Source organism: Cavia porcellus, unplaced genomic scaffold (assembly GCF_034190915.1).
Source record: "Cavia porcellus strain 051 isolate PalLab524CR breed Dunkin Hartley unplaced genomic scaffold, mCavPor4.1 scaffold_14, whole genome shotgun sequence".
Taxonomy (NCBI): domain Eukaryota; kingdom Metazoa; phylum Chordata; class Mammalia; order Rodentia; family Caviidae; genus Cavia; species Cavia porcellus.
In genome coordinates this window covers 38,899,458-39,187,815 of record NW_026947497.1, presented here as the reverse complement: position 1 = coordinate 39,187,815, position 288,358 = coordinate 38,899,458, and the positions used below count along the sequence as shown (strand labels likewise).

The following is a 288,358-nucleotide window of genomic DNA, read 5'->3' as shown; positions in this document are numbered from 1 at the left end:
AAAATTGAAAAAAATTCACAATATCCAGCAACTGATCAAAAATTACCAAACATCCAAAGAAGAAAGAAAATGGAACTCACACCCAGGAGAAAATGCAATCGATACAAACAGATCCAGAAACTGTGGAAAGTGGGAATTTTCAAACCAGGAGCTTGAAGGGATGTCCGGATAAACAGGACCGTAATGAAGTGTGAAATGGAAGTGCCAGACTTCAACCAAACACCGTGGTTCAGCCAGCGCACATCAGAATCAAGTTACTTAGTGATAAAGAAACGATTGAAAATGACTTGAAAAAAGATATATTAGGTCAACAAACTATCCTTTCACCTGTTTTTCCTTAAGTAAACAGTTTTATTGGAACACAGCCATGCTTGTAGGGTTTGCATATTGTCTTTGTTTTCACACTTTTGTGACAAAATTGAGTTGCTCTGACAAAGACCTATCACTGGCAAGAACTAAAATGTTTACTAGAGCACAGAAAAAGGTTATGATCCTTTTATAAAGAAAGGCAGTAGTCATCAAAAAATATGCAAAGCAAGAAGACAGCTGAATGACGTCTAAAAAGTGCAAAAAGAACAACAAAAAACCCCTAGTGTATATTCACAATATCCAATGAATATCACTCGAAATCAATACCTTTACATAAATGCCAAGAGAAGTTTTCCTTGAATATTTGCACAGCAAGATACGTTTAAGAAAATTCTTCAGACTGAAGGAAAATAATACCAGATGGAAACTTGGAAAGAGGAATGCTGAAAATGGATTTGGCACCGATGCCTTGATTTATAAAATATCCAGGAAAGGAGCTTTAAAAAGCCCAAGTCTCACACTGTGCCCAAAAGCAGCAATTTGGACTGCCTGCTGCTTTCACTGTGTATGAGGCACACACCATACAGACTGACATAAGACTCTCAGAAAAAGAACATGGACAAAAGATGGAGTTGGCAAATGATAGCCTGTAACCAACCACCTGTTTATGTAAAAAAATCCAAAATACTTAATATATGAATGTTTAATTTGCTTGTATAAACTTTTGGATTAATCAGTTCAGCAAGTTCCTTAATACAAGGTTAAAGAGTAAATCTATGTGCCAAGCACAATTATTAAAATAACATTAGAAATTAATGTTAGAAAAATTTAATGTTTCTTGTAATATTAAAAGATAAAACCTAGTTTTCAAGAGGTCTACAGATTCAAGATTTAGGAAATAAAATGTACAAAACCACATGAAATAACAAACATTATTTAGGAAATTAAAGAAGATCTAGGTAAAGCATGGGTTAGAGATTTAGTATTACATAAACAGTTTTTCCTCAAACTAACCTATAGAATCAGTGTAACCTCCATCTTGGTATTTTTTTTTGTACTAAATGAACCTATTCTAAAAATGAAAATGAACACTTCCAAAATTAGTCAAGACACTCTTGGATATGAATAAGGTAAGATGATTTTCTTTGCAGGATAACAATACTTACCAAGGTAAAATAATTAAGACAGTGGGTTCATTGTCCCAATTTGAAAAGATAATTCAGAAGTAGACCCATGTTTGTATGTGTGCATCATTTACACAGAACCTCAGAGCTAAAAACAGCCACGTCCCAAAACATGAAGTTTGTCACCCCTCCCCCCCAGACTTCAGTGGCTGTTTGGAACAGTGTTGAAGGCTTTCCAATAAATGTTAGTGAGACAATTGGATAATCATGCAAAATAAGAGAATCCTTGCCCTTGCTTCATATTATATTCAAAATGTATTTTGGGTTGGCTATAAAGATAAACTGAAAGGCACAATAACATTTCTGAAAGAACATCTGGTAAAGTATCTTCAAAGTCAACAAGAATGAAAATACTAAACAGCTCTAGAACAGCCTTGGTCATGAAGAGAAACAATAATAAAATGGATTACTTTAGAATAAACACCTTCCAGCTAGGTGTGGTGGTATACATGTGTGTGCTTAATACTTTGGGAGTCAGAGGCAGGAGGACTACAAATTCAGCCTGAGCAACTTCGTGATTTAGCAAGACTGTCTCAAAATAAAAAATTAAAAAAGAATGGGCTAAGGACACAGCTCAATGTGAAACTCCTGGGTTCAATTTCTAGTACCATTTTAAAAAAAGATGAGCTGGTTGTAGTAGCCCACTCCTGTAATCCCAGCACTCACGAGGCTGAAGTGGGCAGATCATTGCAAGTTCGAGACCAGCCTGGGCTACAAAGTGAGCCCAAGGCCAGCCTGAAACGCATAGTGAGACCCTATCTCAAAAAGACAATAATTAATTAAAAAAATAAAACTGATGAGAAAAGAAAATCTTCTATTTAAAAGATTTGAGCAGGCATCCCAAAAGAGAACAAATTTCTAATGTACAAAAATGTGAAGTCCATTCATCAAAAAATGTAAATACATTTATAATGATACATCACTGAATACTTCCAGAATAAATAAGTATATAAATATCAAATATTGGTGAAGATGTGAAATGTAAAACTCTCTTGCACTACTTACAGAAGTATAAACTGACATAACTGCTTTGGAAAACTGGCAAGATAAGCATGTATTCTGTTACCCCATAACTCCATACTAAGGATAGATAGGAGACAGAATGTGCACCAAGTTTTAGTATTCAAATCAGTGTTATTTATAATGGCCTAAAACTTGAAACAATCAGAATATCCATGAAGAGTAGGTTGTGAATACTCACTTGTTAAGCTAGTATACAGCCATGAAAATGAATGAACTCCAGATAACACTTCACAGCCTGCATGAGTCCCACAACCACAACACTGAGGCAAGAAACCAGAAACACAGGAAGGCACTCCTACTACTATCTCTGTTTACACCAAACAGAGCTAATTTGTGGTATTAAAAGTAAAAATAATGTTATCTTTGGAGTCAAGGGAGGGAGAAGGGATGAGAAAAAATTTATAAATGGGGAGACTTCTGGGGTGTGATTAAAGTTACATTTTTACCTGATCATTTAGGTTGTGCTCCTATTGTGATAACACATTGAACTGTACACTTAGAACTGCATACTTTTTTGTGATTTATATTTTTTAAACTTTTAAAAATTTAATTATAACTGACCATTCTTTTGAGACAAGCCTTGCATGGTACAAGACTAGAGATAGGAAAGATGTTAAGCTACTCCAAGAGCACCAGTACGGCATTGGGCCTGCATATGGGCTTTGGAAATAACTGAAGATCTAAATTGAGTACATTTTAAAATTTCAATTAAGTTGCATGTCAGTTCCTCAAGGTCATTGTAAGTGGTCAGTGGTTCCATGTGTCCATGTCTATGAACCCTAATGGACAACACAATTTAGATAGTGCTGATGATCTACAGCATGTCATTTTATGCTTCCTTCCTATCTGGTCCATTATCAGGATACTCTTTAAAAACTTAAATGCGTATCTACTCCAATTGTGAAATAAATGAAAATGCTTTAGAAAAATTCTGAGTACCTATCTTCCTGAAAATTTTAAATTTTAAATTTTTGATCCTACTTCAGGAATGCATCATAGTATAAGTCCTGAAAGAAGATCTTATAACAATATTGATAGCTTTCCCAATATTAAGGGAACAGTTCAAAATTATTTATTAATGCATCTGCTGTTGACTTTTATCCAGACTGCCCACAGCCATACTAAGGGAAATGGTTCCTAACATCTGCCTTATCCTATTAAAATATCTTGTCTCTTTTCAAGTTTATTTTTACTTCTTAGACTTGGGTTATACTCTGTCCTCCACTTCCTACCACTGACCCCAGTTTCATGAAGCAGACAATAACAAAACTGAATATTTTTCAGGATGTCTGTCTTGTGGTTTATTTATATGGTCTCGATATCAAAATCACAACATTCCAGTACAGAACATTAGCACTGCTGTCATTTAATTTCTCCAGAACAATCTATACTTGGCTAAATCCAAGACATATGCTTATAAATACTATTCATGCTCTATTTTTGACAGTTTATACTTCTAGATAACTTCATAATCAGTTGTGAAACACAAACTTGACCTTAATTTGGTTCTGCCTGGAGCAGTTTGTTCTCAAACCATAGTTGAGGGTTAATGAGGAAAGTATTGAAATGTAGGCTCAGAAAATGGAAAACTAATTGGTTGCTGAAATTGATAATATGATGCAGAGATACACCGGGTCTCTGATGAATATTTCTTTGCCTGGATAATTTCCACACTCTTGACTTTTCATAATCACAGAAGCAATTGCACAAGCAGGTTAACCAATAATGTTTGACAAGTTTATTACTTCCACGCCTATGACTAAGATAAACATAAAATGATGATGATGATTAAACTTATCTTGTGATCTCCACTGCCTTTCCTTAAATCCCAACAAAATAGTAACAGTGGAAACATTTCAAGCTGAAGTTGGAGTCTTGCTTTCGGAAGTGATGGCCTACTTTGTCTTCACTGAGATTTGCTATCAATAGGAAAAGATAGCAATTGTTGGGGACATTATTGAATATTCCACGATGCCTCAGTGAAACATAATGATTAGGTCATCATGACTAAGCACTTAAAAGTATACTGTCACCTAAATTTGTGTTAAATACTTAAAATACATTGGCTATCATCTGGCAAGTAAATTATCTTCCCAAATCTACTATCAAGTCATAATATGTGCTTTAAACAATCCCTGTCTCCATTTTCCAGGCAACAAGCCATCAACCAATAACTAGAGGATTGGTTAAAAAAAAAACCCACATTAATAGAGTAATTGTTTCTTCGTAAGAAGAGCTTCATTTAAAGCAGGTACAGCATAGTTGATAAGTTTTTGGTGGTTACCTCCAAGACGCTCAAGTCAGTCACTCTCTGTAGAAATTTAACAAAACAGTTAAACAAAGAGCGACATAACTAAATATTCTTGAGTAGAACTCATTCTCTGCCCCCTTTCAATTATTTTTGAAAAACCTGTTGTTTTGCAGCACTCAGGATGACACCTAAGGTCTTATATCTGCTAGTCAAGCACTGAACCACCAACCTCTACCACTACCCCCATTTATTATCTTAAAATATTCACAATCACTCCAACAAGTGGCATTATTCCTACTTCACATGCTGAATAATTGAGGCTAGGAAAAATAAATCATTTGGCCAAAGTTAAATGATTACTCCGACCGCTGGCAATGAAATAAAAATATCCTGAGAATCATATAAATACATGGGACCACTTGGCCTCAGCTTTTCCACCTCCTACGCTTTCCTCCACCACATCAAGTAAGTAGAGCTACACTCTCCTCTCCTCTCCTCTCCTCTCCTCTCCTCTCCTCTCCTCTCCTCTCCTCTCCTCTCCTCTCCTCTTCTCTTCTCTTCTCTTCTCAAGACAGGATTTCACTATGCAATTCAGTTTAGATTGGCCTTGAATTTACTTTGTAGTGCAGGCTGGTCTCAAACTCACAGCACTCCTCCTGCCTCAGCCTCCTGAGTGCTGCGCTTATAGGTGTGCACAACTGAGTCCAGCATAGTTGCCATTCTCTTTCGCAGAGACATGTTTAACTCCAACTTCTCTTCCATATCTTCTTTATACCTTCTTTTCTGTGTCATCCTCCCTTTGAAGGCAGCATTACAGCCTATTTTAATGCAGCTTTATCTTAATAAAAATAGTATGGGTTTTCTCTGAAGCGCATATCACATATTCCTACTGGTGAGCCTCTGGAATCACTGAAAATGCAGATCTGAGATTGACCACCCATAAAACAACGTATTAGCACTGGAGAAACTCGGCAATCATCTGTAGGCAATACCATGTCCCACGAGACACCGCCATACATTACAGAAAGATAACAGACTTGTCACTGACATCCTAACAGTATCTGTGATGGTTTATCTTGTTTCTCAACTTTACTGGATTGAGAGATGTCTAAGAAGTGGTAAAATACCCTTGTGGGTATGTCCATGAGGGTATTTCCAAAGAATACTAGCATATGCATCGGCTGAAAAATTTGATTCATATGTAGGGAAATGGATGCACCTTGGGACTGGAAGTTTAAATGAAATAATCAGACACACAAATATTAGGTGGTTTTTCTTAGGTGAGAAACCCAAAGGACAAATAAACAGCAAAATAAAAGATAGACAATAGTAAACAAGGAGATGGAAACTTTTGCAAAAAGCAAAAAGACCACGAGAGGTAAATAGGAGGAAGAGAGAGGAGCAGAGAAGGAGATTAAGAAAAAGAATTAAGATGTGTTATGTATGCATAACAACTCCCCACAACAAATGTAATCATTATATACTGACAAACAAGTACTAATAAAAAAACTGAGTAAGGAAGAGCCACACGACTGTAGTTCACACCATCCAATAGGCTGGGGGCAGGAAAAGATCAAAAAGTGGAAGAAGGGGGTACTTTCCCTGAGCACTGGATTTCTTGTTTTCCCATCATCACCCTTGATAATAAAAATAGATTCCAAGTTCTTCAGCCTCTAAATCCAGACTTTACCAGCTGCTTTCCAGGTGGCCTCCAAAACTCAGCCTTGGACTGGGCTGTGTCACTGGTTCCTCTTATTATTTTTTAAATTTTATTTAAAGAGAAAAAAAAAAAGCAAACAGGAAATAGGGTAGAAATAATGCAGAATTTCAAAACAATAGTCAGAAATCACTAGTTGATAAATTACATATTGTCATCTTAGAAATAGTTGTTCATTATTTTGAGGCAGGCAGCTTCTCTAAAATAACAGCAACTGGTTTCCCTAGCTCCCTAACCTGCAGAGAGGTCCAGCCTTGGGCCATGTAAACTATTCAAACAAAGTCCCTCTCATTACTACACACAGGTTCTACTGGTTCTGTCCCTCTGGAGAACGAGGACAGTACACTAGACAGAAGGCATGGAAAGTGAAAGAATGTATGGTGTAACCGTCATAAAGCATCACAGTGGGATACTTCCCAGCAGGACAAAAATGCTGAGTCCAGAGTGTGCTCTTAACAGGAAGTCTTTCCAGAATCCAGTGAGAACCTTGTGATGTTTTATTACCATTTCTCTATTTTCTTAAATTTTGAAACAAAGCCCCTTGAAAGTGATCTCTAGCAGATCAAATTATTTAGGATTCCCAAAGTGGGTAGAAAATTATTGAAGAAACATATTTACAATTTGCAAGACTATATAATCTTTGGAAATTGCAGAATGAGATAATGTAGGAAAATTTTCAATTTGTAGAGAGTGGGCACTGGGCTTTTGAAGAAAAGCATTTGGCTCAACTGTACTTTCACCAATTTAATGATAAAATAGTCAAAAACTATAGAGAAATTTATTGAATTTAGCAATTTTATTTATGTTGGATTTTCTGTGGAATTATGGGCTTCTATATTTAGAATGATACATTTTTATAACATATTTAACTGGGTGACTGCTTAGTCCATGACATTTTGGAGGAGTTTAATGTATTGTAAATATAACCGGTCTTGTCCCAAAAATTCATATCTGACCTGCCCTTGAGGACTGAGCAGCTGCGTCTTGGGGCCTACTTGAACTGTTGTGAAAAGAAAGAAAGGGAGTATTAGAAAAGGAGAATAAAAACAGAAAGAGGATCACAGAAAGGGATCAGACTGGAGGACTGTTACTACATTTTTATATCTTCTTTCATACCTCAAAGTGTACTTCATGTAAAAGCTTTCTTAACAGTTTTAGTGTATGCCTTATGATAACTAGTCTAATTGCACATGTAGTCGTTCGGTGTAGAACTATCATACCATGCAGGTGCTGTGAACTTAAACTGGCCAACGCTAAAACTCAAATATCTGAAAACTCTCCAAGCAACTCTGCAGGGAGTTGCTGCAGCTGCAGAAAAAGAACCTCCTTCAGAGGCTGTAAGAATAAGCAGTGAGGCTCCAATGCACGATGTGAAGAGAGCTAGGAGGACTTAATTCTCTTAGTATTATGGTCTCAAGATCCATCCTACAAATAACGCAAATTTGTAAGGTTTGCAAGGAAGTACACCTTCCTGTTTCCTCCTTCCCATTCCGAGGTCTCCACTGTCCCTTTCTCATCTTGTTGCATCTTCCCCATCTCCCAGTGGTTCATCTAATACACTATTGCTAATTCACTGTAACTTCTCATCAAAAATCCCTTATTCAGGCCAGGTCTGCTGACGCTTGTAATCCTAGCAGTCCAGAGGCTGAGGCAGGAGGACTGTAACAACTTTGAGGCCAGCCTAGGATACATAATGAGTTCAAAGCCAGCCTGAACAACACAGCAAGCCTAAAACAAAACCAAAAAGTAAAGCAAAAACATGGTTTTGAGCTTTATTTTAAAAAAAAAATCACAGTTCTGAAAGCAGGAATATTGGAGACCATAACAATATTGTCTAGTTGTACTTCTATCTAACGTTAAGTTTTCAAGACTGGTAGAACTCAGGGAAGAATGTTTGCTGAAATCCAACAGATTTTATGCATATGGAAGTTTAAATTCTTATTTATGCACTCTTGTGAGTGTTCACCTGAAAAAAAAAATGAAATTGCTTAAGTTGTTGAAACCAAGAAATAACTTTTTAAACCCAAAGAAAAAAACAAAAGGAGGCAAATATTGTTTCAGAATTATTTTTCTGTGCTACTGTAGAAACAATAATCCAGAAGTAAAAAGCAGTCCTAAAAATCACAGTACCAGGGAAAATTAGAGAGTATTCAAAAACTGTATTTATTATATTTACATTTGTGGTATAGACTATTTTCTGCCAATGTATTTAGAATATCTCTAGGGAATTCTCAATAAACTCTTAGCATCAATGCTATTGGATACTTGTAGCAAATTTTTGTATCTTTAAATTCTACATATATGCATGTATTTCTATTTTAATTTATTCTCTTAAAAAAATCACCACTTACCTAATGAGACCATGAGCTAATAAGTTCTCATTGTTGACTTAAAGGATTTTAATCAATAGTGCCTCTCCATTCTACTTTATGTTTTTATTTTTGTTTTAAGCATCTGCACTTAGGGAGGTCTTAATGTGTTTTGTTCTGTTCTTCTACTATGAAAAGCAATAAAAAAAAGTAGGTAATAAAATAGAGTAGGCATTGAGTTGGTCAAATTAGGAGGAAATAATAGCACGAAAAACAAGACAGATTGATGGAAAAATGTTTTAGGACATATTTTAAAATCCCCAATGAACCTCTGAATTGTGATAGAGCAAAGTCTTTATCATTCTCTTGTATCTTACAAGAATAAAGTACATCTAGGGAATGGTAACTTTCTAAGGCATGATTCAATGAGAATTATGTCTCTCCATCTGCCCTCTGTAAATTTATTTTTCAGACTAGAAAACATCAGATATAAAAACTCAAGTATGCAATGGAATCTCTTGGCATCTACTTCGTATTTCCCTTCCCCCAGAATTATTCTGAAGCAAATGCAAACACCATTTAGTCTTTAAGTATTTACACTTATGTAGCTGAATCCTAACAATTAGTTTTAAAACAAAAATTAATCATAACAAAAAGTTCACACCTTAAGAGTTCAGAAGTGGTGCACACAGTCCGGACAGATACAGATGTGTCATGGCTGACGATGGAGGAGAGGAACCAAGCTATCCTTGATCTTACAGCGGCAGGATGGTCAGGATTGGATAAGAAAGATGCCATCTACAAAATTTCTCCTTCAAAATTTCTGATCAGGCCTTTGGCTTTATGTCCTGAGTTGCCCCATAACTAGAGAAGATGAATCATCATCCAAAATGATTCAAGAGAACAGCAAGGTCCAGACAATAGTGCTCACCTCACACACCTGTGGTGAAAAGTCTGAAGAGGTGGAAAAGGACACATTTACTGGAAAGAAACCATTTCTGACGGTCTCTCCCAAAGTGCATGTAAAATCTTATACTAATAATCTAAAGTTTAAAAAATTAAGTTTTAAATATAGTCTATTTTTAGACGACAGGCTGTAAAATCGGTGCTTAAATTCAAAACAATTTAAGCCTGAAAAAAAAAAAAACTAACAATGCTTCCTTAACACCAGATTTTCCCTAATTGTCTTACAACACTTTTTTCCAATTTATTTGTTTGAATTAGGGGCCAAATGTAGTCCATAAATTGCAGTTGATTGCCTTGCCTCCCTCAAACACTTTAAGACTATTCTTTTCTGCTATACATCTCTTATTTTCCTTATAAATCTTATCACTGTTAAAGAAAGCTTTGTTTTCCTGTTCTGTAGTTTCCCATAGAGTATATCTCTAGGAATTATAATCAAATTACTATTCTAAAGATATTTAGAATAGTTATTTGTGGTGTGGTAATGCCTCTGACCTGTTATGGCATTAGATTCATTTGACTTTTTCTTAATTTATATTTTTTTATTTAATGTTTTAAATTATAAAGGTATATAAAAATAACAAAGTTGGCAAGAATGTGGAAACATGGCAATCCTTGCACACTGGTGTTGGGAATGCAAATTGGCACAACCATTTTGGAGAACAGTATAGGGTTTCCTCAAAAAAACTAAAAATGAAACTACCATAAGATGACCCAGCTCTCCCACTACTGGGTATAGATCCAAAGGAGATGAAATCAATATGTCAAAGACACAGCTGAATTCCTGTGTTTGTTGCAACACTTTCACAATGGCTAAGAATTGGAAACAACCAACATGTTCATTAACTAATGAATAGATAAAGAAAATGTACATTAAACGTGGAATACTATTCAGCCATAACAAGAATTGCTCTCATTTGTGACAAAATGGGTGGGACTGGAGATCGTTATGTTAAGTGAAATAAGCCAGAGACAATTACCACAGATTTTACTCATACGTAGAACTTTAAAAAGTTGACCCCACAGAAGTTGAGAGCAGAACAGGATTTATCACAAGTTGGGGAGAGTGTGAGACAGGGAGAGATCAGGAAGGTTGGTCAAATGGGTATTAAGCTAAGAGAGGAATAATGTAATGCCAACTTCAAAAAGCTGGAAGATATTTTGAATATTTTTACATCATAGGAAAATGATGAATGTTTGAGAACACAGATGTTTGACCTGATATAAACATTACAAAAACTATATATGAATCAAAATACTATATGCTGCCCTATTAATACATATAGCATTTATGTTTTCTACATCAGTTAAAAATAAATTTAATTTTTAGAACTTGTATAAGACATATAGATGACTTCAAAATTCTGAAAACTGCAGTAAAGTATACTCAGAGGAAACCAATTTATGTCCCTTTCCGCATTCTATTTCCTCCCTCCCTAGTATAATAAAAATTTTTGTTTAAATTTTACAGTTTTTTCTAGTCTGGTTACTTTTTTTAAAAGTACAGTAGTTTTCAATAGGACAATTTCAGCTCATAATCAAGATGAACACTGAAGTGTAAGGACCAATTCTGTAGATAAGTAAACAGTCACTGGGTAAGCCTGTCAAATGTGATATTTGGAGAGCATGTTGCCTTTATCTTAGTTATTTTTCTCTAACTGTTAGGACAAAATACCTGACACTCAAAGTTCAAGAGGGAAAGGTTTACTTAGCTTACAGTTTGTAGAGGTTTCAGTCCATAGTCCGCTGGCTCCAAGGCAGGCTAGTGTGGCAGACAGGTACCAGTTCATGGCAGCAGAAAACAGCAAAAGGGACAACAGGGAGCGTGAGAGAAGCCTCTTTCTTCTCTTACACTGCATCCAATCTACCAGCATTAGAGTGGTAGCCGTCCAGTCAGGGGACTGATCCATCAATCATCCATGCTTAATCCAGCGCTCTTAGTTCTAGCACTGCACTACAAAACCAATCACACGCTAGATCCAGACACCTCAAAAAAATTAAAAAAAAAAAACACCCTATGATGCATGAGGGTTTTGGGGACATCTAGACAAACCATAACACCTTCATTTTTAAGTTGTGGATAATTTTTCTTGTGTGCTCATGATAATTTGATAAGATAAAGCATTGCTTTTTTTATGTCCTGCCTTAGGTTCAGCTTAATCGAAGCAGAATCTCAGATGAGGGTTCGGGTGATTTACCCAGGAAGTGATCTGTCTCAGGAAAAGAGGAGAAAGGGAGTGAGGGAAGCAGAGTGCGCTGGGAGTGGAGAAAGCCAAGCAGAGATGTAGCCTGTGGAGAACAGGTTCTGATCCTACAGGGAATACCAGAAGTCACATTGTATCATGGGCAGCCCCACTGGAGGCAAAGGAGGGATCATTTTTGTCCCAATTCTGGTAATTGGGGTGGGTCTGCACAGCTCCTGAAGGTGGGAGCCAATGGTACAGCAAGACTGACCACCCAGGTGTCACAGCTGAGTTTGGCAGAGAAAAACGGCTACCAGTTGTCAGCAACTAACGTTCACCCGGGGACAGATGCGCCAGTTACTATAGGTGAGTCAGGAAATCTCTAAAAGCATCCATTCCATGTACTCTTGCATATAGATATTACATTTCACACACACACAGATATGAAGACAAAAATAGAAGATTAGGAGAAAGAAGACAAAGGGGAGGAGGCAGTTATCACAGTCATGTAAACAGAGATCATGACCGCAGTAGTGTCTGGCTGAAGTGATAGCTGCAGGACTGAAAGTAGCAGAGAAAGTCAACAGATGATTAGGACATAAGGGTATTGATTAATCCTCAGGATACAGAATTCAGCATTGTTACGGCTGGTCTGACTGGATGTGTGTGAGCGCCGGAGCAAGGAGCACTGGGAGAGGTCCAGATTTGGGTGGACAAGGCTGTCTAAGAGTATTTAGGGTGTATTTGCTGAGTTTTAAGCCTCATGTTAGTATAAGGTGGCTTCTTCTTCACCTTTTTATCTCTTCTCTCACTGGGAGAGCATCCCAGCAAAGCCACTTTACAGGAATAATTAGCATTAGCAAATGGAAAGCTTATTATTTGGAGGTTTCCTCCCCCATCCCAAAAGATCAGAGTCAGCAAAGTAACGCCATCACCACATGGAATCTTTGGGGGCAAAGGGTCAAAGAAGGCAAAGCTGCGAGAACTTCGGCAGCCTCCTAAGGGGGGATATCTGCTCAGACAGCAGCTTGGAGAGGCAGGACCAGAAATACTTTCGATCCTTCCATGCCCTCTAAGCATGAGATGTGTCTATAATTGGCTGTAAGGAAGTCTTGTCCTCTCTGGCAGTAAGCCTAAGTCTAAACAGAATCTATGTGGTAAAAATAAATGCAATGTAAATTTTTAAAAATTTTTCTGTTACAGTAAAAGACACATTGCTATTGATCCTCCCTAGAGGTAACCCCCCACCCACCCATTTTGAATGCTCTTACCTCATTCAGGTAGTCCTTGACACTTTCTGAAGCAGTTCTGGAAGTCCTCTTTCATGTCTTTAATTGTACTGTCCTGGCTGCCTCTGGGTCCTGAATCTACTCATAATGCTTATCTTTAGTGGTCATTTTGACTTTGGGGAAGAGCCAAAAGTTGCACAACTCCAGGTCCAGTGGATAAGATGGATGAGGACACTTTGTAATGTTTTTACAAGCCTGCCTTTTGTGGATAGCACTCAGCAGCATCATTCACCAGGGTGTTTTTTTAATCACACTTTGGAAAGACACTCATAAAAGAAGGTATTAAAACTGCTTCAGAAAAATGGAATAACTGTTCAAAGTGATGGGAGGTATTTTCAGGGAAATTCCTGGCAATGTATCTTTTGCTATAATAATTTTTTTGTTTAAACATACACTGTGTATTTTGACCACTCCATTGTATGTCAGCCATACTGGGCCACATAGAGGCCACAATTGTTAGTAGTGATCATTTTTGTTTTGAAGAGGTAATACAAAGCATCAAACAAAAAATATAAAATGTCTCCCCATAGGCAACCTATTTGTTTCACTTCTTGGTTATTCCAGAGTACTTTAAACAAATATTATACATATTTCTGTGTGCTATGGCTTGTGTTTAGATGTCCCTCCAAAGTCTTATGTGGTTACAGGTAGGCCTTTTGCAGAAATGGCTGGATTGAGAGCATGTGATGCTGGGATTAAGGATCCACTGATTTGTTTGGCACCTACCCTATGCCCAGTAGCCTAGAGAGACTATGAAAGGGGCAGAAAAAAAAGCTATTATTGTCACTTGGACTTGCTCCTTGTGACTTCTGCCAGCCATGGGATTGTTTTTCCTCTATGATGCCCCTCTGCCATGCAACCCTGCCTGGGAGCCAGCCAACTATGAACTGAAACCTCTACACACTGAGTTAAATAAATCTTTTCATCCTCAACTTTGGGTGTCAGATATTTTGTTTCAGCAATGAGAAAAGTAACCAAGACAATATGCATATATAACAATATAGATGTATACATGCTTTTCCTACCTTTATACAAATATTAGCATACTCTTCACATTGCAATACCCATTGGACATTTTACTTAATAACAGAGGAATATAGCTTCCCATGATTTTACTATAGTATAAGAGCATATATCATAATTTAACTAGACTTTTATTCATAAATGTCTAAGCAATTTACAATAGTTTGCTATTACAATCATGTTATCTTGGATAGAAATCATTCTGATTATCAAAAGTATATCTGCATTTAAATTCCTAAAAATGGAACTGCTGGCCCAAAGGGCATGTTAAACTGCCCTCTATAAAACTAGAAAATGTATATTCCTGCACAGCAGATAGCCAAGTCTAATTCCCTCAGCCTTGCTAGCGCCATATGGTATCTAAACTTTGGATTTGACCCAAACTGACAGTGTAAAAATGGAGTGTCAGTATAGTCTTTGTTGTTGTCTGCAGTACTGAGGATGACCCAGGGCCTCATGCATGCTAAGCAAGCATTCTATCATTGAGCTACAATCTTAGTTCTTTAAAAAAATTATTTTGTTGGGACATGATCTCACTAAATTGCTCAAACTGGTCTTAAAGTTATAATAATTATTGTGCCTCAGCCTCCCAAGTAGCTGGAATTACAGACATTACCATCATACCTGGCATCATTATAGTTTTTATTTTCACTTCTTTTATTGTGAGCATAAGCATATGTTTGTGTGTTTGGGGGTTCATAAATTTTAAATAGAACTGTTTGTAAGCTTTCCCCCTTTTTCTATTGTGTTGTTGGTCGTTTATAAACTGGTCAGAACTTTATCACATGGACTTAGCCTTTTGTATGGAGCTTATGTTGTGAATATTTTATTCTCTTTTTATCAAATTTTTATTTTATTCATGTAGTTTTTTTCTATGAAGTTTTTTATGCAACATTTTCTAACAACTTCTTGCTTTTGCACCGTAGTGAGGCAAGTGTGCTGAAGATGAAATTTAATTGTGTACTGAAAATACTTAATAGTTTTTAAGGAGAAGAAATACTGAAAAGCGTGAGAGATACTGAAAGACTGTAGAGTGTTGAAAAGCCCCACCGTTAAGTGCTGCCAGGATTAAAGTACAGCGGAAGGGACATACCAGGTCCTGTTCCAGTCTGGGGCAGGGCTAAAAGCTGCCTAGAAATGTTAGACTAGGACACTTTTTAAAAATAGATATATAAAACACATAGCATATTTAGTGAAGTGCATTGGTCTTAAATTTTCAGCTCAATAAATTTTCACATATTGTGCATACCTGTATACTACAATCCAGGTGAAGGATGGGAGTACCAAATTCTTGGTCCCCTGGCAAACACGGTAAGAAGGGATTTTCAGTTCTGTCAATTACAGAGATGTTTCCCTTCGTGCAATGTTGTGGGAAGAGCCCACATCAGTGTGTTCCAAAAGCTGAGGGTCTTTACAAATTTTCTCCCTTGTTAAAATATATTCACGTAGAAGAAAAGAAAGAATCTTGGGAACCTGAAAAAACAGGTGGCTGAGACGTCACCTGGGACTTATGTCAGTGGATGTAGCATCTAGGTTAGAGGCTGGATGCTTGAAGACAAATATTCAGAACTGACTTACACTATTCAGCTAACATATTCATTGCTTTGTTTTTATGTTAATCTTTCCAACATTCACTTCCCGCTGTTGGCCCAGCTTAAGATGAAGATATGGATGAAGGAGGAGGTAAATAAGAAAAAAATAGGCCAACATGAAGGTAAGACACAGAGCAAACATTCATTCACCTCTTACTTTCTATTCATTTTCCCTCCAGATTTTAAGGGAACTGTTAGAGTCATACAGTCCTAAAGGGACAAAAGCATATACAATTAAAAATAAAATTCTTTTCTCATGGACAGCACACTCAAAGCAAGTCCAACTCCCTGGATGCAGCAGTCAAAAGAGGAAACTCTCTGTCTTGATTTTCCTTCTGTGTGGAGTCTGCAGTTCCTGGCTTCTCTGTTCCATCATGGAACTCATTTTTAAAAACTGCTTAATCTGAGAGTATATTCAAGAGAAATAAATCAGGCATCCCTGGCTCTGCTTTTTTTCTTCTTTTCTCCTGGGAAAGGCATTCTTGCTACTTTTCTAAGAGTAAATTCTTCCCAAATGCTGGGAAAAGCAGCCTGGGTCCAGCATGTTTATAACTGTAGAGATAAAGTTCTTCCTCGTGAATTGCATTAAGCATGCCTTTTAGCTCTCACAGCAAGCTTTCCAGTATATCCCAAGTTAGCCTTTATAAATAATATAGTAGTATTCAAATATTCCATCAATCTTACTCCTTGCATATTTCTCCATTTGTTCAGAAACTGGACGGGAAGAGGAAATCTGCTGACTGGTTCTTCACAGAACCTCCAATATTATCTAGTTGTGACTATTAAAATGTAAGTTCAAAGAAATACACTTGCATTTTTCTTCCAGTACTAGGGATTGAACCCAGGACCTCCTGAATCTATACGACGACTCTAAAATTGAGCTATACTTCCAGCCCCTGTACTTCTATTTCTTGTCTGGTTTCTTGTTTTGGTTTGGTTTTTTTGGGGGGGCACTTGTTGACTTTTATGAATAATGAAGGATCTAGAAGTAGCTACTTCTCCTTTAAGAACTAGTCAGCATTTTTAAATTTTTTAGCTGTACTATTTTAACATTAATGAGCCATATCATCTGTTGTGTAATCTACTTCAGACAGTATTTCTCAACTCCACAGTTTATGAAATGAAAAATTAATTTCTACATTTTGCCTCAACTCTGTCCATTTTCCACTTTATCAACTCTGACTTTAATTTTTATATTATTAAAGTTTGTTTTTGTTTTATGTAGATTACACATTGTGCATCCATGCAATTACTACAATTATCTGAATCTTTATCAAAAGGTTAAATTACAAAAATTGAAAAGCACCTATGATCATTTAAAATGATATGATTCAAAAAATGCCATTCTCTCCCTAAACAGGTGGCATAATGAGACCCACAAAGGGTGAAATACAATCCTATGTTAATAAACCTGTGCTACTTGAAGGAACTTTTTCCAAGTCAAGGTCAAATGGATATTTCTTTCTTACATTCCAGCAATTGCTCAGCGCCTTGCCAGATTTTTTGTTTGCTTCATGCTTACAGAATTAGTTATATATGGATTGTGTTCCCCATTGCATTAATTTGCTCAGGCAGGCTGCCATAACAGAATACCAGTGATTAGATAGCATAAACAACCACAATTATTTATCTCACAACTCTGCAGCCTGGAAAGTCCAAGATCCAGGTGCCAGCAGGGTCTGCTTCCTGACAGGCCTGCCTCCTGGCTGGACGTTGCCATCTCTTTTCAGGCCTCACATTGATCATCTTCTGTGCACGCAAATGGGAGTGAGCGCTAACGTCTCTTTCTTTTCTTTCTTTCATAAAACAACTTTATGGAACTCAAATGTACATACCACACAATTAAAATGTTCAGTAGATTCAATAGATTTTTGCACATTGACAAAGTAGTATAACTATAATCACAATGAAACTTAGGTCATTTTGTTATCTCAAATTAAAACATCCTACCTGCTATCTATCATCTGATCCCTTCCCCCTAAATCCTCTGAGCTGCTCTCTATCTTCATAGATTTTCCTATTCTGGGGATTTCATTTCCAAATAGACCATGTTCATAACAATAAACACTTTAAGATATCCAAAGAAATATAAATTCTGCATAGTAAGCTCCCATGCCATATTGGAGTAAAACCAAAGAAACATACTTATAATGCATGTTTTCTCTTTTCCCCACTCTACTTTCCTATTAAATTATTTTTTCCTCCTGTCTCCTCTTCCTTTTCTTACAAGGACACTAGCTCCACAGGTTAAGGACCTACATTTATGACCCCCTTAACATTACCTTCTAAAGGTCCCCTCTTCAAATATAGTCACCTTAGGATTTAGGGCTTCAACAGAGAAATCTGAAGGGGAAGAAGATACAATTTAGTCCACATCACATGTTTGTTTAAAATCTACAAAAGAGTAGGTATTCATTTACCAAGAGTCTGGAAACTAATCTGGGAACATCCTATCCACCTCCAGGAAAGTCCCAAGGCAAGTCACTCTTATCCTCATATTGGAGAAAAACCAAATTCTCCTCTGGGACTCAATCTGAGGACTATGTTATATACTCCTGTGTCAGTCTTTCTGTGCTGCTACTAATACCGAATACTGGTAATTTATAAAAGCTGAAACTGATTTCTCATAGATCTGGAGGCTGGGGATACAGGTTCAGAGTCTGGAGAAAGCATGATTTGTCCTTCCTGGATGGTGCCTGTTGCTACATCTCCCAGAGGGAATAAGTGCTATATCCTCACCTAGTAAAGGTGTAGCGGAGACTTTAGCTAGTCCTCTACAGCCCTAACCCACTCATGAGGGCTTGACCACTTCCCCCAAAGCCCCATCTTTTAATAGCACTGTATGGGTAGTAAGCTTTAACTTGAATTCTGGAGGGAACAGACACAGAGCAACAGCAGCCTCTAACTGCTTCTCACCAACAATGTCCTAGAAAAGTCCAGTGATAGACTATGACTTGCACTCGGGAAGAAAACTGCCTGATTGTTCCAAAGATTCATCTTGAGTAAGAGTGTAAATGGCGGTTTTATTCCAAGATTAGTATGTAATTATTTCAAGAACTGACTTAGAATTAAGCTAACAGGTATTAAAGGCATCAATTAAGATAAGCCAAACTGTAAGTAACAATGAAATCTTTCCTCTTTTACTGCAATAGGATAAGCAGGGAGCCAAACAGGAAAAAGTGTGGGGCTCCCTAGAGCTCCATGTTCTCTCCCAGAACAGCCCTAGGAGAGGTGCTATATCTAGGTCAGCAATCACAGCACATACTGGGAGATTGTCTCACAGGCCCCAGGGATGGGACTAGGGACGGGAAAGTGCCTTGAAGGGAGACCCCTGCAGGGAGGAATCTGAGCTAGGAACACAGATGTGCCCCTAGATGATTCCTGAGAGGTGACTTTTGCTTAATGTAAAATTTGATAATCACAGCTAACTGTAGTCAGGATAAAGCAAACTATCACCAATTTTTCTCTGAAGGTGCTCCATTAGATGTTTCTGTGCTTTTTTTTTTTTTTTTTTTTTTTTTCTTTGAGACAGGGTCTTGCTATGTAGTTCAGGCTGGCCTTAAACTCATTTTATAGCCCAGGCTGGTCTCAAAATGATCCTCTTGCCTCAACCTCCCAAGTGCTGGGATTACAGGTGTGAGCCACCATGCCTGGTGAGTTGCTAGTATGTATTTTAAGAGCACTTTTCAGTGTTCAAATTCAAAATTAGACACTGCAAGATCACTTGGTAAATAATATTTGTTTTATTGTTTATTTTGATTACTGTAAAAACTTGAATTCATTAATAGTCCACTTTTTGTTTGCCCTACAAACTATTTTTACTACCTACTTTTACTATTCTATTCCCTGTACATACTTTTAATTATAATCTCAAATATTTTTGGCAGGAATAATTTTGATAGAAATAATCATAATAGGAAGAAAATACAATTGAATAAAGATACTCATCTGAATCTGGTGGTCTCTGCCTGTAATCTCAGGACTCTAGCATGCTGAGGCAGGAGGACCCAAGTTTGAACCTAGCTGAACAACCTAGCAATTTAGCTAGACTCTTTCTCAAAAAAAAATTTGTTTTAAACAGTGGAGGAGGTACAGCTGGGGATGTAGTTCAGTGCAAAAGCTTCAGGTTCAATCCTCAGTAGTAAAAAAGCAAAAGAAAGAAAGATAATGACATATAATATATGAATACATGTCAACTAACAGGTAAAAAGTTGTGGTTTTCTGAACCCAAGAAGTTTTCTTGCTGCTAAAAATGCTTCAGATAGCGCTATTAACTTGTAAACCTTCCTTCTTACTCCTGACATCAGAGCCTCACTGCTTTCTTGCTCTCAATATGATCTCTAAACTAGGACAGAAAAATTGGGCAGGGGTGGGATACAAAAGTGATGAAATTCACAGTCTGAACCAAGCAAAGCACGTTGCCACCCATTTGGTAGGACTTTTTTAAAAGCTTGCTAAAGCAAATTGACCTCTGCAAATGTATATTTTGAAAGGCTGGATATTGAATGTGGAAAGGAAAATGAACTGCAGGGCAGGATTGAAGTGTTAGGTGAAATTTCAGTAATTGTGCCCATTCACTGAAAAAATATTTGCTTAGGGTTTCTTTTCAGTTCTGCCCCTTGGTTAGGCAACAGGACAGGAATGCGCTGGCAGGGAGGCGCCCTCCTGCCTTTTCACCTACAGCGGTTTCAAAGCCAGATCTGATCCAGCACAGGCTTCCCACACTGCGTGTGTTTACATCCATTCCTCCTTGTAAATAAATACCGGTCTGAGGGCTGAAGACAGGCTGGATTAAAGTGGAAATTGGCAGCGTGGATGGGGGACGACCACTGAGTATCATTTTTCTGCTTTCCCCTAACTGTGCCCCAGGCTTGGAACACTGTAAGGAAGCAAAAGATAGCTTCCATCCACCATTCTAGGTTCCTTGGCTGGGCCACAGCTTAAATTCACATAAAACCAGATTAACAGGAGAAAAACCAACAACGCACCAGGCTCAAGAAGGGCCAGATAGGGCTTATGAAGCATCCTGAGCTACGGGAAGCAATAAAGGCTCAGGGCTTTCTGGTGGGCGGAAGCGGACACAGGTTAGTGGAGGGTGATGGGAAGCAGCACGTGGGGACAGAGGACTGCCTCATATGCAGAAAGTCTCTCAGACTTTATCTCTCTGACTTTATCTCCTGAGAGTAGCCCTCAGCAGAACAAGTGGCAGCCAGCATAGCGTTATCTCCAATTTCAGGTGAACCCAGTTGATAATTTGAGTTCTTTTTTAGGGTGAATCATGTAAAATTGAGTTTCTTGGGGGGGGGGTCTTTAGGTAGATGAGAGGAGCTCAGGAAAAGTCTTTGCCTGATTCCGCCTTCTTTGGATGTCCTCAATTCAAAGGAATATCAACACATATTAAAGCACCATATTTCAGGGTGGTATTTCCAGAAGTCCTTTAACACTGTAAGGCACTCTAGGTAGAATAATATTAAAATTAGCTGTTAATTTACTGACAAGAGATTTCGTTATATAATAGTAAGCACTAGTATTTCCTTTCTTTGTGTTTTTGTTTTGTTTTGCTTTGTAGTTTTTGATGATGGATTTAAAACTCCTACCTAGAACTATGGAGGCTCCTCAAGAAACGGAAAATAGAACTACTGTATGGTCCAGCTATCCTGAGGAAATGAAATCAGTGTACCAAAAGGATACCCACACTCTCATGTTTGTGCTGCTGTACTAAAATTAGCTAAGCTAAGGAGTCAACCTTGATGCCTCCCAACAGATGAATGGGTGAAAATGTGGTATGTATATACAGTAGAACAGTACTCAATCATAAAAAGGAATGAAATGCTCTCCTTTATAGCAAAATAGATGGAACTGGAGGACATTAAGTGAAATAAATCAGACATGGAGACAAATTCTGCATGTTTTTTTCTTATATGGATATTCTTAAAAGTTGATCAGAATGTGTAATGGTGATTACTACAGGGAGGTAAGGGTTGCAGGGAGAGGAGAGAAAGTGCAAAGTTAAATAAAGGGCACCTAAACAGAAAGAAGTAGTAAGCGCTAGTGTTTACAGCACAGGGCAGTGACTATGGTTCACAGTAATCTACTTAATGCATAACAAGAAGAGTCACCTGAAGGCTCCAAATACAAAGTAATGATAAGACAAGAAATGTTAATTACCGTAATTTGATTAGTACATGTCCTGTACACATATTGAGCCATCACGCTGTAACCCATAAAATATTTATAATTATTATACATAAATCAAAAGTTCTTTAAGGAAATAAAAATGCTAAGTAATCGGATTTGATCATTATATACTATATACTTGTATGCATGGAATTATCACACAGTATATCACAAATCAATACAGTTAAAAAATGGGAGGTACTGAGAATCAAACTCAGGACGTTAAGCTTGCCAGGCAGGTGCTTATGCCGCTGAACTATATCCCCAGGCCCTTAAAATAATTTTTAAATATATATATATAATTATTTTAAAAGTTGGTAAATATATTTATATATTTTAAATTTATATATTTAAATTGCACTTTATATTTTATTTAAAGTACAAATTTAATGATTATATCATGTTAAAAATTAAATTAAGGCAAACTGGGCAACCCAGGTGCTAGGCGCAGGCTGAAGCTGGGCGCTTCAGTGGTAGAGTGTGACCTCATTGTTTGAGATAAGGCAGGAGGACAGGGAAGTGAAAGTCGCAGATTGTGCACGGCTCAGTAACTGTAGGGTGTTCCAGTTCCTAACTGATCTAAAAGAGTCGCATAAAGAAAGCAGGAAGATGAAACAGCGCAGGGCAGCAAAACTTCAGCACCATCACCTATGAGGATTTAAGCCTGGATGCTATTTTGTATTGATGAAAGAAAAACTCTGATGTGATCTAAATGTAATTTTGAGCCTTCCCATGAAGCAAGCTCCACCATGCTGATGGGAAAGAACATCAGCCAGAAGAGAAACCATGCCTTCCGGGAGCCAGCTGGTGAATGGGTTAAGAAAACAGAAGAGCAACCCCCACCGCTGTAACACTCCTCCTCCTCTCCCTCCCCCAGCTAATTTGGAGGACTCAGGGTGAGTTGATAGCAAGGAGGGAAAGGGAAGAGCTCAATGCTTGTGTTGTTTGATTGACTCTGCAGGCTTGGGGCTGGTGGTCTGGGCATCTGCTTGCAGGATGGCAGTGTGCATTGTAGCAACTGTGAGGGATATGCTCCAGTCTTATTTTTGAAATTCAATGTTTTGAAGAACTGCATGATCACCAAACCAACTCTGCAAAGAATACTGAAAGACACTTTAGATGCACATAGGAAAAAAACCAGTAAACAAGACAGACAACTAAACAGTATGGAAAGATAAAGACGCAACAGCAAAAAGATAACACGTCAACAATAAACCAATATATAACAGTTACAACCATTAATGTAAATGGTCTTAATTCACCAATTAAAAGAAACAGACTGGCAGAATGGATCAAGAAACAACATCCAACCATATGCTGTCTACAAGAAACCCATCTAACCCAAAAGGAGACTCATAGACTGAAAGTCAAAGGATGAAAAACAATACTACATGCAACAGGAACAAAAAAAAAAAAAAAAAAAAAAAAAAAAAAGCAGGGATAGCTATTCTGTTTGCAGATAATGTGAACTTCACACCAAGAATGATCCTAAGAGATAAAGAAGGTCATTACATACTTGTTAGGGGAAAACTTCAAGAGGAAAAGATAACTATCTTAAATATATATGCACCAAATCCCAGACCACACATTTATACAAAGCAAGTATTAATAGAAATGAAAAATCATATTAATAACACACTTATAACAGGAGACCTTACCACACCATTGATACCAAGGGACAGATCAACCAGACAGAAAATCAGCAAAGAAATAACAGAACTGAATCACACTTGTGAACAAATGGAATTGAGAGACATATACAGAGTGTCCCATTCAACAACATCAGAATATACATTCTTCTCAGTGGTACATGGGACATTCTCTAAAATAGACCACATACTAACCCACAGAACATATTTAAATAAATGCAAAAGAGTTGAAATTATCCCATGCATGTTATCAGATCATAGTGACATGAAACTAAAAATTAATGATAAAAGTAACTGCAAACCCCCACAAACACATGGAAGTTAAATAACACACTCTTGAGCAATCAGTGGGTCACAGGAGAAATTAAAGAAGAAATTAAACAATACCTACAAGCAAATGAAAATACAAATACAACTTACCAGAATCTGTGGGATGCAATGAAAGCAGTCCTCAGAGGAAAATTTATTGCACTGAAAACAGAATGAATACAAATAAACTACCTGATGCTACACCTCAAACATCTAGAAAAAGAAGAGCAAGTCAAGCCCAAAGCCAAAAGAAGGGAGGAAATTATAAAAATCAGAGCAGAAATTAATGCAATAGAGACTAAGAAAACAATCCAAAGAATCAATGAATCAAAAGTTGGTTCTTTGAAAGAATAAGTAAAATTGATAAGTCCCTAGCCAACCTAATTTTAAAAAGGAAAGAAAAAACTCAAATTCATGCAATAAGGAATGAATAAGGTGAAATCACTCCAGACTGTGGAAATATAGAAGATCAACACCTATTTCAAAAACCTCTACTCCCATAGGTTCGATAACCCAGAAGAAATGGACAGATTCCTAGAAACATATAAAGTACCAAAGCTGGGTCAAGAAGATGTAAAACTGCTGATTAACCCAATTTCTATCAATGAAATTGAAAATGTAATTAAGTCCTTACCTACAAAGAAGAGCCCAGGCCCAGATGGATTCACTGCAGAATTTTACAAGAAATACAAAGAGAACTTAATGCCAACACTCCTCAAACGCTTCAATGAAATCAAAAGGGAAGCAATTCTTCCTAAGTCATTCCTGGAAACAAATATAACTCTAATACTAAAACTTGAGAAAGACCCAACTTTTAAAAAAGAGAACTACAGGCCAATCTCCCTAATGAATACAGTTGCAAAAATCCTCAATAAAATATTGGCGAATAGGATTCAGCAAATCATCAAGAAGATTATACACCACAACCAAATGGGATTCATCACAGGCATGCAGGGATGGTTCAACATACGTAAGTCAATAAATGTAACCCATCATATCAATAAAGCCAAAAGTAAGAATCACATGACCATTTCTATAGATACAGAAAAAGCTTTTGATAAGGACCAACACTCATTTATGATAAGAACCTTATAGAAAATTGGAATAGATGGTCTTTACCTCAATATGATAAAGCCTGTCTATGACAAACCAACAGCCAGCATCATATTAAATGGCCAAAAACTGAAGGCCTTTACCTTAAAATCAGGTACAAGACAAGGATGTCCCTTATCACTGTTCCTATTCAATATAGTACTGGAAATACTAGCCAGAGAAATTAGACAAGAGAGAGAAATAAAAGGGGTAAAAATAGGAAAAGAAGAAGTTAAATTATCATTATTTGCAGATGACATGATACTCTACATAGAAGACCCCCAAAACTTCATTAAAAGACCCCTAGATATAATAAATTCAGCAATGTAGTTGGATACAAAATCAATGCTCAAAAATTAATAGCATTTCTATACACTAACAACAAAATTACAAAGAGAGAAGTAAGAGAAGCCACATCCTTCACACTAGCATCCAAAAAAATGAAATACTTAGGAATTAATCTCATGAAAGGAGTAAAAGATCTATACAGGGAAAACTATAATACCCTGAAAAAGAAATTGAAGAAAATCTCAGAAAATGGAAAGACATGCCTTGTTCATGAATAGTGAGAATAAATATTGTGAAAATGACCATTCTCCCAAAATTGCTATACAGATTCAATGCAACCCCAATGAAAATACCATCAACATACCTCATAGACCTAGAGAAATCACTCCTAAAATTCATCTGGAACCCTAAGAGATGTAGCATAGTGAAGGCAATTCTAGGCTGCAAAGGCAAGGTAGGAGGCATCACAATCCCTGACTTGAAATTATACGACAAAACTACTGTAATAAAATCAACATGGTACTGGAATAAAAATAGATCTGAAGATCAATGGAATAGACTAGAAGATACAATCACAACTACCAACACACTCAACCACCTTATCTTTGATAAAGGGGCCAAACATGTTCACTGGAAAAATGACAGTCTCTTTAATAAATGGTGCTGGAAAAACTGGCTCTCCATATGCCGAAAATTAAAACTAGACCCATGCCTATCACCATATACTAAAATCTAAATGGATCAAATATCTGAATATTAAAACAGAAACACAATCTGTTGGAAGACAAAGTAGGTAAACATCTTGAAGACATAGGGGTAGGTAGAGAATTCATGAATAGGAATCAAACCATATGGGAACTACTTCCCAGAATCAATAACTGGGATCACCTCTTATTAAAAAGTTTCTGCATGTCAAAAGAAATCTCCAGCATAGTGAAAAGAAAACCCACAAACTGGGAAAAAGTCTTAGTGAACTGTCCCTCAGACAAAGGACTTCTATCTAAAACATATAAAGAATTTTAAAAAATCAGATCCCCGAGCTCAAGGACCCAGTCCAAAAGTGGGCATCTGACATGAATACACGGTTCTCAGATGAAGAAATACAAATGGTAAATAAATACATGAAAAAATGTTCATCATTGTTAGTCATTAGAGAAATGCAAATTAAAACCACATTGAAATTCCATCTCACTCCAGAAAGAATGGCCAGGATCAAGAAAACTACCAACAACAAATGCTGGGGAGGATGTGAGGAAAAATGAACTATCCTGCACTGTTGGTGGGTGTAGACTGGTGCAACCACTATGGAAGTCAGTCTGGAGATTCCTCAAAAATCTGGGATTGGAGGTCCCATTTGACCCAGCTATTCCACATCTGGGCATATTCCCAGAAGAACTAAAAGCACCATACCACAGTAATATATGTGCACTCATGTTTATAGCAGCACAATTTGTAATAGCCAGATCTTGGAAACAACCTAAGTGTCCATCAACTGAGGAATGGATAAAAAAGATGTGGTATTTTTATACAATGGAGTACTACTCAGCTATAAAGAATGATCACATTGAGATATTTACTAATAAATGGGCACAACTTGAGACCATACTCATAAGTGAAATAAATCAAACTCACATATATAAATACCATATAGTCTCCCTAGTGTAAGAAATAGTAAGTGTACATAAGAGTTTAGGGTAATCATGATTCCCCATTACATTGTTTTGAAGCCTTATAATGATCACAGTTGTAATGTGTTTGTCCTGGTTTTTTTATTTTATTATCTGTGATGGTATGAAACAGCTAACTTGAGGGAAGCAAGTCATTATAATAGCCAGTACTGAAACAATATCATCTTACTCTGCAGTCCTACCATGCTCTTGTTCTTCTGTTTCCATTGGCTCTATCATGTAGTACCTTATTGGATTATATTACATGTGAAAGTATAAGTAAATTTCCTATGGAAAATGAGATAATATAGTTGCCATTGTTTGTTTTCTGTTATTTGGTTCTAAAAAACCCTGTAATACTCTCATTCTCTTGAATGTTTTTATACCATTTTGTTATGTTTGACATTTTGTATATGAAGTTATACTCAACTATTTCAAAGAAAGAGACATTGTGTTAGTTACTGTTAATTATGGGTTGTCTTCTGGTGAAACACTGTTTTGATTACATTGTTCTGTTCTGATCTGCTCTGGTATGTTGTTTTGTCTTAATCTCTTTAAAATAAAAAAAAGAAATTCAATGTTTTGTTCCATTTTACTATTTTGTTTTATTTCAGCATCTGGTAACTGAGCAACTATTTTTGAAGATCACAGTATGCAGTATTGCTCTCAATGTTGTGTTTTGTTCCTATTTATTCTTTTTTTTTTTTTTTTTGTCTTTTTCATTTTCATTGGTACCGGGGATCAAACTCATGACCGCCTGCTTGCAAGGCAGGTGCTTATGCCGCTGAGCTAAATCCCCAGCCCCTGTTTGGTTTTATTCAATGTTATGTTTTGATTGGTTTCATTCTGCTCTGTTTTGTCTGATTTTGCTACGTCTTATGGTATGAACAGCTATTGTGAAGATAGCAAGGTATATTATAGTAGCCATAGTTGATTTCCCATTATCATGTTTTGAAGTTCTGTAGCTCTTCACTGCTTTGTTTTGATAGACTTTCTTCTGTTTTGTTTTGTTGGGGCTTATTCTCTTTAAAATAAAACATAAAAATATAAAAAAAATTAAATTAAAAGTTTTCCCCACTGTCATGTTCATATTTCTCTTCCCATTCCCTTCATAACTGTTTTCCCTTTACCTGCCTCCATCTACTTCTGCATGCAGATAGTCAACAGGATTCAAAATGTAGAATATATTTTGCCAGACTTCCTGTTTTTTATTTATATGTTTAGACATAGAGAATATGAATCAGGAAGCATAGACTTTCCATCCTTTGAAAAATTAAAGTGTACTATAAAATAAATTTTTAAATGAATTCAGGTGTCCTGTGTTATTTCTAAATTACAAGTTCTTTTGAACAGAGTCAGATTTCACTGCCCAGATGTTTCAAGGCTGGACATTGACAGTACTACTTGCAAGATTCCTATTGCCCTTCTGGTTCAGATTAGCAGTTACGATCACACCTACTCCAGGCCCTGCCTGTTTAAGCACTATTCAGGGTAGTACCCCTTGAGCATAAGGCAGGAAATAAGGCCGAGGCACCATCTCAGTAACCTTACATTCTTCACCAGCCATGACTACTAACAGCCCCTGCTGTCCTACTGCCCGTGCTTTAGGATCACCAGGCATCTAAGGACTGCTGCAGCCTCCTTCATTCTTGAATACAAGCCAAACCAACCTAATGGATGTTTGAGCGAATACCCCTTCTTATTATTCAATCTATTAAGAAGAACAAAATACTTACAAAACGCATCTTTGTCATTTACTCACAACTATATTACTTCACATTTTGGACTATTCATAATGCACTTGGATTAACTAGAAGGGTGATCCTTTGCAAAGGAAATGCAACAAAGTTAGTCATAAGCAATGAGTCAATTTCATCCCAGAAATCACTCTGAAGTGCTGTACGAGTGAAGACAGGGAAGACTTCATGGAGAGATGCCAAAAGCAATATATAGAATAAGACACCACTCCAGGGTATTTTATGTCTAAAATAAACAATAAGAGCAATATTATAAACCATAGACAAGAGGGAACTTGAATGAACCCTAGTAAACGTTACCTATCCCAGTAGAACGTCAACTTGCCAAGACTTGGGGAAGCACTGCATCTAACTGCTGCTGTTACTAATGAAGAAGAGGAGAAGAGAAGGGATCTTCACGCAGAGAAATGGCAACGTCGTGTACTAAGGAAAGCAGGGCATTAGATCAAGCATGAGATGAAGATGAAATCCACAGACACATCCTTGTCCTCTATGCTTCTTCCATACCGATCTGCACTCAGGACACTTCTTATCCCACTAAAAATAATTGTTTTAGTCAAGAAGGAGGAAATAAAGGAAGGAAATAACAAGCAGGCCTGGGTTTCATGATCTAATTAAAGCAGTGAGATAAGTAAGGCAGGAATTTGTGTCTAACTTACTTGTGATATAAGTGTATAAAATGTTGCCTAAACAAATAATATGATCAAGAAGTATTTACTGTACAAATTATGGTGTGCATGAAGAAATAAGCTATCATCCAACATTCTCCCCCCTGAGCGATGAACTGGTGCCTGGTACATGTAAACATCAGACTTGTCACATGCAGTATTGGGGGATGAACCCAAGGTTCAACACTAAACCTCATCCTCAGGCCTTTTTAGACATTTTTGTTTATTTGTTTTAATGCAGGATCTTGCTAAGTCAATAAGTTGTCTAGGTTGAACTTACAATCTTTCTGCCTCAACCTCCAGGTGTATGGGAATTATAGGCATGTAATACTATGCTTGGCTGAAATCAGACTTTTTGTAAAATATTTTTGTGGTGTACTTTGTTTTGTGGCCAGCTACCAAATATATATCTAAAATGTCTTTAAATTAAGGCCATAAACATAGATTCATGATTTTTTTTTAATTCAGCAAATAAGCATTATATACCTGTTGTGTTCCAATCACTATGGAAGGAGGAGTTCTGATATGGAAAGCAAATCAGCAGTATGAGGAAAAGCAGAAGAACATACAAGTGGTGAGGAGAGTTTGGATGTTGTGAAGAAATAAAAACACTCACCCTTGTTTTAATCATCTGAGCCCTCCTGAGTCATTACTAGATGCTCAAATAAAAAATCCTTTATATCTTTTTTTTATTATATAGCATGGATTATATCAGTCAGGGGTTGGTCAAGAAAACAGAACTTCTCTAGGTATTTCAAACAGAAAGAGATTTAATACAGAGAATAAGAGCCTTAACACAAAAATATTGTGCAGGTTAGGAGAACAAGAAATAATAAATATCTGTCATACAGCGGAAACGAGGCAGGCGTGAGATTGTTGCTAAGGTCCTAAAAGAAATTCAGCACAAAGATTTAAGTCTAGAGTCAAATGCAAATGGTTTATGTGCATCATTTGGATGCAGTCATTCTCCATCTTGAAAAAGTCTTGGAAGTCTAGGAAGAGTTTTGTTCTCTTCCTAACATTCTCCTGTTTAGGACTCCACCTAGTAGCATCACAGTAGGCTACCTCAGGAGGGTGGGCCCTCCTGGCTACTATTCTCTTGCCCCTCAGGATCTAGCAAGCAGCTTACTTGTGAACTTCTTCGAGAATGAGGTTTTACTAAAGTAAAACTGGTCAGTTCCACCAGGATAGGTTACTTGATGTACTGAGAAGACTTACCGTCCTGGGGTGGGAAGGTTTGATATTGTCAGTGAAGGTTTAGCAGAGGGGACCTGAGTGTTTCATAGGTTCCCTGAACACACCAGACAGTAGTGAGCATTCAAGACAGTGGAAACAACACATGCAAAGTCTTTGCAAGGATTTAACAGGGGGGAAAATTTGTCTCTGTGGACTATTTTCCGTGTTTTCTTGTATCCACTCAACACACTTTCATTACCAACTACTTCTTAGATTAGTGATATCTGTTGGGAGAAATTAGGGCTAGAAGTAAGGCTGAGGAGAATATAGAGTGTAGAATTATGTAGCCATATTCCTCTCATTTAAAACATCATAAAGCAAGACAAACAAAGCCAAAAACCAAGTTTCCAGCAGCCCTCCCAAGTGAGACCTCATGGGTCCTATCAGAAAGAATTAGCACTCACTGCCTCACCTTCCCCGGTTGAGCCTCCTCCCTTCCAGGAGCGAGCTTCCTGGCCACCCAGGCTGCCCAGCCCACCTGGGAGGGAATGCTGCTGGGAACAGGCTTGTGACCACCTAAGTGGAGAAATACATCTTCTAACCATCCTCCTCAAGTTAGGAGTGCTGAAAAGCCAGAGCAAGTATTAGGTTCTTATTTTGATCTGTGATCTAAGAAAAATACTCTTTTATGTTTTCCCTCCCAGTCCTCAGAGGGCTTCTTTTTTGTTTTTTTAGAAGCATAGAAATGCAGGATCCAAAACGCCACCTAAGAGGATGACCCCAGGCCAGCCCAGCCCAGGGATCCATGCCCCTCTCTCCAGTGCACTTCGCAGGAACAATGCCAGAGTCAGCCAAGAGCAAAGAGACTCTATGTGAGGAGGGGATGGAGGGCTGCAAGGGCTTAGTTGGATTTTTAAGTTATTTCTTCACCTGGTTCCCTTACTGAGGGAGAGTAGAGATAAGCATTTGGGAAACACAAATACACTGAAAACTTGAGCCAAAGCAGTAAGATACTTTTTACAAGAAAGTATGTGAAGAACAGAAAGAAAAGACCTTAACTTATTTTAAAAAATGAAACTAAAATCTCTAATGTGGTGTAGCCTGGATTTGGAGTTCCATAAATATTCAAATTCATTAACTACATATAAAAGAAACTAGGTATAAGTTGGTAATATTTCTGTATTCAATGTGTTTATTTTCTCCTGGTTTGATGAATTCATGCTTCAATTTGTTTTTTCCATTATATAACATAAAGTATAATTAAGGTTCTAATCCTTCCTTTATTTTTTTTTTTTTTTTAGGAACTGGGGATTGAACTCGCAACCTTGTACTTGCTAGGCAGGTGCTAATGCTGCTGAACCAAATCACTGGCCTTTACAAGGTTATTCTTTGCATTGATTTTCCAATAGCATTTTTCTATAGAGTCCATATGGGAATTTTATGAGAACTAATTTTTTATTGATAGGAATAATTTTCATATCCCTGATGGCAGGACCAGCTGGAGGACAATGATTTCGTGCTCTAATCCTCTTCATTGCATTCTGGAGGGAGAGCCGGCTGGAAGACAGTAAGTTTGCACTCCAGGCCCCCTCCATTAACTCTTCTCCAAGATGGTGGGGCCAACTGGAAGAGTGTAAGACCAACAGGAACCCCAAGACCCAGGACAACACCCTGGCACACAGATGCACACACACCTTTAGAAGGCAAAGTAATCTGTGAGGCCGGTAATGTGGAGACATCTGAAGCAGCAGTGAAGAGACAGCAACTGGATTTTGGAGAGCTCCACTGGCAAAAGACTAGTCCCAGCCCCCACGTCCAGAGGCCAAGATCAGCTCCATACCTGGGATGTAACATGGACATCACAGAACTGTAAACACCAGAAATGGTGGTTCTTGGGTTTGCTGTAAAGAACTGATTGCATATGGAGGGCATCCTTGAAGAACAGACATCTTCTCTCCCTCTTGATAGAGAGGGAGCATCAACATAGACGATAAAATAAAAGAAAGAAGAGAATGGCAAGATGCAACGGCAGGGAGGAGCCCCAAACCCCCAGCCCACCCAGGACAGGCCTGGAACACAGCAAGATGGATGAAGGTGGAAGTCAGACACTGTGAGTTTCTGAAATATTAACAACAGAAGAGAAAAACCAAGTGGAAAAGATTATAGAGAAAATGATCTCTCAGATACAAACAGAAATGATGCTAAATATAAAAAATATTAGAGAGGACACAAATAAAAGAATAGATGAATTTAAAAAACAATAAAAACAACCAAAAAAATGCCCAACATAGGAGAGAAATGAAATCCATGAAGCAGATCCAAACAGAGATCCAGGGAATTAAAACCTGCATTGAAAGTATATGCAACAGATTGAATGAAGGAAAGGATAGAATTTCAGATCATGAAGACAGAATTGCATGAAAAGAAAGATATCTCAAAAATAGCAAGAGACCATGAGAAATCAATCCAACAGCTACAAGATGAAGCAAAGAATAACACAAAATTAGCTGGGGACAATGAGAAAGGTGGAGGAAACACAAATGCCCTAACAATCATAAATATATATCCACCTAATGCATGAGCACTCAACTACATAAGACAGTTAATGGTAGACAAGGAAAATAAAATGAGCAATAACACAGTTATATCAGCGTACTACAATACCCCAATGTCACAGAAAGACAGATCAACTAGACAGAAAATCAGCAAAGAAATATCATAATAGCTGAACCAAACCTGTGAACAAATGGAGTTAAGAGAAAGAAGCCACACCCCGAGGTTGCATGCAGCAACTCAGACAGATCCTGCGAGAGAGCCTGGAGAAGCTACACTCGGAGGCCCACCAATGGGGCAGCATCTGTGAACCACTGCCCTCTCCAAACATTCCAGGAATGCTGGACAGGTGCCAAGTTCGATCCACTGCACCAAGGGACTGGCAGTCAGTGCAGAAGTGCCCTGGATGTAGTAATGGGCTGGTCCAAAGAAGCACAGGAAAATGTCAAAGGAGCAAAATACAACCACACAGAACAAGTTCAGCAGACCCAGACAGCAGAAATGAGAGATCACATGGCTGAAATTTCTGAAAATATACTAACTGAAATAAGGCAGCCACTTAGTTCTTGCATTGTTTGGTTAATTGTACATACCTATGTCTGATTGTCTGAACAGCTATTTTGAAGATAACAGGAAGCACTATGGTAGCCACTGTTAAGTTTCCTATTATCTTGCTTTGAAGTCCCATATCATTTTCATTACTTTGTCTCATTTTGTCTTATTCTGTTGTTTTGTTTTGTTTGATTTTATTATACCTGATGGTCTAGGCAGCTATTTTAAAGATAACTAGATATATTGATAGCCATTGTTAATTTCTTACTATCTTGTTTTAAAGTCTTGTACTGCTTTCATTGTTTTGTTTTGATTTGCTTTATTCTCTTTAAAATATAAAAAAGAATAGTCTCCAACATTGTATGAATTTAGTATTTCTGCCCCTTGCTCATTAAATGGAGTAATAGCACTTGTTCATCTTGACAGTATAAAATTCTCACTCACATTTCCAAATGCTTACCAATTTAGAATGCTCTTTGTGCAAATGAGAACAACTCCATTTCAAATACATCCTGGTGCATTTAAAATTACTATTTCTCACACTCCCAAAAAACAATGCACAGTTCTTGTGACTTGAATTTCTTACTGAGCATGCAGGTTCTCTCCAGTAGTATATGCACCTCTGTTCAAATCACAGTTCTTTCAGAATATGGGTCTGTTCACATCACTAAATGGGACCACTATTATTTACTATTTACTCTTTTTATTGTGTGCATCAGAAGCATATAATTTTTTGGTGTTTACTTATTTAACCATCTGAAGACAAACAACTGCAGACCTATAATTTAATGTGTTTGCCTCTCCTGGAAGTTCACTCTGAGACACTCCTTATCTGAAAGTACAAATGGAAATGTTTTCCAGATGTTGCTGTTGATACCAATTTTATTCTCTCCTCCTCAAAAATCTATCAATTCCAGTGGAGGAACTACTTTTATTCACTGAGATCTTTTCCCAGAAATGCATGCAGTGCATCTAGGCTGGGCAATTTATAAAGAAGGAATTTATTTTTACAGTTTATGAGGCTGAGAAGTCCAGGGCCAGCTTTGCACTTAGTCTTAACACAGTGCAGGTGGAAGGGTGAGAAAGTACATGGTGGCGAGAAGGTTTGAACTCATGCTTATGTCAGGAATGCAGATCTGAAAAGCTCGGTGGATGAACCACCAGCGAAGGAAGAGTTCCTGTGACCCAGGCAACGCTCAGAGTCCCATCTTCCCACACTGCTACCTTGGGGATCAAGTTTCTAACTCATGGACTTCAAGTAACCTGCTCAAACCATTGCGGGAGGAATATAAGGCCCCTGGTGATCCTTAGAACACAGCTCGTCAGTTTTGCTAAGGCCTCATGAGCCATTTGCGTCTCCTAAGATGACAGAGCTGTCAGTTCTCAGAGGAAATATCATGCAGCTTATTCAGCACAAGAATAAACAAACATTGTTTGATTGTCTGTTCCTTTTTTATGGTTTGGTTTTGTAACTTGAACAACTACGTCTAAGCTAACAATACATAATTTATCAACTAGTGATTTCTTACTGTTTTTTAAAATTTTGCTTCTACCCTTTTTCTGTTTTGCTTTTTTCTTTAAATAAGAAAAAGAATAAACAAACATAAAGTAAGCATAGTCTTAATTTCTCGTGATGTTTAGAGAGAGGGAAATCTCTTTTTTCTATGCACAGTTTACAAGCTTTTATGCAATATTTTTTTTTCTAATTTTTATTTTTTTGGTACTGGAGATCCTCACAACCACTTGCTTGCAAGGCAGGTGCTTATGCCACTGAGCCCTATACAATGTTTTTCATGAACACTAAAACACCTTAGAATGATATTGGAGGAAAAAAAAAAAGAAATTTACCTTAACTTCACTAAGCTCCAAAATTATTTTGCATTTTTTTGTATCTTGTAGACCTAATGTATAATTGTGATCATAGTATATATTATATATTTTGCTTTTAAACTACCATATCTCATTTTCTACATTTTCGTCTTGCTTATGTATTTATATTTAATGGCTGTATTCTTATTGATATACTGTAACTTACCAAATTATTCTTAGTTTTAGATATTTTTTCTTTTTTCTTGTTTTGTTTTCTTTTCTATTGCACTTTGAAACATCTGTCCTACATCTGTCAAAATATTTCCCTAGGAAAAATTCTTTGCAGTTGTATTACTTGGTTAAAGGATGTGAAACGTCTCTGTAGTTTTAATAAATATCATCCCTCTAAATGGGGCAATGAAAATTTGAAATGTTCTTGCTACATGTATACATCTGAATTTACCCTCATCTTACGACATACAGTGACAACTCTAAATTGCAATTTTCCCATTACTAGCAAGAACACCCTTTCTTTTGAATAAGTCCTGTTCTAATTGTTTCATTGCTTTTGCAAAACGGAGGGTGTAATACCAGTCAGTGAGTTCATTGTTCTCTTCACCCAGAGTTAACTAAAATTGAAAGGAGAATCTCAACATATATGAAGTATTGTTTATTCCTTGTACTTGGATAAACATTTTCTTGACTTCCTCTTACATTTCAGGGAAAAACCAAATATTTTGTGAAAAGCTGACATAATAAGTTAATGCTGCTTTGGCTGTACACAAATAGAAATTTACTGTAGTTACCCAAAGCATTTATAGAAAGCACATTGATGAATCTAATGAAATGTAAGGTAAAATATTTAGATGATGTAATATATCCTCTAAGATCTATCTTACTGCTAATAACAAAAACCTCAGGACTTCCGGGAGAACATGGCAGACAGATAACAGCAGCTACAGAGGCTCTCTGAAAGACTCGGCTCAGAAGTCAGGAATGGTGCAGAGTAAGGAGACATAAGCAGGTGGAGATATGCTCTGCTGACACAGGAACGAACGGGGCTGAGAGAAACCAACTTGGAATGCAGTCCTGGTGCTAGAACAGGAACAGAGGGGCCCCAGTGTGGAGGCTGGAGCCTGCGCCATTGGAAGCCGCGATTTGGGTTTCCCGCCACGCGGCGGCTGCGTCTACATCGGCTCGGCAGGGAGAGAGACGCACGGAAGCTCTGGGAATGGGAATCGGCGAACGGAGTTGAAAACAGGATGGGTGGGGAGCCGTGCACTGACTTGTGGTGAGGTGAGTGAGAGAAACTGACACTCTACCACAGTTTGACTCCAGCGGAGGACAATCTGGGACTGGGCAGACTTGCGGGAGCGGGGCGCTGCAGTGTCTCCAGCCACATATCCCCCTCTCAAGCGGGATTGATGAGAAGTGCCTAGCCTACGTGATGCTGCTGGCGGACCCAGTAGGCTAGCCCAACCCAGATCCCAGAGCCTGAGGGTGGCCTGGAGGGGCGGGTCCCACGCCTAGGCTGCCTGGTCTGGAACTTCCTGGTGTGCTGCAGTGGGCGGGAACACCTAGCCAGCACAATTCGATCAGGCTGTGGCTGACAGGGAGGGAAGCTGGGCCTCCTATATAAGCTTGCATATATAAGGAACAAAGAATATGGGAAGAGGCAGCAACAAGAAAGGCTCCTCGGCCCCTAATCCTGAGAAACAGGTAATAGCGGACACCGCACCAATAGACATAAAGCACCATCTAGAGAGCCTCATAGATCAGTTCAGGAATGAAGTTATTAATGACCTGAAGTTAGAAGTAAGCAGAATAGTTAGAGAAATGCTAAGCACCACCCAAGAAAAAACGGATGGTGGAATGGAAGAACAGAAAAAGAGGGGAGAATTGTTTGATGGAGAAAATAGAGAAAGCATAGAATACGTGAAGCAGGTTCAAAGGGACTACCAGGAAACTAAAAACTCTATCGAAAACTGGCATAACAGCTTGAAAGAAACTAAGGACAGACTATCTGAACTGGAGGGCAGATTTGTAATATGGGAGAATGAAATGAAAACTTCTTAAAAATAACAAAGAAACAAACAGCAATAATACAAAGACAAGAAGATGATAAGAGGATCCATAACTTAAGAATTAAGAACATAAAAGAAGAAGTAGGGACACAAACAAATGAACTACAAAAGCTACTCACAGAAATAATCCAGGAGAATTTTCCTAATTTAGCAAAAGGTAAAGATACTCAGATGTATGAGGCATACAGGACCCCGGCTACCTACAACCCAAACAGAGAAACACCCAGGCATATAATAATAAAAATTCCAGAAATTCAATACAAGAACAGAATATTAAAAGCTGTCAGAGACAAGAAACAGACCACTTACAAGGGAACACCCATCAGAATTACTGCAGATTTCTCTGCACAAACCATCAAATCACGAAGAGCTTGGGGGGGGGGGAATAATTCAAGCTTTGAAAGATAATAATCTCCAGCCAAGATTGAGATGTCCTGCACAACTGTCCCTGGAAATTGATGGAAAAACAAGGTGCTTCCAAGATAAAGAGGAACTGGGGGGAATTTGCAACCACCAATTCAACTCTACAGAGAGTATTGCAGGATATTCTAAAAAAAGAAAAATACAAAGAATCCAGAAATAGTAGCGGGGAGGCCACAATGAATGGAGCAGAGAACAAAATGAAGAAGACAAACTGACAACTAATGACAGAAAAAGAGCTCAACAGAAATGAGGCAGAGAAGATTGGATGATAGGAACAGCTATTTTGGAGAAAATGACGTCTTAATAGGTAATACTGATTTAGTATCATCTTGTTTTGAAGTCTCATCAAGCTTTTGTTCTTCTGTCTCATTGTTCTAAACAGGTTGTATCTTATTGGATTTTATTATGTACGATAGTATAAGCAAAAACTTTTAAAGACAAGGAGATTATACAGAAACCATTGTTCATTTTCTGTTAGTTGATTCTAAATACCCTGTAATGCTGTCATTCTCTTAAGTGGTTTTACATTGTTTTGATATATTTAATGCTACAGTATACAAAGTTGTACTCAAGGATTTCAAGGAAAGAGACAATATGGTAACTACTTTTATGTCAGGATTATCTTGTGGTGAAACACTATTCTGCTTAAATGGTTATGTTTTGATCTGCGCTGTTTTGCTGTTATGCCCTCTTTTATCTCAATCTCCACTACATTATTTACTTTTTTATTTTTATCCTTTTAATTAAGGGAAAAATAAATAAAAATAACAGGATATATTATAGTAACCCACTTTGACTTTCCATTATCTTGATTTGAAGCCCTGTGTTGCTCTCACCATCTTGTTTTTCACTGATGTCCCCCTATTCTGTTTTGCTGGATAGTACCAGGTTCAAAAGTTTAGGCAACAGCTGCGAAGATAGTGAGATTCATTATGACACCCATTCTCGATGACTTTATCTACTTTTGAAGACCTACAATGTCTCCAATGTTTTGGTTTTGTTGGTTTTGTTATTTACTGTTTTGTTCAATTTTATTATAACTGATGATATAGGCAATTCTATTAGAGATAGCGGGAGGCATTATGGTAACCATTATTGATCACCTTGTATTATGCTTTTACATTATCTATTATGTCCACCCTTTTGATTTGATTGACTCTGTTCTGTTATGTCACATTTGGTTCTACTCCCTTCCAAAAAAGTAGTAAGAACTGTGGGAGTAACAAAACCCAAAATGTGTAATTGTCATTGTACAAAAGAGAGGAAAAGAAAGTGCTCTAAATTATATAACTGCATGTATATTTAAGTGTATAAGATAGAAAATGATATCACTGAGTTTTATTGGATCATTGAACAGAACTGTTTGCAGTATCATTGTTGGAATGTCCACTTTACAAGCTTTAATTTTGTGACTTGAACAATTATTTCTAAGATGACAATATGTAATCCATTAACTAGTGATTTCATACTGTTTATTTTTTTCTGTAAATCTGTATAACTTGTACCCTTTCTCTGCTTTTTTTTTCTCCTTAAATAAAATTAAAAAAAATAAAATAATAAAAACCTCAAAGCATGGCTTTAAAAATAAAAACATTTTAATTATGTGACAAAATAACATTCTAGATGTTTCTGCCCAGGACAAAGTCATCAAGGAACCAGTCTCATTTGATTCTTTCTCTAACCAGCTTCCATACGCCCACATTCTTTGTTCAGTGGCCTCATGACAAGATGGCTGCCTTAACCCCAGGCACACCATTCAAAGGCAGCAAGCAGGAAACAGGGGTAATGGTCAAGGCAGAAGAAAAACTTTTCTGTATTATTTTTTTTTTCATAGAACAGTAAGTATTTCCCAGGAGACCCTCAACAGATTTCCTATCATGCCTTGTCTTTCTATATAGAATGAAGTTAATGATTATGGTCAAACAGTATATTAACATCCATAGATTATCACTAGGTTAAGGATTAAGAACTACACTACCCCTAGACTAAATGTTGGACCTATTTCCCAGGAGATAAAGAACTTTTAACTGGTACAAGAAGGAAATCATAGTGTTTGAATGGAAGCTGTGCCTCTCAGCAGGCAGCCATAATGTTTTTTACATGTGGGAAGCAGAGGGTTTGTAGATCTCCCATTCTTTATCAAGTGGGTTTTCATGGCCAAGAAACTGAAATCTTTCTTCTCCCTCAGGTCAACATCCCAAATGTGTAAGAGAAAGAATTCTATGTGTCCTACCCAGCCTATCAGAGTCACAAGTCAGAGTATGGCTTGTGGGACTTTGTCTGTTGATTCACAGATGAAACATCAGTCCTCAAAAAATAGGAATTGTCTGGACCCAGAGACAAACACAGTAGCCAACACTTATACCTAATTTAAATGAAATGTATCAAAAGGATATATAGATTCCACCAAAAGACTTCTAGATTTAATAAGCAAATTCAGTGGTGTAGCTGGATACAAAGTCAGCATTCAAAAATCAGTAACATTCCTGTATACAAACAACAAACTCACTGAGAGAATTAGGGAAACTACACCCTTCACAAGAGTATACAACAAAATTAAATACTTAGGAATAAATGTAATAAAGAAAGTAAAAGATCTAAGTAATGAAAATTGCAGTACTCTGAAAAAGGAGATTGAAGAGGATATCAGAAAATGGAAAGATATATCCCTTGCTCATGGATAGGAAGAACCAACATTGGGAAAATGGCCATACTCCCAAAACCGTCATACAGATTAAATGCAATCTCGATCAAAATGCTATTAGCATACCACACAGATCTAGGGAAAACATTCCTAAAATTCATTTTGAAACAGAAAAGACCTTTGCAACAAAGGCAATCCTTTGCAACAATCCTTGCAACAGATGCATCAGAAATCCCAGACTTGAAATTATACTACAAAGCTGCTATAATAAAATCAGCATGGTACTGGCAATAGAAAAAAAAAAAGACCTGTGGATCAGTGGAGCAGATTAGAAGATCCAGGCACAACCTCCAACACACTCGGCAACCTTATCTTTCATAAAAGGGACAAACATGTTCACTGGAAGAAAGATAGACTATTTAATAAGTGGTGCTGGGAAAACTGACTCTCTACAAACCAAAAACTAAAACTAGACCACCTCTACCACCATGTACTAAACTAAAATAAAAAAGGATCAAAGATCTAAATTTTAAAAGAAAACAGTAAATCTACTAGAAAACAAAGTAGGTAGAAATCTTGAAGACATTGGGGTAGGTAGACAGTTCATGAACAAAACCCAAACTGCATGGAAAGTACTTCAATGAATCAACAATTGGTATCTCATCTTAATAAAATTTTTTGCACATCAAAAGAAATCAGCAACAGAGTGAAAAGACAACCCACAGAATGGGAAAAAACTTTTAGCCAACTTTTCCTCGGACAAAAGACTTCTATCTCGAACATATAAAGAACTTAAAATAATGAGCTCTCCCTTGAAAAATTTAAAGACATAGTCCTAAAATGAGTATCTGAGATGAATACACAATTCTCAGATGAAGAAATACAAGTAACAAATAAATATGTGAAAAAATGTTGAACATCATTGATCATTCAACAAATGAAACAAAAAAATACTGAGATTCCATCTCATCTCACAAAGAATGGTTATCAATAAATCAACCAATAACAAATGCTGGCAGGCCTGTGAGGGAAAAAAGAATCCTTCTCCACTGTTGGTGGGAGTATAGACTTGTACAACCACTGTGGAAATTCTTCAGAAAACTAGGATTAGATGTCTCATTCCACCCAGCTATTCCCCTTCTGGGTATCTTCTCCGAAGAATTAAACACATCATACCATAGCAATATATCTGTATCCATCTTTATAGCAGCACAATTTGTAACAACTAAATCTTGGAAACAACCCAAATGCCCATAAACTAAAGAACTGCTAAAAAAGATGTGGTATTTTTATACCATGGAGTACTACTCAGCTATAAAGAATAATAAACTTGAGGCTTTTATAGGTAAATGGGTACAACTAGAGACTATACTCATAAATGAAATAAATCAGACTCACGTGTTTAAATATCATATTGTCTCTCTAAGAAACTGAAAGAGTAAATGAGATTTATATATATATATAGCTAAAATAATTATACTACTAATTTCCATTAGTTCATTGAAAAAAAATGTTATGCTTTTATTGGTTGACCAATTTTCATGCCTTAATCTCATAATCTGAGCAACTGCTTTGCAGATAACAATATGTAGTCTATTAACCATTGTTAATCTCCTATTATCTTGCATTGAATTTTTGTATCATTGCTTTTGTTTTTTCTCTTTAAATTTTTATAAAAAAAGGATGTCTTTGCTTCCTGACTTATACCATATCCTGTGAGAGAAAATCTATAAGCCTTGGTCATTAGCCCTAAGCAGATGACAGTCTATTTGAGGAGATGCCTGGTGTAATAACAGTACTAGGAATTGATGAGAATTACTTGTAAAGTACAAATAATAAACATTTTGTCCCTAATGAGCTTTGCTGAAGGAGGCATAAACTATTTCTCATGGAGAGAAGGCAAGGAAATATTTAAGCTACACAGCCAGCCTCGGGAGTCATGTATGCCATAGCTCTTTCTTAGTCAGTCCATGCCTGGGGTCAGAACCTCACCTGACATCAGCCGCTCTGCTGCTATGGATGAAGATGGTACAGGTTTAGAAGCTGCCTAAGAAACTGCTTGCCGTAGGTGCTTTTGGCTTCCCCACCTTCCCTTTCCTTTTGGGGGGAAATTCATTTTAACACCTTCTCCTCAACCACCAGCCCTGCTTTCCAAAAACAGTCGAGAGAAAATACATTACGGTCAAAAGTTTTTCAAATCTCTTTTGAAGCCACAAATTAAGCACACAGTATGGAATGATTTTTTGCACTGTTCTAGGAAATAACAATGACATATTTAACCTTTCTATGCTGATGAAACTACCTAAAGGAAAAGTAATATATTTAGTTTCTTTCCAATCTTTGCAACCAGGTTCCTGGTGAAGATCAGTGAGATGATCCCCCAAAAACTTGGTAGCATTTTAACAAAATATTTTATGAAACGTACCCTATGATAAAAAGTAACAGTTTTCATGGAATATATATTCTTTCTTCTTTATAGAATTAAGAGCCCTTCAGTGGGAAAACCATACTATTGAAGCCTATGTAAGTCTATGTAATCTCTCCAGGTCACTGGAAAACTCAATTACACTATGAATCTAATTAAGAAAAAAAGTATTCACACCCTTAAATGAATCACAGTCAGCAGGACTAAGATCTAATTAGAAACACTGCTGCCATTTGAGATTACTTATGAGCCAAAAACAAATTGCTGAAGCAAAAACAGAGAGATTCCCAAAGGCCCTGGAATAGTATCTGGGTTGAAAATTTGGTTAATATTTTCCTTCCTGATTTATACACCCAGATCTGGATTCCTTATTATTACATAGAGGTTCTTGTTTTTCTAATCATTGAACGCTATTCAGGATTTTGAGCAGGATGCAGATCCTTAGTAACAGGAAGACTTTGTAAAAAAAAAAAAAAATTCTCCTTTCAGGAAAAAAAATAGAAGCCAGGAAAAGGAAGATGCACTCTAGAGAAGGAATTTCCCATGTGCTGGAGTGTGTTATTCCCACATGCAGCCCTAAGCCACTTCCTTTAAAAACCTTCCTTGATCCCATAAATAGCAATTAACTTCCCTCCGTTGGAGACTATCAGATCTGATCATTTTAATCCCTTCCTACTATTTATTTAATGACTTACATTATTGTTAGTTATTTACCCATTAATCTTCCTCACTGAAGATGCAAGTTCTTAGGGACACCTCAGTTCTTTCACATTTTTCATTCTGCCTCACTCCCACTTGTGTCTAGAATGGTGAATTATTAAACAATAACTTCTACGGCGTTTATACCAGACACTGTTGGAGGCTGGACAGAAAACGGATAGGAAAATGAACACCATTCTCCTTGCATATTTATAAGCCTAGAATGGATAAGAAGCATGGCTGAAAAAGCAGTGATAGCAACGTGCTTACATCCTAAGACAGGAGTTGATGCTCTTAGAAGGCATGACTGCACTGAATCATGCAAGGCCAGAATCCTTCAGCTAAAATGAAGTCTGTTTGAGGTGAAATGAGAGCCCCTAGGGAGCTGAATAAGTTCATATGTCAGTTATCCAGGCTCAGACTCTTTGAAGACAATTATGTGAATGTAATTCTTGTGCTATGTTTGTACTAAGTTGTAAAGGACCCCTGAAGGCACCCTGAGGATGAAGGGTGGGCAGGCAGGAACTGTAGCTTCCTCAATTCCCAGTTTCACTGACTGCTGATTCTGAGTATGGTCTCACTACATCTTCCTAAAGCCAACTGTTTTCTACCTTGACTTGTGTGTGACCTTTGCCATTCATGAGAAGTTTGATGGACTGAACTTGTTGCATGACGAGAAATACAAGAAATGATGGAAACACACAGCCAAAGCATACTACCAAGTTCTGGCACACAACAGCTGAATAATGCATAAAAGACCAACTCAATTTGGGAGGAAAAAACAGATTCAGCTACATTAAGAAAATAAAATATAAATGGCCACTCAGTCACCCATTCAGAGGATAATTATTGAGGCCTTATTGTCTGTATGTAACTTCCAAGCATGATGTTTGTAGTCATTATAGATTGATGACAGGTAAGTTGAGTTTGCTATTGCTTCCTGGGCACATTGGCTGCAGCTTGTATAACATATAGACATAGACAGAGTAGGACCAGTGGGAAAGAATAATTCTCATTGTTCAGCACACATGTCTTGTGGCATTCTGGGATACTATGAGCCCACAGAATACTGTTCTAGTCATTCAAACCTATGCAAGGGCAAAAGAGGGTTGTGGAACCCACACCAGGAAGCAAGCCCAGTCTGGAAACCAGAGCCAGAAGTTCAGGCTGCCACCAAAGTGTGGACAGCTCAAACCCAGGCCACCTTCAGTGCACAGGCTGGCAAACAAGAAGTACCAAGCCCTCTCACCCCTGCCTGTAAGCTACCAGCTGATCTGGAGAAACACAGGCTATGATGATAGCTATCGAGATGAAATGCAATTGGATGCCTGTGGGGTTTTGGTGTTTCATTGTCTAGGGCCAGTGGTCTGATCATCTGTTCAGAGGTACACAGTATGGCATCAAGGGGTGATCTCCTTCTGAGGGTGGTAGCCACTGTTGATTCCTTATTGTCTTGTTTTGAAGTTCTGTATTGTTTTCATTGTATTATTGGGTTGGGTTTTATTTTATTTATTATGTTAAATCCAATGGCATGAGGACCTATTTCAAAAATAGCAAGATATGTTATGGTAACCATTTTGGATTTACTATTGTCTTGTTTTGAAGTCCTTTATTGCATTCATTGTTTTGTTTTTATTGTTTCTATTCTATTCTTTCTATTTGATTTTTACTAAGTCCGAAGCTATCTACAGCAATTTTGATGATGGCAAAAGGCATTATGGTAACTATTGTTGATTTTATAATGTTTTGAAGTCATGTATAATTTCCACTGGTTTGCTGTGATTGGTTTTATTCTATTTTATTTCCCTTGGTTTTATCTTTTTTAAAATAAAAAAAATGAAACAAAAGAGGGTTGTGAAAAATACTTTGAAATAAAAAAAATCAATTTATTAAGCTTACAAATACATTATCAGATTCTAAACTAATAAGAAGTAAGTCTTCCATGATTTTAGCTGCTGTGTAAAATAGCTTTCTGTTCCACACCCTATATAACTTCTCAAGAGGGACAGCAGAAGGCAACATGCACAGAGACACCCAGGCTGGATAAGATGGCCTAACATCCCCCTACTCTATAAAGTCTGGAAAGGGCATGAGAGACAACTGAAGGAGGACTACAAAAAGTAGTTAAAGAAGATGAATTGGTTTGGGACTCTGGGGAAAGAGGGATAGGTCAATGGCAGGACATCTTGCATCTACCCACCCAACTCAAAGAAGCCACCCAGCCCTAAAAATGTCCAATCCATAAAGCTGGCAGTGAACATTAGCAGAGCAAGCTTCTTCCTCTCCTGTAGGGATCTGGCAGCCCTCTGACAACATCTGGCCACCCCTACTCCACAGGTTTTAACAGTGCATGGCAGCAAGGGCAGCTCCTGCCCTTCCCCGCAGGGCCTGGAACTCCCCTTTCTTGATAAGAAACATCTGCAAGTGGGCCGAACTGGCAGGAAAGACCTTGCTACACAATGCAGCCCAGTCAAGAGGCCTCTATTTCTGGTCCTGAAGCTCTCCTGGGCCTGGAGACACTAAGCAATCAGGGCATGAACAGGGGCAAGTGACCAGAGTACCTTGAGTCACCCACTCTCAGGCCTGGGGGATGATGAAGTTAGATCCGAATGCTTTCTGGATGCCCTACCTCTGAATATGTGACATTTCTGAGGGACATTTTTAGATCTAAACCATAGCAAACTGAAAAAATACTGTAAGAGAAATTTGTAAAACAAAATATATACATGTATATATATTTATATTCACTGTAGTGGGCCCTGAAGAGCAGCAATGACAGGAAAGAGAAGCAGTGAACTTGAAACAACTACTGTGGGAAAATTATGAAAGATCCAACATTTACATCACTACAGTCAAATAAGTTTTAACTGAAAGAGTATTTAAGAAATAATAGCTGAAAAGTCACCATATTTAGCAACACACAAATCTACACATAGAGGAAAATCTTCAGAATGTAGTAAGATAAAGAGTTCTTAGACTTGACACCAAAACCAGTGCCATGAGCGGGCTGCTGCCAGCATGGGGAGAGCCAGACCTGACCCTCTCTCTGTGAATCAGTGCCATTTATGGATGGTGGAGGGCGAGAACCTGGCCCTACAGGGAGGAGATTCCCTCCCGGAAAACATATCATTTTCATTGTTTTGTTGGGTTGGGTTTCTATTTTCTTTTGTTTTGTTTATGCTAACTCTGATGGCATGAGCAGCTATTTAAAAGATAGCAAGACATGCTATGGAAGCCATTATGTATTTACTACTGGCTGTTTTGGTGTCCTTTATTGTATTCACTGTTTTGTTTGTGGTGTTTCTATTCTATTCCGTTCTTTTCGATTTTTAGTATGTCCAAAGGTGGTATCTGCAGCTATTTGGAAGCCAACAAAGGCACTGTGGTAACTATTGTTGATTCCATAAAGTTTTAAAGTCCTGTGTCACTCATCTGGTTTTTTGGATTGATTTCATTGTGTTTTACTTCCTTGGTTTTATTTTCTCTAAAATAAAAAAAATGATAAGTTGAACCTCATAAAATTTAAAGTGTTTGCTTTGTAAAAATGAAAACACAAAAGATCTCCTTGAAAAGAAAATGAAGGCAAGCTACAGAGCAGAGAAAATATTTGCATATCATACACCCACTGAAGGGTCAATGTCTAAAATATGAAGAATTCTCAAAGAACAACAGGAATAATCCCACAGGAAAAGAGGCAAGAGTTATGAATAGATATTTCCCAGAAGATACACAGATAATAAATAAGTACGTAAGAAGAAGTTCAGTATTATTAGCTATCAGGGAAACACAAATTAAAACCACAATAAGAATACTACTGTGTATCTATCAGAATAGCTAACGTAAAGATAATGACAATACCAAATGCTGACAAGGATGTGGAGAAAGTAGCTCACTTACATGTTATATAAGTTTAGAGAGTATTGTTAATATGCTAATTAGTAGCCCCAGCTACAGGGGAAAAAAAATCTAGCTGACAACAGAAAGCAACAATTAATTATCTACTGGTCCTGTCAGCCAGACAAGAAGAAAATAAAGGTAAGGAATTCCACCTTTCTTTAACCAAGCTGTAATTACAAAAATTTACTCAAGTATGTGGGAAATACCTTAAAACAAACAGGGAGGGCAAAATGCAGCATGTGAATTTTAAACTTTTCAAAGTCTCACACAACCTAAAGTTTAGTACTACATTCTCAGGCAGAAGGGACTGACTGTCTACACATCTAAGCTGGAGATCACCCTGGAAAGTGAGCGGGCATGACAGAATGAGAGACTTCTTCAATTCAAGCTGCACAAGCTGCTACACAGTGGCCAACCTCTGGGTGTTATAGTAAACTAGCAGAAGGCAGACCTGAGATGATGGACACAAACTTCAAAAAACAAAGGGCGCAAAGAAACATGAAGTCTATATGTATTTGTAAATGACAAGTGGTCTGTAATATTCTGAGTCTTACAGTGAGTAATTGTGTAAGTACATACAGGGAGGGAGAGAAAGGGAGCGAAGGAAAGAGAGGAGAGAGAGAAGGAAAGAGTGAGAGAGAAAGAAAGCAAGAAAGAAAGGGAACACATGATAATAGCAAGTTGTAGCTGACTTGGACACACTAGGCTTTTTACACGGCAACCTTGCCCGTTTAGAACAATGCCAGAATTAACATTGCTTCTTATCCTTCTTGCAGCAGCAATCAGATTGGACTGCCTGTGCTGGGTTTGATTCAGTGATTTCCCTGGGAAGTTGTTTCTTATTTTGTTTTGGGGAGACGGGGATGGGGGGGTACCAGGAGTAAAACTGATGACCTTGTGTTTGCCAGGCAGGCGCTTACACCACTAAGCTAAATCCCTAGCCCCTAATGTTTTATTCTAATTCTTCTCACTTTTTGCCATTATTATTATTATTATTTTGGTACTGGGAATTGAACTCATGACCTCATGGTTGCCAAGCAGGCGCTTACATTGCTGAGCTAAATTCTAAGCCCTTTCCCTAATCATTCTATCTCCTGCTCCTCACAGCAGGAGGAGATCCCTGATCATGTCTGTGCCCCATACAGAGCCCAGAAGAACTGGGACAGATAAGGTGAGATAGAATTGCTATCTCCCATCTCTAGGTGTGATTAGAAAAGTGTCAATATTGGGTTAGTTTTGTTACCTGGGTTCAGTCCGAAGTTGTAATTAGAAGTCAGAGTGCATGTTTCTGGCCTCCACTAAATTAAGCCATCCGTCCCAGGAGTTAAGTTAAATGATGATCTCATGACTCTCAAGATGAAGTCACTCACCACTCACGGATGAAGTTCACTGGATGATGTTAGCACATTATTCCATTCAACAATGCTTCTGAAAAAACCATCCTTACAACAAAATAGAGCTCTTCAATTTAGCAAGAAACAATAACCTAAGCATAAAGATTAATCAGTATTTCCAAATATGAGTTTAAACTGGAAAAAAAATTGGCACAACAATTAAAGAAACGTGAGGAGCTAAGCTGTTGTCTAACCCTTCCTTCCCTGTTACAAGGGCTCCTCGTCTGACATCTAATCAGCTTCTCCAGGATTGGTTCCTCCACAGCAAATCACGAGTCTTCTTTGAATGCCAGGTCCTCCCAAAGTTAGTGCCAGGAGCCAAGACTTTTCTCCTTACCCCTGTGGCCCTCCTCTCGTGCAGATTAAGGACCCCGGCCAGCTAGTTGGTGGCCCAGAATTTCCTTTTCAAATGATTGCTCTGTTCCTGTCTTCTCAGATGCTCTTGCCTGTGATCAGACAGAAAAGGGAAGAGTGTATGAGCAGCATAGTAAGAAATATTCCAGACACATTCTTCTGCCTTTTTCTGCCGTGGTGCAGTCCCCCTGACAGCTGTCTCCTCTCATCCTTTCCTGTTTGACTCTGCCCAGTAACCTCTTCTCTTTTGTCTGATTTTTGAAAACATAAGCAAAGATATTATAACGGTGCAGCAGGCCAAAAGGACTTTTTCACCTTAGCTTTGGAATGCTTTGGAAAGCTAACTACTGATTTAACTTCCTTTATCAAAACTTCCTAACAAGATACTGAAACTATAAAGAAGCACAGGATGGCTATTGGTTTCTATGTGGAAGTAGAAATTTCTTGAAGCATTTTTATTTTTTCACTTCATTTTAATTGATGGATATTCATTTCTGTTGTTCCCCAAATATTTAAGTTTTACATGTATCTCTTCAAATTTGCTGGAAATAATTTTGAGGTAGGATACAATTTGTTTTGATAGGTTCAAGGCTTAAAATCTTCTTTAGCTATTTAGTTGTAAGAACAATATGTGCTTATTATGAAATATATAACAAAGAGGCTTACAATGTAAAGAGAGAAGTGCTCTCCTTTCCCTGTTTCCCAAAACCAAAAGCTGGAGAAAACACACCCTGTGATTCTTAAGTTAAAAGAAAGCTTAATCTTGCCTGCATACCCATTCTGCAGCCCAATTCATAATAGGTAAACCATGAATCAGTGGATCAGCGTAGACAACGGTCAACAGAAAAATGGATAAGCAAAATGTGAGATATATATACAATGAGGATTATTCATCTAGCAAGTTAAGTGAAATCATGCCATTTGCAGGCAAATAGATGGACCTGGAGCTTATCAAATTAGTTGAAATAAGACTAAAAAAGGTAAATGTTACTTATCTTTTCTCATCAGTGGAATCAAAGAAATAGAGACAGCATGAAAGAAAAGGGGAACTATTAGACAAGAGGAAAAGAACAAGGCAGTGAAAATGATCAAAATTTGTTTCTTGTATACACATATCTGCCAGAATGAAGTCCTTTAATCTATACAACTAGTATGCACTAGTAAACTTAATTTTAAATGAAAAACACACCATATCTATACACACATATGTGTCAAGATTATATTTTGTCTTCACTAGATTTTACCTGACATTGATCTTATTAATTTATTCTTTTTATTTATTTTTAGGTAATTAGATATTTTTTCATTATTTCAGTAGTGGAAAAATAGAAGTATCCTGCACTGTATGTTAACAAAAGCACAATGGCTGAAGTAAATGGAAAAATTAGGAAAAACTAGAAAGCTGAAGAAAGAAATTGAGAGAATTAAATCTATGGTGGGAAATGTATAAAGCACAAAGGTGTCACTAAATATGAGCTGTGATAAAAATTACAGTGAATTAGTAATTTTAAAAAAATCTATGACAGTAGAAGACACATTGCCATTTATCCCCCTCAAAAGACTTCTCCTCACCTGGAAAGCATTTACCATCTCATTCTAAAAGTTTTATTTTGTGCGTGCTCTGATACTCCTCTCATGAGTGTTTGTACAAAGGTCTGATCAAAAATACAGTGAATGTCACTACAGAAAGGCAGGTTCGTAAACTGAATCCTCACTATCTTTATTCACTTGACCTGGTCACTTCTTGTTCTTCCTGAAAGTCACAATAACCAAGAAACCTAAATGTTTTGAATCAATTCAGAACATCAAGGCAGCTACAACCATACTGCTATCTTAGTTACTTTCTTAATGCTGGGAGAAAATACCCACATCCACAAGTTAGATGAAAAAAGGTTTATTTTTGCTCACAATTTATGCGGGTTTCAGTCCATAGTTGACTGGCTCCAAGGCAGGGTGGCATGGCAGCCGGCATCCTAGAGGAGAAACAGTCCATGGCAGGGAAGGGAGGAATCAGTACTAGCAAGCCTGCTTTCTTTCGGTCCCTTTATACTCCATCCAGGTTATTATTGTTCTGTACCACGCTCAGCCAGGGTGGGCCTCCTTCTTCAGTGAAACCATTTATGCAAAACCATCTAGGAGACTAATCCAGTATCACACATCCTTAATCGATATCCACATTTCCTAATCATCTCTAAAAAGCCTCCCATGAGCACATGGGAGACATCTAGACACAAGCCATAACAGCAAATACAGAGTTTTACTTTTTTTTTGGTACCAGGGATCGAACTCATGACCATGCGCTTGCAAGGCAGGGACTTAAGCCACTGAGCTAAATCCCCTGCCCAAATAAAGATTTTTAAAAAGGACTTTCAGAGCTGCTTCAGAAATGGTGAGAATGATGAAATAAGGTGGTTTAAAGCAAGAGGCAGTATTTCGAGGGGAGATGCATAGTAATATGTGTTTTACTGAAATACACCTTAAAAAACACAAACATTTACTGAAGTTTCTGATCACACCATGCAGACTTTCCAAGAACATGGAACATCTTGTAGAAGAGTAAGGCAGGGCCAGGAAGTAAGGTGGTGTGCAAAACTAGGAGCACATCAGAAGACTAGAAATCAGGGTGAAGGGGCAGCTGTTGGCGCATTCATCAGAATGAGCGTTGAATGGAAGCATCCATGAAGTGTATCTTAGCGTCATCAAAAAACAGGAACTCACGGTGGAAACAAATTGTTCTTCACAGAAAAATTCCAACCAATAAATACAGAGGCTTCATGGAGACCGAAACTCCCCATTTTATAATCATTACAGCAATAACAGATTCAACAAAACCCTATGTGGATTCCAATGCTAGTAGGTGTAAGATTATTTAGGAAAAAACATTTACATAGTCACAAGATTTCACCCCATATATTATTAATTTGAGAGGGACAAGGAGCTTTTACCATAGAAATATCTGTCAGAAATTGCTTTAACACAACAATTGAATTTAACATTTCTAGTAGTGAGGAGGACTGGCGTGGACCCCAGGATATGATTCCCTGACCACCAAATCACCTGTGTGCTGCTCCTGTCCAAAACATTTGACCTGAATTGAATCCTGAAGAAGCAACTGGGCAAATAAAAACTGAGGGGAATTCAGCAAAAACAATTGCCCTGAACTTTTTAAAAGGCAATGTTATATTGAAAAAAAAAAAAGGTAAGAAAGAAAAAAAAGAAGATAGGGTTTGGAACTGTTCTAAATATCCAAATTAGAGACAAAAAATATATAACACCTAAATGTAATGAATGACTCACTCTTTACCCCGGATTTCAAAAAATAAAGCTTTAAAGGATTATTGGATTATGACAGGAGTTGGTAACAAGTGGTCAAAAATAAGTGAATACCTTTGTTCTCAGGAGATATAAGGAGAAATGCAGGCTTGAGGGAATAGGATATCTGCAGAGTGCTCAAAGCAAGAGAAATGCAGAAGTGAAAGATTTAAAAGCCTAAACAAAGAGTGCTCACTGTCTTATCTTCCAAAGAAGCTTTGAAATCCTTCTGAAATAAAAGATGGTGAAAAGAAAACAATGCAGTATTCTTCTTTCAGTTCTGTCCATCTTGTGCAGAGTCACCTGGGAAGGCAGCCTACAGCAGTACTACAACCAGAGCCAAGGAGCGTGAACTTCTGTGCTCATGTTTCGACTGTTTCATGTATTATGTGGCCTTGAACACACGTTACTTAACCTCCCTGCATGTCTATGTATCAGCTATAAAATGAAAATAAAATAGCACAAACCACATAAAATTTTGTGAGGCTGAAAGCATTTAGAACTGTGCTGGAAAAGAGTAAGCGATCAGTGTGAGCTGTCAGGCACTGGGGACGTACGTAGCTCAGTGGAATTGGACACTCCATTCGAAGAGATAAATGAAAGTGCAAACAGCCAATAAAAACCATGACACTGGTGAGAAAGAAGCCAAGAACTTGCCCTACCAGTTATCAAACTTATTGTGAAGTTACTGTAATTAACAATATTGTCTAGCCACAGTGAGCTACAAAAGAGAATGTAGCTCTCTGAGAATGGATCACCGTATTGGTAGCCAGTTGACAGAGGACAGGGTTGATACTGCACTTCAGTAAAAGATATACAGGCAATACAGAATGGAAAAAATATTTGCTACCTATTCTTCAGGCAGAGGACTAATATCTAAAATGTACAAAGAACTCAGAAAAATTAGAGCTCCCAAAATAAAGACCCAGTCAAGAAATGAAAAAGTGAAATAAACAGGCACTGCACAGAAAAAGTGTAAGTGACTAACAAATGTTAAAGAAATCCTCAATACTGCTGAGCATCAGAGAAATGCAAATTGAAACAATGCTGAAATTCCATCTTTTCCCAGAAAGAATGGCTTTTAGCAAGAAACAAAAACAAATGCTGGCAAGGCTTCAAGGGGAAAGGAGCACTTCTGCATCACTGGTGGGAATGTAAACTAGTACAATCACTCTGGCAATCAGTATGGAGATTCCTCGAACTAAAACTAGAAATTCCATTTGACCCAGCTATTCTCCTTAAAGGCACTTTCCCAAAAGAGTTCAGGATATCATATTACAGTGATACATGCATGCCCATGTTTATAGCAGCATAATAGCTGCTAATAGCTAAATCTTAGAAGCAGCCTATTTGTCTATTAACAGATGGATAAAGAAAATGTGATATTGACTCACAATAGAACATTTCTCTGCCATAAAGAAAAATAAAATTGAGTCATTTGTAGGAAAATGGTCCCCTTCAAACAATAACGTTAAGGGAAATAAGTCAAACAGAAAAGCTTAAATATCACATGGTAGGGGCCAGGGATTTAGCTCAGTGGTGTAAGTGCTTGCAAAGTGATCCCTGGTGCCTAAATAAATGAATTAATTAATATCACATGTTTTCTCTTATATGAGACACTCAAAATATAAATAAAGAGTGAAATAAAATATAATATGGAAGCATGGAGATAGATGTTTTCAAATGGAAAGCAGATCAAGAGATGGAGGGAGAGGGCAAAAAGGAGGGAAAGAAAATGCATAAAGGAATTGAGAGGTGTTACGTCCCTATACCAACTCCGCACAAGGAATATAAATGCTATACACTGCAAACACATTTTAAAAACTTTTAAAAAGGTAATTATGCAGTTCAGTATATCAGTGAACTAGATCTAACTGCAGTAAAATTCTAAATGTGTTGTTGTTGTTGTTATTGGTGGTGGTGGTTGAGGCAGAGTCTCACTATGCAATCCAGTCTAGGCTTGAACTCACTATGTAGCCCAGGCTGGTCTCAAACACATGGAGATCCTTCTACCTCAATCTCTAGAGTCCTGGGATTTCAGGTGTGTTCCACCATGCCTAGCTAAATTTCTAAATGTCAATGGCAAGAAATTAATTTCTAAGGATACAACAGAGGAAAATTATCTCCACAACCCTGAGGGTAGTGAAGAATTTTTCTTAATGACAATTTTAAAGGAAAAAGTGATAAACACAGTTACATTAAAATTAAGAATTTCTGAAAAGCCACCATTAAAAATGTGCAAAGCAGCCAAGTGTGGTGTCACACACCTATAATCCCAGCACATGGGAGGCTGAGGTAAAAGGATTGGTGGGAGTTCAAGGCTAGCCTGGGCTACATAGTGAGTTCAAAGCCAGCTGGAACCAGATAGTGAGACTCCGTCTTAAACTAAAGAGAGTGAAAGGAAAACCATAAAATAGGACAAGAATTTCAATACAGGAAAGCACACAGACTACTCTGAGAGGCAGGAGGACTTCAAGTTCAAGTCTAGTCTGGGTAATACAGCAATTTAGCAAGACCTTGTATCAAAATACAAAAATAAAAAAGAGCTGGGTATTTAGCTCAGTGTGAAGGTCCTGGGTTCACTTCAATCCTCAGTACTGGACCAAAAAAAGGGCACATTAATAGAAAATAAAAAGTGACAAATAACAAACATATCAAAAATATTCAACAACTTCATTAACAATTAGGGAACATGCAAATAAAAACTATAACAAGATACCACTATACATCTACCAATTTTACAAAAACTGACACCTTACAATGCCAAGTGTAGAAGAGGTGACTCAATGGGCACTTTCACAGACTTCACAGATGGTGTAAATGGGTCTGGCCATTTTGAACAATTTGTCATCATTAAAAAAATCTGAAGATGTATAAAGAGTACACCTTCAATAATTTCACTCCCGTTGAGGCACACAAGCATTTGGGAAGAAGTACAGGAATGACCAGAGCAGTACTGTTCACGGTAACTCCAAACTTAAAACATCCCAAGGTCTATCAACAAAAACTTCAAAAAAATATGGAGACAAGCCAGCAACAAAAATATGAAACTATAACTACATGGATGAATTTCACAAATGTAATGTAGAACAAAAGAATTCATAAAAGGATCCATGAACTGTATCTCACTTACAGATGGTATAGAAATGGATACAACTAAAAACAGTATCATTAAGCACCCACACATTGATGGTAAAACTATAAATTAAAAAGTGAATAAATGTGAATTTCACTTTTATTATTTTCCCAAAGGAGGAAGGTAAGAACTGAAACTGGGGAGAACTTTGGAGGGAAGTTCTAAACACTATCAGTGTTTTAGTTTATAGCCTGTGTAATGTGTAGAAGGGTGTTTGTTTTATTATTAAAAAGCCACATACATATTTTGAAAGCTCTTCTGTATATGTATTTCACCATATAAAAGAAAAATAAATTTTAAAATAATGTCTTGACTGTCAGCCAAGATGAAATGACAGCAGTCATTTATTCTACTGTCTGAGACAACTAGAAAAATGGACAAAATATGTGAAACAATAGATTTCAAGCCTGGAACATCCAAAGAATGAAGGGTAGTGGTGCCTGACATGCATAAAAATTCCAGGAGATGCATGTGGTTAGAGTTCACAGGACAAAGTATCTGAGAAAGACGACAGTTATGGGGAGAGAGAATTCCAGATATGTGAAGTCTCCTTCAAGAATTCACCAGTTCTGGTGATCACATGCAAAAGGAGACCACCCAAGTTTGAGGAAAGAACCAGCAGAAAAGATCAGGAGGAACAATATGGAGCCCCGGGGCAAGTTATGTCAGAGTGGTATGCACTGAGTGACTTCCACATATCACATAAGCTAACGTATGTATCTTGTCTACACAGTGACCTGTAAAACAGATAATATCTTCATTTCACAGAAAAGGAAGCTGGGGCTACAGATGCTAATGGCTTTTGCAGGATTACTCTGCTAGTAAATGTCAATGGCTGGATTCAAGATTAAGTCATCTCTCGGAACACAAAACACATGTCTTTTGCAGGTCATTGTGTTCCTTCCTTACCACACAGCTGTGACTGACAAACTCAGAGAGGATTAGCTTTTCTTCTCTTACTTACTGGCTAAAGATAGCCTTGCTTCCTTACCAAATAATAACTTAAATTGTATCCACCATTGAAATGTTTGTCTTTATTAAATCTTAGAAGTGGTGTGGCTTTCCTTCGTCATTGAATTCAAAGTCAACTTTCTTCAGAGAAAAGCAATAGTTTCACTTGATTCACTTAACAATGCCTACAGCTTACTAAAGCAGACTTTGTACAAACATCGTGCAGTATTTAAAATATCTGGATGTTGTTAATGCTCTTTTTCCACAATATCTTTTCTATTTTTAAGAATGTTAGCAGAATCCTTAAGAAATCATACTTGAAGTCTGTATTATATAACATCTTCTATGTATAAAATCCTAAAAACTCTACCGGGAACATACAATGGTGTGGTCACCATGGGAGGAAACAAGATAGTGGTTCCTCAAAAAACTAACAAGAGTCATTATATGGTTCAGAAACCTATTCCTAAAAGAATTAAAAATCAACCTTTTGACAAGATATTTGTAACTCTTATGCTTATGTCATCTTTATTCATAATAGATAATATATAGAAACAAGCTAAATGTCCATTGAGAAATGAACAGATAAAAAGTGGTAAATATACAAATGAAATATTATTCAATCTTAAGGAGAAAATCCTGTAATATTACACACTATGGATGTGTCTTGAGGATACACTAAGTGAAATAAATTAACATAGAAAGACAGATGCTGCGAGATCTCACTGGGTACTTAAAGTAGACACACTCAGAAGCTAAAGTGGGCTAATGGTTGTTAGGGGCTTGACAATACATATAAAGTTTTAGTAGTGCAAAATGACTAAATTTTAAAGATGCCATACAAAATCATGCTTATAGTTAACAATATGGTATTGTATATTTAAAATTTTGTTTACAAGGGTAGATCACAAATGTTATTACTACAACAAAAATGAATTAGAGTCTCCATGACAGGTTTAAACAAATGTTCACTCTAAAATCTTTCCACTTTTCTGTACACTGAAAATTTTTATTAGAATGTTAGAAATAAGAGTACCAGTGATTCTCAAAGTGTGATGATCTCTGGGCTGGCAGCAGTAGCAGCATCACCTGGGGTCTTGTTAAAAATGCCAAGGCTCAGCTGAGTGTGTTGGCACAGCTCTGTAGTCCAGAACCATTGGGAAGGTGAGGCAGGAGGGTAAGTTCGAGCCCCATCTGGGCTACTAATTTAGCAGCTTAGTGAATCTCTGTCTCAAAATAAAGAATAAAAACAGCTGGGGATATAGCTCAGTGGGAAGGCTCTGAGTTCAGATCCTCAGGGTTGCAGGAAAATCAGGAACTCTGGCACCGGAACCCAGCAACACGACCCCGAAGCATCCTCCACTTTGAGAATCATTGCTCTCTACTTGCAATGAATTTACCCCTCAGCAAGTGAGTATTTTTCATGTTTGAAAAAGGATTCCCCTCGTGTCAAACCTAAAGCAACTAACCCCAGTTTTTCCCATGCTCTGGAAAAAAGCCACCTCCCCCGACTCCTACTTTAACTCAGCACAAGATACTCACATGTTTTCTTTTTTTTTTTCTTTTCTTTTTTTTTTTTTTTTTTTTGTCTTTTTATCGATACCAGGGATTGAACTCACAACCACCTGCTAGCAAGGCCGGTGCTTATGCCGCTGAGCTAAATCCCCAGCCCCTGTCACATTTTTTCTTAAAAGCAAAATAAATAAATACAGAGAACCAAATTCAAAAATTCAAACCAATCAGAAGAACACTTGGTATGTGTTTGGACAATATCTGAATAAACATGTGACATGTTTATTTTACTGTTTTTGCTTAAAATCTACACTGAAGGAACTGTAACATACATATAGACTGGCAGCAAAAAAGCCAAACCTCTTTTTTAAATTTGGAAAATAGTAAAAATTCTCCCACATCCTGATTTTGCTTGATTATCTGTGATAGAATCATAGAGTTGTACACAAACAGTTCATGTAATTGCTAGCCACTAAAAACTGCTCACCAGAGGTTATGTCCTCATGGCTGTCGAGATACTGCACGGAACAGATGAAAGCGCTGACCCTTATTCCCAGTGGCATTCTGTGCTTCTGGCTTAGCTCTCCCAGAGAGAAAAACTGAAAACTTTCTTGGTAGCAAGCCATGCTCCCATCTGGGATAAAGATTAACAAAGAGGAAAGGAGCTTTTATTCAGATTACAAATGCCAGATGCTGCCACATTAATAGCCCTGCCGATCCCAGGGTGTTCACTTCAAACACTGGTTGGCCTGCGGGAGTCAAATGCGCTGGTGGCCAGTGGGAGTCACGGAGGACTCGGCGTTCACCAGCACTTAATCTCACACTGCCACTGAGAGATTCCAGGGAATGCCTGGATCTAATTATGGTTTATCAGCTTTCACAGAGTGCAAAATGTTTCCCAGATTGAAGATTCCACAGCCGAGGACACCCTGAGAATTGTTAAAGAGATCACTAAGTTGACCTCAAGGCAAGAGGATATAAACCAGCATCAACCAAAGCATTTGCATCGTATAGTATTGGCTTATAGAAAGACACTCTGTTATTGTAAATAAAAGGGCTCTTCGATTCTTTTCCTTGCAAAATCTAATGGAAGACTAAATGGGTCACGGCTGATGTGCCAAAAGGAAGGAGTAGAATGAAAAGTGGGTGAGTGATAATCGAATAAAGAAGACAGAATACAATAGTCAAAGAAGAAAATGTGGAAAAGGTAAGCAGTGAAGAAGGGGAAATAATAATGCAACAGATCTAACTCAGGTTCTAAGTCAATGTTTTTAATTATAGTAATAATTTACATGCATTCTCCAAGGGTGAAGTAACCATGAACAAAAAAATCCATTGAATCAGAACTGATGATATTTTTTCTTTTGTCTTGGATATATTGTGGCTTGGCGACCTTTGCTACTGATTTCTGTCTTTATTTAAAATTTTGTTTCATTATAGATTTTTATGCATTAACTTTGATTTTTTAAATATTTCACTAAAATGCTATCTAAGTTGATTACTGATTTTGTTTATTTGCTTGTTTTGCCAATCCTTATATTTTGCATCCAAAACAAATGCCTTATCCCTTTATTCTAGTCCTGGTCCTGTGAACAGACCAAATTTTTCTTCAAAATATGGTCTCACAGGCTGAGGGTTTAGCTCAGCAGTGTAAGCACCTGGCTGGCAAGTGTGAGACTGTGAGTTCCATCTCTGGTACCAATAAAACAAAACAAAACAAAATATGGTCTCATATAGTTACAATAAGTGATGGAGAAACACAATGGAAAGTCCAACTAAGCATCTGTGTTCAAGTGAGTAGAGATGTTTGAGGCTGCAAGATCTCTTGGATGGCTCTTTTCACAAATTATGGGGTCTGAGGAATGCTTGTACCTTAAGAATTAGCTATAAATATCAAATTGTTTCTTCTCACTTACACGACATAGTCAAAGTCACACTGACACTATTCCTGCGATATTCTGTCCTGTCCCAGATACAAGGCCCTCAAGTGAAACCAGAGACTCTTTCTTGTCCTGCCAGCTCTAATGAGAGGGGCCAACCAGGAACACAGCAACTCTCAGGTATAAATTATAATTTGAACCTGACAAGCTTTTCCCTGGAACTGCATAAGCATGTTTTAATGTTAATTGATAATTGATTTGTTTGTCTGGGAAAACATATAGACTTGGATTCATTTGGAGTCTACATATGTGGACTCCTGCAAGAGATTATAGAAGTATATTTGAAAGAATCCTTATAGATTAAAAATAGTGACAGATTTAAGAAAATATGATTTTTATATCACCTTCAAAGAAATGAAAAATGATACCTTCCCACTGGGGAAGTGAAGACACTGAAATTTAGTATAAGAAGTCAATTAAATAGTTTTTACTAATACCTTTGTCTTGTTACTTTTCTCATAGATGAGACAAAATACCTGACACCCAAAGTCAACGGAAGAAAGTTTTATTTAGCTCACAGTCTGCAGAGGTTTCACTTCATTGTTGCCTGGCTCCAAATCAGGGTGTCCTGGAAGAGCAGCATCGTAGAGGATAAATAGTTCATGGCAGGTAAAGACAGAACAAACAAGGGACAAATGACCAGACCCTTTCTGTCCTTGTGTCTTACTCAGGCTAACCACCGTAGGGCAGGTAGCATTCACACCCTTAATCGTAGCGTTGCACCATGAGTCAATCTCAGTGTCACACACTCTTGATCCAACTACCTCTGTAAAGCCCCAACTATGACCACGTGAGGCTTTGAGGGGACCTCTAGACACAGCCATAACAATCCTATTACTGTTCGTTCAGGGAGCACAGAGTACTAGGCACTTTTTACTTGTGTTATCTTTTACAATCACCATAATTTAACAGTGAATGAGAGGTTATACTATCCTCACTTTCTATAAAGGACCTGAAGCTTAGCAAAGTGATTTATCCCTGACTAAATCAAGTTTGTCTATAGTGGCTAGGGCCAGGTTTTTAACACAAGTCTGTCTACTTCCAAAATAACAGTGATTTCTTCTATATCCACTTCACAGTTTAACCCAAGCTTCACTCGGGCAGTGTGTTTCTTTGCATACTATCCTGAGCACCACTAGAGCAGGTACATTTTCAACCAGCTGATACTTGTATTAAATACACTTGGTAAAGTTGTCTTTTTCATATTTCCTGTTAATAATAGCTTACAAAAAATGTTTAAAACTGAAATTTTTAGTTATCCTATATCTAAATAATTGAACAGGTAGCCACTTACCAATGGTCAGTAAGCTTTAGTTCTAATGGCGAATCTATTATTCCATGAGGTAAAGATGGTCTGTGGACTAAAAATGGTTTTTACTTTGTATTCTTAGAGTCTTGTGACACAGTCCAGGCTGGCCTTGAATTCACAAATGTGTTACTAAATCTGGCAGATTTTTATATTTTTAAATGATAGAAATCCAATGAAGACTACTTTGTAATATGAAAATTATATGCAAGTCAAGTTTTAGTGTCCATAAATAAATTTATTGGAACACAGCCCATTTGCATAACTATGGCTGCTGTCATACTACATGAGAGTTGAGTAGTTGCTATGGAGAACAAAGGACCCTCAAACCCAAAATATTAACTACTCGGTCCTTTAAAATAGTTTGCTAACTACTGCTGTGTACTACTTTGCCTCTTATTTTGGTGGCTCCTATTTTTAAGATTACATTTTTTAAGTTCCCAGCCTTAACAGGCTTCTTTTTCACCTCTACTATAGAAATAATTAGTGCTCTTGAGCATCTCTTTGCTCTGTCCTATAAAAATCAAATCTCCCTGCTTATACCTCAAGCCTGCTCAGGAAATGTCATTCCTACTTTAATGTTATATAGATGAGAACATGTTATAATTCTTTTTCACTGACTCCATTTCTCTGTTTAAGCAATATAGGAAAAGAGAAATCTAAACAAGACCATACATATGACTGCTGGTTTTTTGACAAGTCATAGATTTCTGTTGTGACTGATTACAGCAACCATAAGAAGTTCAGAGAGAGAGGAGTTGAGAGAGACAGACAGACAGAGACAGAGAGAAAGAGACAGAGAAAGACAGAAAAAGGATATTTAAATAGCAACCAAATAATACTTTTCAAGCTATATGCTTCTATGAATTAAGAATGACAAAGTAAAGCCAAACCACTGGAAGGAGGAGGAGGAAGAGGAGGAAGGAAGGAAGGAAGGAAGGAAGGAAGGAAGGAAGGAAGGAAGGAAAGAAGGAAGGAAGGAAGGAAGGAAGGAAGGAAGAAAGAGAAAGAGAAAGAGAAAGAGAAAGAAAGAAAGAGAAAGAAAAAGAAAGAGAAAGAAAGAAAGAAAAAGAAAGAGGAAGAAAGAAAGAAAGAAAGAAGGAAAGAAAGAGAGAAAAAAGAAAGACACTATTGCAAAATCTTGTTGAAATATCTAGCTCCTAACATCCACTTCCAGTGGATTTCTGCTGCCTGCATTTCCTCCAGCAGTCACTCTGCTGACCTGGCGTGCCAGCTGGCACTATCATTATGTAAAATGTTCTGGGAACCCAACAGTCAGTTGCCAGCATCCTAGGTCTAGTCCCCAAGCATTATTCATAATGCTAATGTCATCACTATGAGCCAACCATGTTCTCATAATCCCCTTCACACACTGGAAGGAGGAAAACTCCAGAGCACGGTCAGACCCTGAGATATCAAAGTGAAGGCTGCAGTGTGCAGTTCACAGAGCTGTGGGAAGTCTGTCTCTTCAGCGCTTGCTTCCCGACTTCAGCAGCCTCCAGCGCTTTCCAGCTGTGCCCTCCAGCTTGCTATGTTTTGATGACTTTGACCGTCTACTAAAGTAATTCATTGAGCTAATGTATAATATGATTAATAGGCTGGGCAGAACGCTCTTCCAAGGAAAATGAGATAGAGGCTCCTGGGCCAAAATAAATTTCTACAGGTAGAAATTCTCTTTTTCTGCCTGAATCCAATGACTTGATACTTCTTTCCCCATCTTCAGCCTTAGCCTTCTTTTCACAGGGAAAATAATCCTGGGAACCTATGCATACCACTCACGTTTCAGAAACAAAGGTTTTCAGACCAACTTGGTGCAATGCCATCGAATTTTGACAGGCTAGCCACAAGGAGAGGACTTAAATCAGAAGCAAGCTTGGTTTTAAACTGTCTTGTCAGTGTGGCTGTTTTTTTTTCCCCTTATTTTTTTTTTCCTATATGGTTCCAAAAGAAATAAATATGATTCTTGAGAGTGTCTATTTTGGAATTTTTATTTTTCCTTCTTTGTCATTCTCTGTGTGATTCTCTGACAAGAATTTTTCAGGACGAGGAAATAAGAGCCATTGAAAAGCTCTGTTATTCTTACTAGTTATCCTTTTTTCACACGCTGGTGAGCAGTCAAATCAGCCAACAGTGCAGTCATTTTAAAGGTTCATTTGATTCCTTGGCCTCAGGAAAATAAGTATCCTTTCATAGTTGGAGAACCAAGACCAGTTTGGAAAGTTCTCTTTAAGATTCATAGTAATACGCCAGAAAGAAGAGGTGGTATGGGACTGAATCTTTAAAATTCAAATTACTTTTGAAAGAAAAACAAGCTTAAAAAAAAAAAATCTCCAAGGAGAGCAAAGATAACCCATTAAAATGGGAGAAGGAGCTGAGTCAGATCCTGCCAGCAAGCGTCACTGAGGTCGAAAGACCTGTAGCAACACGATTCTTTTTCTTTTAACTTACACAGCAACTTTTAACCAGTGATCTCCAAAATATGCCACAGAACTAAAATTGTGTAATGTTTCATTGGTAGGGGCTGGTTTAGCGTATCACCATTGTCTCTTTAAATCACGCTGTAGAGTTGGATAAATACGTGTCACGGGGAACTGCCCTGTGGCATGCAAAATGTTTCACAGTGTCCCTGTCTTCTACCCATTAGATGTGGGTAGCATCGCTTCCCCTGTCTCTCTTGTGACAACTGAAAACATCTCCAAGATCTCCAGGTGTCCTCTGGAGGGCAAAAGAGCCTCCAGCTGAGAAACACTGTTCTACATGAACACACCAAGGCACAAAGAAGTTAACAGATTTATCCAATAGTACCCCACAAAAAGGCAGTGGTAGAGAAGGAGAAAATGATGACTCCCAAGGCCCAAGCCTATAACCTGGACCACGACTGCTTCTTACCTCAGGGGAACTCACCCCTGAGACTCCCCGAGTCCCTAGTTTATTCCTGAGGTTGGTTAGTTCGGGAAATATAACTACCAGGACTTAGTCACCAGCAGAAGTTTTCCTGCATGCTACACAGAATGCTTGGCTGTGTTGAGTCTGATTAATGTTACTGTCCTGCGAGTCATTAAGGGAATTCTGGGCCTAATGTCTCTTTTAAGAGGAGCAAGTCTGTATAACACGAAGCAGACCTAAAGCAACGCTGTAATTATCCACATAAATCATTAATAGCTTAAAGTCTTTGTGAAGCGCTATGCTGCTTGGTAGGATCGGTGTGATGGCAGAAGGAGCCTACACAACGATTTGCACAAGCAGATGAACACCATTTGATTTTGTTATCTCCTAAATCCTTCGACTACATTTTCTTTTTGCTTGCAGAGCACTTCTTGGACATGGTTTCTACATGCATATTCTGTTAACAGATTTATTTAAACAGAATCTTTCATTTGCATACAGCTTTTTTATGTCAGTGCTTATTTCTTGATTGTAAAATGCCTGTTCTCTCTCGGTCTTTTCTTTGCATCAGCATGTGAACTTGTTGATCCCTCCAAATGAGTCACTGAAGGCGGGTACAGATTAACTTGAGCAATGAACCACCTCAAGCAGTTTGGGAATAGAGAGACAGGTGCAATGCCTCTTATTTTTTATTTTTTTGCATAGGCTAACAGAAAAATTAATACATATGCATAGACAATTACACTACAAGGTAGAAGGCAATCAGTGATTAGAGGGGAACAGGTAAAGCATGTGTTTTTGGCATTCACAGTTTTTGACTTCATGATACCGCAAAAAATTAGCGTTTTTTTTTTTTTTTATAAGTAGAAACGTACCCTAAATTTAGGTTCAAAATAACAGGTTTAAACTTGTTTCTTCTGGGCTGGGGATTTAGCTCAGCAGCATAAGCGCCTGCCTGGCAAGCACAAGGTTGTGAGTTCAATCCCCGGTACCAAAAAAAATAAAACTTGTTTTTTCCATTCTCCAGTTACATATCTTTGAGTGCATTACTTAACTTCTTGGGGACTCCATTCTTTCATACACAGAATGAGTCCAACAGCACCCCAAAATGAAATTATGAAAATCATAACTTTTGTTAAGCCTTCAGATCAATGTATGGCTTCTAGTGGTATGAATCAGTTATGGCTACATTTTGTTGAATATTTAACTTATACAAAGTCCTTTTTTTTTTTTTGGCTTGTTGAGACAGCTGCTCCTTATGGAACTCAGACTGGCTTTGCACTTGCTATGTAGCTATAATAGTTGGTACAGTATGTTAACTTGAGAAGTCTAGAAGCTTAACTAAATAACTTTACAGTTCTACATTCTGGAGTATAGAGGACATGCCTGTATCCCTCTAACATGTTGTTCATCGTGTCAACTTGAGAAGATTAGAAGTTTAACTAAGTGACTCAGCAGGGGGCTAGAAACCTCACTTTGTAAACACCCTGAGCCTGTGGAAGAGGAGAGCACAGAGATGATGTGAGCGCTCCCCCTGCCCTAGCTGGGGTGGTAGCCTGCTTAGAGTATAAGGAAGAGGCTTGCTCTCCCTGCTTTTTGCTCTGGTTGCTTTTGCTGTCTTCTGCTGCCTTGAATAAACTGACGCCCACAGAGGTTAAGGGATTTGTCTCAAGTCACACATCTAACATTCAACAGACTGCAGTGAACCTACCAAACTCAAAAGCATGCATCTCCTTTGGAGATATGATCAAAAAACACACTGAATGTTTAAATCTTAAAAATGTATTAAAGTGAAAGCTACATTATTAGTCCTCCTCAATGTACCCCTTCCCCACTTTGAACCCATTTATGCCGTTTTTCTTGCCACTTCCTGAAACACTTCTGCAAGTCCCCTTTTGTGAGAGTTTTAGTTGTGCTGTCCTGGCTGACCAGATATCATGAATCAATTGGAAAATCTTACTTTTCCTGGTAATTTTGACTTTGAGGGAGGACTAGAATTCGCATGGAAGGAGGATTTGTGTGTGTGGGGGGTGGGAATTAATGTAATATGTCTTTTATTGTAATAAACTTTTAAAACTTCAGCATTCACGGTATATTTTTATCACTCCTTGTACATCACCATGCTTTCATTTCACCATAAATTCCTTTTTGCATAAAAAGACAAAGAAGCATGAATAAACAAACTAACATGGCACCTGCTAAAATATAGGAACTGAAAAAAAAAAGCCATCATGGAAAATAGTACTGATTCTAAAACAAAATAATATGTTTCAAAAACAAAAATAGAACTAATACAAGTGACTCTCAACTGGATTATTAAGAAAATGTGACCAAGTTAAGGCAGAATTTGAGATAAAAAATAGAGTGAGGATGCTTACAACAGCCTACTCTTTCTTTAGATTGGTAGATTACAACACTGAAGCAGAGTGAGGACCTGCAAACCTCAAGGATTTTTCTGACCTTGTATTTGAGCCTGGAATCCATCTGTACCTCTCTTGAAGCAGAAAGAAAAGATCAATTTACAGCTATATTCCAGGATATGAAGGAAGGAAAAAATTAGCTCATCTCAAGAAATAAAAATGTCTTCTTTTTTGGCTGATGATAGTCCAACATATCAGGTAGAAATAATCTATTTTTATACTTTACAGATTGAAAATATTGTTTTGGTGGGAGAGATTATGGGGACACAGTGTCATGAAAAATACTCAAGGGCAATGATTTGAAGCAATTCCCTCACAAAATAGCTTATGAATTTGAGTTGACCACCATGTCACAGCCAGCTCTCAATAATTTGCAAAAGGTTGGTACATCTCCCTGATTACATCCTACTATATAGATGTATTCTCCCAATACTAGAGAATAATTCTCACAATAAATGGACTTTCATCTTGACCCATGCAAAAAAAAAAAAAAAAAAAAAAAAGCAAGAGAGAGCTAAATCTCTATGGGAAAAAAATCATAAGGGCCTCCAAAGCCCAAGAGAAATTCATCCTTTTTAAAATTTTATTATCTATTGCTCTCTCCCATTAAGGCTGATAATTGAGGTTACCTGGGTTTCTAACCTTACACCACCACCGAATGCTGGAAATTAGCCTGCTTTTATAGATGATGAAAATGAGTCTCAGAGGTTAAGTAACTTAACCCCAGGCAATACAGCTAGTAGGTGCCAGAACTGAGGCACCTCAACGTGATTTAGCTTTTCTAGGGCACTCCCCTTCCAGTAAAACAAACAAGGTGGTGAAATGAAGCAAAAGTGTTCCTTCTCTTTAAAGCATGATAAAAACAATTGCGATTTTGGCTTAGTTCTCCAGCCTTCCACTTCATCACCTCCCACTGATAAATGATGTACTTCATTCTTTTCTTTTCCATATATCCAGCAACTTTTAGGCCCCCATTTTTGTATATGCTCATTAACCAAAGAACAATACTAACAGTATCATTGCAAACAAAACCAAAGTGGTTCAAGTCAAACAGAAAAAGACTTTTCCACTTCATATCCAGGCTTGGATCTCTCATTTTATTAACACCAATCATAAAAGTTCCCATTAAGCACTGATTCCACCAGCTCTAATTTAGACAGTAGAAATTGTTTTTTCTGTCTCAAATTGAGAAAACTAAAACTAAGCAACTTTCTGAAGTCCATTGGCCTATTAAGTGTTGGAACCCGGATTCAAACCTTGGAATTTCTCACAAATCTGCAACCTGCCTGCTACATCAGTTCCTGTAAGAACTGTAACATCTACAACAAAAAGCTATTGATGTGTTCATATGATCCTATTGAATGGTTCTTAAGTACTAAATGTTGGAAAAAGTCACAAGATAGAAACCTGAAAGAGGGGCAACCCACTTGGAACCCCTTCTATCTTTCTCAGACAGAAGCTTTCTTTCTTTCTCTCAATAAATATTAAAAAAAAGAAAAAGAAAAAGAAGCTTGAATAAGGCAGGATGGGGTGGTGCATACCAGTAATCCCAGCACTGGGGAAGCAGAAGCAGGTGACTCGCTATGAACTCAAGCCCAGCCTGGTCTCACATAGTGAGACCCTGTCTCAAGCAAGCAAGCAAGCAACAAACAAACAAACAGAAACATGAATGGATTCAGTGCTCAGAATGCTTCACCATTGTACTTAGTACTCAAATGTTTCATGCTTCCACTCAGTCAACCAAAACCAGTTACGTGCAAAAGCAACTTGGTATAATGACCAGTTAACCTAGGGTTGGGTGGGGGGAAGTCTTGAAAGGCACTTAAAACAGTAGTAGCAACAGGAAGGCATTGGATGCTCAGTTGAAAGCGGGCTCACCCTCAAAGAGCAGCCCGACTGTAGTACTGAGGTTGGGCCCGGCTAGAAGCACACCCTGGAAAATGTCTTACATAAGATCTTTCCACAAAGAGTGATTAAGCCAATATTAGAAGTCAGAGTGCCAGATACTAAAACAAACATCTACTCAGAAGGGGCAGTGTCTATACTGTGTCTTCAAGAAGCAAATTGAGTCAATCCTTCTTCAACAGGAACTCCTCTGCACGTCCCAAAAAGCATATATACTTCACTAGCCTCTGAGCTTCTGACCCTGCACAGATCCTCTGGGTAAAATACTCCCTCTACCCTAACACTTAGCTAAGCTTTTATAGGCAAGTCTGCACTAATGTCACCTTGGAGCCTTGTTAAAGCTGAACTGGTTTTTGATTCACTCCATCTGGTACGGAGTGTAGACTTTGCATTCTTACAAGTTCTCTGGAGCTGCTGACCTACTGTCCACAATTTGAGAACCACTGTTACAGATTTACACACAGAACTGGTGCCCAGGGTCCTACCTCCTGAGAAGACAATTTCCAAGAACAAACACTTCTACATAAGGCAAAAACAGCCCGTCAGTGCCTCTGTATCAGTCACTTTCCAGACAAAATACCAAACCTCTGCAATTTAAAGGAGGAACAGCTTATCTTGGCTTCTGTTTTAGAGGGTTGGGCTCATGAGTGGTCAGCTGGCTCCAAGGTAGAAATGGCACACTGGAAGGGCTTGGCAGAGGCAAGGTGCTCAACCCCTGGTGGCCAGGAAGTAGCAGGAAGAACGTCCGGCGGCGGGAACAAAAATACACCCATCTGCGTCACAACCCCAGTGACCCATTTCCTCCAATCAGATCTCATTCCAACATTCAGTCATCAAGTGATCAGTGGATTGATCCACTGTAAGTGTAGCATCCTCAAGAGCCAATCACATTCCAAAAGTTCCACCTCAGAATAAATGAGACTTTGGGGGGACATTTCAGATCTAACTCTAATACTCTCCTTTTCCAAGAGTACATTTGGATCTTCCTAGGGTTTGCAAAGGTGCAAGAGCCTCTTCTAGTTGACAGGTTACGTTGGACCTATCTCTTATTGCAGTGGCCACATGGGAACTAAAAGAAAGAAGCAAAAGAATAATTTGAAGAGGAAAATGGTTCATTCCCTTTCAAACTATTTTCCAAACAGTAGGAAAACAAAAAAACTAATCTTAAGTTCTTCCCCAGACATGCTAAACTCTATTTTGATGACATAATTATTAATCTTTTATTGGTGGAGGAGTAGGGTTAAATTTAGATGTATTTACAGTCCTATGCTTTGCCTAATGAATTGTGCTTTACAAAAAATTCACTATTAAACAAAGGAATTGATGCATGTACTAAAAAACAGTTACGGAAATTTTTGAACATTCCAAGGATTAATGTACAAAAGTAATCAACATACTAATATAAACTGACTCTCAATTATTTTTTCTCTATAAACCTACAATTTTTGGAAGTGCTTTTAACCCTGCAAATTAGGGAGACTAGAATTAATTCTGTGATGCATTAGATGGTTCTTGGATAACAATTGATTTTTTTTAACCTTATATGACATTCAATTAAGGAACATGTACAAATCATTACTGCTACCAGTTGGAATGGTAATTTATAAAGCTTTAGGGGTTGCAACACAGAATATTTTTAGCTTGGAAGACATGTTACAGGCTGAATGTTTGTGGGAAATGTCCCTTACATGAAGAATTCCTGCTGCAAAATGCCTTGATTGATTAACATAAACAGGTTTGAGGGAAAAGAGAACCACCTCTTACTCCAGGCAAGATCCTGGCAGTGATGTTTGGAAAGTCCAAAGCAGGCCAAACTCAGGGAAGCCAGGTCACTTCCATTCAAGGCTGGTATGGTTCCAGGGAAACGCCTAGAGCTTGGGACAGCTCTGAAAAGGCTCTGCTCTAGTTGGCAGCAAACCAAAGTCCATTTCTCCTTCTGCTCCCAGGTTCCCTGAAAGAATGAGTCACTTGCAAAGCCCGGGAGGTGTGAGCTGCAGCTCCACAGACCTGGAGGACTCTGTCGAGATGATCCCAGTGCCCCTTTCTGTACAGCGAACTTGTCCTCTACAATTCCAAAATGGGATGAAACATTGGAATACAGTGCTTACTGAAAGTATCCTCCCAAGCTTGTTAAACTACATTATTTTGTTTAGTTCTTTCATTAACCATGAAAGATAGGGGTCATTACCTCTCCATAACATACGGGGAAAATGGGGTGATCAGCAAAGTCAAGTGCCCAGCATCACATCGTGCGCTGGCAGTAGCAAGAAAGGGACAGAGCCTGCTGCAAGGTAATCATCTTCTCTACAAGATTCCTCTTACCACAGAAAGGCGAAAAATTCAAATCAGTTCTGAATTTTTAATTTATTGAAAGCCATTCAGACACTAAGTGGGGAATAAGGAGTTTGTAGAATTTTCTCAATGTATCAGGAAGTGATTGTCAACAATCGATCTTAAGCAAATTGTGAAATGGACGATATTGAGTTTGCACCCACCCCATCTCCCAGCCTCCTCCCACCCGTCGTCCACCCAGGGATTGCACTATACCCTTGTCAGAGACCTCCTTCTACTCCTAAGTTTTCCAGAATCCTGGTGAGTCTCCCATCCAAAGTCCTCAAGATCACATAGTTTTACTAGCCTTCTGCCTCACACAAGAAGAAATCTATTTCAGTCCATTCCTAGAGACAAACACCCCTTGCCACCTCTCTTTCAATCTCTTATTAATATTTCCAAAGCTTCCATTAACCTGGTTCAATTTGCGAAAAGAGAGTGAAATGTTATCTAAGTAAATTAATTTGTACCTCCTAAATGGCAAATGAATACCGCTCTTCAAAGAGATTTCTGTATTTCAAAGGAAGAGCTGATAATAAATTTTGAAAGCTAAGTGGATAATAGTATGGGCTGGGAGGGTTTTCCAGATTTATTCCTTTGCCTCTGTCACTTTCCATCTCGTTCTCTAGCCAGCAGCAGGGCAGTATGGAAGTTTGCCAACTTTACCAGGTTCTGGCTTGGTGAGCCTTTCTGCTGCTATAGTTTCTTGCAAACTAAAGAGGCCCAATATTTTCATGAATAATCTTCTACCTAAGAGTGGAATAAGGTCAAAAAAACCTACAGAGCTCAAAGACCCACGTGAGTCTTCCAAATTCAAGGAGAACTGGATGGTGTAGTTTCCCTAAAAATAGGTCATTCGAAACCATAATCAGAGAACTATTTCAATTTTTTAATGTCGACTAATCAAAAGGTTCTTTGTTTAGACATGTTCTTTGGCTAGGATTGTGGAACTGCTGGTAGATGTTGTATATGTTTCGCACTAGACTCTGTTGTAGCTAGATATATCAATGCAATATGGAGAAGCTGAAATGTTAAATATGATATTTATGCTTCCAGAAAAAGTTACAGAAAGTGTCTTTTACTTTTCATTAAGGAAAAATAGCCTGTGTATTTAAAACCTCAATGCTCTACCATCCAAGCAGAATGACCAGAGAATCCCTACTGCTGTGGGAGCCCCAGTTTGGTTCCTGTAACAGTTGGAAACAGAAGGAACAGGAAATTACAAATAGTAATTCCTGAGCAGAAAAGCAGGGAGGATTAGAAAAACCTCCCTCGGCCCTTTATCACCTAACCTGTATTTTTCCTGGTCACTGTCCCAAAAGATACCTGCTGCAGCAGACAGCTGCATCAGTGACGTCCGAGATGATGAAAATACCGATCACTGCTCCAGCGGTCTTAACATTGCTTCAGTCCCGCTGGCCACTTAGGGGGGGGCTCAGTCACACCCCCGGCCGTTCAGACCCTAGGCCTCTGAGCAAGGTGAATCCCCGACCTGGCCAATGTTGAGCCACTCTTTGATGTTCCTTCCACTAATTACACGTTACTCATTTCTCAAGGTTCATTTCAAACATTACTTTCTTTAGGGTGTCTTTTTTGGTTCTCCTCAACAGGGTCACATTGCTCCGTCTGCATGTACCTGTCTTAGTTACTCTTTACTTGTTGCTGAGACAAAATACCTGATGTACCAAGTTGGGAAAGGAAAGGTTTATTTCTTACAGTTTTTTTGGAGGTTTCAGTCTATACTCAGTTGGCTCCAAGGCAGGGTGGCACAGCAGGGCCGCAGTTCATGTCGGTTGCAAACAGCAAGACAGAAACCAGCAAAAGAGAACCCGACACCTTCTTCCTGCCATTACATTACATCCTGGCTCCACCCTTACGTGTGTGTAGCACTGACGCCATCAATCCAAGCACTATACAATGAACCAATCACAGATGCATAATGTAATCACATGAGGTCTGGGGGCACTGACATAAACCGTGACAGTACCCAATGGGCCTGGAGTCACAGTGACCTGTGTTCTGCACCTGTCACATTCTGCCTGTTAGAACTCCTACCAGAAAGGAACCATGGTCTGTCCATGCTTGTAGTTTTAGTGAGGATTAGCACAGCATGCAAATGTAGAAGTTCAATAAATGTGTCTTTCAATGGATATGGGAAGAAACTGTAGAAGGATGAAGAAAAATAATCCCAGAATACTTCCCTTCTGAAAAGGCAAATAAAGGTAGTTTATAAATGTTCAGCATCTTTCAGTACTCTTTGCCCTGCTTTGAAAACGAACTTCAGTCTCTTGTTGCCACACTTCCCTTCAGTGGCCAGAAAAGAGAATCCCCAGCCAGAGGGGTGAAAGTCAGTAGACTATTTCTCACCATACAAAAAAAAGCAGTAAAAATAGTCAGAACTGTTTGTCTCCTATGCGGACTTGCTCAGTGGTCTTGTAGGTCATGCTCTATAATAAGGCTCTCTAATAAACCCCCAGCCCCAAATTATCTGCATTTGTGACATTTTCTCATGTGGAGACCTCCAGCAAAACGGTCTAGTGTTCTGGGGCTTCCCAATCCCCCCTGAGCAAAGGTGTAGAACAGTCTAATTTTTAAACTTCAGACAAAATATGACTGTAGGTAACAATAAGGAAAGATTCTCCACGCTACATTTTCTAATGTTACTTAATTACCTTTGGGGCATTTTAATCTTACTAAGTAATCTAGTAGTTTGCACTGCATTAGGGGCATTTTTTCCAACACACAGCTTCCCCCATACAGATGCTAAAGATTTCTTGCTGGAGCACTGCTGTCCCACCAGTATTAGGGGCTCAGCTTCCTGTGCAGAGAGGCAGAGCTCTCAAATGGCCTGAACCTCTGACAAGAAGTCTATCCGGGCAGTTTGTGCAGGGTCCCAGCAGTTTCCAGGAGGCCCTGGCTCCTCTTCAGGGGTGATGTGAGGTTAAAGAAAGGCTTGTCCTTGGCTCCCATGCTTTTGTCCTGGACGTTGCCAGGCAGCGTATTCCAAGACACCCTCCTTCTTCCTTTTCCCCCATCTGGTGCCCTCTGCCAACCATGGCTCCACTCAGTCACCCTTTTATAGTCTCCCTTTGTTAGGACATGGACTCTAGGGTAACCTCAGTAATCTATTTTTGGTCTCTAAGTTCTAGCTTTCAAGAATAATCCTGAATAGAATCTGTTTCTGCTTCTTTAACTTTTTCACTACACTGTCTGGACTTTTGTCGCTGCTTTTTGATTTTTCAGGGAACAGGCTTCTTAGAAGCTCAAGCTGAGGGTAGGGGATAGCTCAGCAGGAGATCACATATTAGCACCAGCAAGGTCCCAGGTTCAGGCTCCAGCCCAGTATCAAGTAAATAAATACATAAATAAATAATTTTTGAAAAATCAGGTGTGGTGGCACATGTCTATAATCCCAGCACTCAAGAAGCTAAGGCAGGAGGATTGCTGTGAATTTGAAGCCAGGCGTGGCTACACAAGTGAATCCAAGGCTAGCCTACACTACATAGCAAGATCCTGCCCCCAAAAGTAAGTGAACAAGATTAAAATAAAATAAATTTTAAAAAACTGTTTAAATGCTCAAGGACCCAAGTTGGCAGACCTACATGCTCTCAGCCTAAAAAACAAATTCTTTTCCAAACATGAGTCCCCAGGGGCATCTGCAGAATGAATCAGATCCCAGAAAAGAGAAGACATGCCTTTTTAGCTAGCACCCCACCTTCACCATGCAGTACATTCCTTTATCAGGTTCCAAATGTCTCAACCCCCCTACCCCTTCCCATTCCCATCTCTGTTACTTGGCAGTGGAAGCCAGTCCTGTGAGCTACTTCCATTTTCTTAGGCCAGTGAGAAAACACCTGAACTCTTCACACCAGTGCACTTTTGCCTACGAATACAGGGCTGCTACCCAGGTATGAGAAGGGTGAGAGAAGCCTGGGAACCCCAGGACAATGCTCATCTACATCACGGTTTTTCCTGTGGACACACTATGTTAGTAGCTGTTTATTTTTAATTCCTTTTAATACTAAAAGCTTCGCCCAGAGGTGCCTCCCCATAGGAATGCATGAACTGATATGGAAGGATCAGCTCCCTGCAGCTTCCAGACACACCTCATAGGAAGGAGAATAATAGATCTCTTCTCTGTCCACTTCCCTAATGTTTTATTTGACATCTTTGCAGTCCAGGTTGGAGGGGGTCAATGTCATAGCTACATTCAGGTTTTAAAGTCAAAAAAGTCTGTCACTTAGTAAGTTTATGACTGTGAGCATATTACTTTAGCTTTCTTGGCCTTCTTGTCCTCAAGTGAGTAATGAAGCAACATCTAGCCTGCAGGGATGGTGAAGATAATTCACGTTCCCAGCACAGTAAGGACTCAGTGGCAGTTATAACCCCGCTAAGTAAGGACTCAAAGCCATATATGCTTGTATATGTGAATGGTTCAATGCAATGCTTGCAGGAACCTTCTGTCCTTTAGCTGTGGGAAGATGGAAGTAAGACTGAGGACCTTTAAGGGTCCAGGAAGAAGTTAGACAGCGAATGGGTCATTCTCAGGGGTGTCAAGTGCACATTCAGTTTCACCTAAGTATAAGTTTGGTTTGGGGTGATTCTGGAGTTCAAAAGGAGGAAATGTCTTCCTTTCTCTTGCATCAGGAGTACATAATGATAGATACTGCAGAACTTATTTAAAGAAAAGATTTGGCATTTGTGATCAATTAAACATCTTGGACTTTTAAAAGAACATTATAAAAATAGGAACTTTATTACTGTAAGTTCATGTCAGGAAACCTTAGAATTGCAGAATATATAACAGCATGAGGCAGAAACAGGAAGGCTGTTATGCAGATGAGACTTAATTACAGGTAGTGATTAGACATAATCATTACCATCAAGGAGCTTCTGGTATGAAGAGCAAAGGTTCTCACCTGAGAATTGTAGATGAGCCTCAGAATAGCCAGAAACCTCCAGAAATCATACACCCAACTGGGTTTGAGTTTGTGAGTAATTTCTGGTCAGAAGATCCACAGTGTTCTTCAGACTCTAAAAAGAATCCAAAAGAAAGAAGATTAAGAATCACAAATCAAGACAAAAGTACCATTTAGTGGTATTAACTCTTCAATGGGATGCTACAAAAATAGATTATTTATAGTCATCTAATTCTGGGGTTCTCACACTGGTTTAGATAAAAGACAAACTTAATTCTTGGTCTGCTGAATTTAAAGATAGGCTTAGTCTCTCGTCCCACTGTAAACATGTGATTTTTCAATACTTAGGGATTTCTCACAAATTGTTGTAAGACTCACGCCAAGATCTATGTTTCCCTTGGTATTACACTTCGGCTGCTCTGAGCCACATGGTAATTTATGACTGGCCCACGGTGTTGAGCCCTCCTCTCTGTATGACTAACAGGAAGAGAAGTTTGGCAGCAGCCCTGCCTTAATGAATGAAAAATGCAAACCTTGCAAATCCCTTTGCATTTAAATCCCCCCGAGTCCCGATGCAGACACATTTCCAAAAAGCCTGCGTTCCTAAGATGCAATTTACTGCCCTTAAGATTCCTTGTAGGACCCCCAAAGTACACAGGCCTTACACAAACAGATTTGATCAGCCAAGCAAATGTACTGATGTTTTATCACAAGACGGACAAGCTGGTAAAATGAGAAGAACTGGGAAGTGATAAATTACACATCATCGCTGTATATTTCAGTTGCACAAAAGGTCAGGACAGAGAACTCATATGTCTGTCCCCACATTGTTTCTCTGCATCTCACTGTGGTCTTAAAGAAGGAAGGAGACTTCAGACTACTTGTACCCTTCAGGGCATGTTTTTCATAAAATCAGATAAGGACCAAAGAAGAAGCGTCCTCTGAATTCTCACATATAGTACCAACTATTTCTTTCATTTGTAGACTCCAAATCAGTAAGGCAGAGGCTGCAGGGAGTTGCCAGCTAGAGGAAGTCTTTGTTATTCTATGGAAAATATGTTTTCCTGGGGCACAGGAATACTCTTTACCTTAGAAATGAGATCTTATCATCCAATGTATGATACAAATTATAGTGCAATTCCAGGATGCATTACTCAAAACCCTTGAGGCCAGATGTGTTTCAGAATTTTAAATTATTCAGGTTTTAAAAGACTAACATGCAGCAAATATTCTGTACCTAAGAGAGAATGAGACAGCTCCCGGTCATCAAATACTCTTCCCATTTGTGTCAGCTTTCTATTGCTGTGAAAAATGCCTGAGAGAATCAGCTTCAAAAAGAAAAGATCTGAGGCTGGTGGCATATGCCTGTAATGCAGCACTCAGGACGCTGAGTCAAGAGGATCTCTGAGTTCACAGCCAGCCTGAACTACATACTGAAACGCTGTCTCAAAAAGACAAAGTCTTATTACTTCAAAAGTTTCAGTCTGTGGTTGGCTGGCCTTGCTCTGGGGCCTGTGACAAAGCAGAAGATCATGGTGGGAAGCACATGTGGAGCAAAGTTGCTCACATTATGGTGGCCAGGGAGCAAATGGGAAAGAAGGTGCCAGGGTCCCCATACCTTCTCAAAAGCAGCCCCCAATGACATAACTTCCTAACACTTGGGCCTGCATCCTAAAGGTTCTACCACCTCCCAATAGCATCATAGGCTAGGGGCTAACCCTTCCATATAAAACGATTGCCAACTCAGATCCAAGCCATGACACTACTCTTTCCTTCCCCAGGATCAAAGTATTAGTTACATCTCTCTGCATTGTTCCAAGGCCTGCATGGGTTTAGAATCCCATATTGTATAGAAACATCATTCATGCAATGACAATCAATTGCAGGGAAGCATGTGTCTCTCCTCACGTCTTTCTTTCTTATCTAGAGACAAAAATCTTTCCTAGAAGCCACAAGGAAATTTCCCCCAAATACCACTGCCCAGAACTGGGTCCCAGACATTAACCAATATACATTCCAGGCAAATTTTATTCCCTGCCTTTGGTTCCAGACATTAACCAACATGCATTCCAGGCAAATCTCATTCCCTGACCTTGGTCCCAGACATTAACCAATAAGCATTACAGACAAATTTCATTCCCTGTCCTTGGAAGGGCTATATTTTTTCTATTTAACGTGCTGCCATGGCAAATAAAAGCCAGGCTTCTTAAGCAAGGAATAGTATTGCACAAAGTGGCTAATGATAGCTAACACCCAGACTGTATCACAAAGGTTGAGGTGAGGTCCTCTATTTTAGAGAAACAACAGTAGAAATTGCCTGAATGACATCTGACAGAAGTATTAGCCCGTTGGTGTCTAGTTTAATTTTTTTTCCAAGAAGCCCCCATGGACATTGAAACCCAGACTTGTTAGTCAGGTATACAGACTAAATGTTATTGGTTTATCCAGCAGTGATTAGTGTCCTACCTGGGATTTCATATTAAAGCATGGTGCTTTATCTTCAGCAATAGACGAGGAAGAGTTCTGGAGGAAGTGGAAGTAACAGGATAAAACAACAAAGGCAAGTTGTAGTTTATATCAGGGATACAGCAAATTATGACCATTGGGCTAAATCTAGTCTGTTGTGTTCATTGTGAATAAAGATTTATTAATGCTCATTATTTTCATCTGACATTACTTGTATACTATAATTGCAGAGCTGAATAACTGCATTGGAGATCATGTGGCCTGCGAAGATAAATGTTTGCTATGTATCCTTTAATTAAAAAAAAAAAAAAACTTGCTGGCCCCTACATTGGCACAACCTACTGAAGTAGTTTGTGTGAAGTCCACATACATCATCTATTACTCTTTAATGGTAAGCAGACAAATATAAAAAGATGGCAAATTCCATTCTCAGACCAAAGAATGGTCCCAGAATTAACTTGTGTGTGTGTGTGTGTGTGTGTGTGTGTGTGTGTGTCTACATGTCCTTCAACATGAATTCAAAACTCATTCAAGAACCTGTATGACTAGGGCAAAAGTGATATAGGGAATGTTACATGGAACCTCTAAGTAATGCAAATAATATAAGGAAAATGTAATTCTTGATCTGCTAGAAGTCTGATATACCAATGTTCTCTAAAATTGAAGAATGAATAGGAAGGTTAAGAATAGGAAATATTTATTGAGAGAAAGAAAGCTTTCATCTAAGAGAGACAGAAAAAGGTCCTGAGTGGATTGTCCTGGGGACCCTGATTGTGAAGTGAGTTTTATAGAGCAAAGCCACAAGTTGAGGCGGGTATATGTGGAACAGCACTATAATCAACTAATGCGATTACAAGTACAGTTGCTTAGGTAACATTGATCCAATGGGAAGTCACAAGGTGGGCATGAGGTGGGACAAAACTATGATTAACCAATAAGATTATGAGTGTAATCACTTAGGTAATATTAATTAAATGTGGGTCAAATGGGAAAGCAAATCATACAGGGAAAGCAGACAGGGACCAAACAAAGACTTTTCCTGGAAGGGAGGGAACACAGAGGTTTTAGTCCCCCACCCAAGGTGATTGATGCCTATTTATAATACCAGTCACTGCTGTCCATCCTCAGGGGAAGTATGTGGGTGTAGTCATTTCTCTTTGTTCTGAGGCCTGATCTTCATCTCATGGCCCCCCAGCCACAGTTGTCTTCTGCACTGACCTTTTCTGGCTCTGTCTGACTGCCTATAATATTTCTAGATCAAAGCACCACAGATGAGCAAAGAACAAATCAGGGAAACTTAGTAGTCTACACAGATTTTTCAACAGACAACCAGATACACGGATTTATATTTGGTATAAATCTACAAGGGAGTTAAGTAATCATGCTTCACTGGTTTGAGAGAAACCTAAAGCAATTCCTACCTTAGGTCAGAATTGCTCTGGCAAGTGACCAGATCTGAGCCACACAGGGAGGGAAAAGTACCACATCTGAGTGTCACTGGAATCAACAGAGGCAAGGAGGGACACTCAGCAGGGGTGCTGAGTAGAACTAGGGGTCCACTAAGCGTCAGTTAATGACATTGTACATGTAGAATCATTTCCCCCTACCTTTGATAGTACTAAGAGAAGTCAACTACATGCCACCTGTTTTTTGCAAGATCTCCTCTTACTGTGTTAAGCCCACATGCATCATCTAGGTCTCCTCCCTACTCTTTAGTGACAGAGCTGTAACATGATGCAAGATTATATTTTAGGCTAATGTTTCCTGGCGGCAGCAGGAAAAGTCATTTCATAGCAGTGGTAAAAATACTTGGAAATTATGTTGTGATATGGGCATCCTGTGAGCCCGGAATCCCTCCTGATTGGGTGAGGAGTCTTACAGTTCCATTGGAGAGCATGTTTCCCTCCAAGAACCAGTGCCCTTGCCTCTTCCTGTACTTCTTCAGCCCAGATTTCATATGAAATCTTCCACGATCCTTGGAAATTTAGGAATATTTGGCTTAAACTCCAGTAGCAGCATATGTAAAACCTTTTACATGTTTCCAAGAATTTCCAGCCTCTTAACTTCACGCTACTCTCTACATGCTCTACGTCAGTTTCTATAATCTGGCTTTTGTCCTAGTAAGTGCTGAATTGCATCTCTTAAGAGTGTTGTAGCTGGGCATGGTGGTGCACTCCTATAATCCCAGCATCTGGGAGACTGAGGCAGGAGGATCGTTGCAACTTTGAGACCTGAGCTACAAAATGACCCCAAAGCCAGCCTGAACTGCATAGTGAGATCCTATCTCAGAGAGAAAGAGGGGAGTGGGAGATAGATAGATAGACAGAGAGAGAGAGAGAGAGAGAGAGAGAGAGAGAGAGAGAGAGCAAAATTCTAACCTCTGGTTCTTAGATTGTGACCTTATTTGGTGGTAGTCAACTCACAGTGAAGTCATTAAGCTCGGTCCTAATCCACCATGACTGATGTCTTCATAAAACGGAAAATCACAGAGAGAGATACACGGAGGGAAGATAAAATAAACAGACACAGGGAAAGGATGACCATCTACAAAACAAAGAATTCCTGAGGCCACCACCTAGGAAAGATCTGTCCTAGAGTCTTCACAGGAACACTATCCCTGCCAACTCCTTGATGCCCCAGCCTCCAGAACTGGGAGAGAAGACACTTCTAATGTTCTCAGCAATACAGTCTGGTGCTTTATTATAACATGAGCCTGAGCCCCTGAGAGGTGGAGACTGAGGCCCAGGAAGGTCAGCTGTGGTCAGGACCCAGGAGTTCTTTCTCCAGCCACTTTCCTCAGCATCTTCTCTTGTCTGCAGCCTCATGCAGCTTTCTGGTTCCTGCTGCTAATGACCGTGGTGACATGGCCACGCTGACTTACAGTTCTGTTCAGCCTTTTGAGAAAACAGAAAAGAGATTTAATGGTAAACTACCTTTAAAAAATTCAACATGTTTTTGTATCCCTTTCTTGAAACTGAAGTAAGTATCTGGGCTAATTTAGTTTAATCTAGCATATTAAAAACACATTCTTTATATCAATAAATCATATCTTTCACCCAATTACCCATACTGGAAACTATCAGACATACCATTCACGCACATCCACACACACATATTTCTGGTCATCTCTACATTACTTTCTTACTTTTTTTCTTTCCTTCTTTTTTTTTTTAAATTGTCTTTTTGAGATGGGGTCTTGCCTATGCAGTTCGGGCAGGCCTTGAGCTCACTTTGTAGCTCTGGCTGGTCTTAAACTCACAATGATCCTCCTGCCTCAGCCTCCCAAGTGCTGTACATTACTTTCTACCACCCTAGTTTAAATCACTTTAGTCTTTCTTAAAAAGCCATCTAATGAGATTTTCCTGTTTCCAGCCTGCCCTTCCTCTAATCTCTCTCCTAGATAATAACAAGGGTAATCTGAAAATGTAGAATCTAGCTATGCAAATTCTTAAAATAAAGTCCAAGATCCCTACACTGACCCAGTTTCCTTCTGTAACTTAAAAGTCTCTTTTTTATTTTAAAGAAAAAAGTAATAAAAACAGTGATACAAAATTTCAAAACAAGAGGAGAATAACAATGGTTAATATATTGTGTACTGTTATCTTCACAGTAGTTGCTCAGATTGTAAGACATAGGCATGAAAAATTGATCAAATAATATTAGCACAAAACTTTATTTTCAATAAACTAACATAAATTAGTACTATAACTATCCTTTTTTTTTTTTTGTCTTTTTCTTTTTTATTGGTACCAGGGATCGAACTCACGACCGCCTGCTTGCAAGGCAGGTGCTTATGCCGCTGAGCTAAATCCCCAGCCCCAGTACTATAACTATCTTAACTATAACTATCTTAGCTCTCCATATATATATATATATATATATATATATATATATATATGGAGAGAGAGTGTGTGTGTATTTCCTTTTTCTCTCCTTTTCTCCTTTCCCCTGTTCCAGTTTCTCTTTGTTTTCAAACAGTTTCTTCCATTTCACAATATCTATTGTGCATTTTGGATCTCATTTACTCTTTCACCTTCTTACATTAGGAAGACAATATGATGTTTCCACATATGAGTCTGATTTATTTCACTTGTGAGTATGGTCTCTAGTTGCATCCATTTACCTATAAAAGTCACAAGTTTACACTTCTTTATAGCTGAGTAGTGCTCCATTGTATACAAATACCATCTTTTCTATCCATTCCTCAGTTGATGGACATTTGGGCTGTTTCCAAGATTTAGTTATTACAAATTATGCTGATACAAACATGAGTGCACATATATTGCTGTGATATGGTGTTTTCACTTCTTCTGGGAAGATACCCAGAAGAGGAATAGCTATGTTGAAGGGACCTCCAATCTTAGTTTTTGAAGAATTTCCACAGTGGTTTAATCAGTCTATACTCCCACTAACAGTGGAGAAGGATTCTTTTTTTCCCGTGGCCCTGCCAACATTTGTTATTGTTTGAGTTCTTGATGATAGCCATTCTTTCTGGGGTGAGATGGAATGTCAATGTTGTTTTAATTTGCATTTGTCCAATAACCAATGATGTTGAACATTTTTCCATATATTTATTTTCAACTTGTATTCTTCATCTGAGAAGTGTATGTTCATTTCAGATGCTCATTTTTGGATTGGCTCTTTGAATTGCGGGGGGTCTTTTTTTCAGTTCTTTATTTGTTCTAGGTATAAGTCCTTTGTCTGAAGGACAATTGGCTAAAATTGCTTTTCCTACTCTATAGTTTTCTTTTTTTTTCAAACAATGGGAAGAGTCTTGCAAAGTTTCCCAGGCTAGCCTTGAACATGAAATCCTCCTGCCTCAACCTCCTCAGTAGCTGGGATTATCGGTGTACATCACCACACCTAGCAAAAATTTGGTCATACAACTTTCTAATTACACATAAGTTTTTTCTGTTCTTCAGATATATTATACTACCTCTTCTAATATAAAAAGTATGATCTAGGGATGAAATAGGGCCTACAAATAAGTCAAATAATACAAGGGAAATATAACTCCCAACCTGCTAAATGTCTGATATACTGAGATCATATTCTCAAATCTAATAATGAATTCTAGGCATAACAGGTTAAGAGCAGGAAGTATTCATTTAGAGAAAGAAAGCTTCTGTCTAAGAGGGACAGAAGGGGATCCCACATGGGTGGCCGAGGGAACACGCTTCTCAAAAGTTTTATAAAACAAACCATTAGATGAAGTAGGTATAAAGTGGGGCAAAGCTATAGTTAACTATTAAAATTACAACTAAAATTGCTTGGGTAATGCTAACTAAATGGGGATCAAATTGGTAAGCAAGTCACACAACAAACATACACAGAACAAAGAAGGACTTTCTGGGAAGGAATGGGTTAGGGAGGTTCTAGTTCTCCACCCAAGGTGATTGATGCCTGTTCAGAATGCGAGTCACTGCTGCTCATCCCGAGGGGAAGTTTGTGGGTGTAGTCATTTTTTTTCTTCTGAGGCCTGACCTTTAACAAATGCACCCCATGGCTGCAGTTGTAATAGGTTTTTATCATCTGCATTGACTCCCTCAAGGCCCCAGCTCTAACTGCCTATAAGGTTTCTAAATAACTTAGTGACCTACAACATTTACCCCTCTGAAGAGGTATCCCTAACTGCCGTTAAGGAGAGTGAGAGTAGTTTCTATCTAGCTGCTTTGAGCTGAGAAAAGTTAGTGTAGTGGATACCACAGTCTGGGGCCTTCTCAAGAGAGCTAATCTAAGGGACCGTGACTAGAGGTCATGTTGTAGTTCAACAATTATAAATGCCCTTCACAAGCTCAATCTACTGGACCCCAGTAAAAAAGTCTGGCACATTTGTTGTTGGTTCTATCTCATGATCACTAGGAGTGTGGCAGCCTCTAGGCAAAATAAACAAATTTTCCAAGAAATAAAGCATATATAACCAAAGCATGAGCACTCGAATGGAAAGGCAGTTTGGGGAAAGGGCCATGTCAGAAAAGATTCTTCAGGTACTGAAATGGAGATTGGAACCCACTGGCTTTTAGACCTCTCTGCTGATGGAAGTTATCTATAAATCTAATATTTTTGTTGAGTTCTAGTTTTAGCTTTAAGAAGATAGTTTCGTGATTTTGAAGGACAATTGTAACTGAAGAACTTAGAGACTCTTGTTGAGTTTTTATAGCTTTCATCCTGTTTTAGCCTCACTGAATCATAAGTGGTCAACTACCAGCACAGCTGGAAGCTGCCAGAAGGGGTCAGCAATTGGAGCTCCTTTTTATATCTAGTTTGTAGTTCTGCTGTATTATTTTTGTACACCTTTTGGTTATACTTTTCTGCAGGGTATTTAAAAACAAGTTAAAACAAGACCTATGTTAATAAAAATTAACTTCCTGCTATCTACCAAAGTCACTTAAGTCTCCATGGGTATTACTTTTGGAAGCATGTACAGAGACTCGTAGCTCTTCTATCAGTGTCAACCCTCAAGATAGGTGACAGTCTTGCTTGGCCATGCTTTTTTGTTTGTTTGTTTTTTGTTTTTTCTGTGAAGGCATGGGAGACTTCCTTCTTTGGTGATCCTCCTTTGACACACTGTACATTTGTTGATTCTTATCCTCTATGGTCCAGCAATCTCTCTGATCAGGAGGTTGGGTGCCTCACCAAAATTGTGGAATCTTGTAGAAAAGGTTTTTTCATACTCTGAGTCCTAGCTGACCTTAAAGGTCCAGGGCCAAAATACTGACTTTTCTCTGAGCTCTGAAACCTTTCTAGTTCTGCTCTCTAAACTTCAGTTGTTGAATAGCCAGAAGAAAAGATCAGTTACATCAGTATTGCAGTGGGATCAGTGAGCTTAACTATTATAATCCCATCTAAATATCAAGCACTTTGAACTACACAGTATAGCCAAGGGACTGTTATTTCTTACCAATTGTGGTTGTTTTGGCAGGTGAATCCTTATGGAATGTTAACAGACAACAATTATCAAAGTTTTACAGAGAATCAAAAGGCACACATAGTCTGTTAGCATAACAACCATGATATTATCTTTGAGATACATTTAAATGTGTTTTAATATAAAATAGACTTTTTCTTCTATCAGCACTATTTAGTACATAAAGAAGCTCTCATATAATGTGTTATCCTTTAATGGGATGTCACTGAATAAACGGGTGACACTGTCTCACCTGCTCAGTGTCTGAGCATCTCTAAGTGTAGTGACATATATATAACACACATACCATGTAAGCTTTTTTTTTTAATTATCATTTGACTGGTGTTCTCATGCTGATTTGACAAATACTTCTTATCACAAGTAGCTGGAGCACAAAACAAAGGCAGATATCAGACTCTCTAAAAAGGTTATCTCTTGTAAACAATCCTAATTTCACATTTTAGAAAACCTGTGTACTCAGAAGCATGAATAATACACTTAGTACTCATGAGATTAGCAAGGATGAATGTTACAGTTACATGGAAACTTTTGTGTCTTAATTTTGTTTTCTACCAAGAATATTCTTGTAATAACAAAACCTTATGGTTTTATTCAGAGAAAACAACCTTTTGATGATAACCAATGTAAACATATTACAACACTATGTTCAGCAACATTTATTGGGGTATATGTCCATAAAGACTATGGAAATTATTGAAGTCCAATTAGTGAACAAAGACTGGAATAAAATGTTTCTAGGAATCTACTCCTTTATTCACCAAAAGAACTCCTGTCTGGAAGTTTCCTTAAGCCTAGGGCATTTAAATTAATTTAACAAATTTTAGATGACCTATGGGAACCAGTTCATAAAAATTAACACACTATTCTTGACCAATGAAAGACTCTCTAATGTACACAGACAACAACATGCATTGCATTTGTAAAACCTATGTTGACATCATTTCAATCATTGGGAAATCTAGGTAGAACCATGTCCTTAACTCTAATGACATTTATCTAGAAGCCAACTTAAGTTATAAACAAATATGTTAAAAATTAAAAAAGACAAAAGGAAGAAAAAATTGTTAAGCTCAAACAAAAGTTGTAAGTATTGTAAACAGAGAGATAAATTCACAAATTCACAGAGAGATAGACAGGCACACATAAGAAAATTGTGCACTCAGATGTATTTGTCCAAGTTGAATTATAATAACTCTTTTATAATTTTCAAATTTGTCTAGGTAGACTAAATAGACTAGTCAAAACATTTTTAGGTCAATTAACAGAGATCTCTTGTACTAAGAATAAGAAGGAATAAAAGCCTTCACACTTGTGAAAGCGAAGACAATTTTTAAATTTTTTTTTTTGTCTTTTTCTTTTTTATTGGTACCAGGGATCGAACCCACAACTGCTTGCTTGCAAGGCAGGTGCTTATGCCACTGAGCTAAATCCCCAGCCCCAAGCAAAGACAATTTTTAAGATGAACCCTATTGCTGACAGTTTATCTGATTGAAATATCCAGCTATCTAGACGTCTCATTGTTGTTTTGATAGCCATAGTTATTGGATAGTCACAGCTGACAGCCAAATGTAATTGGCCACATGTAATCATTCCTTTACAGGGGCTCACTATTAAAGGTAATTTTAACTGTATCTAGGGGTGGGTGTGCAGGTCAGGTATGGGTGTAGAAAGAGACCAGATGGCACTGTTGGAGCTAAGCACGTATTTCAAACAGTGGGGGAAGAAAGTCTGCCAAGGCGTTAATCTACTCTGTAGTAGATGTCTACCCGTAACAGTCTTTTTCCATTTTTCCTGTGACCCTTGGGCCATACTTAGCTAGAGGCCTTCCTTTTAATAGCCTTAATTAGCATATCTCTGAGAATAGTGGCTGGCCTCACAAGATGTTCTGGAGAGAAATCTTGATGAGAGAAGCAGTTTTCTGGGGACGAGGGCTGTGCTTATTATTTAATACCTGTTCTCATTTAAAACTGTTATTAAACTCATAGGTTTCCTTAGGAATGGTTTGTTCTATCAAGGAATTTATCTGTGTTATAAAAAAGCGGCTAATCTGCCCTGTGCTCTAAAAACATGGTCAGCATCATTCTTTAGGGGAGAGAGGAGTTAATCTCCAGTTCTGCCTGAGGACTGAAAGGTGGACAGACTTGGACTAAAACTTTAACATTTATTCTTTGAGAGTTTTAGGACTAAATCTAGACCAGATTTTAAAATAAATATGATCTGGAGATAAGTGAAGCTCAGTTTCACTCTATAAGGGTCCCAGGGAGGGAAAACTCACCATCCTGGAAATTTGATTCTGAAATACAGCAGCCACAGAGGAGAGAATTGCCTTGAACCAAGCATTGTTGCAAACCATGTTATTTCTCAGGGTCAGGGCAGTGGAGAAAGGACAGAAGACTGGCTTGAAGTATGGCACAATAACTAAGTCCTAACCCTCTCAGGTATAGAAAGACGATTAAGATCAAGAGCTTTGCCAGGGTGGATCTCTAACCCTTACCAAAACCTCCCTCCCAGAAAAAAAAAATTATGATTGACTTCAACTGCATTGCCAATCAGAAAATTAAACCAATAATCAAAGAATTGTAACAGCTGCTTCTTAACCTTTTGAAAGAGAATGAGAGAGAGAGAGAATATGAAAGTGTTCCAAATATATTGTTTAGGGTTTACTTTCTAACTCACAACATTCTAGACCATGCATGGACCACCACTGGCAGGAGGACAGCCAGACCTGTCTTTTCCCATGAGTCAGTGCCATTAGTGGACTGCAGGGGAAGAGAACCAGAATTCACCAAGAAGTAAGCCCTTTCTGCAAACCAGCACCAGCAGGGGTACAGCTAGACTGTGGCCCCTTCTGGTGCTGAGACTGGGAAACAAGAAGACCCTCTCCATTAGCAATTGGTCCATAGGTAATCAATGATCTGGAGAAACACAGGCTGTGATGATAGCTATTAAAATGAAATGCAACTTGATGCTTGTGGTATTTGTAGCTCTAGGGCTAGTGGTGTGATCATGTATTCAGGCAATAATGGTACACAGTGTGGTATCTATTGGGGATCTCCTTCTGAAGGTGCTAGCCATTGTTAATTCCCTACTATTTTATTTTGAAATCCTGTATAATTTTCATTGGTTTGATGGGTTAGATTTTATTCTGTTTTGCTTTGTTTACTATATCTGATGACATGAGCAGCTATTTCAAAGATAGCAAAATATATTATGGTAGTCATTTTGGATTCACTATTGTCTTGTTTTGATGTCCTTTATTACATTCATTGTTTTATTTTTATTTTTTTTTTCCTGTTTTGTTTGATTTTTACTATGTCTGAAGATGTCTGAAGCTATTTTGAAGACAAGAGGCATCATAGTAACCATTCTTAATTTCATGTTGCTTTTTGAAGTCCTGTGTCACTTACATTGGTTTGTTTTGATTGGCCTTATTCTGCTTTGTTTTGCTTGATTTTATTCTCTTTAAAATAAAAAAGGTCTAAAATCCCAGCCTGCTAAAGAGATTTATTACCTCCAGGAACAGACAAAAACAAGTAATAATTTAGAAGAAATCTCGGTCCTAAGACAAAGAGGTTTTGGGGACATTTTGGGTTCCCTATTGGGTAACCTAAGTAATTTCCTTCCATAGCAGTGGCTAGGCTCTATTTAAATCTACTGTGAATATATGTATCCCCAGGTATCTGTAACACACTTCAAAAATTCACAGATTAAAGTCTGTACCGTTGTCTCTCATTCGAAGTCAATGTTTGATTTAAGCGTAACATTACATTTTTCCAATCTAGTTCATAGGTCTAAGTAAGTACTCTAAAGACCTCAAGGTACCTATCAGGGTCATCTGAAAACTTTTGTAGATCTTGCTTAATCTATTTTAAGTCACTGAAAGAAAAGGATACATGAACTCGGGTGGCTCCAAATACCCCATTTACTTCCCCTAAAGTATATTTCCCTTGAGAAGCTTGAGGAAAACCAGCTAAGGATGGTACAACACCAGAGAGACATAATGATGGCTTGCCTAGAAGCTCCACCTCAGCATTCAAAGGGCAAGTAGGGGAAGCCTGAGCCAGTCATAGTGGGCAAGGCTTTGATTAAAGTTGCCTTGGAAACCTTGTCCTCGGGTTCAGTAATAGTGGATGTTTTTAGAACCAAAGGAGTCTGGTTTTCTTGTTGCTTACATTTACATTTGAATACAAGTAAGGATTATATCTTAATGCAAAGAAAGTCTGAACATAAGGCATTTCTGAACATTTTCCTCTTTCTTACAGTATATTCTAGTTGTGAAATAGCATTACAATCAATGCTTCCCTCTGCATTCTGTTTTGGCTCTGGAAAGGAACTAAAGGATAGGCCAGATAGAACTAGCCACCTTTTAGCAGCTCACCACTGTGTCTTCCCCAGACACTGATGCTCCTAATTCTAGCAGATGTTTCTAAAAGCATGAGCTACAATTGATCCCAGTTGTAACAGTTTTAACAAATCAAGAGATCTAAAACACTGCTTTCCAGTTCTTTGAAAAAGGAAAATATCAGAGTAATTGGGATGTAGTTGGACTAATGCTTAGCCTGTAAAAGAGATCACCTCTAGAGACAGATAATCAGATTTAGAGAAATCTTTCCCTGGACCCTCTAAGACATCCCCATTATCTACATCCTAACCTTTTTTAGCAGCAAGACAAGGTTATACTTTTAAAAATTCATTCTAAAATCTCCATCTCTGAAGTTTTCAAGTTAAAATTATACCCATCACCCAGCAACCACAATTCACATGTTAGTAAAGGCACATTTACCAGTTTTCTACACATGCATGGAAGAAGAGCAAGGCTAACTAAAATGCCTTTCTTACTCTTGGCATAGGCAAGGCACAAATGTAAATCGTGACACTGACGGTTGCTTTCCTCCATGAAAGGCAAACAAGTTGTTGCAAACTGCTTCTGCTTGATTTCTTGGGAGGGGAAGTCTAACCATAATGTGATTCTAAAGTAACTCCTAATGAGTTGGAGAAAAACTTAAGGGTAGTTTGTAATTTCCTAGCAAGTGAAAAGTACAGTAGGTAAATGGGGATTTCTCTGCTGGTTACCTAGTCAGGCTGCCAGGACCCACCTTCCACTGCGGAAACTTTGGGTATCTGATAGAAAATAGCCCTGGCCGTGGAGCTCAGTTGTCCTTTCAGTTTTCACTAGCTCCACACAACCAGAGATCTGACCCCAAACTACTGCTCATTTGAGTTCTGTAAGGGATAGATAAAAGCCTAAGCTGTCTAAACCCGCTCTAAAATATCACCACATAGCATTTTGCAAGTTTACAGTCGAAGCTTCAAAATCCACAACTTAAAGAAAAAACTATTTTCCTCCCTATACACATGAATGATGAGAACCAGAACTAGGAGTGAAATAAGAGAGAAAGAGACACAGACAGACAGACAGACAGACAGACAGACAGACAGAGCTCGCCAGGAAGTTGAAGATTATTCTTTAAACTAAATGTGTTTTGGTCCCTTAAATGTTGCATTTAGGAAATAGCTCCTTTTGGTCTCACTCCGAAATTGGCTCTTTCCACAGAGTCTCAGGTTTAGACGCCCAGGGAAGACTGTTGTCCAGCATATGTAAGCAGATACACACTTTCACATGTGTTCTCCTAGATGGGCAAAATTTTGATGTCTTATCTGACCCAGAGATGGGATATGTGTTCCTCATTTAAGATGATTTCCCTGTCTTCTGGGTTAGAAAGTGCTCGTTCTCTGCATGATCAAGTTCAAGGTTCTTAGTTGTTGGAGAGGAAGGAAGGGTTTCTTTGTAATATCACATGTCTCTAATGAATAAAAGTATAAAGTGGCTGGGAAGGATCAGAAATGGGATCAGAAAAAAGAGATCTTCTGCTCATGGTGAACTATTGAGACAACTTGCCATGAGTTATCACTCTCAGCCTGGAAAGGGGAGAATGGGGGACCTCAATAGCTAAGACTGCCTTCTTACTAGTAGATCAGAGCAAAACAGAAACTGAGGCAGAACAGGCTCAACATTTCTGCTAGAGTACAGAGGAGCTATCAGGGCCAGTCTGTCTCAGTGAAACTTGTCCCCCAATTTTTAAGAACAGCCACTGACCTATTTATTGTCTTTTAACTGGCAAGAGGGGCCCTATGATTTATTAATAGGTGTGTATAAAATATGAACTAGATTTCATTAAAAGAACCATTTTACAGTATTTCATATCAAATCCCACTAGGGGATGCTCTTTCATTATTCTTCTGAGCACTGCTATCTAACAAGTCAAACAAAACCAGTAAATTCAACAACTAATCCAAGTGCAACATGTAAATGTACTATCATTTTAACAAAAGACAGTGGAAAGAAAACACAAGACCCAGTCAATGGACAAAGACAAATCATAAAATTCAAGGTGTAGGCAATGGACAAAGACATACTGTTATTTATTTATTTTTTGGTGCTGGGCCTTGTACAAGCAAGACAAGAGCTCTTCCAGTGACCTGCACCCTCAGCCCAAAAACATAAACATGTAAAGCATATGCAAGTGACAAACAAAGATGACAATTTTTGATTACCTAAGCAAGTCACAACCCAGAATCCATGAAACAAAAGCAAGCATTTACCTCTGTCCATTTATCTCAGTGGAACCTCCAAATGCTATGAGGAATATGACATAGGGAATAATTCCAATAATATAAGGGAAATATAACTCCTGACCAGATAGGTGTCTCATATAGTGGGTTTGTGTTATCTAAAGTCAAAGAATGAATTCTGGAAATAACAGAGGTTAAGAATAGGAAGTATTTATGGTAGAAAGGAAAGCTCTGTCTAAGAGGAACAGAAAGGGATCCCACACAGGTGGCCCAGAGAACCCACTTCTCAAGAGAGTTTTACAAAATAAAACCATGAGGTGAGGTGGGTATAAGATGGGACAAAACTATAGTTATCTAATAAGATTACAAGTATAATTGCTTAAGTAATCCTGATTAAGTGGAGATCAAATATGCGGAGCAAGCCACATGGCAAACAAACATGGAATGAAAAGGGCTTTCTGGGAAGGAATGGGAGGTTTTGGTCCTTCACCCAAGATGATTGATATTTAGAATATTAATCATCGCTGTTCATCCCTGGGGGAAGTATGTTAGTGTAGCCATTTCTCTTTGTCCTGAGGCTTGACCTTTAATGAATGCACCTCCAGCCACACATGTTCTACATTCTTATCTTCTGCACTGACTCTTTTAAAATCCCACTTCTGTCTGACTGCCTGTAATACTTGTAAATAGCTCAGCTGTCTATAATTCTTCCTTTCTTTGTATTGTTAAATAACACTCACAGAAGGTGCCTGCACTAAGCCAAATAAGACCATTCTGAAATGGAATCAATCATGCTGAATTTCTATGTCATCTAGCTGTGACTAAAGTTCTTTATCTGATCTAAGAAATCAGGCATGATAGTCAAATCCTCAAACAGACAGTTTTAGTTGTCATGATAAGGGAGTTCCATGTGCTTCCGTCTTTATAAAAGCGCAAGTAGGAGATGACTAATCCGGTTTTTGTTCTCTGTTTCTGTTTTCCTCAGCCCTTTTCTGTGCATCACACAAACTCCTCTGCTGAGATCATCAGCACACTCTGTGGAGTGTGATTTTTGCCAGTTCTAGATTTCCAAATAAAAGCTTAAAAGAATATTTAAACTAAATTTGTTGTAATTTTGTTTCTTGACAGTGTGTATCACTCTCTCTGCTTCTGACTTTCTTCTTCCACTCTGCATGTGACTGAGTCCAATTTACTTTTCAGATCCCAAATAAAAATTCTCTCCTCTGCACTGCTAACCACAGACCAGGTTATATCACCTGGCTACAGGGTCCTACACACCCTCTGGACTTCTCGTGTCATAGAATTCGTGGCTGGAATCTTTTTGTTAAATAAAATCTGTAGGAAGTCCTTGGTTAGAGCTGAACTCAAGCCCAATAACAATGACTCTGTCTGCCACTCGAGTTAGAGCTGTATCTCGCTTGCTGCTGAAGTCTCCACTTCCAACAGAAGGCCTAGCATCTCCTAGCTCTTAAGAAATGTTTGAAAGAATTCAAATCAACTTTTTAATTAATTTGATCATAGTAGTATGCATGTGTGTATTTAAAAAAAAATTTTATTAGTGCGTACTTGTACATAATGATCACATACATCCCAGGGAATTGGTACCTGGATATAATGTCATAATTTTATTCTGCTTTCCTCCCTTTAGCCCTTCTTCTCATCTCCATTTACAAAAGCTTTGTTTCCATTCTTCCCTTTCTATCCTTTTTAAAATTCCTTTTCCCTCCCTCCCCTTCTCCATTCACTTTCCCTTGTCCCTTTTCCCCTTTTGAACACACTATTCCTATTCCCCAATATTTACCGTCTGTTTTGTGCCTTATTTACCTTTTGGACTTCTCACACAAGAGAAACAATGCACTATTTAGACTTGTGTGTCTGACTTACTTCAGTTAACATTATGGTCTCAAGATGCGTGCATTTATCTAAAAATGCCTTGTTTATTCCTTTTTATGGCAAAATAGTACTGTTATATAAAAATACCACATTTTCTTTAACCATTCATCTATTTATGGGGATACTGGCTATTTCCATGACTTAGCCACTACAAATCATGCTACTATACACATGGATATGCATACGACCCTGTGGTACAATGCTTTTAAATAACAACTTAACTTTTTTTGGTACTGGGGTTTGAACTTCTGACCTCATGCTTGCCAGGCAGGCACTTATGCCACTGAGCTAAATCTGCAGCTCTTTAAGTCTTTTGGGAAGATTCTTAAAAGGGCACAGAGTCAAATGGAACCTGCAGTTTTAGTTTTTTTGAAGTCTCCAAATTGATTTCTGTATTGTTTGTAGCAATTTACATTCTCAACAACATTCCATTCGGGAAGGGCTCCATTTTCCCTCACAGCCTCTCCAGCATTTGTTGTGTGATTTCTTGATGATACCCATTTTTTTCTGGAGTGAGATGGAATCTCAGTGTAATTTTAACTTAGATTTCTCCAATGACCAGTGATGCTGAATATTTTTATATACTTCATCTGAGAAATGTCTATTCATTTCAGATGCCTGTTTTTGAATTGAGTATTTAAATTTGAGGGGTCTGGTTTTTAAAATGTTTATATATTCTTGATATTAGTCTTTTGTCTAAGGAGTAATTGGTAAAATTTTTCTCCCATTCTGAACACTATCTCTTCACTCTGTTATTGGTTTCTTTTAAAGTTCAAAAGCTTTTTGATTTAATGTGATTCCACTTGTTGATTCTTTGTAGTATTTCTTCTGTGATTGGAGTTTTTGCCTGTGTCCCTAACCTCAAGAGCTTTACTTACTCCATCTTCTGGCAGATTGTTTCTGTTTTTATATTTATGTATTTGCTTATGTATTTGTTTATTTTTTGAGACAGCATTTCATTATGTAATTCAGGATGGCTTTGAAATCACTATGTAGTTGAGGTGGACTTGAACTTATGGCAACCTTCCTGCCTCAGCCTCCCAGGTGCTGCACCACCACATCTGGCCTTCTGTTTCTGTATTTAGATCTTTAATCAATTTTGATTTTAGCTTAGTGAATGATGACAGACAGGGGTCAAAATTCAGAGTTCAGGACATGGAAAGCAAATTTTCCTACCACAGTTTATTAAAGAGGCTTTCTTCAAGTGAAGATGTTTGATACTATTGTCAAAGATATGGTAACTGAGAGGGCTTGATGTTATTTCTGTATCTTTTGTTCGCTTCTATTGATCCTTGGATCTGTTTCCTTGCCAGTACCATGCTGTTTTTACCACCATAGCTTTGTAGTGTAATTTCTAACTGGGAATTGTGATGCCCCCTGCCTTGCTTTGCTGCCCAGAATTGCTTTTCTATTCTGTCTCTTCTGGTTCCATATGGAATGTTAGGATTGCTTTCTGTAGTTCTGTGAGATATGCTATTGGTATTTTAATTGGGACTGCACTAAATTTATACAAGAGTTTTGGAAGTATGGCCATTTTCACTATATTGGCTCTGCCTATCCAAAAACAGAAAATGTTCCCCATTTTCAGATACCCTCTTTGAACTCCTTTTTCAGAGTACTACAGTTTTCAGTGTAAAGGTTTTTCACTTCTTTCATTAGATTGATTCCTAGATACTTCATTTTTCTTGATGCTGTTGGGAAAGGTATTGTTTGCTGAGTTCTCTTGTACTGTTTGTTACTCATGGACAGGAACGCTATTGATTTTTGAGGACTGACTTTTCTTATTGGTACATTTTTTATCCATATTGATAACACTCCTCATAGGGAATTTGTACCTGTACCTGATATACCTTGCGTCTTAATTTTTCTGATTTCTTTCCTCTTCTTCCAACCCCACTTCCTCTCCTTATTTACTAAAGCTTTGTTTCCATTTTCTCCTTTTATTCTCTTTTTTTTTCTCTTGCTCCTTCACTCTTTTCCTCTTCTCTCTTCCCTTGATTTCCTTCTCATTTGAACATTTTTTCCCCATTTCTCATCTGTTATACATTTTGGCCATTATTTACACTTCTGGTTTCTTACATTGAGAAAAAAGACATGAGTATCTGATTTGTTTCAGTTAAGAATATGCTCTGAAGGTACATCAATTTATCTAGAAATATCTCAAGTGTATCCTTCTTTATGGCAGAGAAATATCCCACTGACTTTGTATCCTGCTATGCTACTGAATTTGGTTATCAATTCTAGGAGTCTGGTGGAGTTTTTGGAGTCTTCTGTGTAGAATATCATGACATTGGTAAGGCATAATAATTTAACTTCTCCCTTTCCTATTTATATTTCTTTTATTTCTCTTGTCTAATCACTCTGGCTAATGTTTCCAGAATTATATTGAATAAGAGTGGTAATAGTAAGCATCCTCATCTTGTTACTGATTTTAGAGTGAAAGCTTTCAGTTTTTGACAATTTAGTATGATGTTGGCTGTCATAGATGACTATATTTTGAATATAAAAATCTATTAAAATTTTCTTTAAGGTTTGTATCATGAATGGGTGTTGAATTCTGTTAAATAGTTTTGTTTCTATTGAAATGATCCTGTAATTTTTGTCCTTGGTTCTGTTAATGTGATGTTAATTTATTGATTTTCATATTTTGAACCATCTCTGCATCCTAGGATGAATTCTACTTGGTTCGATATGTAATCATTTTTTGATGATTTACTGCATTCTGTTTGCCAGTATGTTATTGAAAATTTTTGCATCTATGTTCACTGAAGATTGGTCTGTAGTTTTGTTTTTCAATTGCATCTTACTCTGGATTTGGTATCAGGTTAACACTTGATCCAGGAATGAATTTAGGCATATTGCTTCCCTTTCAATTTCATTAAGGAGTTAGAGGAATACTGGCATTAGATCTTTTTTAAAGTTATTGTACAATTCAGTAGTGAATCCATGAGGACCTGAGTTTTTCTTTGGTTTTTAGTTTTTTTAAATTACTTCTTCAATTTCATTGATTGATACTAGATTATTTAGAATTTTTGTATCTTCTTGATTTACCTTTGGAAATTCATATGTATCTCAGAATATGTCCATGTCTTCTGAGTTCCATCTTGTTATACTACAGCTTCTCAAAATAGATACTGAGAGTGATGGGGATTTAGCTCAGCAGCCCAAGCACCTGCCTGGCAAGCACCAGGTCCTAAGTTCGATCTCCGGCACACACAAAAAGTACTGATGATGTTGGATGTTGGATTTTGTCCTTTGCAATTATAATTGTGTGGATTTGGGTCTTTTGTTTCCCTTTTTTTTTTATATAAGATTGGCTAAGGGTTTTTCTATTTTGTTTAATCTTTCAAAGAATCAACTCTGATTCATTGATTCTTTGTATTCTTATTTTCAACTGCATTAATTTCTTCTCTGATCTTTATCATTTTTTACGTAGCTTTTGTGGTTTCTCTTGTTATTTATTTTTAACTTCATTGCACTGTGATCTGATGATATACATGGGATAATTTTCAATTCCTTTGCATTTTCTTAGGTATGTTCACTGAACTAGTATGTGGCCTATTTTGGAGAAAGGCCCACATACTGCTGAAAAGAAAGTGTATTCTGTTGTTGTTGGGTGGAACACTCTGTAGATATCTACTAAGTCCATTGGTTCAAAGGTTTGGTCCAGCTCTGGTATTTCTTCGTTGATTTGGGCGGGGGGGGGTGGTTATGGTTGATCTATTTGTGGATGGGATATTGAGATCCCCATTACACCTGTATTAATGCTTATCTGAATTTTCCTATCCATTTGTGTTTATTTTATATGGTTGGGTGCAATGCTATTTGGTGCAGATATATTGATGGTTGTTATCTTTTCCTCTTAGATTGTCCTTTTAACAAGTATATAATGACTTTCTTTGTCCCTTCTGATCAGTGTCGGTTTGCAAACAGAATAGCTACTGTTTCCTTTTTCTGGTTTCTTGTTTCATGGAGTATTGTTTTTCACCCTTTGACTTTCAGTTCATGAAGTTCTTTTTGAGTTAAATGTGTTTCTTGTATGCATCATATTACTGGGTCTTAACCAATTTTACCTGTTGGTTTCTTTTGATGGGTGAATTGAGATTATTCCATTAATGTGCCAGATTGGGATTTTCAAATCCGCAGAAACTCAGGCTGATTGTGGCCTCTGGTCATGGAGGTAAGGACTGAGTCAGTTAACTCACAGCAGCCTGGGTATCTCTTGCCACTTGATCATGGCTCCCTGACCAAAGACTCCTCCTGTGGATGTCCCTCACCCAGTCACTGTGGGAACTTAACATGGGAAGCCCTGAGATGAAGCCAACCTACATCTGCTCTGAATTATTAGGCCCCTCTCTAAAACGGTATCCAACCAGGCACCCACTCCCAGGATATGACAGATGCTTGGACTGGAGTCACTCACTAGCTATTGTAGTGAACAGTATCTACTGCTCTATTCCACTGGTTTGCTTCTCCCTGAAGGCCTCTGAAGTTTCCTGATTTCACTGTGTCTCTGTAGATCTGATCTTCCTTTCTCTTTCCACAAGCCAGGAGTTTGGGGAGAAACTGCAGATTTCCCTTTCCTTTTTCTGCATTGTGGTCTGACTCTTCAATTTCTCTATAGGCTCTAATTTTCCCTTCAGAGCCTCCCGGGGTCCCAGGAATCTGTCTCTTTCTTTTCCTTCCCAAGTTGTTATTGTACAGTGTCTGGATTCCAAATCTTGGAGAGATTTATTTATTGCTGCTGACCACTCTGCCATCTTCCTGGAAGTCCTTACATGTGTGTATTTATATTAAGCTAACCCATAATAGAAAATCCTATTTTATGCATCATGACCATCCCCCTTTTGTGGGATTAAAAGATTTCTGGCATCTTTCTGGCCTTCCTAATCAATGGTCCTACTCTTACTTTTATGCACTGGGGCATTGAGAATATTATTTTCTAGACCAGGAATGTTAGATTCTGGTCTATTTTCTGTCCAAAATATTACCACACATTAAAATCCAGCTCAGATCCAACTCCCTATAAGAAGCCTGCTCTGCATTTACAGAAATGCTAATTTCTCCCTTCTCTGAATATTTTACAAGCCACTAAAAGTCTGTACAAATAATAGTTCATTGGGCTATAGCCTTCTTGTACCAGAGTTGGTGTAGAACTTTATCAAACATTCATTATTGTTTTCTCCGTGGGGTTTCTCTCTTCTCTCCTTTCTTCATTTAAGAGTGTAGTAAGACCTGAGCTCTGGACACAGAAAAGAATCCAGATAAAAAATAAACAAGTAAAATTAATTAATTAATTAAAAACAAAAACAAACAAACAAAATTCAAAATACAAGCCCCATGTTTGTGTTCCAGAAACCTGAATATCTAGATTTAAATAAATTAGACAAAAAAAAAAAAAAAACAGACTCATAAAAAAAAATTGTCGCAAAGTGGGTAGAGAGAGAAATAGGAAGGAAAGGTAGTGAACCAAGGGACACTGTAAGTCCCAGAGTTTCTTAACCTTTTCCAGGTGGCCCCCTGAACAAGGCTCCAGACCTCTCTCCAAGAGATGCAAGGAGCAAAAGCCACAGGCAGCTGCATGGTGTTTACTGGACAAAGCTCCAAGGTAAAATCCTGGTAAACGGTCTATGAGGTGTATCTGAGCAGATAAAGACATAAACATTATCAAATATCCTCAGCCTTGGCTTGGCAACAATCATTTCCGAGTGTTTCAGGTAGAATATGAAAGTGTCTGCGAAATTTACTGAACCTAACGTGACCATGCAAATTCTTCCTGAATGTAGGACATTTTGGTAGCACTTTGCACATGAACAAATCATTCAAGGCACAAATGGGTCTTTTCCCAACATCTATTTATACTCTCTAGAACTTAGACAACTTAGAGATTTATCCTACCTGACTAAAATTCTGTAAATTTTATAAAATTTCCTATTGGTATCTCTTCACATGGTGCCCAGGGTAGTGTCTTTTACAAAACAAAACAAAATGGTAAATGAATAACTTAATAAATCATGCTTCCTAGAAGAAAATTGCAGGTCTCAAACTGGAGTCTCTGAGAGAAATATAATTCCTCTAAGCCAGTAATGCTCTGAACTCTGTGCTACTGCACACTGAACCTGAAATTCCAGAGAAGTTTTAATAAAGAAAGCCTGGAAATCATAAATAGATTACAATAGTTTTACACATCAGTAACAAATAAAATACCTTGGTGTAATAATTGCATGAAAAAAAATCCTTAAGGTCTGCACTAAAAAGCTAATAAACTTTTCACTAGAAAGCCATACCGTTTTTGGAAATTATATAAGTACACAAATTTTGAACATGCTAACTTTCTTTTTATTGATCTCTAACTCACTCACAACTATAAAATAATAACTTATCTGTATTGTATTCTTTGTTTGTTACCAGCTTCAATGTTTTCTCTTGCAACTAATCTTCTGGAGATTATCAATCACTTGTCCTGGAACTCAAAAGTGCAAACATTTAAAAAATTATTTAATATATAAATATATATTTATATAAATATGTAAATAAACAACACATTTTTAAATGAAGAAATCTCTGATTCTAAATTTTTAGAAAAAGATAAAAAAAAGAAAAGAAAAAAGAACCTTCAGTAAATTCTGTGACTAAACCACTTAACCAGCATCATTGGTGAAAAATTATTTTTATAGTAATCATATTAGAGTTTGGGATCAGGAAAACACATGAGTGATGAGGTTTTGGAAGTCTGAGATAAAACTGTCCATATTGCCACAAACACTGTCAAGATATCCCATAAACATTTTTGCAGATTCTCAATCTACACCTTGGCTTCTCGCTCCATAGATTAGGCACCCCATTTGTTCTTATATTTCTTGAGTTTGGCTCTTTGTAATTGATAGGTTTTCATGATATTCAGGGCTTTGAAGGCTTTTTCTGGGCAGGGCAGGGGAAGGGGGTGATCCATGGTTTGCCGAGGGCGTCTTCACAGGAACCATATCTGCAAAGCCACTGAAGCAAGGAGGACACTTACTCAAGCAGACAAGAGCCATTCTGGAATGAATATTCTGTCGGCATAACTAGACTCCCTACTCTTATTTCTAGGGTTATTAAAAGTAGTATTTGTCCCAATACTGGTTTACAATTTGTTTTACAATTCAGCTTTGTTCATGTTTACAGGCTTGTACAGCTTCTTAAACACATCTCATGCCAAGAATACCTGTTGCCAGATCCATTGTCTGACCACAATCCAGCTTTTCAAATATTGGGCAAGATCTGATATCCAACTGAGACACTAGTCACTAACTGATCATAACCCTGGACTATTTCAAACAAGTCTAGTCATGCAAGAGTGCAACAGAGCACAGTTTTCAAGTCTGTGGATGACACAAAGCTAGAAAAGATGGCTAGTATGATGGAGAATTTGAAAAGTTTTTCAAGAGCCTGGAAGGTTTGTTCAAGAGTGACAGAGTGAAATTTAACAAGCCCTGAGTTTGTGTTCCAAAAACCATCTCATAAACGTATACAATAGACAAAATAGTTTGGCTATTTTATGTAAAAACACTTGTGCATTTTATTAATTAAAAGTTCAGTGTGATGTGACTTAGTTGCTCTAAAGGCTAATCTTATGGGTAACGTTAATAGGATTGTGTCTAAATTACACAAGACAGTAATCCTAGTATCATCAACTGGTCAGGCAATATCTGACTACTCATGTGTTACCTCCATTCAACAAAAGGGCCATTACAAGGCACAGACAACTTGAAGGTAACACACTGGGATGGAGAGGTCTGAGCTTTCCAGGACTTAAGGAATTTCTGCACAACTGTTTAGCCAGAGCAGTGACTCTATCAGCTAAAACTCTTTGGTTTCAACAGATAAATCAATTGGCTTAGGCAAAGGTAGTGGGTATGAACCGTAATGACACAGACAAGGTTGCCAGTGAGACGAGATACATAGGTATGCCTGAGCTAGTTGTTTATCTCTGGCACCTACTCTGATTCTTTGGTTCCCATAGTGTACTGGTTTTAAATATTTTGAATATCACCCCTGGAAACAGGAGTGTCTCATCAAATTCAAGGTTAGGAATACAGCTGTGCGAGATGAATAAGGGCTTGAGCCAGGAAACAGAATGTCATTGGGAAAAGTAGCAATATTGGCTCTCTTCTTCTCCCTGCTTCATTGTTTGTCTGTGTGAGACAGCTTTCACTAGACCCTGGCCCACTTACCAGAAACTGCCTTTTCCCTAGTCCCAGTACCATGTCACCAATAGAAAGGATTCTACTTAGTGCAGCATGGGTCAAGTGACCACCTTATCTCTGTCAACTGGAGCCAAGTGGCTCAAGTATCCTAAGAAACATGGCTGTTGAAACTCCCCTCAATAAATTGAAGGGAGGTCATTGTGTGGCAGGCAAATACCCCACAACTTTTTACAGTAGTTTCTTTACTTTCTGGAATGCAAAATGCCCCTTGAAGAACCTAGACAAATTACAGTTTCCTCTATATCAGGCACAGAATTCTGTGTATGCTTTCAAGTAATTCCTGGAACCTTGGAATGCATCTCTTGCTTCCAGAATTTAAAAAAAAAAAAAATTGATCTAGAGAATGAAATACTCCTGAGAGAAAAGAGCTGAAGAACTATTAGAGGAGATTAGAATATGTAATGCATACATGGCTTCAAAAATTACAGAATACTACGTAAAAATGAAAAATGTGATTCTCTCTGGACAATATAGTAAATGACTCTTACTTTGGTTGTATGTGTTTATTTTTTCTACTAGAATATGGTCTATTTTATAATCAGATCTAACTTTTTAAAAGAAATGAAATTTTCAGCTTCTCCAGACAAAGTTTAAAAGAGAGGTTGAAACTTATATGAACATAGATTTTGACTCAATGGTTGCTTACCAGGAATCATATCATCCCTTCAGGCTGGTGATTTAGCTCAGTGGCACAGCACATGCCTCGCAAGTGCGGGGTCCTTAGTTCAATTTCTGGTACCAAAAAAAATTATGATATCATCAGTTCATCTATTGTTGTCATCCTAAAATCAATCCTCAAAACAGAAGCCAGTTGTGTTAACTCTTAAGTCACAGTGTATCTCTTGCACAGGCTTCTGAATTCACTCAGAACAGCAGCCAAACTCCTTGTGTTGGCCTACAAGTTTCCCCATGATCTGATCCCTATTAGGCCTCATATGTTCCTTAAACTCCATCACCTTCATAAGTGTATCCAAATGGCAGGTTCTCAAAGAGGCTCACCCTGTTTCACACTGCAGTTCCCTTCCTCCATCTGAATGAATCAGATGAGGACCAGGAGACCAAGGCAGCATTAGTTCTCATGCTTCTAAAGTTTCTATTTCCCCAGACTCACAAGCTGCCTGCCCAAGGGTCAGTTCCTACACAAGCTGCTCCCTTAAAGGCCAGTGATGCTCTCTCTTCCAGCTTTCCTCATGGACTATACACAGGCCACCAGCTGCCTGCTTGAAGGACAGCCGTTCCAGCCCAGATCCAGCTCCTCTTCTCAACATCTGCCCCTTCCAGCCCTATAAAGCCCTAAGCCTGTAAGAGGTCAGCGTGGCCTCCTCTCTGCGATCCCTCTCAGGTTGGTGTTAAGTAAACCTGTCCTGACTCTCAAGCTCATGGCTTTGCTCCTCCTTTTTCTTTACATCTTCTTCTCACCGTCCTTTCACACCCACCTGGGACAGTCTGGGCACAGCGACCAGGTAGCACAGGGCACTCCTTGTGCCATGAGCTTGCAGCAAGGCTGAGCTTCTGGTTCTAGCACCTTCACCAAGCCATTCTTTATCCTCCTACTCTTTTCTTGTTTTTCCCACAGAACTTTCACTTCCCAGGACATTAATGTAAACTGCTTTCTTATGTTCCCATTATGTTTCTCTCCACTGGATTGTATGCTTCAGGAGACAGAGAACTCGTCTTTTTTCTTTGTATTTTTTTAAGCTTTTTTTTTTCTGGATACCAAGCACTCAGAATGGGGCTTAGCTAAGAGTAAATACTCAATGGACAGTCGTTGGAGGACAGAAGGGCAGATGAGAAGGAGAGTAAAGGAAACAAAAGAGAGTGAGGGAGAAGACTTGAAGTGATCAAGCCAAGAAGGAGATAATTCCACAGCAAAGGAATTTCCAAAATGAGGGAGATATTTGGCTTAGACAACTTTAAGCTTCTATTGCAAATCTAATTTTCTACAGTGATAGGACTCTTCCCTTCTGCTCCTATAGCCCAGGTCTTCAGTTTGTTTTTATTTGTATTTTGGGACGAGGTCTCCTGATGTTGCCCAGGCTGACCTACGATGTCTTGAGCTCAAGCTATCTTCCTGCCTCAACTTCTTTAGGGGACAGGGATGACAGGCATGCTGGTTTACATTGATTTATTACTTATCAGATGTTTTAGAAAGCACTGAGTGCAAGGAAGAGAACTAAGTGCAGATGACAGTAAGTCAAAAGAAAGGTTTTCATTTAATACGTGAAATCTCACAGACTAATCCCACAGACTGTAAGAACTGGAACGTGGTCCCCTGAGAGACTACAACCAGCATGGCCTCAGTCCTTTGTGGATTCATTGCTCTCTCTCAGCAGGCCCCTCCTGCTCCTTACTGGAGTGTGATCAGATGTCCCAGATCTCATCAACTAACTAGAGTCTGTTCAATTCCAAATTCTTCAAGAACAAATCTAACTTGCTTGGCAAAGCTTTTCAGTTGTTTTCCCATAGTTCAAGTGGTACCATCAGCTGTCACCAGAGACAGCAGCATCAGAGAGTGAAACCATGACCAAAGATTCCACCCTGGTGGGCTTGGGAAGCCAGGCAGTTCTCAGGGAAGAAGCATATGGACTGAGCCAACAAACAGACTGCACGCCAAGGCACCGCCCCGCTGGAAACTAACTGCATTAACATTCTGAACAATCTAATTGCTTTTCCCAAGCAATTTCCTGTCTGGAAGAGGTTGCTGATTTCTTTGAAGCTAAAATAGGCACATCCCTCACTTATAAAAATAATAAACAGCTTTCTGAGAAACTTCTGAGGATATTTTTCTACCACCTAGAAAAGCACAGCGAAAGAATTCATCTCCCAGAATGGGAGTGGCAGAGACTTCAACCTGGAGCAGAGCTAGCAACATGTTGCAAAATTCAGCACCACGATGACAGATGTACACTGGATTGTTTTTTATTATAAATAAGATTTTAAATCAAAGCATAGCACAAATACAGAAATGTGTGCAAATAATCCGTGCTCAGCTGGATGAATTTCCAAAGGTAAAATGCCTGTGTAAGCAGCCCTCAGATCAAGATACCACCATTATATCCCTAAAGGAAGAGGCTTCCTTTCCCTCCACTTCTCCACACTCAAGGTAACCAGTCTCGGCTTCCACAAAGCAGCTTTGCCTAGCTTCTCGTTTAAGTTTTTTGCCTTTTTTTAAATGATGGGCTAATTTTTTTAAAATGACTTTATTAAGATGCCATTGACATGCAATAAAATACCTGTATTTAAAGAGCCCAAAAGTGATGGATTTTGGCATAAGTATACAGCATGAAACCATTAACATTATCAGGATAGTGAACATACTCACCCCTCCTAAAGCTGGACAGCCACTGGGCAACCTTCTGCCATAGATTAATTTATATTTTCTAAAATTTTGTAGAAATGGAATCATATCACACGTTTCAATTTTTGTCTAGATTCTTTCATTCAGAGCAGTAATTTGGAGACTCGTGTAATTCATCACTTGTGTCACTAGCTCATTCCTTAGCATGACCGAGCAGTATCCCATTATATAGATATATACATTTTACCTTTTAATCTGTTAATGCATATTTACCTTGTTTCCAGTTTAGGGCTACTTTCATCCAAGTGCTAACCAAGCTTGACCCTGCTTAGCTTTAGATATCAGACAAGATCTGGCATGCTCAGAGTGGCATGACAACAGACCAGCCTGTGTCTACTTAAACTAAAGTTGCTATAAACATTTGTGTGGGCATTATCTTGGATAGATATTTGGGAGTGCAGTGTCCAGGTCATATGTTAGGTGTATGTTTAACTTCATAGGAAACTGCCTAAATTGGGCATGGTGGCACATGTGCACCTGGAAGGCTTAGCATCGGAAAGACCACTGAGATTTCAAGGCCACTCTGGGCTGGAGAGTGAGTTCAAGGACAGCCTGAACTACATAGAGAGACCCTGTCAAAGAAGAAGAAGAAGAAGAGAAGAAGAAGAAGAAGAAGAAGAAGAAGAAGAAGAAGAAGAAGAAGAAGAAGAAGAAGAAGACTGCAGGGGGTGGGGGAGAAGGAGGAGGAGGAGGAGGAGGAGGAGGAGGAGGAGGAGGAGGAGGAGGAGGAGGAGGAAGAAGAAGTAGAAGAAAAGCCAGGGATTTAGCTCAGTGGCATAGCATGTGCCCGGCAAGTGCAAGGTCATGAGCTCAATCCCCAGTACCAAAAAAAAAAAAAAAAAAAAAAAAAAAGGAAAGAAAGAAAGAAAGAAAGAAAGAAAAGAAAAGAAAGGAAAAAAGGAAAAGACATTGCTCTAATGTTTTTCATTTTATATTATTAAAAGAAGTGTATGAGAGTTTTGGTTGCGCATCTCTCTAACATTTGATATGAACAATATTTTCAGAAATTGTATGTGTCATATCTCATTGTAGTTTTAATTTGCATTTCTGAATAAATAGTGATTTTTGAGTACATCTTTTGACATGTTCCTTGTAAGTCTTCTTTTGTTTGTTTTGTTTTGGTTTATTGTTTAAAGTTTTGAATGTTATTTATTTATTTATTTATTTATTTGAGGCAGAGTCTCACTATTTAGTCCTGGCTGGGCCTGAACTCACTATGTAGCCCAGGCTGGCCTCAAACTTGAATCTGTGCTCCTACCTCAGCCTCCCAAGTGGTGGGACTGCAGGCTTATGCCACCAGGCCCATCCAAATTGAACCCTATTCTTTTTCAGTTAAAATCTGTGCAAATCTGCTACTGCCTCAGTCAGCTTTCTAGTTGCTGAGATACAGTACCCAACACCTGCCACTTAAAGAAGAGAGGTCTCATATGGCTTACAGTTCTGAGGGATTCAGTCCATGACAGGCTTGCTCCAAGCAGGCAGAAACAACCTGGTAGAAGCTGGAAAAACGGTTCAGCTCATGGCAGTGGGGAAGCAGAGCAAGGAAACAGTTCTGCAGAACAAACAGCAGGCAAAAGACAGCATATGACCCAAGGTCACATCTCCAGCCCCCCCCCCCAGACACACCCGGAAGTGTATTCCACCAATCCTCCAGGTAGATCCCAAAGCCAATCAAGGGCCAGGAATATTGCTCAGTGGCAAGTGCAAGGTCCTGAGTTCAATTCCTGGGACCAAAATATATAAAGAAACAAAAATCAAAAAGCCAATCAAGTAGATGCTCCACCCTAATCACTCCAGCCCACCCAGCCCTCCTCAGTCCCTCTCCCTCCCCCAGCACTACCTTCTTCTACCTTTCACTTGTCATCCCTGTGCTGGTGACTGAACTGAAGCTCTTGTGTGTGCTTGGTGAGTGCGCTAGCTCTGAGCTGCGACTTCTGCATTCCTATTTTTATTTTTATTTTTTTCTGCTTTTTTCGGTACCAGGGATCGAACTCACGACCGCCTGCTTGCAAGGCAGGTGCTTATGCCGCTGAACTAAATCCCCAGCCCCTCATTCCTATTTTTAATTGGGTTGTTTCTCCTGTTACAAAGTTTGTAGTTCTTTATATATTCTGGATACGGTTTCCTAGACACGTTAGGGATTAAACTAGGGCTTTTATAAGTGTTAAGAGATATCTGTGGCGCTTTTTAATTTTGAGACAAGGTGTCCCTAATTAGCCCAGGCTAGCTCTGACTTTCAATCCTCCTTCCTAAATCTCCCTGAATGCTGGGATTACAGACGTGCACTACCATCCCTGGCTAGAAATGCTCTTTTATCAAATGTGTTTTGAAATATTGTCTCCCAGTTTGTGAATTGTCTTTCTTTTTCCTCAACAGTGTCTTTTCAAGGAGAGTCTTAATTTTGAGAAGGTCTATTTTATCATTTTTTTTCCTATTTTGAGTCATGCTTTGAGTGTCATATCTAGGAGATCTTTGCCTAATTAAACATCATAAAGATTTTTTTCCCGTATTTTCTTTTAGTTGTTTTTTTTTTTTTTCTAAGTCTGGTTTTATACTTAGGTCTATGGTCTATTGTGAACACATTTGTGCATATGCTGCAAGGTATGGATCAAAGGTTTGTTTGGTTTGTGATTGTACTTGATATTTCTTTTAAGATCAATGATTGAAAAGAGTGTCTTTTCTCCTTTGAATTGCTCATGCACCTCTTTCAAAAATCAATTGACTATTTGCTTGAGTCTATTTCTGGACTCTTTTCTGTTCCATTAATAGGTTTGTCAATCTTGGTGTCAGTACTAAACAGCCTTTATCATTGTGGCTTCATTGTGAGTATCAAAGTCAGGCAGCTTTAACTTTGTTCTTTTTCATAGTTACTTTAGTTACTCAAGGTCTTTTGCACTTCTCCATGAGCTTTGGAACAGCCTTTTCCTTGGAAGGAAAAAAGAGATTCTGGGATGATGTGTTATTGACTGGGAATGTCTTGAATGTATCAATCTACCTGAGGGAAAATTGACAACTTAATGATACTCTCTTTTGATTAACCAACTCAGTATATCATACCTATGTCTTTAATCTTTCTCAGCAATGTCTCTTGCATATGTGGTTGTCAAATTGGGAATTTTTGGTCATTAGATCTTTAAATATTTCTTTTTTTAAAAGTTAATTTTTGGTACAGTTAAGATATAAGTAATGATCACATTCATTATAAGGAATTTGTACCTGTTTGTAATATATCTCAATTTTTTTTTCCTCATTCTCTTTAAATATTTTAATATACCTCTTCCTCTCTGGAAAGCCCAATCACATATATTTTACGTTGCTAGAAGTGGGTTTTTTAAATACTCTATTCCTTTTTCTCTACTTTTTTTCTCTTCTCTGTTTCACAGTGCTGCAATTCAAATTTACTAACCTGTGATATCTAAATGTGTAAGTCTATGCAGTATATTTTTCATGTTATTATAGTTTTTAACTCTAGAAATTTGATTTAGGATTTTCTAATTATCTTCCATATTTCTAATTTACATGTTGAGTCATTCCTTTAGCTTCTTGAACACAAGCTAAAGAGTGATTGTTTGTTTGTGGTGTTAGGGCTCAAATTTAGGTCTTCACATATTCTTTGGCCCATGAAATATGGTATTCGTTGGCCCATTAAATAGAGTCATTTTAACTGTTCTAATGTATGTGTCTATTTCTATCATCTTTCTTACTATGAGATGGCTTCAATTGATTGATGTTTTTGTCCTTATTTGGGGTCATATTTACCTTCTTTGTATTTTGATTGGATGTTAGACATTGTAAATTTTATGTTGTTGGGTGTCAAATATTTTATTTTCCTATAAATATAGTGAGTTTTACTATATTTATAATATACTCTGGTTGCCTGAAAATAGGTTAAAGCTATGTGGCCTTACTGTTAAGTTTTCTCAGGCAAGACCACAGTAGCATTTAATGTAGGGCTACTTTGACACCTCTACTGATACAAAATCTATCGGAGAGCTTCGCAGGACGCTCTTCCTTACTTGGATGATGTTTTCTGCTCTGGCTGGGGGAAGAGGAGAACTGTTTATAATGTGCGACCCGTGATAATTCTGGCCTCTCTCATCCTTTCCAGTGTTTCTTCCCCCATCATCAGGTAACTTCTTAATCTGCATCTGCTGGTCAGCATTCATCTGAAGGCTGGAAATGGACATGAGTGGGGCTCTCCAGAGCCCTCTGTGGCTCATTCTTATCCTGGAATCTATCCTGCAGCCTCTAATTTATCTTTCCCAAATCCTGCTCCATTTTCACAACTCAGAGAGATCTTCCAACTCCCTATGCCGTGGACTGGAAAGTCTCCCCACTCAGTAGCCTGGGAGAACAGCGGGGCTTTCCTTGTTTCCTGTCTCCAGGTATCACTGTTACTCATTGCCTGCTGTCCAGTGTCATGTAAATTATTGTTTCATATATTTGATCCTTTCTTTAAAAGCTGTTTTGGTAAGCCTGTTAAGTCTAGTTTCAACTATTCTAGCTTGGTTGGAAGCTGAAGACTTAGATTGCTTGTATCTTAATTCTGGGGATGATTCAAACTACAACCTCTTTAACAACATTTGTATTAAAATACCTACTCTTTGAAGAATAGATTTTAATACACATGTATTAAAATAGCATCTTCCATTTGTTTTTGAACTCTTTAAATATGATTTTTGATGAAGCAGCGGTCTCAGTTTTAATGTTATTGAACTCAAACACTTTTTTTTACTTTAAGGTATGTGCATTCTGTGACTTCTTTATTATTTCTGTGTATGGTGCTGGGAATCTAGGGTTTCACACATGCTTGGCAAGTACTGTATTTCTGAGTGAAATTTTCACTGAAACTTTGAAGCCTCCAATCCACTTAGCATTGCTTTTTGTGAATGTTGTGAATTGGGATTTAAAATTCACTTCTTGCCATATGAACACCCAGTTAACCCAGCACCACTTAACCAAAAGTTTGTCATTTCCCTAATGTTTTTCAGTGTTTCCATTATCAGTTTAATGACTACATAAATGTGGGCCTATTTTTTGGCTACCTATACATACAGCATGGATTTCAACTTAAAAAATGGCATCTGAAATGGTCATTCAATAATCTTAAGCCAAGGCCAGATATTTAGCTCAGCAGCATAAGCACCTGCTTGGCAAGTCCGAGGTCACAAGTTCAATTCCTGATACCAAAAAAAAAAAAAAAAAGAGAGAAAGGAAAATCCTCCCCCAAATAATCTTAAGCTTAAAAGAAAACTAAGTTAAGTAACTATGTTTTGATTTAATAGAATGTTAATGCTCACTCAAAATAGAGAAAATGTAGTTTGAACTCAAAATACATAAAGAATAAATTATTATATCAAATAACTAAAGAGATTTTACTTATATTTCAAATTCTTTTAGCCCAGTTAGTGACCAAAACTTTGAAATATTAAGCTACAAACCACAGTATGCAACTCAGACAGTGATATAAAAATGTATTTAAATTTATTATACTCATTAATTGCAACCAAAGTATTCTAAAACAGCAATGTTTTACTCCCTCGTCAAAAGATTGTTTTCTAGTAACATTGGTTTTATTCCAAAAATACTTTCATTCTGAGATTTAAATGCAACTTTCTTAGATTTATAACAGGGCGGGGTACTGGAGATTGAACTCAGTGAGCACTGAACTATATTTCTCTCACCCTTTTATTTATTTTTTACTTTGAGGTAGGGTCTGACTAAGTTGTCCAGACTGGCCTTCAACTTCTGGTGTACATCACCATTCTAAACTGGAATTTTTATTTAAATACAAAAATAGCTCTACTTCTTGGTAATTACACAAAGCACTGTTTTTCATCTTTTAGAATCCAGTGCTTTTGAGGACACTAACCTAACCTCCTTGCATCCAGCACCCTGCCTGGCTGCTGTGTTGGTAACAGGTGGATACAAACCTGGGTTAGTCAGCCATCGGATCGAAGTCCTGCTCTAAACTCCATCATTCACTCATGCAGGAAACACATGCTAAGTGCTTATTATATGCCAGGCACTCTGGTAGGCATTTGATAGGAGGCAAACAAGTCAAATAAATGAAATAGACAGGGTCCCTTCCCTCCATCATCAAGTCAGTGAATAATGTTACTAATGGTGGAAAGGCGCCTGTGATACATAAGTTGTGATAACATGACTTAACACATGGCATGAGAAAAAGGTTTCACACTGGAGAAAAAGGTGACCTAAGATCTTAAGTCTGGGCAGAAACGAACCAGCCTAAATAAAATCAAGGAGCAGCCTTAATAAAAGCAAGGTTCAAAAAATAAGGAACAGCAAGAATAGAAGCTTGGTAGTGAGAAGAGAGGCCCGTGTGTGTGCGGACTGGGAAAAAGTTTGAGTGATTTGGTAGAGAAATAATAGGAGAGTGGCAAGGTAAGGCTGGGTGCCGATGGAGGGGGAGGCCATGAGTATGTTGATAACCCACATTTAAGGTTTTGGTTTGTATCCTGTGCTCAATGGGCAGCCACTGAAATGATCATATTCATGTTTTATAATCATTACTTCGGCTACAGAGTGGAGAATCTATTGATTGGGGGAAAGAGACTGTAGACATACATAAATATATGCCCAGAACCCCAGATGAAAGGTGAAATAGCTTGCAAAGGGTGGTACTACATAGAGAAGGATGGAATGGAAAAATTTTTCACAGGCGAGTCCACCTAGGTTTATGTGGGTTGTGATAAATGACGAGAGAGGAAGGAATAAAGAATGAGCTACTGAGAGACAAAGAAATTGGAGAAGGACACAGATTTGGTGAGGTCTTGGGAAAGATTCATGATTCTGATTTTGTTTATTTTGTGGAGCCAGGTGGACATATGGAGAAAACAGTTGGATTTACAAGCTGGTTGCTCAGAAGAGAACGGAGCCGGGGGTGGAAACTTGTCAAGTGTCTGTATGCAGATTGTAATCGACACCATCATACATGAGAAAGTATAGAATATGTGGAGAGGAGGTCCCAGAGCCAATAAGAGAAGATCTTGCAAAGAGAACCAAAGGAGCAAGGACATAGGAACATTCAAAACTACGAAATCTCAGAAACCAAGGGTACTAAGAGTTTTGGACCAAGTAATTGAGAAATGCGGAGACTAAAAAAATTATGTCTGATTTGATAATGTGGAAGTGATGATGGGAAAAAAGGAGAAAGAAATCAGGATGGTAGCCAGAAAGAAGCAGGCTAAGAAGTGAATAGAAGATAAGGAACAAGAGGTTTGATCTACTACAACAACTAATAGAAGTCTGTCTATGAAAGAAGATTGTCTGCGAAAGAAGCTATAAAGGAATAGAGAATATAAAGGGGTTATCACATTTTGTGGTTTTAGAAATTGTCTTATGTTTAAAAGATGAAAGATAATTTAATTCAATTTTCAATTAAAATTGAAGCAAACTGTAATTCATGGCTTACAATCCCTTTCTCAAATAGAATACAATCAACTTTCACTTTAATTAGCTAGTAGTTCATTCAGAAGACCAGTGCTGTTATTAGGGAAGAATTAAACAATCTGCAAATGCATATCATCATCAATTTCTTGTAAGACTTGGCTTACAATAGTTAATTTTAAAGGTAACACAGTGGTCTTTTTTATGCTGCTTCAAAGGCAGTCCGCTACATCAAGATAAAGTTGGGTATTTCCTTCCCAGCCACTGGAACATGGCCAGTGAATGCAAACTTCATAGCTTGTATGAGAAGCATAGACCTAGAGAAATGGTTGCTAATGCTCTGTGTGAAGAATGAAAGGGTTACATGCTCCCAATCAGAAATAAGGATGACAGACAAGGCTTCCCCATGAAGTATCTCAATCCATTGCTGTGTCTGCCTGCTACCAAGTAAGGGGCATTGTTGTTTATAGATCAAAGAGAAGTGGAGACAAATAGAGCAGACCTGGTTGGGGTTGCGCTGTGGGTGCCAGTGCAAGCCACCTCAACTTGTTTACTGTAAAAAAAGAGAAGCCATTTCTGGAGTGATGGATATTACAGTGCCTGTGGGCTGGGGCCCAAAAGCAAAAACGGAATCTACAAACTTGTCAACTTCTCTAAAGATGGTACCCAGTAATAGGTTGTCAGGAAGGTTGTAGGTCAAGAAGGTAAGAAACCTGGGGCCAGAGCACTCAAGATTTAGCATCTTGTCACTCCACATATCCTCAACACAAATACCAGAAGTACATGGCTCTGTTAAAACAGGGTACTAAGCAAAATCAGGAAGGAGCTACATAGGACAGCAAATGTTTGGCCAGAAAAGTGAAAGAAGCCAAAGAGAGACATCAGGAATGGATTGCCAAGACACACAAATTGTCCTAGACTATCCTCTCTGAAAGCTTCTACTTCTAAATCTACTAAAACAATAGGAATTATTAAAGAGTAACAAAGAAGATCAGACTTCAAATTTCAAAAAGGTAATTAATTAAAGAATTAAAAGGGACCATAGCAGTGTCTTCTTCCAGTAGAAAATTACATGAGGTGTGTGTGTGTGTGTGCGTGTGTGTGTGTGTGTGTTGGCTCCACAAAAAAACAAAATCAGAATCTTGATCACTTCCTCAGACCTCACCAATCAGATCCTGGTGGGATAAAGCAAAATTTGGGAATGACAGCCCTTTAGCCAAATCTGGATCATCACTTGTTTTTGTAAATAGAATATTATTGCAACACACACACACACACACACACACACACACACACACACACACTGCTATAGCAAATAATTCACTATAGGAATTAGCTCTAGAGAAGTCATTCACATGGTGAAGTTTTTGAGAAGGTGAATTAAGATGAAATCTAAAGTATTCATTGAGGAACTGGTCTTTGACAGCTGAAGGAAGTTTCTTCTATTGCTACAGGAAGAAGGTAGAATAAGAAGGTTGAGATGGCAGGCAGGTTTGATGTTTGATGGCTAGAGGTTGAAGCAGATTTCTTTCCAGTACTTTTAATTCCCAGAAAATCAACAAGAAAAGATCTCCAATTGATGAGAAGGGGAAGTGTATCAGTCAGTGCTTCCTAGAGAAACAGATATACTGCAAGATATACATGTATATAAGAATTTACAAGATTGGCTTGCACTGGCTGCCCAGAGTCAGGTGTGGAAGAGTGCAAAAGGGCAGTGTGTGCACTGGGGATCAGAGGAGCCAGTCGAAGGCCTGGAAGGGTTTGCACAGGAAGGCTGAAGAGTATTGGTGGAAGCCAGAAGACAGTGTTCAAGGTGAAGGTGAAGACAGGAGCTCCTCCAAAGAAACAGAAGCGAATGTTATTTCTTAATTTCCTTTTTATATCATTCTGGTGACAACTCTCCCTAGGGTGGGGCTTCCACACCAGAACTATGCTGAACCAATTTAACAGGGTTTTCTTACTCAAATTGACACAAGCAGCTGATTATTACAGGAAGTGTTTAGAAATTTGCTAAAGAAGTTTTAAGAGTTATTACAAGCAGTATTCATAATAGCCAGAAAATGGAGGTAAACTGAATATCCATCAGCTGATAAATTTAAAATGCCACACTGAAACACTGATTAGCAATTAAAAAGGATGAAGAACTGATGTGATGGCTAAACTTTGAAACCATTATGCTAAGTGTAAGAAATCAGTCATAAAAGGTCATAAATTGTATTATTCTGCTTGTACAAAATGTTTGAAAGGCCCAAATACAAAGAAACTGAAATATTAGTGGTTGTCAGAGCATAGGGTGAGAGGAAATGAGGCATGATTGCTAATGAGAATATGGTTTCTTTAGAGGGTAGTGAAAATTTTCTGAAATTAGTGGTGTAGTTGAAAATTTTATGAATATACTAAAAACCACTGAACACTTTAACAAAAAGGTAAATTTTGTAGTATGTGAATTATATCTCAATAGAGGTAACAGGTTAAAGAGAAAATAAAAAGGAAAGCTTGCAGAGAATACACAAGTAAACTTTCCAGATGGAAATAAATGTAGGGTTGCCAGACACTTGAGGTGTGAATTTTTTTTTTTTTTCTTTTGGTGTGAATGTTTGTATCCCCTAAAACTCACACATTGAAATCCATTGCCATAGATGATGGTATTAAGTAGATTTGGGGAGGTGTTTAGGTTATGAGGGTTCTGCTCTGATGAGTGGGGCTAGTGTCCCCACTCCAGTTCCTAGGGATTGAATCCAGGATCTTTACACTGAGCTACAGGTCCTACACCTTTTATTTCAAGAAAGGGTCTCTATAAGTTGCCCAGGCTGGGCTCGAATTCTCAATCTTTCTGCCTCATGCTTCAAGAGTGCTAAGGTAACAAGTGTTTACCACCATGCTCAGTAGGATTTGTGATTTTATAAAGTGGTCCAAAAGAGCTTCATCCGTTCTTCCATGTAAGGAAACAGCCAGAAGGTACCACCTATGAGGAACAGGCCTTCTCCACAAAGTCATCTTCTGGTGCCTTGATATTGGACTTGTCAGTTTCCAAAACTGAGCAATAAAGTTCTGTTGTCTACAAGTTGCCCAGTTTAAGGTAGTGTTTGTTGTAGCACCCTGAACACACTAACCTTACCTGAACAGTCTGGTAAGATGATACAAACACCCATGAAGCTTCACTTCCTTGTCTCTCCTAGCTCAGTCCTACAAAGTATAGAGAAGAATGCAGAGAGAAGTAGCATGTCCCAGTTGGGAAGTGTGATGGTTGATCTTGATTGTCAACTGGATGTACTGAGAAACACCCAGGAAAAATTAGTAAGGCACGTTCCTGGCTATGTCTGGAGGAGTGTGTCTAGAGATGATTGACAAGTGGATAGCAAACTGATGAGAACCTCCCAAATATGGGCAGCTGCATCCAACAGGATGAGGACCGCGAAGGAACAAAAGCAGGGTCAGCCAGCTGACATAGGCTGTCTGCTCTCCTACCTTCTCTGCATCTTTGCTATGAAGTAAGCAGTCTTCCTTTACTACATCTTTCTGCCTTGAAGCTTCTGCCTTGCCACAGGCAAGGAGCAGCCTCAGGCAGGTCCACAGGCAACGGAGACAGTCAACCATGGACCATAACCTCTGAAATCAGAAGCCAAAATAAATCTTTCCTTCTTTAGGAGGAAAGATTTCCTCCTTTCCTTCTTTTGTGTTTATTTCAGATATTTTGTCACATCAATGGGAAACTGGATAACAACACAGGAGGAAACTCCAAGCTGTACTCAGGTACTGATGCATGTAAGGATTCTGTAAATGACCTATAGATCTTAGAAGAAAGGCATCTACCTCTCAAAGTCTTCAGTAATTTTGAGTGATTTATTTTCTCATTCTAAATTTTTGTCCTAATTTTGTATTTGCAATCTCATATTCTTTCTTTCCTTTTCTTTTTCTTTATTTCAGTGTTGGGGAGTGAATATAGAACCTCGTACATTCTAGGCAAGTGCTCTACCATTGAGCTGTTAACATAGCCCTGTGTATTCCTTTTTTAAAAAAGGGCTCTCCAGATTATATAAACGTCAGGTCCCAGAAAACCAATGGGATCAAGGATGATCTGTGCAAGGTCTGTGCCTGTAGATAGTTAAGAATCTACCTGAGGTCAGTAAACATGAATTTGATAATGATATCATTCCTGTGGCTGCTTGTGTACAGAAGACAGTGGAGGCAGGTTTGTCTAAAAGTGGGGTTTTTGACATGGAAACACATGGTTGGAGATGTGGACCACAGAATTTAATCTGGAGGAAGGGAGTGGATACTACGGAACAAGACGAGGTGTCCACGGGCCAGAAGAGGTGTGAGAAGAACGTATGGGGAGAAATAAAAACTCAAGTTGGAAGACACGAGGTTGAATTAGGCTGGGGGTACCACAGGGTTGACTGAGGTGATCTGAAGATCACCGTAGATAGCATGGTCATTCATTTGCTCTCAGCCAAAGTCTAAACTTGAAGATCTCCGTAGATGCTCTTTGTCTGCCTCTGTAATGTCACACAATGCTAACAGCTCTCTCAGCTTCTCTGCTGTCTTCATTCTGTTCGTTAGAGGATGCCTCTGAATGAGGACCTATGGGAAGTAGTTTTCTTTGGTCTGGAAAACTCTTCTAGGCTGGGCCAACTGCCCATTCTGGGGAATCAGTTTAAAGTCTTTTCCTCAGGGAAATCTTTCCTAAGCTAACCCTTTTCTCCTCACTTGGAAAGTGTAGATCCCCTAATATAGGCTCAAACCAGACTATATACTCCTTCCAATCAGTTACCAGCTATTGTATAGACATGATGGGGTTAAATAGCTATAAAAAACTTTGCTGCTGGATAGACAAGGGCTGGAACAAGTCTGCCTTTCCTCTCCATTGTATCCCAGCTCCCCAGGGACTTGCAAATACTAGACATTCCATACATATTTCTAGTATGAAAATATTTTAAGATATTTAGATATAATAGTTTTTCCCAGCATAGTTTTAGTGCCTACAGACATAAAATGTTAGATTTACAGATCTAAAAATAGCATATAATATAAAAATAATGCAAAATTCCTCTCTAAAATACCATCTGTCTTCAGCCTCACCTCAATCCTGATTTGGTCTCTAGAAATATGAGTCTCTAAAATAATGCAGTAGAAGATAGGGACATTTCTCATGAAGACTTTTTAATGTAGAAATGAGATAACCACATGCCTTAATTGAAATAAATAAAAAATACTGAAAATTCCAAAAGCTAAATAGTAGACAATATAATTTTCCATTTTAAAAGGACTTTATGATAAGCATCTCTTCAGTGCACAGGGATGTTTTGTCAGCAAATCTAATTTCAACGGATAACATTTTCAAACACAGAGGAACTATGAATGTTAATACAAGAATGCCCAAGGTTATATTTTCTATAAATACTGATAATGTTGATAAATCCAGTTATATTATAGGATCACCTTACACTCGGGAGCAGGCCCTAAACATGCTAAAGCCAACAGTCCTCTACTCAGGCGCAAAGCAGCCTTACCAATGCTAACTAGTAATGCTTTGATTCAACGTAGATGCACATTGTGGGAGAACTGGAACATAAATATAATGACATCTTTTGGAGGACTTAACAGCACGATCTTTGTTCATGCAAAAAAAGAACTGCTTTAGCTCTCAACTACCATAAAAATTATTTTAATTAATTAAATTATTAATTAAAATTATTTAATGTGTCCTTCTTTTCTTTTTGGTACCAGTAACCAAACTCAGGATTTTGTGCTTGCCAGGCAGGTGCCATGACTCTGAGCTGCATCCCTGGTCCCTTGCTTGTGTTTTAAAAAGCCTTAAACTTCTCTGATAAACCACAAACAGCAAAACCCTTCAACATTTATCATGCATCTAGCATTTAAAATTCTCTTATTTTTCACTTTCATTAAAATTCTGCAGAATTGGTGTTATCATTCCCATTTTACATGCCAGGAAACTGAAGCTCAGAGACACGATGTAATTTGTCGAAGTCGGGGCCACTAAATCAATAACCCAAGAAATGAATCCAGATCTTGAAGAAGCTCAACTTTTATAATACCCGAGCATCTGTAAAAGGATGAAGTTTCTAAACCTCAATGAACCGGGTTGCCTCTGATGTGCTATTTATTAATTGTGCTGTTTAAATAAGCTGAAGATACCAACACTACTTTCTGATAATATCTTCCTCTGTTAAATACACTTTATTTTCAAGGTAGTTTCTGACTCTCATGACAGTAACAGAATATTAATCCCATGGAAAGTTACTGAATGAGGAAGTCCATTCAAGATAGCATGATGAGGGGAGGGGGACCTCTTGCAACTGTCTCAGCTTACAGAACCAAAGCTTGCACAACTCAGCAACCTCTCTTTCCCCCTTAGAGTTCCCTATTCCCATCTCCAGGTTCCCAGGGTCTTCATCTGTGCTACCTATAAACTAACTTTCTGGTTGCTTTTCTTTCAGCCCTTTTTATAATTATTGTTTGTTAAAAAAAAAAAATTATTCATTTGTCCAGCAAACAAATCTGATGCTACTCTCTTTACATCTTTCAACTCTGCCTCTGGCTAAACACTCCTCAGCCTTAGTCTTATCTCAGTTATTCATATTTTAAACTGGGTTTATTCCCCGCAGGGAACACATTAATCACAATCTATAGTTCTGTTGACCCTTTGCTTATTATCCTAAGGCCTCCTCTGCACGTATGCAGTGACCTTTGTCTGGTCACCATCTCGACACCTAATATCTTACTACAACCTAAAACGTTTTCAAACATAGAGAAAATTCTCCACGAATGTTGTGGTCAGAAGATAACACGAATGTTGTGTTAAAAAAGCCAATGGCCCAGGTTATTTTACTCATATTCATTTATCGCTTCATATTTTTAGCACTTTTATCTGATTACATATATATATTATCTTTTACATTTTGTTTGAGATCTTTGTTTCAAATACATTGGAAAATATTTTTCTACTATAAGGTCAGGGTAAACTCAGGCATAGTACAGTAGTTGTTAAACCCAAGGATCGTTTTTTCTACGCAACAACCCTTGGACAGATTTTACAAAGTGGAAGAAACAAGCAACAAACGGAGGGAAGGGTTAGCCTTTAACGTGGTCCGAACCAACCCTTTGGCCCACTAAGCGCCCCCATTACGCGGCGGGACCGCTCCGGGCCAGCCCGAGGCAGCCTTCGGCGCGCCCCCCAGTCCCTGCTCCGGGCAGGCGCCATGGCGTCTTCCCTAACTCCTTTCAGCCTTGCGCGGTAGGGCCCCGGGCAGGATCGCTGGCTCCCTCCGGGCGGTTTTGTCTTCACGCTGTCAAGCAGAGGACACTACCTCTCCCTCCGCCCCCCGATCTCTGGCACAACACAAACTCCAAACTGGCGCCCCGCAGAGTCAAGATGGAAACCCTTCCAGCACTGGGGCGTCCCTCGCTCCTCCCGCATCCGCGCCCCGGGGGCGCTGCCCTCTAGGAGGCCTCCAGACTCTTCCCGGACTCAAGACGGTCGGGGGCCGCGGGGCGGCGAGGACCCCGCTCGGGCTCGGGACTACAGATCCCAGGGTGCCTCGGACTCCCGCTTTCGCCCGCCCTTCTCCTCCCCGCCTCCTCGGCTCCTGTTGTTTTGGCTGGAAGTGCCGCGGCGGAGTTTCAGAGAAAGTCTGGGCAGAAACAGCCCGGCCCGAACGTGGGAAGGGGCGGAGGCAAGAGAGGAAGGGCCCGGAGAAGGAGGGGCCCGGGGCCGCGTCGCTCGGAACCTGCCGTGCGCCCCGGGGTGGGGGCGGGGGAGGAGCGCGGGGCCGGGACAGCGGGCTCCCTCCCCGCGCGGAGCCGCCCAGCGCCCAGTCCTCCGCTGCTGCCCGCCCTCCCCGGCGGCCGCGATCGCGGACCCACCCTCCGGCCGGACCGCGACCTCCCCGCGCCCAGCGCCGCCCGGTGCCTCGGCGCCCACTCGGCGGAGCCGGACTGCCCCGCGTCCCTGCCTGCGGGCGCTTCGGGGCTGCCCCTTGTCCCTCGGCTTCCCGGGCGCCGCGGAGGAGCGACCCACCCTCCCCGGAGGAGAGGGAAGGACAAGATCGTGCCGGGCGCACCGAAACCGAGAACGGGCGAGCCGGAGCGGGAGCTCCGTACACGCGTGTGTGCCGCGTCGCGTCGGCTCGGGAGGCGCTCCGGGGAGGTCCCGTCTCCAGGGGGCGGAGCGCGAGGGGCCGAGGCTCCCGCTCCGCGTCCAGGCAGAGTCCCGCGGGCACCAGCGCTGCGGAGCTAGGCGGCCGGCGAGTCCCGCGCCCGGCCGCGGACCTGCGGAGGGGAGCGCGGCGCGCGCGCCGTCGGGGCAGAACCGGGTCCCCCGGGCGCCCGCGGCGTCGAGAGCGCGCCCACCGTGCCAGCCGCCCGGCCCCGAGCCCGACAGGCGCGCACCATGAGCGGCGGCGAAGTGGTCTGCTCGGGGTGGCTCCGCAAGTCCCCTCCGGAGAAAAAGTTGAAGCGTTATGTAAGTAGAGCTCGGGCCGGCGCCCCGCGGGCCTCGGCGCCCACACCCTCCCCAAGCCCGCCGGCCGCGCGCGGAGCTGGGCTGCCACTCTCGCGTTCCTGCCCTCCGCCCCGTTCCCGACCGGTCCGGGCGTCCGCTTGGCGGGGAGGCTTCCCGGGTCCACGTTCCCGACGGCCGGCCGGGCGGGCCTCGTCTCCCCTGGGAGGACCCAGATGTCCTTCGCGAGCCGGGTTGCAGGATTTTGCTTTTTAAAAGCAGGGGTGGGGTGCGATGTGGCGAGAGGAGTCTTCTTCATTGTATCTGCATCTAATTATGACGGGGCCGGGGGGTGGCAAATTTCCTGCACTAGGACAACGGCGGAGATTTTTAGTCCTTACGAGGCTTCCCTTCGGTCCGCGCCTCCTTTTCATCCCCCACCCACCCTGTCCCTCTAGGTGGGTGGCGCGTAGCTAGCGTATGGTAGACCCGAGAAATGCACTGTAAAATGTAGCATCACAAATGCGCGCACAGGGAAAGAAAGCAAAGTTCTGACGCGCCCTGCAGTTTGCTTAGTAAGGTTCCCGTTTTCGCGGTTTTGAATTGTGGGACATTGGAATTTGGCCCCGGAGCTCTGGCGGTTTGGTGCTGGGGGCGGGTGTTTGGACGCCTCGGACGCGCTGTCAGGCCCTGCACGAGCGGACAGCTGAAGCCAGCAGAGATTTTCTGTGTTTTGCGCTTCTTTTCCCAGGGCTCCAGAGTGGCTTAACTGGTATTTCTGTAATTGATACAAGATGCTGATTATGTATAGCTGTTAGGAAAAAAAACATTCCTTGAAAGAACCAACTTTATCGTCACAGGAATCTTGTGCCTTCCAGAATCTGAGATCTTATTATTCTCTCTCTCTGTTGCTAGTGCTTATATCAGTGCCCCCTCAAAGGCACGAAATGACACTTCTGGTCTGGCACATGTTTCTCTAGTGAAAAGTGTTTGTATATCCCCTAAATATGTTCACTACTTGTGCTAATGGAACCTGTTACAGAGCTCAGGTTAATCCCATCGGTCACAGTTTGCTTTGCATAAAACAGGGTGAGCTTCACCAGTGACACACCAGTGAGTTTCTGGTTTGGGTTCTGCCAGAGTTTATTATAGACAAATCATTTCGTTGAAGGAGTTGGTGCCATGAACCATAAGCAAGCCCCCTTGAGAGCAGAAGCCTTCCAAATCCTGTCTTTCCATCTATCACAGTTTGCCTGAATGTTCTGGGAAAAATATTAACTGTGTTCCAAAAATTGGAGAGTTGCAGTGTTTATTTCCAGCTGTTCTAAAGAGAAGATTGTATGGGTGGGACTGGAGGGATAGGGAGTTTTGTTTTGTTTAGTTTTGTACTCGGGATTGACCCTAGGGCTTTTGCACTGAGCTATATTCCCAGCACCCTCTGCCCTCTTTCTTTTTCAGACAGTGTTTTGCTAAGTTTCCTGGGGCTGGAACTTGGGATTCTCCTGGCTCAGCCTTCTAGTGTGCTGGGAATACTACACCCAGCTGTGATTGGGGGTTTAGGAGAACTGAAGAGTAATACATTTGTTGAACTAGTGATAAAGGAGACTGAATGCATCTTGCATGTGTTTTATGGGTTACACAAAAGCTGCTGTGCCCTGTCCTCTGGGACTACCTGCAGGAAAAGGCCCTACTTTGGGGACTTGCAATGAAATGTGATGTTAACCAGGAAGAAAATAAAAAAGATTGTTGTAAGAAAGGATTCCCCCAAACAAGAGGGTAAGTGTAAGTGTGTGTGTGTAGGTAATTTGATGCTCACAGTAGTTTTTAAAGGAGGCATTATATGTTTTGTGGCAGATAAAACGGGCTGCCACTTCAAATACACCAGAGGTAGGATTTGAACGCAGATCTTCCTGACTGATGAGGTTATGGAAGGTTCCTGAGTCTCCTCTAGTTCATTTCAGATGTGGAGCTCAGAGGTCATCTCTAAAGGTCCTTTCACAATAACTTCCTGGGAGTCTGTGAAGTCTGGTGGAGGATTCAAGGAAGAGGTGTGACTCAGTTGCTCTGTGCTGAAGAGATGTAAGATCCAGTCTTTACTCAGGGGGCTTCTGGAGTCTTTGTGATGAGATCAGCATATGAAATAGTGCAGAACTTGTAACTGTGTCCAAGCTGAGTGGTAAGACTGTTCTCTAGACGTTTTGAGGAACAAGCTCAGTGTAGATTGACACAACAGAAATATTCAAAGAGCTCCTTAAGTTGTCAGTCATTTCAGCAGGGGGAAGAATGTGCCTAAGAGCTGGGAGGAGTTGTTTTGTTGCCAGGTGGAGCACTGGAGCTGTGACAGTGGAAGAGGGCAGTGGCTGGGTGGCAGTGTGGGTGGGTGGGTGGGTGGTCCCGGTAGGTGCCAGGGAGTATTAAAAGTTAAATGATGTTTACCTTAAATTTTTTTCTTTTGATACTGGGGTTTGAACCCAGGGTCTTCATGTGGAAGGGACTCCATTCCAGCCCCTTTTAAACATTTTGACTCAATATCTCTCTGAACTGCCCAGGTTGGGCTCAAATGTGGCACCCTCGTGCCATGGGAGTGCCTTGCAGAGCGCCTGGATTGCAGGCCCTTATCACCCTGTGCCACTTACCTTATGTTTTATCTGTCTGGTTAGTTGTCCAGAAGATTTTTGACTTTCTCAAATTGTTGAACTTTGGAATGATTTTGCTAAAGTGGTGTTGACTGTGGGAGGTCGGGGCATACATGTCATATATTTCTTGTGCTTGTTTTCTTTTGCTCAGAATCTTGTATTTTATGCATGGACGAAATATTGTAGGCTGCCCAGTAGGCAAAAATGATGCTTGATAATAGTTTCTACTTCTAAAAAGTTTGAGAGGTGGGTACTTGGGATGGATTTTAAGTCCTAGCACATGTCGGGCACCTGTCCTACTATGGCCTGTATGGCCAATTCGCGGTCTTGGTTTACAATGAGCAGATTCAGTATGAGGCTGTCCTCCTGTCTCAGCCTTCTGAGTGCTGAGAGAAAAGATATCTTAAATGCTTAGTACTGCAGTTACTAAATAAAATGCCCAAGAGTTTGAGCATCATGATTTTGCTGGGAAGTACGTCACCCCTGAGACTTTGACAGTTGTCCCACTTGCGTAGGCTGGTCTAAACACTGGTGAAGATAGTCCTTAAGGGCTCGTAAATGACAAACTTTGCTTATATTTAGAACTGTCTTAGATTATGGCTCTTAGTGAATTCCATTTACAGCCCCCTCCCCCCCCCACCTTTTTGGTTTATTTTGCAGACAGTTGGAAGCAGCATTGTTTTCTTCAGCCACAGGTGTGTTCTTCTGATAGGGAAACCTTTCTTAAAGAGAGAGAAAATGACATAAGATAAAAGAAAGTGTGAAGGATGTATGTACAGATCCTGTCTTCTCTTTTAATTATTTCTGTATTTGTGAAAGGCTAAGAACGCCTTATGTTGTGTTTCACTCCATGTAAAGTTTCTGTCTGCTTAAACAAGGGGGAAATTGTCTGTTTTTTTCCAGTTTTGCTACTATTGGGTTGCTGTTTGCATCCTATTATCTTAAACAACTGCTTTTTACTTTGTCCAGGACCCAAGAGGAGTCATTTACAGAACAGCGCCCCCAGGGTTACAGACAAGAAGTAAACTCTTGGTGGTATATACTTAACAGTGGTGCTCAGATTTTTAAAAATTTAAATAATTTTTTTAAATTGACACAATTGTTTCTGTTCATGGCCTATAGTGTGATAATTCAGTACATGGATATAATACACAATGATCAAATCAGAGCAATTAGCATTTCCATCTCTTCAAACTATCTTTCTTTTTGTGATGTGTGTCTTCCAGTTCTTTATAAAACACATATTAAATTACATACTTCGGATTTTGAAGTTACTTAAATAAATACTGGTGGAATTTCCATCAGGACCTAAAATTTTAGTAGAAATAAATTAAGTCTATAAACAAAGGATTGCTTCAAGCCAGCTGGCTGCCACCAGGGCTCTGCAGGGGGATCCTGGCCGCCATGGTCTGCCTAGAGCCAGGCCAAGCTGTCAGTGTGGGGCAGGTATGCCGTCTCAGCAGGAGGACCTGCTTCTGAGGCCAAGCTAGGTGGCCTGGTAGCTGACAGCCAGCATGGGGCTGCAGCCAGCTCTCTGGTGCCTAATCTGTACCCAGCTTGGGCTCTGTCCACTCCGCAGCTGTCAGTTAACAGGACATTTCTTTTCTGGACTTCGAAAATACACTCTTGTTTCTGGAAATGGGCCTAGACACAGAAATAGCCCTTCCCACTGGGTGGCCACCTGACCTCAGTCATTGGGGAAGGGAGGTGGGGCAGGTAGAGTCCCAGCATCTTCCAGATTCCAGGACAACCCAGACCCTGTGCTGTTCTGGAAGTCCCTGCTCCACCTAGGTCATTGTAATAAAGAGGACTGTCATGTCTGGAAGTGCTTCCACCCCCACCTCTTTAGCATTTACCAGTAGCTGTCAGTGGATTCCAGAGCTTTTGCTTACGGTGAAGGGCATTTTTTAAAATTAGTAAACATGCATTTCAAATTCCTAACGTTGCCGGGCATAGTGGCTCACACCTGTAATCCCAGCACTAAGGAGGCTGAGGCAGGAGGATCGTTTCGAGTTCGAGACCAGCCTGGGCTACAAATGAGCTTGAGGCCAGCCTGAACTGCATAGGGAGACCCTGTCTCAAAAAGACAAAAAACAAAACAAAAATCAAATTCCTAATGTTTTCTTTTTCCCTTTCAAAGTATTGTAGGGTCTTTGTTTCTACTAACAAAGATCTTCAACTAGCAATTACGTTAAGCCTTAATAATAGCTTAATAATAGTTAATTCTTTTGTTGTGCCTGGGTTTAATGATAAGTACGAATTCTTCATATAAACTTGCTGAATTCTTAACTCTGACTGCTGTCTTCTGGAAATTAAAATTACCATTTGTAAAATGTATTAGTTTGGAGGGTACTTTTAGAATTCTGTGAAGTTTTAAAAATTAACTTTTAAAAGATCATCTTTAAACAAAATGAAATAATGTGGTAAGAATTATATTTGGAGAATCCAGTTGGTAGGTGAGTTGATTATTTCAATGCATAGTGTCATGATTTGCTTAAGAGATAAGTAAAGATTGGGCTGGGACATGGCTCAGTAGTAGAGTGCTTGCCTAATGTGCAGAAGTTCCTGAGTTTGATTCTCAGCAACGCACTCACATGTTATGCAGTGCACAAAGCTGGTCATGGGGAGGAGGCCAAAGCAGGAGGATCACACATTTGAACTTAGTCTGGACAAGATAGTGACTTACTGAGATTCTGCCTCAAAAAAGATCTGAGCGTCGATATAGTTCAGTGCAAAGACTCTGCTTTCAAACCTCATTATCACCACCCCATAAAAAGAATTAGAAAAGAGATATGTCAGAACTAGCTGAAATTTCATGTTTTAGAGTCAAAATAGAATATATAAGCTAAGGTCTTGATAATTTCCCAGACCAAGAAGGTGTGAGGTGACAGATTCAGAGCATTCGTTAGGTGTCAGCACAGAGGCTGGCGAACAGAAGGGACATTATGGTGAGTGGGCTGCTACTTTCCTTTAGGAAGAGTATGTTTTAAAAAGTGATTTGAGCTAGATCTGGTGGCATATGCCTGTGACCTCAGTTCTCAGGCAGTTGAGGCAGAAAGACTGCTGTGGTGTTCCTAGCCAGCCTGGGCTAGGTAAGAAGGAAAGAGGAGAGGAAGGGGAGGGGAGAACCAGTGATTGACACAACCACTGGTGCATTTACTGGATACACTGCGCCGCTTTGGAGGGAAACCCAACCATGTGTCAGGACCATGTGCCATGATTCACCTGAATCTTTTATATTTTAAGCAATTCTTTTATTCATCCAGGGCATCCATCTCCTTGGCTTTGCTACAACCCTCCACCATGGGACTGCTGGACCATGCAGATACTGAGTGTCCCTATCTGTAAAACGGGGAGGGGTATCCAAGACCTAAATGCTGTTATAGAGGAGCTTTTGCCTTAGGTGTTTCCTGGGGTGGGAGGCGAAGGTGGGGAGCTGCTCAGTACCTTCCTTTGGGGGGAACTACATTTTAGTTTATTGTTCATCTTACAGGTTAGTGACTGTATTAGGAACAGCTGCCGCAGAATCCTTTGGGAACTCTCCAGAGTTTGTTCTAGTTGGAGCTGTCTTTGCTGGGTTCTGAGTGGGTGCTATCTCTCCCTCCACACTGGTGCCCTGTTCAGCTTGTAATGTGCCACCTGTGGAATGCAAGGAAGGGACTATCCCATCCCTGCCCTTAAGGAGTTTCTATTCTATTTGTGAAGGAGAAGGGCTGTGAATGCAGGGACATTTATAGCCTTCCAGGAGAGATAATGTAAGGGGCCCAGTGTTATGAATTGCCAAATGAGGGGTGCAGACATTAATTGCCTAGGAGTTCAGACTGAGAGCCCAGGGGCACAAGGCCTGCCAGCGGAGACTGCACTACTGAATTTCAAGCTCTGTTCTGAGGAGAACTGAGATCCTGCCTGAGGCAAAAGCGGGGGGGTCATAAGGGAGGCAGGATTTGCAGGAAGGAGGAGGACATCCTAGTGAAAAGCAGGGCTTCGGAACACTTGTTCCATGTGTGGGGTTTGAATGTCAGCTGTAGCTTCCAGTTTGAGAAGTTCCCGTTTCTCCAGTGACCTAATGCTCTTCACGGGCCCTGAAACCACAAGTACATTTTATTTTTTTACATCAAACTGGAAACAAACAGAGCGACCTGTTTGGTCACTTGAGCTGATTAAAATTCTAAAGGACATGTGTTATTTAAGATTTCTTTATGTCTGTTTTGAGCTAAATAATTCATTCTGGCAAGCCTCTAGTTTACAACCAAGAGGGAGCATGTTCTGGTGGGAGGAAGAATAAAAGAGCCTTTGATTCCTGAGCTTCTGAGTTGCAGCAGGAGGCCAGCACTGCCTTGGGCTAGCGTCTTACTTGGGGACTTCGGGAGCCATCTTAGCCCAGCTGTGCGAATGCCAGCCAGTGCTGGAGCAGGAGAACATACCCCTGGCTCACGTTAAACCCCTGCTCACCGTCCACGGAGGACTTTCTATCATTTCCCATGCCTTGCGTTAACGTGGTGGTAGTGGCTGATTTCCACCATGTCAGAGCTTCATCTGAATTTGCTGTTTGATCTTGGTTGATGTCACATTTCTGTGACTCCTGTTCTCGTATTCCATCGGCTGACTGAGTACAGAAAATACATCAAGTCATAAGTTTCTTTATGCTCTCTTTTTGGACTACAGCACCAATGAAATTAGCATTTTTCTTTAGATTTCTCTGGGGGAAAAGTGACCCATTGTACTGTGGATTTTCATGTTTATTAAATAAGTAGCTTCTACCACCAAACTGGTGTTTTCAGGGCCCTTAGTGAATTGTAGGTGACAAATTAAGCCTATAGAATTGGGGCAAGGAGTCATTTTAGCAACTGATTTTTTTTTTTTTTTTTTTGGTCTTTTTCCTTTTTATCAGTACCAGGGATCGAACTCACGACTGCCTGCTTGCAAGGCAGGCGCTTATGCCGCTGAGCTAAATCCCCAGCCCCCTGATTTTTTTTTTCTTTTTGAAACAGTGTCTTGGTATTCTGGTGCAAGAGAAGCAAAAGTACAAAATGAACAGGTTTATTGAGTTGAGGACGTGGAAAGGAGCACACAACCCGTGGCGGCTGGGCTGTCTCCTTCGACCAGGAACGGAGAGGCAGAGTTATATGACCTCTGATTGGAGTGGTGCATGGGGTGGATCTTGATGACTTGGAGGTACCCATTGGAATTCCCTGTGCATGTAAACAGGAAGGGGTGAAGGAGAAGTTACGCTTTGGCCCTCGCCACCTTAAACCACCGCCATAACTGAACAGTAATTTGTACTAGGGCAAGAACCTTTCACATCTCACTGTGCCATTCGGGCTGGCCTTGAGCTCACTTTGTAGGTCAGGCTGGTCTCAAACTTGCAACAGTCTTCCTACCTCAGCTTCCCAAGGGCTGGGATTACAGGCGTGTGCCACCACGCCTGGCTCATTCCAGGCATGTAGATGTGAGCACCTTACATGATACAAAAATGCCTCAGTGGGGAGAATCTTTTATATTATTATTTTATTGTATTATAAAAGTAATTTTTTTATTCCTCCAGATCCCACCTTCCTTGTTGAAAAGTTCTCATTGCCGACTGCATAGAAAGTAAAACCTAACCGGGTTTTGACTCTTTTGTAGCCTGCATTATAGGAAGAGTTAAAGACTCTGCATTGTAATACATATTTGGTTGTTATCTTTGTTACACTAGCTCTTGAAGCATTCTGATTAGGACTTGGAGCTGCCAAGCCCTGTCCTGCAGTATTATCTGGAGCAGAAATTTTCCATGTGGTTGCTTTTGTGGAGCTGCTATATGTAACTCTACCACGAAGGTGTAGGTCATAAAGCGGCAGAACTTTTGGAAGGGGAACTGTGAGTTACGGTATCTTAAAGTTTTTTCCTGCCACTTAATTGTTTTTTCTTTCCCTGTTTGTGTGTATTTCATAAATGTTTACCATATTTCTGAACTGAGGTTTCTTTTTAGTTTTATATACTGGAAAGAATGCCAAATTTGTTAGTCTTTCTTACTGTGTATTTCTTCTCAGCTTTTTACTTTGAATTCATACTTGGTAAGGTAATCACCCTGGTTATGTGTTCTATAAAACAATGTCCTAAAAGAGAAAAAAAAAATCAATCCAATGGCTACATTATTGTTCTGTGAATTGAAAACAATATACTAAGAGTCCAAATATTTCTTTTCAATGTAAAAATTTGGGCTCACTTTTTTATAAAGGAAGAAAAATACCAAACTTTACTTGAGCTATCCTGTTCATTGTTTTTCCTTTCCCCTTTCTATTTATTTACTTTTGATTTGACTCATGTTGTTTAAAGTTTTAAAAGAGAGTTTATATGTTTTCTTTAAGAATGCCGCGTAGGGGCGGGGCCTGTCATGACTTTGTTTACCACTTTGAGATAGAAACAAAGCGGGCATCTTCTGCTCTGTAGGATGAGAAAGCTCCTAACTGGCTTTTGTGATGCCTGGTTTCATTGGACTTTTCCTTCTTTCTGAGAGAAGATGGCTATTATATGTGTAATTTTAATCCGGAGGCTTATTTTCTGTGATCTGGGAATGCGGGTGGTGGCATCAGGGGCACATTGAGAATTCAGCCTATTTCTGTTGTGGCTTTCAGCGCTGTAGTTAGTGGGCACATTTTCCTGAGGCTCTGTTATTTTCTCCCTTGTAACAGTTGGTTTGCCTCAGTTACCTTGCTTGGTGTTAATTTGTGTCAACGTTGTGTGATTGTGATAATGGGGTGTAGGGATAATAATGTTCCACCTGCCAGCCATGTAGGCTGTCTTTCTCTACTGAAATGGGTTCTTAGTTGCCATTGTATTGGGAAATGTGGTTGGGCCACTTTCTCACTAGCAGAACTCCACCCTGAGATGACTACCTGATTAAAGAATTAGGTGCCTGGTGTGCTTTCTCAGCTCCAATCCATAACAGGTTCCCATGAGTGTCTTGGCCTGAGCCGTCCTTCTAGCTGAGATTAAAGTGCTTCTGATTGGAGAGGTGACCCCTTGATTATCGGCAGAGAAGCACTTTCATCTTTGGCCTTTGGAAGCAAAGTATGCGGTAAAATACTCCCCTCCATGGTTTGAATTCCAATGGTGTTGTGTAGAGCTTCGTGAGGAATGATGACCTCATTCAGCTAGAGAGGTATTATTTGAACCCCTCTACCTTCTGGCAAAGTTATAATTAATCTCAAGGTTATGCAGGAATATCTGGGTTTTCCAAATTCTTCCTGAAAATTCCAGGTTTAATGTTTGAAGTGAAGAGAGGGAGAAGGAGACACTGAATTAGTAAAAATGTAAAAATATTTGGGAAGGTAATGGGTTCTTGGTGCAGCTTCTGAGTCTTCTTCACTGCGTGTATACCTCATTTAGCTCCAAAAAGAGGGGCACACAGATGCATGCTGTTGAACAATATTCTTTTCCCTTTTTCTCTAAGCAGTCAAATAACCAGGGGTCAGATTTATCCATGTGTATTTCTTCAAACAGGAAAAACAAGCCTGATACATTCTTCTAGACGATTTCGTTGTGATCTGCTGCCACACAGTATAAGGTATATATCCACAGGATCAGTTTACAAAAAGTCACAGCTTCATTTGTCTTTCTTTGGTGTTTGTAACAGGATCTTAATTGTTAGAGCACAAGGATGGTATTTGCACTTTGAAGTGAACAGTGCGATGATACCTTGCATAGTCTCTTGAGCATGACCAGATAATTGCAGAAATCTGATCTTAAAATCATGAATCATCTTGTCCAGAGTTCTCAGTCTTTTCTAATTCAGCTCTCATGTGTTGTTTGAAGGTCTTTTGGCTTTCAATCAGTCTAACGTTCTATGATTTGGCTAAAAAAAACAGCAGCTATATTGAATATCCTTTTCCAGTGATCCCTTTTCCACTAGCAGAGAAGAATCCAGCCTCCTCATTTTACAGGGAATGAAAATTAGCCTTGGGGAAACCAATTGATTTGTCTGAGGTCATACAACTTAATCAGCTCCTTCATTAGGGTCAGATTGTCACCTCTCAGGGCAAATCCTTTTAGTCATCAAATAAGTACCTCCTGTGACCCAAGGCACCGTGAAGAATTCAAAAGGAGAGGACCAAGAGGACAAGGTCCTTCTCTCTAAGAGTTTGTGCTGTTAGGGGACAGAGGAGGACATGTCCTGCAAATTACGTTTTGGCCAGTGATATGTGAGACAGAGGCCTAGGAGGATTCAGTACAGAGCGATTAAGGGGGCGCTAGAGGCTTAATGAAGGCTGCAAGAGACATTTCTTCAGGGCCTTAAAAGATGTATTCCACTTTCAAAGTTATGGCTGGGGTGAGACCCTTTCCCAGCCAGACTCCTTGGTAATGGAAAGTGGCCTGGATCCTTTTTCCATGATTCTTGTCCCCTACTGACTTTCCGCAGTGATCGCTTTGTTGGCAAATCAGATGAACGCAATTCAGTCCTTACTTCTTGCAGAACACCTCACTGTCTTGATGGAGATGCCAGCCTTTCCTCCCAAGCCCTGTTCTCTCCTGTGCCTTACGCCCAGGCCATGTTTTCCTGAAGTGCTGGAGTTCAGGGCTCCATGGCTGGCACTGGTTGGTGTCTCTGTTCCCAGTGCTGTTGGTCATTCTTTATCCACTGTAAGGTCCTGAACTCCTAAAAATTTGATAAAAGCCTCTGGCTCTGTGTTTTCATGAGAATAGTGCTTACAAAGGTGATTCTAGCCTTTCAAGGTTTCTGACCTTTAAACTGGCAGTTTCATGCCCCGGAGGTATTTGCTGATCATCCCAAGCTCTCTTGGGCCCTTTCTCTTTTTAGGCCTGTGGCTCTGGCTGCTTAGAGAACCACAGCAGAGCTTCTGGTCTTCCCTCAGTGCCGCCTTCTCACCCTCTTGCTGTTCCCATTCAGGGACTAGTCCTACTGTCCTCTTCCCGTGGTTTGACTCTGCAGTTTTCTTTTTTTCTTTCTTTTTGTCTTTTTCTTTTTTATCGGTACCGGGGATTGAACTCACAACTGCCTGCTTGCAAGGCAGGCGCTTATGCCGCTGAGCTAAATCCCCAGCCCCGACTCCGCAGTTTTCCTTCTACCCTGCTCCCTCCCTCAGTCTGCACACCCAGTGGTCCAGCCCCATGCGTGCCTGTTTCATTTCCTCTGTATCTCTTGAGTTTATCATTGCCTTTATTCTGGTTTGCGGTGGTAGCCAGCTGGTCTCTCTCCGTGTTCATTGCTGGTTCCTGACAAGCTGTCTCTTCATCAAGGCAGCCAGATGACCTTCCTGAAGCATTGTTAGCTATCCTTAGCCTCGAGTACGTATGCCTTCCTGGGCTCACTCTTCCTTTATTAAAAAAAATAGGAAATTAAATAGGCTGGGCTTGGTGGTTCATACCTATAATTCCAGCACTCAGGATGCTGAGGCATGAGTTCAAGTCCAGCCTGGGCTACATGGTAAGTTCAAGGACAGTCTGAGCTCCATACTGAGGCCCTGACTCAAAAATAAAAAAACAAAAAATGTGTATATATAGTAACTATGTCAGTGCAATAATAAATATATTTCAAATTGGTCTTGTTATATATTCATTATTGTAGGCACTATGTCTGAGTGGTACCCCGCCTCTGTTAAATGAGCAGAAACAACATTTCCCCCCTATCCTGGGACCTTTATGCTGAGCAATTCCCCCAGACCATCTTCTTTTTTCCTTTAAAAATTAAAAAAACCTTTTTTGAAACAGCATCTTACTAAGTCACTACGTTGCTCATCCTGGGCCAGAATTTATGATCCTCCCACTTTAGCCTCCCAGACTGCAGGGGTTTCTGGTGTTCCCTGCCATACCCAGTGTCTTAGTTACTTTTCTCGTTGCTGAGACAACATACTTGACACCCAGAGTTAAAGGAGGAGCCCGGGGGTTTAGCTCAGTGGCACAGCATTTGCCTGCATATGTGAGGTCCTCAGTTCTATTTCCGGTACCCTCTCCCCCCAAAAACTAAAATGTTAAAAGAGGAAAAGTGTATTTAGCTCACAGTTTTCAGAGAGTTTAGTCCATCATCTACTGGCTCCAAGGCAGGGTGGCTCACCAGAGGTACATCTCAGAGGAGAACCAGTTCATGTCAGGTAAAAGATAGTAAAAACAAACAAGGGAGACCACAGCTCTTTCTATCCCTTATACCTTGTCCACCTTACCTAGGGTGGACAGCACCCCTATCCTTAATCCTAATGCCTTTGATTCTGGCATTGTACCGTGAATCAATCCCAGCATCACACACTCTAGCTCTAGCCACCTCTGAAAAATCCCCTCCTATGACTGCATGAAGCTTTGGAGAGATATCTAGATACAAACCAACAGAACAGAAATACTTTAAAGATAAAGTTGGCATCATACATCCACTGCTGAAGACTGGGGAAGGCAAGTTACATTAGTATGTGGCGCTTTTATAATGTGGCCTAGATAGCCAGCTCACTAAAAGTAATACTAAGATTTTTGTAGTTTAGTCTTTGGAAAAATTTACAGAGAAATAGGATGTTACACTTAAAAGGTATACTCTATATATATTTAAATAAAAATCATGAGATTTTTATGTTGCCAAAAATGTCCTATAAACTGTTTTACTAATATGCAAATATTTTCATGATGTGTCTGTGTAGTGGGTGGATGTGGCCTTTGTACTCTTGAGGGGCTGTGTCCCTGTGCTTGGAGACATTTTGGTTTGATTCAGCTTCATGGAGGAGTCCTTCTGATGTCTGGTGCATCAAATCAGGGGCATTACTAACCACCCCCTGTGCTGCACAGGGCAGCGCCACAGCCAAGAATTATCCGGCCCAAAATACTAGTGTGTCACACTCAGGAAACTCTTGTACAGAGCAATCCTTCATAAAGCTTGGTTTTCCCATCTGTATTTGTCTGTTTATTTTCTTTGCATTTCCACAGAGAACTGTAATTCAGATGCAAGATTGTATTGTAGTCCTGGAATCCAATATTTTATTTTGGGGACTGTTGTAATGTTGAGAAAAACAGTTATGGAGATAGCTCAGCATTTGCACACCAGAGATTCTAAGTTTAGCGACAGGCAAGTTCTCTCTTCAAAGATCTGCTGTCCTCTGAATCTTTACCAGAGTACTCATTTAGGACTTGTTCTCCTAACCGGAGCACAACCTATTGTTGTCTGGGTAGGGGGGAGGGAGATGCTGAGTCATTTATTCATGCTTTTTATTAGTTCTTGGCTGGAATATCACCATTCATTGTTCGTAAGCCGTCCAGCTTGTTTACTTTTTTTATAAATTACATGTAATCAAGTCCTCTTGCAGGTCTGGCTACTGTAATTGGCAGTAGCCACTGAGCCGGGCTGACAAGTCTGCATTTGTGCTGATGTCTCACATTCAGCTCATGTTCCACTCCAAGCTTTCTTGCCTCTTCCTCGATTATTTCAAAAGGAAGGTGAAAAGAGAACTGTCACTGGGCCTTCTCTTCCTTATAGCTTTGGTAGAGTCCTTCCTGTTCTTTGGTTTTGGGGGAAATCACGGGTTTGGGCTAGTGGTCCTCTGACTTCAGCACAAATAATATCACATGAGTCACACCTGAAATCAAGGTTCTACCTGTCTGATGCTTTAAGGAAGACTAAGTGTAGGGATCCCGCATTTTCTAAATTTGAACCCTACGTATTCTGATGTAGATGACTCTCAGACTATATTTGGGGAGAGCCTGAGTTGGATAGAGAGAAAAAAAGTGAGAAGAAAGAGAATCCAAAAGCAATAAGAACTTAACAGGAATGAAATAGGAAAGCAAGGACTGAAGTTCAGCATGTAACTTTCTCTTCTGTTCTGTGCAATGAAGGGGAATGTGCTGTGATGCTAATAGAAGTAGGTATTTAGTTTTTTTCCTGGCAGTGACTGACATTAGACTGCTCCTCTAAGAGAACACACACAGAAGATGATAAGAATGGAAGAGAAGTTTTGGAAAGGTCAGGCTGTGGGAAGGTACCTGAGCATTGTTGAAATGCTCAAGAGACATGATTAATTCAAAGAAGGTATTAAGTAGGTATCGATTTAAAAATGAATGCGTGTTCCAGAGTTAAGTTTGCAGAAGGCTTAAAGATGAAGAGGAGAGATGGAAGAGGATTAGTTCTTCACTAGAAGTTCTGGTTATTCTGGTTATTGGATCTGAACGCTTATTATGAGAGTCCAGATTTCTTTGAGTAGTTCAGAATACGAATAACCTTTCCCATTGTCTATAAAATACATGCTTAGCTTCCTTAAGTTTTGGTCAGTTTTGAGATGTAGTTGATTTGTTAAAGGGCAACAAAATAGTTTTGCTAGACTAAAGAAGTCATCTTGTTTTTGTATTTCTTTCTGTATTTGTGTGTTTAATCTGAAGTCCACTAGAAAAGGAGGTGGACAGATTATATTTTAGAAAGTTGGTCCAGATGTAGGCCAGGTGAGAATGGTTACTTAACCCTACAGTGGAATAAAGAAAAAGGAATTTATTTCTGACTGTTTATCTACAGTACTACTCTGCTCCTGGAAGGCTCTCTCTCTCTCTCTCTCTCTCTCTCTCTCTCTCTCTCTCTCTCGTCTATATTTCTCTCTCTCTCTCTCTTTCTCACTTCTCTATAATATTTCCGTAGGAGCATTTTATTGTTCAGTTCGCTTACCTTAGGGAGAGATCTTGACCAAACAAGTAAATAAAATAAAAAGTCAGTCACTTACAAGGTGATGAATGTCATTGATATTTTCTCTTTACACTGACAGTCTCTGTATCAAAGCATTTGTTTTCCCACAAATGTGTTAGAAACAAAGATTGTGCTTTAAAACTTTTTCTCACTCCAGTGTCATATTAACCAGCTCTTCAGCCCTCCCCATCTGCCTTCCTTTTTACCATCTTTCATGCTCCCTCTCTTCTCCTCCTCCATCCATTTACTCCGGAGCACTTAGCCTCTTGGGACCCTGCCCATCTGCCCAGGAGATCTTACAGAATCTTCATATCTGCTTTGTAAGTGCTGAGGATCATTATTGTCATTATATGTGGTGTCCGCCACACCCACTCCTTACACCAGCAGTCCAGGTAAGTTTGGTGAGCAGATTACTTTGCTCCTGAACTGAAAAGGAAGGTTCTGTTGGAAACTGACGGAGACCTGGGGCCACCTCTGCCCTGGCAGCCGAGGAGGGCTGGGCTCCTGACCCTGCTCAGAGGACTGGAGACTGGACTTAGGACTTACCTTCTCTTCAGGTGACTTTAGTTTGTTGCTCTTTTGTGTGTGTATTTTTTAAGCCATACACTTGGTAGATCTTTTTCTTATTAACCTCTTAATATTCCTAATTACTTTGCCAGATATTTTTATCTGGAATCTATACTAATTTGTGTATGGTTTAACATAGTGGTGTCTCACACAAATACTTATATGTGCTAGAAGCAAATCATAAATGCTCTTAGGGAAAAATAGGACAATAAATAATCATCTAGTATGGTATAAAACTATTGCTTATAAATGTCAGTGGAAGTTACCAAGTGTTTTAGCTTGGATTTAACAGATAGAAAAAAAGGGTTATCAACTATTAGGCATACAGATGTATTGCTTTTTACATGTTATTAAATGGAAGAGTTTCTAACAATGTGGCGCAGATGATCTATCATTGAGCTATAATATACATGTTTAGTCTTATATTTTCATATTTGTGCTAAAATAGAACATATAAATTGAGTGAAATGTCATGGAATATTAATATTTTGTTTTGTTATAATTTTAATATAATATATTTGAATCTTTAATACTTACCTACTTATCCTAGGGATTCTTAAGCAACTGAAGACATTCTGTTTTCTTTAGCAAATGTGTCTTTTTTGGCCTAACTTGGAAAATTAGTTTTATATTGAGAAAATCGTGTACTTCTGGTTTTTTTTTTTTTTTTTTACTAGTACCAGGGATTGAACTCACGACTGCTTGCTTGCAAGGCAGGAGCTTATGCCGCTGAGCTAAATCCCCAGCCCCAATTGTGTACTTCTGAAAGGAAATATTCAAGTATCTTTCACCTTTTGAATTAAGGTCCAACCTTTGAAACATTCCTGTCTGTTTTCACAGAGGATCTCTTGCATAATGAAACCATGAATTTTCAAAGCAGAATAATATTTTAAAATTTTGCTATATGTATTGGAATACTTAAAGGAGAAAAAAAAAAAATAACTCCAGGAAGATGAAAGCTGTTTTTCTAACTGTAATAGAAGGAAAAAAGTGTTTCTTACTCTTTCTGTTAGTACGAAAAACTAAGCTAGGAGGAAATTTCAGCCTAAGAAATACTGAGGCTGATACCACATGATTCCAGCAGGCAGCGTGGGACCAGATGCAGCTTCCTGATGCCCGGCCTGGAGACAACCAGGCCTCCAAAATGCTCCCCTTGTGCATTGCAAAGAAGAGCCTTGTAGATGCCCTCAGAGCAGTGACAGTAGAAGCCCATCCTACTCTGACTCTTTTATTTTCAATTGTGGTTTAAAAATAATAAAAATTCTAAAACAAACAAATAAAATTACACTCACTCACCGCATACCAGGGATCGAACCCAATGCCTTGCATGGAGCTCCATGTGTTTTTCTTTCTTTTTCTTTTTGTCTTTTTTGGTGACAGGGTCTCCCTCCCTCTCCTGATTCAGCCTCAGACTTGTCAGCCTCCTGCCTCAGCTTTCTGAGTAGCTGGGAATTCAGGTGTTTGCCACCACTCCCGTTTTCTGTCTTCACCCTTTTTGCGTGTGGAATTCAGGATCTTCCCACTGATGCGCACCCTGCCCTCTGGCTTCCCCAGCCAGTCTCTGTGCATGGCTGCACTGCAAGGGGCTCTGTACAAATACCTTTCCAAAGGCCTGTGCACCTCCCTGGAGCTTGCTCCCTTCCCGTAGTAGGAAGTTAATTACGTGGGATTTGCTCACCTGATCCACACAGGTGATCACCCTCAGTGTGCACCGGGAAACCTCACACCCCTTTCTGCCCCAGAGGAAAAATTCTTTCCTGATCCTTGATTCAGCACTGTGTTTAATCTTGAGCGGATGAGAATGAGTCACCACGCTACCATGCTACGTGTGCGATCCCTGTTTGTACCTTCCCACCCCTCTGGACTTTTTATATTTGAGATCCTGGACCCTGACAGAGGCACGGGGAGGTGTTGAGATTTTTTTGGAACCAGTGCTTTGTGTTCTGCCAATGAAGCGGCCTGGCCTGAGTTCTGAAATTCAGGCTATGTGTGGAATGTCTGTGTGGAAAAAGAAACAGACACATGCTTTTTAGGGGCAGCAAGAGATGAAGAGTGAAAATTTTAAGATGGGCTGATTTTTGTGGGGGAAATAGGGAGATTTTTAGACTACGTCCAGATCAAAGATGAGCAGCTCCTTGCCTTGTGATTGTACTGTTTACAGTCACTACACAAAAGACATCCTTGATACAAGCGATACTGTTGGCTGTGTGTATTGATAAAATAACCGAGTTTTGCTTTGAGTTCCCGTTATCGATATGTACAATGTGTCACTATGCCTTCCATGTCTTTATTTGTAGGATGAAAAGTATTTCGCTAGAAAGTCACTTTTTAAAAGAGTACAGCACTCATAAAGTGCCTTGGAATTCTTTAGGATACTCTGGGAGAATATAAATCATCCCTGCTAGCTTTTTTTTTTTTTTACACTGATAGAGCAATATGTGAGTGGGAGTGACTTGAACATCAAAATGAAAAGCCATATCCATTTTTAAATACAACGCATTTGAGCGGAGCCGTTCTCCCTACATGCTTATTTTAAATTGGCAGTTGTTCAGCCACCAGGCGGTAAGCTCACTTCGCGAGTGTTCTGCACGCCTGTTTTAACCTGTGCAGGTCCAGCTCACGAGGCGGGGTGGGGGGTGGTGTGTGATGCAGACACCACCACGTTAGCCTCATTAACATATTTTGAATAACTGTATTTTGAACGTTTGCCAGCCCAGCCAGGCTCCTGGAGGCTGCCAAATGAGCAGTGGGAATTTCTGAGGAATGTAGATTGGAGCCTGTAATTTTCTTTTCTCTCTCTCTCTCTTCTCTCTCTCTCTCTCTCTCTCTCTCTCTCTCTCTCTCTCTCAAGTTTTTCTTCTTGGAGGAGAAAGATTTTAGAAGATTCTGTTTAGGATATTTCCTTACCCTCCCAACAAAACAACTTTTTGTTGCTTGGTTGATTGGTTTGGCTTGGTTTTGAGATACTGGAGGTATAACTGGGCCCTCTCACTGAGCTCTGTGCTCTGTCCCTATTTTTATTTTTTATTTCATAACAAGGTCTTGTTCATTTGTCCAGGGCTCAAACTTTTCACCCTCTTGCCTCAGTCCCCCAGAGGGCAGGACCACCACACCTGGATGTGTTTAATTCTGTAAAAACTTGTGGATCTTTTCTTTCTACCGCCTTTTTATATATATATATTTACAAAATACCATTGGACATGTGCGTCTTAGAAACCCCTGGGTAATTTATCCTGGCTGTGTTTGTCTTCCTGTTCAGCCTGGCTTTTTCTTCTACAGAATCGGACCTGAAGCTCTTTTTGGAAGCCCAGCCACACAAGCTCTTCTCTGGGGACACAGATGGCTGGACCCCAGGAGGCAGGGTGCACTCAGGTGCCTTTGGAGTAAACGTGTTCTTACAGACGCCAGTGTTGTGGCCTTGAGGTAGAAGAAATCAAAGCTAGCTAAAAAGACAGGGAAATCATAACTGAAAAAATGTATTTTAAAGAGGAGTGCAACTTTTAGGACCCAGCCAAAGTTATCTAAGGCGATTCATATAAACGTTTTTTGGGAGGGGTTAAATTTAGGTTCCTTCTCTTTCAGACCTGTTACACCTCAAATTCATAAAAAAATCTTGTATAAATTGGTTTAATTAAATAATGAGCAGAAGCCTGATGCTATGATAAAAGAACAAGTTGAGAAAATCTAAAGAATGTTTAAATTACTGATTCAACCAGAGCACACAGTAACAACAAGGACTGACCCTGAGCTTTGGAACAGCCTGGTATCCTCTTGGGGTGGGCGACCTCCTCCCTGCCTTCCCTTCACGAGAAGCTTAAATGTTCCCTGGTTCAGGAAATAGTATGTCTCTGTGAGCTCACCCTCTGTGTCTTGGAGTGTGTCCCTTTTAATGTCTGCTAATAAAATGCTTCCTTTGCCTCCTCTTGACCAGTCTGGAAAATGCCTTCTCTGTAATGGGAGTGCAAACCTACAGACTTAGTCTATAAAAAGAGAGAGTTAGATTCCTTATGTCAGCTTTAGGTGCCTCTTTGTCAGGTGACAGCGCAGCATCTGTATGTGTCTTGAGATACTTTTTGATTTTTCATGGCCACCACTTTAGGCCATAAACCTGGGCAAGGGAAGAATCAGCCCGTGGGAAGTCTTCTCTTGTGCTCTCATCCATCTGCAGGGTTTTAAGAGTGAGAAGAGAGATCCACAATACTTGGCTTTCTAGTTCTCATTTGGGGAGCTGGGTAGGGAAAACCGTCATCACTATAGAGCTTTTTCAAAACCAGTTCACGTTCGTAATGTGTTCCTTATTTACATGTTGTGGCCAAGGGCAGGGTGACGGTATAATAAGGCAACACATAAATAACCACACAGTGTGGTGGTGTCCAGTCAGGGGCCGGTTTGCAACTCTGCCTGATGTCTACTCTTTGGGATAAAATCAGGCAGCCTAATGGCACGAGCTCTCACCCTCCTACCAAACGATTTTGAAATAATATATTAAATGTGCATGAATAGGATTGCTATAAGAGGGTTCCTCTGCCCCTTGAGGGTTTTGAGGGGGGCGGCTTTTAAAAACAATGTCTTAAAAAATAATAAGTCAAATAAAAAATAATAAGTCAAAAATTATCTTCAAAAAGATAAAGGTTATCTCTTTATCTCTTTGAAGATAATTTTTGACTTATTTTTTAAGACATTGTTTTTAAGTCATATATATGGAGTATAAGACACAGGAAAGCATGAATGTGATCATTGCTTTTGTTTTGTTTTTGGTGCTACTGGGGGATTGAACTCAGGGCCTTCACATTGGGGTATATACCCAACTCCCTCAACTCCCTTTTTCTTATTTTTTATTTTACAACAGCATCTCACTAAGTTGCTGTTTTAGTTGCTTTTTACTCTCATTGCTGAGACAAAATACCTGATGCCCAAAATTAGGAAAGGAAATGTTTATTCCTTAGAATTTTTGGAGGTTTCAGTCCATACTCAGCAGGCTCCAAGGCAGGGTGGCATGGCAGGGCCACCATAACACAGTATTTACAAGAAAAACTTATAGGTAGTTATAAATTTCATGGCTGGCTGTAAACAGCAAGGTGCAAACCAGTAAGAAAGACAGACACACCTTCTTGCCATTACACATTGTATGCTGGCCCCACCCCTAGGCGGTGTAACACTCACACCACCAATCCAAATGCTAGACAATGAACCAATCACAAGTGCTAGATTTGGTGGTGTCTGTAGTTCATGAGGCTTAGGGGGGCCACTGACCTAAACCATCACAGTTGCTAACTTGGCTGGGCTGGGCTTGAATTTAGGATACTTTGGCCTTAGCAACCAAGGGTTCTAGGATTACACATTATGTGCCAACCCAGTTTGATCATATTTTTAAAACGCTTTTAAAAAATAAGATTCTAGGAAAGATCACTGGTACAATAAGCTCAGCCCAGCCCAGTGTTTTTAATAGATTTTTAATAATTTATTAGTACATATTTGCAGTATATGATTACGTTCATCGTGGGGAGTTGGTACATGCACATGACATGTTCTTTTTACTTCTCTGTCCCCTTTTACTATTTTAATGAGCCATATATGTTCATATTTTAATCAGGTTTGTGAACAGTAAGTTTTAAATTTCTAGACTGAAGTTACCGAATGTCAGCCTTCTTTTACTGAATTTCATTACTTGCAATTTTGTCAATGTTTGTGATTTGTGTAGTTATTATAACCATCTACTTTTAACTAATTGTATAAACAATTTTGATTTTTCATAACTATGTTTTCCAGTTGAATGCATAACAGACAGTTTACAAGAAAAACGTATAGATAGTTATATTTTCATGAAGCAGTGCAGGTTAATGAACATCTTTGCAAGGTTAGTATTTTCCTTTTTATAATAAAATGACTTGGTGTAGCTTCTCTTTCATGTTCATTGTATTACAGAAATACTTGTAGAATGTTACCAGTTTCACTACTTACTAGGTCTTCAACATCCATGAAAGTGACAGATATGAAATCTTATTTTTCAAAAGAGTACATGCATGAAACTAAAACAGTTTATTCAGGTTGTAAAACAACACCAGAAAAACTTGAGCTCTGGCTCCAAGCCCTCATTTAAATTGATAATGTGGGTGGGGGAAGAATTACTAATTACTGATAATCTCTTTAGAATTCATTAATACCAGGCTCACATGTGAGTTATTCATCATATATACTGAATTCAGGCAAACAGGAACTGAATGAAGTGTGTATACTGACTTGTGCTGTTTAATTTCAGTGGCTGAGTACTTTAGTTGCCAGTAGTTGGGATACATAGAACTTTTTAATTGGATTTTGTGCTTTCTGTGTTTTTGTTACAAAGCACTAAAGGAGAAAAGGGACCAGGCTGCCTTCAGGTGCAGTAAGATGTAATTCCTTAGCCACAAGTCCAGCTCCTCCTACTCTAACTGCCTCCCTAGCTCCCCCGTTTATTTACATATTGTATAATCCAGACCAGATTGTCCCGTTTGGTAGGTTCCTCATAAACTGCAGAGCTAAGTAAATGTGTGATAACATTGTAAATGGTATTAGAAGTTAAGCAGTCCTCAGGAGTGATGTCCAAGGGGCCTCTGTTGTCAGGTGCCCTGCGACTGCCTCCTCTGGGGCTTTTTCTATTTTCTCTAAGCAACAGGAACTAAATGGAGACTTTAGTGACGCTTTCTAAGATGATTTCTCTTTCCACATGCTACACAATGTGCCCTGAATGATACTAGAGCGCCTGATACTGAAAGTAGATGTCAGCTGTGTCCATTAAGGAGTTTTGTGCATAGGCAAAACCAACGAACAGAGCCAGTAGGACCATTCTCGTCTATTAGTGCCCACTGTGAAGAAAGCGAAGGCTACCCAAGTTCTGCTTCCTTCTTCCCTGGTGTATAAGGAGAGGGAGTTTCCTTGTGCTTTTTGATGACAATGGTGTTCACCAGCTGTGTGGTTACTGGGTTTGCAATAGCATTGTCGTGCACGATAATGAAAGGAGTGTGAGTGCTGAGCTCTTTGGCTGTGTGCCCTGGTCAGTGTGGGGTTGATGATAAATTATCCATTTACCATCAGAGAGAGGTTGATATGGAAGCCTTTCCTTGAATTCTTCTCTATATGGGGACTTTCTGAGATTTTCAGGTATCCTTCTGCCAAAGGGAGACTGCTAAACCAAAGCCATGAGGATGTACTCCTACCCGTGTCACAGTTTATAGATTATCTACCGGGTTCAACCTCAGGGCTCGCTGGTTCAGACACTAGGGAACTCTAACCTAGAAGATCTCAATTTAAGATCAAAGTACTTTTTCCCCCTGAATGACTCAGTTCGAATTATCCTACAAGTGCCTCTTGTTTCTGTGGGTCAGAAGGTTACAGCCTGCTTAATTTTTAGCGTAGTTGGTTTACAGTGATTTTAGAGAGTAGAAGAGGAAATGGCTAAAACTATGTTATCCTATGCAGGTAATCTAACTTGATATTAAAGAGAAGATTTTTTATATAAACAGGCTCACCACTTGCTGGTCTAGTCTGAACTAACAAGGAAGGAGAGAGAGAATAGTCCTATGTGGATTGCATCTGTTTAAAAAAATGAAAATTCCAGAACTGGGAAAAATTTCAGTTTACCTTCTTCTGCTACTGAGTCTTTTTATTTCTTGTTATTTTTGTTTGACATTTACTTTTAAGATCAAAATGACTTTTATTTACTTTAAGATCAAAACTAGTTTTCCCTCTTTTTATTTTCGAACCAAAGATTAAAACCTCTACATTGGTAGAATTATCTTCTTCTCAGTGGTTAATTGTTAAATTTTAGAGACATTTGGATGACAAAATGGAAACCGAAATTAGGGTTAGGATAAAACTTGGATACTTTTAAAATAGCCAGGACAGCAAAAGCAACAAAAAGTGAAGGCATAACACGTACTCTTTTTCCTGTAAGTTCCTTTTCCCCAAACCCTTGTCTCATGCTAGTTGCAAGTTGTTTTTTCTCAGAATCCTGCTACTTACTGTTAAGGGTTTTTTGTTTTGTTTTGTTTTGTTTTTTTCATGTGCCAAAGTTTTGTTTTTCATGTGACTTCTGTAGAAATTTGAGTCTTACTAAACAGGCATTTTTAAAAAGTACACTGGTAAATATCGTTGGTGATAAACCAAAAGGAACATTAAGAACTTGTTGTGCAATTTAGTTACAGTGTCTGCAAGAACCAAGGGCGTTATTGAAGGTGTCTGAAATGAGGTGATGCTGAAGTTAAATAGAAAAAGACCAGTTCTAATTGAAGTATGAGCACTTTTTGTTATTACGATTGAAAAGTTACATTTTCAGTTCCTAGCCAGTCTTACTCCCAAAGATGTATATTTTAAAATTTCTCTATCAGGCTGTCATAAAGTGATACCCACTGTGGACAATAGAATGATATCACTGTTTCCCTGGGAATAGCTAAGCTGCAAGGTAAAAATTCAGATTTTTGTTGGAGGGACATCTTGTGTCCTTAAAAAAAAAAGAAAGAAAAAAACTCCTTCAGATGTAAAAAAGTAACTGGACTTTTTTAAGGAGATTGCCCCACTGTGTCTCTTAATCTGATGGGTAAAAGCGATCATATTTTGCATTATTACTGTTAAAATAGCAGGTGATATATGTGATGTATTATTCATCCTTTTTAAGAATTGATACCAGAAATGCCAGTAACATCTTGCTTAGCCAGCTCACCAGCTGACTTCCTGGGAAGAAACTGTACTTGTTTACTCTCTAAGCCTTACAGTGACCTTTGACCAAAAGCAATAAAGTGTTACCTGACTTGACACTTCACTCAGGATCCCCAGCTGTGCCAGCAACAGAAATCTTGGCTAATTTAATCAGAAACAAAGTTAATTAAAGATATTAGGTGGCTTGTAGTTTCTCTGGGAAAGCTGAGAAGCTGTCTTGGAAACTTGTCAACCAGGAACCTGCTGCTGGGCTGGTCCGGGGAATTGTATCACAGCTGCCTTGTGGGCTGTGACCATAGGCCCCACACCTTTGCATTACCAACACCAGTGACACAAAACGCTGAGTGCCATCACCATGACCTCTGGTGACTGCATTCACTGGCCCAGTCTCTGAGCAGTTTGCTCTTGTAATTACTTGAGATTGAAAATCTGGAATGGATTTATTTCACAATACCAGTCTACCTGACCATGTTGTCTGCCTTTTGGTTACAAGGGTGGTTGAGGAAGCAATTATCTGTAGTTTTCAGCTTTTGTAATAGTAAGGTTAGTGATTCTGCAGGTATTGGAAGGGCAGCCTAAAGGAATCAGTTGTATGTGGCATGCTGAAGGTAGAGATAGAGGAATTTAAAAATGTGTACAAAAGCTGCCCTGTTATAATGCTTGGTATAAAACCTCTGCTAGTACTAAGAGAAGAGAAATGTCATGCAAAATCTATACTTTCCTGGTATTCTCATTACAGCAGCATCTACAGAGATGATAACAGCAGATACTTTGTTTATTAAGTTGTTAATGTGCTAGATAGTGTTTTGTTTTGTTGTTGTTTTTACTCTCCAGTCTACACAATCACTTTAAGAGTAGACATTATTGTCCTCATTTTTATAGGTAAGAGAACTGATACTCAGTAATTTCCAAAAACAAAACATGGTTCAGATCTGGTGGTGCGCTGATTAAACTCATGTCTGTTTGCTTACTTGAAAAACATCTCTGCTTTTGTTGTCATACCAAGTACCCCCTCATATGAAATCTTGTGAGGGAGCATGAGATGACCTCCTTGATTTAACCAGAAAATCGTGAGGACACTTCTGTATCATGTCCCTTAATAATTCATAATTTACCATGTGTCATGAGTTGGGATGCCTTGCTGGCCCAGGAAAATGGTTGGGGTTAGGATTCCTTAAACCTGAGAGTCTTTAGGTACTTTGGACATGAGGTTCTCTGGGAGGAGTTTATACAGTAAGAGACGGTGGTGCGTAACAGAACACTAGGTTAGGGGCTGGGTCAGAAAGGGTGGAACTAGCGAAAGACTGAGTGGTTTTTATTTGATAGGAGAACCTGGGTAGAGACCCGTTATGGGAGCCTTAAGAGCATAGTTTAAGGAGAGTGTGGCCAGCACCTGGTGCTTCAGGAATTAAAAGAGGTGGACTGAAGTTATGGTTGCCTTGAGTAATTTGAAATTGTATGTACTTACTCTTTCCTTTCTGTGTAAATGTGCCAAGCAGCGCAATGATAGAAACCCATAGTATTCTGGGTTCACTTACTCAATGGACACAGCCAATTATTTATGTTTACATTTTCAGTTTTTTTTTTTTAATGCAGCTGTTGTTCCTTTTTTACTATGCTTTGGTTTTGGTCTTTGAGGCCACATCTCTGGTGAGTAAACAGTCTGGATGGACATGGGTATTTGCTATATTCCAGTCTCATCTGTTGCTTTAGAAATCATCATCTCTCACAATAACTGAGCTGTTATTTTATACCTGCCCACACTGAAGCCAATCTGCCACTTTCCTTCCTACGCAGATGGCCTTGTGAAATCTTCCATCTATTTATACTGTTTGTCTTTTTTTGCAAATCAAAAGAGTCTAACTTTATGTTACAACATCATGGTAATTAAACTTCAGAAAGGATGGTCATTAAATTTTAGTTATTTACAGTTTGTAATTTCTCCTTTTTTTGAGAGAACCATTTTGAGAGTACTTGACCGCAGGTGAATGTATACAGTTAGCCTCCCTAAACCCATAGGTTCTGCATTTTTGGAGTCAACCAATCACAGCTCAGAAATACTAAAAAAATTTGCATCTATGCTAAACATGTACAAACTTTTTTCTGGTGATTATTGCCCTAAACAATACAGTATAATAATTTTATAAAACATTTACAAGGTGATTTAAAGTATATGGGTGATGCAGAGACGCTATATACCAGTGCTACTCCATTTTGTATAAGCAACTTGGGTGTCTCTGGTTTTGTAAGGGAAGGTTCTAGAACCACTCACCCAGCGATGAAGGATAACTTTAGTTGCAAATAAGATAGTACCCCTAAATGGATTATAGAAAACTATGGAAAAAATTAGATAGGTATTGGGATATATTTTAATGTCTATTAGGGTTAGATGTCCAGAGTAGAGTCTACTTTGGATGGGCCCTGAACAGGTCTCTTTTTCATGATTTGAGGTGCAGCCTCTTCTTGTCATCCAGATGCCAACCCTCCTTCTCCTAATCACCCCACCCATGTGGGGTTTGGATCTGGGATGTATCTCAAAGGCACATGGATTGAAGACTTGGTCTCTGGTTGTTGGTGTTCCTGCGGCACAGTGGAAATTTTAGGAGATGGGCCCAGTTGGAAAAGATATATTTGAAAGGTATGTTTTCTCCCTGGTTACCTCCCCCGCTTCCTGACCAGGAAGCAAGCACCTTTTCTCCCTCACACTCTTCCACCATGATGCTCTGCCTCATCCCAGCCCCTGAAATGATGGAGCCAGCCAGCCATGACTGAAATCATGAGCCCAAATAAATCTTTCCTTCTTCAGGTTGACTCTTCTCAGCTGTTTTCTAAGAGTGATGGGAAGGTGACTTACCTAGTCCTTTCTCATCACTGCAACGCCACTGTTTGCTGTGCACTTCCTTGACCCAGCACTGACACTGTCCATTTGTTTTCTGTACTGGTTCACCCCTGGACACAGAGGGAAAAGGAGAGCAGGAAAACAGATCTCCTTTATCTACTTGTTAATTCTTTGCTTCTTTCTGGTCCTCATCTCCAACCTTGCCAGCGATGAAATGGATGCAGGAGGAAGAAGCACGAGGGGGAAACGATACCTAACATTTCTAATGTTCTTTTCTTTTTTGCCCATCATACTTCTATCCCTTCCCCACCCACCTTCACTCTCTTCTTCTTTTTAACCCTTTAGCATTTTTAGCGTTTTGTAAGGTTAAGACTGTAACCTTAAAATCATGTTATCGATAGCCTTGTTCATCCCCCACAATGCCTAGTAGAGGGCCTGTCACATAGCAGGCACTCACAGTATGCTTGCTTGGGCTGAGAGTGTAGCTCCGTGGTACAGTGTATTAAAGTGTATTAAAGCATTCAGGAGGCCCTGAGTTTGGTCACCATCACTACTGGTGGGGCTACCGGGAACTTGCATGGCAAATGAGAAAGGAGCTTAAGGAGAATCTAGGGAGTCAGCCATCATTTTTCTCTGTATCCTTAACAGTTTGAGTCTGCCTGATTTCCTCAGCCACATCTCCCTCCATCTCTGATCCCACAGGGGCCTGTCTTCTGCGCAGCAGCGGGAAGCAGTTCCCACAGCGGGGGAATGTATGTTCACCTGGGGCATTTTTCCTGTGTGGTGGTTGTCAAGAAAGCTTTTGTGGGCTGCCCAAAGCAGGGACCCGAACTGTACAGCCTTGTTTCTATAGGAAAATGTGTTCTGAATTCAGACAAATCTATTTCCTAACAAACTTTGGGACGACAACCTTCCCATTAGTTGAGGACTGCCATTGTGTGTTCTCCCGTTCAGGCTTTTATTCATTACTAATATATAAAAGGACAATGGACCATTTCTTTGCAGAAGGGCCAGAGTTAGAGGTCTTTTCTTCTGGGCTTATTAATTATTGCATTAAAATGAATATCATTCATCCAGCAAACATTGGTAGCTTATTTTGAATGTATTTATAGAGTGCCTAGCACATGTGGGGCTTTATAGGAAGAATCCACATGTGGAGAAAATAGGGACCCTGTCCTGGAGAGGTCATAGGCAGATTTCCATTTAAACAAAAAACCTATATAGCAAAATCACTTCCAGTTCTGGAAGTTCAGTAATTCTTTAATTTTTTTTTTGAATTACTGTATTCATTTGCCCATTTTCTTTGTCATTTGTGGTTTGTTATTAAATTTATTTTTAGATAATAATGGAGAAAACATTGACATTCTTTTTTTTGCTACATGTCCTCTATCAGTTTACAACAGTAATGCTACCACCCACATCAACGCACTGAACAAAAATCTAACAGGAATGCCACGTAGGCTCTTCAATCAATATAAATATCTTGTAATATCCTTATTTCTGCTTAATAAAAAATGTTGCTATTCATTTTCTAGGATGTCTAACCCTGTTTAACCTTTGTTTTATACAGGTGTATTTCAGATCAGAGATAGTTTTTTTTTTTTTAACTTAGTGTCTTAGTTACTTTTTACTTGTCACTGAGACAAAATACTTGATGCTCAAAGTTGGAAAAGGAAAGGTTTATTTCTTACAGTTTTTAGAGATTTCAAGTCCATATTCAGTTGGCTCCCAGGCAGGGTGGCATGGCAGGGCCGCAGTTCATGGTGGCTACAAACAGCAAGGCAGAAACTGGCAAGAGAGTGACATGCCTTCTTCCTGCCATTACACTGTATGCTGGCTCCACCCCTAGGTGGGTGGAGCACTGACACCATCAATCCAAGCGCTAGACAATGAACCAATCACAAATGCACAATGCAAATGCATGAGGCCTGGGGGGCCACCAACATAAGCCATGACACTTAGTTTGGATCTTATTAATTAGGAATTAAACGAATTTTTGAGTATAATTCACCTCTACCTCAGTCAGTATTTTTTGTGCAAATTTTTAATACTTTGGTTGTTTTTATTCAGCTATTTTTTTGGTTTTTTTCCCTTCTTTTTCAATTTCAGAAGCTTGTCATGTATGTATTCTATTTTTGTGCACAAATTGACTTATATAAACTGCCATATGATGCAGTAATTACTGGTTTTCCCAATTTGGTATTTCAAACGTATCCATCCCTGTACAACTAATGACTTGGAAATTTTCTCTTTACAGTATCAGTATTGCTAGTTTTTTTTTTTTTTTAAGGGAAATAAAATGGTACCATTTTCCAGTTTTGTCAGATGAGCATTTAGAATGTCTTTACTGTCCCTGTCCTGTTTGCACTTTTTTTAGCCAGCATATATTTGGCTTAACAACATGCATTGTTATCTATAATATTACCTGACAAAAATAGAACATTTTGTATTTGTCCATTATATTGACTATTTGGAGTGCACTTTGACAGTTTAAAACTATATAAATTGAAAATTTCAGATCTACCTTATAAGTCTGTTTTACATTTTAGGTTTATTGCCCTCTGTATTACAATTTTAGACTTCATTATTTTTAACTAGTTTTAATGATTACCATTAAATCTTTCTTATACTGTAACTGTCTGCCTATGCTTTTTACTTTTTCTGTTGGCTGAAGTAAATCATTCGGCAAAATTTTCAGAGAAGGTTCTTGATTGACATACTTTCTTAGTCCCTAGATATCTGAGAATATCTTCCAGTTACCTTCATACGAGAATACTCACTTGGCATGGTATATAATTCTTGGGACAAAACCTTTTCCCTTAAAACTTTGTAGATGTTGTTCCGTTGTCTCCTGGCATTTGGAAATCAGTTTGATTTTCTCTTTTGTAGGTAACCTATTTTCTTTGTCTAGATAATTGCGATTTTTTTTTTAAATCTTTGAAATTAAAAAAAAAATCACCAGGCTATGTCTAAGTCTTGCTTTCTTTTCATTAAATTTTAAAGGCACTCGATGAGCCGTCTCCATTCACAGGCTTACTTTGTTCTTCAACTCTGGAAAGTTTTCTTCAGTTGGTTCCTTAGTTACTGTTTCAGCTTCATTTGCTTTCAGATGCGGCTGAATCTACAGTGTGTGACTGATTCTTTGCGCACTGCAAGGATTAAGGGTGTTACAAGTATAATTATTACTCATAGACTGTACCTTGGATGGCCCCTCTGCGTCTCTTTTTCTTCTCTTTCTGTATTTTACTTTTTTGCCTTTTCCTCTGCATTTTTGATAAATTCTCTTGTTTTGCCTTTAATAGTTTTAGTTTGTGACTAACCCAGTTTACTGCTTCCTTTAATTCTAAAGTCCAAGAAATCTTTCATTTGCTCTAAAACTACTGCTGTTAAGCTCACACTGCAATGAACTCTTACAAACTGTTCATCACTTTTTAGCTCATCTATGGAAACTGGGACTTCTGTTTCAAGAGGAGGCATTTTCTCCATTACTTAGGCCTCTCCTCCCACCTCAAGCGGCAATATTACTGCCTTTTCAAGGGCCCTTCTTCACAGTAGGGTCCAAATGAATGGTCATCCCAAGTCCCAAGATTCCAAGTGACTCCCATTACTTCGTCTCTACAGGTCTCACATACGGGGTTGAATACTGACATTCTTGAGTAGCAGTAGCAGTAACATCACCTTTACAGCTTTTAAGTAATTTCAGTTTGGCCTTGTTATTAAGGATGCAAAGTCCAAGAACAGGTAATTTTATTTTTATTCTAGATTTCTGTGATGAAAACAATTACACATTTCAAGAAATTGACATAAAAATAGAATGATAGAGCTTGACTTTAAAAGTGTGCTTTACAAGGATAATATATAAGGGTATTTTCCAAGTTACTTTCTCTTATTCCTACAACAAAATACCCAAAACCCAAAATTAAGAGGAGAAAGGTTTATTTAGCTTACAGTTTGCTTTACTAATCTCCCAGGTGTCTCTCAGGACAGTTAAGTTGATAATCAAGATTAACCATGACAGCTGATGATAAGCAGGTGCTACGCAATCACCTTTCTTTCAGATTTTCCTCTATTTTGCCCACGCCTGTAGTTTCTTTTTGGGCTTTTGATCCTTTCATTTCACAAAAGTGTACTGTATCTCAGGAATTAAGGATGATCGCTACATTTGGAGGGATCGGACTAGTCTTCTTTGTGCAGTGACCTGGTGAATGGCACATAGTTGGAATTCAGTAGAAATTTGTAGACTCAGACCAGTATTTGGTGGCAGGATTTAAGGAAGTTTTCAATGTCTCTGGGAAGGATATTTTTTCTGTCTCTCTCTCCCCTCCAATCCCTTTAAATAAAGATACTTAGAATCTGTCATTACTTTTCTCTTGTTGCTGGGACAAAATACTCAGCACTCAAAATGAAGTAAGGAAAGGTTTATTTAGCTCACTGTGGAGGTTTCAGTTTATAATCAGCTGGCTCCAAGGCATAGCATTGGGGCAACATTTCAAGACAGCAGTCAGCAAAGCAACAAGAGCAAAAAGTGGGGAAAAGTGAGCCTCTTTTCCTCCCTTGTACTGTACACAGGTCACCCGCTCTCCAGGACAAGTGTATTACTCACAAAATCTCCTGCCCTCCGTGCAGAGGCTGAGGATATTTACAAAGTAAGAATCCTGGCTCTCTGCTGGGTCCCTTAGTTAAATTTCTGAACTTTGCAAGTTGACACAGTTTATCAACCATAACAATCCCAAGTGTAAAAGGGAAAGAGTGAAAGCATTTGTAGGTCAAATGAGGAAAATATTTGGAGAGCCCTGGAGCAGTTGTTTGGTAATTTTATGTGAGATCTGTTATATTTAGATAGAACCATTTGGTTATGGGTGGCAAATGTTTGCTCTTTTGCTTTTCTTACCAGAGGAGTAAGTGAAACCTTAGTAAAACACGGCTATGTCCTAGAAGGAATTATAACATGTTCTTTCTTTTAATATTTATTTCTATTATTACGTTTGCAGTGCATGATTACATATGTTGTGGGGAATTGATACATGCACATAACATACATGTGCATACTGTTAATTCTGTTTTCCCCCTTCCTCTCCACCTCTTTTAAAAATTTTTAAATTCTTTTTGCTAGCATCAGATTCACTTACTTTATATGTTCTTATCAAGTTAATCATAAATAAGTTATCAAGTTAATTATCATAAACAAAGGAAATTACAAAGTTTTCATACTTTTCATTTAAATTGCCATCACTGTTACTATATATATTCTTAATTTCTTCAAATATATACAGTCTAAAAGATTTTAATTATAATACATCCATGGTTATTCTTGCCCACAGAGCCCTATAGACATTTTTCTTCTTATTTTATGCAGTTTTTAAGATTTTATTTCTCTTTGTTTATCTGAACTTGTAAGTGCTATTTTTAAATTTTCCTTTGTCAAAATTCATCCAACTTTAGGTGTACATTTCTTACCTGACCTTTTGTTAGCCTGGTGTTTACAATGACACTAAGCCTCATAAAGAAATACCAACCTCTACCAAATATTTAATTCATTTTATGTCTCTCTGTAATGACAAGAGACAGTATTTTCCTAGCTGAGACACTATTTGTAAGGTAAAATCAATGCAAGATGAAAATACCTGTTGCTCTAGTAATTTCCACAGAGGGTTAGTTTAGCCTCCCTAATGAAAGATAACAGGAGAAATCTGGTGGTGTTTGTTCCTCCCCAAACTCGTTTCTAAAGGGATATCATGTGTACATGATTTTCTGATAGCTTCCTCGAGCACCTAGAATCCCTTCACTGGACAGAGCTTCCTGTTTCTGAAGGAATGGGGGCCTGGACGGGGGTGGACAGGGAACTCAAGTTACATAATATGAAGACTGTCTCGTGAAAAGACTACAAAAACCAGAGGCATGCTGCAATATGAAGGTCAGTAAAAGCAGGCAGGACAGAGGCCAGTAGCTCTACCTGAAGAGGACAGAGAAAGACATTAACTAGACTATGGAAAGCTTGCCTCGGGGGAGCTGAGGTCTCCGCCAAGGGACAAGGCCATCCACTGAAAGCAGTGGACACACAGCCAGGGAATCTGTCCCCTGACCTTGGACTCCTCTCCTTATCTCTCACCATTGTTCCCCATTGGCCAAATGCACCTGAAAGCTGGAGAACAAGGAGCCATACAGTCTGTACCTATTCAGCACCCCGGGCTCAGAACCGGGTAGAAGCTGGTACCAAGTGGGTAACACTCCTCCGAGGCTGTCTTTCTGTGGGACATCCCTGTCATCCACTGATACTATGGAACTCTGAAGAATCGCGGCCTTGAAAATACTTGAGGCTACCAAGTTGAAGAGCCCTGAAAATGCAGATTTCCTATTCCTTCCACATCTATAGAAGTGTAATATATTCAGTTACAGAAACAGAGTCGTCCTCCACAGAGTATTTTGTTTTGCTGTGGGATAACTCTATAACCACGTTTCTCTTTGCATTAACGTCTGCCTTCTTGTAATGTGCAGTACACTACTTGCTGGCCCTGGAATTTTTGTCCCTGTGATATCTTGTTTGTTTGCTTAACAATCATTCCTTTATTCAGCGTATTTGCTGACCATCTGCTATGAGCCAAGATTCTTATTTCCCGTGCTGAGTATGAGCTGTGGCCAGAACTAAGCCTCTGCCCTCCTGAAGCTTACATCCTCCTGGGTAGAAGAGTGACTGAGCAAACAGATAAGGTGATGTCTCTTGGTGATAACTGCTGAGACCAACAGCTGTGAACTGTGATCACGGGGAAAACTGCGGTTTAAATTGGGCTTCAATTCATGATGAGTCAAGCGTGTGATACAGTGCCAACGCGCCTAATTCCGTCTCAGGCTGTGTGAACAGTGTGCCCAGTATTGAAGAGGTTGGATTTGTTTTCTTATTGTCCAGCTGGCTGGAGTACTGCATTTACGTATTGGAGAGACGTGAACACACTGAAACTTGTTCAGGGGATGTCCCTGGTGTAACCTTTGAAATAGCTGAAGAAAGGCATTGTATTCCCACCAAGCGCTCTCTAAGCGAAACCTTCCCAGTTTTGTCAACAGTTTCTCACATGGCGTGATTTTTCTACTCTTGACTATTCTTGTCTTTCTCTAGATAATTAATTTCCTCTTCAAATGATGCTCCTAGAACTTAACTCATTGCTCCAGATGTGGTTTCCATTCAGGTAATGCCTTGATCTTCCCTTGATCTGTTATTTCGTTTCAGTAATGTAGTTAGAGATTGAATTTCCTTTTCTTAAAAAACAAAACAAAACAAAACAAAAAAACTGTTACTTCTGATTTCCTGTGTTGAAGTATTGGTAGGCCAGATCTCGGGCATTTTGGTTTGCGCAGTTTGTGTGTATGTATTTAAACATAGTACCCAAACTCTGTCTCTTATTAAAATGTTACCTCATTGCCATCCACCCAATATTCTGCGTTAGGATCCTTTTGAATATCCTTTCATCTGACTTTGTTAATCAAGCACACTCTCAAATTTTATCTGATCTCATTGCTTCATTAAAAGAGAAATGACAGCAGGCTGTTCTTTCAGATGACAGCAATTCAATATTAGTCCTTTTTCAGGATAGCATTGAAGATAACCATGAACACTCTTAACTGTGTTACCCATTTCATGTCTTTATTTTATCGAGACATTGCCAAGAAATGAAGACAAATACTGATCCTGGCTTTCCATTTGATACCAGCCTTATAAAAAGAAGGGTAATTCGATGTGATGCTTAAATGTCACTGTCATTCCTCCCTGCCACCTTGTCTTTAGTCTGTCCACTTAAACACCCAGAGTTTTGCCGGACTTGGTCCCAAGCCTACCTCTGCATGGTTCACCCTTTGTGTGTGTGTGTCCTTTTTATCTTTTCTGGAGCGTCTGCTTTCCTGTGCTGTTGGTCATGGCTGCTTGATTGATTCCTTTGGACAAGGTATGGCTATAACAGTGTTTTGTTGTTGCCTTTTTTCAGGTGAGCTGCCATTTTCAGTCCCTCCCTAGATCAGATCTAGAAGGTTGGGGTAGTTACACTTTCTGACTACTGCGAAAGTTGTATCACCTTCTTCTCCAGGATTTTTATCTAGTGTCTCATCTTGAGTTTGCTGAATTTTAAGAAAAAAGTGGGAGAGTAGAACCGTAAGACATAGTGGCTGCCACTGTTCTCTGGCTGTGGAACCCGCTGCCCTTTCTGATTTTCATGCAGGGAGCACAGTCTTTTGCATTCAGTCCCAAGGCATCAGTATGTTTTTTTGGTTGCATTTTTAATTTGTGAGCTTCGGGTAAGAATACAGTGTTTTCTTTTAGGCGTTTCCATATTTATGGCTAAGTCTCTTAAGACTAGAGAGTATTGACCTTATTCTGCCTGGGAGAATTTTTGTTTTCCAAGAAGTGTAATGTGCTGTTTTATATGATTTTTCCAGATGGAATGTGTAGTATTTTAACTGTTCAAGTGTCCAAGAATGTGTTCTTTTTTTGCTGACAGTGTGACTTTCTAGAGGAGACTGACTAAAGCTGTCTCTTGCCTAGTACAAAAGTGACCATGGACCAAAGTGTCAAACACACCAAATCTATACAGTCAAGTGACTTTTAACTGAGGGTTCATATGGGGTGTGAGTAGTACACATGTGCTTATGCAGATTGGAGGACTGGTATCTTGGCTAAGTTCAGAGAAAAGACACTGCTTAACAGCTTTTTGTGTGCTGCAAAGAAAAGGCTAAATCCCATCTGCTGTACACTGTCATGGGAATCTTACTCTTGAGACTTGCAGAGTATGTTTGGGTTTTCTAGATTTGGCATTGCTTGAGTATGTGCAGTGTGAATTTCATACCAAATCTCTAATTTTTTTCCTTTGGTCTCTAACTGAAGTTTAACTGGTTAATACGGTAGCAGTCATCCTTATGTGTACAATTCGTGGTACTACTGAGTTTGCGTGGGTATTGTTGGCCAACTGAGGCAGCTCTGAAAGCACTGCTGTGCTGGTGGTCATGGGTGTATTACGGTGGTGGCAAACCTATGGCATTTGTGCCACAGTGAGCTGTGTGCATCACTGAAAACCCCAAAAGATTCTCTATCACTGGTCTAGTGGATATCTGGCTCAGTCTACGCTGTCCTAGAGGAGCTAACTTTCAAAAATATCTTGATTTAGGGGAGCCATTGCATGGTCCCTGGATTGTCCCAGAGACCTTAGAAAGCAAGTGTCTTGCACTGTACAGTCATAGTCCTGACTGCTAGGCCTTCCTTACCATTTGTTCCTACCAAAAAAAAAAAAAAAAAAAAAAAAACAATAAAAATTGTGGAGCCAGTAAGCCCGGTAACCTTTGGAACACCATTAGTCTTCTTAGAGGAGTGTTTGATTATATCCTCCCTTGGAAGGACAGGAATGACATTCATGGCTGAGGAACAACTGTAATCATTTTGGTATGTTGAAAACATTTCTTCTTTTTATAGTACTGGGGATCAAACCCAGAACCTTGTTCCTGCTGGGCCATTGCCCTTCCACTGAGCTACAACCCTAGCCCATTAAAATGCATTTTAATGTGATCCAACTTTTACACTGAAATGATTTGCAGTGAAGGCTCCTGGGTCCTACCTGCTGGTTAAATGCTGTGCTGCTGCCTTGCTCCTGTGGACCTCTGTAAACCCATCTGCTCCTTCTCTCTCTGAGCACTTACCACTTGGGTGGTCAGGGAGACCATTTGTCTCATTTGCCAGGTGGGAGTACTTGGAAGGCAGGCACCATTGCTTATTTGGCTTGCTTCCCTGCCCTGGTCATTCTGTGACAGGAGATGGGGAAGGAAAAGAGCTGAGAAACATTTCTGCTTCCTATTTGACCCTGGAAGACCTTTAAGTTGCCTCAGAATATGAAAATCGCAGATATTTCAGGAAGTGGCCACTACCATTTTCTGAATGTGACAGATTGTTTAGGTTCCCAAGCTTGTGACTCCATCGCAGGACTTCTCAGCCTCAGCACTGTTGACATTTTGGCCCTCTGCATAGTAGGTTGTTACCCTAGGTCTTTACCCTCTAGATGCTAAGGGCACACCCCTATGGCAAACAGAAATGCTCCAGACATTGCTACATATGCCCTGGGGGCCAGATAGCCACCTCTATGTGCTTATTACTGCTGTGCAGGTTCTCAGGTCTGGGAGAGACCAGCGAGTGACAGAAATTTAGCTTTCTGGGAGGGAATTAGGTCTCATCTAGCGCCTTGCCTTCTGCAATACTCCTCTCTCCCTAGCCCCTGCCCAGCACATGGCATTATATTCCTTATATTCCATTAGGAAACTGATCTGGGGAATTAGAAAAAAACACAAATCTGTGAGGTCATACTGCTTTGAGACTGCAGGGTTATTTGTTTTAGTTTGCTTACAGATCATGAACCTGTGCCTATTTTCTTTTTTTCTTTTTTTTATCAGTACCAGGGATCGAACTCACGACTGCCTGCTTGCAAGGCAGGCGCTTATGCCGTTGAGCTAAATCCCCAGCCTCTGTGCCTACTTTCAAGTTAACTAAACGAAAGTGTAAATTTATACACATAGATATGCAAGAGGGCCACGATTAACAGCCCAGAAAAATTTATGTCCAGTGCTACTATAAATGAATTTAAGATGTATAGTGAGCATTTTTCAGATTCACAAAAATAAAGCCAACTCACTGGAATGTGACTAGATTCCTGGCCCAGCCCGGCGCAGTGGTATGGGCATCATGTTAGCCTATTTTAAGTACATGCCTCAAGAGAAAAGGCTATTTAAAGCAAATGATAATTTGCCTGCTTAAAAAAAGACTTGCTTATTATAGTTAGAAAGTAGATATAATGATGATGGAGAAATAGCTGGTGTTTCTGCTATCGTTAGGTTTCATAAGGAAAGGTACTTTGTAACTTACTAAGATTTCTCACAGGAAAGTAAGGACACCAAATTAAATATTAGCTGGTTGTGGTTATTTTAAGACTTAGCTCAATAACCAAGAGAACTTGGTTCTCACAATTTGTACCTTTTGATTAAAAATAGCTTTAAACAGGTTTATGTTGTGCTTCATCAAAAATTATAGAGGACCAGCTGACTGAGACGCTTTGTCACAGAAATTAGGCAATTCAGACTTTCTCATGCGTAGAAGTCCTTTTTGCTTTGATCCCTATCGTTCTTAGTCTGTGTTTTCAAGAGAAAATGGCAGGGTACTGAGCCACTGGGACCACATGATATCTGCTGTTTGAGGTAGGGTAATATCTGACGAGTTTTTTCTTTTCCCCATGACTTTTGGTGAAAAGCGGAATACTGTATTTAGAGTTAGTTGGAGAGTTCTTGTTTTGTTTGGTTTTGTGTATGCCTTATCCAGGCATATCTGAACTTATATAACAACAAAAATGTATCTAGAGTTGTAGATAAATCTGTTTTTAGTAAGTTAGGTTAATAGCATCAGGAGAATTTCTGAATTGAACTTACTGTAATATTCTGGACACGTTAGTAGACACTGGTACAACTATGTTTGATTTGCCTTTTTTATAAGCTATTTCTTAAGTATTAAACTGATGTAATTCTCAATGAACAAACTGTCAACCACAAAGGCTTGTGATTTGTTGAAAATTAATAACTGAAAACCTGAATGTTTTCAATATTTGAAGTCCCTTAGCAAGGAGATATTTTCCTTAGCACAGATCTTTTGGATACTCTCAAGATGTAAATTATGGTGGCAAGAAGTCGTTTTTTGAAACCTTGCAACATTAAGTTGATTTTTCTTGAAAATGATTTCGGAGCTGAGTAATCCTGGAGTCCTGGAAGACACGAGGATGTCAGATGTCTTGGCACAACCTTGAGGCCAGGGGGACTTTCCTACTTTTTTTTTTTTTTTTTTTTAAATGTAGTCCATCTTCATAATATGCGGGAGTTTTATGACATTTCTTCTGTTACATTGAAATGCTTAGTTTTGCATGCTGTACGTGCTGCTCTGTGAAAATAGGCTCTGTGTATGTCTGTATATGTTTATGTGAAATGAAAAAGAAAAGTGGAGAAGACATTCTTGGGTGTGTAATGGTGAAAGTTTTCAGCTATGTTCCTGTGTTTGAAACGATCCCCTTTAAGTTGTATGGTTGGAGCTTGGAACAGAGCTTCTCCTAGAGGCAACAGTTTAGTATATGTGGTGTAAAGCTTCCAGACTGGCCCTCAAAGATGATTCAGTGTGTCGGATACTAACATGCTTTGCAGCAAGGGGCAGTGATACAGAGCAAATATCAACACATTGTTACTTAATGGTATTTAACCTGCAACTCAGGTTAAATACCTGGAGTTCAAATAGAAACAATTTAGATTAAATACCTGGAGTTAAAATAGAAGATTTTTAAGAATTAAAGAATAAATTTCAGTTCTCTTAAAAGGTGATTCCAGAGGAAAAAAAAAGTTTTAAAGACACTTAGTGGTATGGTGGAAGAACTCCCCAACAGGCTTGAAGATGTCCTACTTAGTAATGCAGTTCCAAGTATGGCCAAGTAAATCAGCTTCTTTTTTTCTTTTTAGTGGCGGTGGTACTAGGGCTTGAATCCAAGGCCTTTGCACTGACCTGTAACCTCAGCACTTTTTAAAATGTTTTATTTTGAGACAGGCTCTTTCTAGGTTGCTAAATTCCCTAGGTTAGGCTTGAACTTGTGATTCTCCTGCCTCAGCCTTCCAAAGTGTTAGTGCTTACAGCCGAGCACCACAATGACTAACTGTAAACGCTCAGTTTATTGAGCCTCAGTATCTTCAAAGGTCGTGGGAGTTGTTACAGAGATCAGAGCAGAATATATGCAGGAAAGTGATTTATAACATAAAGTCCTATACAAATACAGTGTCCGTTTGGTTTTCTTCAGTATGAAAAATCCTGTGTCCAGGCCATTCTCCCTTGACGCTTGTGCATTCCTAGCAAAGCTCTTCACGCTTAACAACAGTTAGTAAAGTGCCACATAGCTTACAAATATAACAAATCCATGATATTTTAAACCACATGGATCACAGAAACATTAGCTTTCTGGAAAGCAGTAGACCGGAGTTTCCAAAGTAATCTGTTTCTTTGTATGCCTCTCTCTCTCTCTCTCTTTTTTTTTCCCATCTTTTCTGAATCTCCCCTGTTCTGTCCTTGTCTGAGTGTCTGTCAGTCACCTCCAGTTTCAGGTTACGCATGGGGACTCTCTCCCTGAGGCCTGGCCTATCTCTGACTTTGTTTGTGCCTCTGGACTCAGACCAGTTCCCACTCCCACCCTTGCAGTTGACTGGCTCTTCTGCTCAAGGTCTCATCAGAAACCAAACATGCAGCCTCTCCTGAGGGGCCATGGCCTCCACACGGTGTTTCCATGTTACTGATCTAGCCTTGATTCCTGGTGCCAATAGTAAAACAAAGAATGCTCAGGTCCTAATTCCCCAAACCTGAGCAGCTCTACCAGTAACACTAGAGTTAGGGATATGTGGGGGGACCCATTGGACATTGCAGACCAGAGCTGCTCCCTTCTCTGCCTTATTCTCTGGGGTGGAGAATGGGAGGGCGGGGCGGGGGCAGGCTATTTCCATGCAATCCACCAAAGTTAAATCAAGAAGATTTTATTAAAGTAGTAATTTTTGCCGGGTGTGGTGGCACATGCCTGTGATCCTAGCACTTGGGAAACTGAGGCAGGAGGATCGCTTTGAGTTCAAGGCCAGCCTAAACTGCATATTGAAACTCTGTCTCAAAAAGATGAAAAATAAAACTGTTCATGTCCAAAAAAAATTCATATCAAAGTTATAAAACTGAAGGAACAGACAGAATAATAAACATGTACAGGTGGAAGAGAATTTGGAGATCAGGAAGTGAGATTTTTTTTTTTTTTTTGGTTTTGGACTGAGGAGTCTTGCGCTGGGTAAGGTAACTGCTTTCAGTGTGTCCTATCTGGCAGTCCTGAGTGGGTTCAGAGGACATCCTGAAGACCGCACATCCGGGTCTGGTCACCTCCTCCTTCCCTTGTTAGAAGCATTTGCCGAGACCCTTGACTATCGAAACTAGAAAAGAAATTGGAGGTCGCCTACTATGCAACCTCTGAGCTTTTCCTCCTGCCACAGAGGGAGTCAGTAATTCCTGAGCAGGGCAGTTCCTAGAAGTTGTGGAAACAAGACCTATGACACGATTCCTTCTCTGGGAGCTGACGGTGTTACATGACAGAATTTGAGGGCGTCTGTTTCTTACCAGTAATGCACTGAACTGGGCGTTAGCATACTGGGTTCTGGTGCTGTTTCTTCCACTGACTCTTAAGACTCAGAAAAGATCACTGAACTCCTGGGCCTCACTTTCTTCTTCATAAAATGAGAAGATTGAACCTTGAGATCCTTTTATCTGCACTTTGTGTGAGTCACAATCCTATTCCACTATTTTAATAATCAACCGTTTGGTCTCTGCTAGTTGTTTTATTTCAAGATCCTCTTAGCCAGGCTGTAAACACATATTAATTTGTACACTATGATAAGCAGTGGTACAATTCATAGAACCACAGGCTAGAAGAAAACCTAGAACTAGTCTGACTCTTCCATCTTAATGCAAGACTCCACCCCAAGCTTGTGTAAAATAATTTGGATTATTACATACTGTGGGAGGTCCACCTAAAGTAGAATATAACTTCTTTTGAAAACTCACAGACTAAGAAAAGAAGTTAGAAGATGATTATTATAAAACAACTTTTGACTCTACAAAGGAATTTAACCCCAGAATTCTTAATAGTTTCTCCAATACATTAAAAATATAAAATGAATTGCACATTTAGTGTACTTACATCAGAAATACACAGTACTGTATACTTCAAGTCCATAGTTCTCTGCACCAGGATTGAATGTATCTGCACCAGCTACGTTTTCTCTTACCTAACTGGGGGAGTTTTCTATGGTTTGAGAGCTTTGTTGCTGTTGTGTTTGAATTTCCTTCCCTCCCCATGGTCCTCTCAGTAGTACAAGTTGCATTTGTTTATAAAACAATCACTGAAAATATGAGCGATCATCTCTGGCTGTTGGATAAGTTACAGCTTGCAGGATGAGCCTGTCACTGAGGAGGATGGGACAGTTACCTGTGGCAGGAACATGGCCCTCCACATAGGTTCAAATACCAGCAGTATCTCTGACTAGCGTTACGCAAGGGACCTACCCCCTCAAGATGTATCTTTCATCTGTCACATGGGAATAATCTTAATAACGTTTATATCACATGACAGACTGAAGCATTTATTGTTTCCAAAGAGGCCAACACAGAATAGGTACTTCATGAAAGTTAGTGTCTTGCCGGTAACCGTGGCTGTGGGAGTTGTAGTATCTGAGACCCTTTGAGGTGTGGGGTTGTGGATATAGCTGTACTCAGTGTGGGACAGGGAGCCCTTGGCTTCTGAAGCCAGCAGCTTACATACAAGTCAACCAGGTCTGATTGTGAAGAGTCTCTGACTGTGTTATTACCTGTTTTCTGATTTGCAAACTGAGGCCAGCAGCTTTTCCCTCCAGGGGCTGCTGGCAGTCTGGCCGCCTTAGTTATATGAGGTGCTGAGAACAGTCCTTGGCATCCAGAGCACCTTGACTGCTGCAGTCCATTTCAATGAGGATTGTTTGGCGTCAGAGTTCTCTGCAGACTGTTTCTTGCTTTTGCTTTTTAACATTGCATGGGGTGGCTTTCCAAAGACACCAGTGCTTCAGTGCACAGCTCTTGCTCCTGAGCAGTGCTTGGCTCACTGCTTTAAGAGGAGATAGCTGTGCTCTGAGTCTTTTATCTCTTGCATCTCCCCACCCCACCACTCATTCGCTGGGTTTGCTTTTGTTATTAATGTGGAGAGGTTGAAGTCACCGCCTTGGGTGCAGGCCAGGCAGCCTCACCGAGGTCGAACATTACTTTCCTAGGATCTGGTCAGAAACAGGATGGTGGAAGCCAGAGGGACTGGGACGCTGCCTCTGTAGGCAGCCCACAGGAAAGGTGTGTTTGTTTTCTTCGTCATACTTAGGTGAATAGATCAGACCCTATTCAGTAGCTTAGTGATGTTTTTTTCTCTTAATCATCTAGTTACTATCCTGCTGGGCTCTCACGTTGTTTATTTTCTGGTTAGACAGATTCATGCTGTTTTGTTATGCATCTTTTTCCATTGTTGCATTGTTGAAAGTCTCATCAGTTGATTAATATCTTGTCAGTTGATTAAGGCAGGTAGAATTTCTCAGTGGACCTGCTATTTCTTTAGGTCCTACAAAGATTATTTGTAGGGGATTATTTAGTCTATTTTTTTTTTTTGTAGATAAAATGATGTTACAAAGTGTTCATTGAAACAGCACATGAAAGTGTGTTTGGTTCAGGAATAGAACACACTTTTATTTTCTGCTCTACTTTTTTATATGTGGGGCTTGGGAAACTGTGTTATTCTTTTGGAAAAAGAAGTGGAATTTTATCAGGCATTTTCCTGAAACTCCCTACCTTCTCTTTTTCCTGAACTGTGCCTTTCCAAGTCCTGTTTTGCTCTCTGAAGAGGTTCCATCATTTAAAAAGCACAGGAGCTAAAGCTGAGGCTGTTTTGATGATCAGTTGGCTTCATGAAAGAAGATATTGTTTGTCAGGGAAAGATAGGGTCTGAGAAAGAGCGTTTGAGGATCATATGACCCTTTGAGTGAACGCAGAGCAGTGTTTTGTTAGCTTGAGGAGTGCAGATTTTTTTTCCCCTGTATCTCCAAATAAATATGTGGCCTCAAGCCCTGTTTTGCCTCATGATGGGTAAGGGTGAATGGGGAAGAGAAGATAACATTCTCCAGATTTAAACTTTATTCTGACTCTTGTTTTCAAATTGTGGGAGTTTGCTGCAATTTTAGAGTCACCCATTGTGAAATTAAAACTGATTTCTATTTGATTCTAGTGCTACTAAATTGTGATATACGTGTATTTAATATCATAGTTGGGTTTTTTTTTTTTTTTTGCTGTTTACTCAATTTAAAAGCAGTGATCATGAACCATAATTCCTAGAATTATTATTCTGTCATAATGATGTGTCACAGGTGTTTGAGTGCTAGACGCACTCCTCTGTCCATTTGAATTGTCAATTTAGTGGAGATAAATGTAGATAATAGCTCTGTATGGTAATGAGTCTGGACCCCTTCTCCAGAGAGACTGCCTTTTGATATGTTATGGTACCCTCTGCCTCTGATCTTTCCAAAACCATCAGATTGTTGAAACTTTGTGTGCTGTTAATATCAGAAGTGCATCTGGGATTTCTGTATATGATTCAGATGTAGATTAGTTTGATTTACGCCCAAAGCCACATTCTGCATCCTCTTACAGAACACAGTGAAAGGAGGCAGTTCTGCTGTTAGTGCCCTGATATTCTTTATTCTTCATTCTTTTAAAAAGATGTACTGGGACTGGAGGAGTAGCTCAGTGGTACAATGCTTGTCTAGTGTGTGTGAGGCTTTGGGTTCAGTCCTCAGCACCACCAAAATAAAAATATATATTGTTGTGATATAAAAATTTTTCAAATCTAAAGAAAAAAATTTTTATTGTACAAGGGAAAATTGCTGTTGAAATGTTGAAGTATTTACTTCAACAAATTTTTCTTTTCTATTAGACTGTTCTGAAACTTACTTTTTTATAATATATGTGAGCAGATTTTCCATAGCCCCAAATATTCTTTGAAAGACTTTTAAATAGCTGCATAGTCTTGTGTCTGTTACAGTTTTGCCCTAGAAAAAGTTAAACAAAGATACTTACTAAAGTAAAAACGCCTATTTCAGGGATGTCTCCTCTCCTAATTTTACAAGTAATTAACTTAAAAGAATAATACAGAACATGCAGATTTTATGCTTTACTCAAGATAGATTTATTTTTGCTTTGTCTCATTTCTGTAACAAAACAAACACTTTATATCTTGTGTAGCAACAGCTAATTTTAATAATTTTTAATTGACTTTTTCATAGCTGTTAAGTTGGTGAAGTTTTCAAAAAATCAATTTTTATCCCATTAAAAAGTAACAGGCTAATTTTGAAAGAATCCTTCCCCTTAAATTTTGAAACAAGATTAAAGTTTTTTGCAGTTTGGATTCCTTTACCAGGATCAGTTGGCGTCATTGGCTCCACTTTAATTTTGGGGTAAACGTGACTTTCCATGGGCCTCTAGGCTTTGCAGGACAAGAAAAGCCAAGGCAGCCATGGAAATGGAACCAGATGGTACCCATGAAGGGTGCCAAGCCCTGCAGAGATAGATGCTATGTGCAACAGACGAAGGGCAACAGCAAATGTCGACAATCCCAATTTCCTGGAGAGAAAAGCTCTTCCCTTTTGCTGGTGAATTTTACCACTGCTTGTGCAGGCTCTGCTGAGCATGGTGTTGTAAAGGCTTCATGCTGTTACTTCTAATGGGCAGTGGAAGAGGACAGGATGACACTGGCAGGGACTGCCTGACAGCCACCTGGGCTGTCTGATGAGATCCACTTTAATGGCATTCTCAGAATCTTTCAGAGGAATCTGGGCAAGTCATTTAACCTCATATCATTGGTTTACTTGGCTCTTAAAGGGGGCTAGTAATTAAACTAAAGCCATCAATCACTGAGTGGATCTTATTGGCAGTTTTCATTTGAAAACTGAAACCTAGAGCCATCTCTAAATAGTACCCTAGATTTGATTAGTGCCATGACTGTGGATTGGAATTGACACAAGGGAATTGATTTGGGGAAAGAATGTGTTTAAGAGTCATATGGTCCTGAATTTGTATGTATGTGCAGTTACTTTGCTCATATTTCATCACCTCTCTGAACTTCATCTGTCAGAGTGACCAGATTAACAATTGCTTTCAAGACAAGCAAGAGCTTGTATAAGTGTGTAGCACAGGATAAGCCTTTACTAGATATTAGTTACTGTGATAATGGTAGATCTGTGCTAAATCATCTGACGCCACTGTGTGGGTTTATGATTTATCATTAGGGTTCTGTAGTCCTGAAACAAAATTTTTTTCCTTTCTAAATTAATTGTAGCTTTGTACCATGAACTGAACTTTGAAACTGCAAAGTCTTTAAGATACCTAAAGTTCAGTGACTTAAACAAACACAAAGGTTTTAGTACGTTTTGTCTTTATCAGAGGAGTCCATGTGATCCATACTGTTCCATAATTGATGTGGTATTATCTCAACAGACAAATTCCTTCCGGCTTGTTTCTCTGCCATACTGAATGCTGCAGCCATCATTAGCATCAGAGAAGTTTCTCCACAGTTAAAGATGTTTCTCCACAATTTCATTTCAGCCCAGAGAATGATAATCAAGAAGTTGTATGAATCAATTTCACTCACATCCAGTTGACCAAAACAGTCACAGGAGCCCATCTAGCTGCAAGAGAGGCATGGAAAAATGTCCTTTTTTAAACCATACAGCCTACTAAATCTTCACTTACTACAGAAAAAGAATGAAGAAATAGTAGTGTGAACATCTATCAGCTTGCTATCTGTATCTGTAAATAATATTATATTGCAACAGAGCTGTGTCTGTTGGTTTATGAATATCTGTGTCTACTTTCATGTTTCAGTGAAAATTAAGTAGTTGTTACAGAGACTGTTTGCTGAAAAGCCCAAAGTTATTTGTTGTCTGACTATAGCAGAAGTTTGCTGACCTCTACTATAGTAAAAAGGGAAGTAAACACTAGGGAAACAACGTATAATCAGTGTGATTGTTTAGGACATAGTAAGCAGAAAAGGCAGAGTTAGGACTTTGTACTTATGAGGAACTACCATCCCCCTGGGCACAGGCAGTTGGTGAGCAAGTGACTGTTGGAGAAGTAATGATCAGGGACAGATTTAAGAAGCCAGCCAAGAAGTAACCTGATTGAAGTAAAGGGAGAATATGTGAAAGATTGCTTACTATCGTGCATTGACTCTTGCTTCATGGGCAGAATGTAGATTGGCTCCTCTCTACTCATAGTTTCTTTCTCACCTCCCTCCTGGAGACTCAGCATCCTCCAGAGTCACTTCCTGTATGTGTGGCTCTTATGTTAAAGAATTTCCAGCAAGTTCTTGTACCTGGTTACCTGCGTGGTAAAGGCCAAACTCCTTAGTTTGTCACTTCCGGTCCTCCCGTTTCTTGGACCCAGTCTTCATTTCCTGTCATGTGTTCTTTCTAACCATACTCTAGAGTCCAGCTTGGTAGAAGCATGCCATGCCCTCTCTGGGCTTTGCTCTGTCCATGTGTTTGTTCTTTATTGTGTGTCCTCTGCCTTACTCTGTCTAAAGGCTCTGAGGACCTGGGACTCTAGCTCATGTGACGACACAGGAGAGTTCTGACTTCACATGGGCATCTCCCCAGTCCTAAGGGTGAGTTTTCCCTTCTTGACTGCTTATAGTGCCCTGTTTAAATCGCTCATGTGTGTGATTATTGCTAGTTTTGTAGAGACTAGATCTGAGGTTAGGTGCAGATCTGACACACTAGGCAGTATTACTTTCACCTAGTAAGTGTCTAGCGATTATCTTACTGATAAGTGCAGTAATGATGCTGTCTACAAACAGAGCCAGCAACAAATTGCTACCCCTTACCAAAATTTACTCTTATTATACATGAAAAATTTAACTCCAGGTAAAAATAAAACTCTTATAAGCATGTTGAAAATGAGTGCCAGTTGAGATCTTAATATCCCAGAGTGAATTTTAGGTAGTTTTTAGTGAAAGAAAACTACAGTTTAAAACTTTTTCTTGAGACCCCAAAAAATATTTGAATGAGCTCTTATTTGAAAGTTTTAAGCATTTCCCTGAAAGCCACAAATGAACCAGAAATCAGAGTGAGCTTTTGTGATGCATACAGTGGGATGCGTGGGCAGAGCCCCTTCTGAGAGACTCCTGCAGAAAAACTGCCAGCCCACTCCTCAGTGGAGGAACGGTGCATTTTCTGCACCAGGCTTCCAGGAACATAACCTGAGTATATTATACCCACAGAGGGTAATATTTTGACAGCTTTGTCTTTCCACAGTCAGTAACCAAGTGTAAGAGCTTTTATTTTTTATAGAAATAATTTACCCTATAGGGTGCTAACCGTTTTTTCCCTCCTCTGATTTTTTAACCAAGCACAGAATGAGGAAACCAATATAAATAATGAAATATTTTCTTATGCTGGCAAAGAACTCGAGTTGTTCACTCATCTCCTGTTAATTAAAACCTAGTGAGTCTGGCGACAGTGTCGGGAAGCAGATGGGTAAGTGTGCATTTTCCATGCATATTCAGACTTCTGCAAGGCATCCTGGGAAAGATACCTCCTCTGTCTAGTAGTGGGACTTCCCTGTGAGTTCAGTAGTGGATACAAGGTGTAAATGCCATGGTGATAATTGGGGTGTTTGACAGGAAGGAAAGAAAGCGAAGGGAGCCTCTTTTCTTGTAGTTTTGTGCATTTTGAGATTGCTAAAGAATAAGACCATCCTGGAGCTCTTCTGCGGTTTAAGTTAGGAAACAAAATAAAACAAAACAAAATACATTACCATTGTATGGAAGTTTCTGCTGTGTCTTTGCCTTTAAGTCACTTTCTCTACCTGTTCTCTGTGCAGTGTCTGGCAGGGTACTCAGTGGACGGTAAATGCTCAGTACATATTTGTTCAATGAATAAATAAGCTTTCTGGAACTTGAAAGGATTCTTAAGCAAAATGATTTTTTAAGGCGTAATGACAAAAGGTGCTTATCTTCCAATCCCTTTTCTCCCTTTACTCTGTCTGCCTCCTCTAATTCATAACCCCCTGGCACCTTTCCTGCTTTTAAAAGTTTGGGAGAAGTGGAGGTGTGTGGCCTTGTATTACTGGGAAAATCCCAGTGTTGTGTAACAGTGTTTCATGGGCTCTTTCATAATAAATAATATCAAACACAGCCAGAGCAAGTTCATTTTGAATTAATAGTCTTTTTATCTCACAGTGTTAAAATAGGATTCAGAGATAGCCTGTGAGGAGCATCGTAGAGTTTTAGAAATGGAGTGGAAAGTTCTGCCTAGAAACTGTCTCTTGTTATGCTGTCCGCTGTCTGATTCTTTCAGTGTTTTTGTTTTACACACAGTTCAAGTCTTCAGCTAACAGTGGATTAAAGGTATTTGTGAGCAAAGCAAATACAATTTCTATACCTGAATTTTGAGCATAATGTTTCTGCTTCAGGTGTGTAAGGGATACTGTGGGACAAAAAAAGAAGTCTCAATGAAAGTGAAATAATTTGAACAAATAGGCTTCTTCTGTAGTGGCTGATTGTTTAACCTTTGTACCATACAGACCCACCCTCCTTCTTTATCTTTTGTCCTTAGAAAAACAGTGACTCCACCTTTTGAGTAGCAACAGTTTGTTCTTTCTTTCTTTCTTTCTTTCTTTCTTTCTTTCTTTCTTTCTTCAGTTCTTTCTCAGAGACTCATGAATGAGATAATTCAAGCAAAGCACTGAAACCAGAGCTATATGTAGGAAATGTGTATACCAGCTGTGATAACGCTGCTGAAACAAAGAGATTGCAAAATATAATCAGTCAAAGGACATGTAATTAAATGTATTGTTCTTATAACAAGACAAGCACCACAGACGTCTAGAACAGTCATCTTCCATGCAGAATTTTAGGGACCCAGGTTCCTGATGGAGTGTTACTCCATCTCTCTTTATCCCAGGGTCCATGGATGTAGTCAAAGCTAGGTCCCCAAGCTTCACTGTGTCCCAGCTGGAAAAGAGAGGGAAGGGTGTGGGGCCACATGCTCAGTGTCTATAGGCCAGAAAACTGCCACTCACTTTCATTGGGAGCCTTCCAAATCCCATGACTTGGCTGCCAGAGAGGCTGAGAAGTGTCCTTTCTGGTTGCATGACCATGTACCCAGTTACAGTTCATTCACTGAAAGAATGAAAGAACAGATTTCGGTGAGCAATGAATGTCCTACACCGAGGTGCTTAATAAATGTCACTATTGCTTGTTAAAAATAATATTTCAGATGAGGAGTTAAGCATCCTTGCTGTGGGGGAAAAGGAAGCGAAGAATTGTTGGAGCACGGAACTTGAGTCTCCTATAAGGTGTCAGATAGTTTGGGGGGAGGGAGCATCCTTTAAGTGTCAGTCCTAAAATCCAGGTAATCCTCAGAGAGAAAGGAAAAGATGAGTAAAAAGCAACAGACAGCATGGGAGGGCGCTGCATGGAGTGGTTCCAGATTGGCAGTGTTCTTCCTTGCCCTCAGCCAGCTGCTCCGGCAGACAGGAAAGTCTGCTTCTCATGACTCTGTTTGGAGACTTGCAACTCCTCTCCTGTTATTACGAAACGTTTAATAGGTTATTGTGGACTATAGTCACCTCACTGTTTTGTAGAACACCAGATTTACTATATCTTTATAGGTTAAAGGGTTTTATATTGGCAGATTTGTACACACTATAGCATAAATCATTTTTACTCCTTCACTCCTCTTTCCTTTCTTGTAGAACTTACATGTCTGTCTCACAGAAGGACCAGTTAGTTATCCAGTCTACCACTACTCCACTCCCTGTCCATCTGCCTCTAGTGTGCAGTATTATTCATTTTAGTTGATTTTTTAATGTCCACGTATAAGAGAGAACATGCAGTACTTGTCTTTGGTGTCTGGATTGTTTTACTTACCGTGATGTCCTCCAGTTCTGCCCATTTTGTGCGGTGGTAGATCATTCTCTTTATGGTTGAATAATATTCTACCATGTATATTGACCACATTTTCTTTATCCATTGGTTATGGTTTGAATCAAAAATATCCCCCAGAACATTCATGTGTAGTAGGTGGGACTTTCAGAAGGTGATGGGGTCATGAGAGTACTATCAGTGGATCCATCCATTAATGAGTTTATAACAGAAGGGAGTACTGGGAGGAAGGCCCAACTGAAGAGTTAGATCACTGGAGACATGAGTTTAAATAAGGGTGTGTCCTGTCCATTGCTCCACCTGTCCCTGTCTCCCTCTGTGTCTGTCTCTCTGTCTGTCTGTCTCTCCCTCCCTCTCTCTCTCTCTAGCAGGAGTCATGCTCCTTGCAGAATTTTAGGGACCCAGGTACCTTCCATGTTCTTCTTCCATCTGCCAGCACTTCAGAGTCCATGTGCAGAGTCAGAACTTGCTGTGTTGCTCCCTGTCTCTGTCTCTGTCAATCTCTCTTTGGCTGTCGTGAGTTGAGCAGTTTTCCTCTTCCATGCCCTTCTGTCCTAGTGTTTTTGTCCTGGACCTAGGCAACCATGGGCTCAAACCTGACACTGTGAGCCAAAATAAGCTTTTAATCTGTTTATGTCAGCCATTTGGTCAGAGTGATGAAAAGCTGGCTAAGGTACCATTCATTCATTGATAGGCATCTAGGTTGATTGCATCTCTTACCCATTGAGTAGTACAGCCTTGAACACCAACTTAGGACAAGGAGAGGGAAACATTAATAACTCTGAACATGTCAATAGAGTATTGGAAATAATACCCTATGCCCAGAAATGTGTGCAGTTAACACAATAATTTTTTAAAAAAATTAATTTATTTTAAAGAGAATAAAACCAAGGAAAATAAAATAGAATAAAACCAATCGAAATAAACCAATATAAGTGACACAGGACTTCACACCCTTACAAAATCAACAATAGTTACCATAATGCCTTTTGTTGTCTTCAAAATAGCTGCAGATACTTTCGGACACAGTAAAAATCAAGCAGAACAGAATAGAATATAATAGAACCAATAAAAACAAAGCAGTAAATGCAATAAAGGACTTCAAAACAAGCCAATAGTAAATCCCAAATGGCTACAGCCATAAGTAGTACACCATGAACACCAACTTAGCACAAGGAGATATAATATGTCTTGCTATCTTTTAAATAGCTGCTTCTGTCATCAGATTTAACATTATCAAACAAAACAAAAGAGAATAAAACCCAGCCCAACAAAACAATGAAAATGATGTGGTTTATAGGTAGGGACCACCTCCTGGTGAGACCTGGTTCTCTCCAGCTACCATCTGTGAGGTGCAGACTCATGGAGAGAGGCTTGGGTCTGGCTGCCCCCATTCTGGCAGTGGCCCACACATGGCACTGGTTTCCAGGTGGGGATCACCTCCTTCTAAAAAATAAAACTTTTAGGACCAGGCGTGATGGCATACGCCTGTAATCCTAGCAGTTGAGAGGCTGAAGCAGGAGGATCTGCTGTGAGTTTGAGGCCAGACTAGGCTACCTAGTGAGTTCGAAGCCAGGCTGAATTGCCTAACGAGACCCTGTCTCAAAAGAACCAAACCAAATCCAAAAAAATCCCTTTATTTCAATAAAGAAAAGAAAGGACTGCTCTGTAAATTAAACCCCTTACCTGGCCTGGCAAGGACAGAGTACACCAACTTCTAAACACTATCTTTTTTGGGGAGCAATGATGTTACTTAAAAAAGAAGGTAGAGAGGAGGAGAGCTGCACAGGTTGTTCTGCATAAGAAAAAGAAAAATGCATACATGTTCAGTAAGATTATCACTGATTTGTAAATGTCACCAACCAACAGCACAGATAAAATACCTGAGTTTCTGTATTTAAAAGAAAAGCACTTCAGGTAAGAATTAACTACAAGGTAAGTAACTTTTCGGAGCAGAAGAAATGGGCAAATTCTTAAAGACAGTCAAGTTTGAGTAAAGATCTAATGTTACAGCAAATATAGTTAAATACTTGCAAAACTTCAAGTTCCTTGTGTGTGTGTGTGTGTGTGTGTGTGTGTGTGTGTGTGTATGTGTGCTTAGCAATTGCTAAAAAACAATTGAAAGAAGTAAACTGATGCCTTGAGTTGCTGCATAGTATTTTTTAAAAGTCCACAATTTTGGGTTTGCCAAGTAGCATTCACTGGGCACTTTTGTATAAAAGTAATGCTCGTGTGTTTGATAACGGAATAATCTTTAAAGAAGGCATCTGCTTGTGTTTTTAAAAGTATCCTACTGTTCAACTGCTGAAAATAACTACAGTTACTTTAAACAGATGGACTCAAGTTAATAGGGAAGAAAGGAGAAATGTGTCAGTTTCTCAGTTTTTACTTTTCCCCCATTATGATTGCAAAAATAATGAACAGCCTACACTTTGAACCAAATTTTGTCTACACGCTTACTTTTAAGGAGCAACTTCTAAAAGATGGGATTTGTAGATATAGTTGTCATGGTAGGGTCAAAAGCTAAGATAAGCTGCTTAAATTCCAGCTTTCTAGTTGCATGTATTAAAATAATTTCTGCGTTGCTGAAATAGATTTTGATTTTCCAAAGACAGTTGGGGTGAAACATACGGAGACTATGGAAACTCAGTCAGTGTTGCTCTCTGAAGAAGATGGTAAATGGTGATGAAGGTTTTAATTTATGTGATCGGTCCCTGCCAGACAACCAGGAAGAATATAGGTTAATGATCACATTCTTATGCTTTTCAAATTCCTCAGGGATCTTGAGGCAGTAAACAGTGTGCTACTTTTCTTTTGTTTCTGACATTGAAGGTGATGCAAATTTTGATAATGCAACAATGAATTAATATTTATAAGACTTTGGAGAGAAAGGTGTTTCTTCAGTATGCAGAGCTGTTAATGTATCAGTGAGCTGATTACCATAGACTGAATGAGTCCAACAGATGAAGAAGAAGCATGTCCTGAGTTTTTAATTGTGAAAGTTTAATTGTAAGGCTGTTGACCCTGCTAAGATTTTCTTTTTATTACTTTCCATTAGTGATAATTGTATCTGGTTGTTCTCTATGGGCTGTCTATATCTACAAACCACCCACAATTCATTGAATGTTGATTTTGATATTTCCATTTTCTTGTCAGTTTTGCTTTTTTTTTTTTTTTTTAAGACAGGGTCTCCCTCCGTAGTTCAGGCTGTCTTTGAGCTCATGGGTCGTTTCCTGCCTCAGCCTGCTGAACTGCTGGGATTTAGTTGCTGGCTTTACCCTTTGTATGACTTGCGCAAGTTACTTAATCTGTGTCTTCTTATCTTCTGTAATGGGAATAATTACACCCTATGTCATAGGGATGTGATCAGGATTCAGTTAATGTATGAAGTGCTTGGAGCAGTGCCTCATACTTGAGTACTCAGTAAATGTTAGCAATTTTCATTGTTATGGTAGAAAAATCTTGAAAGATCATCTAAACTAGTTCTTGCTTTCAAGTGGTCAATATTTAAGTTATCAAAGACTGTTTTCTGATTTCTGCATCAAGCATGAAGGATCATTCTCTTTTTTAATGGTGCTTGCTTTACCACAAAACAAACAAACAACAGAAAGAAAGAAAGAAAGAAAGAAAGAAAGAAAGAAAGAAAGAAAGAAAAGTTAGTATAGGTTCTTAATCAAATGTAAAAATATGCTTGAAATCATAAGAAGAAATATAACCATAGCTACTTAAGGATAGACCTCATTTGTTAAATGGTCCTTAAAAAAAAAACATACACATAAGTTTGTCATTGACTCTATTTTAAGTTAAGAGAATAAGTGGAGTGGAAACAAGAGATGTGGAAGAGAAGATAATGTTAGAGAGAAACAGAAATACAGAGCTCATTGGTAGAAAAGGAGAAAGATTCCTATCCAAAAAGGAGGCTGCCCAACTCTGCCGTCCCCTTTTCCTTTGGGAATCTACCTCAGCTGTCCTCTGTGTCCAGTTTAGTTGCTCTTGTTCCAGGGCAGCGTGTTAGCTCTTTTATTTGATTATTTTCCATTGTAGGAATAAGATTTTCAGCATCAAGCCAAGTAATGTTGACTGAACATATATATACACTGTGTTCTCACACACATACAAACATATATAAAATCATGTTTTTGTATATTTATTTTTTAAGTTCAGCAGTTCCACTACCTTTGTGTTCTTGCCTCAACTGCTGTTAAACATTTGAGTAGTTTCTAAATACAGTCCTTTTGTCTTCTGTGATCCTTGTTTACTTGTACTTCCAAATGAGGGAAGAATAAATGTAGTTACTTGCAAAATACAGACAACAATTTCTAAAACATTAGATGAAGCATAGTCCATTCACCTTTTCCTGCTTTTTTGTCTTGGCTGTGTTCTGTTGATGCATATGGGGCTGCAGTGGTGAGCGTTCAGGGATGGGGTATCTGACGCTGTCTGGGGACTGGGGTGATGGCTGTGTGATTACATGGGAAAGCCGCACATTGATTACCTCATCTTATTAGCTGATGGAGACATTGGAGGATGAACTTGCAGAGCTTTTAAGCCTGTCCGGCTCCCAGGATCTGCTCCTAAGAGCTGGCTAATTGTCATTGCCCGGAGGGACTGTGTTAAGGGCTGGGGTGGCTCAGTGCACATTGTATGACCGACCGCCTTACAGTAGTTTCCCACATCCTTGGAATTGTTTCAGTAAGGTTAGTACTTCCAGATCCACTTGATTTCCCTTCATAGAGATTATGAAATTCTAAAATAAATCCTATTTTTGTACTTATTTTTGTCTTGCCCCTTAGAATTTAAGTTGAAGATAGGTAAGTTTTTGTTAATCGAACCACTGTCCCCCCAGCTGCTATGTCGGTGCTCAGTACATATTTTTGCGTGAGTGAATGAATAAATCAATTATAGGCTAATCATTGTTGCCCGACAAAACATCCTCCTCAGGTGCTTATAGGTTGCCAGTTGATATTATTTAAATGTCTTTGTGCTAAGAATGTTTTAAATGTTTTGAGTGCTTTCTGTTTAACAAATGCACAGTTGAACACATGGATAAAAGGGAATTTGAACATGAAACCCATGTTTTCTTAGTTTTCCAGTTTAAAAATGAACAGCAGGATTGTTAGATGGGAGTAACCCAGGCAGCTATGGCTTTCCCTTGTAACTCTCAACCTCCGCAAATATTTGAGAGAGTTTTTAAGGTTTTGTTGCTCCTTTTTTTCTAAGAGGGCAATATAAGAACTTCTAATTTTTGCTGTCGTTTGTTGCTAATTGATACGAACTACGAAGCACTATTTTAAACCACTATCCTAGGCTCCTTCTTTTAAAACATGGCTTCCATGTATACATCCTGAGGACCTGAGTCCGGCAGGATAAGCTGGAGGCTGGGGATATAGCTCAGCAGCCCAAGCGCCTGCCTGGCAAGTGCAAGGTCCGGAGTTTGATTCTCAGTACCAAAAAAAAGGGCAAGTGTGTAGACAGTGTATGTAGGGATCTGGAAGACCCTCCCAGAAAGATGAGAGGGCTGGCAGAATGAAGGCCATGTACCTGTCAGACTGTGTTCCTGAGTGCAGAAGGATCAGGGATCAGATTCTAATAGAATAGAGCTGGGGAAGGAAAAGATTGGTGCAGCTGGACATGTAATGGGAGGCCTGGAAAAAGGCAAAGATCTGATAAAGGCAATTGGTGAGGTTAAAAAAAATTAGAATCAATTGGAATTGACCCAAGAAGCATTCTCCATCCAGCGGTGTAGGGGGAGGGACTCTCACTGGATGGGCAGTGGTTCATATGTAATCCTAGCTCTACCTGAGACTTCAATGAAAATACACCCATGGTCATGGTAGAGGACATGCTATTTATTAATTTTAAACTGTTTCACTCAACCTTTATGGTGAAGAGTGTTGTGGTGGTCATAGAACACATTTCAGCTTCAGCAGTGTAGACATGTAGTTACTGCCAGTAGAATTTAGGCAGTGGAATTGGGAGGAGTGGAGGATGGACAGAGAGGATGGAGCTCTTTGCTTCAGAAGCTCAGAAGATGCACTCTCAAGGCTAAGGAACACAGCTTACATGGGTGGCTTGGGTTCCCCTGGTTGAGAAATTAGAACTAGTGCTATCACTACATTGAGAGAAAAGGGGAAATGGTCTGTCAAGGCAGGACTTTAAGATGATAAGTACAGTGTCTGGAGGTAGAGAGATCAAGTATAAGCTTATTATTTGGAGATGTGAGGTGTCTGTTTTTTCAATTTACTCATGATAAACTGAATTCAGGCCCAGATGGTTCCAATGCAGACAGTAATATAAAGGGACTCCCTATGCTCCTTTGAGCTTGGTTTAGGCAAGAGTCTTTATACTCCCAGAGTTGCGGGACAGAGGAAGAAATAATAAATGCCAATTTAAAAATCTCTACAGTGGTTCATGGATGGTAGCGCATACGTATAATACCAGCACTCTGAGAGGCTGAGGCCAGAGGATTGCAAATTCAAGCCCAGCCTGGGCATTTAGGCCATTTAGCAAAACCCTGTCTCAAAATAAGGAAGAAAAAAAGGGCTGGAGTTGTAGCTCAGTGTGAAGGCTGTGATTGTAATCTGCAGTGTACTAAATAACTGTATCAGCAGCAGCAATAAACAAAACAAAACAACAAACAAACACCACTGTATACAAGCCCAGCGAGCATGGAACAGTAGAAGAGGGGCCAGCTAGGGGTGCTGTGGTCACAGTTGCAGCTGCCTACTGCTAGAAAGCAGGAGAATAAGGCCCACCCTCCGTAAACACAGACAGAGTCACAGACCAGATGGGATGAGGTGGCTCCGAGAGGGGTAAACCAAGGCTGACCAGCATGCTTCTCTTTAGAGTGGAACAAGGAGCCCAGGCCCTACTGGCCCAGGTCTGTAATCCCAGCACTTGGGAGACTGCAGCAGGGGGTTCGAGAGTTCAAGGCCAACCTGGACTATGTAGTGAGACGCTGTTTCAGAAATCAAAAGAACTGAGAGAAGGAGAAAATTGTGTCACCCGCTAAGTTCTGTACCATTAGTGTTTTAATCTCCTGCAAGTGTGAATTTGATAGAAGGTTTTACTGTAAATATTTGCATTCAGCCCCTACTTTTTCCACCCAGTGTGCTTGGAGCTGGTCACAGCATTGAGTCAAACAGTCTCTGCCCCCTAAGTTGCTTGTAATATGATAGGGATAAGGTGCTCAACAAACCAGAAAAAAAGCATAGTATTATGAATTGTGATTGATGCTATGGGTGTGATTGCAGAGCACATGAAAAAGTTAAGGCTGTGCATATAAACTTAATTATTTACTCAGTGACACTGCACTGATTTTTTGCAATATAATGAATTATTTGAGAGTAGGAACAATTCTTTCCTGAGTAGCCCAGTTTGCGATACTTAACTATAAATATACTACTTGCTGCAAATCAGATCCACAAATGGAACAGCTGCTGCTTCATTGTTTTGTTCTTTGTTACTCATTTTAATGAATAATTTGAACAGGCTCCAAAACATGAACTTAGACATATAAGCATGCTTTAAGAATTATATCATATTAGCGTGTTTAAAACTTGAGTGGTGATATCATTGTCTAAATATAGTAAACTTTAAGAAAGTGAATTATTTTAGCTGTTTTGTCCTCTATAAATATTTTGGCAGTAAAACATACAAGATATAAAAATTAATCCAAGTATAGAGAGCTTGGAAAATCCCCCACCTCTTTCCTCCCAACCTGTGACCCTTGATTACTGGAATAAATCTTTTGGGAGCCCTTTGTTGAAATCTGTTTTTCTGATAGAGTCCTGAGCAATGGCAGAGACATCGGGTAAAAACATTACAAACATAGGAGTTTTCAGCTGTCTGTCTCAGTACTTCCTGCTGCCGAGGATTTTGCTCAAAGGGAAAACAATACGTGAACAGAAGAAGATGGATTTCAGTGTTCCTCATCCCATCCGCCTGTCTTAGCATTTCCAAGTCTGAGCACCGAAATGTACAAGTTTTGTCTTCCTATATCCTCGGTGTTTGGTTATTAAGATGAACCTCTGATTATATCATCTACCCTGGTTTAGGCTACTAAACTCTTTCCTCTGGGCAGAAGCTCCTGAAGATCTTAAGTGGCTACTGGACCCATGTGAGATAGAGTCAGAAATGATTACCCTTTAGGTAAAAACCTACACTTCACTTCAAACCGAAGAGTGTCAAGTAAGAGCTGTTTATTGCGGTACCCATTTTTTATTTCGGAATTTTTTGGTACGGGTTCTCTCATTTGATCCTTTGACAGTTCTGAGAAGCATTTCTATTGATACAAGAAGAGTCTTACGTGTTCTTAAATACACTTCCAGAGAACATTTTGTTTCTAATATTTGCAAGCAGTTATGCACTCTGGTTGTTTGAGAAAGAAATCGAAACCCTGGATCACTTAAGATCAGGATCTGTGTCCAGTCCTTGTCTCCCCTTGAGGGATCACCTTCCAATGTTTTGTTCCGTGAGTGCCATGTGTAACCCAGGCTGGCTGTCCTGCGAATGTGTGTCACTCACTAGTCACAGGGGTGGAGGCCTCCTGATTGGTTGTTTACGCAAGTCAGCAGTCCTGCCTGTCTGCCTCACATTTCATGGGCTGTACGTGTTAGTGAGAAACTAGTCTAAAATGAACCACCGGGCTTAGAGGAGAGTCTGCTGGGGCTGAAGATGAGATCATAGACAAAACCCACACCGCTTGCTCTGGAGACAGAAAAGATCCCTGGGAGATAAGGGTGCTTTCCGAGGAGTCACCACCACGCCTGCTGCCCTGAACTCAGGGTCTTGGTTTCTTTCTGTTCCTTGAAGTCCTCTTAAGTGAATTCTAAGATTTCCAGAGCTGTCTTCATGGAAATGAGTTTGTTTTAGCTGTTTATCTCTAAAACATCTGAAAACCAAAAATAAAGGGGCAGATCTTGGCAGCCTAGAAGCTGGCAGGTAGTGAATTGTGTTCATATACGTTGAGAAAGCTGCATAATACGGAGGTACAGCTGAGAGACATCTGCTTTTCCTTAAAAGGCAGTGATCAAAGGTGCACAAGGAAATAGTTAACCTAGATAGATAAAGTTTTGTTTTTAGTCAGAGGTACTAAGTAGGAACTTTCCAGTTACCTTTCTGTTCTAGAGTGACCTCTTTGTGTTTTGTATTATATTTTGTTCTGCAGTGTTTTTGTTTTTCCAGATCTTTGCAATAATGTTTTTCTTTAAAGCGTTCCCTGGTCATGAGCACTCCACTAGGGGGCGGACAAAAGAATGGAAAAGAAAGGAAACCATTAATTTTCACTACCTTTTCCCCATGTTTATTGCTCTTTCTGGACATAGGGTTGAAGTTTTTCTCTGAAGTGGTTTTTGGTTTGCTTTTATTTATATTTAAAGCGTCACGTATTTGTACAACATAATTTCATGGTAATTTATCAATTCATTATCACATTTCTTTTTTCCTTTTCTGGTATGTCCATCATCAAACCACTTAATATTGAATACTGAATGATCTTTTATGATGACTGTAATGATGATTTCTATAGACTTCATCTTATACTGTTCATGAAGATCATCATTTACTCATAACACTCAAGTCTGCTTTTTGGTCAGGCGTGGTGTTTATTAGGCTTTAAAAATTAGAACAGTAAAAGGAAAGAGCCTAGGAGATTGAGAATATACAGGCCATTGTCTGTGGTTGACTTATAAGCCATTCGGTGAAAACAGCCAAGCCATAAGAGGAAACAAAGGGATTCTTGGTAGCTACTACTGGGTAGTTTTTGTTATTACTCTTTTTTAAACAGCTCCTGATGGAGTGGGAGTGGGGGCTTCACCTGAGAGGAGCCCTTCCTCTGCCTTGTCTGGAAGGCGAGCTAAAGAGGCTGTCTCCCCATCCTACTCTTGTCTTTGCCCCACCGAGAATTGAATCCAGTTACTGAAAAGTGATTTCCCTCAGCCAGCCTAGCATTATATAATATTTAGGAACAGATCATTGGTTTTCTTTTTCTGTCAGCCATTCAACAGAGTAACACAGTGGTGTTTTGTTGTTTTGGTTTCTTTATTTGAAGTTTAGTCAGATTTTTCCCCTTTTTTTATTAGTACATGTTTGCAGTACATAATAAATGCATTCATTGTGGGGAACTGGTATATATACATATATATATATGTACCATATATATATATACTGATATATATATATATATATATATATATATATATATATCACACCTTGATCATTTTTAAGTAGAGATTTTTTTTCTTTTCAACTTGCCTTTTATTTGGAGGACAAGCTGTTCTTTGCTGATTGTATAGCTATAAGTAGGTAGTCTTGTTTTTGTTTTAATTTTTAAGGTATAAGCATTTACATGATGGCTTTTGTTTTGTTTTTGAGACAAAGTCTCTCTTTGTAGTGTAGGCTGGACTTGAACTCACTATGTAGCCCAGGCTGGCCTTAAACTAAGGGCAATCCTCCTGCCCCAGCCTCACACTTGCAATTACAGATGTGTGTGACATGCCTAGCTACATGATTGTTACATAAATGTATTTTCTGACAATATGTTTAGGTTACAATGCCTATTACAAGCTGAAGTATGAAGAGATCTTTTTCTGGGGAGGTTAGATTTACTCATGCATGTATGGATATATATTATACCATTAATATGTATGATTAATACATGATAAAAAATAAAAAGATCTTTTTTCAGTGGTTAGGTTTAATGAATCATACTATATAGTATGAGACTGCAGTTATTAGTGAACAAAATCATAACCCTTTAGGTGAAAAGATTGTATTTGATTTAGTCATTTTTTGCTTAGACCATCAACTATGTCCTGTATTAAGTTAGGAGTGGACTATTTAGGACATTCTTTGAGCTACAGCTGTATCTGTGATGCTGTGCTAAGAAAATCCTTTTGTATTTTTGTGATCTTAAATGTATTTTGTTATTTGGTTTCAGAAAGTAGTGAGGCCTTTGCCATTTCTCTCCTAATTCTAGCTTAGTATGAATGTCCAGCAAAAGGTGGATCATTCCAGCTACTCGGGAGGCTGAAGTAGGAGGAGAGCAAGTTCAAGTCCAGCCTGAACAACTTAGCATGACCCTCTCTCAAAATAAACTTTCAAAAAGGTCTGGGGGTATAGCTGCATGGTGGAGTGCTTGCCTAACATGCATGAGACCCTGGGTTCAATACCCAGCAATGATATACACGCACACACACACACACACACACACACACACACACACTTTTTACACCTCCTCAGAAAGTCAGAAGTATGAGTCTTGAAATCACAGATACATTCATAATTTCATGTTAATTTTCAGCTTAATTTGCGCAGTGGCCCATGGCGTAATCTCGTCTACTTCACAAACTAAAGCAGGAGGATGGGAAGCATCAGACCATCCTGGCAGTTGAGACCCTATGTCAATCAATCAGTCAACTAAATAAATACTAGGTACTAAAGCATGTATATGAATAAAATTAGATGAGAATATGGGGGAAGATACCCATTAGTGGTTGTGGGGTAGAATACATAATTTTCTTCTCACTTTTTAGTTGAGTTGATGTCAAAATGTATTTTATGGGATCAAATACACTTTTGCTTATACTAATAAAATATTTCTGTGAATTCTTGATAGTTTTGGTGCAGCTGCTCCAGGTGATTCTTGTTTATGAAAGCCTTTTTTTTTCTTCTGTACCAAGAATTGAACTCAGGACTCAGGTTTGCCAGGCAGGCACTGCATCACTGAGCTAAATCCCTGCTCCAATATAAGCTTTTAAAAAATAAGCATGTGTGTGTGGGTTTAAGTGTACATATTTTGTTTGTGTGTGTATGAGTGTGTGGTAGGTATGGGACCTGAACCCAGGACCTTTGCATTGAGGTACATTCCCTATGCTTTTTATTTTGTGAGGCAGGATTTGGCTAAGTCTCTGAGTTATCCAGCCTGCCTGGGCTCAGACTCTTGCCTCAGCCTCCCAGAATGCTAAGATTACAAGCGGCAGCATTATCATTTTCATTGGGAATACTGTCCCTGCGTTTCCTTTAGAATAACCCATTTTTTCAGGTACAGGACAAGGCTGAAGAGTTATTTTCAACATACCTGTGCTCAGTGTCAGATGGGAATGTGAGGAATATGCCCTTTCCACTGCCTTCCTGGCTGCATTCCTCTAATGCAACAGTATCTTAGGTCTGTGGAATGAGGGTGGTGGAAGGGAGCACTGGACTGGAGAGTGGATGTGTTGATGGAAAAATACAGGCAGGACATCCTCCTTCAGAACTATACTAAGGTCAGGACCCGCCACAAGGACTGGGGGTTTGTGGCATTTGGACGCCCTAGGCACCATCTTTTTCCTTTCCTGCTTGCCTTCCCCTATCCACTTCTACCCCTTCTTCATTCTGTCTAAACCCCAGCAACTGTGTATTTGTACTAAAACACTGCCATGGGAATTTCTGTGGTGCAGTATGGGATGCCCAGTGACATCCCTGCAAACCAAAGCCAGTCCCTGCACTCTGAACTCAGGGTTTATATTTAGGGGACAGTGTGGATCCTGTATTTTTAAAACACTGTAAACATGTTTATGTGGTTATTTTTAGTTTTTACAGATGTGAGTGAACTTCTAAGTTGGCAAGTCAGACAGTTGGGTAGCTGGCTGTCCCTCGGATGCCAGCTCTCTGTGAATGACTTTTTGTCTCTCAGAGGTCTTAGCATGTTTAAAGCAGATGAGGTTGTCTGTGTCAGCTGCACGTGGTGTATCTGTGTATCAGTGATTGTGTCGCTACACAGTGTGCTCCCCTCTACTTTTATGAACTAACATGAATGACAGTTTTGCTTGGAGTTGAAGATGAGAGTTGCGTACTGCCAAATGGCACTGTTACTTCTCTGGCAGAAACAGCTAGCTTTTTTCCTCTGCGCCCCAAGCCTTTCTGTTAGTTCCCAAGCTTTAAATCATGTGCGTACAAATCCCCTTCTAGTAGCTGTTATTTTCAATCCATTGTATCTGGTTCCTGCTGACCAAAGGTTAGGAGAACTGAGTGGTGGACAGGCATATAGAAAGGTAATATGGGAAAGGGAGCTGGTCCCATTTTAGGACCAACACTGCAGAATGACTGAGCTCGCCTTCGGATCTTTAGAAATAAAAAAGAGGCAGATGGTCAGCAGATCCAATGATGAGGTCATTATCTGTATGTTGCATGAGTGAAAAATCAGCTTTCCCAAAATATGTTTAACAACAAGGTGACACCCCTAACCTCGAGCTTGGGGCCAGGGATGGAGTCCAGGGTGGACTGGGACATCCTCTTCAGCCCCTCGGTTGATCCTAGCACATTCAGAGATCTTGACTTCGTTGTGGACTAGTTTTTGTCTCGCATTCAATTTTGTACTTAGTTCTCTTCTCTCAATGAGGTTATTCATCTTGCCTGTAGAACATATGTGTTTTATTGGCTCCAGAATACATAATTTTTTTTCTTGGAAGGGTGTCATCCCAGGGAAATTTCCCATAGCTACATATCTCTATTCTGGAAGCTTTGACTGAGTTTTGAAGAAAGTAACACTAAACATTGTTCTGGCTTATTGCTTATAAATGTAGTTACAGAATTTAAAAAAATTTTTTGGTAACACTTCTTGTTTTTCACCTAGTTCTTAATGTGAAACAGTTGTTTTTTAAACTGTGCTGCACATCTTAATATAACAGTGTCTTACTTCATTATTAATTGTGAATGTTAAATAAGAAAATTAGAAAATGGAATTTTTTATATGTTTTACTAAAAATGCAAAGGAAACTAGTTCTATCCCAGAAATAATTATTTTAGGTTGGTTAATCTGAACAAGGAGTAGAATTTAGAAATCTGCTGGTTTTATAAAAGACAATATTTAAAAACATCAGTATTGTTATTGGTGTTATGATTGCTTAAATACTGGTTTACAAGGCAAGGATGTTCTTTTATAAATAATGACATTAGCATATGTGACATGCATACGTTGAGTAGCCTAAGCTTGTAAACTAGGCAAAATCAAGAAAGAGGCTCACTAGGGTTAGAGACCCAACAGCTTACAATAGCAGTGCCGCTCCCTTAAGTTAAATAACTGTTTGTTAAAATGGTACTGTCCATAAGACAGCTTCTTAGTCCATGTTGCTAAATTTAAATTAAGTAAATTAGAAAATCAGTTCCTGAGTTAACTCCCATGATGGTGAGTGACCATTGGTACACCACCACGGAAAGTCCTGCCATACAGCACTGCTCCAAGGGTACCATTTCAGTTAGGTAGGTTATCAGTTTCCACTGCATAAAACAGCAATATTTAAGACTGCACATTTTTTTCATTTAAACATTGACATTGTTACATCATAGCAAAGGCATTTTTCCCTCATCCTCTGTGATGACATGGCATTTTACCCTCAGAGATGCTTGGAAGCTATTACATACACACACACACACACACACACACACCACAAAACAATGTTGTATAGTAACTAATAAATACATAAGAATGAAACTGTGTGTATATATGGGGGAATGGAGAGAGAGAGAGAGAAGCAGAGAGAGAGGGGAGGTACAAACAAATAATGTTTTATAACTAAAATACATGGATTCCCCATGATGCTGCAGGTGCTATCAGAAAATGTGGTCTCCTAGTATTGGCGTGTTGGCATGGTTTCAGAATCGGGATTCAGGTAGACTTGTCTCTGGTTTCGGTGGGTTTTACTTTTTTCTTCTCCACTGAACTTTGTAGAGCTGAAGACTTTAGAGTTTGGGCTGAACTCGTACAACAGTAGGAAAGCCATGGTTGGTTTGTCGTGTCATCCATGATCTTTGAAGTGGAAGTTGTTGAAGAACAGAGACTGTATCCTCAGGGCCACCCAGAGACATTTGTGTCTTTGTTCATTCAGTCAGGGGACAGTTATCACACATGCCCTTTTGCCAAATCCTTACTTGCTGTGCACTATGTTGAGCCCTTTAAGAAGAATAAGACAGGAGTGACAGGAAAACAGCTATAAAAAGGATTGGTTGAAACTGAAGAGGACAATACTGTGAGGGAGATTTGTACAAGGGACACCCTGGCTCAGCAGGTGACATGGCACAGGTGGCAGGGGAAGCAGAATATGCAGAAATGATGTAGTGTCTATACTTCTGCATACCAGGTTCTACTTATTGCAAGTGGAAAGAAGAGTTTCTTCCATGATTTCTGAGTTATCTTGGGAATTTTGCAAACTACGCAGGAGGAAAAAAAAAAAAGAACCTGTAAATACAATTCTGATTTATTTATTCAATTTCTTACTGTAGGTGACCATTCCAGTTTGCCCAGAACTTGGAAGAGAGGTAGGGGGTTGAATGTGAGTCCTAAATATGGACAGTCCTAGGCAAACAGGGATATTGGTCATGTTGCTTTCTGTTGCATAGTTAGACAGTTTCAGTTATTTACCAAGAGAAACGACACTGTGTTGAAGATTTTAGTGCCTTGTGTTTAGCTGAATTTTGCCATAGGCAGGATTGCTTGAAATGGAATTAATGGCTGGGTGACCTTAAGCGTGGTGGAGCTCATGAAAATGGTCATGACGCTTCACTGCAGTTTAGCTGTTTTCAGCCAGATTGGTAAGATGCTGGCTAGATGTCTGCATCATCTCTGTCTTCAGAGGTTCTTAGTGAGGCACACAGAGGACAGAGCCAGGTAGGTGTCCTTCACTGCCTCTGACTTCTAGTCCAGTGAGACAGGCCAGGAGCTGCTCTCCCAAGGTGGGTCGCATGCCCTTAACTCTCCTGTACTATATCATGTCCTGACCGAACTCATGGACACTTAGTACAGATGGTGCTAAGGGCAAGACGTGATCAATCTGGGGAGGCTGACTCTTCCCAGCACACGCAGAGTGGTAGTGTCACCCAGGTCACATCCATCTCACAGAGAAGGGTACAGTGACCTTGGATCAACTTTCAACCAGGTTTGGGTGAAGGAGACCTGGAAAACCCTCCCAGTTAATGTGGGACTCATACCCTGAAATTGGGGCAGTGAAATAATACAAATAAAAGAACACATGGCCTGGCCGTGCTGCTCTGTGAAGACTTAATGCTGTGAGGTGACTGGCTTTCCTGTGAAATGTTGGTCATCAAATTTCCAAGACACGCAGTCCTCATACCAAACTGTGCTGTGTATAAGGACTATTAAAGTGAAGTCCTGCTTCCAAGATCCTTCATCTGTACTCAGGACTGCTGAGAACCCCTGAAATAGTGCAGTGTTTCCGATGTGTCTTCATTTAGGAAATGCTTCCCTTCCCAAAGTTGTCTGTGCCTCAGAAAAGGTTTAAGAACCACTTTGTGTATCTGAGTTCTTTGCTTTTGGGGAGGATTTGTTTCATGTGGAACTTATGCCTAGATTTCGAGGTAGATGTCAATTTAACATCACTACGTTGCACTGTTACTGACACTTTAAAATTTCCTGAATTTTCTCCTGGCTACTGTAGTATTTGAGTTAAATTTGGTTTTGTTTTTCTGGGTGTTTATTTTTTCCCTTTTCATATTGTTTTCTTTCCCGCTAGTCTGTTTCATGCAAGTAATGTATATAAACTCTAATATTTAAAAGTTTATGGAACATTGGAAAGTCTGGATCTAGGTATTGTTCTGCATTATTTTCAGTGTATTCTTTTGTTTATATTACTAAGCTAAAGTTAGCACAGACAGCACAAGGCTAGAAAATGGTGACAATAGTTTGAAAACAGGAAATTTTAGGCTTGTGTGTGTTTGGAACAGATGATCGTAATGATAGAGCCAGTGGAGTGGAAACTTCCAGTGAGCATGTTTTTTCCTTATTTTGCTCTATGAGAAAAGATGGAGCTTCCTGGAAAACAACTCAAGTATTTTAAAGCACATGGTTTGCTTTTGTCCCTACTTCATAGTTAATTTGTTTTTCTTTATTTTATTTACCCTCATGGTACTATTATAGAAATGTAATATTTTTATTAAAGCAATTCCCAAGGTGCTTATTTTAGATGTTGAAATATCCAAATGTATGACCATTAATTGCCAGGACTTTTAAAGAAAATTAAAGCAATGTAAATATTATAACCCCTGGACTTTCAGGGAAGAGAGAGAGAGAAATGTGTTCCTCTGTTTGCTTTTGTTCCAGGGGTCTTTACTTGTTTTTAACCCTGCGAGCTCCAGTTTTTAAAACGGTCATTGGCTTGTCTAAGGTGTTTTCTGACTCAGGCTCCCTTTGGATATATCCTAAAATTCTCTATTTAAAACAGAGGTTAAATTCATTCACTCATTCTAGAGCAGTATAAAAATAATGTGCCTTCCATACGTACTGAAACTTGTATTTTGTCTATGTGCATGTCATTGCTAGTTTTAAAATTTTTATTCGCCTTTCTTTTATAGAACATTTCTGGGAATGTACTTTTTTAGCATCTAATTTTTTGGAGGGATTATTGTAAAGTAGTAAGTGAAAGCTCCCTGGAAAAAGGAACTATACCAAAGTATATAAATAAAAATGTGCAGCTTATCTGACCTACCCTTTCCATAGTAAATTCATAGAGTTACCAGAGTTGAAAATTTGTTATCTTTTCAGACCTCATCTCTTGTGATATTTTATTGCATGTGTAGGCACACAGTTATTTCAGACAAATAGAATTATTTCATATGTACAGTTCTGTAGCTTTTTATTTAATAGTTATCTTCGTTGTTTTCACATATATATGGATCCATTTCACTTGTTAGGTGTTTTGCATGGATTTATTGTATAGATGTCCCATAATTTATTTAATCATTATCCTGCTGAGAAAATTTAGATTAAAAAAGAAATAGCATTTTGGACCTGAGGGTTTAGCACAGGCTTAGACCATCTATCTAGGATGTGTAAGGCCCTGGCCTCTACACCCAGCACTGCCAAAACAAAATAAACAACCGGAAAAAGAGAAAAGGCACTTCAGCTTATAAGACACTCATCTCCAACTCTGACATTTTCCGAATTTCTGGGGTTATACATACATTTTGAATTCTGCAGAAGAACTCATGGTTCATAACCTTCTTTTCCAAAATATCAGTTGTGAAATACCTTTCAAGAGATTTCACAGTACGCAAGTTCCATTGCACTTCGGTGAGGCTTCCCGGTGGAAGGGGTAGAAGGGCAGTTGGCCCAGGAATGTAGAAAGTGCTGTTCTTCCTCCTCTGTTAAATGTCAGCAGCCGCTGAGGGACCTGCGTGCCTCACTAGCTGGCTCCTGCTGTGGCCACCTGTGGAGACTGGGGAGATTGGAGAGGTGAGGCAGTTGGGCCTGTTTGGAAGGCCCTGGCGGTCCAGAGCTTTGACTTTAACATTGGGGTTTTTGTTTTCCTTCCCTAGATCTTCTCATTTAAGTGATTGGGTCTCTGCAATCATTTTGGTGAACAGGAAACTTTGAATATATGAGACGACAAAAGAAGGAATGTCCCTGGGATCCAAGGCCCTTGATGTCTAGTTGGGAAGATAATTCACAAGCGCTCGGAAAGTTTGGAAATGCAGAATAACCAACCATTCTTATTGGTCCCATGACAAAGCAACAGACATTGCAGACCAGAAACTGATGTTTAGGGGTAGAGGGGCAGTGTGGGTAGGAAAGCAGGAGGTTGGAAAGAATCTTGAAGAGTGGTCTGGGTTTGAAAACAGTCAAGATTTCTTCCCAGTGGGATAAATGAGCAAAAATAGGAAGTTCTAGGCTACATTGGCACCTTAGAAGCTGTTGAGAAGAAACGGAATCAGGAACCTGAAAAGGCCTTTGGGTTTTTCCCTTCTCCCCTTAATGCTGCTTTAAAGAGCAACATAATTCGGATTATGGGTTGAACCCATGGTTTTCAGTCTAGGCAACGTGTTAGAATTGTCTGCTGGCATTTAAAACCAGGACTGACACCTTTGGACCCCTTTACCCTTAGTCCAGTATGATGTATTTGGTCTGAGATAAGGCGCCTTTTTGTTTTTTTTTTTAAATTAAATTTTCTAGATGTGTTTTAATGTGCTAAGAGCCACTGCAGCAACCTTGAGCCCTGTTTTTTTTTTTTTTTTTTTTTTTTTTTTTTTTTTTTTTTAAACCTGTCCATATATTGGTTATTCTCTCTGAGATTACCTCCTCCAGGAGAGTGGTACAGACAAAGACCAGGGGATCTTAGCAAACATCATTTTGGACTGTAGAGAGGTAAAAAAATAAGCATGCTGTAGTAATATTGCTTTTCTTGAAAATCAAATCCATTAACTGTTCATGCTAATTTGACATATTTTATGAAATTGTTAATAATATTACAGCAAGTAATGGCTTGGGACTAATCCAGATTGAAAGTCTTTTCTCTCCTGCAAAGTAATGGTACTTTCTTGTCATAACATGTTTTTACCCTACAGTGTGTGATAACTCTGTTTTAAAACCTAGCTTTGCTGGTCAAGTCTGTCTTCAGTTTTGCTTAAATGTAGGAAGTATTTCATCAGTTCTCTTGAAGTGAAGTTCAAAAATACTTCATATCTGTAGAGTTTCAAAAGCTGATTGATTTTTTTATACGCTTCTGTCCTCTGCTGACAGTTCTTGAATGAGTAGACCAGACTGTGGTCATGTCAGTATCCCTGAAATGAGCATAGAGAGTGTGAGAACTTCCCTGCCACCCCAGGAGATGGAATCCAGAGCTGTCATTCAGAGCTACATTTCCTTTTTTATTTTGGGATGGAATCTCTCTAAGTTGCTAAGTTGTCCAGGCTAGGCTCACACCTGTGGTCCTCCTTCAGAGGTTTTTTGTTTTTTTTTCTGCGTATTAAACAGACATTAATGGAGCACCTCCTTGGAACTGGGCAGTGGAAATATAATGCAAATTTAAAGACCTGGCTCTAGACTTCAAAAATGCAAACATAAGGATGTCAGATACATGACTAGGAAGGAGGCAGGAATGGAGATCCCAGAGCCAGCCCACAGATGATGCCAAGAAGAGGGATTAGTTGAATCCAGGGATTGGGTCGGGTGCTGAGGGAAATCTCTTGGCAGAAGCAAAGGCAGGACAGACAGAACAGAGGGTTGGGGTTGGGGACTGCAAGCCTTTGAAGTGTGGTTGGCAAGTGGAGAGATTTTAAAAAACAAAACAAAGCACAAAACCAAGGCTAGCAAGATTGGGATTGGAGGGCAGAGTTAGCTAGAAGGTTCCGTGTACCCTTCTAGAGAGTATGGGCCTTACCAGTGGGTATAAGCAGTCCCCGAGAAAAGGGATTGATGTTGGAGTGTGGTACTTTTACACTACCTCAGAAAGCAGGCTTGTTCCTATGATGAAGTCATGTTACTATAATATTTATTCAGCTTCAAATTACAGTAATTGTTGTTGCACCTAAGAAAAGGCAACAGAATAGTTTTCAACTCTGAATACCTCTTGAAAATTTCTCTGTGTTACCTACTCATAAATAGAAGTCAAATTAGTTAAAATGTTTTTTTTCCCCCACATGAATTTTGTTTAAAATTGCTTCGAGGATTTGGTTTTGAAGGTTTCTGGAAAACTTGTCCATTTTGTCTGTTACTGCTTGGCAGGATTGATGAAGCAGTGTACGGCTTTCTCTGGGGCTACCAAGGCAGCGAGGATAAAAATAGGACAAACTTTAAGAATCCCAGATATTTTCAGATAACAAAGACTGATTTATGCAGGCCCATTTGTGCTCTGACCAAACATAGAGACGCTTTTGTGCTGTGATTAGCAAGGGTGCTGATGTCAGTCCTCTTGTCAAGCTTGAAGCTTTATTCTGTGGCTAAATTGTGCTTTGTACCATAATCCAGAGAACCTTTGTATCTGCCTTATTAAAGTGTGTAGTTTATGTAATTGCTTTTGTTTTCCAGTTATATCGGTGCCAGATTCAATGAGAGTGACTCATTTTGTGACTGAGACAAACATTCACATTTGGGCCATGTTAAAAATAAATAAATAAGTGGCAGGTGCTCTTTGGCTAAATTCTGTGTTTTAATGTGGTAATTTCCTGCCGTAAGCAGTCAGGCTTTGTATAGTGTCTATCGGCCTCTGTAATCACTGGAGCATTGTGTATCTCATGCAGTGCGCCTCAGCACGCTGCAACTCATTTCTTAGCTATTTTACTTCCTTAGGGGTTTTTACAATTTCAACAGTGTGATTTCAGCAGAGAAGCAAGGAATGGATGGGAGAAGCCACAATCAACTAGAACACAAAGCATGGACTCATTCCCTTCTTTTCTGGTTTTGTTACTTTAACAGGATGTTCATGCATGTATTTTGGTACAGTTATCTTGGTTATGTTTGTCATGTAAACATGCACTACTGGAGAATTTTTCCTCAGGTGGAAAAGGTTTTAAAAGCACAGTTCATTGTATCCCATATAGTAAATTTAATACTCTCAAAAATTTTACAACTTTATTCTTTCAGGGGAACTCATTTATTGATTGCATAAATATTTCAGTGTACCAGGCACTGTGTTATGTATCGGGTATTGAATAGCAAACAAAGCAGATGTAGCCATTATCTTCTTGGACTTTGCAGTGTGGTTAGGCGCTTAGATGCTGAACAAACGAAGAATGTAGGTAAGAAGATTGATGTGTAGTCTTCTACAAATCACAGCATAGTCAGGTAAAAGGATCCCCACCATTGCATCCTGCTTTCATTGGGCTGCTTGGGTTGAAGGAGGTTGAGAAAGGGAAGAGGGCTGAAGGGCAGGAGACCAGGAACATGTAAGACCTAGGAAATAACAGGGGCAAAAGGCTTTGAAACAGGAAAGAGCTTGGCCTCCTGTAAACCATATTGTCAGAAGAGAGAAGTGACAGTTGATAAAATTTGAAAGAAAAGACAAATCTGCATTAAAAGATGACCGATGAACTTTACAGCTGCAGCATGGTTGTACCGTGTGATGTGGGGGCAGGTGACCTCTACACAGCCCAGAGCCTCTAAGATGGTCACTAAAGTGCAGCGGAGAAATCACACTACTTAGTCTGAATCATGAGGGAGTGGATGAATTACATTCAATGAATTATGTAGTAAGGCATGTAGGAAAAATTTCCTTGCGAGACATTAAAGTTTGAAAAAAGTTACTTCTGCTTTTAAAAGAGAAACCTCCCCTATCTGCAGAGATCATCAACCAAGAGGAAAGACTCCTGGATGGCCCTGACTAAATAACGTAATGCTGTTTTCTTCTCCCTGTACTTCCCTGTAATTCTTTCATGCTTGCCGCTTGATAGGGCAGAATCATACTGGATGACTTTCATTTATTCTGAAGCAAATAAGTATATATAAAATGAAAAGATTTTTATAATCCAGGGCAAACTTCCATGAGTCTAACACTCTGTAAGTTTTCAGTAATTCTTAAAATATCTATAAATGCTACTCTGTCTTACTTCAGACACCAGCTTTTTACTTTTTTTCTCTGAGCTGCAGTCAGACGGAATGTAAAATACCAATGATTTTAAAGAACTCTTACAATATATTTAGACCTTTGCAAATGCTCTAATAATTTCCATACTAAAGGATTGTGTACATTTTCCCACATATGAATAGTCATATACTTAGCAATATGTCTGCAGATATTTGGACAGAATTTTTTTTTTTTTTTTTTTTTTTTTTTTTTTTTTTGGTCGCTAGGAAACTCATGCTTCCTAGGTAGGCGCTTATGCCCTGAGCTAAATTCCCAGCCCAGGATTTTCATACTTGTTAAGTATTTTCTTCACAGGTAGCAAGCTCCATGTGGGTAGGAATCATGAATTCTCTGTGTATCTCTTTTTCTCATAAGTATTTTGAAAACAACCAGTTATCTAAATTTTCTTCAAAGCATGCAACTTACAGAATCTTTCAAAATACTAAGCCTAAAGTTATCACCTTTAGGCACTCAGTTAGCTGTGCAGTTATCTGTTGTATTAAAAATTGAGAGGCCCAGTTTCTGGATCACACAGGATCCTTCATTGTCATTTTCCAACTCTGCCTCTGACTACTATTTCTGCCTCTGACTACCTTTCTATCTCCTCTATCAGGGAACTATAGCTCAAAAATCACTTCCTATTAGAATTTATTGTAAAATTTGATGACAATAGAAGCTAAAACTAAATATCTAATAGAAAAGCATTTGTAGTTATTACTCCTTTTGTCTTCTCTTTCTCATGTGTTTTTTAGAATAAAACATATCCAGCTACATTTTTAAATTGGCTCTATAATTCCTTTGCGTTAAATTTTTCAAATTTTGTGAGAAACAAAAACATGGAGAACCTATCACTGCTTTGGGGGATTTGAGTAGATATTTTCTTGTAGAATGATACATATGTTTTACCAACATGCATGTTAGTGAAAATTGGCGTATGTGAACATTAGGAACATTATGAACATTTTTGTTCTGATTGGATGGTCTGCTTAACATGAAACTTGCACAGTAAAATTTCTGATAGCATAGGGCCATCATTATCTCAAGTTGTCGCTGGAAAAGAGACATGTTATTTCTGATTATAATTTACCAAAACTAAAGCACAGAATCATTGTGCCTCGTGCTTAGTTGTCATCTCTAAGGGGACAAAAAAGGCAGTGAGAACATAGGATTCCATCAGTGTTTGTACGTAGGATGTTTCTCAGTCCTGCTGCCTAGGGTGTCACTTTGGATGATATGTCAAATGTTCAGTCCAAAGTATAGAATGTCTCTTAGTAGGTATCTTAATCACTTCCTTATTGCAGGGACAACGTACCAAATATCTGCTACTTAAAGGAAGAGAGGTTTATTTTGGCTCACAGTTTTAGTCTGAGATTGGCTGGCACTGAGGCAGAAACCTGATGGCAGAGGGCATGGTGGAAAAAAAGGTGCTCAACTCTTGGCAGCCAGGAAGCAGAAAGAGAAGGGAGCCGATGGGTACAAGACTTCGCCCTTCCAGGTGGCACCCTCAGTGATGCCCCTTTCCACCCAGGTTCAGCCTCCCCGCAGCACAGTTAGTTACCAAACTGACCAGTGGATTCGCCCACCGATGAGTATAGCACCCCATGGTCCAATCACCTTCCAAACACATCAAGCTCTTGGGGGACATTTTAGATGTGAACTCTTAAGTATGTGACTGCAATTTGCCAAAATACATCTTTGAAAAATTTAGCTGACTGTTTCAAAGGATGAACCTCAAAAAGGAGTGAGGCTTGGTTTCATTTCCAGATGCAGATACAGGGGTTGAAGATGAATGAACAAGAGTCAGTCATTTCATTCTGCTATTATTATTTAGTGAATGTAGATTTTGCAGAGAGTAGATTTGGGCATAATATTAAACTCAAAATTTGAAAATACAGAACCTTTGGAGGGAGGAGATAGTGAGGACAGGTCCAGATTGCCAATATGTTTGTTGGGAAGATAAGGAGGAAGGCTAAAACAGTTGTATCTCAGGTTACAGAATACAGCCCTTCTCTGTGGAATCTTAAGTGATCAGCTGGCCCAAAGAGAGGCCATCTATTGCTTGCTTCCTAGGCAAGAAGCCAGGAAAGTTTCTAAAGCTGTTTTCCCCCTCATCACTCTTGCTCCCTCCTACACACACAGAGAGAGAAAGAGAATGAATTCTGTAGTTTGAAATCTGTAACAGGCTTATGAAGAGGAGCTTGAAAAGCCACTGCTTTTTTGTTGTTGTTGTTTAAACTGTAGGTAAAATACAGTTTACCATTCTGTTTTGACTGTGTAATGCGGTGTTATTAAGTACATTCATGTTGTTGTACACCAGTGAGTACTATCCATCTGTAGAATTCTTTTAATCTTCCCAGTGAAACCCACTAAACACTAATTCCCTGTGTTTCTCCTGATCGGTTCCTGGAAATCACTGCTCTGCTTTCTGCTTCTGTGAATTTGATCACAGCAAATACCTCTACATGAGGAATCATACAGTGTTTTTCCTTTTGTGACTGGCTTTTGTCACCATCATGTCCACTCCTTTGCTTCCTTATATCCTTTTTTCACATCATTTCTCTTTTCTTTTCTTTTTTTGGTGCCAGGAATTGAACTCAGGGTCTCACGCTTGCCAGGCAGGTGCTGTGCTGCTGTGCTGTATCCCTGGCCCCAACGTAACACCTTGTGTTATATCAGAGGAGAGTTCCTAGAAGATTCTAAATATATACATCATTAATTTGAGCATCAGTTAACTTTGCTGTTAAGAGTGGCCAGTTTCCTATGGAAAAAATTGTGACTTTTTCTAGACAGTGCACTTACAAAATTGGTTTAATAAATGTGTGTTTTTCAAAACTTTGCTGTAATACTAAATGGGCACTTTGTTTTGTTTCTAGGCATGGAAGAGGAGATGGTTTGTGTTACGCAGTGGCCGTTTGACTGGTGATCCAGATGTCCTGGAATACTACAAAAATGACCACGCCAAGAAGCCTATTCGTATTATTGATCTAAATTTATGTCAGCAAGTCGATGCTGGATTGACATTTAACAAAAAAGAGTTTGAAAACAGCTACATATTTGACATCAACACTATTGACCGGATTTTCTATTTGGTAGCAGACAGTGAGGAGGAGATGAATAAGTGGGTCCGGTGTATTTGTGACATCTGTGGGTTTAATCCTACAGAAGAAGGTAAGTTCAAGATTTTATGATTTGGGCTGGGGATTTAGCTCAGTGGCATAAGCACCTGCCTTGCAAGCAGGCAGTCATGAGTTCGATCCCCGGTACCAATAAAAAGGAAAAAGACAAAAAAAAAAAAAAAAAGATTTTATGATTCAACTTGAATTCTCCCTTTTTGCTACATTTTCTTAAATGTCACAAAATATTATTTCAATTATACCCTATAATCTTGTTTTATAAAAGGAACTTGACATTTGGGAAAGAAAAAACACTGATCTCTTTGATGAGTATGGAGAGACACTTGTACTGGTTTGAAAGACAGAGACAGAGAGAGCAGGTAGACAGAAAGGTAGACTGACTTAACCACTGCAGAACAGAATATAATTATCCTGAACAAGAAGGTAACAAGAGAACATCTCTAAGAGCTTTTACCGTGTTTTGAAAATTTAATCGAACTATTTGCAACTATAGATACTTTGCTATTTTTGACCGATGGAAAAAAATGCCAATTTTTGTGTGTGTGTGTTTCAACCCAACTCTTTAGGTGTTATTATAAGAACTACATTAGCTTTTGAAATTATGAAATCCTCAAGCTTATCAATATTTAGGAAAAGCAAGTGGAAATTAATCACAAAACAATGAAAGAGTACTAAACAGATGAGTTTATTTAGCACCAGTCCTAAAAAGAGTGTGAAGGAAGGAAGAGGAGGTGCTTACGGGTTAGATAAGAGGGGGCAGAGAAAAACTTCTCAGGAGACTTAATTGCAAATTGCAGGCTTTCGAAGGAAGTTGTATTTCTATACAAGTGAAAGTAGCGAATGCAGATTTGGGGACTTGGAGAAAAGAAAAAGACTTCAAGATAGAACAGAGTTTTATTTGACTGAAGCAGAAAGCTGTGAATCAAAGAAGCTAGGGAATAGCTGCTTAGAGAACTTGAATGAGGACCAGATTCGGGGTGCCCATCCCAGAAGCAGTTTGATGACTAGCAGTCTTAAGAATTTCGTAGTGTGCAGGTTGTTTTCCATAGCTACTCAACCACGTATCCTCAGTCTTCTGCTCTACTTGTTTTTCTCAAAAATCTGTGTAGGTACCAAGGACCAGAAATAAACGTGAACTGGTGTTTGACTTTATTGTCTTCATGGCTATCAGCAGTGCCCCCTTATTCATGGGAGATATGGTCCAGGACCTCTACTGGATGTCTGAAAGCCAGGATAGGACCTAGCTCTGTGTACTACATTTTCCCTCTATCCAGTTATATCAGACTTTATTTGTAAACTAGACACAGGAAAAGATGAAAAGCAATAGTAAAAGAACGGTTGGAACAGTGTACTGCAATTGCATTGCCATGGTCACTGCTTGCTCTTTGGGGCTATGATTAAGTAAAGTAGGAGTTCAATGTGTGCACTGTAATACCAGGATACCACAGCAGTGAGATCAGACAAGCAAGAGACCTAAGTGGCCAACAGGTAGGTAGCATATAACTTGCAGATACACTGAACAGAGGGATGATTCATACATCAGGCAGGATGGTGCAGGGTGGCTCAGAAAAGGCACACAATTTAAGAGTTATAAACTGTTTATTTCTGGAATTTTCCATTTAATATTTTCATACCACATTGGCCTTGGGCAGCTGGTATCGCAGAAAGCAAAACTGCAGATATTAATGGTGCGGGGTGGGGGGTGGCAGATGTGGTTGGTGCATGTCTGTAATCCCAGCACTTGGGAGGCTGAGGCAGGTGCATCATAGTGAGTTTAAGACCAGCTTGGGATACACGGTGAGTTCAAGGACAGCCTGTCTTAAAAAAATAAAAAAGAAAGGAAAGGCTACTACACTCATGTTTAAAAATGTGCATTCCCAAATATTTAAACTACAGAAGGCTGATGGGGTGGGGAGATATTAATAAATACAATCAACGTCAAGGTTTGTACTGAAGAGAAATCATAGTCATTTCTGAGCACTGCACGCTGCTTCTGCTGTGGCCAGTGCAGGCCTGGCGAAGGCCTTCGAAGGGCTGGGCTTGGCCTGTGGTAGGGGACAAGCCCAGCGGAGGGAACTAGGAAGGGTTATGGAGCAGCACTGAGAGACCAGTGCAGCAGGCAGTGGTTCTGCTTGCCCAAAGCCAGGCTCGGGAACTCAAGACACAGGATTCCAGGCCTCAGGAAACTGTTTCATCAGGCATTGAAGACTTTGTGCTCAGGAAGGTACTAAATATGTTCGCAGAGTGAGTGAGCATCAGGGGCATCATTTCTAACTCTAGTTAGACTTCTTTTCTGTTTGCATAGATGTCTGTCTTTGCAGTGAAGGATTTTAAAGTTCAGGTCACATTGCTGTTTTTTGCGGTTGTTAGATTAGATCCTACATCAGTTTCACTGTGGTGGATTTCTGTGTAAATAACTTGTTACAGTAGTTTTGTCGCTGCTGTTGTTCCTCTGCCTGCTGCCTCTTCGAGGTCTAAGTTGTTTTGGGGGACCTCAGAGCAGACTTCTGTTGTCACTCATTGCCTACAAGGCTAATTTGTAGATGTTCTTCCGCAGTCCTCCTAAATTTAACAAAGGAAGTGAGCTGCTGACCTAGAGGATGAGCCTTTTTCAGTTGGGGACTGTACTAAATTTTTAGAAGCTCATTCAAGAGTGGATAGAGAGGAGAAACCCCCAAGATAAGAATTTTTAATGCTTGTGTCCAAGGTTAGCTTTTCGAGTTTTCACATTGAGCCTGATCTGCTTGGCTACCTAGGATTGAAGGATTCTTATCATTCAAGAGCACCAAACAAGCTCTGGAAAGAGGAAAATGGATTTGTCAGTTTACCACATCATTGAGTTCGCCAACACTCTACTAGATAATGGGCACACTCATCCCACACATATGTGTGGTGTGACTGGCCAGGGGGACAAACAGTAAACCTCCTAGAGCTGGAACTGAGCATCCAGTATGAGAGAATTTATTATAACAAATACCCAAAGTAATGCGTTATACCTGCTGATGAGTGTGAGTTTGTATGTAAAATACTGTGGCTATAAATACAGTTCTCATCTTTATAGCACTTGTAAGTTTGTCATTGGTCTAGCAGGAGAGTCAGATAACCCAGGAATCCATAATACCTGTTGATAGCACTCTGCTGCAGAAAAAATGGAAAACATGATTTAATCTTCAGTCAGTCAAGCAGAACCCAGGCAGTTTTAAATAACTCTGTGACTATTGCTGGGACTATACTGAGAACTTTATTTTTGTAGTTAGTGGAACATTTTAATTGATTTTAGAAGTCAGGATAGGTTGGTCACCATGTCTGTTTTGACTTTATAAACCTCTACCAGCATAGAGAATGACAGACTTTTTAAAAACTGGAAAGCAACAGTGACTTTTTTAGTGGCAAAACTCCCAAGTCCTTATAAAACAAATTAGAAGCATATTTGAGTTGAATGAACTCTTAATTCGTGAAATTTTTATATTCACAGTATATATGGGGTAAGGAGTTTGTGAGAAAATTCATAGTATGATTAATCAAATTTGATATGTGTAATTTGTGAGTTGCTTAACCAACAACAGCTGTGCGAATCACAAGTCATTTTTGTCTGTTCATTTAAACAGTCCCAAAGACTTCAGTTTGCTAACATTTTCTCCATTCAGTTCGTGAGCTGTGTGTTGTGTTTACATGTAACTACCCTTGATTTTAGATTTTGTTCCTTATATTTGTCACAGCTTGTTCTGGCCATCTCCCCCTAAATAGCCACAGTCAGAAATGTTTTAATTTAGTACATTGAAATATGTACTATTTGTTGGAATAAATCTTATAAAAAATGAACTGTTCATTAAGAAGTGTCACGAAGCCAAAACATATTTAACTGTACTCTGTAATTTTGGTTTTCAACGCATAGTCGCAAAACTATAGAAAGGCTTTTAAATCAACCACTATTCTTCCTCAGATGTTTGTAGTGGCTGACTCTGCTAAGTCGTTAAAAAGAGAAAAATTAGCCTAACATGGATGCAGCCCTGGGTTCAGCCCCCAGTACCACAGGTGGGGCCTGATAACACCTCTAAAGGTTTGTGACTCATTATAAAGAGCAGAGAACGGCTATTTTCCTTTGTAGTCATATTCTTAGAGTTTAATGCAACAACAATCAAGATGTCCCTGTTCGTCCCCTAAATGTACTCCCTGCCTTATATTCCGGGTGTGCCTCCCCCCCAGTCCCTAAACACTGGTGAGTATTTTTGTTTTTGCCTAGCTCTGTCCCCTGAGTCCTGAGCTCTTCTGACTTCAGAGGGCTGAATGTGCTTCCATGCTCGGCTTGAGAATTGACTAATACCACAAGGTGATTTTTCACTGTGCTAGTTTTAGCCAGATGCGGGAAGCAATAGAGTATGCTTGGATATCAGAGTCTATGAAAATAACTATCCCTAGTCCCTATGAGAATAACTAATTTTCCCCTGAAAAACAAAAGGAAAGGGGAAAAATCTGACCTGTGTTTTGATTCCAGGAACCTCTCAAAATATCGTTACCATGTTATTTCCGCTGCCCCAGGTGACCACTGCTATTATTGAATACTCTAAATGCTGGCAGGCTGTATCTGTTTTTAAATTCTAGCTCATTGAACTGAATGTGGTTCCTATGAATGCTTTTCTTTGGTAGATTTGAGGGCAGAAACTAGTTTCTTTTGTTTTTCTTGGAAATATGCAGAGTTATTTTTGTTCCTACACCACCAAGGTGGGAGCTGTTAAATCAGCTAAACAAGTGCTGGGAAACGCAGCTGAAGGGCTGAGGGAAGCTCACCAACTTCGGTAAAGACTTCAGGGCCAATTTTAGGGTGCAAGATTACAAAGCTGCCCCTGGGTTGGTTTTTTGCAAAATGCACAGAATACAGTGGCTTAATAAAAAAGTGCAATTATCTGTTTAATATTCTTCCTTTTTTTTTTTTTTTCCGAACTGGGGATCAAATTCATGACCTTGCACTTGCCAGGCAGGCGCTGTGTCACTGCACTATATCCCCTGCCTATTCTTTCCTTTAGAAAAGTAGCTAAACTTAACATTTAAGAATATGTATAATATATATATATATATATATATATATATGCACATCCATACCATCTTTTCCTTAAAGCAGTGTTTCTTTTCTTTTTTTTTTTTTTTTTTTTTTTTTTTTGTCTTTTTCCTTTTTATCAGTACCGGGGATTGAACTCATGATGGCCTGCTTGCAAGGCAGGTGCTTATGCCTCTGAGCTAAATCCCCAGCCCCAAAGCAGTGTTTCTTAATCAGGGCATTTAAAATTTCTTTTTATTGTAGTGTAAATAACTGTGAATGCCATAGATCTTTACTGTTACCTATGGTTTTATATATCCATCCTTATCTATACATAGCTAGATGTCTGTGTGACTGTGTCTTAGATTAAGAAATGGAACATATGTACTGCCCCCAGAAAGTTTTTCATGCCTCTTCCCAGTAAAGCTCCCTTCTAAATGTAATTTTTTTTTCTTCTGTCACCATAGATTAGCTTTGCCTATTCTTGAACTTCATATAAATGGAACCATTGAATCTGGCTTCTGTCTGGATTCACCCATATGTTAGCATGCAGCATTTCATCATCCCACGTAGCAATGCATTGTGTGAATGTATCATGTATTATGGTTCTGTTCCAACGTTAATGGGCACATGGATTGTTTTCAGTTAATACAAATAAAGCTGTGGTGAACTCTCTTGTGTGTGCTTTTGATGGACATCTTTGGGATATGTGCCATAACTAGAGTTGCCTCATCATAGGACAGTGATGGTGAACCTTTTAGAGCTCTTCATGATACATACAGCCTGCTGCCCTCTCTTGCTATAGGTTCACCACTGCTGTCATAGGCTGTGTGTATAGAGAGATTTCTGCAGAGCCCTTCTACCAGTTGCTTTTCGACCAGCAATGTGTGAGAATTCCGCTTAGTCCACATTTGCCCCAACATTTGGTATCATCAGTCATTCATTGCAGCCACTCTAATGCATATGTAGCTAAGTAGGAGCTAAGTAGTTAAATATAGTTTGTTGTTGTTTTTGTAAAATGACCATAAGAGAGTTGTGTATTTGTTTTGTTTTGCTGTCTAAGGATCTAGCCCAAGGCTTTGAATATACTAGACATGTGCTTCAACTACTTAGCTACATTTAACTTGCATTTTTTCTGAGGACTAAATTCAACTAAAGAGTACATTTGGTGTTTTGCATTTGTTTTGTGTTATTATATTTTAAGCTACTGCCCCAAATGATCTTAGTTTATTGAGTGTCCTGTGGTAGGGCCCAGGCACTCTGTTTCTGAAATACCACACAAATGATATGAACAGCTGTCTAACCTCTATATAAGAATTAAGATATTTGTCAACATTGTCTAAGGATTTATTTTAAAGTCCTGAGGATGTTTTTGTAATGTATTAAGGAAAGCATCAGGACAAACAAGATGTCGTTTGTAATTGAAACACATTCAGTATATTATGGAGTGGTTAAGGGTCTTCAGTAGGTGATTAAGTTGAAGAAACTGCAGATTGCTTCACTGACAGTTGCTATTACTCCTGTTTCCTGTTTGCATTCATTTGTTAGACTTAGCTTCATAAAACAGTCTTTCATAAAAATGTGTATTCAGAAGTGAGATGGTCATGTTGGTATTAATGGTAAGGAACAATTTATTTGCTAAGGTGGGGTGGATCTATTCAAAATGCTTATCTTTACAGAAACAAAAATTTTACAACATATCCCATAAATCAGTAACCAATAATAAACAGTAACCATGACCTATTTATCTTTTATTGTGAACGTAAAGGTAAGCCTTGACAATGGAAACTTTAAAATGTGCTCTATCAGCAGACAAAGTTCATTTTCAGAGAAAAGAATCTCATCTGGGCTTCTGACAAAATCATGGATTACCCTATAGCAACTTCAGGGTATACGTAGTAAGTAATAGTGGCAAATTTAAAGAACCTACATCAACTTTTGCAACATTCTACTTTACCAATAAAAAAGAGTAGGACTACTTCTTACAGTGCAAACTGTTTGTTGTTGTTGTTGTTGTAGTAAAATGACTAAAAAATAGTTGTGTTTTTGTTTTGGTTTGCTGTCTGGTGATCAAGCCCAAGGTTTTGAATATGCTAGGCATGTGCTTTAACTACTTAGCTACATTCCCAGCCCCCAAAACAATCATTTTGAATATTTAGAGGTATTAATTAGAAAAGCACTTACACTAAGTATTATAGTTCCAAATAGGGTAAAACTGTTAGGTGCAGGGTCATATGCCATGGTGTCTTAGTCTCACTGCTAAGACAAAAATACCTGACGCCCAGAGTTAAAGGGGGAAAAGTTTATTTAACTCACAGTTTGTAGGGGTTTCACTCCATAATCGGCCAGTTCCAAGGCAGTGTGACTTGGTAGAGGGGATCACAGAGGAGAAAACGTTGGTGGCAAACAGAAGAAAGCAAAAACAAGTAAGGGATGACCAGAGCTCTTTCTGTCCCTTATACCTTGTCCAGGTTACTTAGGGCGGGTAGCACTGATACCCTTAATCTTAGTGCCCTTGAGCCTTGCATTGCACCACACACTCTAGATCCAGCCACCTGTGAAAAAGCCCCCTCTATGACTACATGAGGCTTTGGGGGAACATCTGGGCACCAGCCATAACACCTGGTTTAATGTTAGTACATTTCATCGACTTACAATCTGCTTCTCTTTGCTGAAAGCTGATTCACAGAAAGGCTTTCTTCAGCAATACTTATTAGCTTTCCAAGTAAATTTCAATTAGGAATTTGCTCCAGTAGCTTATTAGGCCTTTAATGGCTTTAATTATACTCTTCATGCCTCCTGACTTAAGAAATGGGAATTTTACAGGCATCAACAAACCCTAAACCAGTGTTTGATTCTTAGAAGCATGATGCTAGCATTACCTAGAATAGTAAATCAGAAACTCTAGCAAGGCAGAAAGCAGAATATTCTGTTCTACTACTTGTAGTGTACAATAAGGTGTAAATCACATATTTTTATAAGGTGGAGCAGAACTTCCTTTTTCAGACAAGTCGTTAATGTTAGGCAGAAATTTTAAGTTAGAGAATATTTAGACTTCATACAGTGCTTTTATTAAAACATGCAAAGTTGAATATATAGTTAACATGAGTAAAATTATCCCACAAACTATTGCTATTATGGATACTAGAGATATATTACATGTTGGAAATTACGCATTTTGTGAGACAAAGTGGTAGAGTGATGTTCCCTTCCCTTTGCATTAGACCTTTGTATATCAGTATTGCCTGGAATGATTGCAGTTGCTTTGCAAGACTGCTTAAAAACTTTTCTCTCTGTAAGTTTTTCTGGTTTTTGCCTCTTGAAAGTCACTTTTGGAAAAAGCCATTTAATTCATTACTTTTTATCAGAAAATAGAGATTGTGAGGATTAAAATATTTCTATTGTTCACAGGTAGAAGAAATGAAAGGTTAAAAATGAGATGACCCCATTGTGTTAATAAAAGCAAGGTCAAATAAATATATTCCCTTGTTGGGTGATTTCCTTTCAAACTTAATATGGGTTACTCAATTCATTTAGTGTTTAGCCATCAGGTTTAGAAAAAATACTGAAGGAAAAATGTACACATGGAAATCACTTGGAACAATTATTGTAGGAGTTACAGTAAGAAGCTAAGAGCACAGACAAATACATATCTGAGTTTCCAGTTATTTTGTTGTGTTTAGAACAAAAAATTGAACTAGATTATTCAGTTTTACCCAGTATACAAAATACACTCATAAATACAGCCTACAGGACACATTAATTGCTTTCTGATCTTTACCTCCTCAAATGTTGTGTATATTTTCCTTAAATTCATCTTCAAACATAAATGTTTTTCATAGTTCTCTTAAATCTACAAAGATTTATTGAGTCATATTTAATCTGTGCCATTTTAAATTCCCATAAAGAAAATTTCTGTATATTTGCAACTGAACCCAAAGAGTAAAACGTTTCATAGGGTATCACCTCCACAACCAATATTAATGAGTACCCACTGAAATTATAATATAATGTTATCTAAATATCTAAATATTTATTTTTATATTACTACTGTTGTTCTTGTCTTCTATAAATAAAAAAGAATTAACTCCTGGTGTAAGGATTTTGTTACATAAACCTGTGTGAAGAAGACTTGCCATTCTGTGAAGCAGTATAACAATAAAAAAAAGTCCAACCTCTGTTTGTTCAGGCTGTATTCTCTAATGGAAAGAAATTCCCAAACTTCTTTAGCATCCGACAGGGCTCACTAAAGTAAGTCCCAGGCCCCCCCACCAGGTGAGTGGGTCTCAGTGTTGCCAGTGCCTTTGCTTTACTGTCTCTGTATGACAGCGCTGAGTGAATTTCTGCCCTGTGACTGAAGCATCTTTTTCAACATCTACCATATGGAAGGCACAGTAGACTTAGCAGGGCCGTTCCTTTAATTCATTTGTTTCTTTGCTATTGGGCCCCACAGTTGGAGAACTGGGCTTCACGATTAGGATGTGACCTTCAGTCCTTAAGAGGAAGGGTTGTAAAATGAGCGGCAAAGACTTGTTGTGCATATATGAATCTTATTGTTAAAACATAAAGATGTTATGAAAACCTTGTGGATTTATTTCTAAATATCTAGAGAAGACAGAGCTGATGTTTAGCACTTCTGTAGTGAATTGACGGATGAGTGACCTTTGATTCTGCTTGGTAGAATATCCATCCCTTACCACATGTGAGCATCTTTTACCTGAATGTAATATAAAACTCTCAGTTTCAATCCAGCCTTTTCTGTTCTGTTATACACAGGCAGCCAACAATCATTTTTATACATGAGCATTTGTCATTTTCTGTGTTACTTTAATGCCTTGTATTTCTAACCAGGTAAACAGAACATATTCCTTCGGGGCCCTTAAAATTGTGCTTGGTCATGTCAGTAATAACAGGGAAGTTTTTATTTCTAGATTTTCAAATTACTTCCTTCTATACAATTTCTCTTTTTTATGTGTTCTCAAAACATAGTGATTTTTCTCTTTGCTGGCTAGTTCCTTTTTATGAAAATCTACAACAGTCAGGTGAGGTTGTGAGCCTAGTGAAGAGACATTGTCTTAGAGAAACCCTTCCCCTAAATATCAGTAGAACCCATTTGTACCAGTGCCAGAATTGTAGCTATATCTCCCTCATCAGATGGAAGTGAAAAGAATGGGCAGCAAAACAAACCCAGGGTAAAGAGCAGCAGCTTGTCTGTGAAGTCCATGTCATCAAATGGGTCTCCCTGAATGCTTGGCTTGGCTTGGGAAGCACTTCGTTGATTATTAAAAAAAAAAAAAAAAAAAAAAACGGTCTTGTGCTGAGATTGTAGAATGCCTTAATTTTTCACACCCAAAAACTAATGATTGTCTGAAGCACAGTTAACCTTGGCTTTCTTTAGAGCCCATGGGCAGAAGAAAGGCTCCTTTGTTCTGGTGGTACTGAGGATAGAATCCAAGGCCTCGTGCATGCTAGGCAAGCAGTCTACTACTGAGTCACGCACATCCCTGGTCATTGTTGCTTCTGTTTATTTTGAGACAGGATCTCACTAAGTTGCCCAGGTTGGTCCCACACTTGGAATCCTCCTTTCCCACAGCCTCCCAAGTAGCTGGGATTTTAGAGCTTTGAGAAGCACCCGTCAACTTCCTACAAACATAATGCCTTGTCATTATTATTTGCTGTTAGAGACATTGCCATGTTCCTTCCCCGTTTTATGTGTGGAAACAAAAGTATCTCCAAACTTTAAACTAGCTTTGTTTAACTCAGACAGTTTGCTTTTTTGTAAAACGTGATCAATACTGAGAGTCCTCTGGCATTGCAGATCCTGTGAAGCCACCCAGCACCTCTTTACAAGCACCTGCTGATCCAGCTTTTGCTATAAATGTGGCAGCCTCCTGCACCCAGGCAGAGCCGACCTCGGCTGCTCTACCTCTTCCGTACCAGCTCATCAGCCTCCCGCCACACCCGGAACCTCTTGGCATCCAGGATGATCCCCAAGACTACCTCTTGCTTATCAACTGTCAAAGCAAGAAGCCTGAACCCACCAGGTAAACTGTGTCTGCTTTTTAAACCTTGATTAAAGGCTCCCACCCTCTATTAAGCATAGGTTGCAAGCTTAATTTTTTTTTAATTTATATTTCTCTATTAATGAGGGCTAATATTCAGGAGATTTTTTAGTTAAAGACATGCAATTTCTACTGCTTTGGGCAGAGAAGAGTTGTAACCCATCAGACTCTTTTGGAAATCTGGCTACCGTTTCACACTCTTTGTTGCAGACTCACAGTATTACTTGCTTAACAGAGTTCACTGATTTATAAATGGTGATCTTGCTCCATTTCTTATGTGATTGTAAACCAGCCAAGGGTCATCTTTTGTTTCTGAAGAAGGAGAGGAATACCTACTACTAGAAGATTTTGAAAGCAAAACGATTCCATTGCAGTGAGTGTGTTGTAGTTGTTTTGGATCTGTGTGAGACATTAATTATACAGGTAAAATCCCAATATGACAGATTCTATTGAATATACAAATTGAATTTTAGTGCAATTTGACAAAATCAAATCTACTGTTAAAAGCGATACAACTTTATTTCCTCCCTAGCAGTCAATCAACACTAACCCCAAGCTTTGATTCCATATACTTCTTTCTGCTTAAAAATTTGTTGTGCAGTGCTTGACTGAAGGGCCCATAGGCCTTTCTTAATCCTTTGATACTCTGCTGTCTCCTTCTCTGTCATCTTGGAAGCTAGAAGTTTTACCTTAATCGTCCTTGACATTTGATGGTAAGCAATTAGGAGGCTTAAAGTGACAGAAGGGATTGGAGAGCATGGTTTACTATTTAAAAGAGAAGCAGGGAAACGTTCGACAGGCTGGCCTAAGCCATTAACAGTCCTGTGACTATTAGTGACCATCAATTGGGCATGTTTATTTACAATACAAAAATGGAGGAGAATTTTCACACTGAATTATATCCCCAGTCCTTTTTGCTATTATTATTATTACTTTTATTGGAGACAAAAATTTTTTTTTTGTCTTTTTCTTTTTTATCGGTACCGGGGATCGAACTCATGACTGCCTGCTTGCAAGGCAGGCGCTTATGCCACTGAGCTAAATCCCCAGCCCCTTGGAGACAGAATTTGACTAAATTGTCTAGGCTGAGCACAATTTTGTAATCTTTTGCCTCAGCCTCCCAGAATACTGGAATTATAGGCATGCATCACCACTGCTGGCCAAAAGATGTTTTTTTAAACATCTTATTACTTTTACAACAATATAGTTTTTAATGTTAAAAGTAATTGCTACTGAGCTAGAATCAGACATATCCCTTGTTACATTTTTTTACATAGGATTGATTATATAATTTCTATTCATATAATTTATACTTACGTATATTTTTATACATAGAATTTATTAAATGATTTCTATGATCTATTCCTTGAGTTGATGGACACACCCCATACATTGCAAAGTTGTTTTTCTATATGTTTGTTGTAATGGGATTTTACCTGTAAAAGCAAGAAAATTATAGAAATCAACACTAGTTAATAATACCAAATTCTAACTTGATTGTGCTTGTTTGCTGTGAGTACTTTAAATTACACACTTGCACCTTTGTTACCTGTGCTACTAACTATGATTTTATTTTCCAATATCCTTTTTAAAAGCCAATAGCTAAGTGACAGTTTTTCAGTACGTTTTCAGTACATTTGCCTTTTATATATGTTTTCCATTGATATCATAGCTTTCTTTGTTGCAGTAGAAATTAAAGTTATTACCCAGATATATTTTGCAGAAGTGACAGTTAAATAACAAGTATTTATGAAGTATGCACAATGTGCCCACTATTGCACTAGGTGCTATCAAGCTACAAATTAATCATGTAGTATACAGTGCCCTCAGAGACAGTTGCCTGTGGAATTTGCTGGTAAGACTTGTTAAGATGGCATAGAATGCAAGCATTAGTGCTTGTACAATAGGTGATAGTTGCTTTGCAAACTCTTGATCATTCTACAAGACAGCTCCTGCAGGAAGCATTTCCCCAAACTTGCAGGTGGATTAACTGTCTCTCAGGGCTTTTACAGCACGGTGATTGTGCTTCTGTATCATGCTTTTGTTGCAGTATTAAGAATAGCTTGATAGTTTTACTTATTCTCTAGTAAACTATAAGCTAGTGAGAGCAGGAAGCTTTTCTTGTTACCCATTATACCCCTGTCCTTAGTTTCTGCATTTGAATTTAATGACATGTGCATTTCAGAATGTGCATAGTTGAGTTAGAAACTCTACCTGGGGGCAGTGAAAGTGTTTTTAATATAGAGAAGTCACTAAGAAGCTTCATGAGAGAAGTAATATTTGGGATGCACTACAAGAAAAGGAGTGTATTATTAGTAACGGGTGCAAAAGTCTTTTGAGAGAAAGAAGAGGTAAGAATGAACATGGTGGGTGGAAGACATGGAAAAGAGAGTTTGATTAGGAAAAGGTTTGGATTTGGGAAGCGTTGGGACCTACAAGGTGGAGCCCAGCAGTAGCCCCAGTGCTGAGTGAACTACCTTCTACCTTGTAGTTTCCACACCCTATAGAGACCTAATAGGTTTCTCTGAGTAGGTGAATAATATAAAATCTTTACGTTGAAAAGATTAATCTTATAGTAGTGTAGTCCCATGGATGGGTCGGAAAAGGGAGGCATTGGAGTAAAATCCAGTTAGAAAGTTAAGTACTGTAGAGGTGACCTGAGACAAGGGCCTGAACTTGGAGTGGTGGTGGTAATGGGAATAGTTATGTGGGTAGGAAGGACTTGAAACTTGGTTCCTGAGTGATAGTGGGGGCCCAAGAGAGAAGGATAGTGAGGGTCCAGGAGAGGAGGATCAAGCCTACTGAATTGCGATTCTAGAGAATCTAGAGAAAGGCATTTCTGTGGGTGGAAGTCAGGAAGGACAATCAGTTTCAGTAAGGTAAATTTGACTTGGGACGTATGAGCAAGGTCCTACAGGGATAAATAAACTGAGTAGAAATACCAGTTTGAGAATATGAGACTCAGTAAGGTGAGAAGACAGGCATTGTCAGCATTCAGAAAAGAATGTAAAGAGATAAAAAAGGAGGATTCTCTAACAATGAATGGCCTGAGTGGTAGAGGGCAGGTAGTGGAGAGACAGCAGAAAGAGCTAGTCATTGAAAAGAGGAAACGATCAGAGAAGAGAAGGAGAATCAGGACAGTACAATATGGGGGACAAGGAGAAGACTCCGCAGTAGAAATGACATGCACTGCCAGACGTTAGGAAGCAGTCAGGGAGGAGAAGCCCTTTAAAAACAACTGTCACAATTTATTAAATAAATTAAATGAAATTAAATAATTTCAGTTCCTGCAGGAGTTTGGACGACACGTCCAGGTAGTTCTGCACCTCGTTTATTGTGAAGGAAATGAGAATAGGCTTGAATTGTTAGCTTTACCTTAGCTTATCCTAAAATTTTATGATATCTCAGGATACAGAGACTGAAAATGTCCTTAAAGTAAAAATATCCCCAAGTAAGATTTGTCACAGTTAATTATTGTTTCAGGTTCATTAACTCTATGCCGTGTGTTTTGATTCTCTAGCATACATAGAATGTTAAAGAAAATTAAGGGAAGAGACATGACACCTATTAACTCGTTAACTCTTTGTAGGTCATATTGATTTTGCCCAGTTCCAGGTACTCATTTGACTTTTAGTCTTGCAGAACATCAGATTTGCCACAGGCAGGTTAAACAGCAGTGGATCAACTTAATAAACTGGACTGGTACCAGATTTTTGCATGCTCTTCATAGGAAATGGTTTTTCTTGTTGTCTACACCTTCATTTTGCTTTCCCAGAGTTTTGTAATATCTAATTCTAGTGCCTCAGGGCTATGGTTTTTATGTGTGAATCTCCTTGGTAGAATTGATGGTGCAAGCAGGTACAGGACAAGAATTGAAACGCTTCTGGTGGTTTGTGGTGGTGGTTTTGTTGTCTGGTGTATAATCATAAAATACTAAAAGAACATTTGTGTTTTAAATCTTATGGGTCATACAGAAAAATCTAATGGAGAAAACAAACGTTTTGATTGCTAAGCTATCAATTTGCTTACCAAAATTTTACAATGTCTTAACCATGTTTTATTTTGTCATTAACACTTTTTACTTAGAACCCATGCTGATTCTGCAAAGTCCACCTCGTCTGAAACAGACTGCAATGATAACGTCCCTCCTCATAAAAATCCTGCCTCCTCCCAGAGCAAACATGGAGTGAATGGCTTCTTTCAGCAGCAAGTGATGTATGACTCTCTTCCCTCACGTGCTACATCTGTCTCTGTAGACTCCAGCCTTTATAAGCTGCCCAGGAGTTATTCCCATGATGTTTTGCCAAAGGAGTCTCCATCAAGTACCGAAGCTGATGGAGAACTCTATGTTTTTAACACCCCTTCTGGGACATCAAGCGTAGAGACTCAAATGAGGCACATATCTGTTAGTTATGACATTCCTCCAACACCTGGTAATACTTACCAGATTCCACGAACATTTCCAGAAGGAACCTTGGGACAGACATCAAAGCTCGATGCTCTTCCAGATATTCCCCCGCCTCGGCCACCAAAACCCCATCCAACTCATGACCGTTCTCCTGTAGAAACATGTAGTATCCCACATGGAGCCTTAGACACTGACAGCAGTTACTGCATTCCTACAGCAGGAATGCCACCATCACGAAGCAACACCATCTCCACCGTGGATTTGAACAAGTTACGAAAAGGTCAGCATCTGTCTGCTTCTAGTCTATTAGAGCCTAGGGATGGGGTAATTGTTGTGATACTGAACAGAAGCCCTTTTTCCTTTACCTCTGCAGTTGGCTACTCATGTTGCCAAGATATTAGAGATTTAGTAGGTCCCTGGCAAGGTGTGCGTGCATGCGTATGTAAGTGTGTGCATGTGTTTTTGTGTGGCTGTATGTGTGCATTTGTGTATGTGTGAGTGCAAGCTCTGTTGGAAGGGAGAGAGTAGAGTTTCTCATTCCTGAAGATTATGGGCTTTGTAATGCCTTCCTGCCTCAGGAAAAATGTACCTCTCTCCCACTTTCTATGAATCCTGGGTGGAATGGACAGAGGAGCAGGAAATGGACCAGCCACAAAGCCCCTCCTTAGTCATACCCTTTCCTGTATTTGTGTGCCATTACGGCCACTTCTGTGTCACATCTGTTGGGCTCTGTTTCCTTCCTTCCTACATAAGCAGTTTCTGTGTTGTGTCTAACAGGTGATAATTCTGTTCCAATCAAGCCATTATTCTCTGTGCTTACTTGCTTATTTTTAAAGCTTTGAATCTTTTCGCTTATCACTAGTCACTCCAGTTATTGCTAATGGGTTTACTTTTCTTATGCTGTCTCTTAGAGCCTACAATCAAAAGTTAACAACCTCAAGAGAGGGGAAGAATGTGGGTTATTTTTTAAAATTCTTAAAGTCCTAAATACAGAAAGCCACAATTGTTAACGTACATGTTCTAAAAAACCCTGTGTTAAAAGGCCTGTGTTTTGTTGTAGTTTTCTGGCTTATAGTCCAGAGGATTGTTTGTTTTTTCCCCGTACTAGAGATTTAACCCAGGGCTTTGGGTGTGCTAGACAAGCACTGAGCCACTGAGCTACATCCCTAGCTTTTCTTAGTATCTTAAAGAAGATACAGATTTAATGTAATTTTAAAAATATTTTAAAACTTATTTAAAAGTTAATATCAGTAACTTATTTAACCATTTAACATCAATTTCTTAGTCCCTTCTTAAAGTGATCTGATTTTTAGTTAATGTGACATAAGTTAAATCCATGCTATTGCAGAGAGAGAGAGAGAGACAGACAGACAGACAGACAAGAGAGAGACAGAGAAAGACAGAGACAGAGAGGGAGACAGAAGGGGGGAGAGAGGGAGAGAGAGAGAGAGAATCAGAAGCACTGTTTTTCATTTTTATCTGTATATTTATACCCTGAATTATCACAGACCTAAAAATTTACTTTCTTCCATAATTGCTATTGGCTAGCATAGGAGTGTGTACCTGCATTTCCTAGTGGTTCTGTGTGCCAAGTCCAGGTACTACCATTCCGTGGTCATTCTTTTACTAGTCAGTGTGTGCATTCATGCAATTATGTGTGTAAAGAGACGAGAACAGGTCATTCCTGATAACCCTGAGACCCTGCAAAGATGGAAAGAAATGCTGATAGTTTGTTCTTCATTCTAGATGCTGGCTCCCAAGACTGCTATGATATTCCACGAACATTTCCAAGTGATAGATCTAGTTCGCTTGAAGGCTTCCATAACCACTTTGTAAGTATATCTGACCTTGGCATTGCTGAGAGTATTTCTTTGCCAAACTTTTGTGCTTATGAGCTTGAGATCAAATGAAGTCATGAAATGAAAGTACTTCCAGGTCCATAGGAATGAATGTGAGAATCGTATTTTCCCGGTTGACAGTAGTTTTTGTGTATTAAGAGAAATGTATGTGTGTTTTAGAAAATCAAAAATGTGTTGACAGTGGGAAGTGTCTCAAGTGAAGAACTAGATGAAAACTACGTCCCAATGAATCCCAACTCACCACCACGACAACATTCCAGCAGTTTCACGGAACCAATTCAGGAAGCAAATTACGTGCCAATGACTCCAGGAACATTTGATTTCTCTTCATTTGGAATGCAAGTTCCTCCCCCTGCTCATATGGGCTTCAGGTCTAGCCCAAAGACCCCTCCCAGAAGGCCAGTTCCTGTTGCAGACTGTGAACCGCCCCCCGTGGATAGGAACCTCAAGCCAGACCGAAAAGGTAAGGAGGGCATAGCAAAGAAACAACTGGAGAGTGTGCAAAGGCACATTTGCATTTACCTGTCACTGAACAGAAAACGGATTGCAGACTAGAAATGCCAACATATTTCCTGTTGCTTTGGTCATCACTTTAAGATAGTAGTCCTGCTATTTATAGCTTTAAAAAGATGACATGTTGATGCCCAGGTGAGATTTATAAATCTCCTGTCTCTAAAATAAAGGTTGCAAAGTAAAACACCCACAAGGATGAGCAGGCGACAGGGAAAATTAGCAGGAACGGAACACGCACGTTGTCTAAGTGGAGTAAGTCACTCCTGCGCTGTGGTAATCTTTGTTGATTTGGAAAGAATTGTCAGCTCACATAGTCAGATGAGTGAGAAATACATACAGGATTTTATAGGTATTATCTCTTGATTTTTAGAATTCTATCAACTCTTTCCTGTTTATAAAAACACTGCAGACCCTGCAGGTACTGGTATTTCTGCAAACTGGATATGGCCTTCCTTGGCTGTTTTGTAACTTTGTTTCCAGACTCTGTGTTATCAAAGCATGTATAAAATTATTAATGTACTGGACGTAATTATGTAAAAGTAATGAGAATGTTTTCCATTTATTTTCTGTTTATTTGTATAACAACTGTTTCAAAAAAATATTTTGCCTTGCCCGAGGAATGAATGAATAATGCTTATTAATCTGTTGTGACATCATGGATTTCCTACATAGCATTGTATTATAAAGGAGCGTGGTTTGTTAAGAACTTTCTGTAAAAGAACTTTTCAGACAAGTTGGGAAATAACAAGGTTTTAGAATTTGGGTTTAAGGCATCTAAATAGAGACAACTGCTATTAGTGTAGGTTAATCTTGATGGCCAAGTAAGTGAGTGGGACAGTTCTGCCTCACTGTAAGGGATTTCAGCGTGTTTGGAAAGTCTCATGTGTTATATGCAACTTACTAAGAATATGTAGTGTTCGTGTATACTTCTCATTTAGTGCAGGCTTAGATCATTAACACTGATTCTGAGTGCTAAGTTCCAGTTGTTGGAGACAGAGACTGAGACTCAGCCTATCTTAAGAAGAAGGTTTTGGTTTGGTTTTTTAGTACGTCAGGATGAACCTGTGTTGAAACAACAGCTTAATCAGAAACTGAGGCTGTGGGACTCATACCACGTCCTGTGCTCCCTGTCTCCCTCCCTGTCTCTCTGCTTTTGTCTGATGGGAAGCCTTTGCTTCACCTCATTTCTGTTTCCTTCTGCTTTGTATCCTCTAAGTGGCTTTTTGCTTGCTGAACACTTTATCCTACAGCGCCCTCTGTAGTCTTCACTCAGCCTCTTGGCTTCTTCCTACAAACCCTTGCAGCTTCCCTGCCAACTGGTAATCTGCTCATTCATTATTTATTGGGTCAGCTTGGCTTGCTTAAAGACTGTTTGATTGGACTCATTCATCTTTCTGCCCAGGTCACGTGATGGGTCGTAGGGTCACATGTCCACTTTTGCTCCCACAACTATGAAGAGATGAGTGTCACACCTGAGCCACCTAGAGTTTCCCAGCTACAGGGATGCCACCCGCAGGAGTAAAGGGTGTGAGCTCACAGGTGTCTTTCTTTTATGTTTTCTTTACTTCTCTTTGTCTTCATTTAGCTCTAACGCTAGTTTAAACATCATTAGTCACTTTCTTCTTAGCGTACTATTACACATTGTATCTGGATGTGTACAAATTTATAATTGGTTTACAGATCACCAAAGGATAGAGATACAAGTGGCATGAATTCTGAAATACTGAAAAATAATTTTTAAAATGTTAAATGGCACTTTCCTTATTTTTCTGTATTGTGTGCATGTTAGCAGCAGATCTGTGTTATTTTCTCCATTTTTTAATCCCAGTTTTGTATCTTGAGGACTTATATAAAGGCGAGACAGCACAGTCTGAAAAAGGACAGGAGCCTTTTTGTGTGTGCAGCTCAGGAACCCACATTATCATCTGTTATTTTATGCATATATCATATACTACAGCTCATAAATATCACATTATAGATAATTACACTTCTGTGTCAATACAGAAAAAATACCATGTATTTAGTATATAAGGAATTAATTGTCCTAGTTCTTCAAAACAACCTGAAGTGACTTTACAGTAGAATAGATCAGTGTAGGTTCTTGGTCATTTGGAGATTATGTTCAGTCGTATAAAAATTAAGCTAACTGGTGGGGAAAGTGGGCTGAGAGAATAGTTCAGTGGTAGAGTACTTGTCTAGCATAATAAGGCTCTGGGTTTAATCCCCAGCATGACATACATACCTGTATATAGACATGCACACACACACACACACACACACACACACACACACACACACACACATCAACTGAATTAGACACAAACTGAAGTGAGAAAGAGGACCGAGAATGAAATACCCATTAGTTGTTGGCAAAATAAAAAACGATCCAGGCAAAATTATAAAGAGGTTACTAAAACCATGACCATAGTACATATTGTAAAAAAGGATTTGGCATTTTTTTTTTTGTCAAGTCACTTTGAAAAGTTGCAACTAACTGTTCAGAGAAACATACATTAAAGCCCAGGTTCACACCTCAAACTGTAAAAAATGTCTTGTCATGGAATTCTTTTCATTATTCCTAACAGCAGATAAATATTTTAATTTCAAGTTCTGTGACATCAGATGATAACTTAATCTGTTATTTTAATATCTCTTATGAACTTCAAAATTTATCTTACGAAATTCATGTGAATTTCAAAATCCTGTGAAATATAGCTTGGTTAGTTTCAGAACCTCTTGTAACTAGTTCAAAACCAAAGGTAACTGGTAGAAGGGTCTATAACAAACAAGTGACATTCTAGGTCTGTTTGTCCCTCCAGTTTTAGATATCAGCTGCTGTTGACTGCAGTAAAGTGAATGTTTCATGTATTTGGTTATTTTTTTTTTTCAAATACTTCGAGTAATCAAAGCTGCAGAAACACATAGATGCTCTGAATGCTGACACCTAATCGGGGGCCTTTTTGCCTGCCACCGGCTTGTGGTAGCTATATTTTCACCATCCTAGTTCTGTCACTGTTGTAGTAGTTTTGAACCAGACTTTGCTTATACTAATAGAAGAACATTTTAAGCATAGTGTGACATACTTAAAAAGCAGATAAGTCGCTAGAAATGCGGGACAGGTTATGTTTTGACTACTTCAATTCAAAGTTTTGTATTTCTAATGGAAAGGTTATTTTATAAAATTTCAGAAATTTCAGTAAGATACCTGTGTCTTCTCTGAAAGTGTTGTACATACCTACCATGTGTAATTGCTGAGCTTACCTAAACCCTACTACCCCCAACCTGTCTTCTAATGTGATGTAGCTGCTATATGAACCCCAGATTTTCTTTCTGTGCCTCATTTTGTTTGATTTTGTCCATTCATGCCTTTCTGTAATACTTGTGAAACTTTGTTTTTGTGCTGGTTTTAAAAGGCAGTACAAGGTATCTGTTTTTACCCTAGTTTGGTTAAAGTATGTTCAGATCTGAGTCTTTATTGTCAACACACAGAAGACCAATCCTAGTGTGTTTCTTCCTTAGATGAGTCTTTTTTTAGGTATAGTGATATATTTACTCTAAACATTTTTTTTTTAAGAGACCCTTCCCATAGGCATATTTGAATGCAATTAAAAATTACCATGATTTCTTGAAAATCCCATCTGCACAATAATATATGTTTGGAAGGTGAATGAATGATACAAATAAATACATCTAGATTTGGAAGAGCAGGTGTTAAAATTCATATCTAAAATCCAGTTTTGGATTAAAATTGTCACACAGGCGCATTTTTATAGCATAGCCTTATTAATAAGTGGGTTTTTCCCTAAGTATTCTTGACATTCAGGTAAGATTAACACTATTTTGTTAATATATTCCTCTTTATACAGTGAAACCATTACAACAAATATAAGCATATTTTAGTACTCTTGCTTAATTGTGGAATTAGTGGAAGACAATTTTTAAAGCTACGTTTCTTTCTTGATTTGGGTTATGCCCACTAGAAATAATAGCATTATCTATAAAACTTACAGAAGAGTAGATAATGTCAGTGAATTAAATCTATAATACTACAGAAAATAAAATTTCCATGGTGAGTTGAATTTATGTAAGCATTATAAATTAGCATAGATGGACTTTTCAAAAAAACAAAAAAAGATTGCATCTGCTTAGTTGAAACATGAGCTTCATGTGACTGTGTTGGCCATATTCGAGATGACCGACTCTTTTTTTCTTTTTTTTTTTTTTTTTGTCTTTTTCGTTTTTATCGGTACCAGGGATCGAACTCACGACGGCCTGCTTGCAAGGCAGGCGCTTATGCCGCTGAGCTAAATCCCCAGCCCCTGAGATGACCGACTCTTGAAAAACATCTAGTTGCTCCTTTTTTCCTTCAGCCCCTAGAATTGAAGGCAAGAGAGGGGAGGACAGACAAAAATATATGAGATTAAATCCCAGCTCCAAGAGAAAGGCCGTTAGTTCATTAGCATTCATTCATCACAGATTTAAGTGCTCCCAGTGAACAGGGCACACCCTTCGGCAGGTATTATGTCTCCCAACTCAAGCAGAGGAGGTAGGAAAATAAACACATTATCATAATTACCAAGGAAGGGGCTGGGTTGAAGTAAGCTTTTGGCACTCTAAGGAAAGCTCCCCCGAGCAAAGTTTGTGAGCACATCAGAGGCAATTAAGAGATGTTAGAGGAAGGCAGGGTGATGCTGGAGCTTCTTAGAAAAACAGCATCTGAAGATGCTTTCACAGAGGAGAGAGATGAGACTCATTCACAGTCCTGGGTGGGTGGGTAAGTGGCCTAAGGAAGGAAGGGAAAGAAAAAGGGAAGAAGGAATGTCAAATGCCTTGCAGGTGCCTGGTCCCAAGGGGGTTATAATCCATGCTTGTGAGGTTGGATTTTATTCTGAGTGTACCATTAAAGGATTTTATGCAGACAGGTTACGTAATCAGGTTGGCTCTGGAATGCTCCGTTGGTTTAATAATACAATAGAGAAAAAGAATTGTATTCTGTAACGTACAGTATTATAAAGATCCTCCCTTCTGCTTCATTTCTCTTAGAAAGTGCTTGCCCAGTTTGCCAAATGCAGGCTTCTTGAAGTTTTGCTTTGGGATAGAATCAAATGGAAAAAAGATAAAAATCCCTTTTCTGGCTCCTTCAACTTCAGGGGCTTACAGTGACTTAGAAAAACAAGAGGTACACATTTAGAGAGGAAGAAGAAAGAAATACAGGCAGACACCAGACACACAAATTGTTGTACTAAATCCAAGAGCACTTGCATTGGGCTGCCCCCATCTTTGGCCTGCGTGAGGGGCGGGGCTATACTATAACTGCTTCCTGAACTTTGAAAAAGAAAGTACTCATGAGTTTGCAAGGCTGTTTTCTCTATTATACATGGAGTCACTTCCTTGAAATAAAAGGAATGGCTTCGGACAGTTGTATTAAGTCTTAAGAGTGAAACTGCTTTCCTGCATGAGAAGCCAAAAGGTTTGAGAGCAGAGCTGGGAGTCTTGAAGGTCACTCTGTAACTACTCTGCTTCAAAACAGCCAATGTTTTCTAGATAACAGAGTTTTTATTTTTATGTCATTAAAGTAGGCTATCATGATGAGATTACAGAGCAATAGAGCATAAAAATGTTAGACCAATACTTCAAAAAGCTTCTTTAAAAACAAAGAATGTATTTCTTTTGGTGCCATTCATAACATCACTCCCTTCCATAGAATGTGAACATACAAATCATCTAATTTCTGTTGGCATTAATTTCCATATTTTAAAATGTAAAATTAGATAATCTCAAATGAGAATACTCTGAGTTTTAAAATTCTATAACTCTGTGGTTTATAGGGAAAGAATATAAATTGATGATGCAAACAGAACTATTACCAAATTAATACCTGTGTTGTTTTACAAATGGTCATAACATCAAAGTACAAATTAATTTATGCTCTTTGATCAGTAGGGACCACTTCACTTTTATGCTTTTTATTATAAAATGTACTAACGTGTTTAATTAAAATTTATCAAATGAATAAAAATACCTTCAGCCTTTAGAGAAATATGGTAAAAGAAAAACCTAAAGTATTAAAATATTTTCAATTTGCAGGGTGAAAATTTGGCAAAACCACAATAGTTTTAGCTTAAACACAGTCACATATTTGAGTTTTTTCTTTGTTGTTTCAAAATAAAATGCAAAGTATCAAGTTTTTTTATTAAATACTGACTAAATACTTGTCTGAAGCTATAAAGAATGTGAAAGTTTTTTTCTTAAACTTTTTAATATTTCAAATCATTGAACCTAGATTGATTTGAACCAGTCGTACACAGAACCTAAGTTATGGTGCTAGGTAGAGAGAATAATACTAAGTTTAGAGAAAGATACATTCGCTTCCTTAGAAGACATTCCTCTTTAGTAGAAACAAACCATTACATTTTCTTACAAAATGAAATTAAGATAAGGAATGTAAGAGAGAAAGCAGAATCTGAAATAACTCAGGTAACTGGATATACAAGAAACTCGAGGGTTTGGAATGGGTCAAAGAAGTCAGGTTTTTTGGTTGTTTTTTTTTTTTTTTTGTCTTTTTTTTGTCTTTTTCATTTTTATTGGTACCAGGAATTGAACTCACGACCGCCTGCTTGCAAGGCAGGTGCTTATGCTGCTGAGCTAAATCCCCAGCCCCAAAGAAGTCAGTTTTGAGCATGTAGATTGAAAGCCGGAAGAACATTCATAGGGATGTTTGTAAACTACTAAAAATCTAGGTTAGAAGTTTGCAGGAAAGATCTGGACTCCAAATTACGTCCAGAGATTGACAGTCCGCCTAAAGGTGAAGCACAGTTACAAATTTCACCCCTACTCAGTGCTATTGCTACATAAGCGGCTTTCTTTGTTCACGCCTAGTTTGGAGAAACTCAGGTAGGTTGCAAAGGTTGATTGAGGCCCAGATAAATCACTCTTGACTCATCTGTGAGATCACTGTATTACGTTCATATTACTGAGCTTAGCTCATTTTTATGTTTGCTTTAGTGTTATTATCTATTTTCAGTTTTCTTCTACAGTCTGAAAACCACTGAAATTATTAACACACAAATAGCAGAGGTGGAGATAGGGCTGCGAAGTGTCATCTTAAAGTTAGACTTCCCCCTTTCTCTCATGAGTCATAATGGAGATGGTGCTATTTGATATTTAATGTGGTATTCTTTGTGTGTGTGTGTCTGTGTGTTTGAGACAGGGTCTCTCTATGTGGTTCAGGGTGGCCTTGAACTCACTTATGTAGGTCAGGCTGGCCTTGAACTTGAAGTAATCCTTCCGCCTCACCTCCTGAGTGCTGAGATTATAGATGCACGCCCAGCCTTGGTTATAACGTTCATTTCTGTTTACAATATAAATGCCAAATTGAGTTAGGAAGGGCATAGTGAGATAAAGCTAACAAAATACCTCAGTGCCACAGTACATACGAGTCAGTGCGATATTCCTCTATTGTGGCTTTTGCTTAGAACATCAACTATGATTTTAATGCTGCAAAAAACACATGTAAATTTCATAAGTAAATGTGTTTTTAAAAATGCTACCTAATGTATCATATCTTTATATATAAGAAAACCAAGGGGTACCCTGAAAAAGGAGCATGTTTATAGTGCTCTGGAAAAAGGATAGAGGAGACAAAACGGAAGTCAAGTGAAAAGCTCACTAGTCTCATGAATCTGCATTTGCCTGTGTGTCCCTGGGTCATGTGATGTCTTTGAAAATTCCTCCTTGTGAGAATGCACTTATACTCTACACTAGCATTCCTTGTCCCCATCAAGATACACTAGTTGTGAAAGTAAGATGGCCTTTCAGAGGCATATGATGATTTTATATATCTATTTAACATTTAAGGTTTTAAAGACGAGCCTGGCATGTTGGCAGGTACCCATAGTCCCAGCCACTTTGGAGGCTGGAGCAGGAAAAATGCAGGTTCAAGGCCCACCTGGACAGCTTGTGAGACCTTGTCTCAAGTGAAAAGGATTAGTTCAGTGGTGTAAAGGATGCTAATTCTGGCATCACCAGTCTCCATGTTGTGTGACTCTGATCTGGTCCCCACTGCTGAGTGGTAACATGAAAATCTATTTTAATCATACTTTCCTACAAGATTTTTTTGAAAGTTAAATGAGTCTTTAGTGTACCTAGTACCGAAGGAACCCTCAGTTAAGTGATCATTACTAGTGCTTGAATATAATGGTATTTAGTTCTCTAGGCAATCTTACATTTGGGTTGTAACTTGGAAAATGGGAAGACTCATTGCTTAATAAAGCAGTGATAGATACTGATATGAAAGAATTTCAGAAGGACCAAAAATTTAAAGTTGTGCATGAGAAATAGAGAAGACAGTGGTTAGGGACAGGAGAATCCAATTCAGGAGAAGGACATGATTTTAAAATATCTGGATCATATGCTAGTGACACCTTCCACATTCCCCATGATTTCCCCAAATTAACTGCTGTGAATTCCGTGTCATTTGTAAGTTTATTTGGTATCTTGGAGCGTAGTTCATTGAATAAGACTTGAAAGCTACTGGGTACCACGTCAAGCTCTTCTCACCTAACAGGCCATCAGTCCCTCTTCCCATTTCTTCTCTGTCCTTTTCAGTCTGAAGATCATTCTCCTAAGTGGAGAAGATTTAAAATGACAGGCATAGAGTTTCTGTTTTTATCTGTTGAGATTGTTTTCTCTTCCTTCACAAAGAGTAGGTTTGTTCCTGCCTTGTTTTTCTTTCTCTAAAAACAGGTTTTTAAAAGAGTCTCCTTGTTGTTGAGTAAGCCTGTGATCGTTCTGGACTGCAGCCAGCAGGCCAGTATTCAGACAGGCTTGGGTAACTTTCTTCCTGACCTCAGTTACCTGCCTCTGTTCCCTTTTACTGTTCATATCTTAAAAGTTCTTTTTCAGTCCCATATTGACAGACCATTAGTGTTTTAAGGTCAAATAAAAGTGGTCGAAGCTGTGACCTTTGTAGCCCTGAGGGTTTATGCCTAAGGATTTAGAAAATGGTACACTGTTGATGTTGGAGGTAGAAATGTGGCATTGGTTTGGAGTAGGAATGATCAATTCAGATTGAAAGAATTGGGAGGACAATTGGAAATGACCTGCGAGGTAGTTGAAACATGGAATTAAAGAAAATGGGAGGCTGGGCGTGGTGGGACATACCTGTAATGCTAGTAGTTCTGAAGGCTGAGGCAGGAGGATGGCTGGTTCAACCCCAGCGTGGGCAATTTAGAGACTTAGTGAACCCTGTGTCAAAATTTTTAAGAAAAGTGGGGACTAGTGCAAAGGTCCTAAGTTCAACAGCCAAAAAAGAAAAGGAAAGAAAAAAATGCAAGAAACCATAATTAGGTAGATATAGCAATTGTTCTATTTAATTAACCAAAAACTTAGATGCTGTGCAAATATACAGTCACCTTCAGAATACAGTGAAAAAAAAAAATCAGAAGAAAGCTAAAGTACTAAGGAAAATGAATGCTTGTGAAAAAGAGGAGAGTGAACTACAGCCCCCTGAGTAAACACCAACAAACCAAAGTAATCCTAAAAGCATTTTGTTGTTGTTATTAGATATTGCATCATCCTTGGCCAACTATCTGTCTCATTCAATTAGATGTAGTGCCCTGGGGTGATAGCGTTACTAAGCACCAACAGATGGGGGTCAACCCATATTTTAGATGGGTTTTCAGAAGTATTGTAAACAGCAGTTGTTACATGACAGAAAATGATGATAATTGAGGTTATGTTCTTAAATACTTAACTGGAAGGTTAGATGATGAGTAGTAGCAGAATATAAATACCTAATTCTTGCCGGATGAAGCCACTGAATGCCTGTGAATGTTGGTCTTGGTTTTGGTTTTATAGTAGCCAATGTTATGGTGGCCACCTGCTTTTCCTTCCACAAGAGCTTGGATCAGAAGGTACAGGAATAGCCAGATTTCTGTTTGAAAAACATCTCTACCAAATTAGAAAAGTAACACAGGAAGCAGGCCTTCGTGCCTTCTCATGAGAAAGATGGAAGTGAAATTGGACAGAGCAATTTTATAATTTTCCTAAACATGTTAGAAGAAAAACTAACATGGCACGCTTTTCTTCCCTTCCGTGCATAAAGACAGCTAACCAAACTCCTTATCCCACTAAACCCTGCCGTTCCTCGTACCTGTGCTTATTCTGCTGTTTGCAGCCTCCTGCTTTCCATTGTGTTGAGCATGGAAGCTGTGCAGGAGACTGAAATATTTTCTACAGTTTTTGGTTTGACACTTGGGGATGTGATATTTCTACACAGGGCTCTATTGATTTTTTTTTTTTTTTGACAGAATCCATTTTCCAATTAAAAAATAACCTTATATTAAGAGAGTCTTCTTTTTGCCAATTAGGTCAAAGTCCTAAAATTTTAAGACCCAAACCCCATGGTTTAGAGCGAACTGATTCACAAACCATAGGTGACTTTCCTACAAGAAGAAAGGGTATGTACTTTAGCACCGCATGCTCTATGGGACCCTGGGAATTTATTTACTGTGGAATGTTTTTTTCTTAAAGAATGAGTGAGAAAAAGAGCCTTAAATACTGTGACCACTGTTGTAAATATAGCTTCCCTGCATGTTGTTTCTAAAGGCAATGCTTCCCATAATACATGATGAGTCTAGCTGTTATACCATTAACCGCAGCATGTTAAATATTTGATAATGTGATATTGTCTTATTCTGTTGCATTATTTCTTTAACTTTTTAGACGACAGTACATTGTTTTCTTTAAGCTTATTAACTGCATGTGAGTTCCAGTTGTCTATCTATATATGTATAAAATACATGTATTCTGTCCTGAGACATCAGAAAGAATTTATTTCTATGTATTAATTGGGCCATTATTTAGAAATTGATAGCCTTTGCATGTCAAAAAAGTGCAATATCAGCTTAGCATGGTGTTTCACACCTGTAATACCAGCTAATTGAGAGACTCAGAGGGAGGATCATAAGTTTGAGACCAGCCTGAGCGACTTTATCTTGGAAGAAAACCTTTTCAAAAAGGATGGGGATGTAGCTCACTGGTAGTCTGGTTGGCTTGCATAAGACCCTAGGTTCAATTTTTAATACCTTAAAAAGCAAAAAAGTGAAACATAAAGAATTAATACAGCATTCTGTAAAAGACTGTTTTTAAGTATGTGGACAAGGAAAGTTGTTTTAATTTGAATTTAATAAATGAGTTTAGTTTTCACCGTATTTGAGTCAATAAAAATACTAGAATATGAGCCTGAAGGATCTGTTTAATCCTTTGAAATGCTTGCCTATTTTGTAATTTGATGGTGATTATAACACAGTTGATTAAAATTACCCAGATGAACAAAGACTAAGGAAACATAGACAAATGAAAACCTTTCTTTATACACTCCAAATGAAACATAACTAAAACAGTTACCAAATATGTTTAAGTACTCTTCTAAAAATAATTAATATTAACAAATGCTAGTGTTTTTATCTTTTTTGCTCACTCTGTACATTTCTGAAAAATAATTGAGTCTCAACATTAAGAAAAAGACCAAGAATTCTGTGGTACATATTAAAATAATTTTCTTCTGCAAAAATGAGATAAGTAAAAACTCTTTATTTTAAAAAATTGAATATAAGTATTAATATTACTTAATTTTATTTAACTTGATAAAGGAGACATTAGTTGAATTAAACTAAAAATTGGAGGTGATTATTTAATTACAGCCATTTCTTAAAGTATAAAGATCATTTATCTTTTTGTTTGTTTCCAGATTGAGTACAAATTATTTTTATAGATTTGATCATTAATCCTTGTGTTTTTAGCAAATTTTAATTCGGTTTTACTGAAGTTTTTAAAATCCTTCCTATGCATCATTTTGCATGTAAACTTGTATAACTTATGCTTTGATATGAAAAAATAGGAATATTTTTACTAGATGATTCATATCCATATAGAAGACAAATTAGTAAAAGAATGAGTTAATAAAATAATGAAACAAATAAAGCAAGTATAAAGGAATTGGGTCACATTAGTTTTTCTTACTCTCTTTACATTTATAAAATATTTGCTTAAATTAAGAAGCAACATGTTACAATAGGGCTTTATACTTGAAGTTAACAATCATGAAGCATCTAATTTTTCCACATAGTGTTTAGCTGTGTAACCAAGTGGAGTATACCAAGGAATACCGTTGAGCCTTATTTCATGTGTGAAACTAGCTTCTCTTAGATTTGATCTGACTGTCTGATATAAATTGAGATATAGCAGATCTTGTTTTGCAAAGTTTGTGCACTAAACTCTTCCTTTTTCTTACTTTTCAGCCAAGCCAGCACCTTTAGAAATAAAACCATTGCCTGAATGGGAAGAATTACAGGCCCCCGTTAGATCTCCCATCACTAGGAGTTTTGCTCGAGAGTAAGTATTTTGTTTAAAATATGTACTGTGAGTAACATGACTGTCTGGAATTATTATCGAGCAAGATAACTGAAACAGTGGTTCTCAGAGGACTGTCTGGAGAGCACCCCTTTTGGGGGTCCACAAAGTCGAAAATTTTCACTAAGATACTAAGAGGTGAAGTTGCCTTTTCTATTCTCTGTGTACAGTAGAGTTTTCCAGATCATATGTGGTAATAATCATGTGACAGTAATAGAATATGTATTAAAAACATTTCTATTTTCACTTCTAATACAGCATTAATGGAATAATATATATAAAGTATCTTGAGGTTTTCAATAATGTTAATTGTATTAATCATGACACAAAAAATTTCTGACAACTACTAATCTAGAAAATACAGTATTTTCTCATAGGGCTTATTGAGTTGAGATTATTTAAATGTATAGTAAAGTGAGAATAATTTGTGAAACTACAAATGGACTATGTTTGTTTAGAGGTCTATATACAGGTATTTTTTTTTAAAAGAAATAGGAATTTTAAAATTGTTTTTCTTATGGATTTCTACTTACCCATAAATTACTGATAATATTTATTTTTGCTTGCATTATAGAATAGAATCTGAAATCCAAAAAGGTCTTTTGTAATAAGATGTGTGTGTGCGGGTGTGTTAGTTGTGTATCGTGTGGACAATAAATTGTTACAACAAATGTGTATAATAAACAAACATAAATGAATCTTCCAGAAAGATGCACGCTATCACTCATTTTTATTTTCTAGGAGTGAATTTAGGAATCGTGTCATGTTTATGTTCATGTTTACGATGGTAATTTCTGTGTTCAGCTCCTCTAGGTTTCCAATATCCCCCCGGCCGGATTCAGTGCATAGCACAACATCAAGCAGTGACTCACACGACAGCGAGGAGAACTATGTCCCCATGAACCCAAACCTGTCCAGTGAAGAGCCAGTACGTAGAGTTTTTGTCCTACTCTCTCCCTTCCTGAACAGTCCTTTGAAAACGTTGTTCCAGCCTGTATGTTTTACCTTCGTGTCTTTCTCCCCATACTTAAGAGAAAACAGGGACAACTTTTTAAAATGCTTTTTGTATTTAAAGAAACAAAGACTAAAACCAATAAATGGCACATGTGTGACATCATCTGTAACTATAAACTAGTTGAAAATATAGTAAGGTTTTGTGTTTGCTAGCTCTCCATTACTAAACCAAATCCTGAGATAATTAACTTATAAATAGGAAGGATTTATCTGGGCTCACAATTTGTGAGGTCCCAGTCCATGTGTGGTTGGCTTTGTCATTTGGGGCCTGTGGCAGGTGTGAGTGGCAGAACACAATTACTTCATAGCTAGGGAGCAGAAGAGGACGCATCACCAGTGACCGAAAGATCACCTCTCATCCCCTCACCCCTTCATCCCCTTAAAAATGCTGGTACTTCCAAACAGTGCCACCTTGGGGACCAAGACTTTAAGACATGAGCTTTGGGAGACAGTTTAGATCCAAATTACAGCAGTTTTCCAGTTCCCCTCATTTAAGGTGTACTTGACTTTTGATACTCTTTGAGAAAATAAACTGGAAGCATCTTATAATGTATTTACCAAGCTATTTCCTCATGTGTGAGGTCTTTAATAATCTTTCAGTAGTATAACCTTGGGCTTAAAAGAACTGTTAAAAGCATAATTTGTTTCTGGTTGGTTATATTATCACAAGGCATGAGACCTCTTGGATAGTAACAAGCATTTGGTTTCCTAGAAATCAAGCAGTGGAGAGAAAATACTTCAGATATTCAAGAATACAAACCCAGCTTAATTTTTAAAAATATTTTGCTTTTGCTTTCCTTTAAATCAGAATTAATGCTTGTTCAGTGCTTGTTTAATGAGTTAACAGATAAGAATTCCAGTTAAGATTAGATTTGCCTCTTAAAATCAAAATAAGTAACTTTGACTTACGACAGGGATTTACTTGTATATTGTATGCCAAAGTCTAGAAAGTCAGTCCAGACTTTTAATCCCAAATGCAAGGGTAAGGCAGGAAAGAAATAAGAAAGTGATCATTAGAAGAATGTTTGCCAAACCTCTTTAATTTTGGAATTTAAATTATTTATGAAATACTGAGAATTTCTCAGAATCTCATGTGTGATTGCATTGATGAATTCAGTTAAAAAAAAAAAAAAAAAAAGACAGTCCTAGACAGTTGAGACAGGATTGAACCAAAAGAACTAAATTCCCTGAATTGAAATGAGGCTCATACATTTCCTAGATCAGTGAACATGAGATGGGCAGTATAGTATGAAACATTTTTTTCTTACCATAGCTGCTTTCTCATTGCTGCAACAAAATACCTGATGCCCACAAGTTAGAAGAAGAGAGAAGTTTATTTTGGCTTACAGTTTGTTTTCAAACCATAGTCAGCTGGCTCCAAGGCGGAAGGCATGGCAGAGGAGAAAGAGCTCAGGGCATGGTGGCAGGAGGAATGCAGAGCTCAAGGAGGAGGGAAGAGATACACCCTTCCAGGCCATGCCCTGATCACTCACCTCCCAAGCTTTACCTCCCAACATCACGTTTAGCTATCAACTCATCCGTGGACTCATCCAGTGATGAGTATGACCCACGTGATCCGGTCACCTCCCAAAAGCCCCACAGATGGGCATGTAAGATTTTAGGGGAGCATCTAGATAGAAACCATGGTACATTTGGGTAAGGATCAAGTCACACATGCATCCAGTGTGCCTGTAGTGTGACACTTGAAATTTGAGTGAAGGTCATACCGTTAGAACAGACCTAAATATTGTGACGTAGCAGCACAACACAAATATCTTCAAACAATTTTATGCATTTTAAAAGCATTCAGAAAAACCTCGCACTACTGTTTGGTTGTTTAATTTAAAGAATACTTACAGTAACTCCTAGTGTCTTGGTTGTTCTCCAAAAATTTTGTTTTTGAAAATGTGGGGTGAAAGACCAGACCAGGTAGAATAAGACCAAGAGCAAACAATGTCCTTGTAGACACACAAATTTATCAATATTTAATGATGAAAAAAATTAGTTCTAGAGGGAATTAATCGTAAAATTCAACTAGCAGTTGTGAGAAGTTTTCTTTAAGGAGTTTTTTGAGATTAAGTGTGCAGGTATCATGAATGGATGGATTCTTTTGATAGCCTTGATGTTTTGGTTACTTTTTCTGTCGTTGGTGAGACAAATACCTGACACTCAAAATGAGAGTAGGAAAGGTATATTTAGCTTGCAGTTTTTGAGGGTTTCAGTCCATATTCAGCTGGCTCCAAGGCAGGGTGGCAGATAGCAGGGACCAGCCATTCATGGAGGCTGCAAGCGACAGGAGTGAAATGGGCATTAAGGCAAAGCACACCTCCTTCCCTCGCTAGTGTTGTATGCGGAGTCTGCCCCAGGTGAATGTAGCACTCAATCCCAGCGCTGGATAATGAACCAGTCACAAACGCTAGGCTCAGCCGCCTCCATGACTGCATGAAGCTTTGGGGGGACATTTAAACAAACCATAGCATTGTCTAAAACTGTGAACACTGTAGGCATTCCCAAGCAGGGAGAATCAGGTTGTAAGTTCTTTCATTGGTCACCTTTGAAGACAGACCATCACTCATGCTCACAGTTGATTTTTTTTTTTTTTTTTTTTTTTAATGTGAGAGTGAAATATGGAGCCATTCAGGGGAAAAAGTTGTTGATTTCATTTTCTTTATAATTTTTCTTTATAAATTAGGAAGGGAGGATTTGAACATCAAAACTCTCACAATTGTGTCCTTTATGTTATCTGCAGTGTTTTTTAATATTTTATTCGAAGTAGTTAAGTTTGGTTTACAAGTCTGTTGCTCCAAACAGGCCATCATGTTGACTTGGGCGGATGGCCGGTCACACACATACCATGTAGCTCACTGTGCAATCCAGGCCTTCCGGTGCTACTCACCAGGCTGTGGGCCCTGCCATGCACTGTGCTGCCCCCAGGAAGAGGCAGCTTTCCCCACTTCACTGGCAGGCTTTGTGTTGGCTGTCAGCAGCTTGGCTGCCACGCGGTGGAGCAGATGTAGTATTTGTCTAGCAGGTGTCCTTTCTCTAAAGCACAGCTTTCTCTGTTTAACCTGAACAAAAAGAAAGCAAGTAGCAACCCACAAAAAAACAATCAACAGAATCACATTTATGTAATTTTCAAATTGACTCGTTCATTCCATACTCCATCCTGTAAAGTTGGTTCTGATTTTCTTCAGAAAGACGATAGCTGGTCACGAACACCCCCATGGCAGAGGCAGTCCTAATTCGGTGCAGTCCTGCCCCTGAGAAGTCCGTAGCATTTCTAGATGGGGAAAATGTGGCGCGGCATGCAAACGGGACATGGTGGGAACACATTTGGAAAACGACCATAATCGGGGTGGAATGGATGTAGGGACCTAAGTTCATTCGTCCTTTCCTCTTTATGTATCATGGTTCTTAAAGTTCCTGATAGCCTGCTCCACTTTTCTGCTTCAGGCTTTTTCGTTCTTGTTTAATCACTGTCCTCTATTTTCTTTGCCTTCTTTAAGAGAGCACTTGCTTTACAATTCCTTCTAGGAGAAAAACAGGATCAAGTTAAGAAAGGCAGAGGAAATTAAGTGTCCAGAATTCCAGATGATTGCGGTAGAACAGAGCTTGCCAGTGGAGTCATCTGTAGAGTGTAGTTAGCGTATTCTCTTAAAGCCTTTGCATAATGTGTAGAAAGGTCTTCTTCAGTTTAACTTAAATCCTGGACTACAAGGATCCTTTATTATAAAAGCATTATATAGTACAGATAAAATTTTAATTATGTTCAAGTTGTGCTTACGTGACCAACTGTGGCTCAGTGTCCTCTCCTTAGTTCAATCAAATTTAACTTTTGAAACTACTCTTAGCTTGTTCTTCAGTTTAAATCAATTCTTAGGTGCCAGGGGTTTAGCTTGGCAGCCTAAGTGCCTGCTTGGCAAATATGAAGTGGTGAGTTCGATCCTCAGTACCAAAAAGATAAAATAAAAAGAAAAATAAATCAATTCTTAAGTATTACTTTTAATCTCATGTTTACTTTTCTAAGCAGACATTTCTTCAAGCTATGTTCTCCTGGAAATAAATTATTTAAGCTCCAGGAGATAGCAGATAAGACGAGTGGTGTGTATTGGCTGTAGGGGTCTGTGCCTGCAGTCCCAGCTACTGAGGCAGGAGGGTCGCTTGGCACAGACATTCAAGAGCAGCCTTCGCACACAGCCAGACTTCGTCCATTAGTGAGTCTCAGGTGTATGCGAGCACTGATTTTGTTCTGTTTCACTTTCAGAATCTTTTTGGTAGTAATAGCCTGGATGGAGGAAGCAGTCCTATGATCAAGCCCAAAGGAGACAAGCAAGTGGAATATCTGGATCTAGATTTAGATTCTGGGAAATCTACACCACCACGTAAGGTAAGTAAAACTTTGTTCTATAAATACAGTTACAAGCCGGGTGTGGTGGCACAGGGCCGTAATCCCAGCCCTCTGGGAGACTGAGGCAGGAGGATCATAAGCTGGCACCAGCCTGGGCAACTTAGTGACTTAGTGAGACCGTATCTCAAAATAAAAAGACTAGGAATATAGCTCAATGTATAGGCCCTGGTTTCAGTCCCTAGTACCACAATACACACATGCATACATGCATGCATGTGTACATACATGATACATACATGTACATACTTAAAGAATCATTTCCTTTGGGAAAACTGTATTTAATTTAAATTTAGAAAAGTATAGATTTGGGAGTATCTCAGTCATATAGAACATTTGCCTAGCATGCAGAAGGCCCTGGGTTCAATCCTTAGCCCTGCAAAATAAAAAATGAACAGATTAGCAAAGTCTGTTATTCAGTGCTGCTCAGAAAATCACAGATAACAAAATTACAGACTTACACATTTGCTTTTTCTTTTCTGATGTTATGGAAGTTATACATTCTCTGCTCTCTTAGAGTTTACTGTTGAAATGATTCCTGAACAAATTCTGAAGTTAATCAGTGTCTCCAATCTCTTTAGAATATTAGCTCAAAAATTATGTGCTATTTTTATCAGAAAAATTTTTTTTTGTTAAACTCACAAATTAGTTAGTACAAGCACTCTCCTTACTACGCAAACAACACTTAATTTCCCGACCTGTTTACCGACTCATTCCTTCTTGAATCTCAGCCTTTCTTTCTGTAATAGTTTTTCCTTTCTCCTTGAAGTACAGCCATCAGAAGTTCCATTAGTCTGCTAGTGGCAAATTCCTTTCAGTTTTTGTTTAATTTAAATGTCTTTCTTTTGCCTGTGTGCTTGGAAACAATTTTGTTGAGCTTACAGTTCTTGACTGGCAGTAGCTTTCTCAGCACGGGGGAAATATCGTCGCCTGTACCTGACTTCTGTTCCTGTTGAAAGTGCTGCTGCCATTTCTTCGTAGGTCGCCTGTCTTTTCTGTCTGGCTGATTTTAACCTCTTTTCGGTCTGTAGCATTTTATAGTTTGATAACAGTCTGTCTAGATGCACAGTAGATCCCTTTTTCTATATCTTATTTGGCCTAAGTAGTGCTACCTTTTTTCTGGATTTATATTTTTCTCAGCTCTGCAAAATGCCTTCAGTGTCTTTAAATATTGCTTCTCTGCTAATTGTTTTATTTTTTTGGTCTTTATGAGAACTTGTTATATTTCCCATCTTTATTACTATTCTTTTATAATTTTTAACTTCTCATTTCTCTTTAACTGGATAATTTTGCTACATCTATCACTGGTTTTCTAATTTTCAATTTTTCTTATTTGTTTCATTCAATGTTTGTATTTCTGAACGATGGTGGATTCCTTTTTGTTATACCTCACTGATTATAGTAGTTTTTGATTCCTTACCCAATTTATGCCTTTTTAGTTTTAATTCTTGATTTCTTTTTAATATTTATGTGTGGATATTTTCTGCTGCTGAGAGGCAGCAATTTCCATTACTGACATCCTTGAAGGTTTGAGTTGTGTTGATTTTTTTCCACTTACTACAAAACCAGTGGCTTGTTTCCCTTACGCTTATGAGGCCCTAAATTTCCTTTAGAAAGGATTTTTTGTTAAAAACCAGGCGGTACCACCACCCTGGGACCACATTACTTCTTTTTAGGGAGAAGCCTCACAGGATAGCTGGTTTGTCCCCTCCTTCCTTGGGCCTCCCGATTGCACTGCTGAGATTGGTGTTCATCGTAAAGATAACATTACCCTTGTTACGCAGCAGCTCCGTGTCCTCCTGTTTCTCTGACACCTTACCTATTTTCTTTATTTTCTAGTAAGCCCAACAGTGAATCAGGAATTATATCTGTTTTAAGTGATCTAGCCGTCAGTCAGATTTTGGGAATTAAGAGGGCATTGACCTATCCATTTTTTCCTGATTTACTACTTTGCAAAACATTTTTTTAACTCTGAGAGTAAACACTGATTAATGTTCTCTGGGCTTTTGAAAAAAGTCAAGTTTAAGCTAAAAAACCAGTCAAGTTGTATACGTCCCTATTTTCTCTGAATTTCATCTGTGATCAGAGCAGGAGTTTGAGTTCCTTTTGTTGTTTGAATTCTTCTGCAGGACTATTTTAACCTTAAGAGAAAATAGTGTATGATTAAGAGAGAGAGATAAAACTGATACATTGATGTCATTCCTGGTTTTTTGGGGTTTTTTTGGTAACCCGGCAGAATTTCTGGAGCATGCAGAGTGTCTGTGTGTCTATGTTTTGAGGCTGAATTTCACTCAGAAACACTCCTCTGTATTTGACACTTTGTGATGTTTTCCTGTTTTAGCAAAAGAGCAGCGGCTCCGGCAGCAGCGTGGCGGATGAGAGAGTGGATTATGTTGTGGTAGACCAGCAGAAGACTCTGGCTCTGAAGAGTACCCGGGAAGCCTGGACAGATGGCAGACAGTCCACGGAGTCTGAAACACCCACCAAGAGTGTGAAATGAAAACACTGCCTCGCCATTTCTGCGCAGAAGTGAACTCAGTTGTGAAGATAAACCCTGCTTGCAGCCGTCTCACCACTTCTTCTCTTAAGCAGATTGCTCAGTAGCAGGGTGGAAATCAAAGGGCCTTTCAGACATAAACAGTTTGGACCGTAAATGGTGCTTCATGGTATCTGAACAATTTGTTGTAACGTGTAAATACTGTGGGAAAATAGTATCTTTAGCTCCCAGAGAAACACTCGTAGTTAACACACTTGTAGTATGACTATATTTATGCACTTTTCATTTAAAACATTGGTTTGGGTATTCCCAGTGTACCTTCACAGAATTCCTTGAGGAGTTCTTGTTTTTCCTTACACTACTCTATATGACAATACTAAGTGAACTAAGCTACTTTTTTAGATCTGGACATTGCTGTTTAATCCACAGCCTGACAACATAATAAGTAGATTCCCAATTTAGCCATCTCCCTGAAGTTTCAGGTAGTAACTATTAGCTTAAAGTAGGGTATAATTGGATTCATCCTGTATTACCTTCGAAAAATGCTGAGGATGATGTATATACAGCTGTCAGAATCCAGTTCTTTGGTTCATGTACATTTAGGTTTTTCATAGTGGATCTCTGTTGTATTTTGTTAATTACAGTGTTTTTGGTTCATTGAGTGAAGATTCTGCAGGGATCTTGCACCTTTGAAAGACTGAATATAATTACACTGTCAAGGAAGCGTGAAATCATTGATGGCTTGAGGATGTGCTCTTTCACTTGCTAACATGTATTAAACATTATTTGCAAAAGGTAGATTATGTAAAAGTCAGGTACGTACCCAGCACTGACGTGCTAACACTGATCAGGTTTAAACAGCGAGTTTTACTCGTGTTCTCATTAGCCTTAGTGTTGGTTTCCAGTTTAGAATTAAACAGTTGACATTTGCTCTTAATAACAACAACATACTGTGATTTTTTTAATTAAACAGTAATTCAGATGTATTACTCTAAGAATGAAATTCTGTCATTTGACACCATAGTGCCCTTTCTATGTTTTTTTTTTCACTCAATATTCTTCTTGGCCTTATATTTAAATCCCTATGCAATTAATGTTTTATATCTGCATTTTTTTAAAAAAATAGACATTATATAAGTGATTCTTACATGTAGCAACTATTGCTTTTCCAGTAAAAGATTTAAGGATTTTGTACTGTGATTTGTATTCATTGCCCCAGTTCACAAAGTAGTGGAGCCTTGCTATAATGTGAAATCTTACAGTCATGGACCCCTTCCAATCAGATTTCTGAATTTCAGAAGATTGGTGTAAAACTGTGACATAACTATCAAGACCACAAATTATAGTGAGGATACAATTATATTCATGTGTCTTGGCTTTGCAACATAACTTAGAAAACAGATACAGTTTTCTTTAACCTAAATTATGTATACTCTGTTACGTATTGATTTGAGATTTACTAATAGATTTTAGGGGACATAGAAATGAGAGTTCCACCGCTGAAACAAGACTGTTCCACTCAGACATCTGACTGTTGTCTGAGTGTACAGATGTGCCCTGATTTCTGGCTCATTGGCCATAATACTGTGCCTAACTAATGTCCTAGGTTTATTTCCCCCATCTACAGACTAAGCGTTCATAACAACATGAATTGTATACTAGTAACATTTGATGCTTTTAAATGTTTGCTTCTTAAAAAAAAAAAAAAAAACAAAAACAAAAAATACACAAAAAAATCTAAAACCAAGAACTGAATTTCGAAGTGAATGTTTCAATAAAAAAGATTGTTTGAGTTTGGTGTGCAAGCTGTTTTATAATAAAAACAAAAAACAAAATTTAAAATCATTGACATGTGTCTAAACTATCAAAATACACAACAGACTTGGCATGTAAAGATACGAAATTGTGTTACCTTGAGGATGACCATATTTTGAAGTTTAAAACACAATAATAAGTGTATGATTAATTCATAAATTTAAAAAATTATCTTTAAAGCTGTCTATTGGGAAAGTCCAAAGCAATTATGTCTGTTTTTAAGTGGAATTTCTCCTTACCTTTTTATAAGTTACTATTTTTGTAAATCTATAGAACTGATTTTTATAGATCTTGCCATTATGTTGACTCTTTAGGAATTAATGGGCTAGATATACCTTAATCAAAGGTAGAGTACAAATTTAACCCTGTAAGACACTAGATTCAATCCAGAGGCCCTCCTGCTCCCCCCACAAAAGGAAAAGAATTAAGAAAGGTGGTTTGCTTTAGAAAACTAATTCACACAAATCATTGCATCGACAAATTAAAAGGCAGTTTCCTAGAAAACGTTATTTTAAAATTTTTATGTACATATTGCCTGCAAAGTCCAGTTTATCACTGTAATTGTATATTGAATTCCCATTTGTGATATTTTAGTTCATTACAAAGGATAACAAAATTTCTGAATAAATGTGTATTTGGAGTTATAGGTGATAAAACCTCAACAGCCAATTTACTTCTCTGCCTTGACTTATTTGAAGATTATTAATAAAACTTTAGTAAGTTTTTAAATATGTGTTTAAATCCTTTTAACTCATCCCTAACTCAGCTTCAAGAAGCTAGACTCCAGCAACAGATGGCATGAAACCACTGGTTAACCATGTAACTATAATGATGTGTCAGAAATCTTTTTCTTCCATTCCTTTTGTTATTTTATAAGACTCGTAAGATCTTGATGATGGTTTAAGTGCCAAAGCACAATTCTGCTTTCAAAAATCAAAGTTTAGACTTGAGAAATTTAAGCTAAGAGCTCACAGAAAATATCACTCAGTAAGCTATAAAAATATTTTTAATTTATACTCTACATAATTTTACTGTGAACACTAGAAAATTCTCTAAAGGTACTAAGGGAGAGAGAATGTGTGTAGAGAAAGCATTGTATTTAATCACAGGCTAAATTTAATTTGATATAGAAATACTGTGTACATTCAGGTCACAATTTCTTCTGGACTTTTTAGATATAATTAATGGGGCTTATAATTTTTGTCTTGATTTAAAGAGGAAATTGAACATCAATGTTTGTTTTTTTAATAGTGGGAAGTTGTCTACTTTCCATGATTAGAGAAAAAAGTATTTTTTGTGTTTTGCTAAAATATTAATTACTTTATGCTTGCACACTATTCCACAGACACTGGTCATGGTTTGTTGGATGCTTGCAGATTCCTTTAATGCCTCCTTATTTTGGCCCATTCAGAGTATTGGCATTCGGGGTTGAATGAGTACCCAGCCTTTGGCAGTTTACAGCAACATGGGCTGACCCTTCTGTTCTCCCTTCGGGTCATCCTGGTAGGTCTCATCCATCACTGTCAGGTACATCGGGTCAGTGCAGAGGGTTGTCCTACGACCAAGTCAGCTGGGTACACAGAGCAAAAAAATGACCTGTATCCTACTGTAATTATTCTTAGCAACAGCGGAATGTCATGTGTAAATTTTTGCATAACTTTAAAAACAACTATGAGCTGAAAGGCCATGGCACAAGCAAATATTGTGGAGGTTAAGATAAAAATAAGTTGTCAGATTATTTAGATGGTTTTCTGTTCCACAGACTTCTTGAGGTTCAGCATAAACTACATTTCAGCGAACTAATTAGTTAAGGGGTTAGCATGGTTTCTGCTTCCTTTACATAAAGGCACAGTTTTGTGTGGGCTCTGATAACCTCCACCAATTGTCGATAATAATCCCAAATTTTAACAGCGAAATCTTATGTAAAATTTTATTTTTCTCTTTTTTGCATATCTTTTGTAAAGATGCCATTGTAGATATTTTCTGCTACCAAATAAAACTTTTCAAACAGTTTGGCTTCAAGACCTTTAAATAGATACTATTTTGGATACTATTTTGAAATAAGGACATTTACAGACATTTTATAAATATTTAATAAGAATATATAAATGTGCATTTCCAGCCCATCCTTAAACTCTCTTATTTTTGTTGATACATGTTTGCAGTATGTAACAATTTCATTCATTGTGGGAGTAGATGCATGTACATAACACTTATAAATTGTCATTTCATCCCTTCCATTTCCCCTCCCCTTCCATCTCTTGGTTCCCTTTTGCAAAAGATCTGTCTCCCTGTTTTCTGTTATCTGACGTTTATTTTTCTCTTTATGTTTTGGTTTCTGATGTAAGAGAACCATGTGATACTTCAGTTTTGAGTGTCTGATTCATATCACTTACCACTGTTGTCTCAAGGTGAATCCATTTTCCTACACATGACTCAGGCTTGCCCTGCGTGGCAAGGTAGTACTCCGCTGTGTATAGATGCCACAATTTGTTTTTTTGGTACCAGGGATCAAACTCACGTCCAGATGCTTGCAAGGCAGGTGCTTATGCCACTGAGCTAATTCCCCGGCCCCATGCCACAATATTTTTATCTGCTCATCCGTTGATGGACACATATGCTACTTGCTTTTTTTTTTTTTTTTTTTTCCTGGTACTGGGGATCGAACTCGACCTTGTGCTTGTCAGGCAGGTGCTTATGCCACTGAGCTAAATCCCTGGCCCTGCTGCTTTCAAGATTCAGGTACTGTGAATTGTGCTGCTATAAACATGGTTCTGCTTGTATCACTGTAATATGATGTCTTCAACTCTGGAGGGAAGATACCTACAAGGGAAATAGCAGAGTGGAATGGAATATTGTCTTTTAGTTTTCTGAGGAGTCTTATACTGTTTTCCATAATGGTTATACTAGTTTACAGTCTCGCCACCGATGAGAAAGGTCCCCTGCCAACACTTACACACACACACACACACACACACACACACGACCCCCCCCCCGCATCTTGCCAACATTTGTTATTTGATTTTTTGATGATAGCTGTTATTTCTGGAGTAAGATGGAATCTCAGTGTTATTTTAATTTGTACTTCTCTAATGGCAAGAGATACTGAAAACTTTAAATCTTTTTTTCTGAACAAAGAAACTCAATTGTGCTATTAATTGTAGTCCTAGATCCACTATGCAGTCCCTCATTTTCTCAGCCTTCTTTGTCAGGTACGTTAAATCATGCAAAGAATTGTCCTACACTAAACTCTTCTGGGTATGCAACAAGAACACTATGTCCTACTGTAGCATCTGATGTCATGTGTAAATTTTTGCATAATTTTAAAAACAATTATGAGATGAAAGGCCATGATGTGAGCAAATATGGTGAACATGAAGATAAAAATTAATTCTCAGATTATTTAGATGTCTTCCATAGACTTCTTTAGGCTCAACATAAACATGATTTCCTCCAAATAACACTCTGAGACTGTGACCACGCATATGCTCTGTTACTTCTCTGTCTAGCCAGTGTAACCAGCATTTCATTGTATAAAAGATCAGATAAAAAATAACCTTTGCCCTCAAAAAGTGTTTTATATGTAAAACATGACCTGGGGAATAATGCAGTTTATGATTTCTGTAAGAGTTTGCAAACATTCCCAGAGTTTGCAAACATCCTGCCAGAAATTACTGGGGACTGGGAAAAACCAGTCCTTTGTTTCATTCAGCCCAGCATTTTATAACTCTTTGAGTCTCCTCAAATCATACTATATATGTATATCGTTTGTTTGTTTTAAGAGAGGGTCTTACTTTGTAGTTCATTGCCTTGAACTCATTATATACGCCAGGCTGGCCTCCGTTTCACGGCAATCCTCCTGTCTCAGCCTCCTGAGTGCTGTGTGCCACCACACCTGGTCTCCTTAAATCACGTTTTTGAGAGGGTAGGACTATCTTTCTTTGAGGTTACACTGACCTCATTTGTCCTTGTGCCACTTTATAAACAAGCATTCAGTTTCTTTGGGGAAAAAGCTGCATTCTTCGATGGAGAAACATTTTTTGAATTGCAGTGGGAGAGGGCAGAGATTTTGTTAAAGAGTTTTATGCAGAATAAATTGGCAACTCTTTAACTGTTGTTGCACATGTAAAAGCTGGGTCAGTAATAGGCATTTTATTAAATGTGAGTGTATAGCATTTCCCCTTAAGATTTCATCATTTATGGCCAGGGATTTAGCTCAGTGGTGTAAGTGCCTGCCTGGCAAATGCAAGGTTGTGACTTCAAGGTTCATGATTTAGTTTACATAAATATTTAAATAAATGATCACCTATAGAAAAGTAAGTTTCTTAGATGTGTTTCTGTACTTTGTTAGACGGGATTTTATTTCCGTTTTGATTGGAGACTAACCTTTCAATCAGTGTGTGACTCACACAGTGCCCAGAGTATCTGAAGTAGCCCACGTGTGGAGTATATGTAATTGTATAGAAAACTAAATTCCCCCAAAAGCTTATTTTGTCAAAGATGGCATTGCAATGGCTAATTTCTTCTGTCACGTTGAGTGGATTGTAGTGCTCAGGTGTGATCAGAAATGTTCCTATGAAAATATTTTAGATGTGATTAATAGTTGCAATTAATTGATTTTAAGTAAAGCAGATTACTCTCCCTGGTGTGATTCCAATCAGTTGAAGACCTTAAAAGCAAAAGCTGAGGTTTTGTGAAGAAGAAATCCTGGCTTAAGACTTAGGGTTGACAGCATAAGAGAGTGTAAGTTGGTCAGTGGTAGTCTGTCTAGCATGCACATGGCCCTGGGCTTAAGCCCCAGCAAAGGAAGGATAGAGGGGGTGGAGAGAGGAAGAGAGACGTGAGAGACAGAGACAGAGACAGAGGGGGAGAGAAACAGTGTAATCCTGCCTGAGTTTCATAGAAGTGTATATGCGCACATAAATTGTATATATACATACATAAATATACTGTGAGTTCAAGGCTAACCTGGACTATGTAGTGAAGCCCTGTGTCAAAAAATGTTTCAACAATGAGCTACAGATATTAAACACATTGAGCAATGAACATGCATTAGTTCATTAATCTGAGTGCCTCTTACAAATATACCAGCTGGGGATTTAGTTCAGTGGCATAAGCACCTGCCCTGCAAGCTCACAGTTGTTAGTTGCATCCCTGGTACCAAAAAAAAAAAAAAATGTATATATATATATATATTATACATATATATACATACATATATATACATACCAGCCAATGATTTTGAAGTTTAATTTAAAAATGAACTGGCAATTTTTGCTCACTTTTTTCTCTAAAATTCTCTTGAATTTCCAAAGCCATTTACTGATGATAGTGAACCAAGTTTTCACTTCTTTCTGACCATTATTTTATTATTAAATTGGCATCTCTAGTGAGGGAAAATGGTATGATAAGAAATAGATGATTGGATTCTTGTTGATAGAATACGGGGTCCTATAAAGAACAGAACTGTATGGGTAACTCTGGGTCAGCCTTGGCTGTTTCTGAGGTTTCTCTGTGTCATTAGGCAGGATTGTATCACTATCATGTCTGGAAACTAACCCTTAGATGAGTGTGTGATGTTTGCAGTGCCCAGAACGCAGCCTTGACTACACTGTCACATGATACAACCTAATGCCTATGTTCAGTTATCCCTAAATTTTCCTTTTGTGTGTCAAACATGTTTAAATACATCTACAACTATTTTTTATAATCAGTTTTGTGAGAACAGTGACTCTGTAAATTGCCTAATTCTTATAAAGTAGTAATTTTGGTTTTCTAATTAAAGAGAATAATAAATGTTGTCTCATTCTACTAGATAGTGGCTTATGTAAAATTCAATAATTTCACTAAGGTAACTGCTAAATGTGAAGCATTATATGAGGTGCTGTGGGAAACACAGAAGAAATATGCATCATCTTTATCTCTATATCTTTATCTCTACACATGACATAAGAGAAGACCCAGGAAAGTGATTTCAATTACAAATAATTAGAACAAAATTTTTTAAAATTTTATTTAAGGAGAAAAAGAGAAAAAAAACAAGGGTACAAGTAATACAGAATTTCAAAAAATAGGAAATCACTACTTAATAGATTACATATTGTCATTTTAGAAATAGTTGTTCAAGTTACAAAATTAAAGCATACAAAGTGAGCATTCAAACAATGAGACTGCAAACAGTTCTGTTCAATGATCCAACAAAAATTCAGTAATACGGTTATCTATCATACACTTAAATATACATGCAGTTATACCCTTTAGAGCACTTTCTTTTTTTCTCTTTTTTACAATGACAATTACACATTTTGAGTTTTATTACTCCCACAGTTCTTATTACTTTTTTTTGAAGAGAATAAAATCAAATGTGACATAACAAAACAGAGTCAGTCAAATCAGAAGGATCGACATAATACATGGTGTAAAAACAGATACAAGATGATCAACAATGGTTACCATAATGCCTCTTGCTATCTTAAAAGTAATTGCCTATATCATCAGTCATAATAAAATTCAACTAAACTGTACAGAACAAAACCAATAAAACCTAAACATTGGAGACATTACAGTACTTCAAAAGAAGATAATAGTCAAACCAGAATGGGCATCATAGTGAATCTTATTGTCTTCAAAGTAGTTGCCTATACCCTCAAACTTGATACTATCAAGCAAAACAGAATAGAGTAAAATCAGTCAAAACAAGATGGTAAGAGCAATACAGGGTTTCAAATCAAGTTAATAGGAAATCAAAGTGAGTTACTATAATATATCCTGCTATTTTTAATTTGTTTTTTCACTTAATTAAAAAGAAAAATAAATAAATAAATAAAAAAGATTGAGATAAGAGGACATAACAATACAACAGCACAGGTCAGAACATAACAATTTAAGCAACATAGTGTTTCACCACAAGATATCCCGACGTAACAGTAGTTACCATAGTGCCTCTTTCCTTGAAATATTTGAGTATAACTTTGTATATTGTAGCATCAAACATATCAAGACAATGTAAAACCATTCAAGAGAATGAGAGTATTACAGGGTATTTAGAACCAAGTAACAGAAAACAAACAATGGTTTCTATATTCTCTCCTTGTCTATAAAAGTTTTTGTTTATACTATCACATATAATAAAATGCAATAAGATACAACATGTTAAGACCAATGGAGACAGAAGAACAAAAGCTTGATGGGACTTCAAAACAAGATGATATTAAATCAGCACTAGCTATTATGATGTCTTGTTTTCGCCAAAATAGCTGTTTATACCATCACAGACAATAAAATCAAACAGCCCAGAATAAAACCATTACAATTAATGGGTGAAAACATTACAAGGCTTCAAAGTAATATAATGGGGAATCATGATTACCACATACTTTTATGTATTTGTATCATTTCTTACACTGGGGAAACTATTTGGTATTTATACACGTGGTTTTGATTTCTTTCACTTATGAGTATTGTCGCAAGCTGGGCCCATTTATTTATAAATATCTCAATGTGATCATTCTTTATAGCTGAGTAGTACTCCATTGTATAAAATACCACAACTTTTTTATCCTTCATTCCTCAGTTGATGGACACATAGGTTGTTTCCCAGATCTGGCTATTACAAATTGTGCTGCTATAAACATGGGTGTGCATATTATGGGAATATGCCTAGAAGTGGAATAGCTGAAACAAATGGGACTTCCAATCCCAGCTTTTTGAGAACTCTCCAGACTGACCTCCACAATGGTTGCACCAGTCTACACTCCCACCAACAGTGAAAGAGAGTTCCTTTTTCCCCATGACCTCTCCAGCATTTGTTGTTTGTAGTTTTCTTGATCCTGGCCATTCTTTCAGGAGTGAGATAGAATCTCAGGGTGGTTTTAATTTGCATTTCTCTAATGAGTAATGATGATGAACATTTTTTCATGTATCTATTTGCTATTTGTATTTCTTCATTTGAGAAGTGTGTATTCATCTCAGATGCCCATTTTTGGATTGGATCTTTGGATTTTGGGGGTCTAATTTTTTAAATTCTTTGTATGTTTTAGAAGTCCTTTGTCTGAGGGAGAGATCACTAAGATTTTTTTCCCAGTTTTTGGGTTTTCTTTTCACTATGCTGGAGATTTCTTTTGACATGCAGAAACTTTTTAATAAGACATGATCCAAGCTATTGATTCTGGGAAGTATTTCCCATGTGGTTTGAGTCCTGTTCATGAATTCTCTACCTACCCCTATGTCTTCAAGGTTTTTACCCAATTTGTCTTCCAATAGATTTAGGATTTCTGTTTTAATATTCAGATATTTGATCCATTTAGATTTTAGTTTAGTACATGGTGACAGACATGGGTCTAGATTTAGTTTTTGGCATATGGAAAGCCAATTTTTCCAATGCCATTTATTAAAGAGACTGTCGTTCTTCCAGTGAAACTGTTTGGCCCCTTTATCAAAGATCAGATGGTTGAGTGTGTTTGTAGTTGTGGTTGTATCTTCTAATCTATTCCATTGATCTTCAGCTCTGTTTTGATTCTAGTACCATGTTGATTTTACCATGTTCCCTTGTAGTATAACTTCAAGTCATGGATTGTGATGCCTCCTGACTTGTCTTTGCTGCTTACAACTGTCTTTGCTATTCTAGGTCTCTTCTAGCTCCAGATGAATTTTAGGAGTGATTTGTCCAGATCTATGAGGTATGTTGATGGTATTTTTATTGGGATTGCATTGAATCTGTATAACAGTTTTGGGAGAATGGCCATTTTCACAATAATTATTCTTCCTATCCATGAGAAAGGGATGTCTTTCCACTTTCTGAGATCCTTTTCAATTTATTTTTTCAGTATAATTTTCTTTGTATAGGTATTTCACTTTTTTGTGAGAGTAATCCTAAATATTTCATATTTTTGGTTGCTAGTGTGAAGGATGTGGCTTCTCTTATTTCTCTCTCTGTGATCTTGTTGTTAATGTGTAGGAATGCTATTGATTTTTGAGTATTGATTTTGTATCCAGCAATATTGCTGAATTTATTATATCTAAGAGTCTTTCAATGGAGTTTTGGGGTCTTCTATGTGGAATATCATGTCATCTGCAAATAATGATAATTTAACTTCTTCTCTTCCTATCTTTACCCCTTTTATTTCTCTCTCTTGTCTAGTTGCTCTGGCTACTATTTCCAGTACTATATTAAATAGGAGTGATGATAAGGGACATCCTTGTTTTGTGCCTGATTTTAAAATAAAAGCCTTCAATTTTTGGCCATTTAGTATGATACTGGTTGTTGGTTTGTCATAGATGGCCTTTATTATATTGAGGTAACGACCATCTACTCCAATTTTCTGTAAGGTTCTTATCATAAATGCATGTTGGGCCTTTTCAAAAGCTTTTTCTGCATCTATAGAAATGATCATGTGATTCTTACTTTTGGTTTTATTGATATGGTGGATTACATTTATTGATTTACATATGTTGAACCATCCCTGCATGCCTGGGATGAATCCCTCTTGGTCATGGTGTATAATCTTCTTGATGATTTTCTGCATCTTATTTGCCAGTATTTTATTGAGGATTTTTGCATCTGTGTTCATTAGGGATATTGGCCTGTAGTTCTCTTTTTTAAAAGTTGGGTCTTTCTCAGGTTTTAGTATTAGAGTTATATTTGCTTCCAGGCATGACTTAGGAAGAATTGCTTCCCTTTTGATTTCACTGAAGAGTTTGAGGAGTGTTGACATTAAGTTTTCTTTGTACTTCTTGTAGAATTCTGCAGTGAATCAGTCTGGGCCTGGGCTCTTCTTTGTAGGTAAGGACTTAACTACGTTTTCAATTTCATTAATAGAGATTGGGTTATTCAGCAGTTTTATATCTTCTTGACCCAGCTTTGGTACTTCATATGTTTCTAGGAATCTGTCTATTTCTTCTGTGTTACTAAACCTATGAGAGAAAATAGGTGTTGATGATCTTCTGTATTTCTACAGAGTCTGTAGTGATTTCGCCTTTTTCATTCCTTATTGCATGAATTTGAGCTTTTTCTTCCCTTTTTAAAATAAGATTGGCTAGGGGCTAATCAATTTTATTTATTCTTTCAAAGAACCAACTCTTCGATTCATTGATTCTTTGGATTGTTTTCTTAGTCTCTATTGCATTAATTTCTGCTATGATTTTTATAATTTCCTCTCTTCTTTTGGCTTTGGGCTTGACTTTCTCTTCTTTTTCTAGATGTTTGAGGTGTAGCATCAGGTTGTTTATTTGCATTTGTTCTGTTTTCCTGATGTGGGAACTCAGTGCAATAAATTTTCCTCTGAGGACAACTTTCATTGCATCCCACAGATTCCAGTAAGTTGTATTTGTGTTTTTGTTTGCTTGTAGGTATTGCTTAATTTCCTCTTTAATTTCCCCTGTGACCCACTAATTACTCGAGTGTGTTATTCAGTTTCCATGTGTTTGTGTGATTTTTGCAGTATCTTTTATCATTAATTTCTAATTTCATGGTGCTATGATCTGATAACATGCAAGGGATAATTTCAACTATTTTGCATTTATTTAAATATGCTCTGTGAGCTAGTATATCATCTATTTTACAAAATGATCCATATACTGCTGAGAAGAATGTGTCTTCTGATGTTGTTGGATGGAACCCTCTGTATATGTCTGTCAAGTCCATTTGTTCACAGGTGTGATTCAGTTCTGTTACTTGTTTGCTGATTTTCCATCTGGTTGATCTGTCACTTAGTGTCAATGGTGTGTTAAGGTCTCCTGTTATAATTGTGTTACTGCTAATTTGATTTTTCATTTCTGTTAATACTTGTTTTAGATAGCTGGGTTCCCTGGAATTTGGTGCATATATATTTAAGATTGTTATCTCTTCCTCTTGAAGTTTTCCCCTAATAAATATGTAATGACCTTCTTTATCTCTTCTGATCATTACTGGTTTGAATTTCACATTGTCTGCAAACAGAATAGCTACCTCCACTTTTTTGGGGGGGAGGGGTTCCTGTTGCATGAAGTATTGTTTTCCATCCTTTGACTTTCAGTCTGTGAGTATCCTTTTGGTTTAGATGAATTTCTTTTAAACAGCATATGGTTGGATTTTGTTTCTTGATCCATTCTGCCAGTCTGTTTCTTTTAATTGGTGCATTGAGACCATTTACACTAATGGTTATAACTGTTATATGTTGGTTTATTGTTGACATGTTATCTTTCTGCTGTTGCATCTTTATCTTTCTGTTCTGTTTAATTGTCTGCTTTGCTTAGTGGTTTTTTCCTAAGTGTATGTAAACTCTCTTCAGTATTATTTGCAGGGTTGGCTTAGTGATCACGAAGTTCTTCAGCTGTTCTTTGTCATAGAAGCATTTTACTTCTCCATCCATTTTGAAGGACAGTTTTTCAGGGTACATCAGTCTAGGTTGAAAGTCATTTTCCTTTAGGATCTGAAATACTTCATTCCATGCTCTTCTTGACTTCATTTTTTGTGTTGAGAAGTCTGCTGTGATTCTGATAGGCTTTCTTTTATAGGTGATCTGTCTTTTCTCTCTGACAGCTTTTAGTATTCTATTCTTGGGGCTGGGGATATAGCTCAGTGGCATAAATGCCTGCCTTGCAGGCAGGCAGTCATGAGCTCGATCCCCGGTACCGATAGGAAACAAACAAACAAACAAAAAAAAAAAAAAAAAAAAAAACCACCAGTATTCTATTCTTATGTTGGATTTCTGGGATGGTGATTATTTTATGCCTGGGTGTGGTTTTATTTTGGTTATGGCCATTTGGAGTTCTATAGGCTTCACTAATCCTAATGTCAGTTTCCATTCTTATGTTTGGGAAATTTTCAGCTATGACTTCTGTGAATAGCCTTTTGATATCATGTGTGCTGTTTCATTCTTTTTCATTTATCCCTATTAATCTTATGTTGTTTCTCTTTGCATCATCTTGCAGCTGTTGAATTTTTATTTCCTGATTCCTTGTTTTTTTTTTTTAAAGATCTCTCCTTTCCTGTTCACTAGTTGCAATCTTGTCTTCGAGGTCTGAAATTCTATCTTCACTTTTGTTGAGTCAGTTTTGACAGCTTTCAATGGAATTTTTTATTTCCTATATATCTTTTTGAATCTGCTTTACACATTCTGTTTGTTTCTTAAATTGTTCATCCAGGGATTCTATCTTTTTGTTTTTAACTGTGTCTTCTTTAGATGTGTTCAGGATATCTCTTTCATTACTTTTATCATTTCTTCTTTTACCTGGGAGATTATTTCTAGTTTGAAATCCTTTAAAGCTTCCTGGAGTTGCTTCTTTATTTCAGTTGCTATTATTACAGATATTTCAGGTGTATGGCATATATTTTTTTCTATGTACATGGCTCCTAGGGTTTCTTGGGATGGGCTGGAGGTTTGAGACTGCATTTTGGTCTTTTGTTTTGTCATTTTCCTGTATTTCTATGTTTCAAGTATTTTTCTGTGGCTTCCCTGGATGTCCCTGGAAATCATGTCCTATGCCTTAGGCTCCTGGGACTAAATGGAGCATGGTCCTGTCAGGCCCTCAGGCCCTCTTGTGCTACCTTCAGTGTAGAACAAATTATTCCAAATTTCCAACCAAACAAAAGACTGTTGTAGTCAAGACAACCTTTCATGGATATGGATATTGAACTCGGAACTAAATAATCAGCAAGAAGGAAGAGGTGACATCCCAGAACATAGAAATGTAAGTAATTTATTAGCTTATTTGTTTAGTTGTTTTACAAGATGATGTAAAGAGACAGACAACATGGAGAACTATGTGTTACATGTAAACTTATGAATATTGTATTAGTTACCTTGTGCATTGTAACAAAGCAAAATGTAGTGGCTTTGAAAAAACATTAATAGCCACCTACTCTCATGGTTCCCATGGCCAGAAATTCCGGAGTATTTAGGATGGGCAGGCAGTGCTGACTCAGAGGCTCTGATGAAATTAGTCAGATCAGATGAGACTCCTGAGACCGTCCTCTGGGGCTGCAGGGGATGCTCAGGTAGTGTCTCTGATGGCTGATAATTTGGCAGTCCCTAGGGATAGAAGTGTCTCTTCCTCTTCATGTGCATTTCTTCATAGAGATACTTCAGTATCCTCATAACTCAGTGACTGGCTTCTCCAAAGCTTGTGATTCAAGAAACCAAGCAGAGACTGTATGGATCTTTTATGATCTAGCCTTGGAAGTCACACATCGTCATATTTGTTGCACTTTGATATGTTGTACAAACCACTCCTTGATTTATGGTGGAAAGAGCCTTACAAGGTGAAGAATACCAGCTACCTAGAACCACTGGGAGCTACCTCAGAGGCTCACACTCACAAAGACAGAGTTAAGAATCAAGAGATGAAGCCAAAGATGAGGCTTTGGAAAGTAAGTGGAACTGGAGTGAATTGAGAATTAAAAACTTCCAAGTGCCAAAAAATAATCCAAAGGATGGAAAGAGTAATCCTCAGGATATTGTGGGGCAGGTATAATGTTTTTTGCAGCCTTTAGCTTAAACAACTCCACAAGAATTTCCCTCAATTCCACCAACCAGTGATGATAGTTCCTTCCTCTGAAAGTCACAAAATTAGTGACAACACATATTTTTATTCTTTGGCTTTTGCAGTGGTGTCTGAGTCCCCTACAGCTGCCAACATAAATAAAGTAACACAGACTGGGTGGCTTGAAGAGCAGAAAATTATTTTTCACAGTATGAGAGGCTATAGGGCCAAGATCAAGGCATTGGTCACTGAGTTTGGTTTCTTCTTCTTTTTTTTTTTTTTTTTTTTTGTCTTTTTATCGGTACCGGAGATCGAACTCATGACTGCCTGCTTCCAAGGCAGGCGCTTATGCCGCTGAGCTAAATCCCCAGCCCCCGAGTTTGGTTTCTTCTAAAGCCTATTTCCTACTTGTAGAGGACCATCTTCTCACTGTGTCCTCTCATGGTCCTTTTTTATGTGGTAATGACTGTGTCTTCCTACATTAAGACCAGACTCTGTTGATAAAATCTTCTCCACCAGATACAGCTCTTACTGATGTCAATAAGAGCTCCTTCCACCAGCTCCCTTTGTTTATGAAATACAAACCTTGGCATCTGTTATGGACAAGGCCTAGTCTCCCTTACTAGAGGTACTGGTCAGATAGAGCCCACCCATAAAGACTCAACCTTTTTCTTTTCTAGTATATGTTTGCAACACATAATGAATACATTCACTGTGGGAAATCAGTACAAGCACATGTTGAATCTTAATCTTTTTACTTCCTTTCTACTCCTCTCACTTCCCTCTCCCTCTATTCGTAGATCCCTCTATCCCTAGATTTAAAAAGGCCTACTAATTTAATCTTAATTACCCTTCAAAAACTATTTCCAAGATTTTTTGCAAATGAGAAGGGGGCCTAGAAGTGGAGGAAGTAATAAAAGAGGGAAGTAACAAGGACTAAGAGGTGTTATTTACAGGCACCAACTCCCATAATGTATGTGACTATGTATTGCACAGATGTGCTGGTAAAAATAAAAAATTAAAAACATTAAAAAAAACATTAAAATAAATGCAACCTGCTAAAAACATCCTGCCATCTCCAAAAACAAAGCAAAACAAAACACAGTCATATTCTTAGATACTAGGGATTGAAACACGTATTTGGGTAGGAGACACATTTCATGTCCATACAGATGTCAACCTTAGATTTAAAAGTTTGTCTTGTTAGTGTGGTAGTCATGTTCCTGGTAGGAAAAGACAGCACACTCAGAGGGATCACTGAAGAGAGTAAAATGAAGGGACCAAGTAACCAATAAGATGTAGTTAAAAGCCCTGAACCACAGCCAGTGACTACTAACAGTAGCAGCTATTACTGCTTCTAGAATGAGAGCCAGTGGAAGGAGCTGCTGATATCCAGCAAGAGCTGTATCCAATGAAGAACATTCACCAACAGAGTCTTTGGTGTTCATGTAGGAGTCATTGGTCTTAATGTAGGAGGAGGACACAGCCTCTGCCACACATGGACTAGCAGGGTTGGAGCTGGACTTCTCTCATGACTAGCCATTGGCTAAAATCAACCAGCATCCAGGGAGCCTGAGAACAGGAGGTGTAATACATGCAGCTCATTCTCTAGGACATGCGACTAGGCAGAGAACATCAAGCAAGCAAAGAAAAAGCATGTTACAATCATCATATTTATCACTGTCAAAACAATAATGCAATTAACGATATTTATTAACCATCAAAAGGTCTCTGGAAGACTGACTTGCTTAACTGCATGGATATCCAGCCTCTTTCAAGAATGCTTTTTGGTACTTCAGAAGCAGTAAAGATGAAAACTACATTTCCAAGACATGCTCACAGCCAAAGATCTGCATGTCATTTGGTTTCCAGCAGCCACATTCACTTCAGCTCAGAAAATGAGTTCAATGGAGAGAGAGAGTTTGTACTAAGTACATGAAGTGGTGGATTCCTGGTCCTGGTCTACAGCCTACTTGAAGCCAAGAAATACATCACCTTGATGACACCCACTATGGATTCAATGGTTCAGTGGTCTCTGCAGGTTGGATACCTACTTGTTCCTATGTCTGCTAGTTCTTGGCATTGTTCTGAGAACCATTCCTAGAGACCCTTTGTAGTGACCAGTGAGTGTAAATTCTTAATTCTCTGCATTGATTTCCATTATGATTGAAATTACATTGTGGCTTAAAGTTGTTGAAAACAGACAGAATAGCCAAGTATTTTGCATTCTGAAATTATTTTCTTCTCCAACATTGTAAAATGGTGTGCAGTTAAAGGAAATTTGAAGAGCAGAAATCCCTGAAAGTCATATGACTTCCTTTCTTAACTGAATGGCAGATTCTTCTTTGCTTTAACTACTGTTGATAATATTTTCCTAGGTTTTAAGCAGCTACATTGTCTTCTGCATAATATTCTGCTGTATATTTCATCATGAATATTTTCCTGGCTTTTATTTTATGAAAAAGTAAATCAAATATTTCATAAAGAATAATAAATACCATAGTTTTTACTATGGTACAGTACAATAACTACAATGCCATAGTTATTACACTATGTATTTTTATCTTCATAGTAGTTACTCAGAGTACAAAATGTAAACCAAAAAGATTCTTACAAAAAAGAAATAAACAGATAATAATACCAATCTGTCTTTTCAACCAACTATGATAATAGGCAAGTGAGATAAATGAAACCTATTAGGATATGTATTGAAATATATTTAAAACAATGGAATTTGTAATTTGAGGAAATAAATGAACTTCTCCCTATTTCCTATTTATCGTCCTTCTAGTTTGATATTTGTGGTTCTCATATAAGAGAAACCAGGAGACCTTTGAGCTTCTGTGTCTAACTTATTTACCTACCATTATGTTTTCAGTTGCATGTATTCACCTATGAATGCCTCGTTTATATTTCTTCATGGCAGTATAATACGCCATCATGTATAAATACCACATTTGCTTTATGAGTTATTTGTTGGTGGAAATGTATGCTTTTTCCAAAATGTAGCTATTATAAACTGTGCTGTTAAAAAATAGGTATGCGGGTTTCCTGGTAATATGATGATTTTAATTCTTTTGGGAAGATATTTAGAAGGGGGATAGCTGGGTCAAATAGAATTTGTATTTTTAGTTTTTTGAGGAATCTCCACGCTGATTGCCAGAGTGGTCACACTGTTACCAGCAACATAGTAGAGTTCCCTTTTTCTCACAAGCTCTCCAGCATTAATTATTGTTAGGTTTTTTGATGAGGGCCATTCTTCTGGGGGTAAGATGGTAGCTCGCTGCAGTTTTATCATGGCCAGAGACAGTGAGCATCTGTCCTCCTTCTTCTGAGATGTGTCTGTCCATCTTACTTGCCCATTTTTCGATTCTTTTATTTTGTGTGGGAAGGGTCTAATTTTCTTGAGTTCTCTGTCTATTCTTGATGTTAGTCCTCTGCCCAGGGAATAACTGGCAAATAATGTCCCATTCTGTGGATTATCTCTTCACTCTTACTTGTTTTCTTTGCTGTGCAGAAGCTTTTTTTTTTTTGTACCGGGGATCGAACTGGTGACCTCGCACTTGGCAAGCAGGTGTTTATGCCCCTGAGCTAAATCTCCAGCCCAGAAGCATTTAAATTTGATGTGATCCTATTTATTGATTCTCAATTTGATTTCTTGTGCCATTGGAGTTCTTTTCAGAAAATCTTTGCCTACACCTACCCATTTTATCTAACAGTAGGTTGTTTTAACATTTCGGTCTTTGATTTTGATTTTAGTTTAGTACATGATGAGATAAATGAGTCTAGACTCCATCTTCTGCATGTACTATACATCCAATTTTCCTGGCACCATTTACTAAAGAGACTATCTTTTCTCCAGTGTATGTTTTTGGCTCCTTTGTCAAAGATCAAATATCTGTATGTGCCTGGGGTTGTTTCTCCTTCTTCTGTTTTGTTCATTGTTCTATAAGCCAGTGCCTTGATGTATTAATTACTGTAGCTTTATAATATAACATTAAGCATGAATAAAGAAAATAAAAATAGAGGCATGTACAATATGTCAGACATATTTCTGTTACGATGGCAAAATACTTAGAAAAATAAAAGGAGAAAAGGTTTATCCTGATTTATAATTTCAGAAGTTCAGTTCATGGTTGATTGACCATATTGCTATGGACCTGTACTGGAGCAGAACATCACGGCAGGAGCAGGTAGCAGAGCAGGTCTGCTCACCTTATAGGAGCCACGGAATATGAGAGAGAGAGAGAGAGAGAGAGAGAGAGAGAGAGAGAGAGAGAGAGAGAGAGAGAGAGAGAGAGAGAGAGATTCAGGTATATCAACACCCCCTTCACAGGCACCCTCCCTGTTATGTTTGATACATTGTGTCAATTTGAGAAGTTTAGAAGTTTAACTGAGAGATTCATCAAGGAGCAGGTTTCTTGCTTTGTAAATATCCTCATCCTGTGCAAAGGAGGGCAAGGAGGTCTTTTGAGTGCTACATCTGCCCTAAAGTGGGAGTGTGTGTGCCCTGTGTACAATACAAGGCAGGAGAAGAGGCTTGTTTTGCTCCCTTTTGCTCTGTCTGTCTTTTGGACTGGCTGCTGCCTTAAAGTGTTGCCCCTGTGACATGCCATCCTGCCTTAGAGCCAGCTGATTATGGACTGAAACCACAAACAGTGAGCTAAATAAACCTTTCCTCCTTCATTTTGAGTATCGAGTATTTTGTTCCAGCAACAAGAAAAAGTAACCAAGGCATGTCAATCACCTAACTTCTGCTAGGCCAATCTTATCAAGGTTTCTAATAGCGCTGCAGAGGGTGGCTAAGCCTTTTCCACAGTGGGCCTATGAGGGATATTCCAGATCCAAACTATAGCACACAGTGCACACAGATTAAGTCAATGCTGTGAAGATGGCGGTTCTCCCCAGATTTCATCTTTGTATTCAATGCAATCACATTTTTAAAAAACCAAGAAGGCTTTGTAAAATGAATCCAAGAAACTGAACCTTAAATTTTCATAAAAGTGCAGAAGATCAAGATTAGTCGCAACACTCTAAGTGCTGTCCAAGATTTATAATTTATTGCAAATGATTCAGTATAATAGTGTTGCACAGAAGGTAAAATATGCCAGTAGAACTTCTGAGAGCACAAAAATGGCAACAAAGATATAGTTATACTGAATTCATAACCACCAACTAAATAGATATCCACATGAATAACAGAAAGTAGGTTTTCTATATCATATCACAAGCAAATACCAATTCCCACTAAACTGTGGATACAATTGTGAAATGCATGTCCGTGACAAAATTTATATAGGATAATTTATCATGATTTGGAATCAGAGAAGTTCTTCTTGAGAGTTTTAAGCTTTTATTTATTTTTACAGTAGCAGGACTTGAACCCAGGACCTGACACATGGTAAACATATGCTCTACCTCTGATCTTCATCTTTAGGCCTTTCTGTTGTTTGTTTCTTGGAATTTTTTTTTGAGACAGAGTATTTGTATGTAGTTTAGGCTGGCCTCAAATTCATTTATGTAGCCCAGGCTGGCTCCTGCCTCAGCCTTCTCACTGCTGGGATTAGAGATGTGTACCACCATATCTGTTTTTTTTTTTTTTTGACAGGGTCTTTTTAAAATCATCTGAGCTGGCCTCAAACTTGCAAAGCTCCTTTCTTAGTGTTTGGAGTAGCTGGGGTTATGGGGAGCACTGCCATACTCCTTTAAGAGATTTCCTTTCTTTTTTTTTCTTTTTGAGTCAGGGTCTCGCTGTGCAGTTCAGGCTGGCCTTGAGCTCACTTTGTAGCCCAGGCTGGTCTGGAACTCACAACGATCTTCCTGCTTCAGCCTCCCGATCATTGGGATTACAGGTATGTGTCACCATGCCCAGCGAGATTTCTTAAACAGAACAAACAAACAAGCAAAAAGGAATAATCAAAAAGAAAAAAAGACTGGGAATGTAAGCTAATCAGGGTTTGACCCCCCAGTACTACACTGTATAAATAAGTAATAAAAAATAAAAAATAGCAATTTGTGTTATATAAAAATTAAGAACAACTTTTTATCAATACCATTAAGAGAATCAAAGGCAAAACACACTGGGAAATATTTGCAACCCAGATAATTGACAACATATTTATCACCCAAATATATTTAGAATTCCTACAGATCAGTAAGAAAATTGCCGTAATCCAAAAAGGCTGAGATGAGAAATAAGAAGAAGAATTTTCACAAAAATAGATAAAAATCTCAAATAAACAAATGAAATAGTTTGACCTTTTGAGTAAATGTGAAATTCAAACTGCAATTATATACTGCTACGTATCTACAAGGATAATTAAAATTTTAAGAGTGTCAATAAAAACAAAACAAAATACTATTTATATGACCTGGCAATCATACTTAAAAACAGATTTTAATAATCTCATTATATTTTGCATACATTCTCTACATCCCTTTTCTAAAGTTCGTATGTTTAAATAAAATCACAAAATAATTTTCTTATATTTTTTCTATAAAATGATTTGAATAAATGGTATAATCACATTAAAAACATATTGTACAAACTCTTCCCCTCATGGTCATATTAGGGATTCTTCCAAATGACTTATAAGTGAATGTATATATGACTTTTAAGATTAGATTATCTTGATATTACTTTATTTTTCCCTGAAGTTTTATTTCTGAGTTTACAGAAGCTACGAACAAGTTGGTATTTAGTGGACAGCGCCCTCTTGTGTCTGAACCTGTATCTTGATGGGACATTTGACCGATGGAATATATTTATGGAACTATATTTTCATGGAATTACAATTGTAAAAGTTTCTTGAAGCCAAATGGTCTGCCTCATTTGCTTAGTAAGTCATCTTTGGCCAGCTTGAAAGTGCAGTCTTTTTCTTCAAAACTTCAAGAGCACCTGGCCTCACAGTTGCCTTAGTAACCATGTGTGTAAGTAGGTTTGGGGGAGTCTAAAGCATTTTTCCATACATTTTGTTTAATTACAACAGGAGTTATTGTGTTCCCTTGCTACTGAGAGGGAATTTACATCCCATGCATTTCACCCATTTAAAGCACACAACTTTTTAAAAAAATGTATTTGTAGAGTTATACAAAGATCACCGCCATTGAATTTTAGAATGTTTTTATCAGCCCAGAAAGAAACTCTGTGCTCAGTTGCTCAGTAACATTACCATCTCCCCAACTCTGTCCCCATCACAAGTATACACACAAATCTAGTGTCTAGTTCTATGATTTTCCATTTTCCAGACACTGAACACATATGGAGTCAGACGATATGTGCTTAGTCTTTTGTAACTGGTTTATACAGCGGTAGGCAGGGAGTTTTGAAGGTAACTGGATGAGGCTGTGTGCTGCTAAGATTAAGAATGTGCTGCTGGAATTAGGGGTGTGATGCTGGGGTTCAGGGTGCCCCACCCCAAGTGTGAGAGGCACCACTCAAAAGGCTGAACCTGAACGAAGTGGGAATGGTCAGAAAGGAGCTGCTCTGCCATCGAGGTGCCTCTGCCTGCAGTGCTTTGCTGTGGACCGTTTCTCTTCTCCGATGCCCCTCTCCCATGCCATTCTGACGCTGACTATGGTCTGAAACCCCTACAAACTGTGAGCCAATATCAGCCTTTCCTCCTTAACTTTTGATGTTGGATGTTTTATCTCAGTAACAGAAAAGTAACAAAGACTGGTAAGTGAGACATATAAAACCCCAAATAATCATGACCGAAGGAGAACTTCTCCAAACCACATTAAACGAAAGAACCAGGAGGGCATCAGGGGGACAAGATCTTAAAAGCTGTTAGAGAAAGACACTAAATCACATACAAAGTAAACCTATTAGAATGACAGCAGATTTAGCTACACAAAATTTAAAGGCCAGAGGGGCTCGGAAGTGAAGTGATCCAAGCTACAAAAAATAACTCTCAACTCCCACTTAAGTTTCCTACAATCATTTCCTTCAAAACTGACGAATAGAGAAATGGAGTATTTCTATGACAAGGAGAACTCCAAGAAATTCAGGGTCACCAAAACAGTGTTTTAAAAATTCCCAAGGGTAACCTATTACTGCATTTAGATACAATCCATAATGCTATCTATTCCTTTCTCTATTATTTGCAGAGCTTTCTGCCATTATTTCTGTGAACAGCTTTTAACAATTCCATTGGTGTTGTTTTTTGACTTTTTACTTCTTTCAGTCACTCTCAGGTTAGTCTTCTTTGCATCATCTAGCAGCTGTGGGATCCATTTATGTGTGTGTGTGAACCAGGAATCAAACTCAGGACCTGGCAGCCAAGCAGCTGCTGTGCCTCAGAGCTACAGAGTCAGCCCTATTGCATCCATTTTTTAATACTTTCTTCTTGCTTTTAAGATATTTTCAAGTAGTTGATCTTTGAAGATCTCAGCCCCAAATCCTACGACCTTACTTTGAGTAATTTGGAAGAGGAGAATGCAGTATAATTAACCCAGCAACTGAAGTCTCTGAGATTGTATTCTACTGTTGTTAATGTCACAAAAGCAACTGACTGTAGGCTTATAGACAAATCCAACTGTCAGCAACAAACGAATCAGTAACAGTAGTCTTTTCAATGAGAAACTGGATATTAACATGCCATAACAACCTTATGTACCAACCTTAACCCTAAAGAAGGAATTCACAAATATAGTGTAAACATTATGATCAGACAGATATGCTGATATGTACTAAATGCAACAGCTATATCTTTGCTAATTATAGAAAAAAATTCAGTAGTAATTTTACCCAGTTAACTATTGAATGATTAACAAAGCTTTATTAACAAAGCTTTAACTCTATATTTATGTAGGGTGGGAACAGGGACCGCAAGAGGAAAAATTTGCAACTTTAATCTATATATGAGATGGGCAGGGAAATGGTTCAAAGGATTTTTTTGGTGAGTAGAAGGATGCTTATATAATTAAATGAACATAAGTGGAAAATGACAAGAAACATAAGATAAAAGGAGGAAAAATGCAGAAGGAAGTGAAAAAAGAGGAAAAGTAAAGAAAGAAAGAAGACAAACAGATACATAGCAAGGAAGAATGACAAAAAAAAAAAAATCCCTCAAGCTCTAGCACTGTGAAGAAGGAGAAGGAAAAGAAAAAAACCAAACAAAGCAAAAATACCTAAAGACAACACACACACTCACAAAACCAAAAGCAAACCAAGACCGACAAGACAAATGCATTTCTTTGTGATTCTGAATGTGTGGTTTTCTTCCGGAATCTGCAATTTTGGAGTAGCGTCCAAGTCACGGTGTGGTCACTGCTCACACAGGTGAAGGCACCCAGGTTTGCACGGGATGCAGGTACCAGCAGGCAGTGGGTTTAGGGCACGGGTACCAGTGCTGTGACTTTCCAATGCAGAGCAATTCAGGCTGAGCCTGGCCTCTGACCAAGGGTGGGGACGGGGCCTGGCCTGTGTCCGTTAGCCTAAACCCCTTTGGTGGTTTCTTTCCAGCCTGACCGTGGCTGCCTCCATCTAGTCACTGTGGGAAGGTAATATCAGGAACCCGTAACTGAAGCTGTCTGATGCTGTTCTGAGTTTCGGGTTCAAACAAGAAAACCTTCCTGGGCTGTCTGACCCTACACTCTCTCCAGGGAATAAGGCAGGTGCTTAGCCTACAATCATGAGCCACCAATTGGATGCTGAAGGACTCCAGTGGGAGCAGAATCCTGTCCTCTCCCTGCAGCTCACAGCGTTTGCCAGCCGTTTCACCACGGCCTTTCTCCCTGGAGTCCTCCGGAGTCTTCCGCTTTCACTCTGTTCCTGTAGATTCGCTCCCTTCCCTGCAAGTGTGGACCCGGAAGCCAGAGAGAGAGAGCAGATTGTCCTCTTCCTTTCCACACTGGGTTCTGTCTCTCCAGCTGGTCTGTAGGACTTAATTTTCCCGTCAAGTTCTTCCTGGTTGCTGGGGTCTACCTCTCTCCTCTTTTCTTCCGCACCTGTTACTTTCCAGTGTCTGAAGATTTCAGAGCTTGGAGAGGCTGAGATGCTGCTCACCACGCCACTCTTTTTGTGTAAGGCTTCCTTTCTACTTCTGAGCCATGTTCTGTTGTATGGATGTACATTTAAATGACCCATTTATTAGTATATGGACATTTCAATTATTTCCACTTTTCAACTAATAAATAATGTTAATAATGGCTCTGCACAGACACTTGACCTCTTGTCACAGTTGCAGAAACGGAAATCTTCTGGGCTAAAAATACCATTCTTACCAAGGTTACACTAAGGCCCGGGCCTCGAGGACTCCGCCTTGCCCACTGCCGACTCCAATACCAAAAACTCAACCACAGCATCAGCCACCTACCTGATGAATCCTAGAGCATTAAACTCCCCTGAGATTCTGTCGTCTGTTTTCTGCAGTTCTTCACCCCTGAAATGATCATCCATCAACCCACCCAGGTACCCATATTTTCCTCCCTTGAGCGTTTCCTACATGTAGTTCTTTGAAAAGTTTTATTTTGACTGGACGTGGGCTCCCTGAGGGTATTGCACTGGTATCCTCTTTCCAATTCTTTCAAGTGGAAACACTTTCCCATTAGCGCAGGAGGTAAGTTCTCTTCCCATCCTGCTTTAAATGAGTCTTCTCCTTCCTCCTTCCAGGATAAGGTGGCTTCGGACCCCTCCACCTCTTTCTTCTCCCCCTCCCCTCTCACTTCTCCCTCTCCTAGAACTGTGCCCGGGATTCTTATGTCCATTCACATTCAGAGGTCACTCATGCTCATGCCCCACAGCCCAGTATCTTTCCCGTTGTTTATTGCTTTTGATATAGGAGAAAGGAAGTCCCAGCTTACTAGGTGTCCAGTACCAGTTCATGTTCTCTAAAATCAAAGAATGAATTTTAGGAACAATGGAGAAATATATTTATATTTATTGAGAAAATATATTTATTGAGAGCAGAATATATTTATTGAGAGAAATAAAGCTTCTGAAAGAGAGACAGAAGGGATTCTGAGTGCGTTGCCAAGGACCCTGTCTTTTCTAGGGACTTTTATAGAGCAATACCACAAAGTGAGGCAGATCTAAGCGGGGAAAACGTGGAAACTCACAGGGTGGGCATGGAGTAGGACAGAACTATGGCCAGCCAATGGGATTAATTGCTCAGGTACCAATAAATCAGGGACCAATAGGGAACTGAGTGTGTACCAAGGGGGCATGCATACAAAGCAGTGACTCTTCCTTTGGGACACTGGGATGGTGACTCCTGACTTCCTGGAGTGACAGAGACCTATTTAGAATACCAATCCTTTGATCTTTTATCTCGAGGTCTAGCCCACAGAGGTGTCTGTCTTCTCCAGGTTTGCAAGATGTCTGGTCCTTTGCACTGGCTTCTTTGAGGACTTAGCTCCACCTGACTGTCTATAATATTTCTGTCTAGCACAGTTGCCTGTAACACTTTTAGCTTCCCAAGTGGCTTTAACACAGCTCAGGGCAGTGCACACAATCCGCTGAGCTCTTGCCATTCTTTAAACGTGAATGACCTTTACCTACTTCAGCCTTCCATCCATCCATTCAAGTTTCCTCCGTGCACCCTGTAAAATGCAGCCTGTTACCAAGAGAACAGCTGGAAGAATTTACTTTTCTTCCCTTTTTCTGGATGGGTGGGTGGGGGCTGGGATGGCCCTGGAGGAGCGCAAACCAGAGCACCTGGGTCAGCTCAGCGCAGCAGGCAGCTGTGGCACCAGGTGAGGGTGTCCCTGGGGACCTGGGATGGGAAGGCCCAGTACCTCAGCCCCGGGGGAATCCGGGGAGCGGCACTGCCGGCCGTGTTCCCTTAAGGATGAAAGAAAGCTGAACCTTTGGCCCGTCCTGCTCCCTTGGCGCAGTCGCTGGGGAGGGGGCCCGGGCAGCATCTCTCCGCCTGGCCTGCTTCCTTCGCAAAAGTCACGTTTCCATCGTGGTCCTCTTAGGGTGGCGCGTTGAGCTGCCCACCCACCACCCCTACCTGAGTGCGCGGCCGAGTCTCCCGCCGCCCCACAGCGCGTCCACCCTCTGTCCATCCCTGTCCTGCCCGGCTGCCCTCTGCTGCTCTGCCCGCCGTGGCCAGCGGAGGGCGCTGTGGCACAGCAAGTCACTCCCGCGTCTCCGTCTCTTCCTGACGCTCACTGTGCGGCGCATGCAGATCGCTGGCTCCTGGTGAGGCTCAGAGGACCCGGGAACCCACTTCAGCTTTTTCATTGCTAAATGAGACCAGCTCTTGGCACCATCCCGCGGGCTCTTTTACTTGCTCTAAGCTGGTTTGTGCCCCCAAACCCCGTGTCTGAGACGCCCTTAGCCGGCCTTGTGCATTCCTGCAGGCTGGGGCTGGGGGCGGTACCGGGTCCACTGCGCAGAGACACGGGTGCCAGGGGCCTTCCAGCTCCCAGAAGTCACTTTCTCCCTCGGGCCGGCCTTGCTGCACCTCGGGTCACCACGCTCCCGTGGTGCCCGGGACCTCTGTGCCTGGGACTCTCTGTGGTCGTGGACACTCCTGATCTTAAGTCTCATGTCACCGATGTGGTCTGCTTGACAGTGGTCCCGTTGGGTGATTCTGTATCGTGGCGATGGGGAGATAGCTGGGGGAGGGGAAGCTGCCAGACACTTGGATGTTCCTGTGACTGAGGCAGATTTGGGGTCCATGGCGCTCTCTCACCTTTAGTCAAAGTTACAGTTTCCTCTGACCACTGCACAGGTATGTGTTGGCTTCTCCCAGTCTGAGGGTTTGAGGAAAGAAAGTTTAAACATTCAGTCTTGTTCGTGCAGTTCTGCAGATGGCCATGGCTTGCAGGGCTTCTCCGCTTTTTCGCCCTTACAGATAAGAGCTGAAGCCTTTACTTGGAAAGTACCTGTGGGCCACACACACTCAGAGATCGGATCATCTCTGTTGCTCTGAACAAAGTACCAGAAGCACGCAGGCATGAGCATAAGGGATGCCGCCCCAGAAAGCTGGGGAGGCCCTGCAGGCCCTCACCCTGACCCGCTGTGTTCCACATAGCTGAGTAAGCATTGCTCCCAGGTTTAGATTGAGGGCTGTGACTGTTTTGGAGCTCAGGACCTTGGATGGTTGCCGTGGGGTAAAGCGGTCAGATGTATCAAAAGTAAAAATACAGAGCTCAGCACACAGTTTATTCTTTCTTTGCATGAGAGTCAGTGTTTTTAATTGATATACAGCTCCCCTTTCAGTGGTTAATTCAGAATTATAGGCCTTTGATGCCTCTGCATTTGATGACTGTTGGCTTAAACATTCAGTACCAAAGTCCTGTCTTCTTCACCAGTGACTCTCTTTAGTGGACAGTAAAGTGCTGTGCAGGGACATGTGGAAAGATGTCCTAAATCAGGTATGGAAGTGGCCGAGTCACCCCCCAGCTCCCCCTCTGTGGTACTGGAGATTGAATCCAGTGGTTTTGTGCCGAAATTTCTCTGCCATCCTTCAGTGGGAAATGGACCCCGGGATACCGCTGTGAACAGTTAGGAATGACCTTCCCCTCCAGGGGGCAAAGTACTAGTTTAAAGAGATCTCACCTTCTAAGATTAATCTGTGTGTTAGACTCACCTCCTTCTTCTGAGGCCATGGGAGCTCAGGACACTGAAATCTAGTAGCCTCTGGATGAGAAATCAGTTCTGCATAAATAAGGTCAAAGTTACACAGGCAGTGTGTTGCTTGAAGTTTAATTTTCTTCATTCATCACCTGTATTTTTCTACTGGAATATAACTTATGATGTGATGTGTTGTTTTTATTTTTGTTTTTATGGTGCTGGGGATTGAACCCAGGGTCCTGGCATGGTAGGCAAATGCTCTCCCACTGAGGTACATTTCAGGCCCAACTATTTATTCATCACTGATAAGTGAAGTCTTGTTTGGATGTTTATTTCCTGTGAGGATGCTAAGACAGAGATGCTAAGACATTCTCGTTTGTTTACAGCTCCTTAAAATCTAAAATAACTAAACATTTTTCACTTTCATCACACTAGTTAAATTTTACAAGTGAATTTCATGTCAGTTTTATAAATTTCTTAAAACAAAAATAAATTGCTAATAAACAGCAGAAATGATTTAAAATACAATTTATTTCTTTTAAGTACCAATTGTATGCATCCATTTTAGAAATTCAATTTGTGGTTTTTCCACCCTTCAGTCTGCTACATAGGAAATGCCAAATGTCTCTGAAGACACTAAGAATTTCAAATCAAATTTATTTTAACATTCTTAAAACTTTAGTCAGGAAGATTAATTTCTAGGACATTTCTCTTGAATAAATATTATCTTTTGCACATTTAGCTACTTGTTTTAATTGATGAATCTATTTCTTAGAAGATAAATGAGAAAATTATTTAATTACATTCTCTAGAACTGACTTTAATAATTTATACCTAAAATTATTTTGGAAATAAACCTTTCTAAATTTTCTGTAAAAATTTGGGAAATGATTTTGCTACTTTGTAAAAAGAAATAAGATGAGGATTTTTTTTTTTTTTGAGAAAAAAGAATACTTAAGGATTACACACTTCAAAACCCCTATGATCAATGTTATGGAAATGGACTATTTTTTAAAAACTCAGCTATTTGGAAATAAAGACTTTCTAAACCTCCTATACAAATGTGAGGAAATTTTGCTGTTCCCGAAGAAATTCAAGTGGATGTTTTTTGAGATAAAAAACCACGGACCACATATTTCAAAGCACCTATGGTAGGCGTCACAGAAATGGGATTTTTAAAAATAAATTGTTCACATTCACTTGTATACAAAAATCCTATATCTTTTGACCACTTAAATTGTTGCTCCTAAATGCTTAATAGATAAATTAATGAGATATCAGCAATAGATAAATTATCACTAATAAATTAGTGAGATATCAGTAGGAGAAAGTTGGTGGTATTTATGCTGTTTCTCATGTGAACAGCTTCTTTAACTATGCAGTTACTACAGAAAATAGAGAAAAGCTTAATGCATAAAATAAAAATTGTTGTAATGTGCATTGTTCAGAAGTAATAACTGCTAATGTTTTGTTTCATTTTGCCCCAAGATTTTGGTGTGGACTTGCAATCTTTTAAAAAATTAGCCAGCATTAAATTCTGAGGGAGTGGGCTACTTTCTCTTCTGTACAATGGGGACAATTGTGCTGCCTTCCTCACCGTGTAAGCAGGAGGATAAGTGGAAAAGACCTGGGAGGACACCTGTAGCAGTCATGGCTCACTATAGTAACAGAGTATAATACTACACACAATTTATAATGTAAGTCTACCACAGGCACCTGCAGAGTCAGAGGTAGAAGGATGCAGCAGGGCTGGGTGTGTGCTGGAGACCCGAATGATCCAGTCAAAGGAGAAAGACCTGGAGCTCACTGCAGGGTCGCATTGGAGCCCGAGGAGTCTGCACTGGAAGCCTGGAGATGGACCTGCCAAAGTGGTGGTAAAGACGAGCTCCTCCAAAGAAACTAAAGGAGACTTCCTTCTTTCCCTTTTTATTCCATTCCGGCTTCAAGCTTATTGGCTGGCATCACTCACACGCTGGAAGTCTTCTGTCCTCTCTAAGTCCATTCTGCCACACCAGGAACTATGCTAATCCAATCTGTTGGGTGCTTCTTATTCAAGATGACATCACAATTAACTATCACAATACGGTAATATGATGTTGATGATGATGGTGGTGGTGTTAGGATTATTATTATATTGAATATTACATCTTTTAAAAGATTTAAAAAAGAACGTGAAGCCAGAGTGCTAACTGTCCTGTGAAAATATGAATTTGAATGACAGAATCATGCTTTATCTTACATATTTAATCACCTCTTTATTTATCATCTTTTTCATGTTAAAGGAGAAAAAATAGCTATGCTCTTTTCTATTCTCAAATAATTTCATACATCAGAATAAATTGTTCAAAATTTGAATAAGGCTAATTTTTTTGCTGATGTATCTCCTCCTGTCTTCTCACTGTCCTTTAGTTGATTCATGTAACAAGTGATTTCTAAAACTTTTAAGTGTAAAACATTAAAACAGTAATGTTTTAATTTACACAATTGGTTCTTACGATATGTTATTACCCACTTTGTTTTAGACAATACCATTGTAACTGATTTCCTTGATATTACCAGGTTGTATAACCGTACTCTTAATGGATTTTCTCTGCAAACTGATAGTCAGATTATCTATGTGAAATTAGCAATACAAAAGTACATTCCCAGAGAACTCAGTGTCGGGCCAATAACACTGCATTGTCTTCTCCCAAATTAAACAAGGTAGTTGGGTCGTGTCTGTTTTTCTCACTTCAAATGAGACATTACAAAATTGTCTGGCTTTTTTAAAATAAGAAACTGCTAATATGTTTATTTTACAATTATATTGATCATTCATTATGCATCAGTATATAGTCATAGTGTAGTACATCGAACAGATGGAGGAAATTACAGTTTGATTAGGAGGGTTAGAAGTTCATATAGATATAAATAACCACCTATTTTAGGAAGTGTCTTGAAAGAAAATGAATAGAGAGCATGAGAGACCACAGTAAGGATAAATTCGGTGGCTTTGAGATCAGGAGATACCGGCAGGAGGTACTATGTGCAAAATTCCAAATACAATGAGGGAAGTTGAGAGTCAGAGCATGCAGAATAGCTAAAAAGAGACATGAAGAGGGAATCTTGCTAAGCTGATAAAAGCCAAGAGGGTCTTGCTTAGATCCCAAGGTGAGAGATGACAGACTTGATTCAGTGTAGGGGGGCTCCCATGGCAAGGGGTGGGGGTGACTCAGGGTTCTTGCTTTCGTAGATGGACTTCAAGCAGAGCAAGGACAGTGTCCAAGTGTGAGATCTCCTCAGGAAGAAGACTCAAAGGAACTTATCTAAAGTGTGGTCATCAAAGACCTGTCAGAAGAGAAGTTGTTACTGGATAATATACAAAGAATTGGTCTCCAAATTTTTCAGGGATTACATGTTTTGTGTGGACTGAATAGGAGGTAGGCAAAGATATTCAAGCTGAGAGAGATAAGAAACTGCAGTAACATGGTGTATATCATGGTGGCAGCAGCCTGGCTATGACTAGTCTGTTCTATTAATAAAGAACCTGAAGGGACTGGAGATTTAGCTCAGCGGCATAAGCACTTGCCTTGCAAGCGTGTGGTTGTGAGTTTGATCCCTGGTACCGGTAAAAAATACAAAAATGAATAAATAAATAAATAAAGAACCTGAGAAAAATGTAAATTAACTAATATCATGAAAGCAAGCTCCAGCTACCTGTCCAGACTGGCTCTCTGTTAGCTGGTGATCAACTAAAACCCTAGATCTTTTATAAACAACGACAAAATTCTCATATTCTGTGCCTGTATATGTAATATATTCCTAACTGCACTGACATGTATTCTTGTTGAATCTGCATGGACTTGGTTCATTTTTAACCGAGATTTTTGAATTTTGTTAGCTGCTATTGAATTATTTGACATAGCAATGTACCCATAATATAACAGGGATTTTCTTGCCTTTGAAATGGCATTAAATTTTTATCAAAATTATAGGATGTGGGGGTATGGTTTTTATAGTAATGAAACTTTTCATGCTGTTGTGTGTAAATACATTTTAGGTTACTCATCTCCCCGTAATAGATAATTAATGTTATATATCTGGTAATTAATCATGCATTGCTGTTAAGAATAATCCAAAACAAAACTTTAGTCTGAAGATTCAAGCACTGTAAAAAGTTTGCAGCTGGTAAACAAAAGAATCATCCCACCTTTTTGGATTCTGACTTCTGCAGTATAAGTGAGGAGCACAATCGGTTTTCTTTTCCTGAACATTCAAGATTTAGCAGGTAGTTCGCAGCGGCAAGAGAAACAGTGACTCAATACATTTGTACTTCCAAAGTGAAGCTGATGCTCTCATTAAATAGTACTAGTCCTTATTACTTGATTATTCTACCCTTCCTCACCCATTTTTAAGCTGATTACAGCCCACTAAATTGAATTTTATTGTTGAACAACATTGCTCTACGTATATATCTTGACATGGATATTCCAGGTCTTTTCAGCTCTGCAAGTTAGTAGCAAATTGTCTTCCAAAGTGTACTAAATTCCTCTCCACCAACACTGTGAGATAGTTCTATTAAACCACCTCCTCACTTACCTTTAGAATTACCCAGACTTCTTTATGCTTGCCTGTTGAGAGGATATGCAGTGGTCAATCTTCATTTGGATTTCTGTGGTCAGTACCCTTATTGGACATCTTTTCATGTCAGTCACTTTGATTTCTGTTTCTGAAGTATGCCTGTGATTTTTCTCTAATGGGCTGTCAGTCTTGCGGATTTAAATGGAATTTTTAGTAATTTAGACACAACTGCTTTCTCTAACATGTTAACTGCTTCCAGTTTTTAACATGCATTGTCATTTTTAAAATATATTTTGAAAATCACTGTGTCTTTTGAATGTTAATATAGTTGTATTTATCGATTTTCTTTTGTAGTTAGAACTTTTGGGATCTTGTTCAAAAGATTCACCTCTAGTCCAAGATTTTCAAAACATTCACAGATGCTTTTTTAAAAGTTTTATTTCCAAGTTTTACCATTAAGACTTAACACTCCACCCCTCTGCAATTGATTGTGTGTGTGTGCGTGTGTGGTGTGAGCTAAGAACGCAATTTTGCTTTAATCTCTCTGATCCTGCACTGCACTCTTCTCTTGCTCACTGACTGATGCTGGCACCTGTCATATAACACATCTGCATATGTATGGGTGTGTTATCGCTTGTGTCTGGATGTCCCCCAAAGCCTCATGCAGTTATGGGGAGTGGAGCTTTCAGAGATGGCTAAATCTAAAGTTTGTGACTGATTTGTGGTCAAATGCTGGGATTAAAGCTGTGAGTGCTACACCCACCCAGGGAAGGTACCCTGCATACAATATAAGTGACACAAAGAGGCTTGTGCCCCACCCTCCTTTGCTTGTTTACTGTTGCTGTCTTTCATGAAAGTTTGTATTTAGTGCGTGACAGCTACTAAAAGAACCAGCTTATACGTGAAGACGTAGCTCACTGTGGAGAACTTACTTGACATATGCCAGGTCCTCGGTTTGACCTGCAGCTGTGTAAAAGATAAAGAAAAAAAGTGTATGTTTACAAAGAAATGGCTGGAAAGGAATCTATATTACTTTCTCCTTCCTTCATTGATTTCATATTATGAATATTTTAAATGATTATTTTATTATTTTAATGGAAAAATGAACTTTTAGAAAAATACTTTGATATTCAAAGCTACACTATATTTTTTATAATGAAGTCTAAAATAAATCTCAAGCATTTATTTTAAAAAGCAAATTCACTTGGATTACAATACCACCTTGGAGAAAAATTGCTTGCCTGATTATTTTCTGATTTCAAAGTCACAATTTTGTGGAACGGTACTTATTTAAGGTGTTGCCTTAGAATATATACAATGTTATGTAAGACAGACTAGGGAATACACTAAACCCTTAAAAAAAAACTTACAGTAATTTGGATTTAAAAGCTTTACAGACTTTTTTTTTTTTGGTTTGGCTGAATATGTCTTTTCCTCCATTTCTGTCTGTCGTTTATTTCCTTTTCTCTTTCTGAGCAACAATAAGTGAACATTTATCCTCAGGAACAGGTTTCAACATCTCTTTTGAGGACTTTGATATTGTATATGCTCATTTACAGCAAATGTTAAAAGCCTATTGTTAATCTTCCAATAGAGTAGTAAAGCCTAGAAAAATTTGTCTGAAACATTACTCTGTACTATGTCTCTGGTTTATAATTTAATATAGCTTCAGTTATTTTTACAATAGATGTTCAAATGTTAATCTTTTTGCAGTTTGTGATGTGCTTCCTGTTCAGTTTCACACAATTCTCAGTGAGGAACTGAAGCCACTCCACCCTGTTGCAAAAGTTGTATGTGTGAAAGTAATTATTGATATCTCCTTTTGGTAAGTGTCACTTTCTTTTAAATGTTATACAATTTTCTAAATGGTAATAAAAGTTGATTTTAATTGTTAATTCAGAAGATGAATTAAAATGTGTTAACTTAAAAACAAATTCAACCGGTTCACCTCCCTCTGTAGGATTTTCATAAAGGAATAATGAGATGGTCTCTATCCCATGTGTCAAAAATAATTTGAAGTAACCTAATTTTCTCAATGCTAAAGGAATCATTAAAATAAATCCTGGTCCTTCTTTCTTAATAGAGTATTATATAATCTAAAAGAAAACCTGATACATATTGAGAGATATGGAAAATGTTCATCAGTGAATATTCTTTGAAATAGAAGACAAAGCTATACATGATTTTGGTTTAGTAAAGAGGGCAGGTTAGAGAGGTTTCCAAAACAAAACAAATACACCAAATTTAATAGAATAGCAACAATACAAAAAGAGGAAACGAAAATCCTACTTCCAGAAAGAATGATTAACATTTTGACATATATACATCCTGTGTAAAACTGCACAGGACTGATTTTGCACTATAAAAATTTACAGAACTGAACAATATATGTTAAGCATATCATACTTACAGTTCTTTTGTCAGCAAAGAGAAATGCAATTTTGTTGTTTGGAGTTTCTGTTTTTGCTTAGTATTCTATTTTATAGCTATAACTAGTTAACCAAACTTTTATTGACATTCAGAGTTTTCCTTTTCATCTTTAAAGTGCCATTGAAGTGACTATTTTTGTGGGTTTCTGAAAGCTCGCCTATCTCATTATGTGCTGTTGAAATTAACATGGCACACACAATCCCAGCTACTCAGGAGGTGGAGGCAAGAGGATTGCAAGTTTGAGGTCATCCTGGACAACTAAATGAAACCTCATCTTAGAAAGTAAAACAGGCTGGCACTGTAGTTCAGGGACAACAGGACATAGAGGCCCTGGGTTCAATCCCTAATACCACAAAAAGTTAAAAAAAAAAAAAAAAAAAAAAAAAGAAATTAACCTGAGATATTGTCCCTAGGTTTGCTTGAAATCTTGAACATGACTTGCTGTCTTGAAGTCAGATCTCTGAATTTGTCTGTAGCTGCAGTAGCTTACACGACACTAGTTTCAAAATTATTCTTTAAAAAAATGAGTAATTAATACATGTGCAAATAATATTGGAATATCTGCCCTTATTTTAAATATCTATTGTAAGGGTATTAGAACTGCAATGTATCCGAACAATTTAAAATGTGATTACATATGTATACTTTCAAAACAAAGATATATAAACCAAGTACAGAGTTCTGAGACTGCATAATCAATAGTCCTCTGACAGAATTGTATTTGAAGAGTGTGTTTGTAAAGCAAGTACGTGCATCTAAGTTAGATGCACGGTTTCCTCAGGAGCAGGCTGCAAAGGCAGAGTGGTGGTGGTCTATAGGTTGTACTGGGGTTTTAACTATTTTATGCTTGGTAAAGATTTTGCATTTGTTTTTTTCCAACATATAGGCAAGGAGTCTTTGATCATTGCTCTGCCGATGAACTTTGACATCATTTTTAAAGTCCTTTTATGGGGATGCCAGTGTGCAGAAGAGGTGTCTTATGGACTGCAGTGCTGTCTCTTGCATTCAGGAGAACTTGAGAGTTCCGTAAGCATGTTTTACCTGTCATCTCCACTAACCCTAACAGAGCGCAGGCCTTGGAGCTACAAGTGAGCAAACAGGAATCTTAGAGAAACTGGCCATACCTACTGATATGTAACAAAACCAGAAATAAAACCTGGATTTTTGGTTTTCCAAGTTCACTTCTCTTTCTGTTTTTTTTTCCCTTAGTCTTAGAGTGGTTGATTGAAAATACAGTGTAGTTTGCTCAAAACAAAACAAAAACTTGATTTAGGTAGGGCAAAATAGATTCAAATTTTGACCTTTTAGGAAGAAGTAAAAAATAATTTGAGGAAAAGTAAAATGAATATACTATGAAAAGAAACAGCTGTTGAAACTTACACACTTTTGAAAAGCACTTAATGAAAAATAGCAGCTTAGAAAACTAGAGTAAAGCCGAAGAGGCTGCTAATTTTGCGATTGTCCTAGGATTTCCTCATCCGCGTGGAGATGTTCGTGTTGGCGACTTCCTACCATCACGTTTTCTCCCACAGGCCCTCTGTTCAGGCAAGGGAAGAAAGTGAATGCTTCAAATCTCAGAGTTGAGGTCTGTGAACAAATCAGACATGTGGATAAGTACCAGCCGTTGAATTCTTCCAAATACAGTAAGTGGGTTATTTTATTTCTCTCGCTGAGGGCATTTATTATTTAGGAAAAAAGAATAACCCTGTTTAAGAGCCACACCATGGTGCAGACTCTTCAAACTGAAGGGAGAGAAAGTAGGGAGGAGGGCGCTTGCATTTAGAACTGGTAGTTTATTATGTAAAAAATGCCTCGCCCAAGGTGGACACATCTGTATTGCGTTAGAGGACGGACCTTCAGGGACCGGCATAGGCAAAGATCTCCGGAGGGTCAGGATGGAAAGGGAAACACCCCTGGGGCCTGGGGCTGCAGGGATTTTCCTCGGCCTCCTCCGCGCCACCTGCTGGCCCGCGGCGCGCGCTGCACTCGTGACCACCATCCCCGAGGGACCCGGCAGCCACAGCCCAGACCGAGGGTGCAGGCCGGCGCACGGACTCTGTGGAGGACTGAGGCGGGGCGACGGGCTTCGCTGGGCCCCCAGGTCCTCTCCGCGCAGGGAGCGCGTCTGCGTGGGGCCCGTGTCCGTGTATCAGAACCGGTTCTGAGCCCAGGAGTTCGCAGCCTGCCTGTCGTCGCCTTCGCCGCGTGTGGAAAGCGGGGTATCCCTGCGTCCCCTGCATGATCAGAAAGATGTGGGCGCTTGCTTCGGTCTCTGATCGTTTGGAGTCTGCAGAGAAGCCCTCAGCGCGCAGCCGTCCCACGCGTGACTCCTGCAGGCGAGCGCCGCGCCAGCCTCCAGGGGGCGCTGCAGGGCCGTCTTCGCTTACCTGGAGCGTCTGCAGCTCTGCTGACCCTGCAGGTGCTGGTGGCCTTGCTACCCTTGTCCTGCTGCCCACGTGTGCTGTCGGTATTTTGTGTGACGTCTATTTTCTTGCAATTCAGGCTTTATTGGCTTTGATCTAGATCTGTCAGCCAACTAATTTTCTCTCTAACTGCTGGAAGTAATTACTTTAATTGTAGAAAAGAGCTCATAGCTTCCCTTGAGGAATTCTGTTAAATTTTGAAATAATATCTTTGGGGAAACTTTTTGTTTTTAAACTTTTATGGTATAGTAGCTTGAGCATTCTTAAGTGAGATCAGTTAATGTTTATCATCTGTAAATATTTCTTTCCAGGGTGGTGACCTAGATCTTTTTCATAAAATTTTTATTTTGTGCTTCCTAATTATGGAATGAAGATTTTAAAAAAATTCCATATCACTATAGCGCTAAAACACTCAACTGATGGGGAAAGTAGGGGGTTGAAAGAAATCTGCTTTAATTCTAGCTGTGCTAGCTAACTTTAGAAATATCACACTAATGATCTTACAGGGTGATGATAATATTAATAATACCTTCCACAAGGACTTGCAAAGATTATGTGACACAATGCTTCTCAGCCTTCATACATACCGAGTTCTTGCCTTACATTAGCTATGATAAACACATAACATTTCTTTTAAAAGTTTTGTGTATGTCGGGGATGGGTGTGTCTAAAATGGCACACTGTTTTCATTTTTCTTTGCTTTGTGGTTATTTTGAACTCTTTTGGGTCCTGGGAAAGACTTCAGATTTGGTGCTCACACGGTTTGGGTTCCTAAGTCTACAGAGCTGAAGAGTGAATTCAGGAGCTGGGTGCAAATACTTAGAGCTGCTTGTTTGACAGGAGATAAGGAGTAAAGAGTAAGTCTACAGTGTTTCATTGAATTGTTTCGTTAAAGGAGTTTGAATTCAGGCTTTGGGTTGCAGATAGCTAATGGAAGAAGAAAAGGGAAAAAAATCTTCAAAATACTAGTAAATTACGAATGTGACATTGGCTTGGTAGTTAAAGAGTCTTCCTGAAGAGTACACGTTAGAGACTGAAGAAAGTTGTAAGAATAGTATTTCCCTGTTGGGGAGTGCTTGGGATAAAGTTGCAAGTTATGCTCTCTTCTAAAATATTATCTTTTTTAAAAAGATTTTTTTGCATGTGTAAGATGGTTGGAAATTTAAAGAGCCAGATATTTTAAGATTTGTGTAGAGTGGTAACAAGCAATATATAGTAGTAGTTATGACACTGTCAAAATAAGTTAAAATGCTGACTAATTGACAATATTCTTTTGGGAAGAAGAAAGGGGAAGAATGACACTGTAAAGAACAAAATGCCAGATTTGGAAGTTTATTCATACACTATTAAATGATTTTGTACATTTTTCTTTTTATTTATCTATGAGAGAAGTTTAGATATTTTCCCCTCCTTGATAGATACTTTGAATATTTTATATCACCAAATTCCTTTTGGTTTTGGTGCTCACATACTTAACTAATCTTTGCTTTGATTTCCTTACCTGTAAGATGAGAATAATAACAGCCCTCTGTCAATACCTCTATAAATCTGCAAGGAATGGAAATACTTAGAGCAAGCTGTCCATCAGTCTTTTTTTTTACTTTGTGTTTAAAAACTGTTTATGTAAGGATTGCAAGGTCTAGTGAAACTGTAGAAAGAAGAAATTTTAAGAGCTAGACTATTGGATTTTGTACTGATTAACTTTGTCAATTTATTTTTAAACTTACGATTCTGACACTCATATGACTAATGAGGTTACTCATTTAACAGACTAATGAAGTTATTCACTTAAATGACTAATGAAGTTATTTTAGTGGTAGGAAATAGTGATGATATTGGACACATAGCAGGAGATGTTGGAGGAGCAAGTCCAGGTGAGGTCACTGCCTCCTCAGGTCATTCTCTTTATATTTTTAGTGGTCAGGCTTTCCGGGCTGTTGGAAGCTTCTTGTGTTCTTAGGCTCAATTATGTTTTGATTGGCTAACTTTCCCACAACTTCATGCCTTTTTGTGTGCTTTAAAAAGAGAAGTACAACAGGTGTTTGGCCCCACAGTGACATAATAGGTTTTGTTTCACTTTTGCTTTTGTTTTTAAAGCCCAGAGTCTTGGTAGGTTTCCCAGGCTGTCTTTAAACTTGAGCGCTCCTGTCTGTAATTCTGGGAATTCTGAGGCACAGAGATCTTGAGGCTTGTTTGATTGTTTAATACTCATTAACTATAGACATGAAAGCCAGGACAGGATACGGAATAAATGTATTTTAATTTTTATTTACTTTCTCTCTATTAGGTCTCAGGTATTAAGGTGCTTGTGTTTCCTGGTTAGTTGCATATCTGTAGTTATCTTGTGGTGAGTGTGCTTGGAATTTTAGCGAAACAAATTGGTAGATAACTTAAATCATTTAGATCGTCTTGTATTTTAGGTAATTGAGAAATTATAAGTGACTCATTTATTTTCTTGTATTAAATGTAAGTTAAATGGAAATGTTTCTTGGCCCTTAGCAAATACTTTTATGTATCTGCTGTATTTACTAAGGTCCAAGAAACATTTTATAAATATATATAAAAATATATATTTTACATATAAGTCTATATTTTATGTCTATTTTATTTAAATATAAAAGTCTATATATATTACAGAAGATATATAAAAGTTATTTATCTTTGCACCTTTTCTTCTGTCATCCTGTCTCTCCAGCTTTTACTGTTTTATGGCTGGGTTCTGGGAAAAATACAGAGACGCAGAGAAGATTATGGCTCAAATGGAAAGAGGAGAGGCAAGAATTCAAAGAAGAATAAGTATCAAAAAAGCGCTTGATTCAAAGGTGCTGAGTGTATTAATAAATATTGCAGTTAATGTACCTTCTGTCATATGATAAGTTAATTTTTTAAAAGAAAGGAAATACTTGTCAGCCCAGTTATTTAAATACAACATGACCACAATTGCATTTTTCATAAAATTTTATAAGATAATATAACAGGAAACATAAAAAATGACAAGTATGAGTGTTTCTCATGCAAACAAGAATTGCCTGGTTAAAATGTCACCTGCCTAAGTGCTGCTTGGCATAGTCAGTATGTAAGGAAACACACTGCCTGAGTGACACTTGGGGAAAACTGTTAAGTGGTTAAAATTAAACATTTCTTCAAAGGAAAACATTCTAAAACTGTACATGTTGTCAATGTTGTTTTCCTGCATCTTTGACTTACAATGTCAGCAGTCTGATCAGAACATCAAGTCTGCACTTCTTTTTATGATAGTAATGCAAACTGTCTGGATTTTACAGGACAAAGATTATAGAATGCAGTTGAGGTTATCTGGATAGAAAATTCTGATATAATAGAGCTTTTATATCTAATTATAATTATGATAAAACTGAATTTAAAACAGATTATATGGGATTTATATTTCTTATAATATCTGACTTTTATAGATGGGTGGCACAAGTTGCCTTTCCATCAGCTGTGGACAAGGGAAAAACTACACAGAAGGGGAGGATCATTTCCTGATGAGCTTGGGTTTGCAGAGAGGCAGATATGCACGACCAGCTGCCACAGGGTATTCGCAGCTCTACTGGGATCAGACTCCAGTGGTTTCTTCAATCCAGAACTGCAGGGTGAGTGCTCAAGGTTTAGCCAAGTTTAGAATAAGGGTTATTTTTCTTTTCTTTATATTTGGGTGGTACTGGCGGTTGAACTCAAGACTTCACGCATGCTAGATAAGCATTCTGCTGCTGAGCTACATTGCTAGCCCCAAATAAGTATACTCATTAAGGTAACTTTAAAAAAATCTTTGAAGTTAGGTTGTTGTTAAAAATGCTTCCTAGTGTTGAAGTAAAATAATTTCCTTAGAAAAATATTCATGCCCACAATTTAAAAATTTCTTAGGGCTGGGGATATAGCTCAGCAGCACAAGCACCTGCCTAGCAAGTATGAGAGACTGAGTTCGATTCTATTCTTGGTACAAAGGAAAAAAAAAAAAAAAAAGCTAGAGAAATGCTTACTGTGAGTCAGCGCCATGCATGGGCCACCAGGACGAGAACCAGATGCTAGCCCTTTCTGGTGAGTTGGTGCCATTTGCAGATTGCATGGTAGGAGAATAAGAAGCCAACCAGAAACCAAGCTCTTCCTGTGAGTTGGTGCCATGCATGGGCCACTGGGAGGATAACCAGATGCCAGTCCCTTCCGGTGCTCAGGCTGAGAGACAAGCAGCGCCAACGCCCAGCACCCCTGTAAGCCGCTGGCTGATCTGGAGAAACACAGGCTGAGAGGATAGCTATTGAGGTAAAATACAACTTAATATTTGTAGTGTTTAGTGTTTCACTGACTTTGCAGATCTAAAGCCAATAGTCTGATCTATTCAGAGGATAACAATATGCTACATAGCATCTATGGGGGATCTCCTTCTGAAGGTGGTGGCCATTGTTAATTTCCTGTTATTTTCTTTCAAAATTCTGTGTCATTCTCTTGTTTTGTCTGGTTGGGTTTTATTCTGTTCTGTCTTGTTTGATTTTATTATATCTGATAGCATGGGCATCTATTTCAAAGATAACAACATATATTATGGTGACCAATTTGGATTTACTATTATTTTGTTTTGAAATCCTGTACTGTGTTTATTATTTTGTTTTTATTGGTCATATTCAGTTCTGTTTTGCTTGAGTTTACTATATCTGAAGATATGGGCAACTATTTTGAAGACTAGCGGCATTACGGTAACTGTTGTTGATTTCCTATTATCTTGTTTTGAAATCCTGTGTCACATTGCTTTGTTTTGATTGGCTTTATTCTGCTTGGTTTTATTCTAAGATAAAAATTATAAAAAATCAGTTTATTGGTCTTATTCTTTAATATCACACAACTTCCAACATCCCTGCATATCCAGGACTGGTTGCTGATATCAGTATTAGTTAGGATCTGAAAGGAAACTTGTGAACATGAGGACTTTCTTTGCGTTGCAAATGAGCAGATTTCTGTAGAGAAGAGTTATCCTTATATGTTATCTTCTAGAATATACTTTTGCTTAAAAAGTGAAATTAAAGGAACTTGTAGTTGGAAATGTTTGCTATGTACATTTATAACTGAGGAAGTCCAAAGAAGATGTAATATCTTAATTACATTTATTTAAAGAGAAAACATGGATCTAGAAGCAAAAGAGAAACCAGAGGAAAAGAAACAAGAACCAAAGCCTTTAGCAGGTATTCATGAACACATGCAGATGTACAGATTGTTAAGTTTCATTTTTTTTTCTTTTTAAGAACACTACTTGGCTATTGAAGTGCAGTTGTTTTTGTTTCATTTTTGTAAATACTACAGTTGAATCACGTAAAATAAAAATTTAACTTGATTGCAGTAGGAAAATACAAATTCTTAAAAATCTGTGGAGGTGTATATATATGTCATGAATGCTAAGAGAGCACACTTCTTTTGCAAACATGTCACAGTTTTAGAATAATTTAAGGACCATTAGGAAAACAATGGATTTGTAAGCTTTACTGTTAGGTTCTAAGTTTTCACTTATTATACTGGTGATGCCTTAGCAATGTGAAGGCAAACATTTTTAAGGAGAAAAATGGTATTTTACTGTTATGATTATTTGTGTACATAGTTCACATTTATATTAGTCTTGTCATGAAAAGTAATCTCTGCTTGTTTGTAGACATGGAAGTATAAAATGAATGGAGCAACTGATGGTCAAGGAAGAAAGTAAAGCTGAAACTATGCGTGCATATTTGTTTCATTATCAAATTTTTTAGGTGTTTATTAAATGTATTTTACAATATTCAGTTGTAACCACATTGAAAAGGATCAGGTTCATCTGTGGACTGTGATGTTTTGTGTAAGTTTCACTTTTCAAATGCAGTAGCTCTGCTGAAGTTTTTAAAAAATCATTAACACTTGAAGTAATGAAATAAGATTATTAATAAATGTTTCATTTGGTTTATTTTTAATTTAGCTCCATTTGTTAGGGTTGTGATTTTTGTTTATCAGCTATTATTTATAAACCTGTAAGGTTTTAAGAGTACAAACAAGTAAAGCAAGAATGCCCATATTGTAGTGTCAGGATTTTACCTGTACTAGGAGACCTTAATGTGCTTCACATGATCTGTATAAAGTTTTGTATCTGTAAGTTGGGTACATAAACAGTTTTTCATTTTTTTAAGGAAATGCTTTACATGCAGCATCAAGAATAAATTTTAATCCTTAAAATGGTCTTTTCATTAATTTTTTTTCATTTTTTCCCCTTTTCCTTTTGGGTGTTACCTGTAAGATATCTCAAGTTTCTTTAGTTGTTTTTTTTTTTTTTTTTCCTTTTTGGTACTGGGGATCGAATTCACGACTGAGTGCTTGCAAGCCAGGCACTTATGCTGCTGAGCTAAATCCGCAGCCCCAAGTTGCTGTTATAGTCTGTTCACATGTAACTGAAAATTCTGAGTTTATGGTGCTACTTAATACTGCAATTTTCTGAAATGTGGCATTATGGCTTATACCTAGATGTCCCCCCAAAGCCTCATGTCCCCACAGAGCCTCATAGATGGGGCTTTTGGGAGGAGGATGGGTCATAGGTCTGTGATAATTGGATTAGTTTACTGATTGGTTTAGCATTCTGGGTGTGTATAATGGACAGACTCACCTTGGGCTTGTATCCTGAATGGAATAAAAAGGGAAAGAAAGGCTTGTTGCTGGTTGTCTTTTGCCTGCCCTGCTAGGGACTGTTCTCCTCTACCATTCTGCCCTGCTCTGCGGCCAGTCCATCATGGACTAAATCCTCTACAAATTGTAATTGGAAATAAACCTCTTCTCCTTTAACTTGTGGGTGTTACCTATTTTGTCATAATGATCAGAAAGTAATAAAAACACATGAGATTGCTGCTGTTAATCTAAAAAACAAGTAAAACACAGTTTTATGGTAAATTGTAGATTAAATTGAATTTACTCCATGCTCTTACCCAGAACTGACTTCTACACAATATTGGATTGTTAAAAAATAGAGTTGTGACATCATTTGGGAATAATTGAAAAAAATGTAAAAATCAAAAACTTCATGGAAGTCATTTAAAGTGGTATGTTTCACAAATCGATTGAGAGGAAGTACACAGTGGAAATTCAAACTGAGTCAAATACACCGCTAGCTGTTGAGAATTTGAAGAGTTCCATAAATATAAAAGAAATGCATAAAGATAAAGTGACTTGAGAAAAACATGAAAGATAATATCTAACTTTGCTTTGGCAATTAGCTAGTGTTGGAGATACTTGTGTTTCAGGGATCAATTTGACATGGTATTGCATGTTCATGTAGAATGAAGTAAAGCTCCATTTTTACTTATTACTAATTAAGGGAAGGAAAAGGGATAAATAAGTTCAAACTGTTTATCTATTTTAAAAGAAATATTAGTGATGAAGATAGATCCAAAATTGTACAGCTGTTCTGAACTGGTAGACTGATGCCTGAAGCCAGTTTAGACAAAGCAGTGACTGGGGTAATCAGGATCACAGCAGTGTGTTACCTAGAACAGTCCACTTACTCAATGAGGAGAGTTTTATGTTATTTCTTCTAAGAAGATAATATTCTGCCCATAGTTGAAACAAAATCGTTACTTCATGGTAATTCAAGCAATGTTAAACCTGATTACCTCCAAAAAAAAAAAAAAAAAAGAAAGAAAGAAAAATTCCTAATTACTTTTTAAAATTTAGGGCACTTAAAATAGTAAATTAAAATGTGCTTAAGCGGGGAGCTGGGAAGATGGTGGATCAGTAAGCAGCAAAATAAAGAAATAGCTCAGATGCTGTAATAAAACATCCTGAAGAAGACCAGACAGAAGGGGATGGATCTTATCGACCCAGGAGGAAACTAAAGGGAAAAGGGAAAAGAGGGGGAGAAAAGGGAGAAAAAAAGAAAGAAAAGAAAGTCATGGACAGAAGATTGCAGCCAGACATACTCTCACGGGAGCCAGTCCCATTGTGTACAAAAAGCCGCTGGAATCTGAAAACATGCAGTCACAGTGAAGTTGGGGTTGGCAAGCCTGAGGTCCTCAGCAGGAGAATGAGGTCACAGAGGGGGGCAGTGGAATGGAGAACATCACTCGGCTCAGAGATCTGTGCCAGCTTGAGGTGAGTGTGGGGAGTCAGTCCTCCTGCGGGAGTGGGTGACTGGCCAGGTGACATTTTGGAATCAGGCAGGATAAACCTAGAACAAGAACGGCAGCAGCTTCAGTCAGCCACTCCTAGTGCAAAGCAGGTTGGTGAGAAGTGCCTGCCCTGAGTCCCACCCCTGTGCACAATCCAATAGGCAAGGATGAGGTCTCTGATGTTATACCTAACTGGCCCCATCTGTGTGGCATATACTAACGTGGTGAAGACTCCCAGTGCTTGACCAGCTCAGAAGGGAAGGGCCAGTCTACCCCCACCCCTGCTTGTACTTCAGTGGTCATCAGCAGACCAGAGAGGGCAACAACCCCTTGCCAGCATGCTTCAGAGTAATCACAGCCAATATAGGAAGTGCCAGGGACTCCCATTACACTTGTCTTGAAGAAACCAGAAACATGACAAGAGGACAAAACAAAAGGAAGTCTCCAACTCCCAACCCAAACAGTACTGGCCCAGGAGAGGCAAACACAGAAGAGATGGGGGGGGGAGGGTTTGCACACCTGCAGTGCCTGAAAATGCAGAATCTGACGTAAAGAATTATCTTTGTGACATTATAAAAGAACTAAAAACAGGAATTCTAATACAAGTAAAGGAAGATATAAGAAAAATAATAAAAGAAATGCTAAGTACCTCTCAAGAAGACACAGAATGAAGAATGGAGGGGCATGGAAAGAGGAGAGAAACCTTCAATGAAGAATATAAAAAAATCTAGAATACATGAAACAGACTCAAAAAGACAACCAGGCAATGAAAAACTCCATTGAAAGCTGACAAAACTGCTTGAAAGAAACAAAAGATAGGCTATCAAACCTTGAAGAGAGGAATGTGTGATTGCGAAAGGAAAGATCTCTTAAAAATATCAAGGAACCAGGAAGTAGTAATACAAAAGCTAGAAGATGACAAGAGGATCCATAACTTACGAATAAAAAAATGCGAGTGAAGAAGTAGGGGTAAACACAAATGAAATACAAAGGCTATTTACAGAAATAATTAAGGAAAACTTCCCAAGCATAGTAAAAAGAAATGATATCCAGATATATGAGGCAAACAGAACTCCAGCCAGCTATAGCCAAAATAAATCTACAACCAGACATAAAAGATCCCAGAAATCCAACACAAGAACCGAATATTAAGAGCTGTCAGAGAAAAGAAACTGATCACCTATAAAGGAAAACACATCAGAAGCCATCAAATCAAGAAGAGCTTGTAGTGAAGTATTCCAAGCCCTGAAAGAAAATAACCTCCAATGTATTCTGCAAAACTATCTCTCAAAATTCATGGAGAAATGATGCTTCCATGACAAAGAGGAACTGTGGAAGTTTGTGACCACCAATCCAACCCTGCAAAAAAAATACTGAAGGACATGAGAGAGAGAGAGAGAGAGAGAGAGAGAGAGAGAGAGAGAGAGAGAGAAAAGACGATGGTTTCAGGAACAGCAGCAGAGGGGCCTCATTGAACAGGGTAGACACTGGAATCAAGGAGGAAAGTAGACAACCAGTAGCAGAAAAATAGCATGACAGAGATGAGGCAGAGAAGGCTGGCCATAATCACTAATATGGATGGCCTGCTACACCAATAAAAAGAACCAGTGTGGATCAGGAGATAGGGTCCATCAAGATGCTCTATATAAGAAATATAATTAACCTGAAAGAGGGTTTATGGACTGAAAGTCAGAGATGAGAAAATAATGCTCTATGTGACAGAAAGCCAGAAAAAAGTGGGGGTAGCTTGCCTTTCAGCTGTAGATTGGTTGGAAAGACATAACACTTTTATACAATGGAGAACTACTCAGCTATAAGGAAGGAAAACCTTGAGACTCTTACAGGTAAATGGATACAACTTGAGACCAAGCTCAAGGGTAAAAAGCTCCGGAATCACTTAGGTAACTAGTGGGTTGCCTCCCTAACCTAAAAACTAAGAGTTAATGGGATACAAAATGTACAATGCACCCTGGGAAAGTGAAAAGGGAGGAATTGTCTAAAAAGGGAAGGCAGAGGACATTGTTAATCTTGTATCATGATTTGAAGCCCATATTGCTTGAATTGCTCTGTTTAGTTTGGTTATATTCTGTTTGAGTTTGTCTATTTGTACTAGATTTGAGGGCATGGACAACTATTCCAAAGTTAGAAGGATATATCCTATTAATTTAATCTGAAACCATGTATTGCTTTCACTGCCTTGTTTTGACTGATGTTATTTGAATCTGTCTTGTTCAATTACTGTCTTGTCTTGACTGATTTTATTTGAATCTGTTATGGCTGATAGTATCAAGTCTGAAAGTTTAGGCAACTACTCTGAAGACAATAAGATTCACTATGATACCCATTCTGGTTTGACTATGGCCCTCCAATGTTTTGTTTTTATTGATTTTATTCCATACTGTATATTCAGTTTTATTGTACCTGATGATATGGGCAATTCTATTGATGATAACAAGAGACACCATGGTAACCGTTGTAGATCCCTTTGTATTGTGGTTCCAAATTATGTACTATTTTCTTTCTTTTGTTTTGAATGACCCCATTTTTTTTTCTTTTCTCATTTGGTTTATTCTTTTTTCAAAAAAAATTTATTTAAATAGAAAAAAAAAACAAAACAGAAAAAAGAGTAGAAATAATACAGAATTTAAAAAAATAAACAGTAAGAAATCACTAGGTGATAAATTATGTATTGTCATCTTAGAAATAGTTGTTCAAGTTACAGAATTAAAGCATACAAAATGGACATTCAAACAGTGAGACTGCAAACAGTTCTGTTCAATGATCCAACAATAGCTTAGTAATATGTTTATCTGTCTTACACACTTAAACATACATACAGTTTTATCCTTTAGAGCACTTTCTTTTTCTCTCTTTTTTACAATAGCAGTTACACATTTTGGGTTTTATTATTCCTATATTTCTTATTACTTTTTACACTAGAGACACAATGTGATATTTATAAATATAATTATTTATTTCACTTAGGATAGTCTCAAGTTGCCTCCATTTACCTATGAAGGCCTCAAGATCATCCTTTTTTATAACTGAGTAATATTCCACTGTATAAAAATACCACATCTTTTTTGCCCACTCTGCAGTTGATGAGCATTTTGGTTGTTTCCAAGGTTTAGCTATTACAAATTGTGCTGCTATGAACACGGGCGTACATATATCACTGTGACCAAACCTTTTCAGTGTTTCTGGGAAAATACCCAGGAGGGGAATAGCTGGAATGGAACTTCCAGTCCTTGTCTTCTGAGAATTCTCCATACTGATTTCCATAGTGCCTGCTCCAATCTACACTCCTATCAACAGTGGAGCAGTGTTCCTTTTTCCCTGCAGCCTTGCCAACATTTGTTATCAGTTGATTTCTTGATGGCAGCTATTCTTTCCAGAGTGAGATGAAATCTCAATGCTGTTTTCTCGAATGACCAGTGATGGTGAACATTTCTTCATGTATTTATTTGCCATTTGTATCTTCATGTGAGAACTATGTGTTCATCTCAGATGCCCATGTTTGAAGAGGGTCTTTGAATTTGGGGGGCTTGATATTTTTCAATTCTTTATATGTTCTGGATACAAGTCCTTTGTCTGAGGAGTTTCTGGCTATAACTCTTCCCCATTCTGTGGGTTTTCTTTTCACTCTGTTGGTGATTTCTTCTGCAGAAACTTTTTAGTAAGATGAGATCCCAGTTATTGATTTTTTTGAAGTGTTTTTCATGCAGTTTGTGTTTTGTTCATGAATTTTCTGCCTACCCCTATGTCTCCAAGATTTCTACCCACCTTGTCTTCCAGTAGATTTAGTGTTTCTATTTTAATATTTAGATCTTTGATTCATTTGGACTTTAGTTTTGTGCATCATGATAAGCATGGTCTAGTTTCAGTCTTTGGCATGTGGAGAGCCAATTTTTCCAACACCATTTATTAAAGAGGCTATCCTTCTTCCAGTGAGCATGTTTAGCCCCTTTGTCAAATATCAGGTGGCCAAGTGTCTTTGCAGTTGTGTTTGATCTTCTAATCTGTTCCATTGATCCTCATGTCTATTTCTTTGCCAGAACCATGCTGATTTTTATCACTGTGGCTGTGTAGTATAGTTTCATGTCATGAATTGAGATGCCTCTTGCCTTGTCCTTTGTTGCCCAGAGTTGCCTTTGCTCTTCTAGGTTTCTTCTGTTTCCAAATGAATTTTAGACATGTTTTTTTCTGAATCTGTGAGATATGTTAATGTTTGATTGGGATTTCATTAAATCTGTATAACAGTTTTGGGAGTATGACCATTTTCACAATATTGGTTCTTCCTAGCCAAGTGCAAGGAATATCCTTCCATTTTCTAACATCCTCTTCAATCTCCTTTTTTAGAGTAGTATAATTTTCAGCATATAGATATTTTACATTCTTGGTTAGGTTGATTCCTAGGTATTTCATGTTCTTTAGATGCTATTGTGAAAGGTGATATTTCCATAATTTTTCTCTCGGAGAGTTTTTGTTTGTGTACAGGAATGGTATTGATTTTTGAGCATTGACTTTGTATTCAGCTACCCTGCTGAATTTGCTTATTATCTCTAGGAGTCTTTTAATGGAGTTTTTTTGGTCTTCTATATAAAGTATCATGTAATCTGCAAATAGTGATAATTTAACTTCTTCCTTTCCTTTATTCCTTTTATTTCTCTCTCGTCTGATTGCCCTGGCTAGCATCTCCAGAACTATATTGAATAGGAGTGGTGATAGTGAATATCCTTGTCTTGTTCCTGATTTTAGAGTGCAAGCTTTCAGCTTTTGTCCATTTAGTATAATGTTGGCTGTTGGTTTGTCATAGAAGGCCTTTATGAGATTGAGGTAGACACCATGTATTCTGAGTTTCTGAGGGGGTTTTTATCATGAACATGTGTAGGAATTTATCAAAAATGTTTTTTGCATCTATTGAGATGATCATTCTTGTAGCCCAAAAATGAGCCCCCCAACTTGGTGTCAAAAAATGGGGCCAGACATATTTTTAAAAAAAGCAGCACTGATTTATTTATCCAGGGCCCAGTGACAAAGTGCAGTTGGAGTTCGCAAAGCTGTGTAACTCACTTAAAACTTTCTCAGACTTTTTGTAGAATGCACAGTTTACAAAGTAAGAGGTTATGGGCGTGGATCAGGAAGTGAGAAAATGCTTGATCCGCTAAGGTTAATTCCTGGATATTTCACTTTTTTAGTTACTATTGTGAAAGGAATATTTACCTAATTTCTCTCTCAGGGAGTTTTTTTGTTTGTGTACAGGAATTGGTTTTTACTTTTGAGTGTTGACTTTGTATCTAGCTAGACTCCTGAATTTGTTTATTACCTCTACTAGTCTTTTAATGGAGTTTTTTGGGTTTTGTATATAAAGTATCATGTCATCTGCAAATAACGATAATTTAACATTTTCCTTTCCTATTTTTATTCCTTTTATTTCTCTGTCTTGTCTTTTTGCTCTGGCTAATATTTCCAGAACTATATTGAATAGGAATGGTGATAATGGGTATCCTTCTCTTGTTCCTAACTTTAGAGTGAAGGTTTCAGCTTTTGTCCGTTTAGTATAATGTTGGCTGTTGGTTTGTCATACATGGCCTTTATGAGATTGAGGTAGATATCATTAATTCCAAGTTTCTATGTGGTTTTATCATGAACAAGGGTGGGACTTTATCATAAGCTTGGACTTTATCCTCAGTGCAACTATTGAGCTAATAATGTGATTTTTGTTTTTGGCTCTGTTGATGTGGTGTATTACATTTTTTTTTTTTTTTTTTTTTTTTTTACTGGTACCAGGGATTGAACTCACAACTGTGTGCTTGCAAGGCAGGCACTTACACCACTGAGCTAAATTGCCAGCCCCATTGTATTACATTTATTGATTTGCATATGTTAAATCATCTCTGCATTCTTGGAATAAATCCCATTTGGTCATGGTGTATAATCTTCTTGATGATTTGCTGCATTTTCATTTGCCAGTATTTTAT

At 38.8% G+C, this 288,358-nt stretch overlaps 1 protein-coding gene and 1 long non-coding RNA gene across 8 annotated transcripts; both read left to right on the top strand.

Moving 5' to 3' along the window:
* The first annotated feature begins 59,119 nt into the window (after positions 1-59,119).
* LOC134478599 (uncharacterized) lies at positions 59,120-62,500 on the top strand. The gene is made up of 3 exons (XR_010051350.1): positions 59,120-59,578; positions 60,344-60,431; positions 60,774-62,500. It is a non-coding gene; the product is annotated as an uncharacterized LOC134478599 (long non-coding RNA).
* Positions 62,501-121,229: 58,729 nt separating this feature from the next.
* Positions 121,230-239,859, top strand: Gab1 (GRB2 associated binding protein 1). 7 transcript variants are annotated; one of them, XM_013160337.2, is made up of 12 exons: positions 121,230-121,437; positions 197,567-197,861; positions 208,681-208,906; positions 209,217-209,297; positions 213,011-213,612; positions 215,079-215,164; positions 215,351-215,654; positions 226,075-226,164; positions 228,007-228,100; positions 228,923-229,046; positions 233,397-233,519; positions 235,879-239,859. In XM_013160337.2, exons 1-12 carry the CDS (start codon positions 121,366-121,368, stop codon positions 236,035-236,037), a joined length of 2,256 nt encoding a protein of 751 aa, XP_013015791.1. In that variant the 5' UTR covers positions 121,230-121,365; the 3' UTR covers positions 236,038-239,859. The 7 variants fall into 7 exon arrangements, with proteins under 7 accessions (XP_013015791.1, XP_013015792.1, XP_003476897.1 ...); XM_063260827.1 differs by lacking the exon at positions 121,230-121,437 and adding an exon at positions 127,471-129,905; XM_063260826.1 differs by lacking the exon at positions 121,230-121,437 and adding an exon at positions 127,471-129,915.
* The last annotated feature ends 48,499 nt before the right edge of the window (positions 239,860-288,358 follow it).

Excerpts from the sequence above, each read along its gene's own strand:
- Gab1 (XM_013160337.2), top strand. The coding sequence starts at position 121,366 with ATGAGCGGCGGCGAAGTGGTCTGCTCGGGGTGGCTCCGCAAGTCCCCT. Across the intron at positions 228,101-228,922 it reads ACTAGGAGTTTTGCTCGAGA|CTCCTCTAGGTTTCCAATAT; the intron begins GTAAGTATTTTG and ends TTCTGTGTTCAG. Across the intron at positions 233,520-235,878 it reads AATCTACACCACCACGTAAG|CAAAAGAGCAGCGGCTCCGG; the intron begins GTAAGTAAAACT and ends TTCCTGTTTTAG.